Raw genomic sequence first — 271,817 nt, 5'->3', positions numbered from 1 at the left:
ATGAAACAATGTATGGGAAGCTCTTACCATGGTTCCTGTCACATAATAAGTACTCAATAAATGATAAATATTTTTTAAATAAATAGTAGCTCTCCTTAAAACCAGCTCCCAGGATGATTCCTGTTTAGCCATCCTGTGAGAGGTAAATGGTGGTCAAGTCAACCCCAAGAGATGTTGACCCATCTTTGCAGCAGCCTACTTTCTTTCGGGGGCAATCAAAAAAAACATTTATTTTCAACACCCTCCTAATGGCCACATTTTTTAAGCCATCACATTTCAAAAGAGTGAGCCAGTAGGCTGCCCTGTCACACTGTGTGGGTTGGTAGCTGTGTCAGTTTGGATCCTCCAGAAGCAGATGCCAACATGAAGTTAGAAGGATTTATTGGTGCTAGCACCAGTGGGAAACAACAGGGAAAGGAATCCAGAGTAGTCAGGGATGCAGCTCTGATATCTATAAAAGAAAGTGGAGGGTGGGGAGTGTGGAGAAGGAAGAAGTATTAGGAAGAGCATCAGGCTGCCTTGTAGCCCTGAAAAAGTCCTGAGCAGTCTAATGGGGTCCATGAAGGTTGCTCGTTGAGGAATGTTGGGTTGGGCAGAAATGATAAGGTAGTTCTGTCCCTGTGGTGGCCAGTCATTTCGTGGGAGTTACCTGGGGAGGCAGAACTCAGGAACACTGCTGCCAAGGTGCTGCACCTGGAAGCTGACAGCGAATTCCCCCAACAGGTTAGCCCTGTAAGGGAGCTAGAGCTGTCCTGCCACAGCTTGCACAGCATCTCATTGCTATCTCCTAAAAACGCAAAACCCAGGGGCGCCTGGGTGGCTCAGTCGCTTAAACGTCTGACTCTCGGTTTCAGCTCAGGTCATGATCTCACGGTCCATGAGATCGCACCCCACGTGAGGCTCTGCGCTGGCAGCATGGAGCCTGCTTGGGATTCTTTCTCTCTCTCTCTGCCCCTACCCACTCACACTCACTTGCTCACTCTCAAAAAACAAACTGGCAAAATGCAGAGGCTTGCAGAGCAGTCACTGGAACCATAGGCGATCTCAACAGGATAATCAGTATTTGAAAAATTGCCACTCTTAACTCCTGGAAGTCTGTGGTGTTATTGAGATCGATGAATCCCATTCCTCCTCCATTTTTGTGGTCTGTGATGCAGACCAGTAGTCTGGATCCAAACTTTCTAAGGTTGCTTGTGTCTAGTATCCTGGTGTTCACAGGACATTGAGATAGTCCCTGCCTGCTGGATCAGTGGGTAGTCCAGAGTCACCTGGGTTTGAAGGGCCACAATGTCCTCATCTTTTTGGAGTGGTCCCCTATGAGTTCCCCTGCCCCAGGAGCTCTTACCCCTGCCCATGGGGCATGTTCATGGGACTAGAAATAACCTTCCTGTCTTCTTTTTCTTTCCTTCTTGAATCATGTATTCCAGAAGGCAACCTGAAAGGGTTTTTCTGTTCCCTTTGGCCCAGACCTCCAGTCTTTTCCCAAAACTGATAAGGGATGCTGCTGCAATGCTACCAAGTTTTCCTTTCCCACTCTTGAGGGTCGATGCTCCACTAGACAGGGTCCTGGCTAAAGTATTCGGCCTCTCTGATCCATTTTAACCTTGGGCACTGTAAACACAATGCCCCAGGCCTCCAAGCCCTGAAAACATGTACAACCTGAAAAAATATTACAGAGCTAAAAGATTTAAAAAATTGCAAAAATGAAAATAGTTTTAAAAATAATTATTAAAATTATCTCAAAGTTGCATAGCAAAATAAAATTACTCTTTAATGTGGAATTTGAGCTCTTTTTAATATATTTCATTTTTTTGTTTTGGTTTTTGTGAAGATTTTACTTTTAAGTAATCTCTATACCCAACGCGGGGTTTGAACCCACAACCCCAAGATCAAGAGTCTCATCCTCCACCAACTGAGCCAGCCAGGTGCCAGGTGTACATATATATATCAATGTATTTATTATAATGGAGACTAGGTCTTCCAAAGGTCGTAAAACCATTCTGGGTTTCTTCAATTCCACGATCTTTTTACTTACCACTTTTTTCTTCTCTGTTTCTTGATTGTTTCCTTGTTTCCTTGGGAAGAAACAGAACACTGTCTTACCCTCTGGAGCAAGGTCCCTCTCTGTATGTCTGGAGATCTAACCTAGTGCCTAAGGCCATGAGGACCCCCAGGGACAGCACAGGTTTTTTAGAAGCTCTAAACAGACCCCTTTTCCCCTGACCTCAGGCAGGGTCCCTTGCAGCCCTATGAGGTATTTTGCTTTCTCCATTTCTCTGGACTTTAGCAGCCTTTTTTTTTTTTTTTTTTTTTTTTTTTTCTGCAAGGCAGTCTTTTCTAGACAGTTGGTCCTTCATGGGCCAATGTGGCAACTCCATGCTGGGAGCAGGCTGTGGCAGGGCCTCTGTTCAGCAAGCTGGAGGGACCACCTTGACCTGAAATATGACCCAGCTATTCGCCACGATGGTTTTTTTCCATCCTCTGAGTGCTCCCAGTGACCACCCTTGCAGCTCAGAGAAATTGGATAAAGTTTCAAACCAGCACAGTAATGAAGCTAGAACCCCTGTCTTGTAGGGCCTCGAGCATTCATTCGAAAGCCCTGCCTCGTGGGGGCCACCTCACACTCAAAAGGTGCAGGCTAGAAGATCCTCTTCGCTGACACCTCCATTCTGTCAGGCTGGGCCACCACACCTACTCATTCCAGGCCTCCCCTGGGCAATTCCACCTCATCCTCATTAAACCCTGTGCTGAAAGGGGCAGGGCTGTTTTTCAGACTCTCGGCAATGAGTTATTGATCAACGCTGATAGTGCAAGGAGCTTGATCTCACCCTGGGCTGGCAGAGATTAATTAGCTTGATTCCCAAACATAATTCCTAATTAGGCACAGGAAGAAAAGAAAGAAAACACAAAGGAACTACTCTTTCCCCAGAACCGCTGACCTTCTCTCTGTCCAAGGGTGGAGGGGGAGAAGCAGGAAACAGAGCAAGAAGCAGGTAAACATGTCCTAGCACCTGAGAGCTTCCTGCCTCCCCCAGGTCCAAACCTGGGGCCGCCAGCCCATGAACGCAAACAGTGCCGAGGAAGGATTGCCTTCCTGCAAAGGTCTCCTATGAAAATGTGTTTAATTGCTTTGCTTTGCTCCCTGCCTAATGATGCATAGGAAGGCACAATTAAGCAGGAGGCTTTGAACTACCTGCTCTAGGCTTGCTTATCCAGGGGGACCGAGGATGCCAGCAGAGGAAAATTCGGCTGCATTGCGCTGGAGGAGAAAGGTTGGGTGTGGACTGCATAATCGCCCTGAGACCTGAGTAGAAATAGGGGAAGAACCATTTCCTGCAAGAACCATTTCCTGCAGCTGGGAAATAGGAGACCTCTTGCTCTATTACTGGCATTTTCTAGAACTTTCCAGCCAGGACTGACAGCCCAAAAGGCTCTTCCCTGGTAGTGGGGAAAGTGATGTGAGGTACGAGGGATCTACGACTTAGCAGCCATGAGATCTGACTAAACAATCATTCAGAGCTTTAGTTTCCTCTTCTGTAAAATAGGGATAAATAATAATCATACTAACTCACATGATTGTGGGAATTAACTGAGGAATTTCAGAGGTGCATGGCACATAATAGACACTTCCAAATACCCCTAAATGAAAGCAACCCAAGGGAGCAGCAAATAAAAAATGAGAACTTGCACATGTATTATTTCTTCACTGGCACACATTTAATAGGCTTGACAATGTGTCAGATTGCTGAAATCTAAGCCATACGAGCGATGTGCCATTGCTGAGATCACAGTGGGAAGACAAATGGGTGGTGGGCGGGGGGCCAGGGTCGGGGGTGGGGGGGCGGTGGTTGAAGACAGTGTGACCAGGGAAAGGGAAAGATAGTAGAGTCAGTACAGAAAGACAAGGACTCTGGCCAGTGTTGACTGCCAGGGAGGGGATACAAAGAAGCTGTGCCACACTTGAGTTTGACCAGGAAAGAACAAGAGAGTTCAATGGCAAGCTAGTGATGAGCTCAAGAGGGTAACAAATGGGAGTCCCTGCCGTCAGTGGTAGGCATTGCAGGAATGGAGAGGATCCCCTGCCCCTCCCCACCAACCACCCACATCCATACCAAAATGTGGGCTCTATCAACCCCTTCACATCTCTCTACTCAACCTTTGTTTGGATCCTGATCCAAACCAACTAACTACAGAAAGCTATCAGACACTTGGGGAAATTTGAACACAGGCTGGACACTTGATGCTATTAAAATAATGGTTTATGTTTTTAGATGTGATACTGTGGTGCTTTTTCTAACAGTCCTTGTCTTTTAGAGATACATAGTGAAGTGTTTATCGAGGGAATGATACAATGTCTGGAATTAGCTAGTGTAATCCCGTGGTGGGGAGCAGGGGTAGCATGGAGTAAGGAAGTTTAGATGAAACAAGGTTGGCTTGAGTTGACAGCTGTTATGTGGGGTTGCATTATGTGCTTTTGTGATGTTTGAAATTTTTCTTAATAAAAAGTGGAAAGAAAGGAGAAAGACTGGAAGGCAGGAAGGAAGGGAGGGAGGGAGTGAAGGAAAAAAGGAAAAAGATTTTGCTCAAGTGTCCCTTCTGAGAGATCTTCCCTGATCCCCACATTGGCAGGGGGAAAGCAGGCTGTTTTCTGCTCAGCTGGAGCAGTGAGGCTCATGAGACAGGAGAGACACCCTAGGAACATCCCTAGCTCAGGGACCAGCCACAGCATGGAGAGAGACAGCAGGACGGGCTGACGATGGAGGAACATGGCTCTGGAGGTACACATGACATTGGGTGGTGAAGGATCATAGAACCAGGAGGGAGGTATTAGAAGGGAGAATATTAAAAGCTGTCAAGGAGGAAGCAATGTGAGCCAACTTCCCTACCTAAGGAAGGGGGGCAGGGTGGAGGGGAGAGTGCTCCAGGATTAGAGTGATTTTTTTTCTGAAGGAGAAGGGGTCCTATTTTACCTCCAGGTACAAGCCAGGAGGCATCTGGAAAGACTCAGGCCACTCAAGGAAGCATCTGTTCCTCCACCAGCCAGCATATGGCCCTGGCCTAGGTGCTGGCCCGGTCACCACCAAGGGCAAAGCCTCTCCCACAAGCCTTCTTCAGGAATGATAGGCCAGCCCTGAGTCCTTGGGTGATGAGAGCGTTCCCATTTCCCTGGGGCTTCTCCAGAGGTTTCCAGCAGGCTGAGAACCCTCCTGCGCTGACCCTCTCCCAGAGGGAGGCTCTATCCTAGCACATCCTCATGGGGGAAAGAATGTGTGTGGGGCGGGAGTAGGGGGGTGACATGTCCAGATTTGCCTAGAGAGGCTGGTAATGGAGAGTAAAGCATCTGCCAACCAGTTTGGGGAAAAGTGGATTTTGCAACAACCTGGATGATGTTAAGTGCTTGAGGGGCCTGAGAAGACCAAATGTTTAATATTTGGGAAAGAGACTGTCTAAACAAAGTAATTAGGAAGCTCCTTTGTAGTGATATGAAAGAGATGAATTGTGTTTATCCGACATCAAAGGACAGGAGCTACAATAGGGAATGAGGCTCATGGCAGCGTGGGCAGGGCAGGAGTAGAGACCTAGTGGTCCCTGGCGTGGGGGGAGGAGAGTTCCCAGTAGTGTGTGTTTTGAGGATCTCTTTGAAGAGATAAAGATAAAACTGTCTCCCACTCATTTAATGCTCTTCCTAAAACCTACCTCCCAGATTTAATGCTTTTCCTAAAACCTCGCTCCCAAAGCCACCTTTTCAACAGCACCGTTTACCAGAAACCGGGAGAAACACAAGAGCCTGCCCTCCACTGTGTGCCATTGCGAAGGGAGTGCTCACAACTGCTCCCCTCTTAAGGATTAACTGAGAGGACAGCAGCCCAGCCCGTGGTGCAGTCAGGCAAGCTGGGCTTTGCAGTTCAAAAGAAGTGGCTGAGAATCTTGTGTCTGCGTCCACTGCCTGGATGACCCTGGGCAAATCCCTCAGCCTCTCTAAGCATAAACTGCCTTGCTCGTAAATGGAAATGACAGTCCCTAAATCACAAGGATGTGGTGTAGGAGGAGAGGGCAGGTGGAGAAAAGGAAGCAGAGTGCTGATAGCAGGATCTGCTATGTAGGCCCCATCCTCTAGGGTTAGGGCTGGCCCAGGGCTGGCCTGCGGGAACACAGGATGACACCTGAGGTTCATTTAACCCGCAAATTCAGTGACTCTACCTTCAATCTCACATTTTTGAAGTGTTTACAGGTGAAATGAAAGGATATCTGGGATTTATTTTTAAAATATTCCAGCAGGGGCGCCTGTATGGCTCAGTCAGTTAAGCCTCTGGCTCTTGATCTCAGTCGGTTCGAGCCCCGCACTGACAGTGTGGAATCTGGCCGGGGTTCTCTCTCTCCCTCTCTCTCTCTGCCCCTACCCTGTGTGTGTGTGTGTATGTGTGTGTGCGCGCACACGCTCTCTCAAAATAAATAAATGTTTTAAAACTTTAAAAATAAAATAAAATATTCTAGCAAAAAGTACAGAGTAGGTAAGACAAGAATGCCAGAATATTGATCATTGTTGAAACCAGATGAATAGACATGAAGATTTATTATTTTATTTTCCACTACTTTTATGTGTGGTTGACATTGTTCATAATAAACAGTTAAAGTCACAAAAACAAATTTCTGTCCCCTGTAGCTCTAGTTCCCTCCTGGGGGAGCTGATGGGGTTCCCTGCCCTTCCCTCCCTCCTTCAAACATTCAGCATCTCTGAAGTTGGTGCTTTGAGAAATGAAGACAGTCACAGCACAGACCAGCAGGAGAGGCAAAGAGATGAATGAGAAATTACAAGGCGGCAAGGCGTGCACCCCTGCATATTGGGGATGCAAGGTTCTGGGACCTGAAGAGGGAGCAGCTAACTCAGGAGAGAAGGTGTCAGGCAAGACCAGTCACAGTCACAGTCACACTGAGCGTCAGGCCAGAAACAGTGGCCTGGGGGACTGCGGGCCTCATGCGGTTGGGGGAGTTTAGATCAGAAGCCCATCCACTGCACCACACAGATTCTTTTATTCTTTTACTTGCTGAATGGAGCTGAATTCTCTGGGTTTTTTTAAGTTAATTTATTTTGAGAGAGAGAGAGAGAGAAAGTGCAAGTAGGGGAGGAGCAGAGCAGGAAAGAGCAAGAATATCAAGCAAGCTCCACACTGTCAGCACAGAGCCTGACACAGGGCTCGAACCCACAAACCGTGAGATTATGACCTAAGCCCAAGTTAGAGGCTTAACCAACCGAGTCACCCAGGCATCAATGGAGCTGAATTCTAATCAAACCCATCTGGATTCTCCTGAGACAGGAGTTAGACATCTGTTGAACGAGCAGGACATAGTAAGTTTGTTCCAGCCACTGACTTCAGTCTTTGTAGTAGAAATAAATCAAGTTTCCTAGACAAGCCTCAGTCCCGTGTCCATTCCCTCATTCATTCAATTAGTTACAGATCATTTTTCATCTCTCCCAATTCAATGGGTCAGGAATTGAGGCAGGGCTCTGTGGGCAGTTCTTCTGCTGCACGTGGCATTAGCTGGGGTCATCCTACCTTCCAGGGGCTCACTGCCTCTTTGGGGAGGCAGGTAGGTCAACACAAAGTTACTACACTCCATGAGTACTACACTTCAGATCTTCAGTTCTCATGGTAGGAGTCTTTCTAGAAGACGAAAGTTTCTTTGCTAAATAATATTACTGTTGTAGCCAGCCAAGCACACACAGTCTAAGAAACATACAATTTATTCTTACCTCCCGATTCAAGTCATATCTTCTAACACAGGTTGCACAGGGCAGGGCGAGGTCTGTGTCGAGGCAAACTCTGTGCCCGATTCCACTCACCCTCCACCACCCCCCCCCCCCGCCCCCAGCTCTCTAATGCCTGGGGTGCTGTGAACTCAGCCTGCAGGCCTGATCAGTGCCTCCTCTACTAGGGTGTCCCCTTCTCCTCCATGGTTATCTTTTCTCTAACTTCTCTTCCTCCCCTGGGTCCTACTTCTTCTTGCCAGACCAGGGCTTTGCCCGTCATGCAGCATCATTCCAGATGGACAGAGGCGAAGGGGCCACCAGATCCTGCAGATGGACCATGTGTAAGAGAACCAGACCCCGGCCACAACCCAGTCAAGCCACCTGTGAGCACATCTCCTGCATGTTGTTCTGCTCAAAGACTTGACATTGTGTAACTAGGTACCCCTTTTTCCTAGCTCTGGGGTGTACACAGACCTGGAAAAAGGGTGCATATTTGTATACAGGGGGAGGAGACATCTGGAAGTTGGGGCTAGGGTGTGAGCCCTCCCCTCTGCTGGTTGTAAAAAGTGGGAGGCAGCAGGATAGTTCCCGCTGAATGAGCGAGAGCTCCTGGGCCAACCTCCCCTCCTAACTGCTCAGTGAGGCCCAGGGGATGGCCAAGTCTTTTTAGGAAATAGGTGGCTCAGACAGCAAGAGACCCCAAACAATTTAAAAGTGAAATTGCATTCCTTTTTTTTTTTTTTTAATGTTTATGTTTGAGAGAGACAGAGCACGAGCAGGGCAGGGGCAGAGAAAGAGAAGGAGACACAGAATCCAAAGCAGGCTCCAGGCTCTGAGCTGTCAGCACAGAGCCCGATGTGGGGCTCGAACTCACAAATGGTGAGATCATGACCTGAGCTGAAGTCAGACGCTTTACTGACTGAGCCCCAGGCACCCCTGAAATTGCCTTTCTTAGGATTCTCTGCATCAGGAATTCTTATCCTGCCCTATTTCTCCACACCTGGGAGGGGAGGGACCCAGAGCCCAGCAGAGACTCACAGGACTTAAGTGCCCCAGAGCATGGCCAAGTCATGCTGGTCTGCAAGCCAGCTGCAGCTATCAACACGGTAGGAGTCGGAGAGTGACATGCAACCAGATGACCTTTCATGGGGGCACCGCCCACACCCTGCTTTCAGTCCCGTCTCTGTTGCCTAGCACCCCCATCCCATGTATCCTGAAAGGAGAAATCCACCTTCCCAGGCTCCATGTTCCTTTCTGGAGCAATGAGGACGAACTGCTCAGTCCCCCCGGAGTTTGGCCCTGCTGTTTCAGTCCTGACTGCCCCCTGCCCCTGCTGACTCCCATGTCTGGCCCCCCTGTCTCATGGCCTTCTGACCTGCGACTCAATCCTTCCCGTGCCCAGCCTAGATGAACCTAAACCTGAGTGCATGCTGCTCTACTTCTTCCTGCTAAACATGGAAATCACTCTTTTTTTTGAGAGAGAGAGAGAGAGAGAGAGAGAGATAGACAGTGCTAGCTGGAGAGGGGCAGAGAGACAGGGAGAGAGGAAGAATCCCAAGCAGCCTCCACACCGTCAGTGCAGAGCCCAGTGTGGCTTGAACCCACGAACCTTGAGATCATGACCTGAGCTGAAATCAAGAGTCAGACGCTTAACCGACTGAGCCACCCAGGCACCCCAGAAATCACTCTTCTTAGCTGGCTTAGAAAAGATCAATTAAGATGTGGATATGGATCGAGTCCATTCAATTGTCTCAATCATTGAATAAAGAATTTAGTTATTTAGACTAACTAAATATATTAGACTACTTACACTAACTAAATAAATCAGATTCATTTTTAAAAATTTTAAATAAGTCTCAACTTCATCCAGAGACCAAAAAGCCTGTGGAAGGCGAGATGGAGGAATCTCTGAACTTCAAGCTCTTCCCACACCCCTACCCATGTGCATCATAGCCCCTCACGCAGAGGACACACTGGAGGCACTCAGCCAACACCGCTGGCTGGTCCATTCCCTGGGGAAGGCGATGTGATCACGGACAACCTGCCTTTTCTGCCCACACAGGGCTCTAGGGAAGGCAAGTGCTCCTCCTTGGAAGGCAAACAAAGTAAGATGAGAGGAGGGAACTCAAAGCAATGGAGAGGGGATGGCACAGGGAGGGGGTGTTTCATTTTCCTTTACTGGGGAAGTTACCCACAAACCTTCTCTCCCCATGCGGGTCTCCATTCCAAGTCTCCTCCTCAGAGACCAAATCCTGGCCTTAGGCTTGATGTGCCCTCCAGCCAGCAGGCGATCATTCCTCCTGATGCATCTGATAACAACAAACGCAAAACTTCCAACAACCCAGTGGATTTAAACAGGAAGTGGGTCACTGCTCCCAAAGAGGGGGTCCCAGCTGGGGACGGGAGGCAACATGAAGGGCTCCTGGGGAATCCTTCTCTTACAGGCTTCCTGGGCCCTGCCTTCGACAGGAAGAGCGCCCTGGGGATGCTGTTGGCTGGAGCCAGCTGGATCCAAAATGGGATCATGCTTCCAAGGAACCGAAATTTCTGGGGGTAAATACGTCCCTTTTTGCATCTTTGACTGGGACGGTTCCCCAGTGTATCTTTTGACTGGGAAGCAGAATGATCCCCTCGCCACTAGAGAACAGGAAAGGGAAGATCTAACCATCCTAAGCATACATCTGGGTAAATGTTTGGCTGTGAAAGAGAGAGACACAGAGTGTACATGTGAGAGAGTGTGTGTGACAGAGTGTTGTGTGTGTGCATGTGTGTGTATGCGAGAGGGGGAGAGAGAGCGAGAGAGCACCTGTGAACAAGCTAGCATTTGGATTGATGTGAAGACTTTTACTCCTACTTTTGAAAAGTCCCCATCCCTTGAAGAATGCACCAGCCACAAGAGGAAAAACACAGAGAAAGTGTCTGTAAAACAAGGAATGACTTGTTTGGAGGATAATTTATGTAAAAGTGCCAGGAACACAACACACAATAAACACCAGGTAACATTATTTCAAGAAACCAAAGGCAGTCGTTAAGGTCAAAGGCCTTAGGGACCCAGGGGTCTGGATTTGAATCCTGACTTGGCTTGTGACCTTAGGCTTCATCTTTTTCTGTTTAACTTTTTCTTTTCAGTAATTTTAGGTTTACAGAAGAGTTGCTACTATGGTACAGAAAGTTCCCTTGTATCCTTTACCTTGCTTTGTCTAGTGTTAATCACTTACATAACAACATAGCCATGGTACATTTATTAAAACTAAGAAATTAACAATAGAACATTACTAGTAACTAAACGACAGATCTTATTCAGATTCCACCATTTTTTCCACTTAGATCGTTTTTCTGTTCCGTGACCTCCAAACCATGATATGGCCTTGCATTTTACTATGTGTCCAGTCTGTGACCATTTCCCGATCTTTCCTTCTTTTCTCACGATTCTGACACTTTGAAGAGTACTGGGCAGGTATTTTGTAGACTATACCTCAGTTTGGATTTTTCTGGCATTTTCTTATGATTAGACTGGGGTTATGGGGGTGCCTGGGCGACTCAGTCGGTTAAGCATCTGACTCTTGGTTTCGGCTTGGGTCATGATCTCACACTTCCATGAGTTCAAGCCCCGCATAGGGCCCCATGCTGATGGTTCGGAGCCAGCTAGGGATTCTCTGTCTCCCTCTCTCTCTGCCCCTCCCCCACTCGCACTCTGTCTCAAAATAAATAAATAAACTTAAAAAAAAAAAAAGACTGGGGTTATGGATTTGGGGGAGAATACCACAAAGGCCAAGTGCCCTCATCGTATCATGTGAGGGGGTACCTGCTGTCAATATGGCATCACTAGTGATGTTACCTTGATCACCTGGTGAAAGTGGTGTTTGCCTGGTTTCTCCACTGCAGAGTTACCATTTTCCCTTTCCATGGTCTATTACTTAGAAGCCAGTCACTAAATCCAGCCCACCTTCAAGGGCAGAGGAGTTAAGCCACACCTCTCAGAGGGAAGAGCATTCACCTTTATATTTGGAATTCTTCTGTGAGGAGGATGTGTCCCTTGTGCCTCATTCTACTTAATCTTTTTAAACCCCAGCTTCTCATCTGTGAAATGGGAACAATAGCTGGACTCAACCAAGAGCGTTGTTGGAAGGTTTACATGGTGTGTGTGGAAAGCACTTAACACCAGCAAAGGCTAAATACAATGATCGGGAATGACCGAAAAACACATCAAAACACTTGCAGGCATCACTTACCTCGAAGTCCACTGTGCCTCTGTTGGTATTGGTCTCCCCAGACTAAGGAGTAAAGGTCCTGAGAGGGGGCCGTTTGGGGCCTGGCTGGTGTCAGCCTGGTCTCTGTCCTACTGTGACCCCTGCAGGCAGAATGCCAAAAGTCCACCGGGGGCATAGCCTGGCAGGCAGAAGGGAGGCAGTCAGGGAGAGAGAACCACAGAGGAGCTCGGCTAAGTTGTGGTATGTGGATTGGATTTGCGGGGGAGCAGAGACGATAGAAAGGTGGTGGGAAGCAAACACTCAGAAGCCACTCTGGACGCCGAGATCAGGGGAGAGCCCAACACACGGCGAACTCTGAATGATTATTCATTTGGTTGAATGGCTCGATAATTTAAACAAAAAACATTAGAGTGGGAGTCCATTATTTGGGTCTTACATTCTAGATTTTTCTGCCAACCTGCTGTGTGACCCTGAGCATCAAATTACTTAACTTGTCTGGGCTTCATATTCCATATATGTGAACTGTGAGAAAGTTGAGGAAAGATGAGCACTAGGCCCAGGCCTTAGAGAAAAGGCATCGACCCCCCCTTCTCCCCCTGGCACCCCAGTTTTCTCATGACCCAGCCCAATTCCCTACCATGCTTTCAAAGCAAGTGCCGCAATCTTAGAGCTTATGAAAGAGCCGGGCCAATGCCCGATGTTTTTCTGAGTTATAATACTGGCTCGGCCTGTCTTTGCCCTGTACTTCCCACACACGCCCCTCTTTGCTTCTTTTCACCTGCCCCTGATTGTTCACTCCTGGTTCCTCGAGGGGGGGGTGGGGACGGCCTTATGCAGTCCTCAGAGGTGGCCCGCCAGCCTCTCTCTGAAAGGTGGATCCCATCTTTCTTTTCCCTCTGTGTTTACTTTTTAACAAAGACAAGTGATCGGAAAGGTTCTCCAGATTCATCGTCTTCAGAAGGGGGGTTGGCTTCGGCTTTTCCCCCAATCATTCATGACCCTGACGCATGTGTTCCTGGACTGGTGTAGAGCTGTTCTTGGTGCTTCAGGGAGGAAGCAAGGAGTCATCACAGAGTGGAAAAGGGCTTTACAGAGATGGAGGTGCTTTGAAGGGGATGAGTTATTCTTAACATTAAGCTACTGAGCCACCCAGGTGCCCCACCCCTGATTTATTTTTTAAACTGGACCTCTCCTGCCCAGGAGGGCTTTCTAGACCAAAGCTGCCATTGTCGGCACCTGCCTTAGCATTATGGAATGCCCCAGCTTCTGAACCCTCTGACTTTCTTCTCTGCCCCTAGTTTTCCTGGAGCCTCTGCCCTCCTCTGGCCACCCAAGCCCAGGGCTCACACACCTGACCCAGTCACCTTTAACTTCCAGCACCCGGGCGCCCCCTGCTGCCTGGAACTGTTGTAACCATTGGACAGAGGGCTCTATTTGCGGGTGGTCGAGTTTACAGTCACACGGACACAAACTTGGTGGCAATCAATAAAAATAACTTCCCAGCCGTCCACAGGCCAGAACTGTGCTGGGTATCGTGGAGGAAACACAGTAAGTTTCTGCTGGGTTACAGCCAGGGGGATGTCACTAGGCCACATTCCCTGTGTCCCTGCCCACCTCCTGCCCCAAGCTCCATTCCCCCACCCCCCGCCCCCCACCCACCTTTCAAAGCCAGCCCAAGGCTCTGGGCCAGGCTTGCCCCTCTGATGGGAAGATTCAAAGCCCCCTAGGCCAGGAGGGCCAGTGAGGGAGCATGATGGTGCCTCCCTGAACTAAGGTCCACTCCCACTTCTCTCTTGCCTTGGGGACCACACAGCAGCCGATGGCAGCATCCTGGTCTCATCCTCCTGTGCCTTACTCTCTGCCCCAGGCTCTGCCAAGAACCAAGTCTGGTTTTCCATTCTCCCCAACCCTCCTGCCCAGCTCGTCACCTCTGAGCTCCAGGGGCCCTCACACGAGGACCAGAGCCCGTTCACCCATGAGGCTGAGTAGCCCACCCTACTGTATGAGCCCCTGAGAATGTTTTAATTTATCTTCAAGTCAGAAGGAAGAGATAAACGTTTAGGTTTAAGAAAATATTTTGATATACAATGCTAGCATATTCATCTTTCTACCAACACAGTTGTAAAATATAACTCTAAATATTATTTTGATATAGAAAAGTGTCCATGAAGGCCAAAGTGTCCAGGGCCCATCTGAGCCCTAATGCACCCCTAAAGCGCCCCTGGACACGGCCATCTATCTACCTGGGCAGCCATCCTAGGACCCGCAGGGTGAAGAGTGCTGGGGAAGGCCAGACTCCTTGAATGTGGCCATGATAGGATTCTCTCTTGAGAGTCTCATGTGGGTTCGTTGCTTTTTCTTTTCTTTTTTTTTTTTTTTTTTTTTTTTTAATTTTTTTTTTTTTTTATTTATTTTTGGGACAGAGAGAGACAGAGCATGAACGGGGGAGGGGCAGAGAGAGAGGGAGACACAGAATCGGAAACAGGCTCCAGGCTCCGAGCCATCAGCCCAGAGCCTGACGCGGGGCTCGAACTCACGGACCGCGAGATCGTGACCTGGCTGAAGTCGGACGCTTAACCGACTGCGCCACCCAGGCGCCCCTTCTTTTCTCTCTTAATACAAATGTGTAATGTTTTCATTGCCAGAGAACAAACAGAACCCTGGCTTGTGTTTCACGTCTTAGGAAATGGTTCTTATGTACTCTTGGCTGTTCCTTCATGTTCTGGGTAGTTACAGGCTCGACCCGCTTTGGAGTGGAGGGACAGTATATCAGGTCGTTCATTGGTGGGTGGGGCAAGCAAGGAAGCCCCTCCAGTGCCCCCTTCCTCAGTTGATCTCTCTGGAATCCTGGCTTCGGCATCCAGCTGGTCTTTCTCCAGAATCCAGACCTGCCCCCAGATGGTGTCCCAGTCCAACCTGCAGTCCAACCTGTTTATCTTCTTTCTACAGGCCACCCTCCTAAGTATCCTTGTCAGGGGTGGCCTTGTCAGGGGTTCCAGAAGCTTCTTCCATATCTACTTTGTTACCTTCCCCACTCTTTTAGTCTATTTGGGCTGCCATAACAAAGTACCCCAGACTGGGTGGCTAAACAACAGAAATTTATTCCCCCACAACTCTGGAGGACAAAAGTCCAAAATCAAGGTGCTGACAGGATCATTTCTTCTGAGGCATCTTTCACTGGCTTGTTGCCGGCCCTCCTTCCTCTCTAACATCACATGGCCACCCCACTGTATATGTGTGTCCTGATCTCCTCTTCTTGGAAGGACGCTAATCATTGAATTCAGGCCCACCCCAGTGACCTCATTTTAACATAATTACCTCTTTAAGGGCCCTGTCTTCATATACAGTCACATTCTGTGATACTGGGGGGTTAGGCCTTCAACATCTGAATTGGGGGGGATGACATAATTCAGCTCATAACACCCACCACCACCTTCACCTCCATGCTCAGAAATGGTTGCTGGAACTACGGAATCCGAGCTTGTGAAGGGTGACAATGTGACAAGTGACAGGCAGGACACATACCTTTGGGGGCCATAGGCCAGGATGATGAGAACCGTGGTTCTTAACAGGCAAAGCGCTGCTGTGGCCTGCCTAACATGGAGACCAGGAGAGTAGATGCTTGCCTGGGGGAAAAGGAGGTTCTCCTCAGATGGGTCCCCTTGGCCAGCCCTTGAGAAGACTCCCTCGTGATGCTCATGAAATGATTATTATCAATGGGAGGGATTTAGTGCCCCTTGATCTAAACTGATGGATACTCTTTTTACTCCAGAGTAAAAACTACATTAGAAAGCAGCAGCCTCCCCCCACCCCGCAGGCCTACTCAGCCCATGCTGTCTCAAACCAGACATCACCCACCTTTTCAACCAAAAAGTCAGATCCTTGTTCCAATAATTATTCAACCACTGAAGCTCCAAATTCATGAACTGAATTTATGAAGAATCTCCTAGAGGATTATTTTCATGGAGGAATCTTGTACAAACCCAGTCTGTGTTTATCCAGTCCTTGGGTAGACCATTCTTGGAAAGATGCTAATGTTCAAGGGGCCTCCCCCCCATGCCACTGCTATGTCCATACCCCAGTTTTATTTGTGCCACTCAGCTGGCTGGTTCATGCTCAGGGCCAAGTTCATTCAAAAAGCTAAAGAGGAATAAAGTAGGGAAGCGTAATCTTTTCCAAAAAGAATTATTCCCAGTACTCCAAAGTCACATGCACATTTTTAAAAATGTCTATTTTAAGATCAAATACTATTTAGCATTTCCCAACTTGGTGCTCCCTCCATTACTACAGTTCCAGATCTCTGTTCTGAGTGTATCAATTCTGCTGGTAGAACAAGAAAGAACTGGAGGATCACTTTTTAATCCTAACCATTCTGGCAGGAATCTTTTCTGGCCTTCCCTTAACCCTGCCCACATCCCCCCACCTCCTCCACCCCCAGGGTGGATGCTGAGGGAACTGAGGGAAGGGGACACTATTGCAGCTGTGTCTTCTCCTTCAAAGCAAACCTCTCTGCTCAGGTCTTCAGATGCTGACCGGGGTTCGGAGGAACACTAACTCCCATGCTGATTGCCACTCAGCCCGGAGTCACTTGTACAGGATAACAATAGCCCCCGAGCTACCCTGGATGCAGTGTAAGCCCAGAGTGAACCAGGCTCTTGACTGCCTTGCCTTTGCCGACAAAATGGACCACAGCCTCCTCTGCAGCCCTGTTCTTTTCCAGGAAGCTCCCGGAACAGGCCCGAAGCTTTTCTGCGAACTTTTGCAAGAGGGTCTCAAGAGATCCTACATTTGTGTGTCACCTCTCTAAGCACCCACTGTGCTCCTATACTCCTCACCAAACCCAGAACAATTCAGGCAAATTCATACCTGTAAAGTTGCATTAACATAAATGCTCACAGTTCGCAGGCTCATCCCACTTTGTTCTGCATACCTCAGGTCCTCAGAAGCTCCCTGTAAATGTCTCCCAGGTCCCTCTGGGAGCCTCCAGACGTTGTCCTGCCCAGGCTCACCAACAGGCCAGGTGCCGCGTGTTGATGAAGAGACACTGAAAGTGTTGCCCCCCCGCCCCACAACCGTAGCCTCTGTGAGGTGCTGCCTCCAGGGGGCCTGTACCTCCTCAGAGCCGAAACCCTAGAGTAGCCAAGACAGTGCTGCACCCCCTGCAGGGCCCCAGGCCAGGGACCCCACTGTGCTTCCATGTGGCTAGGAAGGCCCCCCTCCGAGTCCCTGTCTTGTCCTCTAGCCCTGACCCAGGAGCCTATCCTTGTGCTCTGTGCCCCATAAAAACCCTTGTGAAAATCTTCACAGGAAACAGACTTAGTTATTGGGGGAGACGGGGAACAGGCCCCCACACTGTTCTTCCACTCCCCATTATTCCTGTCTCTGTTCTCTGGCACCTCCACCCAAAACACACTTCTTATTGCTTCCTTCCTTCCTCACACAGAACACCCAATGGTATTAAGTCGCGAAGGCTGCCGGCCCGCAGACGCATCAGATGTAGCTATGCCTGGAACCCAGGGTTAGGCTCAGCCGGGGCTCCCCTTACATGCAGTTCTGTCTGGAGACCCTTCCCATCTCTGGTGGTCCTGATGCCCAGTGCTACCACCGTGGCACCTAGCGGTAAGTTGATATCAGCCTGGGATCTTCATGGTTTTTGTAGGAGAAGTAGGGCAGGAATCACTGCCCCGGAAATGTCCTCCATTAAACCAGAATGCAAACCCTTGCAATTTCAGTGAGCCACGGAATCTTGAAGTAGGAGGACCTTTGACGTTGCCAGCTCAGTTGTGACCCAGCACCCTCCACCAAGGCCCACCCTGCCTCTGCTGGCCTGTGGCCGACCAGGGAGGCTCTGCTTGCAATATGGCCCAGCCTTCCTTCTGATCACCAGAGAGTGAGTGATACTGACAGTAATGAGCCATTATGGAGGCCTATCATGGGCCTGGCACAGAGATAGGCACTCAGGGATATGACAGGGGTGTTGCTCATGCCTCATGTAACAGAACCAGAGTCCACCTGGCTCATGGTGTGGATGTTTGGCACCAGGAAGCAAAGTTCCTGAAAAGGCCAGCCCACTGTCAATTTAACCTTTCTGTGCCTCAGTTTCTCCATTCATAAACTGGGATAATAAAAGCACTTATTGCATTTAAGAGTTAACTGAGGGGTGCCTGGGTGGCTCAGTTGGTTAAGCATCCAACTTTGGCTCAGGTCATGATCTCATAGTTCATGGGTTTGAGTCCCACATCAGGCTCTGTGCTGACAGCTCAGAGCCTAGAGCCTGCTTCAGATTCTGTGTCTTCCTTTCTCTTTCTCTGCCCCTCTCCCACTTGTGTGCATGCTTTCTCTCTCTCTCCTTTCTCTCTCTCTCTCTCTCTCTCTCTCTCTCAAAAATAAACATTTATTTATTTTTAATCTAATTTTTATTTTTGAGAGAGAGACAGAGTGTGAGCGGGGGAGGAACAGAGAGAGAGGGAGACACAGAATCCAAAGCAGGCTCCAGGCTCCGAGCTGTCAGCACAGAGCCCAACGTGGGACTTGAACTCACCAACCATGAGATCATGACCTGAACCAAAGTCTGGTGCTTAACCGACTGAGCCACCCAGGCTCCCCCCAAAAATAAACATTTAAAGAGTTAAATGAATATATATCTTAAACATTTTATATATTGCTTAAAACTGTATGTGGTGCATAGTCGATGCTATACAAATGTTACTATGTTAGTCTGTGAGTCTGAGTCCAGTCTAGAGAGAAAAGCCCCACAGTGATTTGAATAGGAAAGGTTAACATAGGGGCGCCTGGGTGGCTCGGTCGGCTAAGCGCCTGACTTCAGCTCAGGTCATGATCTCACAGTCCGTGAGTTCGAGCCCCGCGTCGGGCTCTGTGCTCACAGCTCAGAGCCTGGAGCCTGTTTCAGATTCTGTGTCTCCCTCTCTCTCTGCCCCTCCCCTGTTCATGCTCTGTCTCTCTCTGTCTCAAAAATAAATAAACGTTAAAAAAAAAAAATTAAAAAAAAAAAAAAGGAAAGGTTAACATAAAGACTTACCACCCATAACAGGGTTGGAGTAACACCAAGGAATAGAGGGATAGCAGACGAAAGAGCAGTTGCCGAGCTACAGGCTAAGAGAACACACCCGAGGAAGAGCCCCCACACCAGACTAGGTGGTAGAGGGCACACCACTGCGGTGTCACAGCTGTGGAACTTGCTGGAAACGTGCCCTCTAGGATGCTGAAGAAGGCTGTCCAGGAAGGTTTCGGTCAAGAGGGGATGGGGTAGCTGATGTTTCTGGGTGCTGTTGGCCTCCCTGCACCGCAGGAAGCCTGCAGTGGCCGGACCGCCAAGGCTATGGAGGCAGAAGCCGGACCTGATGGGGCCACTGACACCGGCTGCAGGGAGCCTGCGCGGTAATGCTTTCCTCCTCAGTGTCTCTCCAGTGCCCTCTACTCACAGAGCTTCGGTGCCAGCTGCCAGCGGGAAAAATATTTGAAGGGCCCATATTTAATTTCATGGAGCAGGCAAAAGGGGTAAGTTTGAATCTGAGAGGCAATAAGTCAATGACTGGCACAGTTAGCGATTATTATGTTTACTATTTGCAGTGTTTTGTTTACATAAGCTCTTTAGGAAGTCTGGGGTCAGAAAGACAGAGAAAACCAGGGGCGCCTGGATGGCTCAGTTTGTGATTTCAGCTCAGGTTGTGATCTCGCGGTTTGTGGGTTCGAACCCCACGTCGGTCTCTGTGCTGACAGCTCAGAGCCTGGAGCCTGCTTCGGATTCTGTGTCTCCCTCTCTCTCTGCCCCTCCCCTGTTCATGTTCTCTCTCTCTCTCAAAAATAAACATTAAGGGGCGCCTGGGTGGCTCAGTGGGTTGAGCGTCTGACTTCAGCTCAGGTCATGATCTCACACTCCATGAGTTCGAGCCCCGTGTCTGGCTCCGTGCTGTCAGCTGGAGAGCTGGAGCCTGGAGCCTGCTTCAGATTCTGTGTCTCCCTCTCTCTCTGTCCCTCCCCTGCTCATGCTCTTTCTCTGTCTCAAAAATAAATTAATAAAAACATAAAAAAAAAATTAAAAAAAAAATAAAAAATAAAATAAACATTAAAAAAAAGAAAGAGAATACCTGGAAGAACTCTGAGCTTCCAGGGGGTTATGGGGCACACACAGTAAACTGTGCCAATCAGGTTCTCTAGGGAAACCCAGCACCCCGGGGTGGGGAGTCAATGCCCCAAAGACGGAAGGCAGTGTTTGAGTAGGACAACAGGCAAGTCCCAGCCAAGCCCTCAACAATGGATGTTTCCGAAGGCCTAATTAACGAGTTTGGGGGCTGCAAAAGATTAAAGAAAGGAACCGCAGGAGTTTGCTGAGGCAGAGCTGGCATGGGACATCTTTGGGGGCAGGTCCTTGTTTTGCCAGAGGCAGCAAAGAACTGGGTTTAAGAAGTGTGGTGGGGACAGCATTAACCAAGCTAGCAAAGGGGCCCCCGGAGACTGGAAGACCTGGTGAGTTCCCTGCTCAGTGAAGGGGGTGGGGTAGGGGGAAGAGCCAGGGGTTTGGCTCACATTTCAGCATATCCTGTGGCCACCAAAAGGACCTTGGAAGTCATGCCCTCCTCAAAACCAGCTAAGTTCCTTAGGATCTGTGCCCGGAACCTTCCTGGGCTCTGAACCAGATCACATTGCTCCACTCTCCTGCAAAGTGTGGCCCACAAACCATGACGTCAGCAACACTTGGGAGCTTATTAGAAACGCAGACTCTCCGGCCCCACCCCAGACAGTGACTCAAAACTCATTTCTTCTAACCCCTGAGTGAATGGTGTCCATTAAGGTTCCAGAAGCCCCATTCAGTTCCGGCTCCATAACTTCCCAGGGCAAAAAAAAAAAAAAATGACGGAAGCTTTGTTAAAAAATTGACATTTTCAAAACAGCAGTGGCAGAATTTTTTGTTTTTGTTTTTGTTTTTGTTGTGGTACAATATATACAACATAAAATTTGCTCTTTTAACCCTTTTTGGTGTATAATTCAGTGGCATTAACTATGTTCATTCTGTGCAATCACCGTCTTCCATCTCCAGAACTTTTCCATCTTTCCAAACTGAAACTCTGTACTCGTTACATGATTACTCCCCATTGCCCAGCCCCACAGCCCCTACAGCCACTATTCTATTTTCTGTCTCTATGAACTTGACCACTCATACTAGTGGTCACCTAGGTACCATTTGTCCTTTTGCATCTGACTTAGTCCACTGAGCGTAATGTCTTCGAGGCTCATCCAGAGTGACAGCAGAGTGTTGAACCAAGTGTGGGGCCCTTCCGGGCACAGGGCTCTATGGCTGCACAGGTCATATGCCCTGATTCTACTCTACAGCAGTGAAAAGAGGCTATTTTTTTTTTTTTTTTTGAAAAGGCATCAAGAAAACTACTCAATGTTTCCTCAAATCAGAGGCTTTCTGATTTTATTTTTAAGCATTTTTCAAAGCCAAGGATGAGAAACTAGAGAACATTTCCCTAATTAGAGCTATAGAGCAACAGGGAAGGCATTTTCAAGGTGTGAAAATGTCAGCTCAGCCTGGAGTTTTCAGGAGGGACCCTGAAGAGAAGAAGAGAGTCCAGAAAACATGCCTGCGGCAGCCGGCAAAAAAACTCCAAAATACAAATAGTTCCCAGTCCCAGCCCATACCCCCATGAGAGTCAGGACCGAGCCCCCAGAGGGACAGTGTCAGGAAGGCAAAGAGTTTCTTTGGTCTCCACAAACCTCCTGGAAGACACTGTGATTCATCCTTGACAAGGAGCTGGACACAATATCCGTGTATGCACGGACCGACAAGAGCAATATCACAAAGCATGAGCCTCCGAATATAAGGCCAAGGGCACGGAGTCCAGTGTTGGGATTGCATTTCGCTGACAATATTGACCTAACCCATCTGAAAGAATCTCATTTATATCATTCAGTATGATTTTCCGTCACCAAAATATTACTATTTTCAATAGCTGCTGTGGCTACTCTCACTTAAGAGGAGGAAGCCTCACCAAATTAGTAAAATGAAATCTGAATACATCTTTTGAACTAAACAGCTTTCTTGCTCTGAGTGCATGTAGTGTTTAGGAGAGAGAAATTTCAGGCAGGAAAACTCCTTTGGGATTTTTAATGAAGACAGAAAAATGGCTTATCATTAGCTTATCAGTTACCATTTTGAAATGGGAGATTTTTATAGTTCTGGAAAAGCCTGTTTATTCTCTACCACAGTGACATCTTGTTTACGCCATCATTTGCTCAGCTGACTCTGCCCTCATAATTTCCAGCAAAGTAAATGTCAACCCTGATTCTGCAAACTATCAAATTTGCTGCATTTAAGTAAATTCTTGATATGTTATCCGGCTTTATCCTAGGCTCTTAAAATGCTTTTTAAAGAACCTGCTGGACCCATGACCATAGGTGAGTCTGATGTTTTCTTTTTGAAGATAAGTTGCAGAAATGTTGAGGTTGTGGTTTTATGACTTGCCTGAGTTCCCCGGACCCCCACCTCCCATCTCCACCTCGTTTACTGGGCAATAACCCCCTCTGATTACAGCCCCTGGCTTGAAAGCAAGGCCAAGGGTTGTGGGGGCGGCGGGGGGGATGCTGATCCGGAAACCTCCACAGCCCCGTGTAATTATAGCACAAACACGGCCTGTCCGGTGACTGCTGCCCAGCACGTGACTGCGCCTGGCACAAGATGATGTTCACCGAGTGTGTCTGCCCTGCCTGAGTCACAGGCAAGCGGGAAAAACAGGGACTTGTTTTCCTCATACATCTCCAAGGCTGCGTTCCAACCTGACCATGGCCGCAGAAGCACAGAACCCCACGGCTTCTTGGCAATTACATGGTTTTCACACTTCTATTTTTAAAAGCTTTGGACACAAGTAACCTGGGGATCAGGGATGTTGGGTGAATGCCTTTCTAAAGTTCTCCCGGCCAGAGGCCCTGTCCTGGCAGGGGTCCCAGAGCAACTGTGAAATCAAAATGCCACCACAGGTCCCTCTCTGCAAACCTGCACCTCAGGTGATAAAAACAGACACACCGGAGGCACCCTGGACCCTCACAGTCTGTTCTACATGATGACGAAGAGAACCTTCTGGCCTCAGGTCCCCAAGGGGTCCAGATTATCATCCCCCTACTTTGTGCGGACACATAAAATTTTCCTATCCAAGACTCCACTGTGGTGGGTCCCCAGCAAGCCCACTCAGCTGGGAGATGGAGGTCACTAGGCAGGGAGTGTGGGGGGGGGGACTCTCGGGTTCAGCACCCAGGAGGGGAAGGGAAGGGCAGAGGTGGGAAGGGGGCAGGCGTGGGCAGAGGAAGGAGTTGCGCCGGGGTGCAGTCTCAGCAGATCTGGGGTCTGAGGCTGGGTGACCCCAGAGCTGCCAAGGGGCATATGGGTTCAGGCCTTCTGTAACCCCTCTTCCCACCCATCCATCAGGCATTGGGCCTGGCCACCTGGGGGTTGCTGTGACTGCCCTGCGAGGGACTGACAAGTCAGGCCAGACTATGGGCAGCACCCCAGCTTCGGGAGGAATAAGTTCTTCCTTCCGATGAGGGACCCGACTGCATCATGGCATCCGTGACAACACTTCATCCTTCCTTGTCCATCTGCAAATTAAAAAAAAATTTTTTTTTGAGGTGAAATTCACATACCATAAAATCATAAAATTAACCATTTTAAAATGCCAATTCAGTGGCGTTTACTACATTCACAATGTTGTACAACTACCACCTACATCAAGTTTCAAAATGTTTTCATTGCCCCAGATGCAAACCCCCATCCATTAAGCAGTCATTCCCATGTCCCTCCTCCCCACCCCCAGGCAAACACGCATCTGTTTTGGGGGCTCCTTGCATTTACCTATTCTGGGCATTTCATGGGAATGGAAACATATAATATGTAACCTTTTGTGTTTGGTGTATTTCACGCAGCATAAGATTGTCAAGGTCCATCCCTGTTGTAGGCTGTGTCAGTCCATTCCGTTCGGCGGCTGAGTGATACTCCATCGCATAGACAAAACGCATCTCGTTTGTGCATTCATCCGCTGATGCATGTTTCAACCGTATCCTGTCATCTTTGTAAAAAGGAGCTTAGGGTCAATGTGGAAGTTCCTGGTCATCGACGATGTGACTTCACATCATTTGGAAGCAGGAAAAGCCCTCCAGGTTCACGTGTGGATGGGACATATCATGAATTTACATGCCAGAAGACGCTCTTGCTCAACTGAAAATCCGATGTCCATCAACCTTCCTGGGCCTGATGGTGGCACTTCAAGCTTGTCCCTTACCCTCCTGCCACCACGTGCATGCCAGGATGGCCTTGGCCCAGCCATGCCCTGCAAAGGCCACACTAAGCCCCTTCTGGGGGTGCTGTCTGCTGTCTGCTCCCAGGGACCAGCCTGGGACATCTGATACCTTGCCAGCCCCAGCCCTTGGCTCAGGTGCCCTTCACGCCTCCCTGTGTTGCTGACGGGGAGTCTTTCCCCTCTAAGCCTCAGAGCCACCCTCCTTGGCTTGAAGTCAAAGCCACCATTCTGGCAAACAAGATGCACTAGCTGAACCCACATCCACCCAGGCTGAGCCCATTGGCGAATCTCTGCACGGCCCTTCCGCCTGACTCAGTCCCCACCTGAGGGCAGAGGAGATGGTGCCCTCTGTGTCTGTCCCTGGATCCGGGAAAATGCTGACTGAGCGCCCACAGCCCTGGCTCCTTGTCTGGCCCCTCAGTGTTGTCTGCCCTGCTCATGACCACTCACTTCTGCTCACCTTCCCTGCCCTTCAGTCTTGGTTCCCTTGTTCTCAGGTACCCCCAGGTGCCAGGGCACCTAGCACAGAGGTGGTCAAAAAATGTTTGTTGGCAGAAGAACCTCTTTCCTGGAAATTTCAACTCCATCCCAAAATGATTCTCTAGAAAACTCTTTACGAGAGGGCCCCTTGCCACTTGTTGTTTTGGTTTTACATTCAGTCTGTGATCCTCCCAGTGATCCCACGAGAAGGACATTATGATCTCTGATCTACGGATAAGGAAGTTCGGGAGAGAAGTGGCAGGGCCCCTGGGGGCCTGTGGGACCAGTGCTGCCTCTCCTCTCTGAGGTGCCTCTGCCTATCAGGTCGGCTATACTGTGAACCCACTCTGTGCCAGGCACGGGGCTCACCGCTGTGGTTCCTTGGGCACTGTGGGGCCTGAGGCGGGGAGAGAGCCTTCAAATGGTTTTTTCAGTCTAGTGGGGAGGCAGGCAGTCTACCACCAGGGCAAGAGAGAACTGTTCTCAGCCTTAGGGAAGAGCCCCGGTTCTGCGGAATTTTGAATAACATGTATATAAACACTATTTATATCCCAACCTGGAGCAGACTTCGCCCAAAGCGCATTCACCAGGTGAAAAACCTTACTGTTAAAGCTCGGTCTGGAAGCGCATTCACCAGGTGAAAAACCTTACTGTTAAAGCTCAGTCTGGAAAATAAAGGCCACAGGCAGCAGGAGGGGGAAGGAGGTGGCAGACACGACTGCCCCATCTGGACACTGATGACAGCTCCCGCCATAGTTGCTCGGACCTGTGGACAGGATCCTGTCTTCCCTCCTTCCTCCCAGCCTCAAACACAGGCCATGGCACAGAGGGGGCGCCCAGGAATTGTGCCATGAAAAAGTGCTCAGGGGGTGATGCTGAGGAAGGTGTGGGGGGAGACAGGCAGTGATCTTAGGGCTTGAAACCGAGGCATAGGTGAATCCTTCGCACAGTTGCTTTTTTTTTTTTTTTCCTTAAAATATGGATGGAAAGTGAAAGTGTTTAGTTCTCCTTTTTCTTTAGGTTGATGAGCAGTGAACTGTGTATGCCCCAAGGAACAGACTCCCAACAACCAAGCACTTAGAACAGAGCCCACCTGCCCTCTACTGACAGGTGCCCAGCCCCACCTGCCTGTGTGGCCACCAGCTGAGACTGGCCAGGATCTGCAGTCCCCAAGCTCTGGGGTCCCAGCAGGAATAGCTGTTGCGTTTTATCCCTCCCCTGGGGATGCTGGTGCTTCCCTCCCTCCTGCTCCCTTTCCCACCCTTCCCGGTGGACGTGTGGCTTGTGTTCTGGGGAGAGAGGAAGCAGCTGGCACTCGCCAGCCTGGCAGGTGGTGGCCCCTTGTGCCGTGGGAGGGAAGCCTGGACAAGGGTGGGAGTCGGGGCTGGAAGGCCCATGTCCCAGACGGCCTGCATTCCTAATGTGAAGGCTTAGAGCAAAGGGGTTTGACTGCTCCAGGGGGAGGAGAGAAAAGGTTGTGCAGTCCTAGACAGTGGTGAGCAGGGCAGGCCCGAACAGGACACTGAAGTGCATGGTGTGAACATGACAGGTGTTCAACGAGAGAGAGAGACAGAGACAGAGACAGAGAGAACACCATCCTGGGGCCTGGGAGGCAGGAAAGAGACTCCGACCACAGACGAGCACTGCGATGTCCGGGTAGGGGAAGCTCCGCCCTTCCACACCCCATTTCTTTTGCCTCTCTGTGCCTTGGGGGCCCAGAGTAGGGCTGAGGTGTGGGGAGGTGCCAACAGTCCGCAAGTCACGAGGTAAACTCCAGCTTGGCCACTTGCCTGGCAGGGGCCCCACAGAAGTCCCTGCATATGTAAATAGGTGCTTGTCCAAATTCATTCCAGCAGAAGCGCCTATGGACGGGAGGACAAGAGGAGCAGCCATGGGGTGTGTGAGGAAGACAGAGCCCCGTCTCCAGAGAGCTGGAAACTTCTCACAGGCACCACCATGTGGGACCAGTTCACTGCTGGGATCACCAGACCCCTATGTTCCTGCTCTGCTGGAAGGAGGGCGCCCTGCCCAGTTTCCTCCCTGTGAGGTGAGTGGTAGAGGCCCAGACTGACCTGAGTGGTTTTTCTAATTCTTTTCCCATTCTGTCAAGGACGGAAGGGGATGCTTCCCGACTCAAGGGGAAAAAAGGAAGAGAAAAAGGAGGAATGAGAAGGGAAAGAGTTCTCACCAGAGCAGCTTGGGAAAAGGCCCTGGCTGCAAGCCAAGGCCCAACCACTGCCTGATGAGACCAGATGGCCTGGGCTCTCCTGCCTTCGAACCTCCCGAACTGTGCAGCCCTCCTCCTCTGTGCTTCCCACGCGGTTCTTCAGAAGGTGCGTGAATTTGGCTCCAACACTGATATCCCTGGTTATTGTTTCCTTTTAGATGTTCCCTTTAGCTTCTGCCTTCTATCTTCAGCTGAAATCTGAAGATTAGGCCAATTGCTTTGTCTCTCAGACTTATGTAAACGAGAGGCCTCAGATCTCAGGAAGATGCAGAGAGCTCTCACTGTACTTCCTTCTTAAGGCTCCAAAGACATAAAATGGTTGCTATGGGGATTCCTTCATTTGCAGAGTAATAGTTTTCAGAAAAAAGGATGATTCACAAGTTCTTTCAGGATGAAGAGTCCGTCCTTGGGGATGATGTGATGTAATGTAATAGTGTTTAAAAGAGGAAGGATAACTGGCTTTAGTTTCTGCATGTTTCCTCTTCTTCCTCAACCCCTGTGTGTGCTTGGGGCCCACCAGCAGCTTCCCCAGAGCCTTATTCTGCACACAGGCTTCTGGCTGTTGCCTGATACCTCCCTTTGCCTCTTTGCAATATCTGAGGACAGGTTAAAAATGTTAGAATCCCCCTGGTGAGCCATTTCTGGACCCAGCTGGCTGGATGAAGTTGTTAGCTCAAGGGTGCCACAGGGTTTTTGCACATCCATTTGCATTATGACTGACTGGGTGGAGAGCTTTTCCTACATTGATTCTCTCCAGAAAGCCTGGGGTTCATAGTGCAGACTGGAAACTGAGGTCCACAGAGGAGGTTGGACTGACCCAAGTCCCCAGTAGTATGTAAGGCCCAAGTTAGGCCCAGAAGCCAGCCTTCTAAGCGTCTGTGGCCAGCAGAGCAGAAGCCAGGAGGAATACTTTTATGAACAAACCTCTTCTCTAATAACAGGCAAAGAAAAGGAGGTTGGCTGCTGGGAGCAGGAAAAAGAAGTAATGAGGGGTTAAAATGAGATTGAAATCCGATCGAAATGATCCTTCTTTTCTTTTGGAAAGAGCACTGCACTGGGAGTCAGCTATGTGACCCTGGGGAAATCACCCTTCCTCTCTGGGCTGCAACTTTCTCACCGGCCAATTGAAGGGGCAGGGCTAGAATGAGCATGTATCCTTCCAGTGATGACAGGTTTATATACTGCACCTGTGCTGGAAATGTTAGTGAAGCCTTTCATGCTAAAATTAGTGTTCAAGGATTCCCTGTGGCCCACAGCATGGAGCCCAAGCTCTTTTGCCTGGAGCTCAAGGCTCTATGTGATCTGGTCACAGCCCATCTTTTCAGTCTTCTCTCCTCCCATTTGCTACTTCCTGTGGAGTACTTACTGTTCCATCCACCCAGCCTTCACACCTGTGTTAATACTCTCTACCTGCAGAGCATATCTCCTCCTACCCCAGTGCCCTGGCTTGAAAAAATCCAGTTAGTCTTTCCGCTCTCAGTTAAAATGCCACCTCCCTCAGGAAGTCTTCCTGGAATGCTGAGTTTGGGGTTGTATTCTTTTCCCTCCTGTATCCACCATCATTGCCTTCACCTGAACACATGTTGTAAATTATCTAGTCGTTCAATTCAACAAATATTCCTGACCGATTAGGACGTGCTATGACAGTGACAAATTCTGACATACTTCTGTGCTCATGGAGGGGGCGAGGAGGGAGGCATTCATCAAGTAATTGTGTTCATGAATGTGTAATTCCAAACAGAGATGTGTGGAGGAGGAAAATGGTTCTCTGAGAGCTCATCTGATATCTGGGAAGGAGAGGGTGGGCAGAAAAGGAGGTGTTCCCAGGAGGGGAAGAGCATGTGCAGGAGGCCAGAGAAGGCCAGGGTGAGGGGAGGCCTCCCAGAAAAGGGGGCCAGGGGCAAGTGAGCTGCTGGGCAGGTGGGTGGGAGCCTCTGCAGGGGTTTTGAGAGAGAGTAGTGGCAGATCAGATCTGTGTTTAGAACAATGATATTGGCTGCTGTACAGAGAAAAGCCTAGAGCAGTGGTTTGCAGTTCCCGAAGTGAGGGATGCCCGAAGTGTGAGAAGGACCCAGACCTCTCCATTCAGTTGGTCTAGCGGGAGGCCAAAGTAAAGAGTCCTGGTAGGAGACCCCACAGTGGTGCATCCCAGAGGTGACAGTATCTTGGACAGGAATGGAGGGACTTGGAGGAGCTTGAGGGATGTTTTGGAGATAAAAGTGACCAGGTTATTGGTTAATTCCTATGGGAGTGAAGGAGAAGGAAGTGTCGGGGTTGAGCCCCGAGTTTCTGGCTTGTGCAAGTAGGTGGAGGGGTGGACATGCATTGAAACAGGGAGCATGGGAATGATGCCGTGTTAGGGGCAGGAAGCAGTTCCCAGCAGACAGGACCTGGGAGAGTCTTCGGAATCTCTGCGCCTACCTGGAGCTCGAGAGACCTTGCTTTCCTGGAATCCACTCCAAAGCTCCTTACCACTCTCACCTGCAGAGGCCAAGGTGGTGGCAAGCAGGGCCTGGCAGGTGGCCAGTGGTCCTCGCTGCGGGCCTGGAATAGAGATGTGAGGAGGCCAAGAGGCAGGGAGAACACAGGCCAGCTGAGACCAGCTGCTCGCCCAGAGCAGCCCAGCCCATGGCAAAGGCAAAAATTAGCAAAGGCTAATTTGCGAAGAGCCCTTGTGTGGAGCACAGAGTAAGGAGAATTGCCTGATCCCCAGACCACAGCCCCGGTGTCAGCAGGGCTCTCCCCTCCCTCCGGATCAGGGGGGACCTCAGAGCAGGAAATGAACACTCCATTCAGGCAGTGAGCTTCGCTGTGAGGCCCCCTTCCTCCCCCCCACCCCCCCCCCCCCGCATTCTCGGAGGCACCTTCGCTTGTAGGAGACTCATGAAGGGGCAATCAGCTCGCTCGGATTCCCCTCCGCAGGGATTTCAGAGCGGTCAGAAAACCTGTCCACACTGATTTCTTCCAGCCACTTGATGCACGAGAGAAAAGACTCCTCTTGGAGGTGGGGGAACTGGGTCCCAGGCTGACAGATTTTGTGACCTTGGATATGTGGCTTATCTCACCAGGTCCTGGAGGGAGAGGGGGTAGAAGAGCCAGACCTGCTCCCTCCAGAGGCTCAGGGCCCTCCGGTCCACAGGCTCTGCAAGAAGAGCAGGCTGAGTCCTGGAGGAAGAGGAGGGAGAGGAGGAGGGGAGGAGCAGAGGGAAGAGGATAAAGAGGAGGGGGGGAGGGGAAGAAGGTGCAGAGGGAGAGGAGAGGGGAAAGGAGGAGGCAGGGAGGAGTCTGGTGTGGAAGGGCCAGACAAGGGAGAGGGGAAGGGACTGTCTTTAACTGCCCCTCCTACCCAGGCCCCTGACCCTGCTCCTTCAACCAGAGTGCCTACCCCATATCCACCCACCCGTGCCTTCGTCTGCGGGCAAGAGGGATGGACCACAACGTTTGTTTGTACCACAATTACTTGAACTAAAACCCTAAGGTTCAACTTGGAAGTCTTCTTATTTTTCATTTTACCCCTATGTGAGAACCTGTAATGGCTACAAATACTTGGGTTTTTGTGCTTGTTGTAAATCATTTCTTTAAAACACGTTCTCTTACATCCCTCCAGGCCCTTTACCTATTCTTATAACCCAAGGTAAAGGCTCCTGAAGTCTTGTGCTTTTCTCCTTGTGCATTCAAACATACTAACATGTAAAGGGTGTCACTCCTTTTAAGTCACTGTTTGTTTTACGAAAATGGGATTATACCCAATACAATTCCTTGCCACTGCTCGCTGAACAGCAAATGCATCATGAAAAGCCCTCTGCATGAGCAGATATGGATCTTATTCTTTCCAATGGTGTGGAATACTCCACAGTATGGACTTATAGAGCACTCCTACACACCTAAGAGATTGTTCTCCAATGGCAAAATAGAAATCCATTTTTTTTTAATTTTTTATTTATTTTTGAGAGAAAGAGAGCACAAGTGGGGGAGGGGCACAGAACGAGGGCAACACGGAATCCTAAGCAGGCTCCCCACTGTCAGCACAGAGCCTGAGGACGGGCTTGAACTCGGGAGCCGTGAGATCATGACCTGAGCCAAGCAGGTCGCATAAACCATGCTTCACTGATTGAGCCACCCAGGCACCCCTAGAAATAGATTTTTTTTTTTTTTTTTTTAATGCTTGAGACTGTAGCAAATTCTTTTTATCTGGCAAGGAAGTGAACTACCTGTATGGTTCAAGAGCCAAGATCAGCAACCTTGTGTGAGGTTGTGGGTGAAGACAAAGAGCTCTGTCCCAAGGAGTTTGCTCTCCTGCCACTAGACAGTGGTGCCACAGCTGTATGAGGAGGGCTGAATTGTGCGCCAGCAGGATGGAGGCCTGAGTGACACCAGAGACGGCAGGCCTGCTGGGGAGCATGGACTTCAGAAATTATCTGATGTGCTGTGTGGCCAAGACAGGAAGCTAAGTAGGAAAAAGTGGGGTTGTTCTAGGGATCGGTGAACAGCCACTTCCTGCCCACTGACTTTGCTCCCGGAATTTCAACAGCCCCAGATTATTTCTGGCTTTTAGTTCCCCTCACTGAAGGTTGTGCAACTCGTCTCTCGATTTTCTAACTGCAGAAGGGATGAAAGTCTGAGATTTCAATCAAAGCTTAAGAAAATAATAATCCTTGGTTGCCCTAATTCTTTCCTGAAAATACCTCACACTGACAGAAATTGTCTTTAAGCCCCTTTTCTCTTCGTTCATGCTTTAAATTTCTGCCTTAATTAAAAAGAATTGTTTACTTGATGTGGGCTCCAAAGTGCTTATTTATTTTAACAGATCTTCTTGTTTCTTCTTTCCTTATCTTAACCAGTGCCTTGATAACTCTATAACTCTCCATTGTGCTGTCTTAAAATGCCATTGTCTCTGTCACCAAGGTAACATAATAATGAACTTTATAATCAGCCCATTTCTATTCCCACAGAATGGAAGCTGTGTCAATAACAGGCAGAAAGCACAGCGCCCCTAAATTCAACTGCCCTGAACTAGCTGCCTGTCCCTAGCAGAGATTTCTGAATGGTCTTCTCAGAATAATATTTCAATTTCACTCAACCCTATGACATTCGATGACAACATTAACAGAAAATTAATGATGAATTCATGTCTGCATTCCAAAGTACCTGGCTGAATTTACTGTGTGAAAAAGAAAGAAGAGAAAAAGAAAAGAAAAGAAAAAAAAAAAAGGAAAAAAAGCAGCTGAACGGATACATCATTGAAAACCAGCAACTGTTGATTGACAGAATTTTTTCCCATTCCTTAAGGCGATCAAGTGCAGCGCCCAGTCTAAAAATGCCTCAGAGACGTGCCATCCAATGACTTGGACCTTTGAGCTCAGGGGATTGTGATAGAATTAAGTCTGACTCAACAAATGAGGTCACTGGGAAGAAGCGCTGGCGTTAAATTTACCGTTAATGCCAAGGTCAATTTACTAAACAGTCATCTGCTTGTGGTTCCAGAAGTCCTCTGGGTAAATTCCAGAGACTGCCGGGGCTGGAGATAGCTTGCTCATGAAGTCACCGATTCTTGGTCAATGCGACGTTTGGTGACCATCTTTTAGTCCCCCAGAAAGTATTTCCAGAGACAGGATGCCATTTTGGTATGTAAAGCCTTTGAAATCTGTGGAAGGCGACGGTTGATGTTAAGTCTAGAAATGGGATGGCAGGAGGGGAAGAAATGGTGTCTCTGGTGCCAGGAGACTCGAATTCTCGCTCTGCCACAGGCTGAGCAATTCAAGTCACTGGATGGCTCTTCTTAGAGGTGTTGCTAGATTAGATATTGCACTATATCAAAAGTGTAGAAAAGTAAGGAATTCTGTCAATCACCAGTAGCCAACCATAAAGGATGCCTTTTCTCTTACTCCCTGAGCCACAGCGTCCTTATCTGTCAGGTGGAAACACTACTTACTTACTTCCCCAGCCCACCCTCCCAGAACAGGTGACATGAGTCAGATGATAATATACGTATGAAATTGCCATCCAGAGTTCAAAGTTCTAACAAACAGAAAGCACTAGCAGAAGTCATTTCTAGATTCTTTCTAATGAAGTTTTTCAGTCATTTCTAACTGAAGTTTTAGGAATTCATTAAACATGTCCCTGCTGTGGATCCTGGGCTGGTTCTAAGGTCACATCCCACGTGGTCAGTGGTCTTTTCTCTGGCCAGACCCCTGGGGCTCAGCCCGAGCTGCGTGCTCACACTCTCCACCCGTGACACCCGGAAAGCAGGAACCACAGAAACGTCCTCTGAAACTACTCTCCTCACAGTTTCTCAGCTCTGAATTCTGAAGTCTCCACAGAGTTATTGGCTGGGCAACCACCCTCCTTAACCCAAGTCAGGTCTCCTCAATTCTTAGAAGCAGCATAGCATAGGGGCAGCCTGTGGGGCTCTGGGCCAGACGGATCACTTATTATCTGTGGACCTTGCTGAGCCCTGATTTTCTCATCTGCCAATAAATATACTTTACTGGGTATCTAAGAGGTTGAAATAAGAGAGCTTATGGGAGGAGCTGAATATAGGGTTTTTTTTTTTTTTCCTTTTACCTTCTTTCCCTGCTCCCCATTCTGGTGCCCGTAAGGCACCGTCTCCTCTCTCCTGATTGGGTGCTCCACTTTCTGTCTTTTCTGTCTGCAAAGGGGATCTGGAACACAAACTTGGCCACATGTCTGTGCAACCTCCTGGAAATGCCCTCACAAGGCTATATCTTCCCCTTCCATACTGGCCTGTTCTGCATTGTTCCAGATTCTTCCCGTTTGGAGTTGTATGGGGGGAACGTCTGGATGTGTCACTTAATTTGTCATGTTGCATCTGGTGTGTCACATCTGTAATGGCACACTGAAAATCATGTCATTTGTGCTGCTGGCAAGCCGAGAGAAGGCTTTGTGTGGGTCTGCGTGTAGGTGCTGGCGTGGCCCCAGAGGAAGAAAGAGGGACTCCGGGGGCCTGACGTGAGGAGTCAGGTAAGATCCCACTAAGTGGGTTTCACTGAAGGCTGCTGACTCTCCATGAGTCCCCACTTCCTGCTGTCTTCACGGGAGACACTGAGGGCTGGAAATTGAATTAAGCTGGGTTTTCCAAGTCACCGGAGCTCTTCCTTTTGACCCAGGCCACTGGGGGAACAGGGCCTGCCAGCCACACCCATGTCACACCCGCCCCCATCTCCATTCTGCAGGGGGGCAGGGAAGTGTCATGCGGAAAGGCTGGCATGATTGGCATTCGGCCCCCCACCCCACCTCCACCCTGCAGCTGGCCTCCCCACCTCTGCCCCTCCACTATCTCTTCATCTTTCTCTTCATTTTTGTCTGTTCCTGTGGCTGCCAGTGTGCCCTGGGGTCACTTCTTTCATCGTAAACTCGTGCTCTGTGGAACACTTTGTCACTTGAGAATGTGTCTTAAAAAACAGACTGTGTGCCCTACTGCAGACAATGCTGCACACTCCGTTTCCCTCCAGGGGGGTTCTCGATTCATATTATCTGTTAAGAGCCCTGAAAAAAAAAATCCCATAATAAATGGTTTCATTTTGGTTTTTCCAAACTCTTTTTCCACAACTCTTTTGGTCATGAACCCTTCCCTGGGAGCTCCCAAGGAACATCTATGAACAGGGTCTGGTGAGTCCCACTTTGGGAAAAGCTGCCGTGAACAACGTATTGTTTGTAGGAACACTGTGAGGCCAAATTCACTAATGAGAAATCTGGCATCAAAGGCCTATGGAAAAATGTGTGTGCTTTGCTCTAAAGAAAACATGACATTTGTGCAGATCAGAGGTTCCCACCCTTTTCACCACGAAAGATCCTTTTTAGTTCTTTCCTCAAGGGATTCCATGTTTTGAAAGCTTTTATCTACCCAACAAACTACATTTATTGAATAATAATTTGTTTCTTTGCGTTTTATCCATCAAAGACGTATAACTGCCAATTAGTGCTTCTGATCAGTCAAGATAACCACTGTTACGACACTGAGTTGATATGACTCTAGCCAAAAGCAAATAAACTTAATGTTTTATTTAGTCTGGGAACCTCACTGAGGTAAATGTGGGATTTCCTTTGGGCTTTTTGAAATCTGGAAACTAGCTTGCAGACCCCCCTGGCTGCCTTCACAGAGTGCAGGGTGGGTGGGAAGCAGGGCCGTGTGTGGAAACCCAAAGAAGACACACATGGCTGGAGGAAGTCAGGAAGGTGCTGGTCATTGAGGATCCTGCAGACAGCACGGACAGTGAGGGGCTAGGGGCCACAGCCCCTGGGAAGCCTGACAAGCCATGGATTAAGGGGACCAGATCCTGGTGAACAGATGAGGCCAGGATAGAGCTCCTCAAACGTGGGTAAGAACCTGGACAATGACATGTCCCCTCTGGGTGTCTCCTGCACTCAGTTGCCCAGAAGAGAGCAGGGGAAATGGACAGGGGAAGGGAAGCTATGGGCTCTCCTCCCCAGACCCTCCATGATAGACTTGTCATTATGAGCTACGAGGAGGTGAGTGAACCCCGTTCTATGGCTATCTTGGATATTTTGAGGGCTTGAGGGCCCTGGAGATACGGGCCTTCCACGTTGTGGCTGGCTCACCACAACCCTGAAAGACAAATATCTGCCCAAGGTGCTCCCTGGCCCTGCAGCCCCCATCCCTGTTCCTATGGGAAAGTGGTGGGGTGTTGTGGAGCTGGGCCTCCGACAGCAGGTGAGGCTCCTCAGTAGAGACTTTCCCGGGACACTTGAGACGGGATTTTGTGTCCTGTCTTTGTGTAAGAGCTGTTGGGGGCACTGGAGGTGCAGCTGGTTGCCTGTTACCTGAAGGGAGAGAGGAGGCCCCTCCGTGGGAGAACAGTGCTCAGGCCGTGCCCTTTAAGCCCTAATCAGCCCTCCTGGACTGGGTCCCCAGCCCTTTCTGGGCCTCACGAGCCCTACTCATGCTTAGCAATGGCCGTGGACTTCAACATCCAGGCCACCTTCATGTTTCTTTTCCCGCATTAGCCAGGACCCAGCATTTTCCCAGAAGATACAATCTGTGTCTGGCAGAAGCCTACTTGCAAAAATAAATCTTTCCCTGAACATTTTCCAGGCCCATTTTAGAAACAAATCTGGGTGATGCCTTTTACTCATTTCCAAAGACAAACAACCAACGCCTGAGGTCTCTCTCTGTGGCATCAATGGTCTGAAAATGGAGGAAAGGGATCTGCCCCTCAGAAGAACCCCATTTTGAGTGAGGAGGGGGAGCAGCTCTCGAGACTCTCCCCTGCCACAAGCCACTGCTGCTCAGCCACAGGTGGGAAGCCCAGTCCCCCAGTGTAGAGCAGCCCTGCGGGGCAGGCCCTTCCCTCTCACTTGCCCAGGTTCTCCCACAGGTGGGAGCCTTCCTGTGGCTTCCGGAAGCACCGATAGTGCAGAAGGTACAATCTTCCTGATCCCCATTCAGTCATTCATTCGTTCAACTCAATAAATATTTATGTTGAGCACCTGTTATATGTCAGTAGCGGCACCAAGCGAAGAGCTGGGGGAAACAGTGGTGAACACACACCCACAGGGCCTGGCACATAACAGGCGCAGTGTCCACAAGACAGTGACTAAGTGCATGAGCAATGCGGCGGTCAGGCAGGCATGGCTGCAGTTTTCAGTGTTCTGTCATGGCCTGATCTCATTTGCTTTTCACAATAGCCCTGTGAGCCAGGCAGAAAAGGAGGGAGAGAGGGAGAAGGAAGGAAAGGAGGGAGGGAGGGAAAAAGAAAGAAAGAGAAGGAAGAAGGGAAGGAAGGAAGGAGGAAGGGAGGGAGGGAGAAGGAAGGGAGGGAGGAAGGAAGGAAGAAAAGGGAGGGAGAGAGGGAGGGAGAAGGAAGAGAGAGAAGGGGAAGGAAGGAAGGAAGGAAGAAGGAGGGGAAGGAGAAGGAAGGGAGGGGGAAGGAAGGGAGGGAAGAAGGGGGTAAGGATGGGAGGAAGGAATGATGGGAGGGAGGGAGGAGGGGAGTGGAAGGAAAGGAGGAAGGGGAGAAGGATGGGAGGAAGGAAGGATGGGAGGGAGAAAGGGAGGGAGAGAGAGAGGGAGGGAGGAGAGGAGAGGAAGGAAAGGAAGCTTCTATTCATTGGGCTAGTGCCCTGTGCTTTCACATCCACTATCTATTTAGTCTTCCCAGCTATATATACTATGTGGTAAGAAGGTACCTCCATCCTCACTGTCACAGAAAAGAAAGCCAAGGCCCAAAGGAAGTGGCAGAGGAGGGATCCACACCAGGTTTTGGTCTGAGTCCAGAGCCCCAAACTCTCTCCCATACAGGCACTCTCACACTCACACACGCCTGCACACACGCACTTCTGCACGTGCACACACACATCTGAACTGTGGGCCCCTGCTCCAGGGCCACCAGGGAAGGACCCACATGCCGACATTTTACCTTCCTTCATCAGTAGATATGTTCTGAGGATGTGCTCTGCGTTCTGCAGCTCTTCTCTGGGCCTGGGAGCCCCGCACAAGGAGAGACCAAGCCCTCCAGGTGTGTGCTGGCCAGGAGGGTGGCTACTGAGCCCCGAAAATGTCGTTAAATCCCAACTGGGATGTGCTGGGAGTGTAAGATATACCTTGAATTCCCAAGACTTAGGAAGGAAAAAAGAATGCAAAATATCCTGTACTTTATGTTGATCACATGCTGAGATTATATATCTTTTGGGTATATTGAGTTAAAGAAAAAATGTTATTAAAATTGTATTTCTTGTCTCTTCTTATTTTTTTAGACATGGCCGCTAAAACGTGTAAAATCACATATGTGGCTCAGGTTTGTGGCTCGCATTATATTTCTAAGGGTCCGCATAGCTCTAGATGGAAAGAGACTCTAGGGGTGCCTGGGTGGCTCAGTCAGTTAAGCGTCTGGCTTGGGGTCAGGTCGTGATCTTGCGGTTCGTGAGCTCGAGCCCCGCATCCGGCTCTGTGCTGACAGTTTGGAGCCTGCTTGGGATCCTCTGTCACCCTCTCTCTCTGCACCTCCCCCACTCACTCTTTCTCAAAAATAAATAAATGTGGAAAAAAAAATGTTTAATGGAAAGACAGACTGTAAACAAGTAAACAAAGAGGGGTAATCGCAAATAGAGAAAAGTGGTAAGGAGGGAGTAATACAGGGCAGTGCACTGAGTGGGGCCGGCAGGTGATCTCAGGGGGCAGTGATGCATGGGAGGGACAGACCTGCCTGACCACAGGAACAGCGGAGAGGTGCCAGGGCCTGTGTCATGAAGGAAGGAAGGAGTCATCATACACAGATCTGGGGAGCAGTACAGGCTTCCCCTGACAGAGCAGGAGTCCAGGAGCTGCAAGGACCCTCAAGGTCACCCCCTCTGCTTCTGGTGTTTGCCACGGCCCTGATATAAAACTGGATGGCTGTGCTGTGCCCGGCACCTAGAAGGAGGTTACTCCACAAAAGCTTGTCAGAGTGCCTGTGACTGTCAAGCTAGCTCTAAGCTCTAGGAGAAGCAGTAGGGATGAAATAAACCCAAAGCTCATAAATAGGAGTGGGGCGGCCAGCAACAGACAACAGGCAAAGAAACAAATGTATATATCAGGTGTGACCGGCTAAAAGAAGAATCAAGAAGGGATACAAGTACGTAGGAGCTGTGTTAGACAGAAGGTGACATGTCGGGAGGGAGTCCTGACATCACCAAGAGGAAGAACATTCCAGAGAGCTGGAACAACATGTGCCAAGGTCCTGAGGTAAGATATACGTCTGGAATTCAAGGACAGCATCAATCCGGCACGCTGGGCAGAGTGACCAAAGGAGAGGTCAAGGAACCTCAGTTTTGGGGTGAGTCACATAGACGTTCTTCATAAATGGCAGTCATGGTTATCATCATTACTAGCATTCTAGGAGAACACAGGCTTCCTAGAAATATGGCAATTGCCACCACTCACGGGATCTTCCAAGATGAAGAGACCCCTCTGACCTCAAGGCTCGGTGCAAAAGAAATGGGATGGCTTGAGGCTGGGTGGGTGCACACTGTCCGTTCTCAGCAGTTTATCTGTAAGAGAAACTATGCTGAGGAGCGTTTGGAATGGGGTTGTCTCTGGGGGTGGAAGTTTGCAGGTATTCGAGAGGCAGGTGGCCCAGGTGGCCACAGGCCTCAGGAGTTTCCTATAATTAGGGAGCCAGGGCCCCAGAGGCTAGCTCATTTTCTGCTTTATTGTCCTCTCCTATCCACCCCCCAGGCCTGGGCTTCTCATGCCCCTTCCTTACTCAAGAACCCACAGTGGCTCCCTACTGCCTGTTGTCTTGTTCTTCAGCTGACCCTTTGCCACATGATTGCTCAAGCCCCTCAGGTCTCCTTGTCCAGTGGTTATCTGCCAAAAAACCTTGGCCAAGACTGCTGGAGGAAATTACTTGGTTTTTGCCAAGAGGGAAAGGCCTGTTTAATGAAATTTTTTTCCCCCAGGAAAATGATCCTTCTGCCCTTCTCTGAACCACAAAGCCAGCACTACATTGGCTTTCTGTCATTTTGAGAGTCCCTCAGGCTGAGGCCGGCTCAGAAAGCATCTGAAGTTCCTTGGGACAAACACGCCCACTAGACTCAACCATGGGAGGCTGGCTGTCAGGTGTGCACGGGCTTTCCAACACAGCCGGGTGCCTTCAGAGACAACTGGCTCCCATCCGGACTCTTCTCAGCCCACATTTATCGGGGGCCTACTGTGTGCTCGACACTGTGGCTGAACCACTTGAAAGTGGACCCTGTACGGGGGCTTTATTCCAAATACGATTCTGTTACAGAAAGGCCATCACTATTTTTTAAATAATTACTTATAGAAACAAAACCAGTCTTTTGAACCTGATAACCACAGAACGCCACGCTTATAAAAGTCTTTCCATAATCGACCATATCTCAGAATGCCTACTCTCTGATCTCTGGAAGGGGTCCAGGGTGCAGATCCTTCTGTTTGCTCTTTATCAGGAAGATGGGCATCATTACATAGCAATTTGCAAATGACGCTCAGAAAGGTTAAGTGACTTTACTATAACCACACAGCCCCATGATCTGGAGGCAGAGTGGAACCTCTATGCCTGAATCTAGAGACATTCTCCAATCCGGCTGTTTAGGGTATCACTGGGGGAACTTTTGCAACTACCAACCCTCCAGTTGCGACCCCCAGAGGATCTGATTTAATTGATAGGGCCTGGAGGGGAAGTTAAATCTCCCTAAGTGATGTTAATAGGCTTCAGGAGCTGAGAACCATTGCTCCAAAGCCTGTAGCAGAAGCACACCGCCTGGGGACAGAGGAACTGTCTACTGTGTGATTTGGGGCAAATTCCATAACCTCTCTGTTCTTCAGTTTCTTCATTTGCCAAAAGGGAGATCTCCTTTAGGGTCTCTTTCACACACAGGGTCTGTGAGTCATAAGGTCATGGGAAGATGCTTGGGAAGCCAACAAGGCAGGACGCTGTGAGAAAGGGGTTTGCCCATCCTTCCCCCCCACCATTGGATCAGAGGGAGGAAGAACAAGGTCCCATATAGGAAACCAGGTCACCCGGCCCTGCCCTCTCCACCTTGCAGTCCCAGCAGTGCTCTTCCTGGGGTGGAGGTCAAGTGTTCCTTGGCAAAGGGAAGGCCTCTCAGAGGAGGGACAGGTGCACAGGTCCACGCCTTCCTTGTGTGGAAGGCCCACACAAGGCCTTCCACACAGGCCCAAGGCCACATAGGGCCTTGTGTGGCTGGCCCTATGGGCCAGCATGGTCCTAAGTGACTGAGGCCACTGGGTCTGCAGGGTTGGCTTTGGGCTTACGGTGACTCCAGAGAAAGAAGAGAGGACACGAGGTCCTGTGGGTTCAGCAGCACCCTCAGGAGGGGCGACTTACCTGGGGTGGGAGCCCACAGACAGAGGCCCAGTCAGACCAAGATGACTGGGGGGAGGGGGGTCCTCTCCATAATGTGATTCTCAGAGAGTTTCTTTGTTCTCAGTTCCTGAGTGTGAACATGGCTGTTTATGTTTCCCAAATTATGAAGGTGATTTTGTGTCCTTTGGTGGCTTTTCAGTGTTTCTGAGATGGAATCTATTTTTCTTCTGAAACATTTTGGGGCTCACTGGGACATTTGGGTGAGACAATAGGGGGCCATGGGAGACTATCGCCCCTCTCTGTGCTGGGTTTATTATTATAGTGGAGGGGCTCAGAGAACTCCAGACTGGGGACGGAGGGGGTTGGGGACTCAGAATGAAAGAGCAGGCGGGCAGACCTGAGCCACCAAGAACTAACCAAAGTCCCCTCCTGCGTGGAGAGAAACTGTGGCCGGACAGGCCATCCCCGCAATTCCCTGAGCCTGGTAGGGGCAGGTGTCGCTGCACTTGTCTAACTGGAGGTGGATGGAAGCAGCTTCCCGGGGGAGTGACAGGCATGAGCTCAGCCACCAAAGGCAGCCCCGCTTTCCCTGTGACCTGGTCCACAGCGAGCCCAGAGGATGCACATGACTAACCACGTTCCCACTAAAAATGTGGGCTCCAGAGCCAGAATTTCTTGGTGTGACAAAGCACAATCTGCAGGCAGTGCCTCAGGAAGTGGGTCGTAAAATTCCTTTTCTGAGCCCTTTTCTGCTTGTGTGAGGCCTCTATACCCAGAGCCTATAAATATGAGCCAGCGATGGTCAGGAAAGAGGCCAGCGGTCACTGAGCAGTGTGGCAGGGCCATGGAGTCCTCCCAAAATCTCCCTGAGGCTAGTGTGTCAGATGCTGGCTGTGGATTTGTTCTGTGACACTCAGGCCAGAAGTCTTGAGCTTCCGTTAGTTTCCAGGCTCCCTCTACCAGGCTTGGAAGGAAATCCCATCTGTTGTGTTTGGGGACCTTTTCTGCTCCCTGGGGTCCTAGGGACCTGAGAAGTGGTGTCTGGGCCTCAAGACACCACGGGCACTGCTGAGAGATTGGCTCTTCTTCATCTTGGTCCTTGGAGGCAGTGGCACCACTGAGTCCAGGCTGAGACCCCAGGCATCCATGCCCTGCGTCCATGAGCTATCTTCGCACGATCCCAGCCCTGACTCCTCCCCATTTTCTGAGACCACCACCCCTGCCCCCCATCTCTCCTGGCACTATTAACCCCTCTCTTCAATTCAGGATGCCAGTATCCTCCCACCTTCCCCTCAAAGACCACTCAGCTACCCCCTCTCCTCCCTCCCCGTGGGTAAAACCTAACAGCTCTTTACTTGTGGAGCTGAGATAGGTGGGTGTGGGTGGGAGAGCTCAGCCCTTCAGAAACTCTGAGTAGGAATGAATGGGGAGGCAGGAAGTTGCTTTGTTCTTCTTTTGGGAATCCAGAGCAAAAGCATTATTAGCCAAATGACACCTTCTATCCCCCACTCCCTCACCCCTCCCCCGCCCCGACAAAACAAAACAAACAAAACCCCAAAGACCAATTTTTAAAATTTCACTAAATAGCTCAACTCGCCACATTAGCTTCATTTTACAGATGAAGAAGCCAAGACTTAGAGGGGTGCTTGGGGTACCACTTGGCCCTTCTAGGTTCACAACCCTCTAGGGAGCTTTTCTGGTGTAATCTGAAACCACCTCCTTCCCCAACCCTCTGGGCTTCCCTCCCCCCACTCTGTGAAGGTCAAGGAGGAACCTAAGAAAGAAGCAGGCCAGCCACCCTGGGTGGCTCAGTTGGTGAAGTGTCCAACTTCGGCCCAGGTCATGATCTCATGGTTTGTGAGTTCAAGTCCCACATCAGGTTCTGCACTGACAGTACGGAGCCTGCCTGGGATTCTCTCTCTCCCTCTCTCTGCCCCTCCACCACTTGCACGTGCATGTGTGTGCACACCCTCTCTCTCTCTCTTTCTCAAAATAAATAAATAAACTTAAAAAAAAGAAGCAGGCCATTCCAGATTGGTAGGTTGGCAACTTTAAGAATACCAAAGGGAACAGGGGTGCCTGAGTATCTCAGTCAGTTAAGCATCCGACTTTGGCTCAGGTCATGATCTCACAGCTCATGGGTTCAAGCCCCGTGTCAGGTTCTGTACTGATAGCTCAGAGCCTGGAGTCTGATTCAGATTCTGTGTGTATGTGTGTGTCTCTCTCTGTTCCTCCCCTACTCATGCTCTGTCTCTCTCTGTCTCTCAAAAATAAATAAACATTAAAAATTAAAAAAAAAAAAGAATAGCAAAGGGAACTTATATTTGAGACTCGTCTGGATGGCAACAAGATGAACGGATCCCCACACCCGCCCTCCAACTCTTAAGGAGACTATAAAAAGGCCCTAATTGGGCTCAGTCACAAATACTGTGCAGGTGTTTTCAACACCATATCACCATCTCAAGGCAATGTCCTTGGAGTAGCCTCTGGGAGCAGGGAAAGCAAGCAGAGCCCACGTTTCAAAGACAGGGGAGATGGTGAAGAGCCTCTGAATGCCCAGGTCCAGGTCACGGGTCAATTGGTGGTCACGACTTTTTGATGACTTTTCCCAACAACCCTGGCTTGAAATTTACCAAGACGTTGGCCCCAGTGTTTACCCACTCAGGCTGACCAGCGTCAGGCATGGTGGTGGGCACTTTCTTGGCCCTGTGGCCACAGAGCTGTTACCCACCTATTGAGATATGGCCTTTATCATAACCTTGGCCACTGCTGGTGAACAGGTGGAACGTGACCAAATGACTATTACATTCCACCAATGAAGGTAGAACTGGCTAAGCCCTCCTTCAGAGAATGCATCACCACGGCTTTCTATAATGTGCATGCTTGAATTAAACAACTGTCCTGGACCAGGCACTGTGCTCACAATTGTGCGTGTATTATCTCATGTCATCCTCACAAGAATCCTACACTTATTTCCATTCTCCAGACAAGGAAATGGGTGCTAAGGGTGCTGAGTAACTTTCCCACATCCTATACCTAGTAGGTTTCCAAACTAGGATTTGAACCTGAATCTCCAATTTTTAATGCTTGTGTTCTTTCCATCATATATCAGTGAATATAACTGAGAAATTCCATTTTTTGAGACAGACAAAAGCAAGAGAGGCGAATGCCCATATTCTCTTCTTTCACTTGTGGTGACACATGGGCAGACAGAAGACAACAGGAAAACAGAAATTTCAGTCTCAGGAATTTTAGGGATGGGATAGGAGCTACTACAGTGGTTATTCTATAAATGACCAGCAGGTGGCACCATTGCACAACACCTGAACACCCAATTGACTCAACGGCCGAACAGGATGGAAAATACTTCGCAGGGGAGTGGCCTGCTTTCCAAAAGTCGCCAAAGATCTGGTAAGTCCAGCAAGGCTGTCGCCTAGTCTGTTCATAGCTCATGTTCCCCCGATGACAAGAGCTGCTGTCTGAATAAGAAAGTCAGCTCATGTCCATTTACTAATTCATCTATTTAGCAAAGATATCCTTTGTACCCAGCAGCTATTTAAAAATATTTTGAGCTTCTTAGATCTTTTAATAGAATCTGGTCTGTCTCTGAAAACATTGTGCTTCCTTCTCTGGAGGTTCAGGGAGCAGGATGAACTCTGTAATGAGGGTTAGAAGGGACAGGTGTTCCCTGTGAATTGAAAGTGAAGAGGTCAGAGGTCATGTAAGAGCAGTGGTGGAGTTTGACCAGGCATTTGGGGGCCAAGCAGGCAGCTTTGCACAATCCACCCTTTGCCTCTGTGTGGGGTTGGGAACTTGGGGAGCCTTGGAGTCGGAGAGAGGGAAGGGGAGAGAAGTGGGGAATAAACACTTCTCATACTGTTCATAGACAGAGTCCTTTCCACTGCTAACTTAGTTCTTGGATTTGGAAGCTCCTAGGAATGGCATGGTGGGGCAGGAACCAAGAGCCCAGGGAAGTCACTGGACTAGCTCCACCATAGTCTCAAGGGTGTCGGTCACATGCTCTGCAAATGTGGGGAATGTTCACCCAGGAGAAGTAGGGAGTCAAAACGGAAACCCCAGCATTAAAATGTGAAGAGATGCATCTTTCCTGATGGAGGGAAATAATGGGCAGCCAGATTCCTGAGTTGTTGATGCCCACACTGGGAACACACAACTCCAGGTGTGACATGCCCAGGACTACCTTCAAAGAGCAGGTGAAGTAGCAAGTAGAATTACCAGTCTTAACAGCCTCCAAAACACCTGCTTCCCATAACCCAGAGACAATCAGAAAGAGGGCAAGGGGTCAGGAAAGGAGCTGGGGAAGGGTGCTTTTGGGGACACAGACATGAACTGTATGGCAGTGTGGACAGCTTGTTTCCCCAGAGAAGGAGATCCGGAGGCAAGATGGAGAGTGACTTCCTCCTGAGGGGCAAGGCAGGACCTTGGGCCATACCTCAGAGTGCTGGCTGCTGAGCTCTGACCTGTCTGGAGGGAGCCACCTCAGTGAAGGAGGGTCCGAAGCTCTTCATCAGTGCTTTTACCTTTCAGTTTCTCTGAAGCCTTATCCCAGCCTTCACACAACAAATAGCCAGTAGTGGAGAATTTGCTGGAAGGAATGTGGAGTGCTAGAGACAGATTCTAAGCTGCGTTGGGAAAAATTATGTAAAGTACTGTGACAAACTTTGTGAATTACAACTTAAGAGATACCTTTTTAAATACTAACCTATTATCTTGAGATGACAGGTATCCACTTATTTTTATAACTACTGCACAAAATCTGTAAAAAAATGAACAATGAGTTTTTTAAATGTCATATAAAAATGTCTATGATTTATTTAAACACAGTTATACAGGATGTTCATAAAAGATTTAGTAGTCAAGTATCATTGCTGTGTAACTCGGACAGATTTTCCTTCTGTACAGCTTCTCACGTAGAAGTATAAAATTCCATAAGTTGTTCTGTAAACAGATAAAAAAGCAGGTTATCAACAAATAAGATTCATAAATGTGGCATAACCTCTATACTCTATAATTTTATTTTATAAAAGGTTATAATTTTATAACCTCTATAATTTTAATAATAAGGGACTTTGAATATTTTTAGGTGTTTTGCATATCACCAACAACTTGAACATCCTTCAACCTATTACATCTAAACTCTAGTCTGTGTAGAGATAATGCCAGTTCCCAAGTGTTATGGGCTGAATTATGCCCCCCCAAAATCGATATGTTGAAGTCCTAACCCCCAGTACTTCAGAATGTGTATATTCCGAAAATAGGTTCTTGGAGCGCCTGGGTGGCTCAGTCGGTTAAGCGTCCAACTTCAGCTCAGGTCATAATCTTGCGGTTTGTGAGTTCGAGGCCCACATCCAGCTCTGTGCTGACAGCTTGGAGCCTGGAGCCTGCTTTGGATTCTCTGTCTTCCTCACTCTGTCCTTCTCCCCAACTTGTTCTCTCTCTCTCTCAAAAATAAATAAAACATTAAAAAAAATAGATTCCTTAAAGAGGTAATTAAATTGAAGTCACTAGGGTAGATCCTAATCTAATATGACTGGTGTCTTTATAAGAGGAGGGAAGCTGGACACAGATAGATGCGTAAAGGGAAGGCCAGGTGAAGACGTGTAGAGAAGATAGCCATCTCCAGAGAGGGGCCTCAGAAGAAAGCAACCCACCAACACCTTGATCACAAACCTATAGCCTCCAGAACTGTGAGAAAATAAATTTCTGTGCTTAAGCCTGTGGTCCTTTGTTATGTACAGCTCTAGTGAACGAATACACTGAGCTATACAGACTAATGGGGAAGAGGCCATAAGGATAGAAGAAGCCAAGATAGCTTCTTGCAATAATAAATCCCTTTTTCCAGAATAATTTGTACCTGTCTTCTTAAAGGAGCTATTTGCAGTGAAAGAGAGTAATAAATTTTCAGATTTCAAACATGTTCATTTGTTTCTTTGCAACTGTATATGGCCTGAAAGTGACAGGAATCTTTCAAAGAGTCCCCTGTCTTCTAAAGACCGATGGCCTTTGCTAACCAAAGCTGTGCCCAGGCATGGACTCTAGTTTGGGAAGATAAATGAGCAGATACACTTAGTCCCTGTGTCACAGCTGAGCTCCGAGTCAGGCATCAGGAGCTGGAGCAGGTAGCCCTGGGGACTTGGGTAGGGTCAGCCAGATGGCAAAGTGACTTCTAGGGCCCCAAGGCCAGTGTGGCAACTTTAGCAAGGCCACTGAGCAGGGGCTGGGTGGGGGACCCCCGTGGGCAGGCACAAATGCCAAAGCTGGTCAGAGAGGACGGACCATGCAGGGGTGCTTGGTCCCCGTTGGGGTCTCCCACCCAGGACTGGACCAGGGGCCCGATGAGGTGGCATACTGGGCCATGCTCTGTTTTGGAGACCGTAGCTAACTACTGTTTTAAAACTAAATAGTCGGTGGACTGAAAAGTGCTTTTTCAAAAGTTGGTTTTGTATGGATGGGCTAGATTCTCCTAACACACCACGGCAATTTTCTGGGGGGAAAGCTCTAGAAACTATAGCTCTAGGTTGCCAGGCCAAGGAGAAAAATTATTTTAGAGCTATATTACTTGGCTGTCAGGATTCTGCTGGCATCGCTCTATACACGTATCTGAACTTTTTCTACAATAAAACCTTATTAATTTGAAATCCAAAGAACAAAAAGAAAAACTCTCCAACCCCCCAATGGATTTTGTATTTACCAGCTTTGGCTTATCTCAGCATTTTTTTTTTAAATTTTTTATTAAATAGCAATAAAAAGTGACGCGTTGGTTGAGGACTAGCCGTGGCTTTGAAATGGTCACTATTTTTAATAAAATAAATGGAAATGATGGTATTTTACTGCAATTTAGTGTGATTTAATTAACTCTCACTTGTGTTGGGCCTTAAACCTCCCTGCCCCAATCCAGGAAGTTCTCAGCAAACTGCTCGGATTAGGCATTTCTCAGGACAGTGGGGCCTCTGCTCGATGCACTCCCTTTTCAAACGACCCTGCCATTCTTCTCAAAAGCCTTCTGAAGCTCCCAGGCCCCCATCAGAGGTTGCCCTTGAGCCTCAGAGTTCAGGGAATCAGAGAGGGGCCTTGGAGAGGTGGAGGGGGCACCAGTCCTGGGCAAGCCACTTCATTGGCACCTCTGCTTTGGTCAGAGCGGCCCTGCTTCCCTCTGAGTCATGCTTGAAGCCTCTTGGTATTATTTGATATGGAAACAAAAGGTTTCTGTGGCTAAAAATAACTTAGAAAACCACTGATCTGTACGATAGGATCCATGTTCTTCAGCTTAACAGTCATGACCCAGAACAATGCAGCAAGGTCCACCTCTCTGTTTTTCTCCACTTTTCTCTCGGTCCAAAGCCACTCACCCAGCGGGCCCTGAGAATATCTCTATGCCTGGACTAGAAGGCTTCTTTTCTCTGTCTTTCTGATTCCCTGGGGTTGAAGGCCCGGTGCAGTTCCCACCCCTCGGAGGTGGCTGTGTGCTCCCTGACTGTCAGCGCTGGAAGGCTCTCTCTCCTTCCACGGGCCCCTGCTCCTCTCCCTGGCCACAGCTGGCCTGACCAGGGGACCCTTCACAGGCCTTCTGTGGCCTGCTGCAGAAGCACGTGGCTGCCAGAAGGGGTGGCAGGAAGAAAGGAGACAGGGCCACGGGGGGGACTGTGGCTGGTGCTGGGGCAGAAAGGCCGTGTGTCGTCAACAGCCACTTGTCAGTCAACATTGTGAGGTGGTCAGGATAGAGAGGCCGTGTGTGACCTGATGAAAGTAGTTAACAGATGCAGGAGAGTCAGGGGGGTGGACAGTGGCAGAGAGAGAGGGAGAGAGATTGGCCCTGCTCCTGAGAGCATCCTGGTTCTTGTTTGGGTCCTCATTTGTGAGACCTGCTGGGAGGTCTTGCAGCAAATCTTCCCTCCACTGAAGCCCATTGCAGGAGGGGGGGTGGGGGTGGAATCTGTTCCTGCCAACAAAAGAGCTAGTTCACATCTCCTTGGCTGGACTTTGAGCGTCTGGATGTCTCATTCAGCTTTTATTCCAGGCAGCACACGCTGCAGGATCATGGCAGGAGTGTTGTGGGGAAGGATCCAGAACTACCAGCCTGCCTGCCTTGAAAACAGAGCACGTTTGAGCTTGACTGTTGAGTGAGCACAGCCCAAGCCTGGGCAGGGACTGGTGGGCATTTCACACCCACTACTAAGAGGGCTATGATTACAGAGATGACAATAATAAGGGTCAGGCAAGGATGTGGAGAATTGGAGCCCTCATACTTTGGTGGGAATTTAAGATGGTGCAGCCTCCGTGGAAAACACTCTGGCAGTTCCTCAAAAGATGAAACCTAGAGTTGTTACATGAACCAGCAATTCCCGTTTTTTTTTTCCTTCAGAATTTGTTTATTCACACAACCAATGTCAATGTTTGTCCAATACAGTTTCCCTCAATCTGAATTACATCGCGTGGTGTCATTTAACATATTTCTCTGCCTGTGTGTTTCCTGTAAGTTTGTGCTGGAGCTACAGGCTTGAACAGATTCCTGTTCACTTTTTTGGCAAAGATCCCTCGTAGGTGGCTGAGTGTCCTCCCAACAGGAAGCTCATTGTGTCTGGTTGTCTTTCATTTTGCCTTATTAGCCATTGTTGCTGTTGTGCCTAGATCCTTAATTCATCAGGACTGCCTGTATTTCTTTTAATTGAGATATAATTCCCATACTATAAAATCCACTATTTTTTAAAGTTTGTTTGTTTATGTTTATTTATTTTGGAGAAAGAGAGAGAGAGACAGAGCACGAGCAGGGGAGGGGCAGAGAGAGAGAGAGAGGGAGACACAGAACCCAAAGCAGGCTCCAGGCTCCGAGCTGTCAGCACAGAGCCAGAAGCGGGCCTTGAATTCACTAACTTCGAGATCATGACCTGAGCTGAAGTCAGATGCTTAATTGACTGGGGTACCCAGACACCCCAGTTTATTTATTTATTTTGAGAGATAGAGAGGGGGAGCACAACAGCATGAGCAGGGGTGGGGCAGAGAGAGAAAGAGAGTCCCAAGCAGGCTCTGCACTGTCAGCGCAGAGCTTGATGTAGGGCTTGATCTCAGGAACTACGAGCTCATGATCTGAGCCCAAATCAAGAGTCGGATGTTTAACTGATTGAGTCACCCAAGTGCCCCTATAATTCACTATTTTAAAGTCTACAATTCAGTGGGGCTTCTATTTAGTATGTTCATAAGTGTATGCAACCATCATCCTTATCTAATTCCAGAACATTTTCATCACCCCGAAAAGAAACCCTGTTCCCCTTAGCAGTCACTCCCCATTCTCTCCCATTGCCTCCAGGCCCAGGCAACCACTAACTTCTGTCTCTATGGATTTTCCTCTTCTGCACCTTTCATATAAACAGTCCCATTGGAGGTCTGTTAGGTTGGGTTTTCAAGGTTCATTCATGGTGTAACTTGTATCAGTCCTTCATTTCTTTTTCTTCTCAAGTAACAAACCACCGTATAAACAGACCACATTTTGTTTGTCTAGTCATCAGTTGTTGGACGTTTGGGTTGTTTCCATCCTTTGGCTTCTATGAATAACAGTGCTGTGCATACTCATGCACAAGTTTTTTTGTGTTAAATGTGTTTCCATTTTTCTTGGGTGTATGCTTAGCAGAAACTTTTTAGTTTGATGTAGTTCCACTTACTGGGTTTTGCCTTTATTGCTTGTGATATCCAAAAAGTCATGCCAAGACCAATGTCAAGGTGCTTTTTCCCTAAGTTTTCTTCTAGGAGTGTTATGGTTTCAGATCTTATGTTTAAGGCTTTAATCCATTTTGAGTTAATTTTTGTGAGTGGTGTAAGATAGGCATTCAATTTCATTTTTTCGCATGTGGTTATCCAGTTTCTAACACTATTTATTGAGGAGACTATCCTTTCCCCATTGGGTATTCTTGGCTCCCTTGTCAAATATTAGTTAGCCATCTATATATGAGTTTATTTCTGGGCTTGTAATTCTGTTCCATTGATCTATTTGTCTGTTTTTGTGCCGGTACCATACTGTTCTGTTTCTTTACTATAGCTTTATAATATACTTTGAAATCAGGAAGTGCAATGCCTCCAGCTTTGTTCTTTCTCAGGATTGCTTTGGTTGTTTGGGATCTTTTGTGGTCCCATACAAAATTCCATCCACTGGAATTTTTTTTTTTTTAACGTTTATTTATTTTTGAGACAGAGAGAGAGACAGAGCATGAACGGGGGAGGGGCAGAGAGAGAGTGAGACACAGAATCGGAAGCAGGCTCCAGGCTCCGAGCCATCAGCCCAGAGCCCGACACGGGGCTCGAACCCACAGACTGCGAGATTGTGACCTGAGCTGAAAGTCGGACGCTTAACCGACTGAGCCACCCAGGCGCCCCCATCCACTGGAATTTTGATGGGGATTTTATTGGATCTTTTCAGGTTTAATAATAGCAATTTTTTTGGTTGTGTTTGTGTGTGTGTGTGTTTTTTAAAGAGTCCTTATCTTTTAGAATTACCGAAATATTTACCAAAAAAATAAAACAAAAAAGATGTGATGCTTGGGATTTATTTCCAAATAATCAGGAGAGAGGGAAATGAGTGGCAGTGTGGATAAAATGAGATTGGCCAGAAATAGACAATTGTGGAAACTGCGTGACAGGCATGGGGGTGGGGGTGGGGTCATTATGTATTCCTACTTCTGTGGGTTTGAAAATTTCCATATTTCCCTGTTTGTTATTTCAAAGGAAATAAGAAAGGGGGAAATGAAAGAGAAAAATCACAGGCAAACCAATTGCTGAGGTGGGCTGTCAGGCACATCTCTCAGCTGTGGACTGGACCTGACAGTCTTGCTTTGGCTGATCTGCTGTCTGCACTGAGGCTGACGCATTTCCACTCTCCCATACTGCCTCCCTCCCCCTTGTCCTATGACTCGTCCCAGGAGGTAGTGCTCTCAGTGGCTGTGGCCATCTAGGCCTGGCCTCACCGCTATTTCCACAGGAAGAAAGCTGGCTTCTGTGGACTAAGGTAAGAGCAGGCGATCACGTGTGGCCTCCGCTGTTGTGGAGCAAGGATTCTAACCCATGGCCCTATGGTCACCAGAGCACTTCAGAAAACAAAGAGCCGAGGTGTATGAGGAGGATGAGGAAAAGGTAGCTGAGAGCTCACTGCAGTGTAGGAAAGGGAGAGGTGATTTCTGAATCAACAGTTGGGGAAAATTGTGATGAAAGGAGTGACCTGAACCAGAGAACAGATCAATCGTGCAGACCATCTTGAATGTGGAGCTTAACCAGAATCAAAGGGCCCCACAGCGAGGTGTGCTTCTCCTCTGCTCGGAGATGATCCACCTGGGAAATGGCTTGTGCCCCAAGAAAAGATCATTTGTAGGCTGGCTGTTTAAGAATGGGGAACACTTCTCCCACGGAAAATGGACAATGTTAGACGAAGTATGGGGTTCCCAAGTTCCCCCTCCAAAGTTTATTTATTCAGTTTAAATGTTGAGCATTTGCACCTGAAGTAGCTAAGCCAATGTTAAAGGTTTGGCAAGTTGGATCACACTCAAGTTATACTTGAGGCCAGATGTGTGCCTGCAGCCCTCTGGTGTGTTAGAGGGATTAAGGGGTGGGGGAGCCCTTCTGGATAGGAGACAGAAGTGGTGAGATTCCAGGTGGGTTTGGAGTGGTAGATACATTTCAGGGGCAGGAGCAACCCCTGGGTCATTCTTCCTCATTTTTGTTATGGAAATTTCTGAAGTGTGCATTGAGGCAATTCCCAAATTAGCCTCAAATGAGTCCCAATAAGGAGGGAGTGTGAGGAGCAAGGTGAACCTGCCCATCCGAGACAGAAATGAATGTGCTCAGAATGTGATGTGCTGAACTGGCAATCACACCTCCAGGTCTCCATGATGCCTCCAGTCAACCATCCCTGCCCCATGTCCCTTCAGTCTCCAGGCCCCTGGCTCCCTGACTGAATTCTCACTTCCACTTTCATCAAAACTGCAGAGGCAGTTTTGCTTAACTTTGCTTTTATTTTTGATGTTCCAAACACAGCTTTCCTCAAGTGATCTTTTCCACCAGGCCTGTCACTTCTTCCTGAAACCAGCATGCAGAATGCTCATACCAGATCCATTAGGCAGGTTAAAAAAATAGGCCTCTGATGGCTTCCTTATTTCAGGAAACATTGAACTAATTATTTCCACTCAGGAAAATACTGTGTTGGAGCCCATTCCTGGTTCTAGTCCCCAAGTGAACACAAGGAAGAAGCAAATGAAAAGCCATCTTAGTGCGGATAGATCAAAGGAGGAAAGGAACTCATTTTCCTTAGAATGAAACTTTAATAATTAAAACAATAAAGAAGATGGGTTTCCTTGACCCTCTTCTATCCATTCCACCACAGCCACACACTCATTTCTCATTTGCTTCTCAGTCATGAGCTGTCCTGTACCAGTTATCTATTGCCACAGTAATGCTGTGTAACAAAACGTCCCCAATTTTAACAGCTTAAACAACGAACATTTATTATTGCTCATATGTCTACAGGTTGGATGGGTGGTTCTGGTGATTTGGGCCAGGTTTGGTTGAACTCAGCTGGGCGTACTCTGTGGCCAGCTGTTTCCGGAGCTGAGGCTAGTGGATTTGGGTAGGATGAGTTGCCTCTACTCCACAGACTAGCCCGTTGTTCTCTTTTCCTCTAGCAGATTGGTCCAGACTTGTTTTCATAATTGAGGTAGGGGTCCTAAGAAAACATTCAGGGCCTCCTGAGGCCTGGACTCTAAATGGCACACAACATTCAAGGGCACCTGGGTGGCTCAGTCAGTTGAGCGTCCAATCTCTGCTCAAGTCATGACCTCATGGTTCATGGGTTCAAGCCCTGCATCGTGCTCTGTGCTGACAGCTCAGAGCCTGGAGCCTGCTTGGGATTCTGTGTCTCCCTCTCTCTGTCCCTCCCCCACTCAAATACGTGCTCTCTCTTTCTCTCTCTCTCTCAAATAAACATTAAAAACCATATTTAAAACAATTTTTTTAAATGGCACATAACCACTTCTGTTACATTCTGTTGGCCCAAGAAAGTCATAAGGCTAGATCCGATTCAAGAGGAGAAAAAACATACCCCACCTCTTAATGGGAGGAGTTACAAAATTGTGAAGTCAAGGGGTGGATGCAGGGGGGCCGTTAATTGTGCTCATGAATTCCATCAATCTATCAGAAATGCCAACGTGATTTTTCTTTTAACTGCAGACTTAGTCCAATTTCACACATTAGTGAAACTCATTCAGGCTCTACTTCCAGATTTGTAATTCCTGGGGAACTGGGAAAGCAGAGCATGCCAACCTTCTATAATCCTTCTTCGTGTTACAAACATTTCGGGAGCACCAGCTGGGCCAAGTCCCTTGCTCAGTAGGCCCTGGGGAAATATAGGAAAATGACAACCTCTTGACCTTCAAGTGTTCAGCCCAGCAGGAAAATGGCACCGTGAACAGTGAGAGCAAGTGAGAGGCAGCCACTCAGCTCCTGCAGGAATCCCTGAGGAAGTGATATTTGGTCTTGAAAGGTGAATTAGAGTTTTCCAGAAAGAGAAGGAAGGCAGTTTGTTCCAGAGGCCTTGAAGTTGAAAAGATGGTTGTGTTTTTAGGAAGACGAGCTGCTTGCAGGGAAGTACAGGTCCCATGCGGTGAGGGGACTTGACCGCCCTCCGATTCAATACAGCGTAGGCCTCTATTGTGAAGGATACGGAAAGCTTTTGGAGGGCGGAGGGTGTAAGCTGGACTCATGTGCTCAAGTGTGCCCTTTGGAAGGATCTCTGGGGCAGCAGGGAGGTCGGGGGTTGGGGGCAGCTGAAGACAGGGAGACCAGCTGGAAGATTATTTTCATTTTAAATATATCCTTTCAGGTGAAGTTTCTATGACTGTCCACCTGCAATGGGGACATTCTCTCCAGTGGCTAAACCTTCTCATCGCTTGCTCAGAATTATGCAAGGCAGTTTGCAGTGGGGGCAGGGTCAGGAGCTTTGTCCTTCTCTGCTCTTGGCCAACTTTGTAACAGGTTAGCTTTTAAATTTCTGGTTCATTCCAGACACAACGCCTCTGGCCCTGAGAGAGAATTTGGCCTCCCCGACCCCACATAACATTTTCACTTTCTGGGAAACACCCTGTACTTGATTAGGTGAGGGAGGCATACACAGATCCTTTATGCTCAGGCCTCCCTTCCAAGGCCCCTTGTTTATGCATGAAAGTTCCAGCCTGTGACAAGCACCAAGTGCAGTTTTCTTCCGACACCTCATTCAACCCTCCTGAACTTTCTGAGTCCTAGCCCTTCTCTTGCCAACCAGGTTGTCCCACAGTCTCATGGGAAGTGGGTCAGGCAGAATAAATGGTCTCCCAAAGATGTCCATGCCCTGATCCCTGGAACCTGTGAATGTGTTGTTACATGGCAAAGGGGATTTAAGGTTCTGAATCAACCGACCTTAAGATAGGGAAATTATCTTGGATTATCAGGTTGGGCTTGGTGTAATTACTAGGGTCCTAAAAGTGGAAGAGGGGGACAGAAGAGGAGGGCAGAGGAGGGCAGTGTGAGAAGATCTCTGCCTGACGTCACTGGCTTTGCGAGATGGGGAAAGAGGGCCATGAGCCAGGAATGTGGGTCGCCTCTAGACGCTGAAAAAAGCAAGGAAATGGGTTATTCCCTGGATCTTCCAGAAAGGACCACAGCCCTGCCAAATCTTTGATCTTAGGCCAGTGAGACCCACATGGAATTTGTGAACCACAGAACTATAAAATGACGAGTTTGTGTTGTTTTAAGCCACCAAGTTTGTGGTAATTTGTTACAGTACAATAGGAAACCAACACAGATGTGTGAGTTGACCGTGGTCTCCTTGGTGACAGGGTTTCTGCTGTACCCCCATCATCTATGTGATATCATATGCCCAGGACTCAAGAAGTACTTTGAGAATCGACAGGACTGACTGAGATGAAGGAGTGGGCATCTGGTCCTTCCAGGCCCCAGCTGGCTGTGTGAGCATGGATGAGTCCCCTCACGTTCCAGTGGCTCAATTTCCATGCCTCTTAAGTAAGGATGTCAGGCTTGATGCCTCTAATGTTTGGGTAACTTTTAAGTTGATTCATGAACATGTCCCTTGACTTCCTTTTCTCTCCTAACAGCCACCACTGGGTGAGTCTCCCCCTTACAACTGGTCACACTTGTAAAGACTAATACCATTAATCTCAAATGCCAAGGTCATTAGCTAGTCAGCACCTGAGGCCTTCATCAACTCTGTTTCACCACCCTTTCTGGGGCTCCCTTGTTTTTCATGAGTCCCCTGCCCACAGGCTCAATTGGGAAGTCATGGTAGACATTGTTGCCTAGAGCCACCGCATCCTCCTCACCTTGGGAGGGCACCATGCCCGTTCTCAGCCATCAGGTATGTGGCAGGGACTCTTGCTTCACAATTTTGCTCAGGATCAGAGCAGGATATTCCCCCTGGCCCATGGTGATGTTTCTAGTAGAACTTTTAATCTGTATCTCGCATTTCCTCCGAGCAGGGTGTGTCCTCTGGGTCCAGCTTCTCCATTCGGTGTTAGGGGCAACTACTGAATCAGTGGGAAGAAAATAAAACACTGTGTTATTACCTACTGTAAGAACAGTGTCACAAGTATTGGAAGATATTCATGGCACCATCTATTTTCCTGATCCTCTCACCTTTGTTTTCAGAGAGTCATCCTATATCTAAGTACAGATTCAACTTAGAGGAAATTTTCCTCTAGTAGTGAAGGACTGAACCAAATTGTGGCATGCAACCTCCATGTGATGGTAATACTTGTCATACTCACATGGTTTACGTTTGTTTCTTTATTTCTTTATTTTTAGATTACAGATGTTTTATCTTAGAGCAGGAGTTCTCTACTCTAGCCACCTGTTAGAAAAACTCAGAGAGGGGCGCCTGGGTGGCTCAGTTGGTTGAGCATCTGACTTCGGCTCAGGTTATGATGTCACCATTTGTGGGTTCAAGCCCTATGTTGGGCTCTGTGCGGACAGCTCAGAGCCTGAAGCCTGCTTCACATTCTGTGTCCCCATCTTTCTCTGCCCCTTTGATGCTCATGCTCATGCTCTGTCTCTCTCAAAAATAAACTTAAAAAAAAAGAAAAAAAAAAAAGAAACACTCAGAGAATGTTTAAAACCCAAGGCTAGACCCCAGAGCCATTGAAACATTGGGTTAAAATCATTTGGTTTAAAAAGTGACTCTACTTTTCCATGTTCTTCCGACGTGCAGTCAGAGTTGAGAACCACTGCCTTAGATGACAGTCATCACTCTTGTTCTTTGCTTTGTTATTTATAAAATCTAGTTTACTTAATAGTGACTCTAAAGAGCCACAACATCCGTGGGTGCTTGATTGTTATACTAGAAGATGCTTTGTCCTAACTGATGCTGAATTCCATCTTAGTGCCAAACGACACTTTCAGAAAGTCCTGGGATCTCAGCCGTGGGCATTCGGGCCAGCTCTGCATCCCAAATCTTCCAGAAGCGCACAGGTAAGACACTCATGAATTCCCTCCTCTGTCTCTCTTCTAGGAGCCCAAACGAACAAACCCAGGCCCTGGTCCAGGAAAGCTGCTCTCCTCACACATTTGCTGCTCTGACCCATCTCCCCACTTTCTCACTGACTCCTCGTGTTCTCACAACTTGTCGGCCCTGGTGCCTGTGTGAGGTATAATCCTCACCTGCCTCCTCCCTGGGTCCCCTCTTGCCCTGTGGCCCAGACCTCTGGAGCACATCCCTGGCCCAGCCACTGATGCAGCCTTTAATCTCACTGGGTGCTCTTCGCACACTCAGCCAGGGAGCCTGCTACCTGCACAAGTGGCCGTGACACCCATTGTTCAGGAGACAGCACCCCAGGGCTGGGTTTTACGGAGGCCTGATGATCCCAGGAACCCAAGTCCCGGCTGAACTGGCGTTGACCACATGGGCTTAGGCTCTTGGGGACAAGGGCTTCTGAGTCACACCTAGAACACAGGAACGTGCCATGCCAGCATCAGGTCGGCCAACAAATGCAACTCATCTGAAGGGACTGTTAATGACCTCAAGAGCACCTGGAGACAGGTATCTGGACTGCAGCCCAAGATTTAAGGCAGAAGAGTCAGCAATCTGGTCTTTGGTACCAGACCCTGGGCAGGGAGGGGATGCCAGCAGGCACCGTGGTGCCCAGTGTGGCTCTTGCTGCCTACACCTCCCCCTGCCCTTGCAACATTCGTACACCCTGCAGGCTACACGTGGCTTCCCTGCATCAAAGCAGAGACATTAGCCTCAGCTGGTGCGTCCCCTCCATGAGCAAGTCTGACCCCCCCTTACCCCCTCTAGACTGCCACAGCTGGGAGCAAGTCCAGTCACACAGTATCTCTTTCCTGAGTGAAACCCCCTTGGCTAATTGCTCACAACCCAAAGGAAAAAAAAAAAATGTTCCACTTTCAAAGAGTGAAACATGCCTCCTTCCAAAGAGTTGCTAACAGCCAGCTGCTAACTAGGTGGCACTTGAAATTCACAGACACCAGTTCCCATAGCAACCTCAGGGAACTATCACAGCCAGCTCCTGATGCAAACTGATTTAGCAAGGGGTTTTGAGAGAATCCCATATTTTTAAAGTAAGTCTTAAACATAGTTTTTATGTAGACATCAAGAGGTTCCTCAACTGACGTGCTTTGATGGGAAAGTCCTGTAATATTCTTTTTTTTTTTAATGTTTATTTTTGAGAGAGAGAGACAGACAGACAGACAGAACATGAGCAGGGGAGGGGCAGAGAGAGGGAGACACAGAGCTGAAGCAGGCTCCAGGCTCTGAGCTGTCAGCACAGAGCCTGACGCCGGGCTCAAACTCACAGACTGGAAGATCATGACCTGAGCTGAATGAAGTCGAAGGCTTAACCACTGAGCCACCCAGGAGCCTCTCCTGTAACTATTCTAATGTGACTACCAATGGCTGGGAGCACAAGGACAGTGCCATAAAGGCAGCCAGACTGCATGCCATGATGAAGGGGGACTTCCTAGACTTAGCATTGCGTTTGAAAACCTTTGACAGACTTCCATGCATAATGCTGTTTTGGAAATCTTGCCAAGAATCACAGGAACCATAGATGCACAATGTCAACACGGGTATGAGCCCTCCAACGGCCTGATTTGCATAGACAGCCCACATCTTGACTCAGCTCCTCTATCCTGCCACCTCAGGGCCTTCTGATGAGAAGAATCCTCCGCTTCCCTTTCTCAGGCACTGCAGCGGATGAGTCAGTTTTCCCCAGGTCCTCTTCTGGGAGGACAGGATGTCTGGCCCTCTAGAGTGGATTCTCCAGGTACAAGGGCTTCTTGAAAAAGTGGGCTGGGATTTCCCTTGAAAAAGGGAAAATACAAAATAAACGAGGATCAGCTCGTGGTGCCAGGAAGGAAGGAAGTCCTCAAAGCATGATGGGGACATGTCAAAAGATCACAGGAGCCAACTTGAAAGGGCTCTCAATAGCCAAGTCTGGGGAATTTGAGCAACAAAATAAATAACTATAACAGTGGATCGTGACCCATTGAGTAAAATGAATGTATTTTGCTAAGTGAAAGAAGCCAGATCCCCAAAGCTAGCTATCCCCAAGCTATTACATGAGTTCACTCGTATGACATTCTTGAAAAGGCAAAACTATAGAGACAGAAAACAGATCAGTGGTTGCCAGAAATAGGGGGTGTGGGGAGGGGTTAATTACAAAGGGGCAGCATGAGGGAATTTTAGGGTGGGGTATGCAACTGTTCATTTCATGACTGTAGTGATAGCTATGACCCTGTGCCTTTGTCAGATCTCATAGGACTGCAAAGCACATAGAGTAAATTTTACTATATGTAAATTTAAAAAAAATTAAGCAGAATGTGTGTTCCCCAAATAGAACACAGATTGTTACAAATGAACCCCATATAAGTGAATTATATAACCCCACTGAAAGGGGTGGGGAAGAAAAGAACTAACCTAAAAACCTTTGGAAAATAGAATTTTGACTAGATACTAAAAGGCTAAAGACAAAGAAACCGTACATCAATTCTGTACTCCTACTAAATTTCTCTAGGTTAACAATTCTGAAACTACTTTATGTGGAGACTAAGGCTGAACAAATAAGTAAATATATTGTAGATGCTGATAGCCAGATTTGTCACTGTCAGAGAAAGAAGTTACAAATAAGAGAAGAGGGGAGGCTGGAATGAACCCTGTGGTGTTGGATTGGAATCTGAGAGATCAGTATGAATGTATAAACATAAGGAAAGACTGAGGATCCATCATAGAGCAGAGGAGGCCAAGGAAACACAACTAAATGCAATGGGGAATCCTAAAGGATCCTGCAGAAGAAAAAGGACATTAGATAATTAGATAATTGATGTACATTTAATAAGGTCTGTAGATTATATAGGAGTGTTGTATCCATGTTAATTTCCTGATTTAGAAAAAATGTTTATGTATTTAGAGAGAGGGAGAGAGAGAGAGAGAGAGAGAGAGAGCGAGAGAGCGAGTGCATGCAGGGGAGGGGCAGGGAGAGAGGGAGAAAGAGAATTCCAAGCAGGCTCCACACTCAGTGCAGAGCCTGACTTGGGACTCAGTCTTATAAACTGTGAGATGATGGCCTGAGCAGAAATCAAGAGTCAGATGCTTAACTGACTGAGTCACCCAGGCGCCCCTCTATGTCTTTTGTTTCCTTTTCTTCTCTGATTGCTCTGACTAGAACTTCCAGTACAATGTTGACTAAGGGTTGTGAGAAGAGACATCCTAGCCTTGTTCTTGATCTTAGGGAGAAAGCATCCAGTTTCTCACCATTAAATATGATGATGTGAGCTGTAGGTTTTTTGTATATGTTCTTTACCAAGTTCAGGAAATTTCTATTTCTAGTTTGCTGAGAGTTTTTAATTATGAATGGATATTGGATTTCGTCAAATGCTTTTTCCTAAACAATTGACTTGATTATATAATTTTCTTCTTTAACTTGTTGATGTGATAGACTCGATTGATTTTTAAATGTTGAATTAGGCTTGCATACCTGAAATAATTCCCACTTAGTTGTGATGTATAATTTTTTTTTAATGTTTATTTTTTAGAGGGAGAGACAGAGCGTGAGTAGGGGAGGGGCAGAGAGAGAGGGAGACACAGAATTCGGAACAGGCTTCGGGCTCTGAGCTGTCAGCACAGAGCCTGATGTGGGGCTAGAACTTGGAAACAGTGAGATCATGACCTGAGCCGAAGTCAGACACTTCGTTGACTGAGCCACCCAGGCGTCCCTGTGATGTATAATTCTTTTAATCCAATGCTATATTGATTTGCTAATACTTCGTTGAGGACTTTTCTTTTTTAAAATATTTTTTTAAATGTTTATTTATTTTAGAGAGAGACAGAGTGTGAACAGGAGAGGGGCACAGAGAGAGAGAGAAAGACACAGAATCTGAAGCAGGCTCCAGGCTCTGAGCTGTCAACACAAAACCCAGTGTGGAGCTCAAACCCACAGTTGGTGAGATCACGACCTGAGCTGAAGTTGGCTCAGAACCTGGAGCCTGCTTCTGATTCCGTGTCTCCTTCTCTCTCTGCCCCTCCCCCAATAGCGCCTCTGCCTCTGTCTCTCTCAAAGGAAAATAAACATTTTTTTAAAAATTAAAAAAAAAAAATAAAGTAAAACCCAGACTCAGATTTCCCCTCTTTCTTAGTGACTTTTACTAGTCTACAACATCCTAAACATGCACTGATGCTCATATTTGACATTTTCATCAGCCAGAAAACTCTTTTTAAATAAATGTAAATCATCTTTTCTTTTCCTTTTGTCATATATAAGTACACACACACACACACACACACACACACACAATCAAAACCACAAACAAAATGGTTTTGTGTTTTTCCCCCTACAGTCTGCACTTAGGGGCCTATTATTATTGTTACTATTATTATTATTATTATTATTATTAAAATTGTGGTGAAATCTATAAACATAAAAATCCCCATATACACCATTTTCAATGGCATCGAGTACATCACGCTGCTGTGCAGCCATAACCATCCATTCTCCAGAAAATTTTCACCAAAACACAATGTTCTGAAAACTATCGAGTTTATTAAGTACCTCTCATTCAAGCAGAACAGCTAAAGAAAGAAATATAGACTGAGCAATATGGACACTCACAGCTGCTACATTTCAGAAGCAGTAAAGTATCCCCCTTTGAAAAATCTTTTCCCATTTTGTCATTCCTTGCAAGTCCTTGCAAATTCCTTGCTTTATGAAAACAAAATTTAAAATAGAAAACAAATACTTTGTCCCTGCTGGCACATAACAACCAAAGTTTATAACAAGGTAACCGTTTTATAGCCCTCCAAGCTCGTTAAAACTTCATTCTTCCTCTTGTGTTCTATCTTTTGGACAGGTATATAATTAAGATAGATGGTGTGTGTGATCCTAAGAGCTCCCTTATCAGAGAATGTTCTGGCCCAATTCAGTTTGTTATATTATACTGTTTTTTTTTTAAGTCCCTTAGTATTATACTTCTTAGCTGTCTACATAGTATCAAATGTAAGTCATTTTCCTTCCTATAATGTTTTCAACCTTTGTTGTATCCATTAAGGAAGTTATAATTCTGAGAGGTCTGAATTTTATTGCTGACTGGATAGATCTTTATCTGGTATATATATATATATATATATATATATATATATATATATATATATGTGAGTTTTAAGGCAGTGAAGCAGGACTTGAACTATGTTTGTGATAGTTATATTTCACTTCTATATATTGTTTTGAAGATTTTATATTATTTGTTTAAAAATTTAATGTTTATTTATTTTTGAGAGAAAGAGAGAGAGACAGCAGAGGAGGGGCAGAGGGAGAGGGGACAGAGGATCCAAAGCAGGCTCCGGGATGACAGTAGAGAGTCCAATGTGGGGCTCAAACTCACAAACTGTGAGATCACAGCCTGAGTCAAAGGCAAACGCTTATCACACTGAGCCACCCAGGTTCCCCATCACTTCTATATTTTCTAAAAACTTTGTAATCCTTTGAAAATATACCAGGCCATCTTATTAGAGAATGGTATCTAGAGCTCTACCTCCTTGGGGCTTAAGAGTGTTCTAGAATATTCTAAGTTTGGAAAGAAGCATCCAGGATCGGGAGAAGGGGAGTATGTGAAATATCTGGCATGAGTAGACATCCCCCTCTTGAGTGGTCACCAGGCAAAGGGCTGACTGTGGAGGAAGGGAAGCCTTGCCCAGGAAGGGAGAGCTGGCATAGTCTGTGGGCCAGCATGGCAGCTCCCACAGTGCTCTTCAAGTCCCTTGAAGTGGCCCTTACGTCTATTTTTTTTTCATTCTTGTTTGAATGGTTTCTTCACATCTGCTCCCCCACCCCCCAGTTCGTCTCCTCTCCTCTAGTATTTGCTATTCCTCCAGAGCAAATCCCACAGTTAAGCCCCGTATTTTCCAAACTTTTAGTCTGAGCCTAAAGACCCCCAAGTCCAAAGGCATTTGAAAACTACCACTCTGAATTCCTTTCTTGTCTGCCTCCCACCCTGTCACATCTCACCCTCAAGGCAATAGCCAAACAACAGGGGCTTGAAAAGGGGAGGTACAGCTACAGAGAACAGAAAGGAAAGGGCTTATTTTCATTAATATTTCAAACACATTGTCCCACTGTGATGAAATTTTGTTGGGGTACCTGGCTGGCTCAGCTGGTAGAGCAGGTGACTCTTGATCTCTGGGTCATGAGTTCAAGCCCCATGTTGGGCCTAGAGCTTACTTTAAAAAAAAAAGAAAAAGGAAAAGAAGTAGATTTTGTCTGATAGAAATAAAATATAGTCAGTTTCTCTACTGGGAAAATTGATCTACAGAATAGTGGTCCCTCTCCAGCCTCAAAGGACAGTCTCTTAAAAAAATTTTTTAGAAAAAAAAAACAAGAAAAGAATTTGCTAGTGAGAAACTTAAGGTCCTTACAAGGAAAATGTTATTAGAACCTAAAAAAATGTTTTTAATGTTTATTTTTGAGAGAGAGAGACACACACACACACAGAACATGAGCAGGGGAGGGGCAGAGAGAGAGGGAGACACTGAATCTGAAGCAGGACCCAGGCTCTGAGCTGTCAGCACAGAGCTGGATGCGGGGCTCGAACCAGGAGATCATGACCCAAGCCGAAGTCAGATGTTTAACCGACTAAGCCACCCAGGTGACCCTATTAGAACTTTTAAAAATGCCAAAAACAGGGTGCCTCGGCCCACCTCTAGAGACTGATTTAATTGGGCTGGCATGAAGTTCCAAAAAAAGCTAATTTTTAAAGTTCTCCATGTGGTCAGTGTAGGGCAGGGACCCTCTACGTATAAACAGGCAGACTCATTCATTAGACAAAGAATGAACCCTGCCCAGGCCCACAATGCTTTCAGAAATCCACAAAAATGTTTAATTTCTTTTAAAATTAGAAGGAAAAAAAAATGTTTAGATGAAAGAACATGTTTCACTATGTGATATTAACATACTTTCCTTTATATCAATGCATTTGTAAAACATAATTTTTAATATTTTTTTGGAAGAAGAAACCCACAATACCAGTCTCCAGGGAACACAGAAGACCACGTAGTACTATAGTAAAGGAACCAGTGTGTCAGGATACATCTTTGAATATCCCTAAATATAATTATTCTGTTCACATTAAAATACATCAGTAATGTTTAGACCTTGCACTGGCAGTAGTGATATCTAAATTTCCTTTCTCATGACCTGTCCTCTACGGATGGTTCATGGTGGTCTCTACCCCATTTCAGTGAACCGGATGTCAATGTTGCTGCATTGCCAATGATACCCTAAGAGGCATTTTTGAGTGTCTAGTCTTTTATTCAACATCCAATGCCATGTTCAATTTGGAGCCACTGACCAGGTCCCTATAGATTTAGAGACGGAGTGGATTGGAGGCCTTGGAGAAAAAGAAGCTTTGGCCCTGAGTGACAGGCCCGAGGTGACTCTTGTCCCCACCAGTGTGGGGGCTCTCTACCCTGGCTGTGCTGGCCCCTGATGCCCAGCTCAGCTCTTGCCTGGCCTCTCCTGTGGGCAGAGCTTCCTAAGGCTGAGTTATAGCAACCTCTGCTGCCCCTTTCCCTTCTTTCCAAGCCCACATGCAAAACTTAAAAGTCATTTTCATTGTGTTGGCACAAATTCTGGAAATCTCATGGTGAGGGAAGGGCCTATGGATATCAATATCCATGTCCTTATATTTCATGGAAGGGATTCGGGGCTGGGAAGGACCGAGGTAGCAGGCATGTAGGGATAACTTCATGCTGGGTTCCATTGGCACGGGCCGCGCTCAGAGGACGTGGTCTCCTGTGAGGCCTGGGTATGAGACTAAAGCACACAGTGGGGAAACTGCCCCAAATCACCCATCTGGAAACTCCCTGTGGTTGCCCAGGCGCTGAGGTCCCTTAGGCTTCCTGCAGGGAGCTGGAGATGCAAAAGCCAACCCTGCTCTGAAATGAGGGAAGGAAGGGGTGGGATGCTTCCTAGATGCCTTCCAGTTTGACTATCCTGTGCTTCTCCAGCAAAGCTCTGGTTCTGACAGACCCGGAGTCGTGGACACGCTCTTCCACCTGTTTATTAAGGACTTGGTCTTGGGCAAGTTGTGTAGCTTTTCTGAGCCCCAACTGCCTCATCTGGAAAATGAGGATAAGAGCATCTACCTCACCAGGTTGTTCAGACATTTAAATGTTACACTTACAGTTCCTCAGGCTGCTGCAGAATGCCAAGTTCCTGCTGCGGCCACCGTCTCCTTGACCACAGGACTGTATGCAGAGGGCATCGCCGGTCTGTGGACCACTCACAAGCCCTATGGTAATTCCTTACACCTACGTTCTAGGAAAAGAAATTGTATCTACTTTTGCAAGATAACCTAAATTCTAGTTTTCATTATTTCAGGACTAGCCACCAGATAGTCCTTTGTTATTTTTTCTTTAGACATATCCGGACACATGCATTCTGGAAGGAGAACTCCCTTGATTGAGAGCTTTGGCAATCCTAAATGAACAAAAACACAACATTTAAAAACATCTGATCTGCTGTCTCAGGTCTCATCTTTGCCCAGTTGGTCTGAGAATGTGACCCTCAAGGTGGCTTAGATGATCTATGATCAAGTAATTCAACACCCTGCAAATGATTAATTAGTTTGCTACAGAGAAAATATGGCCCACAGAGTCAAAATTAAAAAAAAAAAAAAAAAAAACTGGGAGGGGCTGAGCCTGGGTAGCTCAGTCAGTTAAGTCAGTTAAGGTGACTCTTGATATTGGCTCAGGTCATGATCTCTCTCGGTCGTGAGATCAAACCCTGTGTTGGGCTCTGTGCTGACAACATGGAGCCTGCTTGGGATTATCTCTCTCCCTCTCTCTCTTTGCCCTCTCCCACTCATTCTCTCTCTCTCTCTCTTTCTCTCTCTTTCTCCCTCAAAATAAGTAAACATTAAAAAAGACTTTGGCTGGGGCGCCTGGGTGGCTCAGTCGGTTAAGTGTCCAACTTCGGCTCAGGTCACGATCTCACTGTCCATGGGTTCGAGCCCCACGTCGGGTTCTGTGCTGACTGCTCAGAGCCTGGAGCCTGTTTCAGATTCTGTGTCTCCCTCTCTCTCTGACCCTCCCCCGTTCATGCTCTGTCTCTCTCTGTCTCAAAAATAAATAAATGTTAAAAAAAAAAAAATTGAAAAAAAAAAAAAAGACTTTGGCTAAAGTGTGGTGGAAAGGCAAACTTTTATATCCTAGAGTTGTTTCGACATAGCCAGGGACACTTTGGGGATAATATTTAACAATGCATCTTCACCGAATTAGTATCAGTGGAGTTGGAATAACCGAGGAGACAGGGATTGTGAACCTTTCCTGCTCCTTAATAATCCCTCCCTCATCTGATCTGCTGAGCTCTGTCACTCCCACTCTTGTTCTTCAGCTTCTAAGCAGGAATGACAAGCTTCTAGAAATTCCAGCCTACTTGGGGCCAACAGATCTACAAAATGTACATAAAATACTTTGGACTATGCTGGATCCCTCTAATCTTGCTATTTATTCCTTCTGGATTTTTTAAAAAAAAAAATTTATTGTGCACATTGAAGCACCTGTGGGAAAAATTTGTGGTCCTCTTAGAGCAAGTCCTGAAGGGCAGCATGGAATCAACTTAACCATGTTTCATTTTTTTTTCTCCTCCTCTTTTGACATTTTCACCTAATAGGGATGTCCTACCTTTAAAGCGAATAAAAAACCAAGTGACTTTAGGGGCGCTTGGGTGGCTCAATTGGTTAAGCGTCTGACTTCAGCTCAGGTTATGATCTCATGGTTCACCAGTTCGAGCCCCACATTGGGCTCTGTGCTGACAGCTCAGGCGTGGAGCCTGCATTGGATTTTGGGTTGTGTCTCCCTCTCTGTCTGCCCCTCCCCTGCCCAATCTCTGTCTGTCTGTCTCTCTCTCAAATAAATAAAACATTAAAAAATTAAAAAAAAAATAAAGTAACTTTCTTAATCCTCCTGTCTCCCACAGAATAAGAACGTGTTAATGGCACACTAGCTTCATTACCTTCCTCCACACTATACACAGACACATTTGTTTTTCTGAAGGCTAATTAGGATCTTTAAATAGTAATTAGACTCCACCTCTTCCCCGTGGGGTGCATGAATATCAACTCCCTTTAGAGACCTTGGGATCCAGGCCACAGAGATATTAAGTTACTAGTCCAAGGCCACAGGGCAAGTTTTGTTAGAATTCAGATGGGCTTGGCTATTCCCTGGTCTGGCCACAAATTGATGTACTCAGAACGTGTTTTCAGTGGCATTTCCTGATGGTTATGGCTGGGTGTAGTGACAAGCATGTGTTTATTAATTCATTCATCAATCAGTTACTGAACACCTGTTGTGTGCTAGTGGCTGGAGACTCAATGAGGGATCTGGCCCTCTCCGTAAAGTTAAGGAGCTCTCCATGTATGGGGGGGGGGGGGGGATGGAGTGAATTATAATTACATAGGTGCTGTGATAAAACTCTGCAAGGCAAGGGGAGAACAGAAGAGGAAGGGCTTGAGCTAAACCTTTAAAGATAAAGAGCCAGAGGGAAGGTCACTTGAGGTCAAGGAACCTTGAGAGCAGGCCCACGGTGTCGGGGTGGGGTGGGCAGGGGCACGATCCTCTTGTTGAGTTCTCTGGCAATGTGGGCCAGTGCATGTGGGGCTTTCCACACCTTGCCAAGTGGTTACGTTTTTTTTTTTTTTTCCTGTGGGCTGAAGGAGGACCTAGCAAGTTTGCCTGCCCAAGGGACTCTAGAACTTCAAACAGAAACTTGTTTGGTGTATTAAGTACCTTCCTCTTGCACCTATAAGAATGAATACTTTGAAAAGTGAATAGTTTGAGGCAGACATTCTTAACCTCATGTGGGAAGGGTGGATGGTCTAGCAATGAGATAGGGCACCCAAGGAACAGCCTCTCCTCTGCTCTGGCTCAGAGCCAGGCCTTGCTGGAGAGGGCACAGTAGGTCTCACTGGATGGCAGAGAAGTCACTGTGGTGTCAGGCCAGTGGAATTCGCTAGAAGTCTGACCTTTAGGGTTCAAGGGGGAGTCTCTCCACTATGAGACAGCTCGGGGGTGATGAAGTGGGGGATAGTACCAAGAGAAGCTGCCATAGTTGTAGGAGGCAGGTCCTGAGGAGCCATGCACACTGTGAGAACTGTAACTGCTGGGATAGTTCTACGCAGACTCAGTGTCACTAAGTGCTGATAGCTGCCCACCTTGACGGAACGCTTTTGCCCCAGGGAGCTGGGGTGGGGAGTGTAGCCCCCTAGGGACAGCCCTTGCCAGACTTCTGGGAAAATACTCCAGCTCCTCCCATCCCCTCTGAACTTCAGGTTGTCAGTTCTGGGGGAGAGACATCGAGCTGCTTCCTAAGAGGTGCCATTGCACATGGTGCCAGGCTCAACAACACACCCCAATGGGGGCTTCCTCCTTCCCTGTCTCACTCTTCTTTCTCCCTCACTCTGCTTCTAGGGATCCCCTCTGGAATAACCACTTGACCTATGTCCAGTCTCAGGCTCCATTTCCAGGGCCACCCAAACTATGGCAACCTCTTCCAGAGGCTCCAGTGGGAAGTCTCTCTCCTCCTCTCCTTTCCAACCTCGCTTTCTTCCCAAGCAGGGTTTCTCCACCTCAACCCAATAAACCGCTTCACTCTTTTCTGCTTTATTCATTTCCTCCTGTTCCCTGTCTTGTGTCTCATGTCACCTTCTACCAATGCCCTTTTGTGCTCCCTTTATTACTCACACTCACTATATCCTCCAAGTGAGAGCCACAGGAAGCGTTCCACAGAGAGCTTCCCTCCCGTGGCCCCTCCTGTGTTGCACATCACTACTATTATGTTGTTCATACCACAGCATTTCTCTGAATATTTCTGCATCATGTTTTCCTTGTACAAAAAATTTGGTGGAGAAAAGAGGTGATGTTTCTTTACTCTTCCTCCTGAAAATTTCTCTTCTGGCAAGTTGCTGCAATTGACAAAAACCACAACAACAACAAAAACAAAAAACCTAAACAAAACCCTAAAAAAACCCACCACTGCCACCAACCAAAAACATCCTTTCTATAGGCTCAATAGCAACAGTCAAGGGAGAGAGAGACTTACATTGAATAAAAATAAAGGAAGGATGCTTTTCAAAATTTCTGAAGCTTTGCCTGGAGAGAAATGTTTGCTTTTGGTTGAGGCTGAAGAAGCTTGAGCACGCACCCTGATAACAGCGCATCAAAAGCAAATTCTCTGATAAACTAATCTCTACCCTGCCTCTCTCCTTGCCCCCAAAGGCTCCCCTTATTTTCCTTATCAGGAAAATATTTGTCTTGAAGTGGGGGGGGGTGCAATTGCTGATTAATGCTTTTTAGACTCTTAACAAATATTTACTAAACACATGCTTTCTATAGTTCCTTGTGTAAGGATCTAGGGAAGAAGTAAGATTAGTGAGGTTGCGCACCACCACCCTTTCATTCGTGAACCACTTACCCATTGGTAGCCATCCAAGACTTCCCTGGGTCTTCCTGACAGCTCTCACTGCCTTAGCTGGTACCCTCCACTGCCCTAAGTGAGGGCACTTCACTCTTCTCTCCCTGCACCTGGTCTGGCCCTTACTCGGCTTCACCCTCCACCTGGACGCTGCTCACCTCTGGCCCTCCCATCCCCACCCCCTGCTGCCTGCAGGGCTATTTCTGTTGAAAAGCGCCATCATTACCCCACAGCCAAGGAACCTTTAACAGCTCTCATAGAAAACCATTCTTATTTCTAGTGCTCCAAGCCACAGGCATGGAAATCTCCATTTGTTGGAGCTTTGTCTTTGCCTTTTCCAGTCCCTCACTGCACATACCTGGTTCCCAAGTCCTTTGGGTTCTTCTTGGGGAGTGTCTTTCTTCCCAGTCCTGTCCTGCTGCAAACCCTCCTCATTGTTTTGCTGGTTCCTCCCAGGCTGCAGGTTTCTGCCATTCGGGGTCTCCAGGACCATTTAAATGCCTTCCCTCCATAGGGTGCAAGTTCTCTTCTAACCATTTTGCAGTGTCCAAACACTGTTTGCTTAACTTGAGCCCCCTTACTTTGGTATTTGATGCCTTTTCAAAGGCATCTGTCTGGCCCCGTTCCCCTTTCTAATATGCATACAACATGATTCGATATTTGTATTGTGAGATGATCACCACAATATGTCTAGTTAACATCCAGTTTCAAAGACTTTTTGTGTGTGTGTGGTGAGAACTTTTAAGATTTAGTCTTTTGGCAACTCTCAAATATGCAGTTCAGTATTAACTATAGTCACCATGCTGTACCTTACATCCCCATGACTTATATAATAACTAGATGCTTGCACCTTTTGACTCCTTTCAATCATTTTACTACCCCCCACCCCCCATCTCTGGCAACCATCAATCTGTTCTCTGTGTCCATGAGCTCCTTTTGTTTTTTTTTAGATTCCACACATAAGTGAGATCATATGGTAGTGTCTTTCTCGGACTTATTTCACTTAGCATAATGCCCTCAAGCACTGTGCATGTCATTGCAAATGGCAAGGTTTCCTCCTTTTTTTTTTATGGCTGAAATAAAATTCATATATATATATATATATATATATATATATATATATAATTTATTCATATATACATTTGTATATGTTATATATATGTCACATTGTCTTGATCTATTCATCCATTGATGGACACTTAGGTTGCTTCCATATCTTGGCTATTAAAAATAATGCTACAATAAACATAGGGATGCATGTATCTTTTGAGTTAGTGTTTTTCATTTTCTTCAGATAAATACCCAAAAGTGGAATTGCTGGATCACATGGTAATTCTTTTCATAAATTTTTGTAGAACTGCCATATTGTTTTTTTGTAATGGTTGCACCACTTTACATTCCCAACTGCACAAGGGTTCTCTTTTCACTACATCTGCACCAACACTTTGTTTCTTGTCTTTTTGAGAGTAGCCGTTCCCGACAGGTGTGAGGTGATATCTCATCATGGTTTTGATTTGCATTTCTCTGATGTTCTTTGCATAGTGATGTTGAGCATCTTTTCATGTATCTGTTGGCCATCTGTAAGTCTTCTTTGAAAAAATCAGAGCAGATCCTCTGCTCATTTTTAAATCAGCTTTTTTGGGTTTTTTTTGTTATTGCATTGTAGGAGTTCTTTATATAGTTTGGATATGAATCCCTTATCAGGTACATAGTTGGCAAATACATTTTTTTTCCATTCAGTATTACTATTTAATGCCTTTTTATATTGTTACTTGAAATTATTGAGTTTTCGAGTGTCTATTTCATTCAGTATGTCAGCAACTGTTCACTTATTAAGTACCAGTTGTGCGACATTTCCATGTTTTCTCAGGCAACCTTCCCAACCTGGCAGGCTAGGTATATCCCGCTCTTCATTTCACACTTGGTCTCAAGCCCTCACAGCTGGTCAGGGGCATCCTGACGTTTCCCCTGGAATGGGCCAAAACTCGATGCTAGAAATCTAGTTTCCAATCCCAGTCTTACTACCATCAGCTGTGTGACCTGGGTACCTCGCCCCCCTGCCTCGCTGGCAGGGACAGACTTTTATTATTGTTAGTTTGTAAGCGGCACCTATCTGATCCCCCTCCACCAGTGTCTAGACATACTAGGTGCTCAATTAATATTTGTTGAGTTGATTGTGATGGAAAAAAGGTTACACTGTAAAGTTTCTGCTCAGTTGGGGTCGAAAGGCTGCAGGGAAGGGTAAAGCGAAAACTGGGCTCCAGGCCCCGAGTTAGAGACAGGCCGGGGTGGGGGCTGCGAAACCCGGAATTTGGGAAGCTGGAGGCTCGGAAAGAAAGACACCCGGCAGTGGTGGAGGGGAGGTGGGAGGACATTCCGATCCTGGGCAGGGTGAGGACAAAGCGTCGCAGGAGAGGGGTGTGAGGCGTGAGGTGCGGCGGGACGAGGTGCCGGCGCGGGACGGCTCGTGCGGCCAGCTGGATGAGGGTGCAGAAGGGCGGTGGGCGGCGCGAGGGGCCGAGGCGGGGCGGGCAGCAAGGGGCGAGCCCGCCCGCGGCCGCCCGGGCGGGTCTCGCCCCCGCGCGGCCCCCTGCCCCTCCTCCCCGGAGGGCGGGGCGGGCTCGCCCGGCCTCCTGGCGGCGCCGCGGCTCCTGCACTTGGGCCGGGCTCTGCTGGCTGCGGCGGGAGCAGGACCCGGGCGGCGGTGAGTGAGGCGGGAGCGGGCGCGGGCCCGGGGCAGAGGCGTCTCCGAGGCGGTGGGGCCGGAGGGGCTGGGGCTCCGCCAGGTGCTCGGGGGCGCGTCCGCCCTGCGGGCAGGGGGCCGTGCAGCGCCCGCCGCCAGGCGCGCGGGGGCCGGGGCTGGAAGGTGCGCTCGCGGCTCCAGCCCGCCGCGCGGCCGGCCGCCGTGCGGAACATATGGTGGGGACTCCTGGGGGGAGCGGCGTCGGGGCTGGGGCAGGGCCTCGGGGCCTCCCCGCAGAGGAAGAGGGGTCGTCAGCCTTCGCACCCTGCCTCGACCCCCGGGTTCCTGTGACAGCTGCGAGTGAGCCAGGGTGCCACACGGAGCCCTTCAGCCCCAGTCCCACCCTGTTTGACTTAATTTCTCGGCGTGCTCGTTCAGACCGGCCCTTGCGAAGAAAGGGCTGCGGCCGTGGCTGGCCCTCCCCGTCCCGACAGATCTTCCCTCAAAGCCCCCGCCTCTCTTAGAGCACAGAGCCTCGCTTTCCAAGGGACTTTTCCAAGTTGCATCACTGTTTGGCCCCTAGACAGGTGCTTGGCTGTCAGGTTGGAGTTACACAGGATTTTTAAAAACTTTGTATACATATTATACCCACGGAAGCACTGCCCTTCCAGCGCTGTTCACAATACGCTGTTCGAAGCACGTTGGGAATTCTTTTGGGGCATGGGTTCCCAAACTTGGCTGCACGTCTAGAGAGGTTTTTTTTTTTTTTTTTTTTTTAATACTGATGCCTGTGTCCCACCTCTAGAGATCCTGATTCAGTGGGTCGGGTCGGAGGGTAGCCTGGATGATGGAATTAAAAAGCCAGGTGATTGCAATGTACGGCCACACTTGAGACTTGCCTCTTGTTGAACTAACTACTAAAGAATGATCGGTACTAACAGAACTCCTCTCAGGAACGCTTGATTCTGCCTTCTGTAGGCCACCTCTCTACCTGGAGAGCCTGTTTTTTGGTGCTTTCCAACCTTGGACTTCAGAGGGTGACTTTTTCTGGAGTATGCTTTGTTTCTGCCTGTTTACAGTAAATATTGCCTGGGCACTTTCTGCCAAGGAGGTGGGAGTGTAGGAATTAAAGCCACAAAGTCCTTGCAGGATCAAGGTTATAATACAGTGTTGTCCTATTCAGCAAAAACAAAGTGATAGTGTGACTTGTCCTATTTGGAAAGGATTTCAGATTAAAAACAGGAAAAATACTTCAGGAATCCATTAACTTTCGGAGCCCCTCTGCTACAGGTGTGATGATTTTGCTTTAGTGTGAGGATTTGTCTTTCAGGAAAGCAAGCTAACAAGATCCTTAAGGTTTTGTGGTTGATTTTGTCAAGTTAATGTGTGTGCATTTGTGAGTTAAGCTTTTTCCTATTGTGTGATTAAGCCCAGCAGATATAACACAGTGTATATTTCTTGCTGATAGAATATCTGAGTTACGGGGTTGGTGCCTTAACCATAGCAATGCACATCTGGGGTGAGTCCTTAGCCACTTTTGGATGGTCTTAAAAATGATAGGGGAATATGACTAAGGAAAAATTGAACATGGGTGTATATATATATATATATATATATATATATATATATATAGAATGTGATTATATATATTTTATTTAAAAAGTGTGTTTACAGTGTCCATGTTATTTTGACAGTCTCCTGTCATCATCCAAGTATGATGTCTGTATTAGATTCCTACCTGGATGTTGCTATCTGGCCACAAACCAGGGGATTTTATTTTTTCTGAGGTCCTGACTGGCCCCCTTGAGTTTTTCTTATCAGTGATGTGACTTTTAAGAGAATGCTCTCTAGAGATGGAGACGCATTTGCATTCATTTCTAGCCCCTAACAAAAGTCGAAAAGAACATTGAATTTAAAAAATAGAAAGTTGTATAGTTTTGCAAGTTGGGTTTTCTTTTTCCCACCTTCCACTACCATACCCTGTTCCTATGCCGGTGTTCAATTGCTGGAAATGGGGCCGCTGTGGGAGCGGTCTTAATTGTCTTGGCTTGAGAATGGAGGTTATGTGGAGTGCATGGTCTCACAGGGTGGCCCCTGACCTGAATCCTCAACCTTTGGGGAACAAGACCATATGGAAAATGTTTTCCTACTGTTGATTTTTTTTTTTCTTGTTCTTGGACCAGGCCAACAAAATGAAGGCTAGCTTATTTTGGTATTGTATGGATTGTAACCTTTCTAATCTTGTCACCATTTGGGGGGAAAATGTTTATTTGAGGATGCTAGTTGAACTCTTGGTGTCTGAAAAGTTGCACTTGAATAGCAATACTTACACTGTGAATATAATAGTACATTCTGGCCAAATTAAAAAAAAAAAAGAAAGGAAAAGTGCTTGTAACTGTGGATCTAAACAGATTTATTGAAACATTTCTTACTTTGGGATAACAGCTAAGGTCCGATTTTTTTTTTTTTTTTTTTTTTTAATTTTTGAGAGAGAGAGAGAGAGAGACAGAGTATGAGCAGGGGACAAAGAGAGAGCTGGAAACACAGAATCTGAAGCAGGCTCCAGGCTCTGAGCTGTCAGCGTGGAGCCCAACGCTGGGCTGGAACTCATGAACCATGAGACTTGAGCCGAGTCGGTCGCTTGACCAACTGAACTACTGAGGCGCCCCTCTAAGCTCCGATATTCTAAAGTGATAGGGAGTGAAAAAAAACAAGAAAGCTAATAATGAGGGGCTTCTTCGTTTAGGGAAAGGGTATAAGGCCCTCAGCAGTGTGATCCTTGATTTGTGTTAAGAGTAGACTGCCCTATTGGTTTCCCCTTTTTTTCTGTCTTTAGGGACAGATAACCTGCTTGTAGTGTTGGGGAGTGGGGTGGTTAAAGAAATGTAATGCTTTCTTCACTCCCTTTCTCCCTGAAACCTGTTTATGTAAGAGGTGCCGTCGACCTTTAAAAAAACCAGCTGATTTTGTGGGGCATCTGGGTGGCTCAGTCGGTTAAGTGTCCGACTTCAACTCAGGTCATGATCTCGCGGTTCGTGGGTTCACGCCCCACGTCAGGCTCTGTGCTGACCGCTAGGAGCCTGGAGCCTGCTTCAGATTCGGTGTCTCCCTCTCTCTGACCCTCCCCCGTTCATGCTCTGTCTCTGTCTCAAAAATAAATAAAACGTTAAAAAAAAATTAAAAAAAAAAAAACCAGCTGATTTTGAGCTTCTCCTTTCTTTTCCCCTCTGATCCTGGCACTAAAGGGCAGTGCAGTGGCTAAGAGGTTGGCATCAGCAGAGAAAAACCAAAGTTCAAGGGAATTGAAAATTGGGTAATTTTCCCTGAATGACCAAGTGCTTATTGTATTCTGTCACATGACATTCCTGTTATCACGAAACAAGTTATGGCATGACGACTTTGGAAATGGGGGGGAAAAAAAGGATGTGATGGGAATGTCACCACGGTTGATGGCCTTTGGCATAGGGGAAGCTTATTGAAGTTTGTAATCAAACACTCCGGTTCCAACCTGCCTTTACCTTCCTCTGTCAGGCAGGGTTGCCTGTCAGCCCCCCAACCAGTATCCCTGGGGGAGACGATGCTTCATCTTAAATTCACACCAAGTTTTGAAATGACACAATGTCATTTCATTTCTTTGTTCACTCATTTAACAAATACTTATACAGCCCCTCTTACTGGCAAAGCTCTGCATTCCTCATGAGTTCTTAGTGAACAGGGTACGGCCCCTGACTTGATGGAGCTTACATCTGGTGGAGGTGAAAACTGGGGGCTGCGGTAAGTTGGGAGGTCTTAGGATCACAGGGAGCGCAAGGAACTGGGGCGGGGGGGTGGCGAGGTAGCCCCTGGCTAGCCTCACCTGGATAACTGCCTTCTGGGTTCTTTGTCACAGCTTTGCTTGGGTTTAAATTAGAATTTATTAGGTTCTATATCAAGTTTTAAATGACTGGCTTCAGATACTTTTGCGACAGGGAGGGAAGGTCATGCTGAGAAAGTAGTGGGGAGTGAGGAAAGAGGAGGCCGGATTCTGCCAGATGCATTTGCTTAAAGGGGGTGCTTAACCAAGCAGTGTGAGGGTAGTACCTGCGGCTGGGAAGCGGGTAGAGAATGTGGCTGGGTGGTAACTGTGAATATAACAGGAGTGGCTGCCTCTCCCGTGGCACTGGGACGGGAGCCCCATGGTGCCAAGTTTAAGAGGCAGCTGTTGGACTTGTAGACCCAGAGGTTTGGTTCCTGTCTGCAGCTCTAGCCAGCAGGCAACATTCATTCTTCATCATTCTGTCACTTCAGCTCATGTTTCCTTGGACAGACTGAAAACTGGACTTCACACTGTGGTCCCTCGGGAAGGTGGTTTCCAAAGAGCTGACCCATTGGGCTAATAACGCCAGGGCTGTGAGAGGAGTGACTGTTTGTGGACCGCCTTCCAAGTGCCAGGTAGTGTGCTCAACACTTGTCTGCCGCAGCTCTGAGTCTGTTCCTGCCTGAGAGGCAGGTGGCAGTGGCCTCACTTTACAGAGAGAAAACAGAGGCTGCTCTGGGCACCTCTTAAGCAGAGCTGATTGAGAAATTGTGTTTTCAGTGCCCTATTTTTCTAACATCCAGTCTTCTCAGGTCTGGATTGATTTGTCATTTTCCTTTACTAGATGACGTGAAATGTTAGACTGAAGAGCCCTGTGGGCTTTTCATCCCAAGGGAAATTTTATGGCATTGTATGGGGTTTTTGTTTGTTTCGCTTTTTATTTTTTAATTTTTATTAATTTTTTTTAATGTTTATTTTTGCAGGAGAGAGCGAGACAGAGTGTGAGTACGGGAGGGGCAGAGGGAAAGGGAGACACAGAATCTGAAGTGGGCTCCAGGCTCTTAGCTGTTAGCACAGAGCCCGATGCAGAGCTTGAACTCACAAACTGGGAGATCATGATCTGTGCTGAAGTCAGATGCTTAACCTACTGAGCTACTCAGGAGTCCTTTGTTTTGTTTTTTAATAGAGAGCATAGATTAGGCTGTTCACAAATGCTCTGAAAGGATCCCAAATCCTAGGTGAGAGAGACAGCTCTCCTTTCTTAAAGCTCTGCAAACTTCTGAGTTTCTGTAGGTAATTGGTTGTTGGGTAAGAAACTAAAAACAAAATTTAGTGTTGAACATTCTGGAGCAAAATCTGTGCACGTTCAATTCTTATTTATGTGGTACTTTCGGCAAAAACTAAAACTTTGCTGGGTAGTAATTATCTCCAGCTCCTAAAATTACAGGTAGTAAGGGCTTCAAGGCCCTATGCGGCTATAATTAGTAAAGATGCATTTAAAACAGGGTTAGTGAGTGTGGGTTCGTTACTGCATTGGATTCTAGCTCAGCATTTCAACTGAGAAGGATCAGCTCCAGAGAACATTTGCAGGGGACTCAGTGGAGGGTCGTCATGGAGTTAGCGTGTTTGGGATTAGAGTGCACAGGGTGTTCGTCATGAGCGTGGATAATTTCTGCCAGCCTGGCTGGCAGCCTGTTTATAGGGAGGAGCTTGTTCCCTGCCACCCAATCACAGGCATTTCTGCTTGCCTTAGGTAGAGTACACAGTGGTTCAGGTTGTTAATATGTAGTGGTTTTTTTTTTTTTTTCCCTAAAGAACTACAAAGCCCCGGTATTAATAATCTTTCACTGTTGCTTATCTTGCCTTAATCTCAGGATTGAGACAAGGTGGCCAAGATTTTCTAGTTTTGGCTTTAATAATTCTCTTGGTTTTTACCTCTGACTTTCCCTGGCTGTCTGTCCTTGTATTTTATGGTGTTTGAAACAGGCCTTCTGTTTTTCCTTGCAAATCTGTGTAGTCCATACAAAGGAGAGGACCTGCCTTGACCAGGATGCCTCTCTGGGACCCTGTGACATCAGTGTTTTTAGTCCTGTTTTTCCAGGTGAGGGACCTGGTGAGGTCTGCAGTCGAGCACCCCGTGGGAGTTTGGGGATTCCAGCTCAGAGGTTCAGACTCTAAACAGCTGACCTCTTTGGACTTCATTTGAAAGGAAAAATAAATGGCCCAGCTCTCAAAGCCGTGAAGAGTTCTAGTATATTCTATGAGTCAATATATATCCTTGATCACTTTTTTTAAAAAAAGATTTTTGCCTCTGAGATTTTTACCCTCCTTATTAAAAACAGTGACTTACTCAGAATTACACAGCAACAGCTGAAAAGTCGATTAGCCTCTCTCCTTGCCCTAATCTAATATCAAAAACCTGGAAAGTTTACTAAGCATGTGATTACAGTGGAAGCTTTAGGAGCTGGAGAGGAACTGATAGAGAAAGAATGGAGCGAGAGATAAGAGAGTAATTTGCAAGGAGACTGCAGGGTGGATTTTACCAAATTGGAGATTTCTTTTACTTGTAATTTTCTGGTTTGGGGGTCTATCTCCTTTGTTCCCGATGTAGGCAGATCAATTTAGCCTTGTCTATATTGCCCTGGGCCACCTGTGAATTTTTTTTTGGGGGGGGCGTTAGGTGGGGGTGGTGAGGGTATAGGGTGAGGAGGAGGAAGAGGGCAAATGGGGAGTGGGGAGGGATTAAAGCCACTGGTTCCCTGGTGTCTGGCCTGCTCAGGACATGACTGCCTCTCATTACAGGACTGGGTCCCTGCAGTGAGTCCAGCTTCTTGGGTGAGAGGCAGCTGGGTGGTAGACAGAAGAGAGAGGGCAGGGCGGGCTTCAGATTTCTCCAGAGACCTGCCCTAGATGAGTTCATTCTCATGATTGCAGCAAATCATCCTAGAGTACTTACTGCCAGCCTTGTCTGAGAGGCTCTTAATATAACAACTCTAGGAAACAAGTGCTACCATAAACCCATTTTACAGGTGAGGAAAACAAGGCCATGAGAAACTGGGTAAGTTGTCAAAGTTGTGCACCTACCAGATAGTAGGATCCAGGGTTCAAACTAGTGTGGCCCTTTGCTGTGCCATTAATGACTGAGATGGCCTCTTCAGACCCAGACATCTGGTTTCCGCACTGGCTCTTCATTTCTTTGACCAAAAAAGGCTTGCTTGCAGAGGCCTTTATCTCACAGAACACCATTGGAGCTCTTTGCGTACCTGCTCAACTCCCACAAACCTGTGAACAACCCTATAAAGAGGAGGGGGGCTCTCCACTGGCTTTGTATCCTTGGATCTAGTAGCAGGTGGGTGCTCAGTGAAGTTTCACGGAAGGAAGGATGGAAGTTGGTTGGCCTTTCATAACTTGATGTCCCTGTGTTTCTTCTATCTGTAGCAGCTGCAGCGGTTTCTAAACAGAAAAGAAACATGAGTGAGCGTGGGGCAGTGTTTCATAAAAGTAATCAGAATTTCTGAAAACACATTTAAAAAACGTATTTCAAGTTCCCATGGCCAGGATCTTATGTTTATGCTTCAAGCATTTATTATTTGCAGGGCTTGCCTCCTCCTAACCCTAACCCTTGCGGGTTATTTTGTGAGTAAAGAGGTCCTTGAGACTCTCAGACATTGTTGGGACTGCTCTTCTCAGCAGAGGCAGCAGAGACTATTTTCTTTGGGGTCGAGCACCAAATATCAGTAGGGTTCAGGCCTACCATCCGTTTTCCAAGGGCAAGACGCAGGCTCACATTTAGATACACATAGCAAGTAGCTCTGTGCCTTGTATCCTCGTTCTGTCTCCACACCACGGGGTGAGAGTATTGGGGTTTCTCCTACTTGGGTTGGGAGCCACGGCTGCCCTTCGCTAGGAGTGTGGAGTTCTGGCAGCTTCCTTTTGGATTTTGGATTTGTTTCCTTGCCTATAAAATGGGGTCGTTACAAGTGCCTGCCTCGTAGAGTTGTTAGGGTCACATCTCTTTGACACTAGAATTTTTTTTAACGTTTATTTATTTTTGAGAGAGAGCACAGGCAAGCATGAGCGGGGGAGGGGCAGGGAGAGAGAGGGAGACACAGAATCTGATGCAGGCTCCAGGCTCTGAGCTGTCAGCACAGAGCCTGATGTGGGGCTGGAACCCACGAACTGTGAGATCATGACCTGACAGGGTGAAGTTAGACACTTAACCACTTAACCTACTGAGCCACCCTATAGAGTGTTCTCAAATAGGGCCCTGCAGGGGATGTTTGGCAATCTCTGGGGACTTTCTGGGTTGTCATGACTGGGGGGTGGCGGTGGCTACTGGCGTCTAGTGGACAGAGTCCAGGGATGCTACTAAACACCCCAAAGCACATGGGACAGCCCCCACGACAAAGAATTACCCGGCCCGAAATGTCAGTCATGCCAAGCTAAGAACCTGGCAAGTTGGGACCTCTAACAGCGGTCGCTGTTTTTAAAAACATTCTTATCAAAGGGCTAAAGGGACACAGGACCAGTGACAAAGAGCCCTCCTTAAGTGGGGAGGAAGGAATGGAAATTAACCTTTTACTGATGTTTCTCTGTGACCCCACAGGTGCCCCTGAAGTAGGAGAAATAGCTACTTTCCTGTCTGCTAAGGGATTCCCAACTTCATTTGTAATTGCTTGCATCTATTTACATATAAATAATACATAACATTTACATACAAATAACTAATATGCTAAAACCCTTAACCTCTCTGGGTAGTTAAACCCCGGGCCCTGAAGGCAGACAGCAGAGTGGGGCCCTGGCGTAGAAGCCGGGCTCCTGCTACCTGTGTGTGGCCTAAGGTCAGCTACAGACCTGGGGAGGCTTGCTTTTCTTTTCCGTAAAAGAGGGCAGGTGACCCTCTTATCTTATGTTGCTCCAGGACTAACGAAAATAACTGTGCACATGTAGAAACAGCCCCACGTGCGTGAAGGTGTGGTATAGCTCCTCAGGCAGACCTTTCGGTCGCGTTTTTCAGAGAACTCTGCTCCTAAGTGGCCACTCAGTATGTGGCACCACAAAGGATTAGGGCTCAGTAGCCAAAGAATCCTGTGCTGCTGGCCAGGTGGTAAACTAGGCCCAGAAAACATTCCTGCGGCATAGCGTGTGATTCATGGTTGTGAGTGTGTGTGTGGGTTTGAACTACTTGGTCGCCCCACCTGTGGCTTCACCCTTTGGCTTTCCCTTCTTTGTTCTGTGGCCCTAGGTAAGCTCCTTGACCTGCTCGCGCCTGGTTTCCTCGCCTGTGAAATGAGGCTGCCGGTACCACCACCATCCACCTGAGGGTAGGCGTAGGGGAAGTGACTTGGCCTTGAGTGTGCCGTGTGCATGGGAAGCTTAGCCCAGTAGATGCGTTCTTAATAAAATAATACTATGTATCATTTTGGCCTGCCGCATCTGTCATTTTTCTCAGGTGAGGAAGGGATTGCCCCTGGGTTAGGAGCTGAAGAAGGTTTTCTCTGGAGTTCCTGGTATCTTGTAACTTTTCATTGTAGTGAAATACACACAACATTAGCTCGGCCATTTTTACCAGCGTAACTTGAAGCAATTTAAATTTTAAGTGGCATCAAGTACCTTTCTAGCGTTGAGCAACCATGTCCACTAACTCCAGAACTTTTTCATCCGCCCAGAGGGAGCTGTGTCCCATAGAGCAGTCACTTCACATGGTCCCTGCGACCATGGCATGGTCCCTCCCTCCTTCCCTCCCAGGCCCTGCGACCCTGGTTTCCTCTCTGTCTCTGTGGAGTTGCCTGTCCTGGACATTTTGTTTAAATGGAATGCTACCGTTTGTGGCCTTCGTGACTGACTTCTTGGACTCAACATTGTGCTTTCCAGGCGTATCCATGTGTCGCAGCAGTGGCCACCGCTTCATGCCTCTTGACCTGGTCTTTTTGGAGAGCAGCCCCAGCCTCAGTTTCACTGGCCTGTTCTCTTTACAAGTCATGTCCTGTTGGCAAGCTTTGAGATGTTTGTCTTCATTTATTTTGGCCCATTTTGGCCAGCCTTATTTTGTCCACTTTTCCAGTGATTCTAATGGCCCTTGAAATGAATATTGGAATGAAGGGCCCAGCCGGGTCCTCGGTGCTGCTGGGGAGTAAGGTCTTAACGGGTATTTTGTTTGTGTTGAACAATTAGCAGCAGGAGTGTGCACCGGGGCCTTGAGTTGAGCTTCATTTTCCCGGGACAGGGTGGCAGGTTTTAAAAACAAGTGTCTGGAAAACACCTACCAGGCCCTTTTTATTCCTCTGTTTAAAAGCTTTCCACAATGAGAAGTGGCCCTCAATTAAGTTGGTTAATAAAAACCTCCCTCTGTTTTAAAGCATTCTTGGGAAGTGTTTACATTGAACAGCACTGTGGGTTTCTAAATGAGAAGCTGTGGAGTGAGTGATCCTTAACCTGTGACTTTAATAATATCCTTTGCTTTAGATTTCCAGGTGGAGGCCTGGGCCAGATTTGTAGCTTGTCATTGATCCAGACAATCTTGACTCTATCCTGTCCCTCCCTCCCCCTTCAGCCAGACCGGTAGAAGATTGGACAGACCTGAAGCAGCTCGGAGATGTAAACCAGCTCACCAGAGAGGACTGGGCTGAAAGGAGGTGGTGTATTCCCTTGTTCTGACCTTAGTAATAGGGTGGGGGGCTTCAGCAAGAAGAGATTAAAGCGTTGAGGAGAGCAGCTCAGAGCTTCTGAGGTCCTGGGTCCTTCGGGAGAGGCCTGAGCTTTCCACCGGGATTTGGAGCTTGCTTGGGCTAAGGAGGCCACAGGTGCTCCGTATAAATAGATGTTGAATGAATAAGTGAAAATTGATAGAACTGAGGAGTTCATTAAAAAATAAGTCGAGTTTTTTCTCTCTTTTAAAAAATAACTTCTCATTTCTGTCTTTTAATTAAATAGTACATTTGTAGAAGAAAGTAGATTGCACCATCAGTAAATGTACAAATAGGATCACTTAGATGCATAAATGTTGGATTTCATCCCTCCTGTGATTTAATCCAGGACAATAAATGAATGAAATGAATAGAAGCTTTGTTAACAGAGACCCCTCGACCCCAATAGGATTAGGAACCTTGGGGTTTTGCTAGACTAAAAAGGTACTTGTAGGAATGAGTTGCCTTTGTACTTTCTGATCTCAGCTCCCTGTGGAGTAGGATGATGCCACGTGTATAGAGCTGCTTTGTGTGTGTTTGGTTAATGAGGTAAGATCTCTTTAAGCACAAATCATTGTTTTTGGTGTTAACAGTGGTTATGTGAGTTTTGGCTGCATAATAGTGCTGGGTGACAACCCTGGATCTCAAGGTGTCACAACCACAAACATGTGTTTCCCACTTGCTCCTCTTGATTAGGTGTGGTTAGGTCGACCTAGGCTGGCCTTGACTGGGTCAGGCTTTCATTTGGCTTCAGGTCTGTCCCACATGTGCTTACTCTGGGGCCAGGGCTGAAGGGGGAGCAGTTACCTAGTACAGGTTCATCGCATGGCAGCTCACTCCAGCAGAAGATGTCGAATGGAAACATGTGATGGCTCTTAAGACTTTGGCTCCTAACTGCCAAATGTTCTACCAACATTCCATTAGCCGACACATGGCCAAACCCAACATCAGTCTGGTGGGGAGGCATGCTTGGTCTGTTCTAGGGGGAGGTACTGCAAAGTCACATGGCAAGGATGGTGGACATATCACCCCATTACAGGGGAGTGAGGCACTGGAGGATCTGGAAGAACAGCCTTTTGGGAACTTGTGGAACCTAGGCCAGCTGGGTGAAGAATCATAGACCCTTTGTCCAGGTACCAGCCGATGCCTTGGTAATTATCATAAATTAGCCTGACATGCACTGACTCTTGGCTAGCCAAACATCACTTCATGTTCATTCACAGTGATGGTGGTCCTGGGCGTTCTGCTTATCTGTGGGAGGGGCAGAAGTGATGAGCTGGGTTTCTGTTTGGTCAGTAGTTGTGACCTGACAGGTGCCCACTGTGATGGCAGGAGAGTGACAGGTAGAGCAAAGAGGACAAAGGACCAAAGTATCCAGGGAGACTGGGGGTTTGACTTACCCTTTGCAAGGTCCCTCCTCAGCATTGGTCTTTGGGAGTGAGCCTAAATCCCACCTTTAATAGTCACTGACACTCTTTGTCATCAGGGCCTTCATGCATGCTGCCCCATTTTTTTTTTTTTTTTAATGTTTATTTGGAGAGAGCAAGAGAGCACATGTGTGCAAATGTGGGTGGGGCAGAGAGGTTTAGGGGAGAGAATCTTTTTTTTTTTTTTTTTTTTTTTTTTTTTTTACAGGCTCCAGGCTCTGAGCTGTCAGCAGAGAGCCCGATGCGGGGCTCGAACTCATGAACCGTGAGATCATGACCTGAGCCGAAGTCGGACACTTAACTGACTGAGCCACCTAGGTGCCCCGGGGCGAGAGAATCTTAACCAGGCTGCACACTCAGGGCGGAGCCCGATGTGAGGCTCGATCTCACAGCTACGAGGTCACAACCTGAGCTGATATCAAGAATCAGAAGCTAAACTGACTAAGCTACCCAGGTGCCCCATGGTCCCTATTCTTATAAGGACCCTGGGCCTTAGTTTCCAGAGTCCTCCTTTTGTAGGTGAAGAAACAGGCCTCAGGAAGGTTGGGTGACTTCTCTTCAAGTGGATCCAAACTAGGTCATCCAGTTCCAAGTCTAGGGTTTGTCCTTCCACACACCTATGACTGTCTTGGCCCAGAAAGAGAATGGTGACTGGCTTTAAGGCATTACAGCATATCCTGTATATTGTATGTGACAGTGGCTACTTTCCTGAAGGAGTCCGGTGAGCCTTGTGCCAAAGCGCAGTGCCTTGGGAGGCACAGAATGAAATGTTGGTTAAGAGTAGTCAGCCCTAGCGTTACTTGTTTGCAGTGTGTCTTTTTTCGTGAAGAGCTGTCAGGCTCTCCGAGGGAAAAAAGACTCTGGCCATTAAGTGAAAATGCACTGAGAACAGGTGGGGACTAAAACCCTGTGAAGCCAAGGGTGTGAGGAGACAAAGCACTCATATGTGCCATGGGTGGGATTATAAATCCAGTGGACTTCTTTTTGGAGAGCACTTTGGCAGTGGGGATTCTTTCACCAGCTGGTAAATAAAACCCAATTAAAAGTGGTTGAAATAATAAAGATATGTATTATCTCATGTAAACCAGAAGTTCAAAGCTAGGACATTTTGGGCATGAATTAATAGAAGACCCAGATGCATTTTCTCTCTTCTCTGTGCCAGCTTCAGTATTTGGCATTTGTCCTCAAGCTTGTCTCCCCATGGCCCTCATGTGGCTGCTGCTGCTGCTCCAGCCTGTATCCTCATATACAGTGATGTCCAGAGGCAGGAAAAGAGCAAAGCGGAGAATGCCTCTGCCAGAAGCCCTCTGCAGAACTTCCATAGCCCCTTTGGCCAGACTGGGTCAGATGCCCACACCTGAACCAATGACTTGCATGGGAGAGGTGGCTCCCATGTTTTGCTTAGACCAGTCTCTGGGTTAGAGGCCCAGCCTTCCCTGAAGCACATCGGTACTGGGAGGAGAGGGGACAAAACTGGAGCTTTGCTGGCCAGGAGGAAAGGGGCAGTTGTAGGTGACCTCTAGTGTTGGCCACAGCATTCTCTTTCAAAATTAAGAATGTGTATATTCTAACTCAGTCCTTCCACGGTTAAGAATGTATCTTATACCTGCATAAGTGTTCTGGCAAGCATACAAAGATATTCATTGTAGCATTATAATAACAAAACACTGGAAATAACCTAAATATCTTCCAGTCATTGGGCAGATCTGTAAATACTGATAAGGAAAAATTCACAAAATATACCATGAAGTTTTTTTTTTTTTTTCCCCAAGCAAGGTACAAATTAGTATGTATCCTCAGATCCCATGTTTGTTTTTAAAAAGTCTTAATTCTTGGTTGGCAAAGATAAATTTCTGTAAACAGTCCCAAGAAACATGGTTATTTATTGGTTATGGGATTGGTATGGCTGGGAAGGAATGTTTCTTTGCCATTTCAACAGTCTTTCTTGACTGTTTGAATTTTATAAAAAATCGCTGTATGTATTACCTTTAAAATAGAAAAGAAAATGATAGGTATTTTCTTAGTGTGTACAGGAGCTTAAAGAGAGGAAACCAGGGTTCTAACGTGGGTGTTATGAGGAATGGGAGGGCCACTTGACTGTGTGTAATTGGCCTGAAGGGAAGTTGAGAAGGAAAAAAGTCCAGGAGTGAAACAGTCATTTTTTAAAAATCTTCCTTGGTATACTGCACATTGTCTTACACATAGTAGATTCAAATACACATTTGAAGAATGAATGAATATTTAGATCAAGACCCAGAGCAACTTTATGAGGTGCCAGAACCCAACTTAGCTCAAGTCAGCAAGAAAGTCGATTCTGCTGGAAATTTATTTTGCAAATAAAATATGGCTGCTGTTTCCTCTATTTCCTTGAGCTTCCAGAATCTAATTCATTGCTAAAAATCAGAGTATGCAACTTTCTGTTCATCATCCATCTTAAACTGAAACCTGCTGTGCCAAGTTCTGAATAATAAAGCTGAATAAGATTTTTACAACTAAGGTAAGGGCAAAGAGGGGAACCACCAGCATGTGTTAGCTGTGTTGATAGTTGTGGCTTCAGTGGAGAGATACCTAGATGGCCTAGATTGAGCAATTATTTTTTTAAAGCAAATTAAGGCCCTTTGGTACCCCACACTAACAAATCAAAAAATTAATTATGTCATTCTGATAATAGGAAGAAACTAGATAACAGTAGTGAAATAGAGTTTTTTATTTGGCCAGTATTGGTAGAAAAGTGTGAATATGCTTATCAGTGAAATGAAACAATGATATGTAATATTTTCGAGTAGGATTCTCTTCCATGTGGAAAAGCAAAGGCATATGATCATTAAAAAGTCTTTGTATTAGGGTGGGGGGAGGGGCAGTAAGGTGACACCATTACTTTGTGCTGATATTCTTCATAATTCCTTTGCTAGAGGGCGCTTTCTGAATTTGATTCTTGTAAATCAAAGAAAGAATGTTGTAACTGACATTTCCATTAAGTTGCTTTTAACTTTTATACCCTTGGGTTTTAGCATTTAGCTCTCTGTAATGGCCACCGGATGCCCACTTTATTCAGACAATAAAGATACCCATTGAGCTGTGGTAAGATCATTTCCTTTGGAACAAAATGAAAAGCTTTCTGCACTCACAATTGGAGGAAAATGTAAAATTTTAGTAGGCCTCTTCTGCTGAGATTGAAAAGAGTCCATGTTTGAACACCATAAACTTTGTGGTTCAAATGTGCTGTGGAAATTTCCAGGCTGCCTTTGAAATAAAAGAAGCAAATACACTTTTTCAGAGTGTTTTTGTAATGGGTCCTTAGAAATACTTGGAAGAAGAGTAGTATTTCACATCTTTGTTGGGATCGTTTTGGGATCAAAAGATCCTAAGATCGCTGGTACATTATGTTCTAGAGTGGACCTGATTTAAATTACTTATGAGAGAGAGAGGAAGGAAGGGAGGAAGGAGAATGAGGAGGTAGAGGGGAGGGAAGGAGGGTATAGGAGGAAAGAAGGGAGGAACGAGGGAAGGAGGAAAAGTTTGTGTGCATGTATATATACCTGTAAACCTAAATGTTTATGCTCACCTCACATAATTTTTGTATACATCTTCCTCCGGTTTTCACACAGTCTAATATCTGTGAATTCTGTGATTAAATTTGATTATTTTATTATTTTTGAGTAATCTCTACACCCAATGTGGCGCTTGAACTTGTGACCCTGAGATCGAGAATCACATGCGGTAACCTACTGAGCCAGGCAGGCCACCCCTAAATTTGATAATTTTATTTTTGAAATTTATTTTTATTTTTTTATTTACTTACTTTGTAATTTTTTTTAAGTTTTATTTATTTATTTTGTGAGAGAGAGAATGAGCACAAGGATGAGCATTGGGAGGGACAGAGAGAGAATCCCAAGCAGACTCTGCCCTCTGAGCACAGGGCCTGATGCAGGGCTTGAAGTCGGGAACTGTGAGATCATGACCTGGCCTGAGCTGAAATGAAGACTTGGATGCTCAGCCAACTGAGCCACCCAGGTGCCCCTAAATTTGATAATTTCAGGTGAAATCTGCATCTACATCAAGAAATATAAAAAATAATGATAGTGATAGCGCTTGGCACTGTTTTAAGCACATAATGCCTATGAATTCATTTAGTCCTTAGAGTAACCCTATTATTATCCCATTTTTACAGTTGAGGAAACAGGCAGAGAGAGATGGAGTAACTCATGCAAGGTGATGCAGTTAGTAAATAGTGGGGCTATGTTCAAAACTGGATCATCTGTCTTCGTTGAAAGCAAATTAAAAATTGAAGCAAAAATCATGAGATTTGAGTCATTCCTAAATCTACCAGTTCATCTTGTAAATCAGAGGCTTTTCTATTAGTGTTTACAGTGTTTCATTTAACTGGAATAATTTAATCTGAGCCCCTTGTTTCACAATCCACGTTTTAAGTTACTTTCCACAGTAAGCATATACTTTATAAATTATTTCAGTTGTAAATCTGACATACATTGAAGGACAGTAAATTTAGCTAATCAACATGAGAAACTTTAGAGAGCTACTTGTCTCCTCTTTTCTTAGGGAAGAAAGATGAGCTCTTTCAGTTCCCAAAGGAGTCCTCAATTTAAAATGAATGATTCCCCTGGAATAAAATATTCTTTCTCCTCCTGCAGAAAGCAGCTACTGCTTTCAGAAGCTGAAGTCATTTTTCTCTTCAGTGGTCTGTATTTAGTCCTGATGTGTGTCTCCTGCCAGCTTTCTTTCTTTCTTTGAAACTTCAGCAGCAGCATGACTAGTGATTCACCCTTCTTGAAATAAATGCTGAGGTTGGTGTTCTACACACATGACTTCTGAATGCCCAGGTCACAGCCTGCGCTCTGGCCCTGAGTTAGCGATAGGTAAGGAGCCCCTCCTGGGGGAGATGTGATCGCAAAGTGATGAAGAACTTAAAGCCAAGAGCAGTGCCTGGCACCTGAGAAGACCTCAGGAGACGTCTGCCCCTGCTATGGTTGTTGTGTGTTGGGCCCTTGCCTTGTGCATTGCCTAGTTGAATTCTCTTTGCATTCCCATCAAGGAGGTGATGGTCTGTCCCCATTTACAGTAGACACTGCAGCTTAGAGAGGTGAAGAGTTTGTCCCAGGCCATATGGGTAGTAAGTGGTTACAACTATGGTGCAAACTGGGTTTTTTGTTGTTGTTGTTTTTTTTTTTTTTTTTTTTTTTTTAAGTAGAAAACTGTAGCAATCATTAAGTGTATGGTTTTTTTTTTGTTGTTTGTTACTTGATAGAGACAGCAAGAGAACACAAGTGGGGGCGGGGCAGAGAGAGAGAGAGAGAAAATGAGAGACAGAGAGACTCTTAAGCAGGCTCCACACCCAGTGCAGAGCTTCACTTGGGGCTTAATCTCAGGACCCTGGGATCAAGGCCTGAGCTGAAATCAAAAGTTGGACGCTCAACTGACTGAGCCACCCAGGAGCCCCATAAGTGTATAGTTTTTCTAGGTGTGCAAGATGGTTTAGTGTTGATCTGACTGCATTCCTGGGATGAGAGATGCAAAAAAACCTTCCATGCTATTCCGCCATCTTGGTCCCTCTCCCATAAGTGTATAGTTTTTAATAGAAGTTTGCTCTTCCCTCCCACTTAGCATTCCTCAACAGAGATAACCACCGTCCTCTTTCTATCACTGTAGGTAAAATTTGACTGTTCTTGAACTTCATAGAAATGGAATCATATTCATGTAGTGTGTACTCAGTTGTGTCTGGCTTTTTTCATTCAACATTATGTTGACATTCATCCATGGATTTGCAGGTGGCAGTAATTTCTTCCTATGGTTTAATATATGGCTATATTTCTCCCTGTATGACTGTACCTCAGTAATTGATTTATCTACCCTACTGTTGATGGACTTCTGAGTTGTTTGCATTTCTTGGCTATAATTAAAAGTCTTAATCAGTATATGTATGCATGTTCGTTCACTCTTTCTTTGTTTCTTTCTTTCTTTCTTTCTTTCTTTCTTTCTTTCTCTTTTTTAAGTTATCTCTACACCCAGTGTGGTGCTTGAACTCACAACTCGGTGAACAAGAGTCACACGCTCTACTGACTTAGGCAGGTGCCCCTCTGCTTGTAGATTCTTTGGGTATAAAGGAGCAGAATTGCTGGATCTTCCTATGTCTGGAACTGCGGTTGATACTGTGAAACAGTTTTCCAGAGTGGTTTTACCAGTTGATGTTTGTACCTAGCACAGTGGCTGCAGTATCCATGCTTGGTATTGTGTGTCATCTTCCCTTTAGTTGTTCTTGTGAGTGTGTAGTGGAACCGTGTTGTATCAAATTTGGTTTTTAATCAATAGATGCATATTGTAAAACATTTGGAAAATCACAGCAAAGTATGAGATGAAAAATAAAAACTTGAGTTCTGCCATCAAGATATATAGGTGTTAATATTTGGGTGTATTTTTTTTCTCACTGGGTATATGTATGTATATGCACGCTAAATACAAAATTGGAGTTGTTTTGTGCAAGCAAGATACTGTTAACGGGGATACTTTGGGTGCCTATATAATGAAATAAGAAAGCACAAATGGAATGCCCAAGAATAGAGGGCTAATGATAGTATAAATGTACCTCATATTTCCATTTTCCTATTTTATTTGGAGGAAGAAGGAAAAAGGAAAGGAAGCCAGCATTTGTTATGTATTTGCCGCGCCCTGGACTCTGTGCTGATGGAAGTGATGATGTGTCCAGAGTGGACTTGAGTGCTGTGAGAAAGTGTAACCCACACAGCAGCCGTCTGACATACAGCATGTTTGAAAAATAAGTGTTACTTCACACCTTGTAACTGAGCGTGCTGGAAAGCTAGGCTCATGTCCCAGTGTAAATGGACTCTAATTACACTGGCAGGTTGTTTGTCCAGTCGCGAAAGTGCACATACTCCTATTGTTTTAACCCACGTGAATATTAACACATAGGGAGCACCACTTTGCATGGAGATTACTTCATTATTTGGTGCATAGGCTTCATATTTTAACAACTGTCCTGTTTCCTTCAAATGCATTAAAGCCAATGCCGTTGTTTTTCAACATTAAATCTAATCTCAAAATCCTAATTAAAATCTATATTTGAATAATTTGCATTATTGGCTGAAGTTTTCATTGGTTAGTTTTTTTTTGCCAAATGGAACCTTGTTATTTGAAGCCATGCGTAATCTCCTGAATACCCAGGACTAATTTTTGTTACCAATAAAAATGCTTTGGTGGGGGTGGGGGGAGGATAGAAAAAAAGACCGGAAATCTACAGTCTTATAATCCTGAATGTACTTTATGTTTTCATGACAATCAGTAGAGACCTCTTGGTTTTCTTTCAAGAGCAGAGGGTATGGGATCTTTCCATTGAGGATGGCTGGCCTAGGGTAAAGTTCTCTCATGTGGGCCTAAATTAATTTTGGGTGTGTTGGGGAATAACTTTGAAGAATGATAAATATTTTGTATATACTTGTCAGATCACTAAGTTGTACATCTGAAACTAATGTAACATTGTGTCAACTGTACTCAAGTTAAAAAAAAAATTTTTTTTTAAGAATAGTGAATATCTACTCTCATGGTCTTTACAAACAAAAGCCAGAATTCATTAAACTTTATTCAGACAGTACAACCTAAATAAAAATAATAGCTTAATTTTGGACATGTTGGACAATTAGGTATTTCACATTAGTTCATTTTCCTGATTTCTGAAGCTTATTTATTTAAAGGGTAAGACTAAATATTTAGCTTTGTAATTGAAATTTCAACAGGGACACATTTCCCAGAATTACTAAAACCTAGATACTAATTAAAATTACCATTTGCATTCTTTTTTTTTTTTTTTTAATGTTTTTTTATTTTCTGGGGGGTGGAGGGGAGAGACAGACAGAACACACGCAGGGGAGGGGCAGAGAGAGAGGGAGACACAGAATCTAAAGCAGGCTCCAGGCTCCAAGCTGTCAGCATAGAGCCTGAAGCAGGGCTCGAACTCATGAACTGCGAATCATGACCTGAGCCAAAGTTGGACGTTTAACCGACTGTGCCATCCACGTGTCCCTACTGTTCTTATTAGTCTCATTTATCATGTGGAGATATGTTTTTTAGACTTTAATTTTTTACTGAATTATAATTACCATACAATGTTATTATTAATTTCAAGTGTATAATACAACGTAGCGATTCAACAGTTTTGTGCACTACTTGGTGTTCACCATGATAGATGTGGTCCCTATCTGTCACCATATGTTATTTCTGTATTATTGACTATATTCCCTATGCTGTACTTTTCATCTCCATGATGTATTTTATAACTGGAAGTTTGTACTTCTTTATCACCTTTATCTATTTCATCTACCCCCTTCCACCTCTTCTCTGACAACCACCAGTTTGTTGTATTTAAGAATCCAGTTTTTTGTTTGTTTTTTAGATTCCACATAGGAGTGAAATCATGTGGTGTTTGTCTTTCTCTGACTGACTTATTTCACTTAGCATAATACTCACTAGATCTATCCATGTTGTTGCTAATAGCAAGATCTCATTCTTGTGTGTTTTTTTTTAATGTTTGTTTATTTAGAGTGCGTGAGCAGGACAGGGGCAGAGAAAGAGGGAGAGTGAGAGAATGCCAAGCAGGGTCCGCACTGTCAGCGCAGAGCCTGATGCAGGGCTCAGTCTCACTTACTGTGAGATCAAGAGTCAGGCGCTTAATCGACTGAGCCACCCAGGTGCCCCAAGATCTCATTCTTTTTTATGGCTGAGTAATATTCCATTGTATGTATACCACTTCTTTATCCTTCCATCTGTCTGGACACGGACTACTTTCATGTGGAGCTCTCTTTAGAGGCTCTAGATGCATAAGTCTCCTTGTTCCTATGTTAGATGCTTGTGGAAATTACTGTGCTTCTAGTTCATATGACTGCTTTTTGTGGTTCTTCTGTTGTCTTCTCTAGCTGACACCTTGTTTGCTTCCAGAGTGGCTCACAGTTCTGTCATTGCTTCTATTTGGCTTTGTACTAGGGATTGTGATTTCCAACTGTGTAGGATTGTGTGTAAGAAGAAAAGAAGGAAGCTGACAATGAACTGTGTTATATATTGGGTGCTGGGTCCACATGAGACCACATGTTGCCTAAAAAGGAAACAGTCATTTCCCAGCACCACTGTTTTGCATGCTCAAAGGCTGTTTCTGTTTTTATTTATTTATCTTCATTTCTTGACAGTAATAATGACTTGTTTGTAATCAAAATGGAAGCACTACAGAAATGTGTGATTTAAATTCAAAGGGCCCCAGGGTGCCTGGGTGGCTCAATTGGTTGAGTGTCCAACTTCGGCTCAGGTCATAATCTTGAGGTCCCTGAGTTCCCTGCATTGGGCTTTGTGCTGACAGCTCAGGGCCTGGAGCCTGCTTCACATTCTGTGTCTCCCTCATTCTGTGCCCCTCCCACTCACACACTCTCTCTCAAACATAAATAAACATCAAAAATAAATTCAAAGGGACTCATTTTATCACCTCTAGGCGTAACAGCTCTTTAAGAATTTGGTAAGCTCTTTTTAGATTTTCGTGTAACTTTATAAATATGTTATTTTACAGAAATGAGGCTACTCTCTCTATATAACATATATACAGTTATATATATAACTATATACATTATCCTGATACTTTTTAAAAACAATGTATCATGATACTTTCCATGGCTGTATATAAAAAAATTTTTTAATAGCTTTCTGGTATTCTGCAATGTGGATATATAAAAATTTAGCCAGCTTCCTATTAATGGAAATTTGAGTTATTTGTATACAAGTATTTACACACTTAGGATTGTGTTTGTGTAATTCTTGTGTTTAGGGTTAATTACTAGAAGTAGAATTGCTGGATCAGATGGTGTATACATTTAAAATTTGGTGCTGTCTGCCATAAGTGTATACCAATTTACTCTTGTTTAGGTAACAATGGTAGAAAACAATGTGCCAATTTACTCTTTTATCAAAGACTGTTTCTGTGTATTTCCTGGTGTTTTCAGAGTGCCAATTGTGAATCAGAAGTGTCAGATGAGGTATTTTTGCATTTCAGTTTTTAGTCCAAAGAGAGGCCTTTATTTATTGGATGAAAGAGGCAAGAAGTAGGAGAAATGCCTCTGTCAAGAAGAGAGGCAGGTAGAGCCTGGAAAAGGAGGAGGGAAGAATGGAAGAAAGAGAAGATGCCAGGGGAGATGCTCGTCTTCCATCAGAAGCAGATCCCTCCTGTGCCCTCTGGTTTCTGTGTGTGGCACTTTCTAGCCTGGCCTGAGGGTCTTCCTAGATCACCACCGTCCTTCTCACCATTTCAGGTTATCCATTTACCCTGAAGTAGATAACCTTTGGGGAATGGAGGCCTCCCTGTTTCCATGAGGACATCAAGCACAGATCTTAATTGTGAATCGAAGCTAGCCCTTTTAGAGCTCAGATATTGTGAGGCTCACGAAATTGCTGGGAAAGTGGGAACCAGACTATGGAAATGGTCCAGGGAAGATGGGTACATAGGGCCACAGGCATGCTCTGAGTAGGACATGCCACCAGGGCCATGCTGCACTGGGGACACAGGCCCACCTTGTGGCAGTAGAGATGAGAATTTGGCCTTTTCACCTCTACCAGTTAGTTGTGGTCTCTGCCTCACTTCAGTTCTCCTGTGTACATGGGGAATTCCCCAACAGAGGAAAAGATTGTGTTCAGATGCTGACTGAAATATGGATCATTTCCAGCCTCTATCCTTGGGTAATCCCTCTTGCCTCCTTCTGCAGGGTCTTTGAGATCTCAGAGAAGGGGGATACAGGTGTAGATGTGTAGACACATCCATACACACATACTTAGATACATATAGCCTTTTTAAAATCACTCTGTATGCTCCCCCCGTTAGGTAGCATGGCAGCACATGTTGTTGTTATGTTTAATTTTTTTTTAACAATTATTTATTATTGAGAGACAGAGCATGAGCAGGGGAGGGGCTGAGAGACGGGGAGACACAGAATCCAAAACAGGCTCCAGGCTCTGAGCGGTCAGCACAGAGTCCGACGTGGGGCTCGAACTCATAAACCATGAGATCATGACCTGAGCTGAAGTTGGATGCTTAGCCGTCTGAGCCACCCAGGTGCCCCTTGCACATGTTCGGTCCAGCTGCGGCGGTAGGGATTCAGCAGATGGTTGGTTGTGCCACGTTTGCGGGTGGGTACGTAAGGATAATTTAGATGGAGATTGGATTTAGCTTGGAAACTAAGACCCTTCAGCCAGAAGATATAGATAGTCTGACTACATGGTCAGATTATTTGTGTTGAGGAGTCAGGCCCAAGTTCAAGTTCCTCAGAGCAATGACTTCCGGTAAGAAGATGATTATGAGTGAAGACACCTGGATTCTAGTGTTGGTTCTGACAACTAAGAGGGATGTGGGACAAACCCCATGACTTTTAAATTGTGTCCTTATGTTTTAAGTGAGGGTTTGGATGAAGTCATTGTTTTAGAATCAGACGACCCATCAGGAGAATTACCTGGGTTGCATGTGTGTGCGCATGCGCATGTGCAGAATGTTAGGCCTCAACTCTAATCCATCCATCAGAATTTCCAAAAGGGGTCTGGGGGACTTGTATTGTTAAAAAAAACTCGCAAGTGATTCTGATGGTGCCACAGTTATAGAATGCCTAAGAAGTTTCCTTATCAGTTTTCATGTTCCACGAAACGTGTTCATTTCAAAGGTGGGTGGTCTGGAAAATTGATTTTATTAGGCATCTTCATCAACTCTTCTCTGAACTTAATGGAGCTCCACATTGTCTCATCTTCAAATTCTTTTTTTCTGCATTCTGTGGCAAAGGCTGCTAATTTTATATCCAGTGTCTATTCTCTTCTTCTGTGGTAACCAAAATACCTGATAATTTTCTAGGGTGTAGTAATGTGCCAAGCTAAAAGATTCTTTTTCCCAGCCTCCCTTTCACATGGCTATGGGCCAGGGACTTCAGCTTTAGTAACTGAAAGGTGAAGTGTTATGTGTGAGGCTTATGGGAAGGTTCCAGAGACTGACTTGTGTAGACAGTGCATCCTTTTGCTTTTTCTGTGTCTTCCTACCTACTGCTTGGGACATGGACACAACGGCTGAAATCCAGTAGCCATCTTGGATCATGATGTAACGGTGGAGTTGGAAGCCATACTCTAAGTAGAGCACAAAGAAAGGAGGAGTCTGGATCCCCAAGTACCCTGGAGCTGTGATACCACCCCTGGAGTGCTTACCTCCACACTTCGTTCTTGCTGGTTAAGCCAAAGTTATTTTGTGTTTTTGATCATAAACAGCTAAACCTAACCTCACTGATACTCCTGCTGGGTGGAGGCTTGACAGTATGTCTTCCACACCTCTAGGTGGCTTGCGCATAGTAGGTGCTCCATAAGTATTTAACAAGGTAAATGCCCAGTGGTACTGAAGGCTGCTCTCACCTCTGCCTTTCTTATGTTAGATTGAATTACTCATAGGGACCTTTTGTTTGTTCTGTCCCAACCACCAGGAAGGTCGTTCACAGTCCTCTGTACAGGGCTTTAGGGCCACATGCTTAAATATTTTGACAAGGCAGCAGATAGTGGGCCTTTGAAATTGCAACTGCATGCATACATTATTTCGAATGAAAATCTAAGGGCTGGGCACTTTTCTGAATCTACAGAAGAAATTGAAGGTGGTTTTCAAGTGATGTCAGAAAAGGCCACCATGGAATCTTTTGCTATCATTTGGAGGCTGTTCTTTCCACAGTGCCAGCCAAGAACTTGATGTCAGGGGACTCTTTTGAAAGCGACTATTAAGGGGCCCTCATTGCCAGCTACTGACAAGGGGGTCTGCCTTCTCAGTGGCAACCTCAGAGGTGGTCTTGGCCAGACCAAGTTGCTCCTGACTCATGCTGAGCTTCGTCGGCCAGGCTGACACGCCCCTTCGAGGCCAGGACAACATGCTGGTTTCCTGGAAGCATGGGGGCCAAGACTGTGCTGCTAAGAAAATGGTACTATTTTTGCAAGTATGGCCTAATGGGAGTGTGTTTAAAACTCTTCCTCAACAGTAAAGCTCCTTTCCAAGAAATATCGGGTTAAAAAAACCCAGACTTAAAAGCAAAAGCTGGGAGATGAATCAATTCTTCACCGATACCAAGGAGTTTATTTCAAAACAGGTTTCATTGACTGCGTTGATTTGGATGGCCCACCCATCTCGGTTTGCCCACTGAGAGCAGGGCGCAGAGGAAGACCCACACCCCTTTGTGGGAAAAAGTGAATTCTGTGGCAAACCCTAGTGGCTCAAGAGTGTTTGCTTCTCCTGGAAATAATTATAGAAATATGCAATCCTTGAAAGGCAACATCTGGCTGGCTGGAGGCGAGCTGGCAAATACTCAATCTAAATAGATGGAGGTGACGTTGCACAGAAGGAAAAGAAACAGCCCGAGAAAAGGGCCAGTGAGTTTTAGAGCCCATGTCTAGAGAGATACCCCTCTCTATCCTTGGGTTGACTTTTCCCCTGGAGAAGGGCACCCCTCCCAGCCTTTCTAGAAGACAGATGCACAGCCCAGAGCCCAGTGCCCTACCCCCTGCACTTCTGAGGAGGCTTCCATGGAGGAAAGGGGGCCTCTTATGGCTCTGGTTGGCTCCCACAGCTGAGATGGGTTTGCTGCCCAGGGATTGCCCTGGGCCAGGGCTCTGCAGGCAGCCTTGACTTCTCATCTGCTTCCAGTGCAATCTGAGGTGTTCATTTAGACGGTTAGACATGTCTTTTCCCCCTCAATGCTTTTTCATGGTGCTGTTTGCTTGTCCTTACCAGCCATGCCCAGCACCCAGGAGCTCTGCAGCATTTCTGCCTGCTCGGTTCGGAGGGGCCCAGCTTTGGACCTCTTAACTCCAGGGCACATCCCTTTGGTCCTTGTTAATTTTTACATCCGCCAGCTAGTGACGAAAGCAGAACAGCATCTTCATGGGTTTATGGATGTTGGCGATTTTTCTTTTTTAATAGCATGCGATATGTGTTCAAGGACAGAATGCAGTTCTAATAAATCTGAGGAACTATTCTGGATTTTCAGACACCGGGTTTCTATGAGAGCTATGGTAGGGGTATTTTGAAGGACTTACTGGAAAATCTGGGCCCTCTGCAAGTTTTTGCAGATGGTGCATTTTCACAGAGAAATGCTTCCAGTAGCAGTTTTGTTCAGTTCTTCTATAGTTGTTACTCTTGGCTGTGGTTTTGTGGAGCCTGAGACAATGGTCTTAGAAGTCTGGGTTTGACTTCTCTGGTCTCTTAAGCTTTCAAGCACCTGAAGAAGGCTTAGACAGAGAAGACCAAATTTCTTTCAAGTCAAGAGGTCTTGGAATAAATCCCTGGAGGAATGCAGGAGGGACATCCTGCTTTTGAATAAATAGTTGTTAGTGTAATGTGGCTGAAGTCCTAGTAATCACATTGAGAAGGGGACTCAAGAATGGAGTTTATCTGGGTTAAAGGGTTAAAGAGCTGAGAGTCCTCAGACCCCTAAGATACTGAAGTTCCACCTCTCCTTGCTTGCTGTGTGATCTTAGATGAGAAATCACTGGACTTTTCTGAGCCTCAGTTTCCTTACCTGTAAAACTGTGCAGCCCATCTCACTGTCTTTTTCTGTGACTCGATACAGTCATGTGGTGTTGATGCTTTCTGAACTGTAAAGTGCTGTGTCAATGTTGATGGCTCTCTTGTTTACTTCGCCCTTCCCCTGGCCTCCAGTGTCAGTGGTGACATCAACATCACTGCTTCCACCATCCCTGGGCTGGACCATCTTTCTCATACTCACCTCATTTCTCACACTTACCTGTGTCACTGACTTTGGGTCGCCATTTGGCCCTGCTTCTGATTTGGGAGCTGTGATCTTTGCTTTTCCTGCTCCCAGGTAAGGCTTTGTCTTTCTAAATCTTCCTGTTTGGACTCTGTGATAGGTTCTCTGTTTTCTGCAGCATTCTTAGCTTTGTTCTGTACAATCTTCAACTGTTTTCTATTGTTTAAGAGTGGGTGGGGAGGGGAGAAAGGATGGGGACCTCTGAAAAGGTGCTTTATTAATCTTTTTCTGTGCTTCTTCCATGTTTGCCTTCCCCAGCCCAGACTCTGCCCCCTTCCCCAGGGTTTAGAGAAGACACAAAAGCTCTTAAAAGGTGTTGGCTTTATTTAACTGTGTGGGGCTGCAATTTACATTTAAGACAAATGCCTTTTATTCGTTCAATACAGATGCTTACCAACTGCTATGTTTACAACTAAGTGCCAGACCCTACATTAACCCTAGAGGATAGGTGGTGGTATCTTTATCAAAGGATAGCAAAGCACAGATCCTACTCTTGGTACCTTGTGTTTCAGTGGGGGAGATCTACTGGAGGAGATGCCAGTAAACACACAAAGACATATCAGTGGGTGATAAGAGCTCAGAAGAACAATTTGGTAAGGTAAGGGGGGTGGGGGATGGTGGAAAATCCTACTTTATGGGGATCGTCTTTTCTATGAGATGGCCAACAAGAAGTTGAGGCTGGAAGGAAAGTCTGGAGCATGGCTATCCTAGGGGAAGAGCATTGGGAAAAGGAGATGGGGGCCTTATGGCCCTAAAGTGTGTTCTGGGAACAGCAAGGGGAAATGCGGGATGGGAGACTGTTCTAAGAGGTGGTGGGGTTGGGGACGCAGAGCCTGCTGGATTTCACAGGTCATCTTAAGGCTTTTATTGTGATGGCCATGGGAAGCCAGTGCAGGGTTTTGAGAATGAAGGAAGTGGACAACCTAGAACTTTCTGTGGGCTTACAGAAAGCACAGGACTTGCTATGGACTTGTTCTGTAGCCACTGAGAGTGGCAGTGGCTTAGTGACACAGAAGAGGAGGGGGGAGTAACAAAGGGCACTGAAGGTGGGAACAATAAGCTGGAGTGAGTACCTCAGGAAACCACATGCCTGCTGGTTCAAAATGTGTTTGAAAATGTTGACCAAACACACGAGAGTGTAGTAAGAAGGTCACAGGAGAGTGCTGTGTAAATCCAGAAAGGTATTAGTATGCATACTGAACTAATGGCCAGAGTTACCGATAGTGCCGTGCTCTGAATACATTCTGAAATAAATGCTTTTCCTTGCGTTCATTTGTTTATCAAAATGTTGACTACTTATGAAATAGTAACTTAGTGCTTACTGAATGATACTAGAATTTGTTGTCTGTTTCTGGTCAGTTCACAGGCCACATGGAAGGTTGGGCCATCTGTTTCTTTGATGTGAGTTTTTTGTTATCTCATGGGGGTAGAATTGGTATCAGTTGTGGTTGAACCATCTGACTACTGATGACAAAGCCGTGTCATCTGCCTCTGCTCTTTGGAGGTGGGCGCCTAAAAAAGCTTTCTGGGGGTGCCTGAGTGGCTTGGATGGTTAAGCGTCCAACTTCATCTCAGGTCAGGATCTTGTTGTCTGTGAGTTCGATCCCTGCATCAGGCTCTGTGCCAACAGCTCATAGCCTGGAGCCTGCTTTGGATTCTGTGTCTCCTTCTGTCTCTGCCCCTCCCCTGCTTGCTTGCTCGCTCTTTGCTCGCTCGCTCGCTCATACGCTCTCTCTCTGTCTCTCAAAAATAAATAAACATGAAAACACTTTTAAAAAGCTTTCTGTATACACGAGGAGTTTTAATACATTTGTTATGGCAGCAAGAGCTAAGTTTTAGCATTTATGGGAGGTCTTGACTCGCTGAAACTTCCCTGATGCCTGGATCTGCTTTTTTCTTTGTTTTTAGCAAATATGAAGGGGGGGGGGGGTGGATTTCTCACCGGCTTTATTTTCTGAATTGCTTTTAGTCTTAACATGCAAAAACATCGTCAGGGAAATAATTGTGAAAAGTAGGTCTAATGTGGATTGGATTTCTTATCAGAAAGTTCATTAGAATAACATGTAGCCTTTTTGCTACTGAAAACAGCAGTCCCCTTTTGATGATGTTTAAATTTTGAAGTTCAAAAAAGGAATTCAGACAGTTTGTTCCCATGTCTGAAAATATTATTACTCTGTTTAGTATCTTCAAGAGGCATGGAGCTGAGAGGGTGGGGTGGAAGTTAAGTGACCTGGTTAAATATCCATGTGCTGCCGAAATCTTATAGCAGGTGGGATGCTCAGAAAGAAAATAGTTCCAAGAAGTCGTTTCCCAAAAACAGTGGAGGGTGGATCACACCCTATTATGTGTTTATTCTGCTAAAGGGAAAAGAGAGTTAGCTTTCCTTGGGGCCCCAGATGTCAGGGATGATGAACACATACATTCATAAGCTGGACTCCTTTTCTTTGATGGAGACCTTGGTCCCAAATGCCTCGCTCGGAGGTAAATCTGTTTCTTCATATGAGGAGTGCCCAGTTGTTCCCTTTGGACTCAAAGAATCGATTATTCAGAAATGTGACTTTCAAGCCCCAGAGCAAAGTTTGGGCAGTATTTCAAGGGCTAAACTTCCGAAGACTATGCCCTTTCCCAGGGGTCAGCACAGGACCTTTTGGCTCCTCTTTCATGAGGGGAATACTCTTGAGATTGCCATTTGGCTTCCTCCTCCCTGTGGTGTGTGCGCTCACTGAAGGCCATTCGGGATTGAATGCTGAAGAGATTACGGGGCAGCCCTGCCCTCCAGGAGCCCACAATCTGTGATGGGAGGTAGAGAAGGGAGAGGGCAGTCCCAGTGAGTGGGCGTGGGCAGCACTGGCACATGTGTGGGGAGGGGTTGAGGGGTTCAGAAGACAGGAAACGTGGTCCGGGGGAGTCAGGGTAGGTGAGGCCTGAGGAGAGGAGGGGTTGCCAGGCAAGCTCATGGAAAGCCATGGAGCCAGCACCGGATCGCCGACGAATGGCTGAGGTGTCCTGGGAGGCAGGGTCAACAAGAAGCAGTCATTAAGTGGTGTGGTACCTGAGGGAGAGGAAGAATCTAGGAAGCTTCCCAGCTTCCCGGTGGGGTTGGCATTAATGTTTTGTACTGTGCTTAGCAGTTTGAGGAAAGGATCAAATGGTCCTGGGACCTTTTGTTCTCTTGGACAATTGGAAGCTACTATAACAAGAGTAGGCATGATGGTAAGTTGGGTCTAGCCAGGGAGTTGTTTTTCTTATGAGAAAAACATAGAGAAACAAGTCCCAATAAAATGTTGTTTGGTTTGAAAAAACTACTAGAAGAGAATTACGAATGGAAAGTTTCCCTACAGAGCATCTTAACTGTAGGCTGTCTTGCGTGAGGGCGTTGCCTTCTACTATGTTGGCAGGTGGCAGTAATTCCTTCTATTTGTAAGATGGCATCAACCATCAGCCCAGAAGGTATTTAAGCTAAGAAGGTTTGGGGTTCTGGCCGGCAGGAGCTTGCCACTTAAAGAAACTGGCGTTGTGCCCTAGTTGGGGGGATCTGCTGTTTGCGGGGTAAGGGCTGCATACTTGGGAGTTAACATGGTCTAGTAAAGTGGACGAACAGGGACTTGGGGCTGGGATGGACCAGATGCCCTCAGAATCCTAGCTCTGTCATCTGTTAGCTTATAACCTTGTCCAAGTTACTAAATCTCCTTGTCCTTCAGTTTTCCCATTTTCTTTACGGGGGTGGGGAGTGTCAGGCAGTGTTTATTGAATGTTAAGTAATCCCAGCTCCATGGGGGAGAAAATTCCTAGGAGAAAGGAGAATAGAGATTAAATGCCCACCCGTGCATTCACACTCATGTGCACGCACCAGCAGACATAACACATGCGTATCCAAGCTCCAACAGTGACAAAGCAAACACCTGCCTCCCCATCCTGAGGGACAGCTGTTAGGAGCTGGTGCGGAGGTGCGGCTTCAGGATGGGTTCTAATAGCAGCAGCCTTGTCTCTCCCTGGCCCCCCCCCCCCCCCCCCCCGCCATACCTCAGAGAGCTGGAGTGTCTGGGAGGTTAGGTGGCAACTCTTCCCTGCTCTGTTGTGGATACTTCTTGGCCTGGGTCTCATTCAAGAGGCCTGGGCCTCTTTGATGGGACACATGTCCCTCTTGTTGGCCATGGGCACACAGCTGTAGGTCTTGTTGGGCTGTAGCATGTGGCCTGTGGCATCCTTGGCTGCCGCCTTGCCGATTAAGCGGCTGTACTTGTCCTTGTCGTCACTAGCAGGGCTCCCCACCACAGGTCCCTGCTGGGCTGCCTCCTCTTGCCGCTGGGCCAGCTCCTTCAGTTGGGGTTTCTCCTCAGCCTCCTGGGGGTTCCACTCCTCCCCAAAATGATAGGAGTCCAGCTCTTAATCTGAGCATGCAAACTCCTTTTTGAAGATCATGACATAGAGACACTCATCATCTCTGAAGGAGGATGTCAGGCCAGCCACTTCCACCATATTGTGTAGGGTGCTCCTCTGTATCTCGTTCATTGGCTGAAACTTTTTCTTAATCTGCCCACTGTCTTGGATGAAATCTGACATCTCTTTCTCCATCCTTTATGAAACTCCACTTTCTGTTGTTTCTCCTGCTCCTGTAGTTTCTTCAGGCGAGCGACCTGCTCTTGGGCCTTGTGCCGAGACTCCTGGTCACCGAGACTGGGTGACTTCTCCATGGAGTTCAGGATGGAGCCTAGTAGGTCTGCCATCTTGGGAGTCAAGTTTTCCCATTTGAGCAGAATGTCAGGTTAGATGTGAACCTAAGTAGAGTGCCCTAAGTAGTGCCTGGCTCATGGTAGGCACTCAGTAAATTGTCAGTCTGTTTCCTTTGTTGATGTGGGACATGTCTGTATCACCACTGGGCAAGAACCCTGGCTTTCTGTTTATCACCTGAATGACACTTGATCCCTTGGGCAGATAGCCACCTTCTTTCTCTTGAACTCCCTGCACCTGCTTTGGCTAATAGAGGTGGGGGGGGGGGGGCGTTGTGGAGGCCTTCTTATCACTTCCTCTCTCTTTCTCATGATGTCTGCATAGTGCTTGTGAGAGTGTGTATGCGTGTGTACATGTACATCCATGTGTGTGCTTTGGGGTTGGAGGGTTGGAATGAGGAGGCTCAATAATAATGATTGAAAGAGAGGAAAAAATAAATACACTCTAAATATATCTGTTGCTATATTATTTGTTAAAGACCTGCAAAAAATCTTGTTAACTATTAGAGAAACTGTAAATAGAACTTACCAAAACTGCTTTTTCAAAATATTAAGCCTCTGCTTCCTAATTTTGTCATGGCTTATGAGGGTGCCTTTTAATTCTTGTATTAAACGCAATACTCTTGTGTGACTTTAGTGTCTTCTCTCCTTTGCTAAAAAGATAAAATGCGGTCCTTTTCTTACAAAGAGTGAAATTTATCATGTTTGTGTCTTTTCAGATTCAGTGGAGAAAATCAGATTTACTTGAAAACGTTAAGATATCTGTAGTTCTTGTATTTTGATACAGGAGTCTGAAAATAAGCTGTGACAGTTGAGAGAACAAAAATGAGCACTGTACCACAGGCCAACTTTTGAAGGAGTTTACTAACATGTATCAAATTTCTACCATACTGGATGGGGCTCTTGTCAGTGTTTTTCTCCATGTCAGAATATGACACAAGTATGTCCTGACGTCGAGGATGTGCCTGAAGTAATTCTCATTCACTTCTTGTATAGGCTGGAGTCCCTGAGTGGATGTGTTGGGTGAACCGGAACACCCACCCCCAGCTGCAGGCAGGAGTGGCTTCCCTCCAGTCAAGGGACTTAGTGGGGGATAAGATCTGGAGAAAACGCTGCTCTTTGGTTGTTCTCTTATCTTCTTCCCTTCTCAGCACTGTTTGGGCCATTCTTACCTCTGTACTTGTTATCTCTGGTGCCGATCACCTTGATATTTTCTCAGTATATGTAAGTGGATGATTGTTACAAGTAAATAGATGAAATCATTGGCTCCCAGATTTGGAAGAACCTGCAGGTACTGAAGGGCTGACCCCGGAGTCCCTTCTCAAACCTGCCTGTTGGCCTTCCTCCAGTGACGGGAGACTCACTGTCTATAAAAACAGCCTGGTTTAGCTTTAGGTGTCTCTAACTGTTAGAAAACCTTCCTTCCCTTAGATCGAATTGGAATTTGTGTCCCTGGCACATTTACTCATGATTCCTTTTTCTAACCTTTGGAGCCATGCAGGGCAAGTTTAATCCCTTTTCAAATGGCAGCCCTTCTGGTATTTCTATTTCATGACAGTATATCCTGTTCTCAGCCCTGTTCCCCTCCTCTGTACCCAGTGCCTTCTCTTAGCTTCTGGGTCCTGAAATCATCCTGGCCACTCAAACCAGACTCTTGCTGATAGCCCCAAGCAGAGGGGGCTCCCTAACTCACCAGCGACAGCACTGATCAGCAGGGTCCATTTGGCTATTGTGGCTGCTGGACTGGTGGCTCCTTTGTCCCCAAGACTCCCTGCGTGTTCCCTGGAGGCTGTGTGCTTGGGCTGAAGATACACTTCTGAGATAGTTGGGGGTACTTGTTGTTGATTTCCAGGGAGTCTGCCCTGCCCTGTTGAATCTGGATGTTTAATTTCCAGAGATCATTGTGGTCATTGACCATCATCTGTCTCACAGCAAATTTGTTCTCAGCTACGACCCAAGTCTTTTTTCTTTTTTTTTTAAAAAAAAAATTTTTTTTAAATGTTTTTATTTATTTTTGAGACAGAGAGAGACCGAGCACGAGCAGGGGAGGGGCAGAGAGAGAGGGAGGCACAGAATCCAAAGCGGGCTCCAGGCTCTGAGCTATTAGCACAGAGCCCAATGCAGGGCTCGAACTCACGGAGTGTGAGATCATGACCTGAGCTGAAGTCGGAAGCTCAACCGACTGAGCCACCCAGGTGCCTCCCAAGTCTTTTTTTCTTAAAAAAACAAGATTTGCTCCTCCTGTGCCTTATCATCTTGGAGTCAAACAGTTAGTTTCTTCAGGGCCTTGGATTCTCCTTGTTAAACTTCATTTTCTTGGGCCTCACCCATTGTCCAGTCTGCTGATCTGTTTGGCCCCTTAACTCTGAACTCACTGCCTGTGTTTCCTGGGTTTCTGTGGTTTTCATGGTTGAGGGCATGGGCTTTAGGGTGTAAATCTCCTGTCTACCACCTACTGGGTGTATGGTTTGGGGCAAGGGCATAGTGAAGAATCTTCTAGGGCAGTTGACAGAACAGATGAGTGGTATCTTAAGGAACCCAAGGGCAGGAGGCAGCAGCCTCGGGAAATCAGAAGTGGGGAAGCGGAAACAAGATATCATCCCTGCTTCTTTCTGAATGTTTACTTTTTTTTTTTTCCTTCTCCCCTGGAGACTGACTTATGTGGCAGACAGAATAATGTCCTCCTCCCAAGATATCTACCTCTTAATTCTGAAACCCATGAATATGTCACCTTACATGGCAAAAGGGATGTGATTAAAATAAGGATCTTGAGATGGGGCGGTTCTCTTTGGGCCCATGGTCATCACATGTTCTCATAGGGAAGGCACTCCCCACTCGGAAATCAGAGCAGGCTCCTGATGGAGGAAGCAGAGTCAGAAAATGCTACCCTACTGGCTTTGAAGATGGAGGAAGGGACCAAAGAGCTAAGCAATGCAGTCAGCTTCTAGAAGCTGGAAAAGGTGAAGGAATAGATTTTCCCCTAAAACCTCCAGGAAGAATGCGACACTAATGACACCTAGACCTTAGCCTAGTGAGACTTCTGACCTCCGTTACAGTAAAAATCAATGTGTGTTGTTCTAAGCCACTCACCTGCAAGTGCCTTCTTTAAAGTCTTTTCCATGCTGACTGTCCTCTTGCAGTCATGAGCTCCCCACCTGCTCCTTGTGCCCACGTTGGAGGCAGTGTGGATCATTCCTGCCTTGACACTTTGTTCATTGCTGTTGTCTGACTCAGGGCCCAGCATGGACCCTCCATGGGGTGGGTTCTTGGTAAATGTCTCCATGGACTTACCAAAGACTCCAAGAGAAACCTTAAGGTGCCTTTCAGAAATCTGGCTGCAGGATCAGTTCTTGGCCTCCCAGCATACAGCCCTGCCAGAAAAGGAGTAAGACCAGTCCCTCATGATTCTCTCCCAGCGAGCCCTGTGTGGGCTTCCAGATGGCCACTTCTTCCCTAAGTGTTGGTGTCTGCTCGAGAGCCTCTGTGTGGTGAGTCCACCTACTTTCTGAGACTGAACAGTTGCCATGTTTTCATAGTCTTTAAATACCAGAGGTTAAAAAAAAAAAAAAACGACAGAGAGTGGGTTTTGGTGCCTTCTTTTTCTTTAATGTACTACAGTTGAAAAAGTGCTTCTACACTGGGGATTTCATTTAATCCCTATGGTGGCCCCATGAAGTGGCCAACCCTTTTTCAGTTTGTTAATTATGGGAGTGACAGCATCCAAACTCTTCATATTTTGGGGTGGAAACCCATCATCACTTTCCATGGGCCAGAGTTCATGGCAGGGCCTGCCCAGTCTCTCTCTCTCTCGTGGGTGGGGAGATGTTTCTGTTCCCAGGGCTGCTCTATTGTACCTTAAAGAGGTGGTGAGAATATTCTCATTTTCCCCTTAGAATTCCAGACAGCACTTAGCATTCTGCTTTCCTTTTCCACTAAGTCAGCATCCTCTTGTACCCTAGCCCTCTTCTCTGCTCTTAACATGGCCTCCTTGCCGTCTGGGCCTGTAGCAGTCGGCCAGCCATCTTCTCTCTGGCTTGAATTGGAGATATTTGGGAAGGCCTTCTGGGTGAGTGCTTGCTCTTGGAGACGCCTGCTGTCAGTGTGACCTGGGACTTCGTCTCGTCTCTACTGCTGGGGCGCACACAGAGGTGTTCCTTGCTGTTCTCTAGGCACAGTCCCAGCAACCGCAGCCTCAGCCTCCTTTCTCCTCGTGATCTTCTGCAGATGGTCCTCAACCTATCACCCAGATGAGTTCTAGATATTTATTTTGCAATTCGTTGATTGTCTGGAGTTAGAATGCTTTGTCCTGGGGATTTAGTGTCATAAATGGTGCTTAGAGGTTCTAGGCCCCCAACCAACATCTATTGTACTTGTTAGGTGGTCAAAATCCGGAGTCATGAAGACAGTGAGCTTTGGAGTCGGATAGCTCTAGGTGACTTCTGGCTGTGACACAGCTATCTGGGTAACCTTGGGTAAGTGATTCATCCTCTCTGAGCCTCAGTTGCCTCACCTGTAAATGGTAATAAGTAATAACCTCCCTGGCAGGGTTGCTGAATAATGTATTAAAAGTGCTTAGTGTAGTACTTGATGCTTGGTAAATGTTCAAGGAATGATTGGTATTATTTATTACTGTACTATTAATTATGTATCTAGTTTGATTGATAGCACCAGACATCGAATCACTATTTATACTGCCATTTCTATGGGTAAACGGATTCCAGGATTAAACTCTGTGCTAGCCATTCAGAATTGAAATGTACTTTTTTTTCCTTTTGGAGGTCTCAGATTGCTGTGGGTGAAGGAGTCTCAATTAATTAATTAATTCATTCATTCATTCATTCCGGAAACAATCGCACTGTCACATATGCTGTGGGGAACTGGGGGTAAAATGGTGAGCAAAACCCGGTATAGTTCCTGTTCTCATGGATTTTATAGTCTGATAGGGGAGACAGACATTAATTTAAAATAAAAAATCATGGAAATGTGAAAATACAGTTGCTGTGGAGGAAGCTGGGAGAGGGTCTGGGGAGATGCTGCCTGGGTGTTTGGTGGGTCTTGGGGTTGAATCTGTGTCACTGCCTGGCAGACATCGCCTGCAGCCGAATGGCTTAGGGCTTTGGCAGCAATGGGTCCAGATCGAAGCAGGGTAGTGACAGCCTGGGCTCTAGCAGGTGACAGTCTAAGGTGTCTGAGACCTCAGGGCCTGTCAGAGGGACAAGTGTTTATAAGAACGGAACAGCTGTGAAGAGTATGGTTGGGGAGGAAAGGAGACTCTGGCTTTCAGGTCAGCGCACCAGAGTCCTCAGGTGGTGCTTATTAAGGAATGTTTTAAATGGGGCTTTAACTTGGCCCCTCCTTCTCTTCAGCCCAAATGATACCCTGGTCCAAGCTTCCTGTCACTGTGGCTTCTAATAGCCAAGCGAGTGTAATTAATATCCTGTTCCATATAATAGCTTCCATCTCATCACTCATTTTGCATGACTACATTCTTGCTCTCAATCCCTTTCTATTTCTCTGTTTTCTCCTGTTTGATTTCTCCTGCTCTGTGACTAACTCAGCTCTTCTGTTTTTCATGCAATTAATGTTTCTCTCTTGGAGAATAATGTTCTTTGGGTCTGAGATGGAGGAGGAAGGGGGTAGAATTCTGTTAGTCCATAAGCAACATTGGTGAATAGGTTTTGTTTAATACCCCATTTAAACTCTGCCCCCCATGCTGCCTTCTCTGCGGACGGTATAGATAGCTTCAGTGTTGGCCCAGCTGTCTACTTGCTCATTCTTCCTTCCATGAACGAGATGTAGTTTGCAAGTTTCTTAGTCATTTACCTGTCCTCTTTGTCTTATGGGAAACTGTCTTCAGGTTGTATAATATACATGCCACCGTGTGTAGCCTTTGAACTCAGGAACTTGCTGGATTTCTCTTCAGGTCCCTGTGATGGGATGCTCTGTATTCATTGCGTCCTGGAAGATGATGTACCTTGTTGTTTTTCTGGCAGAGGTATTATCCAGGAGCAGTGTTTTGAGCTCTAACCAGGGTGGTATGCCTAGTGACCTGTTGAAGGACATGAGTATTTCTGTTCTGGCCATCCACCAGGCCAGAGGTGGGAGATGGGTCAGGAATTGCAGGTGTTGGCTCTGGAGTGACCACGATGACCACCACAGTGAGTTTGACTGCCTGGTGGCCTATTTTTTTAATGTTACTTAAAAACAACAACAACAACAACAACAAACAACCTTTTACCCTACGACCCAGCAATTGCACTACCAGGCATTTATCCACAGGGTATAGGTGTGCTGTTTTGAAGGGAAACATGCACCCCCATGTTTATAGCAGCACTATCGACAATAGCCAAAGTATGGAAAGAGCCCAAATGTCCATTCATGGATGAGGGGATAAAGAAGATGTGGTATATATATGTATATATACAATGGAGTATTACTTGGCAATCAAAAAGAGTGAAATCTTGCCATTTGCAACTATGTGGATGGAACTAGAGGGTATTATGCTAAGCGAAATTAGTCAGAGAAAGACAAATATCATATGGCTTCAATCATATGAGGATTTTAAGACACAGAACAGTTGAACATAAGGGTAAGGAAGCAAAAATAATGTAAAAACAGGGAGGGGGGCAAAACACAAGAGACTCATAAATATGGACAACAAACTAAGGGTTACTGGAGGGGGTGTGGGTGGGGGGGATGGGCTGAATGGGTAAGGGGCACTAAGGAATCTACTCCTGAAATCATTGTTGCACTATATGCTAACTAATTTGGATGTAAATTTTAAAAAATAGAAAATAAATAAAATAAAACACCCTTTTTATTTTAGAATAGTTTTAGATTTACAACAAAATTGTGATGATAGTACAGAGAGTTTTCATATACCACCCACCCAGTTTCCTCTATTAACATCATATGTTTGGTTTGTCACAATTAAGAAACAAATATTGATAAATTATTGTTAGTTACAGTCCATACTTTATTTAAATTTGCTTAGTTTTTATTTAATGCCTTTTTCCTATTCCAGGATTCCATCTGGGATACCACAGTATGTGTAGTTGTCCTGTCTTCTTAGGCTCCTGTGGGCTGTGATAATTTCTTGAGACTTTTTTTGTTTCTGGTGATGCTGACAGTTTTGAGGAGTACTGGTCAGGTACTTTATAGGATGCCCCTCTATTGCTGTTTGTCTTAGACTTTTCTCATGATTACACTAGGGCTAGGGGTTTGACAGAGGAAGATGACAGAGTAAAGTGCCATTTTCATCACAGTATATTCTATCATTATGACTTCTCACTGTTGATGTTGACTTTGGTGAAGTATGGACCTGGCTGAAGCCATGTTGCCAGGTTTATTCACTGCAAAGTTATTATTTATTCTTGTTTCCATATGGTTCCCTCTCAGGAAGTCAGTGTGTGCAGCCTCAGGGAGTGAGGAATTATATTCTCCTTCCTTTAAGGCTGAGTGTCTAGGGGCACCGGGGTGGCTCAGTTGCTTAAGCCTCAGACTTCGGCTCAAGTCATGGTCTCATGGCTCTTGAGTTCGAGCCCTGCCTTGGGCTCTGTGCTCACAGCTCAGAGCTGGAGCCTGCTTCTAATTCTGTGTCCTTTTCTCACTCTGCCCCTCCCCCGATTATGCTCGCACGTCTGTGTGCTCACTGTCTCTCAAGATCAAATAAACATCAAAAAAAAATGTTTTTAAAGTGTCTATATCAATTATTTGCACTTCTTATGCATGGGGGATTTGTCCCTTTTTCTTCATTTATGTATGTAATCATTTGTTTATATCAGCATGTATGTACTCATAGGTATTTATTTTTATACTTTGGGTTTTAACACTTCATTATCTGTTGCTCAGTGTGTTCCAGCTTTGGCCTTTGGAAGCTCCACGTCTCTCACACATATCTCCATTATTGTGGGCATTGTGGGTTGTTTGTTTTGTTTATTTTTTAAAGCACTTCCTTACTTTTTGACACTACAAGATGCTCCAGGCTCTTTTGTATACTTCCTGCCCCCCTCCTGGAATCAGCCATTTCCTCAAGCATCCCTGGTTCCTTTTACTAGAGAATTTATTGGCATTATAAAGCAAGATCTGGGTGCCGGGTGTGCCCATGGCTACTGTAATATTGTTGCTTCTAAGCCCTCTTGGCTGACAGAGCAAGGAAAAACATGTATATACTCTATTTATAAATATGTAATTATCTGTATCTGTATTGTGCTGAACATGAGTTCACGCTGATGTCTCCAACTTGAATCCACTATCATTAGATCATTCTAGCCCTTCTGCCCTTGCATATCTGTAGCTTCCCACTCCCTCCAGTGAGAAATAAGGCCCCACCCATCCGCCATCTGTTTACTTGTTTGACCAGTCGCAGTATACGTGTGCTTTCAGCATTGTTAACCCTCCTTCCTCGGGAACAACTTTATCAACTACAGTAAAATATCTGTGTCTGGTTCCTTTTGGTCTTAGGACCTCCACTCATTTCTAGAATTACTTAGATCATTTCCTTTTCCCTCACCCCCTTCTGTGAAGTTTTTTCATACATTTGTAATACAAATAGGTTCTTCTGGTCTGATGACTCTTTAGGAGAGAGAAATGGGGAGGTGAAGACTCAGCTGTCAGGGAACTGAGTTAGAAAAACTTGGGGACATTTAATTATATCTACCAAATATTTGGTAGTTCTTTGCCACTGGATGACAGGATCCTTACAATCTTTTCTCTCCCTGCTTCCTTTTGTCCCTACCCATTTGCTATGGACTAAAGGTTTATGTTCCCCCCAAATGCAAATGTTGAAGTCCTAACCCTTGAGGTGATCATATTTGGAGATGGAGCCTTCAGGAAGTAATTAGGATTAGATTAGGTTGGGTCATAAGGGTGGGGCCCTCATGATGGGAGTAGTGGTTTTGGAAGAAGGGGGAGAGAGAGATTTCTTTGCACACACAGGCACTGAGGGAAGGCCATGTGATGACAGCGAGAAGTCTACCGCCTATAAGCCAGGAAGAGAGATTTCATCAGGAACCGAATTGGTTAGTACTTTGATCTTGGACTTCCCAGCCTCCAGAACTGTGAGAAATAAAGTTCTGTTGTTGAAGCCACTCGGTCAGTGGTACTTGTTGTGAGCAGACTAATGCAGCCCTGTATATGGAAGGATGGGCACCACTGTTGTGGAGCCGTACTGTTGTGGAGCCGTTTCATAAACCATATCCTCCATTCCCTTTCTACCTTTAAACAACAAAGGGACCTCTCTTCCCTCTGGTGATCTGGGGTAGGAGGTAGGTTTAGGTAGTGGTCTTAGTGGTACATTTATAAATGAGAGCTCCTGGGTAGAGCCTCTGTTGGAATTGTCTGATGCTATCTAATGGGATGCTTTTGGCCAAAGTAAGCCTTAGGATCAAGGGAATACTGCTCACTGGAAAGATTATAATCACCTAGTTGGAGAAAAACATAACCCCATTCCCCAAACATACTGAGCCTACCTGGGAGCAGGAGGGCCTGGTTTTAGAAGCAGGAAGAGCACTGAGAAGGGTCTGGGAGCATGCTCTCCGGTGGCTCGGAGCTGGACTCGTCTCCCTGCTCTTCACTGTGGTCAGCCAGACAGCATCATGTGCTCCTGTCCTGCCCGAGATCATGAGCTTGGAAGTGCTTTGTAAGCCAGAACATGGCAAGGTGGATGTGAGTGGTGGTTAAAAATTCCATATTAAAGGCTGAGGCTTCCTTGAGGCAGATTTTTCTCTGGGATGCTGATTTTGAGTTCTTTGTGTTTCTAGTTTCTTTAGACAGATCATCATGTCTTTGCCTTACAGCTGTCTGCTTACTCCGTGTAAGTAGAGAAGTCACAGGAGCTGTCCCTGGCATGGGAAACAGAAACAAGCCTGACACTCCAGAGAAATGTGTGACCCTCTACGCTTACAGATGGGCAATTTTAAAACCTCTTAACTGCCAGGGAGGGACTTCCTTTCATTGTTTTCCTTTTGTGTTTCTTCCTTTTCCTCTTCATGTTTTCTCTTTCCTTTGTAGTGATCTTTTTCATGTCTAGGATTAAAAAAAAAAGTTATTTACTTTTATTGGCTGTTTCATTTCACAACTTGGCACCTGTTTTGATAGGAATGTCTGCTTCCTGCCACCGTCAGGACAGTCAAAGAGTACAGGGTAAATTTGCCAGGGCTTCACAGCATGATTTCTAGTGCTGTAACTCCTAGAAGGCTCCCCCTGGGGAGAGTGAGCCAGGAAAACAAATTACACTTTGGGTTTTAATACAAAACCTTTCTAAATTCAGCCCTTAGGAGAAAAATAAGACCTTTGTACATTCTTCTTTTGCAGTGTTTTTCTATATGGTCATCACTTACTCACCCATGTTGAAGTGTATGTGTTAATGTTCAACATTAGGCTGATGTCCAGAAGTTAGTTTTAGACATTACAGCTCGGAGTAGGTTAATGTTTAGTATATAAGCATTTAGAAGAGTACTTGGTGCATAGTGTGAATGTTTAAGGGTTAATTACATTATTACTATTTATTATTATTACTATTATTAACTAATGAACAGCTCCCATGTGGTATGTTGTGGGACAGTAAGACAGAGATGAGGGACCTAACGTCAATACTGGGTGTAGGCAGAGGAGAGTAAGCTGAAATTGCTGTTCTGGCGAGTGAGAAGTGATAATGGGGATAGGAACAGATCCCAGGGCAGTGGTTTGCATCTAAAAACTTGGAACTAAGGAGCTTGAAAGTGGTTCCTCTAACAGAAGTCAAGGGTATGTTGCGTGGTCTCTGAAAACCCTTCCACCTTTAGATTGTGATTCTATGTAGACTCCCCTCTGCTTGGAGTATGACTGGGTGGGCATGGGCATTAATAGGTCAAGGGGAGACCAACAGAGGAGAGGGGAAAAGAGTGACTTTTTTCCCCTTTGGATTCTTTTGGGTTGGAATTGTTTATGTCTTTTCTGGCATTCCCAGGGTGAAAAGGTATTTCCATGTGCTTTGCCATTGGTCTAAATTAAATGCAGACTGTACTTGAGCTGCTCTTGGCATACCCTTGGAGGTTCAGCTGCAACTGGGGACAATAGGCAACTGCCAGGGGGAAGGAGAAAAGTAATATTCCATTCAAGTAGGTAAGGTCTGGCTCAGAATTCCTTGAGTGTGAATACCAGGTTTTGCGTTTCGTTGGCACCCCCCCCCCCCCCCCCCCCCCAAAATCCGGGCTGCAAACACATCCCTGGGGATTGGAAACAAATTCTGCAGATAGCTCATTTTGGGGTGGAAGGATAGTGGGGTGGGCAAAGGAGGCACCGAAGTTTTCCCTGACTGCCTGTATTTTTGTGTTTTAGTTTCTATGATAATTGACATTCCTTGGAAGAGTTGTCTTTACTCTGTTCTTTTGCTGGTCTGCTCTGATCATGTTTCCCTGCCTTCCTGCTCAGTGACAGAGCTCTTGTCAAGGTTACCTTTGATCTCCATCCTGTTTAATACTGGGATAGTTCTCTAGTCTTCACCGACTTACTAGCAGCATTTGCCTTATTGGACCTTCCTTCCTTTTTGAACCCCAGCTTCTGTGGGCTTGGAGGCCACCCCACTCTCCTGGTTTTCTCCGGCCCCCTGGCAGTCCCTACTCTATGTCTTTGTTCCTTCTCTTCTCACTCCTCAGTGTTGTTGGGGTGGGGCTTAGGCCCTCCTGGTGGATCTTGTTAAATGCAGATAATGATTCACTAGGTGTGGGTGGGACTTAAGAGTGCATTTCTCACAAGCTCCCACGGGATGCTGTTACTCTGTCCAGGAGCACACTGTGCAGCGAGGCACTGGGGCTCTGTCCTCTGCCCCTGCATCTGCATGACTTCCTAGTGGAGCTCATCCAGCCACTGGCTTTCAACATCATTTGACTCCCATTGGTGACTACCTGACTTGGGATGAGACCAGAGCCCTTTGGGATTCCCGCATACCCCCATCATTTGGCTCCTGCCCACTGCTCTGTGCTCCCCTGCTCCTCCCCTGCTCCTCCCCTGCTCCTCCCCTGCTCCTCCCCTGCTCCTCCCCTGCTCCTCCCCTGCTCCTCCCCTGCTCCTCCCCTGCTCACCTCTTAATTAGTTCTGGCCAGGTTGGCTTTCTTGCTGATTTTCTAACTCGAATCGTAAATCCCTTTCTTGGGAACTCTAAACTTGGTGTTGTGTCTACCTGGCCCTCGCACGACTTTGCAAAGATCTCCTGATAGCCTTCAAATCAGGTGTCTCCCTCTCGGAGAGAGCTTCCTTGATCATTGTAGCTCAGAAGGACCTTCACCACCACCTTGCACTCTTCTTGCCCTGCTTCCTTTTCCTCATAGCATTGTCGCTGTATGAGTTCCTTGTTTGTTCTCCCCACTAGAGCGTAAGTTCTATGGGCAACTGCCTTGGAAGGGGGCCTAGCACAGAGGGGCTCTCCATGAGAAGTTGTTAGTGACTAAGGGAAACATTAGCATCAGTCAGCATACCCTGAGTGATGAGGTGACAACTGGATACCAACACTCAGTTCCAATGGCTGTGTTTATAAGGGTTGGGTTTAGGTAATAACATCATATTTCAATGATCATGATGTGTTGGGAAAACACGGAGATACAGTGGGTATGTAAATGAGGCCATCACACCATGTGAATACCCAGTAGTTTTATGACCAGACTGCACAAAGGGAGGTTTCATAGTCGTTTGAATTAAAAACTGGGCACAAAAAACTGCACAGTGAAACCATGAAAATCTGCACTGCATGGGTCAGTGTCTTTTTGTTCACACCCGGTATCATGATTTAGTTTCAGCAAAATTAACATTATCCTAGATACAAATTTATGTTGTGAATTTGAATTGTATTGGCTTCTTTAAAAAAAAAAGAAAAAGTTGTGTTCTTTTTTTTTTTTTTTTTTTTTTTAACATTTATTCATTATTGAGAGAGAGAGACAGAACATGAACATGGGAGGGGCAGAGAGAAGGGGAGATACCGAACCCAAAGTAGGCTCCAGGCTCCGAGATGTCAGCACAGAGCCTGATGCGGGGCTCGAACTCACAAACCACAAGATCATGACCTGAGCCGAAGTCGGACACTCAACCGCCTGAGCCACCCAGGTGCCCTGAATTGTATTGGCTTCTTAAATGTATTTTTAAAAATTGCATTGGCTTCTTAAATGTATTTTTTTTAAACGTGGTTGTATGGTATCATAGGAACTATAATGGTTTTATATTTGTACAGTAAGTTAACACTAAGGGTCTTTGAGAACATTTTCTTTAAGGCATCTGTACATTATACAAGCTTGTGAAAGACGAAAATAGGGACACCTAGGAATACGTTTTAATGTTTCAAACTGCTTGTGAAAAGCTATTTTTAACAAAATAAGATTAGTGGGCTGAGTGGGCTATTTTAGCATGCTTTCAAGAGAGTGAAATTTTGAAACATCCATATTCCTATGAATACCAAAGAATATACTGACAAATCCCAAAAGGATAAAATATGTAATATTTTTGTTTTTTTTACATAGTTGAAACTTCTGTTTCTGGTTACTGCTTCAATTTCTAATCATTGAAAGACATCATGAATTGTACAACTTCTGTACCGGAGACATCTGCATAAAACATTGTTATTTCTGTATAAAACAAAGATAATGGAATTGATGGCCTTTGCCCATCACTGCCGGGGCTGGGGTTACAAAGGTGTGCAGGGAGAAGCTCCCAGTTCTGACTTGACCTTGGTGCTTCTGGCCCCACGAGACCAGAGAGGAGGGGTTCTGCACTTGGGAAATGAGACCCAAGAGCAGACAGATTCTTGCTTTGAAATGACCTGTGAATGGTACTTGCAGACACATTTCATTTGAATACATGGCGTTTGTTTATATCGTGTTCATTTCTGTCTTTGTACCTTAGGGCTGCTCTAACAAAATACCAGAGACTGGGTAGGTTATAAACAACAGAAATGGACTTATCACAGGTTTGGCCGACGTTGAAGATAAAGGCTCCAGCCTGTGATGTTCTGGTGAGGGCCCTCTTTCGGGTTTCATAGCTCATGCCTTCTTGCTGTTATCTTCAAAGGGTGGAAGGGACTAGGGGACTCTCTGGCATCTTTTTTAAAAGAACACTAATCCTGTTCATGAGGGCTCCACCTTCAATGACCTAACGCCTCCCAGAGGCCCTACCTCCTAGTAGCATCATCTTTGGGGGTTAGAAATTCAACATGAATTTGGTGGTGGTGGTGGGGCACAAACAATGGCAACTTCCATTTATAATTCAAGGCTGTCGTACTAATGAGCTCAGCCGTGTGGAGCTGTGCAGCCCGGGAGGCTGGGGCAGAAGATGAAGAGTGGAGTGTGAAGGTAGGGATGGGGTGGGTGGGGGTGTTTCAGGAAAGAAGAAGGCAGGTGAGGGCCTCAGAAACGCTCACGTTATCTAAAAGAACTACCCGTTCTCTAATTACCCGAGTAACCGGTGAGAGCAAGATGCAGCATGTTTGGTGTGACTTTGGCCTCTGGGATAGTCCCCCTTCCCCTGCCACGCGCCCAAGAGTTTATCAGGCTTCTGGCATCACCAAACATTAGGGGTAATAACTGATGAACAGAAAACCTGCATTTGCACATGTGGGAATCTGCTAGGTTTCTATTTCAGGTTTATTTTAATTTGCTATTTTACGATTTTTGGGTGGCTACACACTGTTACCTTTTGTTTTTAACAGTCCTGCTGTATGATACTGAGTAAGCTTCTGGGGACAAACCCAGGTGCCTGTCATTTGTAGCAGTCTTGCTGGGTCCTGTGCAGATAGCTGAGAGGTACATTTAAGGCACCTGGTTGGCTTATGAATCGATGCCTGAAGGGAAGTGGGAAGACTGCATGCCATGGACCCTTCCTGGATGGCTCTGGATTTTGCTCTCATTTGGCCAGGTTTGCTCATGATACTGACTCCTGCCATCTTTTCTTTGATGTGGGCAAAGGTGGACAGATTTCCCTGGTCATCTTATTTTGAGTGACCAGGAAGAGATACTTTGCAGAAGGCATAACGTATATTCCAGGGGAGAATGTTTAGCTTTGGAATTCACTTGGCAGAAATTGCATTTGAGGAGGTTCTAGGAACAGGGCTTATTCTAGCTGGCCTTGTTGGAATTCCACAGTGTCCTCTTTACTTCCCTTAGGAGACGCTTCATAACCCAGGGCCTGCTTTCTGCTTTTGGAGCACACACATCATATGAACGTGGCTGTCCAGGGTGGGAAGAAAAGCCACAATAATCCTGATGTTCAGGTTCTAGTGTTTTATTTTTTTAATTAAAAAAATTTCTTTAATGTTTATTTTTGAGAGAGACAGAGAGAGCATGAATGAGGGAGGGGCAGAGAGAGAGGGAGACACAGAATCGGAAGCAGGCTCCAGGCTCTGAGCTGTCAGCATAGAGCCTGATGCAGGGCTCGAACTCATGAGCTATGATATCATGACCTGAGTTGAAGTCAGACACTCAACTGACTGAGTCACCCAGGAGCCCCAGGTTCTAGTGTTTTAAACAGCGACACATATAACAGCTGAAGGTAGGAGTATGTGTGAAAGGTGGGCATAGGAGATTTGTTTTGGAAAACCTTGACTTTTTAAAAATTGTTCCCATTTTAAAAGGAGCTGTGTGCATCGTGCATACGTTACTAATTAGTTCATTCATTTGTTCATTTGGTGCCTGCCATGTGTAAGACGCTGCCAGGAATATGGCAAGCAGGAAGGCCTCCTTGAAGAGTAACTCTTCTTTTTTTTAATTAAAAAAAATTTTTTTATGTTTATTTATTTTTGAGACAGTGAGAGGTGGAGCACGAGCGGGGGAGGGACAGAGAGAGAGGGAGACACAGAATCCTAAGCAGGCTCCAGACTCCTAGCTGTCAGCACAGAGCCTGACGCGGGGCTCGAACTCACAAACCGTGAGATCATGACCTGAGCCGAAGTCGGACGCCCAACCGACTGAGCCACCCAGGCGCCCCTGGTTCTTCGTTTTTATAGTGGCAGGACAACTTACCTTAAAATATCAAGAACAATTTTATTTAGTTATTAATTTTTTTAATGTTTATTTTTGAGAGAGAGAGAGACAGAGTATGTGAGTAGGGGAGGGGCAGAGAGAAGGGAGACACAGAATCCGAAGCAGGCTCCAGGCTCTGAGCTGTTAGCACAGAGCCTGACACGGAGCTCAGACTCACAAATGGCAGGATCATGACCTGAGCCAAAGTCAAACGCTCAACTGACTGAGCCACCCAGGCACCCCGGCAAGTAGGTTTTATTTTATGTCTACACTAATTGTCAGTGACTACAGGGGTGTAGTGTTGAGGAGGATTTTGAGGCTAGATTTCGGCTTGTAGAAAAAAGGCAGTGATTGATAACCTTGTGTTTATGTATTTTGGGCTTAGGCTCCCTATAGGAAACTGTAGCACAAATGTCCTGGATCTGTCTCTGGATAAGATCTTTTCTGTGTGCTTGGCAACATACAGACATCCGTTTATACTTGCAACAGTTGTTTATTAAATTTCCACTGTAGACATAGCACTGTACTTTAGATTCTCAGCTGTCTGGGTTCTTAATTAGTTAATAACTTATTTCAGGATGTTGGTGGTTAAGAGCTGTTTGGTTAACCAGTGTGGTTTTTAGTCTCTGACTCGTAAGTATTGAAAAACATTTTATGATCAAAGTTACTTTCTTGTAGCCATAAATGCCACATTCCTTATTTTTCACTTATTATTTCCTGTTATTTTGTTTAGCATACAATATATGATTTAATTTTCTCAATTACCAAATACACTCATCATCAATAATCTGGCTTTAGTGATAGGGAAACATTCAGAGATGATAAAGAACTTGTCCAGAGCCAGGATTTGACTTGAGTCAAATGTCAGACACATTCCCCACCCTTGCACCTTGGTGCTGTGTTCCCAGAATTGCACACTTCTTTTTTTTTTTTTTAATATTTTTATTTATTTTTCAGACAGAGAAAGAGAGAGCATGAGCAGGGGAGGGGCAGAGAGAGAGGGAGACACAGAATCTGAAGCAGGCTCCAGGCTCTGAGCTGTCAGCACGGAGCCTGACGCAGGGCTTGAACTCATGGACTGTAAGATCATGACCTGAGCCGAAGTCGGACACTTAACCAACTGAGCCACCCAGGCACCCCCAGAATTGCAAACTTCTATCTCTTGGCCCTGCACTGGGAGGAGAATTGTTTAGAAATGATTTCAGGGTTAAGAGGTAAAAAGGGATGAATAACATATCATCAACATTGTTTGGACACAAATTCTGTATTTTTTTCAGAATGTATTTATATTCCATGTGGAATATAAAATGTCAGGCAATGAATTTTAGAACTGAAGTTGGGAATGTAAGAACACTATAAATTTATTGATAATACACATGCCAAGCAGGTAAGGAAAGAGGAGTGGGATCAAAATGACAAAAGTGGAACAGAGACTGATGTGATGGAGACCATCCATGGGGACAGGAGGAGCAGACTTCCAGAGGCGAGGTGGGGGTCTCTGGAAACCCAGCTTGGTGTCCGTGCTCCAGTTTGAGTGTGGTTAGACTGGTTAGTCCTAGTGACCCCCGATCCTTAGACTCCTGGATGGCCAAAGTGTCCATCCCTAGTATAAAAGGAACCTTTCTACAGACTCCCCCCACCGCCTCCTCTAGCCACTTTCCTTTTTGTATGAGGGGAGGGTATGTAGGAGGAAGCGGCAGCCTTCAATATTAAAAGCTGAATTTATTCCCCCTAAATAGAAAACTTTCGGTTGTCATTCTTACCTTCTTCAAACCACACTGAACTACGTAGGTTAGACAGCAACTCTGCTGTCATTTTCAAACCTCAAAGCTTATTTTTGAAACTGTTTTCCCAGGGAGTTCTGAAGGCTTGACAATGTGAAGACATTTCCTTTGAAATCTTAAAAGTTTGATCAGTTTCCTATGTTTGCACCACAGAACAGATAGGAAGGAAGGAAGGAAGGAAGGAAGAAAAGAAAAGAAAAAAAAGAAAAGAAAGAACATAAAGCTTAGTTGAGGTAAGACTGCCTCTTTCTGTCATGTTTGGGAATGAGCACATTTAAAAACCCGTCTGCATTTTGCTAATATTAGGCTTTCCGCATTCTGATTTTTCACTTTTATCTAGTTGACATTCTACTGTGGATACTTCCCCTAAAATTCATGTCTTCCCACCTGTCCTACAAGTGGTCTTTTAAGAGTGAATGTTTTGTCCACTCTTTACACATGTTAACTTGTGTGTATCATCAGACTGGCGGCAGCTTCCCTCGGAGCGAGACAGTTACAGGATCCCACTCAGGGGACGTTACTTTTTGGTTTGTCGCTCCCTTCCTGTTTCTTGGAATTAAGTTCAAGACTGCTCTGAGGAAGCTCATTAGCTCCCTGCCTCTGCTTTAGATGCTCTTTTAAACGACTTGTATGATAAAATAAGAATTACTCATTCCATGCAGACATACACAGAATTCTTTTCCTGTGCCAGGTGCTGTGCTGGGGGCTTGAGCCAGCCTGGCCTCGCTCGTGGGGACTGTCATCCTCAGGACGGAGGGCAAGCCATGGCGGAGACATTTCCAAATGCCTAGTGGTGTTTCCCCCGTAGCTAGGAGAGCCTCCGGAGTGGCTAGTGACTATGTTTCCAGGTCTTGGGGGTTCCCCTGGGAATTAGAGCAGTGAGGTAGGGATGTGTGGCCCAGCACTGTCACTAATCTCTGTGCTCAGCTGATAACATGTGATGGCCCAGAGAGAGGAAATGTTTCTGTCTGGCATATGTTCCTACTTCCAAGTGCTAAGCTCTTTGTTCTTACTCAGAAACACACTCATTGATCTCGCTAACTAAAGCAATTATCATCATTTAGTGGTCTTTTCCAAAAGCATTATTTCCACTCCAAAACACCACTTTTATTTGCCAAGTGTCACAATGTTACATCCTGGCAATTGGTCCACATTTATTGCCAAATTATGTAAGTCCTTGGTTGGGCTTAGTCCCCAACTGAGCAAATGTGTCTGTGGAGAGCATTAGGATTGTGGCATGGCCTGGTATCTGAAAATGAACAGCTGTCCTTAAACTCATTCATTAATTCAGTGTTTACACTGTGATTGGGAAGGAAATCCACATTTGTTTAAAACACCCGTGCCCAGCTGAGAAATGTCATTCTGTGAAAATATTGGATTGAGGTTTGTTGTCAAGGAAATGTAAATAGTGGACATTTCATGAAATTCAAATATGTGGATTAATTTACTAACAGGGAGCTAAGATTATAATAAACCAAGGTGGCCTTATTCAAAGATTGAAATGTAATTAGTGTTGACTGTAGTAGCAGCAGCTAATGAAAAGGGCTGTAAAACCCTCGAAAAGAATTTTCTTAATAAATATTAGAAGAAATATTTTCATAGAAAACTCAGAGTCAGCATAGAAGAGATTATTGGTGAGGAAGTTGTGACCCATTTAGCAAATATCATAAACAAAGCATTGCAGGGAGTAAAGTTGTTTGTTCAGAAGCTCTTGTGTTAAAAAAGTACTTGTTACGAACTTGAATGAATACGAACACTTGTAGAGATCCAGGATAAAACGTGCCAGTCCTGCTCGGAATCAGGATTGAGACACACCCGGTCATCTTGGTCCTGGCCTTTGTGCGTTGCTTCTTCAGCGTAAGGCACGTTGGCTGTTCTTATTCTAGTGTTGAGGTGTTCTATAAATATTACTAGCCTCGTCAAGCTAGATCAGTTTAAAAGCAGGCGACTTACCTTTTTCAAAATCCCACTCAAAAGATCATAAAGGCGAAAAAATGTTAAAAGCTACGAAGACGAAGAATGGCAGTGTAGACCCTGTGGAGATGAGCTCGATCACACACAGAAGAGTGACCGTTGTATTGGTGGGGTGATTGGGCTTCAACCTGTGGTGGCAGTGGTGGAGAAAGGAGGTGACTTTACTAGAGAGCCGCTGGGAGGCTCAGGGATGGAAGGCATGAAGCCTGGGTTGCCATAGGAGGCAGGGATGAGGGGCCAAATTCTAGGGAACTGTGTAAGTGCCTTGAGAACCGGAGCAGCTAGCTGTCCAGGGCCTCGTCTACACCCTGGATATCTGGATACCCACGTGCTTCTGTTCTGTTGCCCACCCTGAGGAAGGGAAGGGAGTATGGGTGGCTGAAAATAAAGGGATTGAATGAAAGCTGGGACCTCCACACTCTTCCACTGCCCTGTCTCACAGTGCCCGCAGCCAGGCCTGGGCAGCCCCAGCGATGGATTGGGAGATTCCTTCCTTGAGAAATCAAACTGCGCCAGAAAAAAATGCTCTAGATCCTGAAATGTGCGTGTCCCTCACTGGAAATCTTGGCACCTTTCCATGCCCATTACTTGACGCTCGCTAGCTAATAACTCCACTGCACACACACAGAGCCTCCAATCTGCTTTTAGGAATTCACTGCTAAATAGGATTGGGCAGCCAAGGATCCCAGTCTTATTAGGAAAGGTTTCAACATGAAAGAAAGGACCAAAACAAACCAGAAAGGAGAAACCTTATAGCAGATGCAGATACAGCAGAAAGCAGAAAAAACTTATTTTTTTGAAAAAAGTTATAGTTAGTATCTTCCAAGGGAGAGAAGCTATCTTATGTCTAAAATGAGAATAGCGTTTATGACACAGGAACACTTGGAGAACAAAAAGGAGATAAGGGGGATGATAAATACTTGAATTTTTTAAAAAGTTGAGGATGTAGCTCTCAAGTAGAATTAAAAGGACAGAATTGAGAAGTGGATAAGAAAAGAAAATTGAAACAGCCTAACAGATACAACATTACTAATATATTACATGCAAAGACCAAAACAGTTCTCTGAACATTATCAGAGAAATAATAAGAACGTTTCATAGAACTGATGACATAAATTTCCAGATTGAAGAACTACATTAAACGCCCATGTTTTATAAAAGTGCCCAGTCTTACAAAACCCTCATTCATATAAGTCATGGTGAAATTTCAGAATAGCAGAGACAAAGAAAAGGTCCTAAAAACTGTGGGAGAAAAAGAAACAGGGCACACTTGGAAGAAAGGATGTCTTAATAGTAGAATTCTTAACAGCATCCCTGGAAGCTACAGGATAATGGAAGTAATACTTTAAAAAATTGGAGAGAAATTTATTTCTTAGAAAAATTGTTTTTAATAATTTATTTTTTTGAGAGAGAAGCAGAGCACGAGCAGGAGAGGGGCAGAGAGAGAGAGGGAGACACAGAATCCGAGGCAGGCTCCAGGCTCTGGGCTGTCAGCACAGGGCTTGCAGGGCTTGAACTCACGAACCATGAGATCATGACCTGAGCTGAAGTCAGATGCTTAACCAACTGAACCACCCAGGCGCCCTGAGGGAAAATTATTTCTAACCTGGATTCTAAATCCAGCTGGCCTATCAATCAAAAGTAAGCATAGAGTAAAGACATTTTTCAAAATACAAGGACTGGAAAAGTTTACTCTCTTGGGTCTTAAGAAGCTACTCAGTTGTGCTCTGTCAGACCAATTGGGTAAACCAAGAACAAGGAAGGTCCAAAACTTAGGAAACAATATGGTGCAGAAGGAAAAGAGTAACCAGACCTTAATAGAGAGCAGGAGGATTGGCGGCTGCACCAGGGGAAAAGGGCACCAGATCATCTAATATGTTGGTTATTTGAAAATGAATACAGGCAAGCATCTAACATGTCATGTAGCAGATGAAAGAATTTAAGGTTAGGTATATTGAAATGAAGGCAAGTGCAAATAGCAATCACATATTAACTCTAGAAAAGTTAAATATTTTAAGGAGAGATGGCCATAGTTTTCAGGTTGGCTCTTTAATGAATAAACATTTATATAATCATAACTGTATATATTAATATAAAAATATATTACCATAATAATACAAATATAAATAATATTGAGAAGCTAGCAGAGTGAGAAATTGGTATGTATGGTGTGTCCCATGTGTAAAAGGGACACAAAGTTGCTGCGAGGCACAGTAGTGAGCAACATAGAGGTGTATACCAGAGAAACAGCTAAAATTTGCAGTTGGTTTCCTCTGGGGACTGTGATCGGGATGGGGAACGGAGGCTGAAGAGTCCAGGTTTTCATTATGTCTTGTTTTATTTTGATTAAAATGAAATCACTTAATTCTGTTAGTATAACTCTGAAAGTAAAAGTAGGCATAATGACATAATTGGGATTGGTGACTTAATAATGAATTTGCAGATGAATATACCACTCTAAATTGTTCTTCTTTGTAAAATTGGAGGTGATGACATCTAACATATTTAGCATTTAAAAGAACAGTCACCAGCAGAAGTGACAGCACCATGCTAGTAGGAGACAGCTACATCCAGGAAGACTTAAGGCAAATTGAAAAGATGAAATAAGTAAGGATGTATGATAGCTGAATAAATAATTGCTAAAGTTGTATGGATGTATTTTGAATTCCATGCTTTAAAAAAGAGACTATGTCCATTACCCATTAAATGTTGGCAAAAATTGTCCCTACAGAGGAAACCTCAGTACATTTAAAAAGGAAGGAATAATATAAGTTTAATTTTCTGGCTACAGTGCATGTAGAAATTAACAACATAGAGAAATAAAGATCCTCTAAGCCAAAACAACACAACAGCAAACATATTGGATGTGAAAAAACTTTCTGAGAAACTCATGGGTCAGAGAAGAAATCAAAACCACAAATTGAAACTATTTAGGAAATAATGATAGAAACATTACTGTGGTGGAAGTTATTGGCTGCTCTCCGAGTGTCTGTTTGCTTCTGCCTTTTTACTAACACCACATTGATTTTTTTCAGTGTCAGTGACCAGCTAAAAATCTGTTCCCCAGTCCATCCTTGTACATGGGGGTGGACATATGATCAAGTTCTCACCAATGAGGTAGATACAAAGTAATATTGATGGATGGGACTTTCAGGAAATCTCCTTAGAAAGGTTGACTCAGCTGGCCTGATAAACCTTTGGCATATGTGATGCTGGTTAGCCAATCATAAAGTGTCTAATACATGCTACAAGTAGATGACTGGAAAGATAAAAGAGGTGTTGCTCAGAAATATCCTGCCATCCATTCCAGCCTTGGACTTCCTACCTCTGGGGGAAAAAAAAATCCTAACTCTTAAGTTGCTATTTTGGGTCTCTTTGTTAGTAGAAACCAGCCCAGTTCCTAACTGACATAGATATCACAACTCATGGGGTATAATTAAAGAATCAAAGTAAATGAAGCACGCAGGTCATGAAATTGGAAACAGAAAAACAAAAGCGAAGGAGAGCAGAAGGAAATAATAAAGAACTAGAACTCAATAAGAAAATTAAAAAAGGAAGGGCACCTTGGTGGCTCAGTCAGTTAAGCATCCGACTCTTGATTTTGGCTCAGGTCATGATCTCATGGTTCAAGAGTTCAAGCCCTACATCAGGCTCCATGCTGACAGTGTGGAGGCTGCTTGTGATTCTCTCTCTGCCCCTCCCCCACTTGTACTTTCTCTCTCAAAAGTAAAGAAACTTAAAAAAAAATTAGAAAGAAAAATGATTGCTATGTCTTAAGAGCTAGTTGTTTAGGAGAACAATTATTAAAAAATATACATAGATACACATTTTATTTACACAAGAGACCGGTGAAGAAAGCACAAATAAAGACACTGGATAACTTGAGATATAAAAGAGATGAAATGATCTATGCTTTGTAAAAAAAACTCTGTGCAAATAAATTTGAAAATGTGGATCTGATAGATGATTTTCTCAGAAAATGTGCTGCCAGACTGAGTCCAGAATAGAAAGACAACTGAAAAAGCCCCTAGCAGTGAAAGAAATGACACAGCTGTTCTCTGTGACCAGTTGCTACTGTTCTTCCTGGGGCTTCTTTGCTCTCAGAGTTCTTCAGGGGGTGGAAGTGATTTCTGGTGGGAGGTCTCTGAGGGTGGGGTGGGCTGGGTGTCCTTCCCGGTCATCTGTGTGCGGTCTTTCTGATATGGTGGCCACACCCCACCAAAGGTGATGGCACCCGATTCTTAGCATTAGGATACATCACAAAGTAAAGGGCCCTGAGTCCTCAGTGTTTTATAACATTTTTCAGATCAATGTGTTACTGGATCCCTTTTGGTAAGAAAAGATGATGAAGAGTTATTTTTATTCATTTTCTCTGATTGTCAGCCTCGCAAAGTCAAAAATGTTTTAAATGTTATATCCAAATAAATAGTGATAGAGATTTCAAAGCAAGGCTGTACATAAAAAAGGTTGAAAGTGTTATTCCAACAAGAAGATCAATAATAGTATGGGAGAAAGGAAAAATGGTGAGCATCAGAATTCCTTAGCTCTTAATTGTTCCGTGGAAAAGTACCTTGTTCTCAAATGCTGGTAACTGGAACATCCTATTGGTTAAAAATAAATAGCATAAAGTGGGAAGAAACCAACTAAGGAAAAAAACCCAAAGCAACCAGAACGGGCTGTCAACTAGAAACGGAGTAAGGAAGTTATGCCAAAGGTGTCAGGTTAGTATGCCAGCCTTCTGCCCAGAGGCCAGGGTTCAAGCCCAGTGTTGACAACACTGTGGTCACAGAGGGCATCCGGAAAGGCCTGTTTGGGTGACTGTTTGGTTCTGAAGTGTCCTTGCTCCTTGTGTCTTCTTGAACTTTCCCCTCATAATCTTCATTTAAACAGATACGATTCGTACCTAATGCCCTCTTTTTACCTGTTTTTCCCTGGTAGCGAGAACCAGTGAACCATGGAGCTGTATTTCGGTGAATATCAACATGTGCAGCAAGAATATGGTGTCCATCTGAGACTCGCAAGTGATGATGGCAAAAAATCAAGGAATGCCCAGAACTCTAAGGCAGGCTCCTATGGTGTCAGTATTCGGGTACAGGGAATTGATGGCCACCCCTATATAGTCCTGAATAACACAGAGCGGTGTCTAGCAGGCTCGTCTTTTTCTGAAAACGGGCCACCATTTCCATCTCCAGTGATAAATAACCTGCCTCTGCATTCCAGCAACGGGTCTGTGCTAGAGGAGGACAGCGCAGAATTGCAGCTCCCAGAAAATCCTTATGCCCAACCTGGTCCTGTAAGAAACCTGAAACAATCCTCTCTCTTTGAGGGCAAGAATGGGGTTCTAGAAGGCAAAGAGGGGCCAGTGAAGCCATCTCACATGCTCAACTTTCAGCGGCATCCAGAGCTTTTGCAGCCCTACGACCCTGAAAAGAATGAATTGAACTTGCAAAATCACCAGCCTCCTGAGAGTAATTGGTTAAACACTTTAACAGAAGGTACCAACAATAAGAAGGCTTGGACATGCTTCCCCAAACCTAGTAGTTCGCAGCCTAGCAGCTCTCCTTTGGAAGATGTGGGCAAATCCAGCGTGACGGCCATTCGTTTGTGCAGCTCTGTGGTCATAGATGACCCCAAGAAGCAGACCTCAGTGTGCGTAAATGTTCAGAGCTGCACCAAGGAGGGGCTGGTAGAGGAGGCCCTTTCCCCCAGTGGGAGGTCCCTAACTGCCCACAGCCCACACACCCATCCCGAAACCAAGAAAGCCAGGCCGGACGTGCTTCCCTTCCGGCGACAGGATTCAGCGGGACCCGTCCTGGATGGAGCTCGGTCCCGGAGGTCCTCTTCCTCATCGGCAACTCCCACTTCGGCCAACTCTCTGTACAGATTTTTACTTGATGATCAGGAATGTGCCATCCATGCTGACAATGTGAATCGTCATGAAAACAGACGGTACATCCCCTTCTTGCCAGGAACTGGGCGGGATATTGATACAGGATCCATTCCTGGTGTGGATCAATTGATCGAAAAGTTTGACCAAAAATCTGGGCTCCAGAGGAGAGGAAGGTCTGGGAAGCGAAACAGAATCAACCCTGAAGACAGGAAGAGATCCAGAAGCGTGGATAGTGCCTTTCCCTTTGGTCTCCAGGGGAACTCCGAGTACCTGAGTGAATTTAGCCGGAACCTGGGCAAGTCCAGCGAACACCTCCTCCGCCCGTCACAGGTCTGCCCACAGAGGTCACCTGCTCAGGATCACCGTGGGAAACAGAGCTTGGGCCGTGCCTTCGCGAAGCTACAGGGGGCCCCCCTCAGGCCTCCCCAGCAGAGCAAAGATGGGAAAGTTCCAGAAACCAGAAGTGGTCGGGAGAGTACAAGCACGCATGCATCTTCCCTCCCAGCACAAAGTAAAAAGGAGGAGGAAATCAAAACGGCCACCGCTACGCTGATGTTACAGAATCGGGCGCTAGCAACTTCGCCTGACTCTGGTGCCAAGAAGATTTCTGTGAAGACGTTTACTTCCACCTCAGATACTCAGGTGATGCTAGTGGGTCCTTCTTTCTTTCCTTCTTTTTGCATTCCTTCTGCAGCCTCATGCTGCAGGAGGCTCTGGGAACACAGACCCTCTATCTTGAATCAGTAATTGCATATCCGACATTGTTTTAGTTTCCCCCTGCAGAGTTTTCAACCCACTGCCAATTGTATGGTTTTCCAAGTCAGTTCAGTACACCGAGAATCCCACTGTGGTCTTGCCTGTAAACGGACTTGTCAGAGTACAGAGAGGCTTGATTTTTTTTTGTCAGCCTATGTGTGAGATCTCAAAGTGTGCAGAATTTGTTTCCATCCAGAGGTTCAGTGTTGAGGTGTGTGTAGATATACTGATTTTTCTCATGAAATTGAGCGACCAGGTTAATACCTGGCCTGAGGAATTAGGTTAATCCTAAAGTGATGGAATTTATTTAAGTGATATATTTAGTGTTTTGGTAGTACCCATAAAAAATAATGATAGTGATAAAAGTGCTAATAAGGGTGTTAAGTGCCAGCCACTGTTTGCTACATATTACAGGACTGCACCAACTCTGTGAAGGTAGGTACATTAATCTCCATTTACAGGTGAGAAAATTGAGGTGAGGTAAAGTTAAGTAACTTGCTCAAGGTTACAGGGCTCCTAACTGGTGGAGCCAGTTATAATGAGGATCCTTACCTGAGGAATTGTTTTTGGAAAGTAGGAAGGTGTTTGGAAGCTTCTGCTTCAGGGTTTCTGCCTGCTTCCTGGAAACTCCATCCTGTGATCTAATAACAGCCTTTGTATTCCAGGCCACACCAGATCTGTTGAAAGGCCCGCAAGAGCTCACTCAACAAAGCAATGAGGAGACGGCCAAGCAGATACTTTACAATTACCTCAAAGAAGGGTTAGTGATATTCCTTAAAGGAGCAAAGTATTGTCCTTTCTGGTGGGGTCTTGATTTTTTTCTCCTGAGACCTTGTGTTTTGCCTTCCCTTTCTGATCTGTGTGAACTATTGAGGCTTAGGACTCAATGGCTGGAGTTTTCGTAACAGTATTTGAGTCTTGGGTACTGAGTGTGAAGAGCAAGGGGATAATGAATATATGTGATATATATTTTAATTATTTAAAAATTTTTTTTTTTTTAACGTTTATTTATTTTTGAGACAGAGAGACAGAGCATGAACGGGGGAGGGGCAGAGAGAGAGGGAGACACAGAACTGGAAGCAGGCTCCAGGCTCTGAGCCATCAGCCCAGAGCCTGACGCGGGGCTCGAACTCACGGTCCGTGAGATCGTGACCTGAGCTGAAGTCGGACACTCAACCGACTGAGCCACCCAGGCGCCCCTATTTTAATTATTTTAAACCTGTACATCCAACGTGAGACTCGAACTCACAACACCAAGAGCAACAGCCACATGCTTTTCTGACAGGGCCAGCCAGGCACCCCTGTTTTTCAAATGACTTTTTCTTCTTTAAAAAGAAGTTCAAAGATGGGAAGAATATCTACTCTTCGGTTTTCAACTAAGTCAGCCACCTTGAGTTCTTCATGCACAGAGTAGTAATCAATTATTCGCAGTTACAAAGAAAACCACCTCCCCCACCCCCTGAGTTGACATTGGCCAGGAGCCCCTACTTCTATGATTTTTAAAGCATGTATGACTCATTTAAAAGAAGTGCTTTTCACAGACTTATCTTGGAGGTTGAGTTTGAGTAATCTGGTTTTCAGTCCTTGCTTAGATACTAAGTCAGGAATTTGCAGTTTCTGTTTCCATTGTCTCATCCGATAGGATTAAAAAGGAAAAAAAAAGCTTTACAGCCTGATGTGACTGTGAGTCACTTACTTGAACAAGTACCCATTGGTATCAAAACCCTTCGTATTTTTGCATCGTACCTTACAAATATAGATCGGTAATACAAAGCTGACAAAATAGGTTCAGAGTATAAGAGATGGGCTCTTTTTTTTGAGGTGGGGGAGAGGTAGTAACTGAAGAGATCCTTTTACCGAAGAACTAGTTATTGGTGTCTCTCTGTGAAGGTTTTTACCATGTTAAGATTTAGAGAGAAGAACTTTTGATTTTTAGAATTCTTTCTCTAATTTTTTTTTTTTTTTTTTTTTTGTTCATGATTTATTGAGAGACTGGGGAGACAGACTTTAATAGGAGGTGGCTATTTAAGGAAACTTATTTAAAATTTTCCTGATTGCCAGGTATGTGTGATAGAAGGTGTGGTAGAAGTTAATAAAACTGATCATTACCTGTGAAAATGTAGACAGCTGCGGTGTTGACAGTCTTGGCCTGGGGGATATATTTTTTTAAAACACAGCATAAAAACCAGTTAAAATCACTGTAGATCATTCTTAGCATTAAGATTTAAAAGTAAAGTGTGTGACTGTGGGTTGTGTGTGAGAGAGAGACACACACAGAAGAAATTCCTTGCTGGAATGAAATCAGTCATTTGAGTCAAACAACATATTGGTAAATTTTCACTGTGTGTTTTCTCCAGGCTTAGAATGTGATTATATCTCTTTCACATGTTTGGAAATAGGAACTCTTCTCCCAAATTGAGTGGTAACGTGTAACAAGGTGTTGGAAGAGAAATACGCCATCCATCCTGTTCTTCCCTCAGTGGTTTTGTCTGCAGCTTTAATTAATTCATACCTCTTGCAATTTATCTTCTTAAACGGCTTGTTTGTGTGTCCTGGCATCTGAAGTATCCTGAGAACCGTGGTTGTGCCCCTTACTGGTTTTTTTTTTTTTTTTTCTTCCTGCTGCCTGTTTTCCAGAAGCACCGATAATGATGATGCAACTAAACGGAAGGTCAACCTGGTTTTTGAGAAAATCCAGACTTTAAAGTCTCGAGCAGCAGGGAGCACACAAGGAAATAATCAAGTAAATTGGAGTTTTGTATTCTGTAGAGGGCATTTAACTTGGAATGTGGCAAACAAATTGTTGTTTCTTCAGCCTGTACATTTGGTTATGGCAGTAAGTGGGAAGTTACCCGAGTTGTGAGCAGGACCTAAGATGGAAGACCATGCTTTAAATATTATTATTATGCACGAACTTTTTTTTCAGAAAGGTTTTAAGATATTTTATTCTTAAAAATAATAGCATATTGGGACTCCTGGGTGACTCATTTGGTTAAGTGGCCAACTTTGGCTCAAGTCATGATCTCATGGCTTGAAGGCTCCTGAGTTCAACCCCCGGGTCGGCCTCTGTGCTGACAGAGCCTGTGTCTGTGTCTCCCTCTGTCTCTGCCTCTCCCCTGCTTGCGCTCAGTCTCTCTCTCTCTCAGAAAAAATAAAAATTAAATTAAAAAAACACAAACCTATAACAAGACAAACAGGTGGTGATACAAATAGGTAGTGAAATTTAGAAAGAGAAAATAAAAATAGGAAGAATGGGGCATCTGGGTGGCTCAGTCAGTTAAGTGTCCAACTTTAGCTCAGGTCATGATCTGATGGTCCATGAGTTCGAGCCCTGCATCAGGCTCTGTGCTGACAGCTCAGAGCCTGTGACCTGCTTTGGATTCAGTGTCTCCCTCTCTCTCTCTGCCCCTCCCCCGCTCATGCTATGTCTCTGTCTCAAAAATAAACATTTAAAAAAAAAAAAAAGAAGAGGAAGAATGACTTGAAATCATGGATGGAGAACCCTAACATATTCCAAGGTATTGAAGGAAGGTAAGTGTGAACTGGACCCAAGCTCTAGAACTTCAGAGAGTAAGGAATAAGGATAAGAACAAGAGAATAAGAATAGAGACTGGTGAAGTCAACCAGCATGGGTGGGAGAGAAAGGAAGGAATGGATTGGGGTCAAATTAAAAAAAAAAAAAAAAAAAAAAAATCCTATTTATTATACTGAATTCCAGTTGGGACTTGGAGATTTTTTGTTGTTGTTAGAAGAGTCCTCTCATATTTGATGAACATCTGCTACATGTCAGACACACCTTGTGCCCTGAGAGGAAGCAACATTTAAGAGGGATGACTAAAAGCTTGTTCCTCAACCCTGCACCACCTGAATTGACATCCACTTCTTGCTTGTGTGTCTTCTCTTTGCCTTCTGGGGAATTCTGCATGGAAAGGAAAGAAAATGCCAGAGACAAGTCACAGGAAGTTTGTCTATAGCTTCTTTGTAACTTTGGAAACATACGTATACACGATGTTTTTAGGCATCAGCTACCCTCTTCTCTCTACTGTTCAGCACTCAGCTAACCCATGACTGCTGTTATGATATCCAGTAGAACAGTTACATACATACATTATTCCCACAGAGGAATCTTTGAATTATATACCATGCTTATAGGCAAGCTTCAGGGGTTCTCCATAGTTCTTACAATTGAAGTGTTTTGCTGAAACTCTTAAATCCAAATTATCGCTGTGAGTCTTGCTTTTCACTCACTGGCATATTTTTTGGGTGAAAACATACATCTTTGGTCTTGATGTTGAGACTGTGTTTGTGGGCACAGACTAAGGGGATCTGGATCAAACTAGGGAAGTTAGGTTAAGCCCTCTAGAATCCAGGACACTAATGGTGTCTCAAAAGAGTAAAGAACGCTCTGGGAGAAGAAGGGAAGGCAGGGTGTTCTAGGTAGAGGGACCAGCATGAACAAATATAAAGAAGTGTGTGTTTGCTATGTTTAGGGGACTGGAGGTAGTTTAATGTAGCTGGAGCAGAGAGCCAGGATATGGGGAGGAAGTGCCAGGTAGAAAGGACCTTGGATATCACATAAGTTTCCATTTTAGGCTGAAGGTGATGGGCCATCATTGATGGACTTTGAACAGGAATGAATAGTGTCATATTTGTAGAAATTTATTCCTTTTGCAGCTTTTGGAGAGAGGTAGGGTAAGAGGAAGGGAGATCAGTTAGGCTGCTGGCGCATGAAGCCAGAGATGATGAGATGAACCATAGCTCTTCGACTTCTGGCTGAGATCACAGCACCATGACTGCTGAATTGCCCATACTTTTCTACTCTCCATCTCTCCCTGTTATTTCTGAATCTGATTATCTGCAGGCAAAGGCTTGGGAGTTTTATCTTTTAGGTGTCAGCTAAGTGATTTCCTATGAGAGAAGGAAAGACCATGTTGGAAACAGCAGAGCAGGTAGAGTTTTCATTTGGGCAAGAACAGTGTACAATTTCTCATGAGTTGGATTTAGATTTCCATATTGGATTGTTCTCATTTTGCTTAAGGAAATAGGAAGTCCTGTGTTTTTGTTGACTCTTGGGTTCAGTTAACTTCACAGGAGTAAGTCAGGAAGTATCTCGTTCCAAGTTCATTATACACAATTCACACCTGGATTCAGGTGCAGGAGAGCCAGGACATGGCATTTTCTAGCTTCATTTTGCGCCTCCCCTTTGTAGTTTTCTAGCCACTTTGCTATAGGATTTTAGCCAAATCCTTTTGAGAGCATCTCCTGTTATTGTATCCATGGAAGAAACAAAAAGAGATCATTAATATTCATACTCAGATCAGAGATGATATTTTCTAATAGGCTCTCTTTAATCAGATCCCTCTTTGTTATATCTGTCTTCATTATGGAAATGTAGCATCCAAAAGAAGAAAGCCATTGTAGCTAGCATCCGTTTATTTATTACTCGTATACAGGCATATGCAGAGAGTGAGAAAATTTCTGGTTATGGAGCAGTAAGTCCCAATGTCACGGAAGTTCTGTAATAGATGGATTGTGTGAAGGGCCTCGGAGACACGGAGACATGGGCTTTGGGTATAACTTTATGCAGTGGATGAATCTACAACAAATATTTATTTTTATCTTTTTATATTCTATTGGCATCTGACTTATATACAGTAAATTGCACAAATCTTAACTGTGTAGTTCATCAAGTTTTTTTTAATTTTTATTTATTTTTTTTAACATTCATTTATCTTTGAGACAGAGAGAGACAGAGCATGAACGGGGGAGGGTTAGAGAGAGGGAGACACAGAATCCGAAACAGGCTCCAGGCTCTGAGCTGTCAGCACAGAGCCCAACGTGGGGCTCGAACTCACGGACCGCGAGATCATGACCTGAGCCGAAGTCGGCCGCTCAACCGACCGAGCCACCCAGGCGCCCCTATTGAGTTTTTAACAGAGGTGTGTGTCCATGCACACACCACCCAGATGAAGATACAGAACGTTCTTATCATCCCCAGAAAGTCTCCTTGCGTCCCTTTCTCTATAGGGATTTACATTTGAATTGGATCTTAAGATTTTGGTGTTACTGCTCAGATTGTATTTTGGGAGACGGAGAGAATAAAGCATCTTGAACATTTACATTAGAGAATCTTTGCAATAATTATAGGCTTCTAATTCTTCGTCTGAAGTCAGAGATCTGTTGGAACAGAAAAACAAGTTGACCACAGAAGTGGCCGAACTTCAGAGACAGCTTCAACTAGAAGTCAAGGTACCTGTTTTTTCCTTTGTTATTATTAACATTTCTGTCTTGCTTGATAATATTTTAAGCACATTGGGATGCCCAAGTGAAGTGAAAGTCAGTTTTTTTTTGTCCCCAAAAGAAACATTCCTCTCACCGCTGAGTAAAAATTCTTGTATATTTGGCTCCTGCTGTCCAGAGAAATTTTTATGTTTCTATTTTTTAAGTAACCAAAGCATATAGACACCATTTGCTCTGACAGAGTGAAACACTGTTGGATTCAGACAGGCCAGTAGGAAACTTAAATGCGTATAAAATACCCAAACTGAGTGATAGAAATAGCAGACCGAGGTTTAGCTGTCTTCATAGTTCTTTTAGACATATTACAGCTCATTCAATATTTAATATTCTTTCCAGTTGCAAAGTCCCATGCCAAATGATGTAGTTTGATTAAGTTGTCTAATAAGTAAATGCAAAGCCATGGAGTCCATCAGAGTTTCGAGGTAATCTGTGGGATTGCGTTAGTGTTGAGTGGAGGTACTTTCAGATCACATGTATTTATATTAGAATCAGCAGAACATCAAGGAAGAGAGAGAGAGGATGAAAGCAAACTTGGAAGAGCTCCAGGGCCAGCACGACAGTAAGGTGGAAGAGAACTCCATGCTGCAACAGCGACTAGAAGAAAGTGAAGGGGAGCTCCGGAAGAACCTGGAGGAGTGAGTCCTGGGCCAAGAGCCTCTGCCCTTCCTGGGTTCTTGCATCTGATGTAGCCAGAATCTTTTTGTCCATTTAATACCAACCAGCCTTCCAGATGTTAATAGGGGCTGCTGACCCCTCCTTTTCTCCCTCTTAACCTTTTAAAATGGGGAAACTGGTGACACATGCAGAAAGGTTAATAATTTAAAAAATCTTTATATACCTTAAAAAATGCCTTGTCAAGTTTCAGCCCCTTAGAGTGACTCTTCATAGCAGATAAGTGAGAAGCAGGGAATACAGAGTGTTGATATCTAAAGACAGAGTTCTCGAGGAGTCTGGACCCAGCCTCTAAAAAGCACATCATATCACTTCTGTAATCTCCTAGTTGGTGAGTTTTCTCCTGAGTGTTGCTGACCAGTGCTTATGCATCTGTTGAGTCTGCCGAGAGGGAAAGTCAAAGCCAAGATGGCCCTGTCATTATGTCATATTAAAATCTGCAACAAAAGGATCTGAAACCAATGTCCGAAAATGTACAATGCTATGAAGCTCTGTGGACATGGTGGAAGCCTTAAGTGAAGGTTTAAGTGGGGGTGAAATCTAGAAGGGAATTCAAGAAAAATAAGACATTATATAATAAAATCATTTAATTGCCCTTGCTATTTTGATGATGTAGTTTCTGCTTTTAAAGCATTCTTAGAGGTTAATTCCGGAAGAATTGGTGAGAAAAAAGCAAAATTTAGGGTGTAGTAAAGACTTTACAAAATAAAAAGGTAAAACAGTTGTCAGTTTGATTTAGAGCAGAGGTTGGCAAACTTTTTCTGTCAGATAGTAAATACTTTAGGGTTTATAGGCCATATGGTCTTTGTTGAACCCACTCAGTTTTGCCATTGTATTGTGCAAATGACCATATGCAATATATAAATGAATGAGCATGGTTATATTCTGATAAAACTTTATTTACAAAAATTGGCTGTGGGCCAGATTGGCCAATAGGCCATGATTTGCCAGTTCTCCTGGGGCTGGGGGTGGGGTAGGGTTGGGTGGGAGGTAGGGAATAGGGTGGCTTTGGTGAAGGCATTATCAAAGAGGTTGTGCTTTTGGGGGGTCATTTTCTCATCTTATCGTCTAAATTCCAGGTCCCTGTGGTCTCCTTGTGGGGAGAAATGGTCACTATATAACCTTTCCCATTACATTGGTTTGAGTTCTCATTTGTCTTCTTGTTAGGCAAGTTAGACTGAAGTCATGAGTTCTTACCAGTGCCTTTTCTGGTTTGTGATGCCTTGTTCAGTATAGAATGGACAACAGGAGGCTCTTTGGGGCTTTAGATGACTCTGCTTGACCATCCTAAGGTCTGCAATCGGACTGGATGAAAAAAAGCTGGGCCCAGGAGAGTCTCTCTAATGGGCTTCCTTCCCTGCCAGACTGTTCCAGGTGAAGATGGAACGGGAACAGCACCAGACTGAGATCAGAGATCTTCAGGACCAGCTTTCAGAAATGCATGATGAGTTGGACAGTGCTAAACGATCCGAGGACAGGGAGAAGGGAGCTCTGATTGAGGTAAGGGGGACTGTGGGATCAGCTGATATGAAAGCATCTGCCTGGAGAGGATGGGATGGGTGGAGGTGGGGCGGACTGGATACTATGAGCCATAGTCTGTTACGTGTATTTGCTGCACTGTGCCTATGACTAGATTCCATAAAAGCATCACAGTATTATTTCCTTCTGGATTAATAGGTTTTAAACCTTGTCTTAGGAAAAATTTCAACCATACAGTAAAGTAGAAAGATCAATATATGAACTCCCATGGAGCTCCAACCCAGATCCAACAGTCATCAACATTTTGCCATACTTTTACCATTTCTTCATCTGTCCCTTCATTTATCCCATTATTTTTTTATCTGTCCATCTGTTTGTCTTTGCTGAATCATTTCACAGTTAATTACAGATAATACCACACTTCACTCCTAAATTCTTTGGCATGCATCTTAAAAAAATTAGGGAATTTTGTTATAACCACAATACTATTATCATACCTAAAACAATTAATAATTCCTACAATATAACAATAATGCTAATACCTGGTCCTTACTGAGAATTTGTCCCTCAAGTATATTTTATAGTTGTTCCTCCATACCCCAAGCCAGGATCCAACCTAGAATCCCATATTGCTTTAATTGTTTTCTCTCTTTGAGTTTGTCTTTGTATAGATTTTGGTGCATATTTCCAGCTTTCTTCCATTCCATTGGTTTTTGGAAGAGACCAGACCAATGGCCCATATTTTGGATTTGTCCGATTGTTCCTTATGGGGTCCATTAACTTGTTCCACTATCTTGAGCGTTGCCAGTAAATTTGAGGTTAGATCTAAACACTAACAGATTCAGGTTAAACTTTGGGTAAAAACACTTTGTAGGTAATACTAATTATGAGAAAGCATTTTAAAGATGTTAGTGCCCATACAGCACTTATCACAGTTAAGTTTTTGTTTAAGGCTCCTACAAGACTGTAAGCTGTAGGAGGCAGGGTTGGTGATGACTGGCTTAGTGTTTTATCTGCAGTAGCTGTACCTGTGACTGGGACATATGGCACTCAGCACATATTTGGTGGATGGTTGGATGGATGCATTATGAATGAATAAGTGAATGAATGAATATATTTGCTGTGTACATAGGTTGCCTATCTGGCTTTTGCCCGTATGAGTATATTCCCGACTGAATATTTAGCTCTTCTCAATCCATGAGTCAGTGGATGAGGTTGACTCTTTCCACTGCTTAGCATTTGTTGATGATTGTGTGGTTTTCCAAAGACCATCATTATCTCTCCCCTGAATTAGATTGCCATTCTGTTGAGTTGGTAGACACACATAGGTTATGATCATTGACATTGTTTTGGTGGGAACTGGGTATAATCGAGGCTCAGAAACAGAACTTGTATCTCTGCGCTCATTTAGATGTTTTGATGTTGGCTATAATACTATCATAACCTGTATTTTTGGCATAGTTTTGACATTTATTTCCTTATAAGCGTTGGTTTATAGGAACAGCCACAAATAAATGATACATAATTTAGAATGATGCAAAAAAAAACCCATAAAAAAATAAAGGTATCCTGTCAACCTTTAATTTTCATTTTCTACCACTTTCCCCCTAAGGGCCTGTGTCTTTTCTTCATCCCCTGTCTTGGAGTTAAAGTTTCTGGCTGCCTGTAAGTGTCAGCTGTCAGGTGTTTACTCACCCCCTTCCTTGTTTGGTTTTGGAGTAATTGCCCAGGAGGGATTTTAGTTCTTGCTCTTTAGAACTTAGAGTCTCTTCCCCATGACTTGGCAGCGATGGAGAGCAGAGAGCTTGTGGCCACCCAGGATAGGCATACTCATGGATTCATTTTTCACATGGGCAGAGGGAAATCTCTTCTCTTCTCCCCACACAACCATCTCTCTGTCTCTGTTTGGACCTTTTCTCCCAAACAGGCCTCGGGTCTGTTCCTTAGCACCTATTTCCCTTTTTATCCAATGACCTCTATCTTTTTTTTTTTTTTTTTTTTTTTTAATTTTTTTTAACGTTTATTTATTTTTGAGACAGAGAGAGACAGAGCATGAATGGGGGAGGGGCAGAGAGAGAGGGAGACACAGAATCAGAAGCAGGATCCAGGCTCTGAGCCATCAGCCCAGAGCCCGACGCAGGCCTTGAACTCGCGGACCGTGAGATCATGACCTGAGCTGAAGTCGGACGCTTAACCAACTGAGCCACCCAGGCGCCCCTCCAATGACCTCTATCTTAAAAAACCACCACATTTGTGGGATTAGACTGCTTCTCGTGGTGCTGCCTTCTTCAGAGGGCTGAGTTACAAAGACAAGGTGCATTAGAATGAGGCTTTGAAAATGGGTGTATTTGTCACTGAAGCATTAAAACATCATAAAATGAAATCTTGAAATGGACAGGTGGTGGAAACATTTTCCGCACACCTTAATGACTATTTTTCTGCATTTTCTGTTTGCCTTCCTATCCATTGAGAATTTTCATCTGCCCTTCTGTAATTTAGGGACAGTTATAGTGCCCCTGCAGCTTTGATACCTGCTTTTATTTTATTTTTTTAATTTTCTTATTGTTTTTTTATTTTTGAGAGAGAGACAGAGAGCAAGCAGGGAAGGGCAGAGAGAGAGAGGGAGTCATAGAATATGAAGCAGGCTCTGAGCTGTCAGGACAGAGCCTGATGTGGGGCTTGAACTCTCAGACCACGAGATCATGACTGAGCTGTAGTTGGCTGCCCAACCAACTGAGCCACCCAGGTGCCCCAATACCTGCTTTTAGAAGTTCATTTTTCAGAACCACTTTTCCTTATTATACTCTATAGTCTTCATAGTTCATCTTTTAAGGAGATAAACCGTAATATGTTTCATCATCCTTCTATATTTATTGTTTCTCTTTTTATTTTCAATTACGTAAAAATGTATTGAACATTTTTCACATGTATCCTTTTACTACTTTAAAAAAATTTCCTAAGGGTAAGCTTCCAGAAATGATGTCGTTGAACAGTTTATGGCTTTCAATAAAAATGTAGCTTTACAAACAAATTTAAATAGAAGACTGCCATGAATCCTATGATTCTTGTATGGACACTTTATTGATTCTAAAAAAGGAAGGTGTTAGCTGTTGGGAAGTCTTTTAAGTTGCTCAATTTGTTCACTAACTGAAACCTATAATTGTTGTTCTTTTTATCTGGTATGCTGTATCCTTTTAGGTTCATGTTAGCACATTTGACTTTGCTTTATTCTGTATCTGTCCCTTTCTTCTACTAAAATTTTTTTTAATGTTTTTTATTTTTGAGAGAGAGGAGTGATGTGCGTGCATTAGTGGGGGGGGGGGGGGTGCAGAGAGAGAGGGAGACACAGCATCCTAAGCAGGCTCCAGGCTTCAAGCTCAAGCTGTCAGCACAGAGCCTGATGTGGATTTCGAACTCGCTAGCTGTGAGATCATGACCTGAGCGAAACTTGGATGTTCAACCAACTGAACCACCCAGATGCCTCTGTCCCTTTCTTCTAGCCGGCTAATTCAAAGACATGTTGGCTTTGCTTCCTCCCCCATTTCTTGCCTAGCACAGCACTAAGCAACAGAGCAAAGGAATAAATTTCAGTTTTTAAATCTTTTTAGAATTGTCACCTTTTTAAGAAAAGGGGATAATTCTGAATTGAGCCACGTGCTTCTTTGCCTCTTTAAGCACAGTGTACTTAGAGTGTATATTAATGAATATGATTTAATTAATCAAATAGTTTAGTGACTTATTTACAGTGGTAACTAGGATAAGCATATGAACCTCAGTTTTGGTGATGTGTTTTCAGGTTGGTAATGAGAGACACAGAAAGGAAACAGAGCACATCTGCTCTTACAGATGTTCCCAGTGTTGCTGGCTTTCTCATTATTTGCCTCTTCCTGTAACGGGAGGACTGTTATCTGCTGTCTTTCTGCAGGATTAGTTGGGGTACAGTTAGCTTCTCTGTGCCAAAGTGGGTTTCTCCTCTGGAAATTCATCCTCACTGTTTTAATCAAGTTCCTATTACTTGTCACCAACATTTAAAACCTGATCTATGGTTTCTATACCACTAATAAAATAGACCCTGTCTCTTTGTCATGTTCAATTTATTCTTCATATCTTAATAAAAAGTGGCTTGGGCGAATCCAATAACAGATTATAGTTATGGCCAAGTTTTCCATGGCATTTAGCTTAGAAGAGGCTCTTAAACACAATGCACCTTAAACACTTCTGCTTTTAAATGTTTTAAAAAGTTTGAAGGCTTTTTATTTTGTGAGGCTTGCCACAATCCATAAGATTTTTAATGAAATCTCTTCTAATACTTCACATTTTGTTAAATAATACTGGGCACCAATACAAAATCAGTAAAGCAACATTAGGAGAGAATAAAATGGCTAAAAAGAAGATAGAAAGAAATAGTAAAAAATACAATTTGCTTAGGATAAGCCATATAACTGACCAAAAATAAGATGACTTTGTTATTCTTAAACAATTGATTGTTCTGAACTTTGTAAAAAAAATTCAGGTTACAAAAATGATTATGGGACAAGTTTTCAGCCACTTCTTTGTCTGTGAATGCATTTCCCTCTATTCTGGGGGAAAGGGGTGAACGTGAGACCTCTCTCTAAGTGCATGACAGTGGAGTTTTCTAATTACCAACCATCATCTTTGATGGGAGCCTACAGTGCTGACAGATGGGCCTCACTCCAATAGAATCTGGTAATGTTTTATCCTTGGCATTTGCCAAGAGCAAGTACTTGAAATACTCTGGTATTGAAATTATATTGATCCGAGGATAGACTGTGCTCAGAAATGAGGTCTCTAAATAGTTCTAAACTTGCAGGATATTACTGAATTATTACACACATTTTAATCAAAAAGTACTAAAAAATAATCATGGTTTTCATCAGCTGTGATGTGCTTTCTAGGCTGTTCTTCTGAGAACAAAATTTACATAATTCCTATCAGCTACAGTTTTGATACAAAACCCTTACGTATCCTTTCAGTGAGTGTGGGCCAGCGATGGGGACCCCTGCTGAACTTCTGGGAAACATTTATACAGAAGAGATCAGCATTTTTCTCAGGTTGACCTGGAATACCTGTCAATAGGTGGTGTGTGGAGTGAGGCTTTCTATGGAAAGTAAGTGGCTGCTGTGGATATTCTGGAATGTCTGCTTTCCAGATAGCCACTTGCTGCTGCCAACAGCTAGGTCCCAGAGTGGGCTTCTCTTTTTCTTTCAGCTTTTTTTCTTTTCTGGTTCTGGGCATGTCTGTTTTCTTTTTTAATTTTTGTTAATGTTTGTTTATTTTTGAGAGAAATAGAGACAGAGCGTGAGTTGGTGTTGGGGGCAGAGAGAAAGGGAGACACAGAATCCAAAGCAGGCTCCAGGCTCTGAGCTTGTCAGCACACAGCCCGACACTGGGCTTCGACTCATGAACCGTGAGATCATGACCAGAGCTAAAGTCGGATACCTAACCGACTGAGCCACCCGGGTGCCCCAGGGAATGTGTCTTTTCTTTAAAGAGGTGGACTTCCTTACAGGCACTTCCAGCCATACCCAGTGTTCTATTCTATTTGCAGCTGAGAGACTGAGCACAGGGTAATTGCTCCTCAGCCCCTCTTGAGTGTGTAGATTTGTGGTCAGGCTTGCAGAGGCTGTGTGATTAAGAGAAGGGGTATTGGTATCCAGTCTGTGTTCTAATCTTCCACCTCTAAGCTGTGTGAATGTAAGCATGTTAGTGTCTCAAAGCTTCAGGGTTTGGTTTTTTTTTTTTTTTTTTCCATCTATGAATAAGAATAATATTAATCGCCTTGAATATTCTCTCTTAGGATTTTTGGAAATCTTACCACAGTTCCTGTTATATACTATGTACCAAGCACAATCACATCTGTCGCCTCTCCCTGCTCACATACATTCATACTCACTAGGCTTTTATCTCCTGGATACTTTGTTATCTGCACCTAGCCTGAATGCATATGAAGTTTGAAAGTGCTGATTCTGATTGGGCAAAGCTTTCCTTTGTTTTCTGATTGGTATCTCTAGAGAGGCATGGTCACCTCTGCTGGGTATTTACTTACGTTTTGAAATTTATGTACTTTTTCTGCTCTCTTTGGCTTGATATAACTGGAAATGAGGATACCGAGGCGATGGGGTAAAGTTTCTGAAATCTCTCGTGGTTTTTTGGCCTCTACCCTGGAAAACCTCAAGTGCTGCTAAGTGATAGGGTGAGGTGTAATCTGATTGGATTTGTACAACACAGGCCACTTAAGCAAAGCCACGACCGCAGATAATGGCGCGTCGGTGTAAAATGGACCATAAAAACCTAGGTTCTTGACATGCATTGGTGGCAGGGCACACCAGGCAACGCAAAGACCAGATACATCCTGGGAAAGATAAGTGTGGGAAGAGGAACTGCCTTATCATCAAAACAATTGAGAAATGTGTGAGAGTAAGAGGAGGAAGCGGAGTTAGAACCACAATGTCTGTTAGAGGCTGGCAGAAAGCCCAGGAAGACCTGATGGGGTGGCCAGTCACAGCCGTGATGGTGGGGGGGTCTCTGATACCCCTTAAGAAGGGGCTGGCAGCATTGGCACCAGGATGTCCCCTTTGGTGCGTGTCAGGATGGGGTATATTTTCATAAGATTTGCATATGTGTTCTGTGCTTGGTGCTTTGGAAGAACCAGAATTGCCTTATTTACCTGGATGAATTTCTTGACCTTTCTTCTGAGCTTGTCAGTGCCTGCTAGCGAAATTTTTGAAGGGCTAAGTCTTGGTCTGTGCCATGTGGCTCTACCCTGGGACTGGTTCAGTGCATGTGCATGTCCCAGAGAAAAGGCTAAGAGATTCCATCGTCAGTCATATTTTCATCCCCTCATCAACGACATACTTCTTGAATGGAAAGTCGTTTATCATCGCCAAGGCCTCAGCTCCACAGGTGGCAGCCATTCCTCTGATTCCCCAGGAATTCCAAGAGAACAGGATGTGTATTTACTCAGAAGCCACCAGTGAAAAAATAGACCAGTTTAGAATTCTTACATCTCCAGACTTCTGCCGTGCTGCATGTGTGAATTTATTTCTACTCAGAACAGACACATTCCCAATATCATTGATGTGTGCACCAAAAATACAGTCAGATCTATATCCTTCTTTCAAGGGGCTGACAGTCTAACAGGGGAGGAAAAAAAATAATCTCTGTGGACTGCAAGGTAAAAGCATTAAGTGCTCTGAGACACACCGCTAGAGTGAGATGGGTATCAGGAAGGGGATTCAAGGAAGACTTCTTGCAGGAGATCCTGCTCTGAGTCTTCAGGGATTTTCTGAAAGGCAGAGGCAGGTGGGATTGAGAGGGAAGAAGGGCGCTTGAGACAGAGGATCACGTCATAGGGGCCACAGGTGAGCAACTGGATGCAGTGACTAGCTGGGTGGCAGGAGAGCCTAAACCAGGGAGGCGACGGAAAGGATCTCTAGGATGTTACAGAGCTAACATTTTGGTTGTGAAGGACAAGGACAAGAGAGGTCAAGGATGCTTCTAAGCTCCCAAGCAGGTGGTGCCATTTAGAAGAATAATGAACAAAGGAGGAGGAAAGGAAGGAACATGATGAATTCGCTGAAAAATATAAACCTACTGAATCTTAGGTGCCCGTGGGACATCCAGATGGATGTGTCTGGCAGGTCACTGGAAGTGCAGGTCTGAACTCAGATAAGAGTTGGGAGGTAAAGGTTTGAGAGTTACTTACTTAGAATGAATAGTTGGGGAAAAAAAAACCCAACCGATGAGCTTGCCAAAAAAGAATAAAGAATGCGAAGTTGCATTCTTGGGGATCATCTTAGCTTTTGGGAAGAGGGAGAGAAAAGCCAGGGAAGATTGTCATAGAAAAAGCAGCCTGAGGGAAGAAAACAGGCAAGTACTGTCTTTGAACTGCAGGGCAAAAGAGAATTTTAAAGAGAGGTTGGGAGGATCAAAGAAGGGTTGGTGGAGAAAAGTGAGGACCGGGGAGAAGCCTGGACTTGTTGACTGAGAGGTCACTATGACCTTGGAGGGGACAGTCTTAGTACAGTAGGATCCAAGGCCATGTAGCAAGAGATTAAAGAGTGACTAAGTGGTCAAGAAGCACAGTGGACAGAAATTACACTTTATAAAAATTTAGTGGCAAAGCTTGTTGTTGTTGTTGTTGTTGTTGTTGCTTTTTGACCCAGTGGATTCTTGTGCCCTGAGGGAAAGAATACAGACTCAAGGAAAGAGAAAAGAACAATGTGACAGAGAAACAGATCACCGATGGAGGAAAGGCCTGGAGCAGGCTGGCGAGGGGCAGCTCGTGGTGTGGGAAGTGGCTGCGGATGGGAGGGGGCTGGGTGTGCGGAGAAGAGCCGGGGTGGGGGTGCTGCCGAGGCACCCGCGTCCGGGTCCCGCCAGTGTGACGTGGGGGCGTCTGCAGGAGAGGAGTGTCCTGAACTTGAGGATCGCCGAGTAGGTCTGAGACAAAGATGGTGAAGTAGAAGGAATGCGAACTTTTGGCAGGACACGCTTGGGTTTAGGTAATGCGATTTGTAGTGGAACGTGTTGCCCCAGTTTTGTGACTTTTCTCAGGAACTCTTGGCAGTGAATGAGGAGAAAATGGGAGTGTGTGCCTTGCCCAAGTGCGACAGGAGACTGGGCAGAGCCCTCCCAGTACCAGGGCTGTGAACGAAGGGTTTGACCACACGCAGGGCCCCAGGGGGGGCGTGAAGTTAAGTGAGCCCACACAGTGGACACGTCCCCCAGTGAAACAACAGCACACGTGAGCCCTTTGTGAGGGCAACAGACCATTCATTGCACAGAAAGGAGGTGAGATGGAAAAGACACACCTGCCCCCTCAAAGCAATGAAAATGAAATCAGTTTCCCTTTTTCTCCTTCAAATCGAATCTCAAAACGAAGGCAAACAAATCTAGGGGAATGATGGCGTCAGAGGAGTGAAAGGGATGAGGAGGAGATGGTCTAAACTGGTGTGTACTATGGTGAGGAGAGAGTCAGAGGACAGGTTGAGAGGATGGCCATTCGTCTGGGCCACCCAACTGGAGGGGACACATAGGGCCGTTCAGCAGAGATGTTTAATCCTCACCTCCCTGTTCACGCTTCCGTCTCTAGGAACTCTTACAGGCAAAACAGGATCTTCAGGATCTGCTCATCGCCAAAGAGGAGCAGGAAGACCTCTTGAGAAAGCGGGAGCGTGAACTCACCGCCCTGAAGGGCGCCCTGAAGGAAGAGGTTTCCAGCCACGACCTGGAGATGGACAAACTGAAGGAGCAGTACGATGCCGAGCTGCAGGCCCTGAGGGAGAGTGTAGAAGAGGCCACCAAGGTGAGTCTGCTGAGCCAGGTCTGGTCAGACTCCAGGGCATGTTGGCCCGGGGCAAGAGAGTGAGGGTGTGGCGCGGGGGACAGATGAAGGGGTGAGACCGCCTTGCTCACGCCTGTGCTAGTTGTTTTTCTTTTCACTACAGAGTGAAACTCAGTTTCATCAGATTGTGGAAATAGAGCTTGATCACGAATAATGAGCTCAGCCCTGTTGCTGTTGACCATTTTGAGTCTATAAATTTAAAAATTGTTAAGGACATGGATATTGCTTTTATTTGAGGTGAGATTTGGAGGCCCGTGAGGGAACCGAGCCCCTTGCAGAGCACACAGCGGGGCCCCTCCAGGTATGCCTAAGAGTTGGAGGCCGAGGGCATTGGGTGGCTTTGCGACAGGATTGCAGACCAGACCCAGATTTCTGGAATCCTGACCCCTGCCCCTGCCTTAGCCTGTTCCTTTTGACTTGTGAAGCCTTTTGTTAAATGGTTTGGGTTCTTTTCTTAGCAGAGTTCCACCAGGGCTAATTGGCTGAATTGCCCAGACCCTTGTGAGATAATTTTTCTCTTAATTGAATTCTTGGCTCCTACAACATAGGTTGTAAATTATGTTGAGGTCTTCTGGTGCAGGCTTCATCTTGGCTGTTGAAGAAGAGAAAAAGCAACGTTTTGAAGGGGAAAATGCTTTGAAATATCATGCCATCTTTAGGGAATGAGGGGAATTACAGAGTATAAAGTTTTTTAGAGTCTCTGCAATGCACAGGTTAAAGAGGATGAGGAAAGAACTCTTGATACTGTTGGTTTATTCTGTGATGATTATGGCGACAGCTTTGAGCTTGTAGGCCCCCCCCTCCCCTAAGCTCCATAGTGATTCACTGATTTTCAATTATGGCATGGTAATTGCAAATGACAAGAAGTGAAAGATGGTTTTGTTTGTTATAACAATAAAAGGTCTGGGAAATAGTGTGTTTGGGGTTGTTATAACTGAGATAGTTTTTAAAGAGCTTCTCATTGATTTGCCTTAGGTTTTTTTTTTTTTTTTTGGAGATTAGGTTTAGTTTGAAGGAGAAAATGGAAACTGATTTAATTTTCGTTGCTTTGAGGGGATGTGTCTGTTCCATCTGATTTTCTTTCTGCGCAGCAGCCTGGTGTCCTTTTTCTTAGCTTTTCTGTGCTGTTGTTTCGTGGGGGATGTGCTAGTAGGCTACTGAGTAAGAGGATTCTCCTTTGAACCCACATGTCTTTATCACGTTCAGACCTTTCATCAAAGCTCGAGTTAATATGTTTATTCATTGAAGGGTAGTCGAGGATGGTGTTTCGGGCATATGTATAGTGATCTGAATATAAGGAAAGTTAAATTTGTGCCATGCATCAGATGCAGGATATGGTATTAGAAGCTTGTAGGTCCTCTCACAGATAGTGCAAGTGGGGAAGGGAAACATGGTAGGTGAAAGAGGACATTTTTGTTGTAGGACATCAAGATCATCTGTAGAGACATAGTCTGTTGCATTTTGACTCTTTCAGAGGTCAGTATTGTATGTTAATGTACAGCATTTTAAAAAATGTTTTATTTTTCAGTGAGGACAAGTGGGGGAGGGGCACAGAGACAGGGGAACAGATGATCTGAAGCAGGCTGTATGATGATAGCAGAGAGCCCGATGTGGGGCTTGAATTTATGAACTGCGAGATCATGACCTGAGCTGAAGTTGGATGCTCAACTGACTGAGCCACCCAGGTGCCCCAAGTACAGCATTTTAATTATGCCAATTTAAGAAAGATAACTTGGTTGACCCATATGGGTTTGTGAAAGAAATAACAAGTGAGTTAACCAAGACATGTATCATTGGCAGAGAATGTAGGGTTTCTAAGCAGCAGGAAACTAACCAAAAAGGGATGCACCTCAGCATCCAAAGGGGTGTGTGCCAGCAAGGTTCTTTGTCCCAAGGTCATATTCTACAGTGCTCTCAGAATCTTCCCCTGAAAGGACAAATCTGATCATGTCAGCCTGTGCTTAAAGGCTCTCTTGGCTCCCCATTGCTACATTTAAGTTCCAAGTTGTTATCGTGGTAGGTGATAGAAGCCCTTTTTCTACCTAACCCCGTTTCCAGAAAACTCCATGTTCTCTTAGTCCTTTCACCTTTCTGTACATGTGAGCTGACCTCCGTCCACTTTTCTGCCAGACTACCCCCTTGAGAATCCTTCAAGACCCTCCCCAAATTTCCTCTCACCTGTGATGGTGACTGGATACTTCCACTCCCCTTTGTGGGGTTAATTACACCTTTCTTAGGGTTTCTTTTGCTCCCTAGTTATTCATCTTCTGTAGTTTCTATGATACCATGTTGTAACTCATCGTGTCTGCGACTTCGTTAGACTCTAAGCTTCTTAAAGAAGCACAGGGGACATTTTTATCCCTCCTTTTTCTTCCTGGAGTAGGAGTGGAAAACTTAAGTACCTTAGGGCCCAGGCAAGGACAAGAATGAGTGGACTTCTGGGTGTGTTGTTGGGGGGACAGTAGGACACGGTGGAGACTGTGGCAAACTAGTAAGTGTGCCCTTTGCCGTAGAGTTCGTTCCTTCTTTACTGCTGTTGAAAATTGTTAGTAAAGGAATCCTGCCCCATGTTGTCATCTCTCAATTTTTTTTTTTTTTTAAAGAATTCGGATATCTGGATGTTGATGTGAGATCTTCCGACTTTTAAATTAGCAAGAGAAGAATGATATCGATCAAACTCAGCTCATCTGCAGGCTGCCATCGTGTGACCTTTGTCTCTAGAGTTTAGCACAGTGTCTGGCACACAGTTATATCTGCGTAATCTGATGAGTGAAAGGAAGTAGACGACAAATTCCCCTCATAACTGGGTTTTCAGTCCCTGTTGTGTAGTTACTCTTGGCTTTTCTGCGATGGTGATGGAGGACGTCTTTTAGGAAACTCTGTTACTCTGAATTTCTGTACGTTGCCTTTACGTTTCCCTGCAGTTTCCTAAAGGGCATCATGATTGCATTTTTGTCTCTTGTTTAGCTTGTGCTTCTGAAGGTGGTTGCTGAACAAATGTGACTGAATCATATCTAATGGAAAAAATAAAGTCAGTTTAGCAGACAGATGCTGCCTTTTTGTTACATTATTTACATGTGAGTATTCTATAATAGAATTTTAAGGTTATTCTATTAACTACTTGGAGGAGAGTGAATTAAATATAATTTTCTAAAGTTTATTTTATTTATTTTGTAAGAGAGGGAGGGAGGGGCAGATAGAGAGAGAATCTCAAGTGGGCCGTGTGCTGTCAGATCAGAGCCTGACACAGGCCTCGATCGCAAGAACTGTGAGATCATGACCTGAACTGAAATAGAGTCAGACACTTAAGTGACTTAAATACAACATTTTAATTTGGTATCTTGTTTCTTAAATGTGTGCATTAGCATTTAGCCTTTTGCTGTCCCAGAGGAAGGACTTATCCACCACTGTGACTAAAAACTGACATTTCTTTGAGGAACTGCATTGCATTAAAAAGTTTATTTCCTTGGTAAGTCTTAGGAGGCAGCCCAACTTCCTGCCATCAGTTTTTCTAATTTTTGTCACTGCCCCAGGGCCCAAAACCCCTAAAGTGCTATTTTATTGTTGTCAAATAACAAATATTTCATCCTGGCCTGAGCTTGAGTGCAAAAAGTTTTAAATTACTAGAACATTTGGTGAAAACCACCAAGTTGTATTAAGAACATTTTACAGGCATTCCAGATAGACACTCTGCAAGAGTGGTCTTGATAGACCCAAGCAGCTACACCTTTAAGAACAGAATGATTGCTTACCAGATGAGAATTCATGAGTGCTCGTTTTTTGTTTTTTTGTTTTTAATTCTTTAAAATTAATTAATTTTGAGAGCAAGAGAGAGAGCATCAGCAGGGGAGAGGCAGAGAGAGAGAATCCCAAGCAGGCCCTGCACATTAGCCTGGAGCCTGATGCGGGGCTTGAACCCGCAAACCGTGAGATGATGACCTGAGCCCTGAGTGCTGTGGTTTTGTGGTGTTTCCTTGTGCAGCAAAATGAAGTGTACCTTCCCCTCCAAGCAGTGGTGGTTTGGGTCATTAGGGGAGCTACTTGAGTTCCCTTCCCATTGAGAAATGGAACTTGACGTCTGTTAGAAAAGGGGGTTATTTCTATCAAACATTCTTCCAAAGGACCCTTAAGGACTTTGACACTGTATTTCATAGCTACTTCTTTGTGCTATGTCCTTTTATACTCTTTCTGGTTTTGAAAGCGAAATGTTCTGTCTCTTCTTGGGTTTGTGGCAGTTGCTAGAATCTAAGTGAGGAAATGGACAGTCAGTGAGGATGTGAATGACCGCTGTCTGGTGGAAAAATGAAGCCGATAGCTCCTCTTTTTCATCCGTACCCCTTTCCATCTTCAACTCCTCGTGCAAAAGACAGGTGCAAACAGTTTAGTGTTTTCAGATTTCTAGCTCCTCCAAGGAGTTCCCTGGTTGCTTCTTGGACCTTACAGTTTCTAGGGACTGGTGAATGCTGGAAATCTTGTTCTAGTTTTTTTCTTCTCTTTCATACTCAAGACTGTCATCATTTTCCACTAGGCATCCCCAGTGTGTGGCATTTAATAGGTGTTCAATACATGGTTTTGGAGGACAGGAATAGACAAAAGAGAGATGGCCTTTGAGTCCTGACAGTCCTAAGGCATATTAGATTATTTTAGGGTCTAATTTATGAATTTAAATTGTTTCTTGTGAAAATGACCAGATCTTGTCTGTTGAGAGCAGTTTCATAATGTTGATCTTCGAAGGACTGATTTGTGTCTAAAAGATATAGGTATTTTGAGGGTGTTCAAAGAGCCACTTTTACTTTTGTATTGTGTAACATGACTTCTGGGCCATTAGGCCACCTCAAGGCCTCAACACACAGCAGTTAAGCAACAAATATGTCTTAGATGAGTGGATGAGGGGAAGTGGAAGGAGAATGGAGATATGTGAGAGACTCTTGCCATCTTTCACGTCTCCATTTGTATTATATGTAAATACAACATTTATAAGTTTACTTACTGAACCATTGTCAAGTGCAAGGTATGGTGAAAGTTACGAAGATAAATCAGAGAAGTGTACCTTCCAGAAGATTGGAGGGGAGAGAAGTAATACTGAAGCTGACTACAGAGTGGGAAAGAGTAAATGTCCCAAGGGAAGTGTGGCTAAGTGCTGTGGGAGGTGGCTCGCGCTGGGGGCAGGGGTGATGTGAAGGGGAAGCGAGCGGTGTTTGAGGCCGAGGACATGGGTGGTGCTGGGTCCAGCATATTCAGCATCTTGTAGGTAGGGAAGTGAGATGTGGGTCTGGGCTGGAGCCTTGTAGAGCAATAGAAGATAGGATGGTTACAGATTAACAGAGACTTTTGAGAGGCAGAGACCCAGGTCCAACACATGGACCGTGTTTGGATCCCAGTTCAAACAAATGAACTGCAAAAAACAAAATATATTTGAAATGATTGGGGACACTTAAACATCATCTGTATATTTAGTGATATTAAGAAATAGAGTATGCAAAAGTGTTAGGAGTGATGATAGTGTTATTTTTAAAAGTTTATCATCTATTTGTTTATTTTGAGAGAGAGAGAGAGAGAGGGAGAGAGGACACCAGTAGGGGAAGGGCAGAGAGAGAGAGAGAGAGAGAGAGAGAGAGAGAGAGAGAGAACCCCAAGCAGGCTTTCCACTCAGTGTAGAGCCTGATGTGGGGCTCAGTCCCACAGACCATGAGATAAAACTTGAGCCAAAATCAAGAGTCAGACACCCATCCGACTGAACCACCCAGCTGCCCCAATAGCTGACCCATTTTTAAGAGTCTTTTATTAAAAAAAAAAAAAAAAATTAAGTTTATTTATTTTGAGAGAGAGAGCATGAGCAGGGTAGGGGCAGGTAGAGAGTGGAGAGAGAGAATCCCAAGCAGGCTCTGCACTGTCAGTGCAGAGAGCCTAATGCCGGGCTTGAACTCATGAACCATAATATCACGACCTGAGCTGAAACCAAGAGTTGGACACTTAACCAACTGAGCCACCCAGGCACCTCAAGAGTCTTTTACATTTTAAAGAAACTTACTGAAGTATTTATAGGTGAAATGGTAGGCTATCTAGAATTTGCTTTAAAATAATCCAGTTGGGGGAGAAAGTGATTGGGGGTGTGGATAAAACCAGATTAACCATGTGTTGGTAAGTATTAAAGCTGCATGATGGATAAGTGAGCGTTCATTATGCTACACACTCTACATTTGCTAATGTTTAAAATTTTTCATGATAATTTTTTTTAAGAACAGAAAAAGACAAGGTAGATAAGGTGAGGTGAAGAGGGATATGAGGACTCATTAAATATCGTAATGCTGTGATACATGAGTGGTTTTTCATTGGTGAGGGAGCACTTGATGTTTGTCACAGAGACCTAATAGGGACATGCTTGCATAGCAGGGACATGCTTTCATAGCGGTGACCTGCAGGTAGGGGAGTTAGCAGTTGGAAGAAAGGTTAGAAATAGGAGGATGGAGCTGCGGGGTCAAGGAGGCAGTGGCCAGGAGAGGCAAGACTGGCAGGAGAGTCCCCACATGAGTGCCATGATTGGGGTGAGGGACAAAGAAGAGATAGGGCTAAGCCCAAGGTATTGCCTCAGGTGCTGAGGCCTTGCCGGGGATGGGGAAGTTCCAGGTGGGGCTTCTGGGGGAAGGCGGTTGGTAAGAGGCAGGGCGGCCCTGTTGGGTGGGGTGGTGAGCCAGTCCACGAGGGTGGAGGCCACTCCTGGAGGGTCGTGATGGCTCCAAGACAAGAAAACAGGAGCATAGGGTAGAAGAGCGGGAGGACGCAGGCTCAGAGACAGGATGAGAAGCGGCCAAGTCTAGTAACAGGAAAGCAAGTTGGAAGAGTGTTGCATTTGGCTTAATGGATGATGTATTTGAGAAACTTCTAGAAGCAGCTTGTTTTTGCATTACACACACACATATATATATACACACACACACACACACATATACATATATATGTATATATACATACAAGTCTCTGTGCTTTCGTCTTGTTTTGCTCTGTATGGTGTAAATTCTTTCTAACACATTTTATATCCTATAACGCTTCTATAAATTGTATTCAAATTCAGAATGGTGAAGCTTTCTTTCCCCCTCAAAAGTGTCCTCAAATTATCGCTCTATGTTTATGTTTCACCGAACAATTTGGAAATGTCACTCATCTTATAAAAATGGAGATGTGCTTCAGTGCCCCTTTCTTGTGTCACTTCTAGATTTTCCCTCTCTCTTTCCTACTGATCTGTGACTGGTTCCTTTAAAAGCAAAAGGTCACCAGAGGGTCAGATGGTAAAATCAGTGCTAATCTCAAGATCAATGGAATTGCCTCCCCTAAAGATAGGGCTAATTCAGTGAAAAATCTCATTTCTGTTTTCTCCACGGGAGCGAGGGTAGTGAGGGAACCTGGAAAAAATCCTTATTTCCCCAGCTTTCTAATTTCACATAATCGGCTTACCCTGGATGACGGCTGTTGAGAACGGGGGACATGGCAGGGTGGTAGGCAGGTGCTCAGGTAAAGGGAAGTATCTCTTTTCCACCGACTCAAGTGCGCCCAGAGTGGCACAGAAGTTTCCATCGGCAAAAGTAAAATGCAAAGATTCAAGGTTAAACAAGGTCCCCTACATTTTTTTCTCGCTAGTTTTTTTTTTCCCCCTCCAGAAATGACTCTTTTAATAATCTCATTGCTCTTTTGCATTCTGTATTGATTAAAAAGTAGCTAAATAGGAGGCATGGTGTGGTGTCCTAGGATGTTTGTTTTGGACCCACTATTTAAGCCCTAGACATGCCCCCTCCCTGCTGGGACTCTGATCCCAGTTGCATGGGTCCTGATAACGCCTCTTAGGGAGCCGTGGTGAACATAAACAGGACATCTCTGTACTTGCCTCCTGGTGCTTTCACTCAGCTGCCAAATTGACTTGCTGTGGTTTGTAGAAGAAAGAGTAAGAGTCTCACACACAGCCATTCCTTTTTCATCAAATGTTTGAGTGTGTTTGACCAGTGCTGGACACTGAGGATACAAAGGTGGGCACGCCATGGAGTTTCTAGCTTTAAAGATCTTTTATTAGTCCTGGAAAGACATGCAAATAAGAGGATGATAAAGTTATGGTGCTGTGGTTGAGGCACACGCAGGGTGGGAGATCAGGAAAGGCTGACCGCTTTTCCTTAGATGGCAAAATACAGGAGAGAAAGAGCATGTCCCTTCTGTACCTTGACACCCTGAGTGTCTTTTACATACCAAATACTTAAGATTTAGAAACGAAAAAGATACTTGTTTTCCTAGGACCGCTCTAGGAGTTTCTGGACTTTAGCACCCCTTGAACCTACTGTCATTGTACTAGACTCCTTTTAGTAAACTCAGAGTTAACAGTTGGAAATCCTGGACAGTTTAAATACCCTAAGTGCAAGGCAAAGAAAGAATGTTGACCTGGGAGATGAGTTAAAATAGATTTCATTTATTTGAAGAGCCAATTAGGTTCCACTTACAGTTAAGATTTCCAGAGGGTAGGACCCCATAAAATAAAATATTTACAGGGAGGACCTCTGCTTTTCCCAGTTCGGACCGCAGCATTAACAGAGCTCTCATTTGGGTCTGCTGTCCTGAGTGGCTTTGGCTGCTGCTGTTCTGCGGAGAGCATCATGGTGTAGGAGGGTGAACTGATGCCGAATCACATTAAGAAGATTATTCACATGGGATAGGTAGGACATTGGCCAGGTTTTAATGATTGGACCGTGTAGCTTCATGAGTGTGGTTGAACAGGAGGGCCTTTTCCTGCAGCTCCAAAGGGAGGGGTGGGGAAAGGAAAGCTTTCAGGACACCCAGAGCATTCCGATGACCCAGAAAATCATAGCGAATTCACATTCAGTGTGAAGAGAAATGGGGAGGGAAGGAAAAACTCTTGTCCTGGCCTCAGGAAGAGCAACAGAACAGCCTGGTCTACAAACCATGCTGTCCCTGCCTTGCCTGACACAGGCTTTGAGTCGGTTGGGAGGAGAGAGGAGAGCTTCCATCTGTTTCCCATCTGTACTGAGGAATGACCAGAGGGTGAGGCTTAAATGATTCAGGAGATTTGACGTTAGCATCAATTCCTAACCACTGGGAATGGGTTGCTGATACAGTTTGTGGAATCTCCATCAATAACTACTTCGCTCATAGTCATTAGTTAATTAAGCAACTATCTACGGAGCATTCCATTTATGCCAGGCACTGTCTATGCTGGGTTGTGGAAAGAAAATGGACAAAATGGGGGAGACAGACCTTATTCAGTTAATCACATGTATAGATGTGTAATTCAGTTGTGATAAGCGCTTTGAAATAGAGAAGGGGGGATGCTTCCTTGAGGAAAATGATGGACATCTGAAGGATGAATAAGAATTAGTTATATTAAAGAAAAAACTCAAAGAATATTCCAGGAGGAGGATAGAGCATGTGCAAAGGGCTTGGTGGCAGGAGGGAGCGTGGTCTATGCAAGATGTGGAGTGAAGGCCAGTGATGTTGGGCTGTGCAGGGTAAGGGGAAGTCTGGTGTGAGAGGAAGTAAAGAGGAAAGCGGGGACTGGCTCTTGCAGGCTTGTGCGCCTGGGGGGTTTTGTTCTTTTTCCTAAGAGCCATGGAAATCATGAAAGACTTTTAAAAAATGTATTTATTTATTTTTGAGGGCGGGGGGGTGGCGGGCAGAGAGAGAATCCCAAGCAGGCTCCACACTGTCCGCACAGAACCAGCATGGGACTTGAACTCATGAACTGTGAGATCACATCCTGAGCTGAAACCAAGAGTCAGATGTTTAACCGACTGGGCCACTGAGGCTCCCCATGAGAGACTTTAAGTGTGCGTATGTGTATGGGGGGGGGGGGGGCGGGGTGGTGGTGCGGAGGGAGCCAGAGGCAGAGAAAGACACGCGCACAGAGACACAAGCAAATTATCTCTATAGAAAAGTCTGCTCTGGTCTTTACAAGTGAGATGGAATGCCCTGGATAGTTTGTTCATGCTGCCACTTAAGATGGAAGCACAGACTGTCTGAGGTCTTGTTAGCAATCCAATTCCATTTTTAATGGTATTATTACCTGCCCCTCTCTCTGCTGAAGGGCAGAAAGGGAAGGGAGTAGGGTCACGGAGGGCCCCATTTTGTTGGCGAGGTTTTTGCTCTTTGCCAAGTGCTGGTTGCCTAAATTTGTAAACTGTGCTGAGGAACAAGTGGATGAGGGTAAATAGGGACCAAGGATGAAGGGGAAAGTTTACTATGTTGGTGGTGAGGTTTGTAGGAGGAATGTTTCATTTGTTTCTTGTCTAATATGGTTGTTCTAATGTCTCAATGCTGGAAATGTATGCATTTACAGAAGTAGTGAGAATAACCAAGTGGAGTGCTTGTCTGTCTCCCTGAATGGAATGAGTGTTCTGAGATCTCTGAACCATCCATGGGCACCACCCAGAGGTCAGGTGTGTGAGCAGGGCAGGGGTAGTAGTCACTCACTGAGGGCCAGTAACCAGACACATGTCCAGGTGTGGCTACAGTCAGCCCACAGAACTGGGCCGTGTAATGAGAGAGGCCTATTTTAAATAGCCAGGCACCATCACAGCCAGTGGAACATTGCAAATAGTTAAATCGTTGACATCTGAAAGGGAAAACCACTTTAATTTTATTACCAGAAATCCTGCTTAATCTGTGTTATACTCTCTCAGGTCCTCTATACTCTCTCTGACCCTCTAAACTCTGCCTGATGAATATTTGTCTAAAGACTTGCCAAGATCATTAAGTAGATTTCTACTTGGTGGAAAAATTTGGCACTATTATTTGATCACGTGAAGCAGAAAATGGAACATGTCATGAGCTCTAAGTCCATTAGATAAGAAGCAGTGTGGAAACAGAAACATGTACAACGTTGGGGTGCCTGGATGGCTTAGTTGGTTAAGCGTCTGACTTTGGCTCAGGTCATGATCTCGTGGTTCGTGAGTTCGAGCCCCGCCTCGGGCTCTGTGCTTACAGCTTGGAGCCTGGAGCCTGCTTCGGATTCTATGTCTCCCCCCCCCCTCTGTCCCTCCCCTGCTCACACTCCATATCTCTCTGTCAAAAATAAATAAATGTAAAAAAAAAATTAAAAAAGAAAAAGGAATATGTACAATGTCAAGGCAAATGAGGATAGGTAAGGCAATTGTAGTAGTCAGCCTCTGAAATGGCCCCCAGTGATCTATGCTTCCTGATATTCTTGATGCTTTATGGTCCTTTCTCATGTTGAATAGGGCTAATGTGGGTGACCCGGAGGAAATGGTAGAGTATGACTTCCAAGGCTGGGTCACTGTAGCTTCTTCCTTGCTTCCTCTTGAATCACTTGCTCTGGGGGAAGCCAGCTGTTGTGAGGGCCTACGGGCAGCCTGTGGAAAGTCTCTTGTGGTGAGGGACCTAGGCCTCCTGTCAACAGTTATGTGACCACCCCATCTTGTAACTGGATCCTCTGGCCCCACTCAAGTCTTCAGATGACCGCAGTCATGGCTGGCATGTTAACTACAGTTTCATCAGAGACCCTGAGCCAGAACTACCCAACTAAGTCACTCTTACCTTCAGAAACTCTGAGATAATTAATGGTTAGTGTTATTTGAGGCTGCTAACTTTGGGGACAAGTTGGAATGCAGTAATAAATAACTAATATTGCAGTTTGACTAAGCCATGTCTTCTATGTCTCATTTCTTGATAACTGCTGACTCCAGCAGAACTACAGCATCCTCCCACACGCTGGTCTAATTTTTGTTTTGCTGGGCTGTTCGTGTTAGGTGATACGTCATTCTCTTCATCTTGAAGGATGGACCGTCTTATTCTTTGTATCTCTGATAGCTTGCAGAGTGCTCAATAAGTAGGCTCCGTGTAAACGAATCAGAATGTACAAAGGCGAAACAGAGTAACAGCTTAAGGAGAAGTCAGGGTTCTAAATCTGGCTCTGCTATGGACTTTATAGAAGTTTCCTGGTCCTTGTTTTTTATTGCCTTTATTGTAAATGGATACCATTTGTATTAATAAAAACAAACGATAAATGAATACATATGCATATATGCTTGTGTACATGTAGACAATCTCAGGAAGGATGCAAAGCCATAAATGGTGATTGCCTTTGGGGACAAGTAGGGAGATGGGGTGAGAGAAAAGCTCTTTAAAAATAGCATATAAAACCTTTCAGACCATTTGAGTTTATCCCACGTACAATGAAGTGGGATACCGATCTGTGCCTCTCCTATGTGGGCCAAGAGGAACCCTTGGGTTCAGTGATGAATGTTCACTTTTTGTCACTGGGGTCTCTGTCTCTGCCTTGTTCCTTCCCTTCCATCTGCTGCCTGGTCTGTGGCTTCTGTGCCCTTGCTATCAGTTCTGTTGGCTCATCTCCTTTCCCGTGGACACTGCCCTACTTCAGGCCTTGTTATCTTTAGCCTGGGTGATTTCAGCAGTACTCTTCCTGTTTCCGGGATTTGGCCCTTCCACACCACACCCCCCTGCTGCAGGTGGGCCAATTGACAACTGCCCCTCTCCCATCCCCCATGGCTTTCCTCCATTACAGAGTCCTGCACATGCTGCCTCTCTCCTGCCTTTCAACCCCGGTCCTCACTGTTGTCCATGATGAACCCAGCACCAGAGACACTAAACAGAAATTTTTTTTCCATCCCCACTCCATGCTTTCTGCCTCTGGGTCTTTGCTATGCAGTCTCCTTTAATCTGGAAGCCGGTGTGGCACAGTAGACATAGGAGATGGTGCTTCCTGGCAGGGAGATCCTTTTTTGGAGTCTTGTATGTTATTTTGTAGAGTGATATTGCACATGATTTTTTCAGAAAAAATTCAATTTCTATGCACCAACCACCAAAATACCCTCAATTTTTCTCCTTTTCCAAATCCTTGTAACTCCTTCCCCCTTTGGGAGGTAATCTGTGTTGGTGGTTCTTAACTAGGAGTGATTCTGCCCACTTGCCCTGGGGGACATTTGACAATGTCTGGAAATGTTTTTAGTTGTCACAACTGGGGCAGGGCTACTGGCATCCAGTGGGTAGAGGCCAAGGATGCTGTTAAATATGCTGTAATGCACAGGACAGCCCTCTTACCCCTAACATGTGTTGCTGTTGAGAAAGTGGAATCTATGTATATATGTGTGTGTGTATACATACGTGTGTGTGTGCATGCGTGCATGTGTGTATATCTTCTTTTCCTTTTACACAGATGACTGCTGTGTGACTTAAGCGTAGTTGGTGAGCAGTGACTGAATACTTTGGCAAACCACATCTGTAATCCCCAGAATCCTCTTCTCTCAGTTGGGAAAATAATACTAACAGAGCCTGTCTCCCAGAATTGTACATATTCTGGCCTCAGTTTGTCTTTTCTGACTTGCTTTCCTGTGTCCTCCTCCTGGACTTTTCCTGTGTCCCCCTGCCATCTTTCCTCTGTCTCTGTTCATGTTAGCTGTCTGTCTCCAATGTCCTTCCCACCACTGCACCCCTGTCTCTGCCAGTAAGAACCCTGCCTCAGGACTGAGCTCACATGCCCTCTTCATATGGTCCAGCGGCTGCTGGCCCTTGTCTTTGAGATCCCCAGAGCCTTTGCCCCTCCTAGAGCATTTACTGTTTTGCTTTGACAATAGCTGTTTATTCACTCAGCTCGTGGAGCATCGTGTGAAGTGATGGCATCCAGCATTTAAAGCAGAAACACAGAAAGGATCACTTTGCTTCGAGTAGGCGGGCCAGGAAATGGAATTCCTTAAGAGGGAATGAGGTGTGGTTGAGTCTTGGGAGCAGTGAGAGTTAGTGAGGTGACTTAAGAGTGGGAAAGGGCATTCCAGATGGAGGGAACTTCATAAGCTGCAGCATGGGACATTTTTGGGTTCTCTCCTGAGACTTCAGTGTAGCCATTTTCCTTGTATCCTCCAAAGTCTTACCCTAGGCAGTTAATAGATTGGTGTGTGTGTTCATGTATTTATCCAACAAATATTTTTGAGTGCTTTCTGTATTTGAGGTGCTAAACAGACATAAATGGATTTAGGCATATTGTTGGTGGCAGATGGATGGCAATAGACAACCGTTAGAATAGTAGATGGCCTTTACAGTGATTAGATGTGGTTTAGCGAGTTTTGAACTACAGATTAAGTCATGTGACGTGTGGTGGCCACATGTTAAGATTCTGGAAATGTGTGTGAGCACAAGTCAGAGGCAGATATAATGGAAAACTCTGCCTGCCCCAGTGGTCACCAGGGAACAGAACTTGTTTGAGCCAGCATTGTTAGGTTGGTTTCATGAGAGACAAAATCAAGGGCAAGGTGTTCGTTCCACAGGGTGATTGCAGTAGATTTTGCAGTAATGAATAAGGTAATGTTGTTTTGTCAGTGGTGAGTAGGAGTTGGGTGGGAGAAGGAACAGGGGAGAGATCAGTTCCTTTCCTAGGAAATTCCAAAGTCGCGATGGGCCTTATCCTTGGGGACTTAAAGACGAAGGGGAAAATATGGCCAAGTGCACATATTTCTCCTTTTAACACTTCTCTTCATTTTCTTTCTTTTTGTTTTATTTGTTAAATTTCTGCACATGTTTCTCAAGTGTGTGGTCCAGAGAGAAGAAATACTGGCTGTCTCTGGATTTAGGAAAACTCTGAGTCCACTTATAGTTAGAAAAAAGGGCTGGATGTGCTTCAGAGACTTTTTGGAACAAGACTGGGGATAAAGTCAAGCAAATAAATGACAGAGCCCAGAAGAGGTGGCATTGAGATGGATCTGAAAGTATTCGGGCAGACGTGGCATGGAAGGATGTGAAAACTTTCTGTCTTTTCCATCCTTGAATTGCCCAAGAGCCTAAAGATGTCTGTTCTGCACCAGGGAAAGTGTTGGCTAGACAACTGTGCAGGGAAGGCTCCGATGCCTGCACAGTTACTTGGAAGGCACTGAATTCTTCATGGTTTTGGAGCAAGAGCCTGGGCATTAAGAAGCTCTGGAAAATAGGCACTGGGGTCATCCTACAGAGTCTGTATGGGGAAGTCTTTTAAGCCAGTTTGGTTTATAAATATGATTGTGAACTTGAGTCCAGCACATGCCAAGCCCAAAGGAACAGCATGCTGTTTGAACCCCACACACTTTCTGATCTGTAGGGAGGGTCCCTTCTGCCTGGTCGGGCATTTTTCTTCCATGTCTATCAGCCTGTCACCTTGTGTGAGAAGAAGATTCCCACTGCCTCTTTGGTACTTGGTTTCTGAGACTCCAGGATGCCAGGCACCTCCCCTACCCGCTTGGCTTCCTTCTACCCATCCTGTTATGACCAGTTTCCCTTACAGCCCCAACCCGCTGCCCTTTCCCGTATCTGTCTTAGTGACCCTTCAAGGCAATAGCAGACACGTGTGCTATGTACCGTGAACTTCCCGCTGCTGAACTGGGGAGAAAACGTGGCTGGCAGGTGGTGAGCTCTGTGGCTGGTTCGGGCCCTGTGGAGAACCAGGGTTAATAATTTACTCTACCTCTGTGCAGCCACTGTTGTTGACCTTGACAAAACTCTGGTGGAAATTAGTCAGAGCCTGGCCTGGCATTTAAGTAACAGGATAATAAGACACAGGAAAACTTTTTGTTGAGAGGGGAATCCTGTCTCCGCGTTTACAGTTGACATTCATATGCCTCAGTCCTGTTTGCATTCAGTAGTGGACGACTGTTTGCTCACCATATTCATAGTGTACATGAGATAAAGATGTCATTCCAGGTCAGGGGCATGGCTTTATGTGAGCCACTCATCCTGGTAGAGAACAAAAGCCATATTGAGGGAGAAGCCCTGTTAGGAGAGACAGTCCAACATGTGGGCTTGGTGGGTAAGACAGGTGAAGACGCTCCACCCCACCCCACCCCACCCCACCCCACCCCACCCCACCCTACCCTACACGCACGCTTTATTTGAAATTCATAGCCCCTTTTCTCGAGCAGGTCTGAATCTTCTACCGCCGGTGCTTGGAGAAGGTTAAACTGAGTAAACTTGCTAGTGTAAAGTCAACAGCACTGCCAGCTTCTAGAGGCCCTTTATTCAGGGATGGGGGAGCTCTCATTGTAGAATTTGCTCTCTCTCTTCCCTGCCATAAAACCAACGTCGGGGCAAAAAAGAGAGCTGGATTAAAAGTTCTAGTTAACTCTTGGGTAAGCCTAGGTTGCCAGCAAATAAGCAGTGATCCGAAGGTAGACTCGCTTGTCAGGGAGTTGTCTGAATGATTGTGTGTTAGGTGCACGGTAGGGCCGTGCTGTTCTTGTTCTGCTCTCTAGAAGTATGAATGCACTTATTTACCTTTCAAGAGCTGCAAAGCACTGTAGAAGGCCAGCTGCCCTTCCCCCTCTCCCAGACCTCTAGGAAGGTGCCATGACTTGTTTAGAGATGGCTCCAGCATATAGTTTTTGGTTCCCTGGACAATGCTTTTTCTAGCACGCTGGCCAGCACTTTCATGCAGCCAACAAATACATACTCTGTAAATACACATGTACTTGTGGGGAAGGCAGCTGGGCCAAGATGAGACTGTGTGGAGGATGGGGACCGAATAACACAGCAAGCCAGGAAAAAGGAGAGGCGGAGGAGGAAGGATGGGAGGGAGCTAAAAGGGAGAGGGCTGGGGACTGGGCCCAGCTCCCGGCTACAGAGAAAATTCGCATTAGAAACAGGCAAGAGGGACAATCCTAGTTGGAAGTGTGATGGGCATGGTGAGGTGTAGCAGAGGCAGAAGAGAGAAGGGATGGCAGGGGCAGGATGATCAGGTGGGAGGTGGTGTGGATAGGCAGTGGAGAAGCTGGGAGCAACAGGAGATGAAAGACAGGAGTCAGGACTTTGAGCCCAAGATCAGATGGTAAAGGGAGGAAGGATGACTCTGAGAGAACCAAGAGGAGGGTGGAGAATGGAGCATAAAGCCATGAGCTCTGTTTCAGTGGGTGGGATTTCTGCCCTGGAAGTATCACCACACATTTATCCTAGATAAAGTGTCACCCAAGATGGGTAATCTCTGCCTTCTAATTCTAAGGACTCTCTGTCCATAGCCTTGAGCATAGGTATGAAAATATGCACTGGATTTGATGTTTAAAAGAGGGTTTTTATTTGAGGAAAATAGGACTGAAGTCCAATAAGTTGTAGCTTTAGTCTCTTTTGGTGTCTGGGCAGGAGTTTGAAGAGACACCCTTGGAAAGACGTCTAAAGAACTTAAGTGACTCAGGTCCCATCCTTGAGAATGATATGAGAAATATTTCCTTTTTAAAAATTTATACTTCAGCTGAGAATTTATACAGCCTTTCAAAGAGGAGGTGGACACATTCTTGGTTCCCAGTGATCTGCCTGTGAGCTTGCAACATTTACTTGGTGGGTCTTGTGTTCCTACCAGTTGGCTTGGGGCCATCTCCCTTCTTGGTAAAACCAACTTTGATATGTCATTGGAGATTTTCTCTTTACTCCAAATCATTCCTTGATGACCAGTACTAGAATAGCCTCCCCTTTGTATCTAGACATTATCAGATCAGCCAATAGTATCTTACTAGTTTTAAATTTTTTTGGAGGGGTGGATTCCTTGGGATTTTCTACATCAACAACCACGTAATCTGCCAATAAGGATAGTTTTATTTCTTCCTTTTCAATTTGTGTGCTTTTTAATTCTTTTTCCTGCCTTACTGTGCTGGCTAGAAGTTCCAGTCCTCTGCTGAGTAAAAGTGGTGAGGGTGGATATCTTGCCTTATTCTTGATCTTAGGGGGAAAGCATTCAGTCTTTCACCATTAAATATAATGTTAGTTATAGGTCTTTTGTAGATGATCTTCATCAACGTTAGGATGTTCCCTTCTAGTTGGAGTTTTCTGGGAGTTTTTCTTTTTGTTTGTGTTTTTATGAATGGGTGTTGAATTTTGTCAAATGTTTTTTCTGCATCACTGATAGGATCATGTGCTTTTTGTGCCAATTTTCAAACATAAAACCAGTCTTGCATCCCTAAAATAAATTCCACGTGGTCTTCGTGCTTAATTCTTTTTATATAATGCTGAATTCTGCTTGCTAATATTTTGTTTAGGATTTTTGTGTCTATATTTATGAAGGATATTGGTCTATAGTTTTGGGGGTTTTTTTTTGGTGTGTCTTGTTTTGGTACTATCTTTGGTTTTGGTTTTGGGGTAATATTGACCTCACCAAGTAAATTGAGAGTATTTCTTCCTCTTCTATTTTCTGGAAGAGATTGTATAGAGTTCATGTTTATTCTTCTTTAAACATTTGGTAGAATTCTCCAGTGAAACCATCTAGCCCTGGAGATTTCATTTTGACAGTTTTTAAATTATGAATTCAGTTTCCTTAGTAGGTATGGGACTGTTAAATGAACTGTTTCATATTGGGTAATCTGTGGTAGTTTATGCTTTTTGAAGAAATGGTTCATTTCATCTAAGTTGTCAAGTTCATTTGTGTAGAGTTGTTTGTGGTATTCCTGTATTATCATTTGATGCTTGCAGGGTCTGTAGCAGTACTCTCTTTTGTTCTTGATATTGGTAACGTGTGCGTGTGCGTGTGTGTGTGTCTGTCTGTGATTTTTACCAGAGGTTTGTCAATCCTATTGCTCCTTTAAAAGGATCAGCTTTTTGTTTCATTTATTTTTTTTCTGTTCTTATGTTTTATGTTTCATTGATTTCTGCTTTATCTTTGTTATTTCCTTCCTTCTGTTTACTTTGAGTTTGTTAATGCTCTTCCTTTTCTAGGTTCTTGAGGTGGCTGCTTACATTATTGAATTCAGACCTTTCCTCTTTTTAAATGTGAATATTTAGTGTTATTCCCCTTCACCGATTTAGTGAATATTTAGTGAAATATTTAGTGAATATTTAGTGAAATATTTAGTGAATTTCCCCTTCACCGATTTAGCTGTGTGCCATAAATTTTAACATGTTGTATTTTAATTTTCATTCAGGTCAGTGTATTGTTTTTTATTTTCCTCCAGGCTTCTTCTTCAACTCATGCATTATTGAGGAGTGGGTTGTTCAACTTCTAAGTGTTTGGGTATTTTCCCATTATCTTTCTTGGATTGATTCTACTTGGATTCCATTGTGGTCACAGAACACACTCATACGATTTCAGTTCTTCTCAATTTGTTAAGATTTGTTTTAGGGCCCAGGTTATGGTTTATCTAAGCTATTTATTCCATGAGTTCTTGAAAAGAATGTATATTTTACTAGAAAAAGACTTTAAAATAGTAAATACAGATCGGTCTCAGGGATAAAAATAAATTTCTTGTGCAGGAGAAAGATTGTTTCTAGTTGGATGAGCTACTTAGCTCATAGCCTTAGTTATAGCATCAACAGAATGAGAATGCATCCTTTTTAGTGGTTCACAAACACTATATTTGCATGGTAAAAATTAAGTGGTAGAGGATATGTGAAGTATTCTATTTTCCACTTTTTCCATTCAGATCATAATTTTAAGGAATTTTTTCTGTTTTATAGTTTTTTAGTAGAAGAAATGATAGAAAAAAACTTACTTTAAAATAATTTGAGGGGCGCCTGGGTGGCGCAGTCGGTTAAGCGTCCGACTTCAGCCGGGTCACGATCTTGCGGTCCGTGAGTTCGAGCCCCGCGTCAGGCTCTGGGCTGATGGCTCGGAGCCTGGAGCCTGTTTCCGATTCTGTGTCTCCCTCTCTCTCTGCCCCTCCCCCGTTCATGCTGTGTCTCTCTCTGTCCCAAAAATAAATAAAAAACATTGAAAAAAAAAAAATTTAAAAAAAAATAAAAAAATAATTTGAATCATGCATAGAGTGTAATATAGGAAAAACTAAATCTTTTTCAGATCATACTTTTGACAACACATATTTTCCTCTCTCCCAGGATATTTGGAGTGTCATTGGATGAGCAAGCATAGGGCATCCATATTTTCTTTATTGACAGCAGTACAGCCTGCTGGACAATGATTCAATAGGGGGTTGGCCACCTGCTACCTCTTCTGGTGCCCCAGCCGTACCGAACTCTCCTAATATCCTCTCACTTTCCTTCTAGAGAAATCAAAGGGCCTGCCAAGGTAAGTCAGCAAACCAGGCCAGAGTCAGGAGAGCCAGAATTCAAGTTTATGAGCAGCTGAGTCAGGGGACTGGAATCAGAAGTGAGGGTGAGTCAGGAGCAGGGCCCAGGCTACTTAGACAAGCTGAGGTGGTGACCTTGTTGGATAAGCTGCCTTCCTGTTACTCCAGGACAGGGTTGAGCTCAATTGTGCTGAAGTCTGAACTTTATCTCCCACAGTGCTTGGTTACCAGAAGTGGCCAAAAAGAAAATTTGGCCCAGGTCAAGCTTCCCTGCCTCTCTTGTATTAAGTTACCTGTCTGAAAAATGTAAACCGAATTTTAGGGTCCTATGCTTCGGTTTTCCTCTGTGGAAATGTGAATGATATCATTGCAAAGGGTCAGGAAGAAGGTGGTGGGAGCAAAGAAAGAAGGAGGTGAATAACTAAGAGTGAGAAAGAGAGAAACGGGGTTGGAAAGTAAGACAGACACTGGGTGCTTATGGAAGAAGTGAACTGTTGTTATCGTGAAGTCTGCTTCCTTCTACCTCTCTGGTAAGTCTGCCCACTCCTCCTCTGCCTCACTTGTACCATCTGCGTCCTTAAACTGGAGTCCCTGCTCACAGCCATGGTTTGATTGAAGGGATGAGAACAGGTTGTCGAGAGTGACTTTCAGACATTTATATCAAGTGATTAGATGAGTATTGGAGGCACTGAGAATCCAGAGGAGGTCCAGGTCTTGGCACAGTAGTGAGTGAGGTGAGGACTTCCATTTTATTCATATTGAGTCTGTGTTGAGTTTGAAGGGCCTTTGGGACATCCAAGGAGAGGCCTTTGGCACAAGAGAGAGACTGGGCTGGAGCTACCAATTTTGGTTGGCCCCAGTGGGCACTTGAAATCGTTAAATGATCCTAATGAAGAGGCTGTTTGAATTCTGCCCTAGTTTTATATTCCCATTGAGAGGACGTGTTCTAGAACTTCTTACTGATGTCACAGCAATTGTAGGCTTGGCCTTGCCTGCCATTGAAATACTGTGGAGATATTTCACTCCTTTGGCACTATGTTTCCTAGCCCAGTTCAACTGTTTCCTGATGCAAGCCAAGATTTTAGCAGAAGAAAGCTTCTTAGTGGACAGACTTAAAAGCCTTTGTACCTGCACAATCACACTAAACTCTAATTGCACAGCATGTAGAAAAGAATAAGATCAAATTCTCTATATTGTGTGTGTGTATTTGGGGAAGAGGGGTTGAGTTTTCCAATTCATATTTATTACGAAGTTCAGATCCACCTCTCCTTGGGGGATGAGTTTTTCCAAGATGGTAAGTGAGTTCCAAAGAATAACTTTTCCTTTCTCTTCTTAAGTTTATTTAATCTTCTTAGTTTACTTTGCCTGAGTCAACATTATTTATTTTCAGGTATTGCAGAGCCAAAAAAAAAAGTTATTAAAGAGGAGGGTGGTTTAGTTTTATTTTTATGGGCTAGAATGATGCTTAGTGGGAATATTTGGCATACTGGCTTAGAATACATTTTTTTTTTTTTATATACTGGTGTTTTTAGGAATTGTAAGGGGTTGGTGTTCTCTGATAATTGGTAACAATATAAGTGTCATTGTGTGTTACCAAATCTATATACTTGGATATTCTTTCTCTTCACATTATTTTATATTTTTAGGAAGGCCCAAGGTTAAGGCAGATACCTGTGGGGCTGGGTGATTAGAACTGTGTTTAGTTGCTAGCTTTGTAGGTAGGGTGCTTTTGAGAATCTTGCCCATACTGGCTTCTTTACTTCTCATAATGTGTAGGTCCAGAATTAGAGGTCATGTCTTCTGTCCAGATGAACTAGAGTTGGGAACAAGTTCAGGAGGTGCCAGGTATGCTAGGTAGGACAATAAAAACCTTAAGATAGCCTTTCTTGAAAAGAGTCTCCAGTATTCTTCAGTCTCTGCATATACTTATGGAGTATATGAAGTGTACAGGTTTTTGTAGGGATGGATGTTTCATTTGTTTAGGATATATACCTAAGAGTAGAATCTTTGGGTCATATGGTAACTCTCTGTTTAATGGTTTGAAGAATTGCCAAACTGATTTTCAAAGTGGTTGCGCCATCTTACATTCCCACCGGCAATGTCTGAGTGTTCCCATGTCCTCACGTTCTCCTAAGCACTTATTATTATTTGTCTTTCAGATTATAGCCATCACAGTGGTGTGAAATGGTGTTGCATTGTGGTTTGATTTGCATTTCCCTGATGACTGATGGTATTACTGATGATGTAAGCATCTTTTCATGTGCTTAATGGCCATTTGTATATCTTCTTTGGAGAACTGTCTGTTCAGATCATTTGCCCATTTTTTAAAAATTGGATTGTTTATTATTGAGTTGTAATCTTCATATATTCCAGATACCAGTCTCTTATCACATCATAATTTGCAAAATTTCTTTCCCATTCTTTGGACTGTCTTTTCACTTTCTTGACATTGTCCATTGAAGCACAAACATTTTTAATTTTCATGATGTCCAATTCATGTATTTGTTGGTGTTGTTACTTATGTTCTAAGAGACCATTACCTAAATCAAGATTATGATGATTTACTCTGCTAAGAGATTTACTGTTTTAGTTTTATAGTTTTTGTAGTTTTAGCTCTTACATTTAAGTCTGTGATCCATTTGGAGTTAAATTTTGACTATGGTGGGAGGTATGATTCCAACATCATTCTTTGGCATGTAGATGTCAGTTGTGCCAGCACCCTTTGTTGAAGAGTCTATTCTTGTCCTGATGAGTGATCTTAGCACTGTTCTGTCCCCATGAAGGTGTGCTTCCCAGGCCCCTTATCACCCCAGTTGTTTCTCAGATTCAGGTTGGTGGTGGGGACTGGACATGAGGGAATTTGAGCATTTCCCCAAAAGAGACTGTTCAAACCAGAAGGGGCTGACATAGCCCTAACTGCTAAGTTCAAGTTGTGGTTACTGCTATCCGAAATGAGTGAGAGATTGCCAGGAAAATTCGACTGGTTGTAGAAAATAAAGAGTGCCATGTTCCCTGAACACAGGTAGCTTAAACACATTTTTGACCCTGCTCTGCTTGCAACCTTACTGAGGTCCCTTGGTTACCTGGAGAGATTCAGTGATGGACACAGTTTCTCTTTTATTGACTGGGCTTTCACACATGGGCAATAATAAGTACTTGGAATAATGGCGGGACGTGGGGGGGCGGGAAGGAAATGAGGTTAAGTAATAGAAAGCAGGGATTTCTCAGAATGGCTCTGTGACCTAAGGCACTGAGGTAACCTCAGGAGGGCACTGGATTAATAACCTCTGAGGTCTTCTTCTCTTATATTAAAGTTCTGTGCTGCTGGTGTACTTGAAGATGTTGACAACATGGTGAGACTCTGTTTCTCAATGTGTTGAGAAACCACGTTATAAAAACCTATGTGGTACTGCCACAAGGTAAAGAAACACAAGTACACACACACACACACACATTGATGCAGGTATGACAAAAGGACTAAGGAGCCAACTGAAAGACTCCAGTGGCCAAAGCTGGAACAATTTTAATAAGGTAAAGTAGTAATGGATATATGAAATAAATACCGTGGGACCATACAAATATCTATTCGTGCGTAAACACGTGACTGAATAAATGCCTAAATGGGGAAGAGGAGGCAAATCTCCCTTACGGAATTCCAGATAATTTGTACAGGCACTTTGCCTTCAACCGGGTAGTTTAGCTTTCCACCCCTTAAGTGTGGGCTGCACATAGTGACTTGCTTCCACAAAGGACAGTGTGGAAAGAGGGAAAAAAAGAGTAACTTTTCTTTTTGGTCAGTGGAGAAATGTGACAAACACTGACTCAGCCAGGTGATCAAGGTCAACATCAGCAGTGATTGGTCACATTGATACCCTTGGTACAATGTGATGAGAATGGCACTTACCTCTGTGGTCTTCTTCCCCCAAACACTTAACCCTGGTCTAATTATGCAAAAAGCATCAGACAAATCCCAGATGAGGGACATGCTGCAAAATATCTGACCAGTACTCTTCAAATCTGGACAGTCTTTAAAAACCACGGAAAGTCTTAGAAACGGTCACTACCAAGAGAACCCCAAGGAGATGGGATGACCAAATGTTATATGGTGTCCTAAGCAGGATTCTGGAACAGAAAAAGGGCATTAGGTAAAAACTAAGGAAAACTAAATGAAGTATGGGCTTTTGTTAATAATAATGTATCCATATTAGTTCATTAATTATGACAAATGCACCATACTAATGTAAGATGCAATCATAAAGGAAATTGAGTGTGGGTATGTGGGAACTGTATATTAGCTCAGCAATCTTTCTATGGTCTAAAACTGTTCTGAAAAGTAGTTATTATTTGAAAAAGTGAACCTACCTGGTGAAATTTTCTAAGACACAGTTCAGTACCTGTTCTTTGAGGTCATCTTGAACAACTTCCTTTCAAGGGAACCATTTCTCCATTGTATGCGCCATGCACCTCTGTTAGATCACGGCACATTGCACCGTAGTTCATGCACTCTTTTCTATCCTACTAGGCTATGCGCTCCTCGTTCATCTTTATGGCCAGCCTCTGGCACACAGGAGGCACTCACGTATTTCTTAGCCGATGTAATGAAGGATCGAGCGTAAAGAACAAATATTTCAGGAATCTACTGTGTGCATGACCTTTTGCTACAATTATGGTCCTTGTACTCAAAGGTGCTCAAGTTGTGGCTAAGAGGTAGAATAGTAATGGATACTGATGCCTTGATGCGGCAAGAGAATGAAATGCCTGCTCTGTCTACTGTAAAGACCAGCATAAGGTTCATAATGAGATTCTGGTAGTAAAAGTGCTCTCAAAAAAAGGTATTTATCCCAAGTGGGATTCACATGGTGCTGGTGGGACCCACTCCCCAGTTCATCAGCTTCCTGCCCAGGGATTTCTCATTAAGAAGCTTTATTTCTTCATTTGAGGCTTTTACTCTTGGAAATCCACAAGTAGGATGACCCATCTCGAGGAGCCCACTTTATTTATCAACTGAAGACTTAGATTTCTCAGGCTGATGAGTGCAGAATCTAGGAGACCTGGTGGGTAGTAAGTTAGGCACCTCTTAATGAAGATGTTAGAAGGTCTGACCCTCTTAGTGGCCCCAGAATATGAGGCAGGTCTGATCTGATTGACTTCTTCAGAGGCATCACACACATTTCAGAATAACACTCATAATTTTACCAACTAGCACAGTGCAAAGATTAAGGGCCGCCAGGCTCTCATTTGGAGGGGAAATTTCCATGAGCAATAGGTTTGCAACTTTGTTTCCATTCTGATACTTTTTTTTATAGGATGAGTCTGACACTACTCACAAAAGCATGTACAATAAAATAAAAATATGTGTATTTATAAAAAATCAAGGGAAATATGAATTCAAATAGAGTTGGTACTAGGGGTAGAGGGGACAGAATAGAGCCCAACCACATAGTCCGAAGATCCTGAAGGTGAATTCGAAATGTGGCCCTGAGACTCCTGGTGGTCAGAGTGAAAAAGGAAACATGATTGACCTCATGATTTTTGCTGTCTTCCTCCTCAAGGGGAAGTAAAGCTGCTCTTGACACACAATTTTGAACATTATACCCATTTCTTTCCTAGCCTGAGAGTATGGAGACTCCATGAGCAGAGAGAGACGGTAGATGCTAAGATCCAGACATGCCTGCTGTCATTTATACTTGCCTTCAGCTCACATATCACTGAGAGAGAAACAAGGCATTGCCCTGGAGTCTTGAGTAGCTGTTTGGGTGTGGGCATTTTATTTCCAAATTTTACTTCCATATTTAGAATTATGGTAGCACATCTTTCCTTCTGCATTGGTGGAAAAAGGGACTGACTAGTCAAACAGGCATATGTGGGTATGAATATTTATGATTCCGAGGTCTGGTTCAACACCAGGAATAAACAATGCAGGAAAAGTAAGTATATTAGACCAAAGCTAAATGCTTTGAATAATGAATACATGATTTCAAATTTGAAATTTGAAGTTAATGGCAATACAGTTCAATCACATTGATCCTCTTGTCCTTCTTTAGAAAATATTAAACATTTGAGTGACAGCTGAAGAAAGAGGTAATCCCTGGAAGTTGTCAAAAACTCACTGAAGTCATGTGCTTTTTCTTTTAACAGGGTTAATTGGCAAGAGATTGGGGTTACAGAGAGATTTGGAAGGAGTTTTCTAGGTGACAGGATTCTTGGCCCTGTGCTATTACCTTGTTTTCCGTGACCTGAAGACACAGAAAGCATTCTTATCAAGTCTATAGGTTACCCACATTAGGCAATTTACTAGATGACAGACTCAAGAATCAAAATGATCTCAATAGGTGGAAACAAAGAATTAAAAATCAGCTTCATTAAACTGAAAAGAGAGATAAATGACATCTCTTATTTCTTTTTCCTTCATTTTTAGGGATTAAGTATAGAATGGAGGATTGAAAGCTTAGTAGGCCTTTTGGATGGCCATAAGCTCCATTGTGTCAACCCTGACAGGAACATAGATACCCTTATGTGCATAAGTCAGCATTCTGTCAAACGTCAGAATCCTCCAAAGTACCACTTACTGGACTCCATGAGATTGCAAATTCTTAAGTTCTGTTCTTTCCATCTGCTGTGGTTATTATAGGCACTTAGTAATTTTCTCTGCTCAGGGGTATTCAGCAAATAACAAATATCTATTGAGCGCCAGTTGCTTATAGGACACTGGTCCAGGAACTGTGGCCGAGGAGATAAGGGAGACATGGTCTCGATCCCCAAGAAATCCTCTCCTAAATATGTGCGGGCGAGGCATGAAGTCATCTGCCGCTGTTGTACCCCACACTGATCAGAAGGGTAAGATAAACAGTAATCACTTGGAGATGTAAGAGACACTGATTGGGAACATCAACCTGAAAATCACCTAAATCTTGCAAGTCCAGGAAGGCTCCATAGACCATCATTTTTATATGCCTGTGTTCTTGCCGTTTAAAAAGTTTACGTTTATAGGCTCATCTGGTGACTTATTGTTTTAAAATTGTAGCCATCATATGGGTATTTGTAACTGGATAGTGTGTGAGAGGGATCTATGTTCCAAACTGGAGGCCAAAAGCTGTATTTACGATGGAAATACAAAGAATTCTCTTTCTTCTCTCCTCATCTCTAGTTCCTGCTGTGGTTCTGTTGAAATCCAGGGTGTGAAAGAGCTCACCTCGGCCACTGTCCTATTTCTTGGTTCCTTTTCCCCTCTGCACCCAGATTCAGCATTTAACACCCTTCACTTGTGAGCAGCTTACAATAAACTACTCCTATACGTAAAAATAGAAATACAAAATTAAAAAGCATTAGGAAGGATGGATTTTATTTTGGGAAAGGCCCTAATTCCATGAACTTTCTGTTCTTTCTGTTTGGGGCTAAATGGTCCTGATTCTTTCTTTTAGACTAATTGCAAACTGGTGTGTATTACATTTTCCATCCCAGAACAACAAGATTGTGTGTTTTTCTGTTCATTCCTGAACCCCAGCCACTTGTGATGGTGCACAGCATTCAGCTGGTTTCCCATCCAACAGATTGTGGCCAAGGGTGTTCCTGGGAAACTTGAGTGTCTAGGCATGAGCTCAGATATTGGCACATTTGCCACCCCTGTAAATATCTCTGTGTGCTTCTTGTATAACACTGATTGGAAAGCCAGAAGGTAACTCCTCTCCTCTGTATGCAATAGCTTTCTCTTTGCTCTTTTCTTAGGGATTTCTCATCCATTTGTTGTGTGACAGGAGCTGTGAAGATGGCTTTCATCACCTCCAAGCTCCGAGGACAGGGTCTTGTTTTTCTTTACATCCTTCCAAGGGCTTCATAGGTTACAGAATCAGTTCATGTAGCTTGGTGATACCCTGTGGTCATGAAACCATGGACCTTTCCTTAGTTTCTTTTCTTTTTTCTTTTTTAATTTTTTAATGTTTATTTTTGAGAGAGAGAGAGACAGAGCGATGGAGGGGCAGAGAGAGAGAGAGAGGGAGACACAGAATCCAAAGCCAGCTCTGAGCTGTCAGCACAGAGCCCGATGTGAGGCTCAAACTCACAAACCGCGAGATCATGACCTGAGCCAGAGTCAGACACTTAACTGAGCCACCCAGGCACCCCTCCTGTAGTTTCTGTAGGAAGTTTTTCCTGGGAAGTCCCTGAACTGGCTTGCATGTGTAACCTAGAAACCAGTTGTCAGCAGATCATTTGCATTATATTATTAATATTCTTTTTGCTCTGTCAGTCAGCTCATTAACCACTAGGCTTGCCTTGGGTTGGCCTTATTGCCAGCTTCCTCATGGGTTATAAAATGAAGTAACTCTGAAACCTCTTCCAGTTCTCATACCTTCAGGATGTTTTGATCTGTCTTGATAGAAGGCCTCCTTTGTCAAGAATTCTTCCTGCTTTCTTTAAAATCAGACTTACCGTGAAGCCTGAGCTTCTGGTTTCATACCTTGATGACTGTCATAAACAGCTTAACTTTGCCCTTTTGACCTAGGAACACCACCAAGGAGAGAAAGAAAGGATTACGGTGCACATCAGCCTTAGGAACTGTCAGTCCGTCTGGGAAGATACGAAAGGGTGGCCACCCTACCATTCTCAGGTTCTGTACGTGACTGCGTTGATGAACAATTTGAGGGGAGGTGCTTATAAACACCAAGAAAGAGGGTTAAGCCAGTGCATGGTGTCTTGGGAAGCATTTACTGTGACTTGGTTGACGACCAGCATTATTTTTCCTGGTGTAGACTGACTTTCATATAAAGTCTTAATGTCTCCGTTCCATTGTAGCTTTGGCTAATGCCACATGACGGGTGAGGGAGTTAGGAAGGCATCTATTTTCATATGAAAGCATAACGTTGGAAGCATACATAGTAACTAATTGAGAAGAAAAATGAAAGCGTATTTCTAGAAGGCCAAGAATGTCTTAGCAATCCAGAGAAATGTTCTTGTAAAAGCAAAACTGATAACCGGGAGTGACCGTGGAACGGAGCCTCATGGGCTCTGGGGAGTGGAGATAAGATAAATGAGTGAAAGACAAGAGGAGGAAATGTGTGTTTTTAAGGAAAATATTCACAGGGTTGATCTAAAGTGCAATTGGATGTGCTCACAAAGGCCGCAGATACATTAAAAAAGAGAGACAAAACCCAAACCACTTACCTTCTTTGTAGGGTCTTAAAATCAAAATGTGGCTATTTCCAAGAAAATTGTTCTAATTATCAACAGAATCATTTACTGAACTGACTGAGAGTCATGCTCAACCCAATGTTTGGGTCCCTTTTGTAAAGGAACTAACTACCAAGGCATTCAAGAAAGAGGTTGGTGGCCTGTGCCCTGTAGTCAGGTCGACCTGGTTTGAACCCTGGCTGTCTGATTTGGGGCATGTCAGTTAATTGGTCTGTGCTAATTTTTCCCATCAGTAGGATGGGGGGGACACTAACAGAGCCACAGAACCGCAGTGAGGGTGACATGAGGTCCCTGACATGCTGCAGATGTGACAGATGGACGTTTGCTCTTAGGCCAGGGAGGGGAGGAGAGCGGAGGCCCGGGCCAGAGGACTGGCCTGCAGGGGAGCCGGCTGCACTTTCCTGGTGACCAGCACTCAGCAAGCAGAACAGAGCAGCAGATACCTGGCCCCACATCCTCCCGGGTTGGGTGGGGTGAGGGTGGCCGTGGAAGGTCAGAGGGTGATATTCCCAGCTGCTGCAGGTCCCTGTGGGTGCCTGGCACATCTGGTGACTTGAAACAAAGGGCACCAGTGGCCACATCAGTTCAACAGGAAGGAAAGTCTTGGGCATGAGGGCCTCTTTGTTTGCTTCTGTATGTGTGCACCTCGTCTGCCCTGGCAGGCGGAACTAGCTGTTTGTTTTTGTAGAGCAAAGAACAGGCCTGGTTAAATTGGGGGGCTGGGGAGTCGAGGGGTGGGAGCAGTTCCTTTCAGGATTCCTGTTGGTTAAAACAAACTCTGGGAGAAGTATCTGGCATGTGTCTCCCTGTTGCAGATAGAATAAAGACACATAGCGCACGTGCCTAAACTTGGATCCAGCAAAGTCAAAGCCCACAGAAAAGGGTCATGGGTGACCTGACCTCTCTTAGTCTGGGCTTCTTATTCTGCATCAGTAGGAATATTACTGAGGACAATGGCTAGCCATGGAGTGGGATTAAAGAGAGGCCTGCAGTTTCCAGAAGTGGGGCAGAGGGGTTAGGATGGGCTAGGCATAGGGGCAGGCCCTGCGGAATCCGCAGATCGTGGCTTTAACCTCAGGGCCACAGGGAGCTGAGTGTGTGTGCTGCATGGCAGACATGTGAGCCAGCACACGTGTGCACATGGGGAGGGCGGCCTTAAGGCTCCCCGTACGGAATTTAGCACCACTGATCTTTGGGGAGATGATCCTCTCATGTTAGCAGGCACATCTGCGCCCCCAGCGCACTAGGCTCCGTGCTCAAGAGGGAGCTGAGAAGACAGTCTCCTTACCCGTGAGGATTGCAGATAGAAGGTAGAATCCAGCAGAAAGCAACCAGCCTTTGCAAACTTCCACACCTTCCTTGTTTTTCCCATCTGTGCGGCCTTTCCCTTTCCTTCTCCGCTTGGCACCGAAAACTTTGCAGCTTCACCCACCTCACCCAGGTAGAATTAGGGCTCCCTTCCTTGCTCTCCCATAGTGTTTGGTTTATGTCTCCATTATGGAATATACTGCATTGTACTTTCTTTTTCACATCTGTTGTTCATACTTCAGATCGATTGGTTTAACAGTTTAGTGTGTGTGTGATTTTGGGTATTTACTTTGAGCCACACACCGTATTAAACCTAGTGAGCAAATGTGGACATGTGCTCCCTGCCCTCAGAAAGCTTACAATCTAGTGGAAGAGAATATAGAAGGGGAAAAAATATCAAGTAAACGAAAATTGCAACTATGACAAGTGAAAAGGCTCATGGATGGAGGGGCTAGGATTTGACCTAGTCTGGGGGGGTCAGGGACAGTTTCTTTGAGGAGGTGATGATTGGGCTGAGCAGGAGCTAATGATGTAGGGAGGCAGAGTCATCCAGGCAGAGGTGCAAAGGCCCCTGGGTAGGAGAAAAAACACAGTAGAAGAAAAGGCCAATGGAAGGGATGGGGTGAGTGAGAAGCAGTGTGAGAAGTGAGGGGGCTGGGAAGGTAGGTGAACCATGGAAGCCCAGTGGACCAAGTTAAGAAGGTTTGCTGTTTGTTTTTGCCCTTCTCCTTAAGAGCACAGGACAACCATTGAAACATTTAAGCAGGGGGCAACAGATCTGGTTTGGGATTGAATATACTCTCTCCTGCCCCGGTGTGTGGGGAGTAGATTGGAGAGGGCAAAAGAGGGGATGCGGGTAGTAGACCAGCTCGGGGGGCTTCTGCTTTTGTCCAGGAAGGAAATGGTGGCATTCTGGAATAGCATCATGACATAGAGAACAGACGGTAGATCTGAGACAAATTTGGGAACTCCTGGGATAAAGTTTTAAATGGCTTTTCTTATTACGGGACTTTCAGAGCCTTTGATATGTGGGCTAAATATGGGTTATGATTATCCAAGAAAGGACTCGGCCGTAAGACTTTCTCAGATTATATGACCACACAACTCTTTTTTTTTTCCCAAAGAATTCTCCACAGTAGTTTGGTTTATAGAATATGTTGGGGCAAATGCTGCATTACATACATCTCTTTTTGGAGGGTACTTTGTGGCAGAGGGCCCTGCATACTGTTCAAAGAGCTGTCATCGGGAACGAACCTGACGCATGGTATAGAGAATGGAGTCTGGCACAGGGTTTGAAGACTCGGGCAAAGTCAAATTGAATGAATAGGTAGGCTGAGGTCCGCTGAGAAAGTCTTGGGGGCCAGACTGGGAGGAGTTTGAATTCAGTTTGTTCTATGTTGGGAGTCACTCTGGATGCAGAGCTGAGCTGTGTCGTGGAGGAAGTGTCCTCCTGGCAAGCCCACCTGGAAGACATGTTTTAAAGGAGTGGAGTGGGGAGGCGTGTATTAGGTGTGTTAGTTTTCCAGACGTGAGGAGGTAAGAGCCTAGGCTTGGGTGGGTGAGGGGAGGGATGGGAAAACGCATCTTTCAGGTTGAGAAGGAGCGGGAAGAGGTGTTTCTTCACACCCTTTCTCCTCGGTGGTGGCCACTGTGGCAGCATGAGGCCGGAAGAGCGTCTCTTCTGTTTTCTTGAGGCCAGATAGGCACAAGGACTCTCCTGGAGCCCTTGGGTTCCCAGGCAGTGCTGGAAGAGTAGGTGTGTGTTCACCTTGTCCTTGTGAAAGAGCAGGAAACGTACTACTGAGGTGAAGAGATAATGCTGAGTCCACCAAGTTCCTGCCACGGTGGAAATTCCACTGTGTAACTTTGAATATGTAACTTCGGCAAGTCCTGGTTTGCTCATTTGGAAAATGGCTAGAAGATACCTGGCACTTTCTACGCTAAAACTCTCAGCCATCTCAAGGAACTGAAAATTCATTGTTTTTCCTTAAAAATTTTCTTAAAAATTCCAGGATAATTAACATACAGTGTTATATTAGTTTCAGGTGTGCAATTTCGTGGTTTAGCAGTTCTGTACATCGTGAGCAGTTCCGTGCTCATGATACGTGTATCTCTATTTTTTTTTTAATTCTTTTTAACGTTTATTTATTTTTGAGACAGAGAGAGACAGAGCATGAACAGGAGAGGGGCAGAGAGAGGGGGAGACACAGAATCTGAAACAGGCTCCAGGCTCTGAGCTGTCAGCACAGAGCCCGACGCAGGGCTCGAACTCACGGACCGTGAGATCATGACCTGGGCTGAAGTCGGACGCATAACCGACCAAGCCACCCAGGCGCCCCGATAGTGTATCTTTAATCCCCTCTGCCTATTCCACCCATCCCCCACCCACCTCCATTCAGGTAACCATCAGATTGTTCTCTATAGTTAAGAGTCTGTTGGGTTTTTTTGTCTCTTTTTTTTCTTTGTTTCTTAAATTCCACATATGAGTAAAATCATGTGGTATTTGTCTTTCTCTGACTGACTTATTTCACTTAGCATTATACCTGCTAAATCCATTGAAAATTCATTTATCAGGTTAAGCAAGACCCTGTGCCTCTCCGAATTGATAATTTTGTGAGAAAATTTGGACTGAAAATGGGGCCTTTGAGGAGTATCCAGTTCACACATGTCTTTGAAACTCAGGCATCTTTTCTGAGGTAGAGGTGCAGTGAAGTGAAGCTGACTTCAGTCAGGACAGATCTCTTAGTAATACGAAGGTAAACGGCACGCTAATGAAGGAATCTGCTAATTGGGGACTCAATTTAGGAAAGGAGGGTGCTATAAAATTATTTTTATACAGGGTGTTTGAAAGTTGAAAGAATTTTCTCATGGCGACATTGTTATAAATTGGGGTTTGGTTCTCCGGTCAGATAATGAGAGTTGGTCTGGCTCATGACAGCGGAGATAGTGTATGTTAACAATAAAAATATAGTATAAAATAAATGTGCAGTGGGACATTGTGTGTGTTTGGTGATATCACTGGATGCAAATATACCTAGGTGCTGAAAAACATGTAGAACCAAGTAATTCACTGAACTTGAATTTGAGTGCAGTGTGCCAGGCACAGGACTGGGCCCAGAGTGAGATCAGGCCCTGCCTGCGAAGGGCTCCGTGTCAAGTTTTCAGTCTGTTGGGCTCTCAGGTCCTGTTGCCTGGGACTGCTTACTAGCCTTGAGACCGAAAGCAGGTTACTTGGTCCCTTAGTGTCTCCATTTTCTTACTCATAAGCAAAGGCTTTGACAGTCTCTCTCAGGAGGGATGGGGTAACGTGAGAATTAAGTGAGATGCCCCTGGAATGGCACAGTGCCTGTCTGCATAGAGCAAGCACTCAGGAGATGCTGTTATCCCTGTCTGGTCTGGAGCCTTGGCCTGTGGGATGCAACCAGCAGCTCACTTGGGGCCAGTCGGGAATTGGGCCCCGGGTCCGGTCCCCCAGGCATAGCCCTGGTAACGGATAGGATGCGGTGGAGTGTTGGCCATTACGGGAGAGAAGAGCGGGAGGGAAAGGAGGCTAAGGGAAAGAGTCTTTTCCGCCCAGAAGAGTTAAGGTACAGTTGATGAGCACAGAAAATGCTTTGGGGCGACAGGGTGAGCTCTGGGGCTATGTGAGAAATAGAGGGGATCAGAGAGGGGGTAGAGGTACCTTGGTGGCAGGGGAAGTGGAGAGGGCCAACAGCCAAAGAAGGGATGGAAGCAGGAGGGGGACCGCAGCAGTGACACCCCGACTGTCACCCTTGGTCCCTGCAGTGTCGCTCACAGGGGGATCCTGGGAAGGGTCTAATGGGCATCTGTATGTCTCTGGGTGGCTGAAGTTTTCTTTGGCTTGTGAACTCGAGCTAGCACCGGTTTCATCTTTGACCTCTATGCAGACACACATCTGTGAGGGGTCTCAGTGTTTTATTTACTGGGAGATTCCAGAGCCAGGGTGGTTGGTAATCAGGGGTGATGGCAGGCCAGACTCTTCAGGAAACACTGTTTTGGTTTGGGGCCTCACACTTGGAAAGAGTACTTGATGTCACTCCCCAGGGGGTAAGGAGGGACCTTTGAAAGTTTAGCTTGAAGAAAGGGCAGGACAGGTGGTGTGAGGGAGGTATGGGGGTTTCAAGTGTTTGAATGGCTGTCATTTGGAGGAGGGACTGTAACCTTCTTGCTCTCTGGGCAAGAAGGAATCTGCTTCCTCCTTGGTTGATCCCAGTGGTGTTGTAGGAATGCAGATATCAGCTCAGCATGAAAATGTTTCCATGGCTGAGAGCTGTCACAAAACGGAAGGGCACATTTTGATAGGCAGTGTGTTTCCAACCTCTGGAAGCAGAGACTGGATGGCTGCTTATCAGCCAGAGATATGGCAGGGTGGAGAGAGATGGGGGGGGGATATCAGAAATTCACATTGGGGTTTGAACCAGAGAAATTTGGTGTCTCACATAGTGCTGACATTCTACCACTTTATGAGTAAGATATGGAAGAACGAGTGAATATCCAGGTCTGTTTTAACTTATCTGGAGAAATGGAAACTTTGGGAGGCCAGAGAGAGGAAGTCACCTTTATCTGCCATGTAGGCGCCATATTCTTAATCACAGAGATAGACACATTCTTAGAGGCCATTAGACCTCTGTGCTCACAACCCTCTGTTTAGGCTGTGATGACTTATTATTTCATTTGTGAACATGTTTAACTCAATCGTGGGGCTTTAGACTCTACGAATGGCACTGTGCTTCCTACAACTTGTGTAGTGTAGACAATCAAGTGTGAGCTTAGATCCTTAATTAGATTCCCTTTTCTCCTGACATTTGATGGCTGTGGAAACGATGCTCGGAGAGGTTGTGCCTTGCCTCAGGTCAAACAGCAGGTGAAGGGCTGAGCTGGGACCAGGCTGCCTGCTCCATTCTGTTTCTAACATTTCTTCCACACAGGCCGCTCTCAGAGGTTTGTGAGTATTTGGGATGTTTCAGGACAAGTGACTGCATTTCATGAAGTTACCATCTATGGACACACACTTCAGGACACTCTTTGCGTTTGGCCAGGGGTTTGGTGGCAAATGGCAGATTTTCCTAGATGTGAGGTTAGATGTCTTCAGAGCCTCGCTGGAGTGCTGAGTGTTAAAGTTGGGCTAGGAGGGGCCACCAGGCTTGCTCTCTGAATCTGCAATAGTAGATCAGCAGGAGCCCTGGTGAGGGACCCCACCCTCCACCTCCTGCAGAGGTGGCCCCAGGAATGGGCCAGATCTCTGTGGATAGTATTCAAGGGGGCTTCTCAGATTCATGGGTCGGCTGGGCTGGTGTGGGGATCTCACGGGTCAGGTTGGTGCGTGGGGCCCCCAAAGTCAGAGTTCCTGAACAGAAGCAGTGCTTGTGGTCTAGTAAATGGCAGCCGGTGACTTGGCTGGGGGTAGGGGAGTAGGCTTCTGATTGGGTGGGGCCCAGAGAGTAATGCAGAGTCCAGGGCAGAAGGCCAGTCAAGGACTGGGCTCTCTGTGTGTATGAAGGTGCAGCTTCACTGGCCCTTGGTGTGCTGGGGCTCACTCAGGACAGGCTGGATAAAGTGTGGCATGTGGAGGAAAGTGGGGTACTTTCACTTTCTGAGCTGTGTGCTGCCACAGAAACACCCTGAGCTCTTACAGCCGCCCTGAGAGTGGACACAGCACTATGTCCCCATTTTGCAGAGCAGAAAGCTGAGGCTCCAGTTGCACAGCTGGTAAGTGATCAAAGTAGGGTTAAGATAATGGTGTGAGGGTCACTACAGTCACGCTGTTTCTTTAGTGCACGCTGTGTGCCTGGCCACGTGCTGTGTACTTTCCATTCATTACCTGTAATTTGCACCACAACCCTATGTGGTGGGTAATAGAATTGCCATTTCAAGATTGAGATAATTGCAACTCAGTTAAGAGTCATCGAGTGTCTCAGAGTCCCATGGCTAGTACGTGGCAGAGTCAAGTTTTGAACCTAAGTCTCCCTGACTATGGAAGCCCATGCCCTTTCCTTGTTATAGCCTCACTGGTTCCCTGAAATGAAGTTTGAGATATGCTCAAAGTTTTGTTCTCAGTGGACTGGAGGTAGGTGGGCTCAACCTGTGTTGGTAGGTCTTTCCATGATAGGCTAGGTTATGTTGCAGTAACAACATCTCAGTAGCTTAACTAAGAAAAGACTATTTCTTGCTCACAGTACGTTCCTCGTGTGGGTCATGGCAGTGTGTGGGTGGAGGTTGCTTTACTCATCACAGTTACTGGGGGCCCAAGTGTCTGTGATTGTTGCAACAGTGGGAGGGGCATATTTGAATCACTAAGTGGCTCTTAGAGCTGGGACCTGGATATGACCTGTGCTGCTTGCACTCATATTTCATTGGCCAGAACTAGTCATATGATCACAACGGTCCTCAAGGGGAAGGCAAGCATGATTCTCCGTGTGCCTGGAGGTGAGAAGGACTGATATATTTGGTGAATAGCATTAATGACCACCATCGTGATTTATAGGGACCTCTGTGGTAGGTGCCCAAATGGCCTTTCTTTTAAAAAAATGATGGGGTTGGGTTGTCTGGTTAGCTCAGTCATTTAGGTGTCCAACTTTACGTTTCAGCTCAGGTCATGATCTCGTGGTTCGTGGGTTTGATCCCCACACTGGGCGCTGTGCTGATGGTGCGGAGCCTGCTTGGGATTCTCTTTCTCTCCCTCTCTCTCTACCCCTCCCCCTCTCATGCTTTCTCTCTCAAAATTAATTAATTAATTTAAAAAAAATGATGGGGTCCTGGCCCTCGAGCAGTCCTGGGGTAGGTCTTTGTTTTGATTTGGTTACTCCATCCCTCCCCCGCTGTTTCTCTCAGCTCTTCTAACCGGAAAGGTGACATTTTGTTCTGTCTTTAGTCAGAAATGGAGGGACTGAGTGAGAGTCGTGTACATCCAAGGCTTAGAAATAAGTGGTCCAAGGGGAAGGAGGCCAGAAGCTCACCACACCTCCTTCAAGCCTCTGTCTGGAAGGAAATCTGTAATTTATATTCTATAACTTCTGGGTGGTATACACCAGTTCGTTCCAATACACTGCTCTTCATGTAGTGATGAGTGTTTTGACATTTGGCACCATTATTTGTCATTTTCCTTGATCCATGCAGTGAATGGATCCATAACACCACCCTTGCTTTTAAGAAAACCAAACTGTGATTCAGAGAAATTGTTACTTGAGCAACACCTCAGGAAGGGCAGGTGACCCTGCCTGGATTAGGACATTTCCTCTTTTTGGCCCTGCTCCCTTTGCTTGTCAGAGCTGGCTGCTGACCCCATCTGGCTGGCCTGCAAGGAGGGGTCCGGAGACCCTGGGTGGGCTTTGCAGGAGCTCAGTCTGCTCAACTCTGTTGCAGGGAACAGCCAACGTCTTTGAAGGAGGAAATAAATAAAGGTCATCCTTGGGAGGAAATAAATAAAGGTCATCCTTGTTGTATGTCTTAATCCCAGTGATTGTGGGAACCAGTCTCAAATTTGGTGAGAGGTTTGGTCTAGCTTCTTGCCTCCTGACCTTGACGTCAGTCCTCAGTCCTCCTTTTCTTTCTCCATTCCCTGCTACCTTCACTCCTGCAGCCATGGAAGTGGGGGACAAAGGCAAAAGGTAGCAATTTTCTGCATGGAAATTTGGTCTAGTTTGGGGGTTTAAGGAGGCACTAATGGAATGGTCATTGGATTGAGAGTTACTGCTCTAAGAATTGTTATTTAAAAATTTTAAATGGCATGATTTCTATAACTTAGTGTTAATCCTTTCAGTATTTATGGAAATATGGTAGCAGCAATGTGAAAGTTGAAAGATGAGCTTTCATAGTAACATGATTTCTGAGAAGGGAACAGTCTAGATCTGTGAACTCGATTAGGACCTGTTGGCTTCCATATTGAGCCTTTGGTTTATCTTGGAGGGGTCCCCATAACTCCCCAGTAGGCAATGCTCTGGAGAACCTGCTTGTTTATGTCTCTCTTCAAAAATCCTGTTCAACCTGTTGGGCCTGTGTGTGCTGACAGCGAGCTGATTTTAACCATTTGTAAAGCTGTCTGACCTATTGGTGACAAAGTGAATCTAACCTGGTCTAACCCCTGCTTTTTTCATGCCCCACCCCACCCCCCACCACACCATATTTTCCTGGTGACGCAGAGTTCTAGGTGCATGGCATTGTCTGCCGGCCGGAGCTCCTTGGAGGGCCATCTACACCATGGGAAGGTGTAGGGGTCCATAAACAGGAACTTCTGCATGCTGGTTACAAGATTATATCTTAGACTGTAGCACTCAGGGTGAGGGAAGTGGCATCTTATAAATATGATGGGAGCCTCTTTTTATCTCCTGGGCATTGAGAGGACCCAGGGACACTGGGGAAAATATTCTAAGAATTTTTTAAGGAGTGGTGTAAAACAAGAATAAAGGCAAAAGCGTGTTTAAAAGTCTGTAACCCGGCACTGTTTCAGAGAAGCCCCTGAAACAGTTTTGGTGATATAATTGCATATTCCTTTTTCCCCCCTTTAAATCAGGGTGAGTGAATGGACATAGCGAAAGCCCCCAGCTGATAGGTGTGGCTCTTTTCCATTCTCTGGCTGACTGTGGGGAATTTTTCCTGAAGCTGCTGCCCTACTCTGAAGAAACTAGAAGAAAGTAGCAGAGATCATGGGCAGGGATTGAAAGCTGGATACTATTTCTGGTCGTGTGACTTTTGGCTACCGAACCTTAATATGTAGCTGTCATGGGTTGATTTCTTACCCTGTGCCCGGAGCAGTGCTCCATGGTTAGTACAATGTCTCTCTTAATGACTAGAACAACAGGAAGACCAAGGCTTAGAGATGAACAAGCAGGGCTGAGTCAGATCGGCTTACTCCAAGGCTTTTTTTGTTTGTTTTTATTAAGTTAACATTCACCTAACATAAAATTCACTATTTTTAGTATTTTAAAGTATACAATTCTTAGTGTTTATGTATTCATAAGGTTGGGTAGCCGTTACCACTTTTCAAGTCCAAAACATGTCCATCGCCCCCAAATGAAGCCCCTTACATCCAAATTCCTTCCTTCCCTGGTCCCTGGGCAACCCCTAGCCTACTCTTTGTCTCTGGATTTGCCTGTTGTGAACATTTCATATAGAAATGTTCTATATTCATTCTAGTTTCACTAGGATCATACCATATATCAAAGCCTGAGCAGGTAGCTTCTTGGGAAAATCACCTGACCTATTTAGGTGCAGAGTATTTTTATCATAGGTGTTTTTATCCCTATCTTGGGTATCTCTTTTAACGTTATTTTGTGGCTTAAATGAGAACCTGTATAAAATGCATTCTCTAAGCAAGTGTGAGGTGTTTTATTAGTATAACTTTTGTTTTGGACCTGTGTCTAAATTACAGGCCATTCGGAGAGCAAATCTTGCTGGTTTCTTAACTACTTAAAGGGAATTATATTGATTTATTTCACAAGGACATGGTGAAGAAAACCAATGATGTTTTTAACCTATGTAACCATGGAGTTACTTAGGGAAAACTGGCTAATTGAATATGTTGAAAAGGGGGTATGTTTCAGGCGGTTTGAGCAGAAAAACTACCACCAGAGCAGCGAACAAACCAGGATGTAAATAGAATCTTCGGTAAGCATATACATTTAAACTGACTTTTAAGGCAAGTTAGTGACACTTTGTTTTGCTCACTGGCCAGAAGTTTCCCGTTTTTGGATACGGTCCTCACTTCTAGATGCCAGGTAAGGGACACTGATAAAAAGGATCTGAGATTAGGTGACAGCATTTGAAAATGAAAATTTAAGCATGATGTTAAAGAGTAAAACTTCTGGAATTCTTTAATCCCATGATTGCTGAATATTGCCCAGTTTCTTCAAGTTCATTATAGAATCCCAGACTGTGAGAGCTGGCAGGGACGCTGAAATTGGCTAGACCATTTCATGAACAGAGGAGCAAACTGAAGGCAGACAAAGTTAAATGACTTGCCCGAAGTCCTCATGCGGTGTATTATTAGCAGAGTCTGGTCCAGAATCCACATCTCCTACCCACTGTTCTCGGCATTGGAATCAACTCTTCCTTGGAAATATTTGGGGTTTTGGTAACGAGTACCCTCCAGTTCTTTGCTTTTTCCTTTGCCACATTGATTCCGTCTCACTCGTGCCCTGCTCCCTTGCCAAAACACAGACCGACACAGCTTACTGAGCAGTCCAGCTGCGTAACCGATTCAGTTCTGAACTGCAAATATGCTGGGGAAGAACGGTGTTGGCATTTGGAAAATAGAGTGAGAGAAGTTTTGGAAGTTCTGATGTCGCTTTTAGAGAAGGGGTTTAAAAAATGATGTTTTTCCATGGCTCAACCCCACCGTGACCAAAAATGGTAAGTAGGCAGAGTCAGAGGAGGAAGGGAAACCCCATCACTTTACATTAGTGCAAGGGTGTCAGCTTTTTCAAGCTCTACTATCTCTTAGCTTTTCTTTTTTTTTTTTTTTTTTTTTTTTAATTTTCTGACCTACTTAGAGCTATTACACTTTCTTTAATGATGTGAATGGAGCTCAGAGAGGTCAGATGTTTGCATAGGTCACAGTGTGGGCTGGCTGCAAAGCATGTGCTAGTGTCCAAGTCCCATGACACCCAATCCCAGGCACTGGGAGTCATATCAAGAAGCACCGAGGACTTGAAGAGTTGGGGCTTGAGCTGTGAGCCTCTGCAGGAAGGCCCTGAGATCGGGCAGCCTCTCCTCAAAGTGAGACCCACAGCCCAGCATCACTGGCATCAACTGGAAGTTTGTTAGAAATGGAGAGTCGGGGCCCTGCTCCAGGCTTCCTGAGCCACGGTGAGCATTGAACAAGATCCCCAGGTGGGTCCTGTGCTCAACATAGTGTGAGAAGTCCTGGCTTGGAGGCTTTAGGCCAGTGAAATTCCCAGCCAGCTAGGGAAAGAGACGAAGTGAGTGGCTTACAACTACATTGTATGGTGTTTCTTTTCCTAAACTGTTTCCTGTTGTTCAGGTGAGGGGGACGCTGAGGACCCCATACAGGGGACCTGGTTCTCTACACATTCAAAGTGAGAAAGGGACTCTTTATTTGTGACCCAGGTCCTCACTGTGGAAATGAAAGTGGACGTCTACAGCTGTGATGGTTGAAAAGGTGGTAACCTCCCAGCCGATGACCTGACCTAGGGGACACTTTGGGTACCGGTCAGCTGAGCTCGTGCAGCCTCAACACAAGGGTGGGGGGTGGCCAGTGACGTGGAACCGACAAAGCAACATTCCATTCCCTGGACTCCTGGCCTCCACGCCTCAGCTGTTTTCACTCATTCAGCAAAAAAGGGAGACAGAAAAGAAACAAAAGCTGGCTCTGGCAGACGCCTTGTTAATTAGTAAAGCCTGATATGTCCATGTGTTGGGTCCATACTAGGGCAAGCCAGGAGGGCCTTGTCCTAGGCTACTTGTTACCCAACAGGAGCAAACCTGTCCGTCCGAGGTGTCTGTGCTCCTGCAAGGAAAGTGCATCAGCAGCTTTGGGTCAAAAAAAATACGCGTAGCTTTTTCTGCTACCGTTTGGGAATTTTGTGCTTGTTGTGGATAAAAGTTTCCTGTGGCCCCAGGAGACAGTGTGAGCATTTCTAAATGTGAACATTAAATCATGAAAATGTGCCAGCTGATAAGCAAGTCAGTATTTGCAGTGAATGGTGGTACCTGGCAAAGACTGGGATTTTGCTCTTTTTTTTCTCTTGTGATACAGTTGTGTATTCTCTCTTCTTCTTTTAAATAGTAATTGGAGCATATGGTTAAAAGTCAACTATTTTAGAAGTGGTGGAAATATAGCAATTTAACACACTGAAACATGCTGTTTGTCTGTTTTGGAAATTTTTTTTTTAGTTGCCATCAATTTAGCAGACCATCCTCAGTTGGGAAATGAGGCTAAATTTTTAATGAATTAGCCAACCAAGAAACCTGATTTGCCCTTGGACTAATAAGAAGGAGGTCATCTAATTTGTGCAGTGCAGTTGTCCTGGAAAGACCGTTAGAGGATCTTGACTCTCTCTTTGGAGCAATGTAGGGTTGATATTTAGCTGGCAAAAATGTGCAGGCTGCAGTTTGAAACCACGTGTGGGGATTTAGAACCACAGCAGATGAACTGTGCCGAGCCCTACCCTTTGGAAAACACGTGTGGGTTTTGTTGGCTTGGTAGTCATGTCAGTAGTGAGGACTCTTGTCCAGATATTTACAACAGTGTAGTAAGTAGGTAACTTCATCCACCTTTTACAAGTGAGGAAAAGAAGGCCCTACGAGGCCAGGCCCAGCGAAAGATGCTGCAAACAGCCATAGCCTGGGTTTGAGTCTGATGTGGTTGACTGACCATAGAGCCCTCTGCTCCCTCCTCTACACTGTTAGATACACATTTTTAGAGTTAAAACTGAGGATTCCATTCTTGAGATGATTTATGTCTGTGTTGCTCGGGTTGAGATCTGTGTGCATGTGCCAGGTGGGTGAGGGGGAGAGCGCTTGGAATGGCTGCAGGGGAGAAGTGGTACCTCGTCCAGAACACCAAGGGCGCAGTGTCTTATAAAATGAGAACATGGAGTAGGATGAAAAATATTGTGGAGTCGAATGCAGAATGTACTTGTAATTTTGTATTGGTAATTTTGATGGAAAAACCCAAACCTTGAAAGGGAGTTCTTTGCAGCCCCTTGGCTACCTCCCATCAGCCCACATTGGACTTCTCTTCCTACAGGTTGCTGGGTGGAAATTTTGGAGACATGCTCATATAAGTGCAAGTCCTGGGCCATCTGGGCCTTTTCCACTCTCCCACCTATATGTGGTGAAAAGGAATTTCTTAACTATGTGAACCCGCGTGGGAGATTTCATTGGCGCTGTGCTCTGTTTGTACAGCTGCTCCCCAGGCTCCAGGCTCTGCTGTCTTCCATGGCCCAGAAGTATCTGTGAATGTGCTGTGGAAGGGTTTCTAGAGGCTGGAGGAGGTGAGAACTGGTCTGGGGAGGTGGTTGTCCTCCCAAGTGCCTGTGGCCGTTGATCGTCTTGTCAAAGAAAAGGTGTATTTATTTAAAAACATGTAATCTCTCCTAAATTTCCACTGTTCAGAAATCAAGACTTACAAGAAGGTTTGCAAGGGAATATGTTCCTCTCCTCCTTTCCATAACTCTGCCTCCCTTCCTCACAGCCAGCCAGTGTTACCAGTTTCTTGTGTAGCCAGGTAATTACATACTTAACTCCCATTACCTTCCTTTTACACAAACTTTGCTCTTGTGTGTACTCTTCTGTCCCTTCCATTTTCCTTGCTTTCTTGTTACTTTATTTTTCCAGCTGCTCAGATTATCACTGAACTGATAGAACTTATTTAAACAAGTGCCCCATCAGTTGGTACTTAGTTCATTTCAATCTTTTGCTCATATAATGCTGCAATTAATAATCCTGTTTGTATTGTCATTTTGCACACATGTAGGATAAAGTGCTAGAAGAGAAGTTGCAGGGTCACAGGGGAATGTACTTTATAATTTTGATTGATACTACCAAATTGCCCCCCTAGGAGCTCATACCAGTTTCTAGCTGCCCCCCAGCAGTGTGTGTGTTGGGTTCCCCTTATACCACCCACCCACCTTCTGACCTTGGCTGCCTGAAAGGTGAAGAAATGATCTCAGTGCAATTTTAAGGGGTGGATCTGTCTTGAAAAACATCAGAATATAGCACATCTGCTACTTTTGCCCTTGTGGCGATGGCCTAGTATGGTGTTTCCGGCCTTTTGCAGTGGCAGTGGAATTTTTGTTTCTGTTGACTATTTATGCCTGCTTGCATGAATAAAATAGTAGTTAAAATATTAAAAAGCAAGTTTATGCAATTCTTTTAAAATAGATATCACATAGGTGATAATGATATGGCTAAAGGAATCGTTAGAAACTGTGTGGTCTTTACTTTTATATATGATGCAGTAGTCTCTCTAATCTTGTTATGACATACAGGACTTAAGATCAAAGAATCACCTAAACATCAAAACACAACACAAGGTCCTTTATCTAGTATGGTTCCAGTAACTTCAGTGAGGTCAGCAGTACTTTGTCTCCATTGATCTCTGCATAGGTCCTTACCAGCTCTGGGCTCAGTAGAGTTCTGCCTTTGCCAACATTCCTGAGATACAAACTTAAGCATTTGGAAAAGACACATAGATCAAAGTTCAGAGTTGGAAGGGGGGCTTTTGGAGGTCCTCTAGACCAATTTCATTTTCTTCACTGGGAAGTCGTGTAGAAGAACTTGCATGTAAGACCTGCCTTGAACAAAGGGATATGCAGGGAATTAGGTATGGTTTCAGGAAAAGGAAGTTTGAGTCCTATGGGCTTGATATAACATAGGGGACTGTGTGTGTGGGCAGGGACAGGGATGGGTTCCGGAAAGGTTTACCAACAGAGGCTTAAGGTAAATTTATTTGTAAACATACTATGGTCTACCACACTATGAAGACAGGAGAAAAACATACTTTACAGATAGTCAAAACAAGACTAAGTGTCTCCACCCATTCAGGCTCCCTGGAGTCCCACTCAGCTTGTGTTACTGAAAGCTAGGACTGGAGCAGACCCCTGCCAGCCAGCCATAAACCGAGTGATTAACTTGCCTGGCCTCCCTGCAAGTAAGTTCTCAGAACTCAGGATGTGCCTCCACCGTTTGCAGACAGAATACCAAGTCCTAAACATCACACCACAACAAAGGGTCCTTTATCTAGCAGGTCAGGACGCCAGTTAGTTCTGAATTCAGGTTCAGCGAGATCTGGTTATCAGTGGTCTTGTTCTTGATGAGATTTCTGGGTGAACAAAGGAGCATTGACTGCATGAGTGCGTTCTTTGCTTTACCAGATTTAGGCAGGTATCTCCAGCCTGCTCTTTCCTCTCACTTGTGCCTCGGCGGACCTCAGACCACTGAGGTAAACCCCTCGTCTCTCCCCTCCATCCCAACTCCGCATCCAAGTTTCCTTTGTCTTTTGTTCCTCTTTGAATTGGCTGTGTTGAGATATAATTTGTGTGACATATGATTCACCTATTTAAAGTGCACGATCCAGTAGTTTTTAGTGTGTGCCTAGAGTTGTACATCCAACACGACTGTCATTTTCAGGGAACATTTTCATCACCCTCAGCCCCAATCAACCACTGATCTACTTTCTGTCTCTATAGATTTGCCTAGTGTGGGCATGTTGTATAAATGTCAGCATGTGGGCTTTTGTGACTGGCTGCTTTCACTTAGCATAATGTTGTTCAATATTCATCCATGTTGTAGCATGGCTCAGTACGTCATTCGTTTTGGAGCCAGTGCATGGTATGGATACACCCCATTTTGTTTGCCCATTCATCAGTTGATGGACAGCTAGGTTGTTTGCACTCTGAGGCTATCAAGAATAATGTTGCTCTGAGGTTTTGTGCAAGTTTTTGTGTGGCCGTAGGTTTTCATTTCCCTTAGGTGTAAACTTAAGGGTGGAATCTCTGGGTCGTATAACTCTGTTCAACATTTTAAGGAACTCCGAAACTGTTTTCCAAAGTGGCTGCACCATTTCACATTCCCACTAGCAATGTATAAGGGTTCCAGTTTCTCTCCAGCCTCCCCAACAGTGGCTATCATCTGTCTTTCTGATGACAGCCATCCTAGTGAGTGTGAAGTGGCACCTCGTTGTGGTTTTGATTTGCGTTTCCCTGATAACTAATGATGTCGAGCATCTTTTTATGTGCTTGTAGGACTTTTGTAGACCTTCTTTGGAAGGAGGTCCAGATCCTTTGCCTATTTTTAAATTGGGTTATCTATCTTTTTATTACTGAGCTGAAGAATTTTTTATATATTTTAGATATGGGTCCATTATCAGATACATGCTTTATAACTATGTTCTTTCATTCTGTGGGTTGTCTTTTCACCTTCTTGATGGTATCATTGGCAACACCAAAGTGTTTAGTTTTGATGAAGTCCAGTTTACCTATTTTTGTTGTTGTTGTTACTCGTGCTTTTCATGTTGCATCTAAAACTCTGCCTAACCAAGGTGACAAATATTTGTTACTCCTGTTTTCTTTTAAGAATTTTGTTTTTGAAATGTTACATTTAGGTCTGTGATCCGTTTTGAGTTCATTGTGTGTACTATGTAAGGAATGGGTGTCAATTATGTAAGGAACAGGTGTGAAATCATCTCTTTGCATATGAGTACCCATTTGTCCCAGCACCCTTTGTTGAAGACTGTTCTTTGTCCATTGAATTTTCTTGGTGCCCTCATTGAAAATCAGTTGACTGTAAATGTTGGGTTTATTTTGGGGCTCTCAATTCTATTGCATTGTATATGTATCCTTATGCCAGTGTCACACTGTCCTGATAACTGTCTCTTTGTAGTCTCATGTTTATTGGGAAAGTTAGGGCAGGAATGAGCAGTCTAGACTTTTCTTTCTCCTTCCCCATCTGGCCAGTTATTGGATTCTTTGGTTCCTTCCTCAGGCTTTCAACCACACTTTATTTCTCCTTGTTCATCTTGCTGGTTTCAGTAGGAGAGGATACCCACGTAATCCTGAGAAGTCCCAGCTGTTGGGCACTTTACTTTTCTCCTTAGCAATGCAAGCTAACCATGTTCTGACTCAGTAGCTTGGCTGTGATGGTCTTTCCAAGATGTATGGAATTAAACTTTTGGGTTGTGAAAAGATGCTTTGGTTTCTGAAATGCTCTAATTGGTTCAGTGCAGGCTAATACAGCTTATTGTACTGTTACAAGATTTAAAGATATTTCTGTAAGGCTATGCAAGTAAGCAAGCAATTCCGGCACATAGTTCTCCCAAGTGGGCCATGACATAGCCTTCGAAGCCACAGCTTGCCCTCCCTGGGCCTTCCATTCCTTGCAGGCATCTGCAGCGCTGTGTTGTGAGCACTAGATTTGCTGACATTGGCGTCTTTGTAGTAGTGGAGAGATGGAAGGCAAGAGATCTTCTGGGAGAAGTGGAATTCTGGACAAGGCCACTTATCATCACTTTGTGTTGCTGAGCCAAAAAAGAAAAAGCCCATGCAACATCTGGAACTAACAATAACCACACTGTAATTGTCACCATGCCTTTCTGTTATGAATTTTGTGCAGCACGAGCTCATTTTCAGAAGATCGTGCCTAGAGCTTGCACCAGGAGCTGTATCATAATTTAAATGAATTTTAATTTCCATTTTGTATTGGACATTAAAAAAAAAAAATCTATAAACAGAAAGCATCCTTTATCCAGAACTCTTGTTAAGGGGTCCTGCACGTGGTGAGAGGTCAGGGACATGAACTCAGCAGAAGGCAGTGGTTACAAGAACAGGTTCTGGATTCAGTCTGCCCGAATGCACTTCCTCCTAAGTGAACTTGGACAAGTTCCTTATCTACCCAAGTCTCAGTTTCTTTGTCTGTAAAATAGTGATAAGAATAGTACCCACCTCCTAGAGCTGTTAAAAGCTTGAAATCCCATGTCAAAGACTTAATACAGGCAAGGGTTGACAACATTTTTCTGTGAAGAGCTAGGTGGTAAATATTGTAGGTTTGCAGCATCAGAGGCCTTTCCTTCAGGCATTTGCCGCTCACTCTGCTGTTGTAACGTGAAAGCTGCCATAGACTGTGTGCTCACCAGTGGGCGTGGCGATGCTCCAATAACACTTTATGTTTAATAACAGGTGGCATGCTGGATTTGGCCTCCAGGCTATAGCGTGTTGTTCCCCGGCTTAGCACGGTGCCTGGCGCATAGAGGGTTTTTAATAAATGTCCTCCCTGCTCCAAGCTGAGGACTGCCCCTTGACAGTGGGTCCCATGTTCACTTGCTACATGTTTTTAACAGAATGTTGAGGTCCTAGCCAGTCGGAGCAACACTTCAGAGCAGAGCCAGCTGGGGGCTGAAATGCACGTGAAGGCACTGCAGGAGGAGAATGAGAAGCTGCGGAGAAGCATCGAAGAGCTGGAGCAGACTGTCGCTCGGCTTCAGAGGCAGATTGCTGACATGAAATGCGACGAGGCCAAAGCGAAGGAAATGCTCAAGAAGTGCGAGGTAAGGCTCGCTGGGCCCCAAGCCCGGGCTTGGCAGCTGCGGAAACTTCTTTTCTCCTGTGTCAGTGGTTTCGGAAGTGCAAGGGGATTTATTAGCATAATTCAGTAGGAAAGGTGGAGGCAGTCGTGAATAAGTCCTCTCTGCAAGCTACTTTTCTTGTTCCCTGTGGGTGGTAAACATGGGAGACGGACTTCGCCGAAGGTCAGGGCTGATGAAGTCAGGGTCCACACTCACCCAGACATCAGGCACACTCAACCTTTTGACACTGAACAGAGGATTTTAAATGTCTGAAAGGCCATCCTAATACCACCATTGGACCCGGTCACTCATGACTATGTTTTCTTTTTGAACACTTAGTTGATGGATTTTGAAGTTGCACAGGTTTTAACAAACCAATGGTCTGGTTTGCCAGATATCTAGAAGCAGGCGGCTCTTGGCAAGAGACATGTTACCAATGGCAGTGAGAGCTGGCACTGAAAAGAGAGGACAGGGGCACCTGGGTGGCTCAGTCAGTTAAGCATCTGACTCTTGGTTTCGGCTCAGGTCATGATCTCGCGGTTGGTGAGTTTGAGCTCTAAATAAATGAACTTAAAAAAAAGTAAAAGAGAGGACAAAAGAAATGTAAAGGGAGATGTATTCCAACAGGGGCTTCCAAAATGGTCATTTGTCAGAATCAGCTGGAAGCCTTTTCCAAAACTCTGTGTGCCTGCGTCCATTCAATACCTGCTGTTTCTGAAGCTCCAAGGGTGAGGCCCGATATTTGTATTTTCAGTCAAATGATTCGGATATTCACATCTGGCTAAGTAGGTAACCGCAGATGGTCACACACATCTAAGAACATAACTGTTGTGGGGCAGCTGGGTGGCTCAGTCGGTTAAGCAACCAACTTCAGCTCGGGTCACGATCTCACTGTTTGTGGGTTCAAGCCCCGCGTCGGGCCCTGTGCTGACAGTTCAGAGCTTGGATCCTCCTTCAGATTCTGTGTCTCCTCTCTCTGCTTCCCCCCTGTTCAGGATGTGCCTCTTTCTCTCTCTCAAAAATAAATAAATATTAAAAAAAAAACAAAACAAACATAACTGTTATGAGCTACCGTGGGCCTGTGGCTGGCACATTGTGACCACAGCCACTGCTGGCTGTGTCCTCAGATGTCTCTTGTGTTCCTTCCATGCCACTGAGTCAACTTTATAGGCATAGCACACATGTAAATGCACACTGACCCTGTTTCATCGTAGAGAGAAGCTCAACAATTAGAGGAGGCCCTTGTGCATGCAAGAAAGGAAGAAAGAGAATCCACATCAGCCAGAAGGACCCTGGAGAATGAGCTGGAAGATGCTCAGGTAAACACAGAGCTGTTGTCTTTATTCCTCATACAGGAAGCCTGAGAAGCAAAATTGGAGAGTCATGTACAGACTGCCATTGGTCCCCTTCACTCTCCGACAGCCTCGAGTGGTTAGAGGCCAGGGATGCTACCTAACATCCTTGCAAAGCAGAGGACGACCCCCACAACAATGAATTATCTGGCTGAGGTTGAGAAACCTCGGTATAGACATTAAAGAACTTGACAGTTTTCCAAAGATAAAATATGAATTGTGTGAGAAGGCCGGCAGGATTGGTCCCCAAGGCAGTGTGGAGTCAGCTCTCTGGCAGAAGTCAATTTCCTTTCTCCTTTGGGCAAATAGACTCCATAGAGTACAGTCCTTCAGGACGACTATTAAAAGGAGCAGGAGGAAGTCCGTTTTTTTGAAACGAGATAGCTATCTGTATTCAAAATCAGTAGATTCTTAGAAAATTAGGTTTTCCCATTTGAAGGTTAGAAAGATAGTTGGAAGTACATTCTAAAAAAAAAACAAAGAACCAAAGCCTGCACTAAAGTTCTAAAATGACTTTGCACAGCGACCTCAGTGTGAACCAGATACGTCCTTTACCTGCTCTCGGGTTTTAACGAACTGGCACCAAGGGTTCCTCAGGCAGTTTCTGAGGATTCAAAAGCCAGTGATTTTGAGCAGTTTGTCAAAAAGGAGGTTGTTAACGTTTTCCATTAGGACCCACTTGTCAACGAGGGTAGGTGGGGAAGGGGCATATGAAAAGTGACAAAGCAGTCAGGGTTCAGATTTATAAATCTGCCTGATGCCTCATTGCAGCTTTCCTTTCCATATACAGCTCCCCCTCTCAGGGGGCAGAGAGGAACCTGCTGTAACTAGGATTCACTGAGGTCAGCCGTCATCCCCAGATCAGTGGTCTGTGCCTTCTCTCCAGCCTTGCACAGAGACTGTGTTTTTGCAAACAGTAAAGCCCTCTTTTCTTCTGAGTCTGGTGTCTGACTGTCCTCACCGTGGCCTTCTTTCTTTCAGTTGAGATCTTTGTAACAAACCCATGTTAGGTTAATTTTGCATGGAATACGGATTCACCGTGCTGCTGTTAAAGGCCTGTGCTGACTACACACCTGACCCCGAAGCACAGGGTGCGAATCTGTGAGCTGGTTGGGGACGGGAAGAGAGAAAAAGCATACTTTCTCTACAGGGTCAAAAATCTGCACCTTCGTGTCCTGTCATATCCACCCTGAATGCTGGGTGCAGCTGTTACAGGCTCCTGTCTTTATCATCTTTTGGTCAAACCATTAAGTTTCACAGCTGTGAATCTGCCGCTCAGGGTTAATTCGCAGAGAGAGCAGATGATAGCCTCGGGGCCTAAAGATCTCCTTGTAATCCCCACCCACCCCAACCTCCAGATCTCTGGCCTTGCCTTGGAAATTCTCCCTGACGTGTTGCTTTTGTTCAGGCCTGTTTCCCCAGCGGCGTTGGGATGGTGGGAACTGGAAATGGCAGGCGCCACCTGGCAAAAATGCTCAGAAAGGCCCAACAGTCTCACCTTCCTTATCTCAGCTGGTCTCAGAAGCAAAGTGCGCCATCACTTTGTTTTCTCTAAAACCAGGAACCAGACACCCAGCTCCTGTGGTTCTGTAACTTTCTGCACGCCTCTCTTTCCTAAGCTGGCAACGGAAAGGGAACTTACCCTTCAAGGAAGAGGAAAGAGTAACTGGGTTCCCCCCCCCCACACACACATAGTATTTTGTATTTCGAAGGCTTTGTGCTTTTAGCAATCCGTAGCATCTTCATGATTGAGAAATGTATCTCTTCACATATAGCTGAAGACTGTGTGAACTTAGGTCTGATTTTATTAAGAGTCAGAAGGTGGCAGTGGGTCGTAAGATGCCGCAGTTTGTCGGCTCGGGCCCTCCCGCTTGGGGTAGGATGTGCTGTTGTGCAAATCTACGTGAGCTGCATTCGGCAGCGATGTCTAGGTTTCCCCTGAGAAATGGCTTCTGCAGGTGGAGAAGTAAAGAGACCTTTTCTGGAGAAGCCACAGTTCTCTCCTTCGGGGGGTGGATCATGGTATGGATTCCGTATGCCTTCACCTCCCACTCTGTTGGACTTGTGTGCATCAAGATGACAGAGGGGAAAAGCCCCAGTGCTTCTGCCATTCCAGTCCCCAGTTACTGTGTGGCAAGATACCGCTTAGGGCCTACTCAGTCTTGTGTCCCCACGGAGGCTGTGTGAGGACAATAGTTTATATATGTACAGTGCTTACAGTTTATAAGCTGCTCTCACATGCAGTAACTTGGGCATCCTGAAGACACTCCCGAGAAGTGTTTTCAAGAGTTCAGATTTGCAAACGCTTAACTGCAGCTTTTCTTTCCGAATACAGCTTCCCCCTCCTCAGGGGCAGAGAGGAACGTGCTTGTACTAGGATTCACTCAGGTCAGCCGTAACTCAGGGGCTGTCACCCCAGCTTCCGTCTGATTAAGCCTGTCATTCCTGTAAGCCCATAAGCTCACTTGCACTTGCTTATTGTTAATATGGACGAATAGGGGTCTTAGTCATATTAGGAAAAGGCTCTGTGTCCATTGACAGAGAGTGGTTTTCAAGCTCAAGGGTGTTACTATACATTCACTAACTTGGTGCTTTGGATTCCCCTCACTGATCATTTTGTTCCCAATTTTGGTCCCTGTATTAGTTAATGGGCTCTCATTGCTGGTCTTGGAAATTCAGTCACTGTAGCAACAGCATTTCACTCCTCTGACTGCATATTGGGAAGTTAGCTTCTTTTCATGTGGATTCTGAACAGGTTTTCTCAGCAATGATGTATTGGAATACATTTCTTGAAGAAATGAGGAGGCAGAACATTGTTTTAAACTTTAAAGTATGTTAGAATTATCTGGGTAACTTCTAAATCTAAATTTGGGGGTCCCAGTCTAAGAAAAACTGTGATTCCATCCCAAGAGGCTAGAATCCGCATTTAAGGCAAAGAATACTCTGTCCTTACTTGTGATTCTGATATAAGATGTCTTTAGACAACTTTTGGGGATAGGTATTAATTTTCAACCACTGTGCTTTTATCTTATGCCTAATTGTGAATCTGGACTATGAGACCTACCCAGACAGAAGACCTATTGCTTGCCTTGACAGATCTCACTACCTTGCAATGGAGCAATCTATAAGAAATATTTTTTAAATAATTGGGCAAAACTGTTCTTCCAAGCAGATGTGTGTGTGTTGGGGTGGGGAGTGCAGGATTTTGGCCAGGCCCCAGGCCCAGAGTGGGTGAGTCTGGTGTCTCCAGTGGCACAGGAGATCAGGGCCAGGCAGGGAGCCCTGCCCGAGCCAAGGGTGAAGCAGAAATGCATACACCATATGGAGGTTGGATGGAGCCAGGGCTGGCTTGTCTGCTGGCCTGGAGCCTCCAGGATTGGGATCCAGGAGTTGGAAAAGAGAGGCTGGGGGGTCTGTAGAGGCGTGCATTGAGTTGGATCCCACAGAAAGCCATTGATGTCACTCTGTATTGCTTGTTTTTCAGGAATTTACATTATTGACAGTTTTCTCCCACACATGGAACCCTACCTCGCTTGCCTTACCCTGTGTGCTCCCCTTTGCTCCTAATACCACTAAATCAACCACAGACACAAATCCCAGGAGGTGACCCTCTTTCTGGTATGTGCCCAGCTGGACTGTGGTGGGACATACTCCTGCTAATTGCCCCCACACTGAACTTCTGATTACCTTCCTTTTACCACCTTCTTTTCTCCCAACAGCTTTTGTTGACCTTGGTTTACCGCGGCAATTAACTTTAGCGGCCCAGCTGTGTTGGCTGGTTCTCGGAGTGCAGTTAACCTGACTGAGTGGAGGGGCCAGAAGGCCTCCATGGGTGGCTTTTTGGCCCCAGGTCACAGGGTTGGCCAGCTGCATGGTTGGCTATACTTTGCAAACCAGGAGTGCCCAAAACGATTTGGGAGTATTTTCAAGATGCCTGAATTGGTGCATGTGACAGAAGCTTGTAAACTGTTAAGCATTGTATGAATATAAACCATTGTCCTTACACAGCGTCTACATGGACACAAGATACAGCTCCTAAGCAGTACCTATATTAACCCACATTCAGCCCTCAGGACCCGATAACATTTTCCAGATGATCCAGCCCACATCTGGGCCATGCTGTTCCCTTCTGAGCTGTGCGCCTTCTTGCTATCGTTGCACTAATGGCCTTAACATTCAGCCATCTTTCTAAGATATTTTAGGATTTTGTTTTAGAATTGCATGTTCTTACAAAAAGAATGTCAGGCTATGCGACTGGGTGAGGTGAGAGCTTCAGGGGGGATCCCAGGGCAAACAGCGCCCTCAGGATAGTTTCATTTTATGGTACGTACCAGGATTTGGTGCTGAATCACTGAATAACACTGCACTTTTCTAAGTACTGCCTTTTCCATTGAACACCTTCTGCTCATCAAGTTTATCCACCTGTGGATTGCCACATTCCCTTTTCTTCTGTGTATGAGTCCAGTCCAACCCACGATTCTGTTGACTACAACTTCCTCTACCCACATGAACTCTTGACCTATGGGGCAATGTTCTCTTTCCTCATAGATTGATTTTTAGCTATTTTAACTGTAAGAGTCATTAGCAGAGCAGATTCTAGAACATGAAGTATAATGCTGTATAGCACAGGATGTAAATTGCCACATTGTTTTAGGTTTGTTTGATGTATATCTTTACCTCAGTTTTCAAGCATGAACTTGAAAATGCCGTGTTTTCAGACACTGTCCTTAATTGCTACCCCCAGCAGCCTTGACCATTTTCTATATTTCTATAATAAATCCTTTGTCTGCCCCTTCATTCTCAAGTGTGTTTTTGGCTAAGTCAACTTCACATTTGGGTTCCCAAATTTCAGAACCAACAATGTCCTTGTGTCTTCTGATGGCTTTATTCCTTTTCCTTATCACTGATGTAGCAGGTCTGATTACTTTGTAGTGTGGCTGCAGAATTCCCTCTGCCACCTGTCCCTTTGGCTGACATGATAGGTAGGTGACAGCCCTATACTTTGCTTGCTGTCTGCAGAGAAATCTGAATCGGGCCACCCAGGAGCAGAAGCAGTTGTCTGAGAAGCTTAAAGATGAGACAGAGCAGAAGGAGCAGTTAAGGAGACTAAAGAATGAGATGGAGAATGAGCGATGGCACCTGGATAAGACCATTGAGAAACTGCAGAAGGAGGTGAGGGGCAGGGGAGGGAGAGGTGTGGGCAGAACACCATTGGGACCCAGCGCCCTTGGAGGGCCTGGTGGGAGCTAAGGAAACCTGTACTTAATCTAAGCACAAATGTGTCAGATTCCCAGATTCACTGAAACAGCTCTTCGGCCTTGTTGAGAATCCCAGTTAAAGGGAAACTGGTCTAGAAAATACCCTCTGGAATCTGGGCCCAGCTCCTCTCAACAATTACCCAAAGGAGCCTGGCATGTAAGTGCAGACTTCACAGGTGTTACCTGAATCACAATCTCTGTGTCTGCGTCCATCTTTTTTGTCCAGGAGCGTGAAAGACAGTTCCAAACGCCAGTAGTTGCTACTTGTCTTCTCAGCTCATCTCTGCCCCAGAGTACCCAGAAGGAGAAGGGCACAAAGCTGACTGGCTTCCCCACATTCTAGGAGCCAACAGGAGTGCCTGTCGTTTTCTGATAACCTGCTATGTACCAGTCACTTTACTAGCTATTTTGTAACTAGAATTCTATACGTATTGTTTTAATTCTGACAGCAACCCTGTAGGATAGATAACTGTGATTCTGGTATTTCCAACGAGGACGAGGACACCACCGAGGCCCAGAGAGGTTTAAGTACATGTCCCAGTTATGTAGCTGGTACGTGGCAAAGCAAGGACATGACCAAGGTCTATATATCGAGCTGCAAAGGGTGTGCTTGTTCACCCCTCCATGCTGCCTCCAAGTTAGAGGTGACTGAGCCTGGACAGCCCATGACAAGGTTCTCTGCACAGTCTTTGGGGGAGGTTGTCAAAGAAAGAAGAGGAGATGTGTGTTCTGTGTTTAGATGGGACCCAGACTTTGCTCCCTGGCCCCACGTGGGGCATCACAGGGTAGGCTCACATCCATGTCACCCCTTCCAGATGGCTGACATTGTCGAGGTGTCCCGCATATCAACCCTGGAGCTCCAGAACCAGCTGGATGAGTATAAGGAGAAAAATCGCAGGGAGCTTGCAGAAATGCAAAGGCAGTTGAAGGAGAAAACCCTAGAGGCTGAAAAGTCACGTCTGACTGCCATGAAACTGCAGGATGAGGTAATGACTGGCTGGATCAGTTCCTGGTTTACCCCTTAGTCAAACTATCCTCAGAGACGGCTTTTAAACCTTTCTAGGAGAGACTTGGGGTAGATCTTAAGACGGCATTTGTGCTTGATTCTTCAGTGTTAACCCTTAGGATACATGGGGCAAATGGCATTCTAAGACACAAAGTCCTAGGGCCTCTGACATAACTTGAATGTGGCCATCTTCTTGATTAATTCAAGATTTTCTGCCTCAACTGTTTAGCTGCTATTTGTGGAGCACGAGTGGTGTACCCAGCTGTGCCCAAATGATTCCTGTGTATTAATATTTTAATTTAATCATCGAGCAAGTATTATAGTAAACAATCACTTTTTGCCATTCATTTAGAAAATATAGACTTTTATTAGGGTGGTTGGGGTAGACAAGAGCTTCAGAACAACAATGGGTGGAGACAAAAAGAAATCCTCAGGAATTTATGAGTACTGAAATTATTAAAACATTTTTAGCTTTATATTTAGGAATAATAGAGCAAAGTAACTCAAATGTTAGCTCCCTTCAGTCTTGACTCGTAAAGAACTAAGAAAAAGGGAATGTTTTTGATTATTTTAATGGAAAGCTGAAGGCTCTAAAATACAAGTACAGCGTCTGCTGATTTCTCGCTGTGCCTCTTGCCAGCTGGATGACCTTGAGCAAGTTACCCCAATTTTCTGAGCATCTCCTCTTTCCTCTTTAAAAGTATACAAAATAATGATCATTTCGTAATGAAATGAGATAACACATGAAGCTATAGAGTAGAGGCTTTGCATGTCCTGGACACTAATGTTAAGGTTTTTTTTAATTCCAAGACTTGCTTTTTTTTCACAAGCAGTGCCAAGATTCCACAGGAAAACAAGATTTTCTTTAAAAAACAAACTTTTAATGTCTTTGATGATCAAAGAAATGTTACCCATGAGTCAGTGCTATAACCGCGTGAGAGAACAATGGATATTTATTACAGACCTCTAGAACACTTCTGGAAGGACCCTGATAACAGGTCCCCTCAGCTTCAGCATCATATGATACAGGACTCCACAGATCATTGAAATTAGCATAGTGACATCACAGTTCTCTTCGGCGTTAAAAAAAAAAAAAGTCATTTGCATTTCTATGGCAAATGGGAGGGGAGATTCAGATTATTTGGTGTCTTAACACCAACAACCACATGGTGTGCTGTTTTGATTTTGGAAAAATCAGTGTCACATTGACCCCTGCAAAGTACTTCCTGTTAACTCTCTGTGTAACGGTTATTGTTCTGCTAGAATCTTTGGATTGGAAGGAACTTTAGAGATCCTCTAGTTAGATGAGGCAACTGAGATCCAGAAAGATTCGTTAAGGCCAGCAGGAGACCTATATTGTTTATAAAAGAGCAGTAATTCAAAAGAGGATTTCTTTTTTTTTTTTTTTTTTTAAAGAGCTCTTGCCCTTGTCCTGGGCTCCAACTTCTTATTTTTTTTTAACATTTTATTTATTTTTGAGGGAGACAGAATGTGAGCAGGGGAGGGGCAGAGGGAGAGGGAGACACAGAATCCGAAGCAGGTTCCAGGCTCTGAGCTGTCAGCACAGAGCCCGATGCGGGGCTCAAACTCATGAGTCATGAGATCAGGACCTGAGCTGAAGTCGGACACTTAACCGACTGAGCCACCCAGGTGCCCCCAAAAGAGGATTTCTTAGGGTGAAAGCAAAGATGGCCCTTCTTAGATTTTTCTCTGTGGTGTAACCCTATGAGACACTGTTTCCATGTAAATGGCAGAAACACACACCTCATCATTCGGGAAGGAAACTGCAGTCAGATACCGCCCTGCATTAAGCTATGGAAATCAGTGGAGTTGTTTAAAACAAAAGTGAATAAACAGGCTAGGGTCACTCTGGATCCTTGAAAAGCTTAAGCTGTACTCTTCACTGTCCCTGAATCTGTGTTTCGGTTGAGCTGAGTTAAAACTCCATTAACAAAAAAGTGGTTTATCCTCAGGGCCACAGCACTGCCTTCTTCGCTTTAAGAGAAATAGATGTTTTACATATTTTGCCTTTGGTGTGGATCTAGGAAGTTCTGATGAAGGTAATCGTTAGAGAATTAAGACTCAGAATTCACTATTCAGTTTATTTTCTAAATCCCACTTAGTGAAGGGCAGTTCTGACTACTTAAAGGTAACACTAGTGGGTTCAAAAGTTACTTGCTTACTTGGGATTCTTACTTGTGATGTATTTTCTGGTGCATATTTGTATTGAGTACTCTTAGTTTGACATAGCCCTTGCGAGACGTCAGGAGGGACATACTGGGCATTAGAAGACAGGAATGTGCTGGGCAGTGGGAAGGGTATCAAGAAGGGAGTGTGGGCTGTGCATTGGTTTGTCAGTCTTTCTGACCCTCAAACTTCTTTTCGGGTATTAATCTCATTTGATTCTCATCTTAGCTCTTTAAGGTAGGTTTTATGATAATCCCATATTACAAATAAGGAAACTGAGTCACAGAGGTTTTTTTGCAATTTAAAACTTTATTTTGGAGAGATTTAAAACCAATTTTTTTTCACTGTTTATTTTTGAGAGAGAGAGAATGCAAGCAGGGGAGAGGCAGAGAGAGAGAGGGAGACACAGAATCTGAAGTAGGCTCCAGATTCTGAGCTGTCAGCACAGAACCTGACACGGAGCTCAAACCCACAGACCGTGAGATCATGATCTGAACCAAAGTTGGACATTTAACTGACTGAGCTACCCAGGTGCCCCTGGAGAGGTTTTTTTTTTTTTTTTTAATGCTCTATAGTATAGTATCTAAAGAATATTCCATCATTGTTTTTCCTTGGGATGATTCTCCCCTTGTGCTCTGGTTCAGTTACCACCAAGCCAGATGAAAGTCTGTAACTGGAGAGATCTTCCTCAAGGCTATGCTGTTGTCATAGAAAGGTCCGGTGTTCCGATTAGCCTCCACGACAGGAACCCATTCCCTTAGGTCTTTCCACTGGACTTCTGAAACTAGGCCAGCCTGCTGGGCCGCCCCAAAGACCATCTTTGAGGCTTCCCCAACTCTCTATGAAAATACCCTCAAAGGATGCTGGTTTTTTTTTTTTTTTTAATTAAACTTTTTTCTTAACGTTTATTTTTGAGAGGGGGAGAGAGAGTGCACGCGTGCCCGCGTGCAATTGGGAGAGGGGCAGAGAGAGAGGGAGACACAGAATCTAAAGCAGGCTCCAGGCTCTGAGCTGTCAGCACAGAGTCCAATGTGGGGCTCGAACTCACAAGCTATGAGATCATGACCTGAGGCTGAAGTCAGAAGCTTAACTGACTGAGCCACCCAGGCACCCCCAAAGGATGCTCTTCTTTTTTTTTTTTTTTTTTTTTTTTTAATTTTTTTAACGTTTATTTATTTTTGAGACAGAGAGAGACAGAGCATGAATGGGGGAGGGTCAGAGAGAGGGAGACACAGAATCTGAAACAGGCTCCAGGCTCTGAGCTGTCAGCACAGAGCCCGACACGGGGCTCGAACTCACAGACCGCGAGATCATGACCTGAGCTGAAGTCGGCTGCTTAACCGATTGAGCCACCCAGGCGCCCCTGGATGCTCTTCTTTAATGGAGTTTGCCACTCACTGTCATATACTCTCTGAAGGAAATAAACCCCTGGTGTAGTTATTCCTAAAACTGCTTTCACCCCAGCTCCAAGAGGGAAGGAAGTTGGAAACAAAACAGATAGCCTTTGTCTTCACTGAATCAATCCACACAGATGTGTAAGGAACACCTACTGTGTGCTGAGGTGGCTGGTTCCCTCAGGGAGCTTCCAGAGAAGTAGAAAACATGGACAGCCCCTTGTGTATGAATCTCTTTGTGGCACGTTTTTCAAAGCCTTTAGTTCAGTGCCACCTTGTGGATGAAAAAAACACTGTAAATTATGACAGCTGATACAGGATTTTCTTCTAGAGGCAGAGGTTTTCACCTAATACTGCACATTTATATTATTGGATTTTGTGTCTGTAGGTTGTTTTGGGGTCATTAGTTCAGTTGTTATTTTCCCCTGATTTTGACCCTCCACTGAGATGATGCCGGTACAGGTGGGTAATAAATTGCACTCTAGGAAGCACTTACCTAGTTCAGTGACTTTCAAGTGTTTTTGGCTATGACCTATGTGGTAAGAAATACATCTCGCATCGCAACCCAGTAACAGGTACGTCCATACAAATATATGAATATCTGGCACAAAGGTTTCACAAAGCAATATCTGCTTGTACTGCTCTACTCTGATATTTTCTGTTACACTTAATTTCAAGATGCTAACCAACATCTACTACATTGAATTTAGAACCCAAGGGATTACTACTTGTAGCTAGAGGAAGAGGAAACTGAGACCCAGAGGGAGTTGGAGCTTGCTCAGGGTCTTCTGATCTCCAGTACGTGGGCATCCCCTGATCACCGCTGGGGTCAGCCTCTGCAGTGTCCAAATGCTGTCCAGGTGCTCCTGATGCAGCCCAGATAACCGCCCACTCCTTCTAGATGCGTCTGATGGAGGAAGAGTTACGGGACCACCAGAGAGCTCAGGATGAAGCACTTACAAAAAGGCAACTTCTGGAGCAGACCCTGAAGGACCTGGAGTATGAGCTGGAGGCCAAGAGTCACCTCAAAGATGACCGAAGCAGACTCGTCAAGCAGATGGAGGTCTGTAGGCCGCGTGAGTGTGAGCTGGGGCCTATGGAGGGCGAGCATGGGACACAAGAGAAGCCGTGCACACCTAAGCCTTTGGTTTTTACTTTCTGGAACAGCCAGACCTTTGTAGTCATTTCTCGATTTGAGGAAGAAGCTGGTAGTTGGTAGACGCATAGGACATCAGAGCTGAAAGGAATGATGGAAACAGTGCCCTTGTTGTCTTCAAGAGGAAACAAAACAGAGCCCCAAAGAGGCCAGGTGACTTTACATAAGGGCACACAGACAGAGCATTTCCTGTTGATTGCTTTGGAGATGCTTCCCACTGTAGAAGAGGTAGGACGGCTGCACATCTAAAGAGGGGCTGAGCTGTGCCTTGCACCCACACTGCCTGACTGCTGGCTCTCACTTGCCTCACCACATGGCTCCATTCCTGTTCCTGACTCTGGCCCGTTTTTTCTGACAGATGATCCACCTTGCCCAAGCTAGTGGCAAACTTTGTGGCTCAATTCTTGTTTGGATACACCGTATGTACATAACCCAAGACAGTAGGTCAGGATGTGCTCACTGGAATCGCCAGCTGGAGGTGATCAGTTCACAGGGTGAAAACACAACATGGCAGATAAGTGTGAGTCAAGGACTAGAATATGAACATGAGCAGGCTACCGAACATGACAGGAGGGACCTTAACGTCAGTCTCCCTGAGCCTGTAAAACAGAGTAATGCTCAAGAACAAAACCAGCCCCAAACCACAACAACCCCCCAACACACACACACCCACATCTCAATGGAGTTTAGAGAGAGAAAGAGAATCAGCCCCACGCCAAGGAGAGAAGTTAAAATTGTCAAGGTTTTGATAAAAGTGCTTAAGGACAGAGAGAGATAGTTTGAACTTAAAACCCATGGAATTTTTTATTTGATTTTGCAAATAAAGAGAAATAACTTTTAAAACCTCTAAGAGACTTAGTAGCAATTTTTATCTAGGGAGTGATGTTTCAACAATTAAAGATTTTATTAGATGGGCCCTTGTTAGAGGCTGGAATAACCTGGTTACGGTTCTGTTGTTCTTTTGTAGGATTGCTGTGTATTTTGCTGTTGTCCTCATTCTGATCTCATTAGAGGGGCTCATTTTAAGGAAAGCTAAGGTCAACCTGGTTAACTAGGAAGTGATTTTTCAAGGACCTAAACAATCTGGTTAAAAGCAGGCTAAAGCCTCATCAGGCAGTGGTGTAAGAACCTTTGGTGTAGTGGCCCCCTGAATGCTCCTGGTGGGTTTTGAATTGTACAGATTTTAGGCAGGAAGAGAACCGTGTGAGGAGGTGCTTTTACCTAAACATTGGGGTGCCATCTTCTAGAATGTTCTGACTAAAACCTTTTGCCAACTCCAGGTCTAGAGGCAGTGACATAGCTGGGCCTCACTCTCCCCTGTGCAGTGGTTTAGTTATTTCTCCATTAGTTACAGGACTAGTAGCTCTCAAGGGCCTACCTCTGTGACGCACATGGGAGGCATGTCTCCTCCCCTGATAGGCGGCTGGCAGGACTGTCTTGCTGGGACTAATATCTTTCCTGTTCCTTTGCTGCATTTAGCAAGTTAATTCTTGGGATTCCAGGGCTTTCTCAACAATTGGGCGTTTTCTTTAGACTCAGAAACTCAGAGGCTGTTTTATGTAAACACAGCACTTGTGGACCCTTGGTGATTTCTGACAAAGGCATAACTGTCCCTGGAGGAGTCAGGAACCACTGAACAAACACGGGGCTTGGTGCGGAACCCAGCTCTCCCTTCCAGATTGGACTTTGGGACTCTCAGCCTCCGGGGAGGGAGCTTTCTAGGTTCCCGAAAGACTTTGTTCACCAAGAGGGAAGGCATTCACAGACATTTACTCATTCGCATGAGTTCTGTGAGTCTTATTTTTGGCATTTACAGAGGCGTCCATAGCTTGTCAGCCAACTTTGACAATTGCAGAGACAGTGTTTACGTACAGATGCTACAGACTCATGTTTAAAAACTCACCATGCTAATTGCTTTTTAGCGTGCGTGGCTCTGAGTTAACCCAGACATATGACAAATTGGCTAGTGACAGGAGAAACATGTGCGCAAACCCCACAAGCAGAGTGGTTTGTGTTAGAAGCCTCTTTTTTTGTACACACAGCTACTTCGAAATGCTTTTCTCTTAGCACTCCGTGGTGTTAAATGAAGGCCCAGCAAGGAAGAAAGAGATGACAGTTCTTCTGTAATGACTGGTTTAACAGAATGGACCACCACTGTCTCTGTGTTACTCTGGTGCAGATTTGGGACTCCACAGTGCAAAGTGCATGAGGTTCCCTAGAAGAAACAGGCAGGTGCAAAAGTATGTCATAGACTTTACTCCTGCAAGGTTTAGGAAACCCTGAGCAGCAGAGAGAGAAAAGCATTGTCCAGAGCTTGGAATATTTAGAGAAGTATGTCTTGGATGATAGCTGAGCACACACATTCCCTTTTAACAGGTAACTTGGAGACCTTAGCCTTAGGTAGATCTTAGGTAGATCTTTGATTCATGAGGGGGGGAAAAAGACATGAAGGAAACATGTTAAAATATCCCTAGTGCTTATGTTAGGGTTTGGGATAATATGTATTTTAGAAATGCACAATTACATTTTACCTTATGAAAGCAATAAAACACAGTTTTTTGGGCATTGTGGGAAATAGACACGTCCTTTCCCCAAACGCTGAGGATCCCCTGCTTTGATCTTCCCTTGAGGTTTTCTTTCCACAGGGCAGTACTTGCCCTTAACCCGGGTCATCGCAAGTTCCATTGGGCGTGTTTGTGTCTTCCTTCTTTCTTAGGACAAGGTGTCTCAGCTGGAGATGGAACTGGAAGAAGAAAGAAATAATTCGGATTTGCTGTCTGAGAGGATCACTCGGAGCAGGGAACAGGTACTGTGTGTAGTTGAATGATGAATGGATTGTCCTTCGTGAAAAAGGAAATGTGAGAAGTTAAACCCACGGATTTGGCCAGAGGAGGGAAGAAAATTCTTGCCCTTTGGAAACGATGGAGGACTGAGTAGTCTTCCCCATAGTAAGCCACCAAGACAGAGATATAACGTATAACTGAAAGCACGCAAGGTGGAAGTTTCCAGAGTGGTTATGGGGAACAATCTACTGGCCATGATGGGCAAAGTGCTTTTAGAGCAGAGGCTCTAAGAATTATTAGTTCAACAAACAATTGCGTGAAATTTTGTGGCTGACACTGTTAGTGCCATGGAAAGTGAGTGATGTGGTGCAGACTTTTCCTTTGAGAAGCAATAGAGACACCTAGGAAGCAGTCACCATACAATAACAGTCCCTTCCAAGTGAATGCTTTTTGCAGTTTTCAAAGGGAAGGAATTCCCCTTATCTTTGATCTATCCCTACAGCAGCACCTGGAGATAGCAGGGGCAGTTCTCTCTGTCCTCACACCGTAGATAATAGAACTCATTTCCCACACTACACTCCATGTAATCCCAAGGGTTCTGAATTTTTTTTCCCATTTTTTAATTAAAAAAAAGTTTAGAGTGATCACACATGGAACCATTATGGGACAGGATTCAAAATATGCAGTGGCAGTTTTGAAGAGAACCTGTATTCTCTAATCTCAGCCTTTCATTTACAAATGATACATGTGGCTGCCTGTAGAAACCTGAAGGGATGTACTCTCAGTGACAACTCAGTTGTATGCTGGGCTGAACATGGTCCTGGAGAAGCTGTACGTAGACATTTGGAAAGCTCTTTGCCACTCGACTTGCTTTGGGCACCTTCTTAATTAAACAATGCAAACAAAACCTAAAAGCCTTGGATGATGCTGCGTATAATTGAGAAAAATATCTGTATAAAGGATTAAAATGAAAAATCTGAGAAAGGCAAGTTAATTTGGGCAAAATCTTTATCCAAAGCAGCACTTTCCTCAGGTCACTCACTCTTCTACTTATCCACATGTGCCACCTTTGCACCGCCTCAGGATGCCCAAAAACTGGAGGTGCCAGTGACTGGGGACAGTGCCATTCCAAGCTGGTAGCTCCTCTTCAGAGTCAGAGGGGAATCACTGGCTTCTTCTCCATTTGCCACTGTTTCCCTACTGACAGGCTCTTTGCAAACAAGCACGACAGTCCTGCTGTTTTGCTTCTGAGAGTGAAGAACTTGCAATCCGAGGCTCCGTCCTCCCTTCCCACTGAGCTCAGATTCAGTTCTGCCTGCGTGTTCTGTGCTGTGCTGGTAGCATCCTGCTTAGGGGGCTGGTAGCCCAACCAGCCGGAGCTGCAGAAGCTCAGAGAAGACTCTCGTGAAAATCTGAAGTCCAGATGGGGAGCCCAGCCTTGACACTTGAGCCCTCACGGGTTCTTGCTAAAGTCTGCATTTTGTTAAGTTCCTACACTGGTATAAAAGCTGCTTGGTGACATGTTCCTGCCAGCTTGGCTGAGCGGCCACATTGCCACAGGGCATTTCAGGATCTGCTGAGCATTCGTGATAACAGAAGTGGCCATGAATTTGTTTTGCTAATGCTTCTCATGATGTATTCAGGGAATGGGGGGAACGTCTGTCATCCAGTCCCTAACCAGGCAGGGAAAACAGACTCCCAGACCCCATGTTTTACACCAAAACCAAAACACAGACCCAGTGACACAGAAAGTGGTTGCCTCCCTCTGCTCAGCTGATGGCCTAAAACTAAGAACACCGATCGCTTAAATCAGTTTCTTTTGGCCCCTTCTTCCTTCTCTCACCTGAGCACGGGAGGCATAGAACTGCTGGAAAGAGCACCAGACTTTGAGTCCAGGGCCTGACTCCTGCAACAGCCCCAGGGAGCTCCAGGAAAGTCCTAGCCTCTCTGAGCGCAGTCTCTAAAGTCTATGAAAGTGAGGCTGTTTGTTCAGGAGATTCCTGGAGGCTTCTCCAAATTCTAACATTGAGGTGCCATGACTGGCTGCATATAACCAAGTCTCTGAGACACTCTTTAATTCCCCATCCTTCCCTGTGTCTGAGCTGCAAGTCTGAAGAGAGGGTTCTGCTGTCTCCAGCGTCTTTGTCCTGTTCGTTCTGTTTTCCTCTTCTGTTTCCTTTCTGCGCCCTGCCCTCTCTGAGGTAGGGAGGGAAGGTGAAGCCTGGTATCTGTTTTAAGCGGAAGAGTGGAGCATCATGTTCAAATTGATGTAGGAATTGCTAAAAAACAACAGCAAAACAAAACAAAACTCCTGACTTGAAGTGTTGTCTCCTGATCCAGTGCCCAGGGCCCCTCTTCTGGCCTTTGCTGCCTCTGGATTCATGAGGAAGCATAGTGCAGAGAAATGGGTTGACCAAATACCTGCCTCACTGGAAAACATTTAATTCTCAGTCAATGTCAAGGTTAATCTGAGCCTTTTTTTTTTTTTTTTCCCCCCCTCTCCTAAAGGCTCCAAGGAAGGGTATAGATGGTTGGATCCTGATTTCAATCTACTTACTTTAACGTCTAGGGCCATGTGCCTGTTGCCTTCCTGCCAGAATCAGAGAAAGGGGAAACTTCCAAAACTAAGATGCCTTCTTCTCTGCCCCCTCAAACCTATGACACCTCCTTAACAGGGACATCTCCTAAAGAACAGGAAATGGTGCCTGTCTCATATCTCCAAGCTGATTTATAACGTCAGCCCTGGATGCTCAGCAAACTGCTATCAGGCTCTGAAAAGAGAAGACATGGGGAATTTATACTTTTTGGGTCTTGCTCTCTCTAAATTGAAAAGGAAAAGGTTACAGCTCTTACTTAAATCCTGCATTCTTACAAGCTCCCTTTCTGAATTTCGCTTCCCCCCAAACATCTCTCATTTTTCCCCTAGTCTTAGTGGGAAGGCTTTTGTGGAAAAGCTCGGGGGAAAAAAGTTGTCCGGAAGTATCAGTAAATGGCCAGCCCATTTCAGAGAATCTTAGATCTGGCAAGGACTTCCAAGTTCCTCTCCCCAGACTTCTCGTGCAGTGCACAAGAGATCTGAGGCCTAGGGCCACCCACGATCTTGCCAATTCACACAGCCAGTTAGTTGTTAGTTGCCTTAGATCTCCTGACTCCCCAGTGTTCTATCTACCAGTGCCTGTAACGTATGACGGATACCTACTGTGTGCATAAGTAGCATGTGGTGGTAAGGCTGCAAAATGATCAAAAGTGGTCCCTGTCCTTGAGTGCTGTGTTTAAAGAGATGGACCAGGGGCGCCTGGGTGGCTCGGTCGGTTAAGTGTCCGACTTCGGCTCAGGTCATGATCTCACGGTCTGTGAGTTCGAGCCCCGCGTCGGGCTCTGTGCTGACAGCTCAGAGCCTGGAGCCTGTTTCCAATTCTGTGTCTCCCTCTCTCTCTGCCCCTCCCCTGTTCATGCTCTGTCTCTCTCTGTCTCAAAAATAAATAAAAAAACGTTAAAAAAAATTTTTAAAAAAAGAGATGGACCATGCCCCCAGAAATGGTAACTAACAAGAAAAAGTGCAGATACTCAATGCCAAGTGTGAGATGTAGGCAGGTAATGAGGGAAAGACCATCATAGCAGGGGTGACCATGGGAGTTCTTAGAGGAAGGCCATCATAGCAGGGAAGACCATGGGGCTAGTTTTGAAGAAAAGGTAAGATTTAGACAAACCAAGGAGTGGGAAGGGAATCCTAGATAGAATGGATGGTGTGAACAAAGATTGGGAAGTAGGATATTTGCAGTGTTTCAAGGAGCAATGAATGGACTGCTATGGCTTGATTAGGTTTCTGGTTTCCATAAGGAAATAATAGGAGATAAATTTGGAGAGGCAGGTTGAGGGTATTGAATGGACCCTATCCTGAAGGCAGTGGGGAGCCATCGAAGGTTGTGGAGCAGACAGAGAAGCTTACATAGTATTCTAGAAGGTTAATGTGATTGGGTTGGGACAGGTGAACGGGAGACCAGGAGGAAGCTCAACTGGGCTTTTTCCAGGGACAGGAAATAGGAAAGGCAGTTTTGAGATCAAACATTCTATCCTTTCCGTGTTTTTTTCCCCCTCCTCTTATGCATACATTTGACACTCAACAAGTGCTGGACACGTTATTTATGAACTCTAATAAGGCCTTTTCCATACATGCTCAGGATGTTATTTTTCAGACTGATGGATTCAGGGAATCCTAATAGAAAAGTTTTTTCAAACTTTTGGATGCTTGTGTTTTGTTTTCCTATGTGGCTAACAGGAAGGAGAGGGATGAATTTAGAGCTGATAAAGTGACAGCTTATTCTATAAAACAGAGGTTTCTGTTTTTGAAACCAAATATGGGTTCACCATATGCAGGAAGGTTTCTAACTTGTAAATTGAAGGAAAATTCATTTAAATAGTGGATATTTTACTGGGTTTGGTCTGTTTAAATCCAGAGAAATCCTTTTTCCTCTCTTTCCTCCAAAACCATTTACAATAGCTGTCTTTATTGAGGATTCCCTAAGTGCTGGGCGCTGTGCCCTGTGCTGTGCATGCTTTCTGTCGCTGTTTCCAGGCCTTGTGAGTAAGTGGCCACCCAGGGTCATGAAGCTTGTAAGAGGGGAACCTAGGATTTGGCTCCAAAGCCATTGCTTCCCACCTGTTCCCATCATCCCAGCATTAGACTAAGACTGGTAAAGACCTGCCCCCTCCCCCAAATACATTTAGGGGCTCTATTCCCAAGTGAAAGATGAAGCCATGGTGTCTCTTAATACGGATGAGGGTTTATGTTCACCTGATCTTCTCTTGATTGTCCTGTGAGTCCAGAATTTACATAGTGAAAGAGGCCCAGCATTGGTTTTAAATGTGTCAGGCTGATGTTCTAGCTCACTGGGCATTGCTGTGTCATTGCTGGTGGTTGAGTACCAACAGTTAACAGTAGGGCTGGGCCTAAATGGAGAGGCATTTTCTTGTCCACAGAGGCCAAGGTAACCCAGCCTAGTGGAAAGGTGATTGATCTGACATGGGCAGCTGCCAGACAAGAGGAAAAATAACAACTGGAGAGCTTTGGGTGGCTTCATGGTCTTTCTAGGGGCTGAGTGAGGCTTTGCTGTTGCCTTGGCAACTATAGGATAAGTCCCAGTGGATAAGGTTGCAGGCCTGTGCAGTCATTCCCAGGTGGTGGGCGCCAGTCTGCTCCTCAGTCTGCACCAGGATGATGCATCCTCTAGGATATGGTACTCCTTTGTAGTCAGTGACAGAAGGATCAAAATGGGTTTTTTTTTTTTTTTCCTTGTAATTAAAACAATCCTACTCTCAGAACTGCTTGCTGCTGTATGGGCTGCTCCAAACCCAATGTGTATAGTTGGTTAATAATGATTTTCCTCTCTTATGATTGAGGATCTTCCTGGTATTTTTAACTCCAGCCAGGAGTGTAGGTCACAAGGCCCTTTACAGCCCAGTGGTAAACATAGGTGATGGGATGAAATATTGTTATTAGCAGTCATAAATATGTTTGGCTTCTTGTTAACCCGGAGCAGCTGCTTTTAATCCTGAGCGCTGGCTCAGGTCATGGGTGCCTCTGACATAAACCCCACTGGAGTCTGATACTGTTATTTCCGATTGGAATGTTCTAGGTTTAGCATTCCTTCAGTCCAGCTGTGATAAACTGTTGCTTTCAGCTCCTGTTCTGTTTCTAATTTGATTGGAAGTTTTTATTTGGTCTATTTAGTATAGTTGAAGGGTAAACAGCATATGAAGCACTAAACTTCTATAAAGAAGTATTTTCCCAGACTCAGATTTACTTCTCTAGTCCAAAGGAGGAAGCCGGCCAAGCCAGAGGCTTTTCTCCTTTCTTTTCTTTTCTTTTCTTTTCTTTTCTTTTCTTTTCTTTTCTTCTCTTTTCTTTTTTCTTTTTTCTTTTCTTTTCTCCCCTTCCCCTTTTCTTTCCTTTCCTTTCCTTTCCTGCCAGTGTGGGTGAGAGGAAGAAGGATCTGATCTAGAATCTTCTCAAGTCATTGGGCCCATCCTAGAGATCACTGTATTGAGCAGAGCTAAAACCCAGCCTTGGGAGTGGCATCCGTCACTTCACATGGTATTCCTTGTATAATGCTCCACGCAGTGGATTTATTTTGGAATTTTCTGTCAGGTTGTTCTTTCTGAAGAACCGAAGAAAACTTGTCCTGCCTGCTAAAAGCCTTGGATTGCAAAAGACTCGAGAAAAATTGATGGCCCGGTCACATTAACTGTTAGGTTTTATGGTTGCACATTTGTTCCTTCCTGTTCTTTGCTCTGATTTATTTTGCATTTAATAGTGCATTTTATTAAGTGCAAATATTTTGCATTTTAATAGTCATCGTTTGAGGGGATGTGGTGAAGTATAAATAATTACTGTTTTGTTTTTGTTTTTCGGTTTTTTTTGTGTGTTTGTTTGTTTTGGAGTATCACCCTTTGCCCTGGGCTCTCCAGGGAGGTCTTGAACCTGTGGAGGCCTCTGGGATGCTGACCCTCTGAGTGTTCGTTTGCACTGGGAGGCCCGTGTCCTGGTAGGACCCAGATTTTCCAGTAAGGGGCACTGAGGGAACAAGGCTTTGGGCACCGGCTGCGTCTTTAAGTTGCAGGTTTGTCTTGAACTCCCGGTCTGGGTTCAGCACTGCATGGCCCCTTGGTGGTCCTCGAGTCCCTCCCTGGCACTGTCTGCCTCACTCCTCTGTGGAAGTTCCCGCCAGAATGCTCTCTCCTTGTGGGATTTGCCCTTCATTGAGAGACGGGGGTTTTCCCACATGTGCTAAGAGGGAGAAAAGGAGTGAATGATTTTTAGCCAGAAAGCCTGGGTTAGAATCCCAAAACTGCTTCCGAAGTTCCTGAACCTCCCACCTGGAAAATGGGGTGATAACATCTGCCTCACAGAGTGCTAGGAGGATTGAAGGGCCCACACGTGCCCAGGACACTTGGAGTTGCCCCACCGCACCTGTCACCGGGGGCTTTTTGCTTCTTGGTATGTCCCTGCTCGGTCCTCAGGCCTGGAGCATAGCTGTAGCAGTCACCACCCACCCCCTAAAAGCAGATGCTGTAAACAGCTGCAGTGAGACCTCTGCCTCTGCTCTGCTGGCCTATTACTGTCTTTTGGTACTTTTTGGCCTTACATCTCACAGCAACTGTTAACCTGCAGTTCTTCCTTAATCCACACTTGGGGAAAATAATTTTCCGTTCCTCCCCTCCCTCACTCTCTTCCTCCCTTCCATGCCTCTGAGCTACAGGCACCTGCCTCCCCTAAGTCCTGCACTATGCTCTCTCAGAGACTCAGAGAACGGTCTCTCCTACTCCATGCTTCCCCCGGCACCGGGCCTGCATCCTGTCCCTCCCCGTACACGGTCAGTCTCCCTGTCCGGCTCCCTTCTCGTTACTGTCCAGCATCTAGAATTTTCCTCTCCTCCGTGATTCTCACCCTTGCCTGCTGATAGGTTTGGGGCCCCTCTGTGGCAGTCTTCTTTGGGGAACCTCACGTCCCCAGCCCTCCAGTTGTAGGTGACTCTTGTCACCGCTGGAGTTCAAGGAGAGGTATTGACCCACCTCGTCATGCCCCGCACCTTCCCAGTTTTTGTGGTTGGGCTCCCCCCTCTGCTGAGCCTTCCAGAGTGGACTTCTTGTCCTGCTCAGGTGCTCTTTCCTGGGCTTCCTTATGCCTGACCTTCCTCAATCCTCACCCTTCTTGGCTTTGGGGACAGGGCCGTGCCCTGGCTTCCTCCCGGCCTCCCCTAATGGAGTTGGGGGAGCATGCTCCCCAGGGCACATTTCTGGGTCCTCGTCATACAGTTCACCTTGGGGGTCTCATCAGTCCCACGGCTTCAGCTGGTGTCACCCAGTCTCCGTACTTGTGTCCACAGCCTCTCCTGGGCTCCAGGGACTGATGGGGCTATTAACAGGACCTACCTCCTCCAGGGCGGTGAGGACAAAATGAGACAGCACTGTAAAGATGCTCAAGATTTCCTTTAGTGAGTGCAGTCTCCATGCTTGCTCCTGTCACCTGTTCTGACAGGCCCTATGTGACTGCTCCCTGTCCCCCATCTCTTAACCTGCTTGTCCCCTGTCCCTGTGTGTGCAATTCCTCCAGCAGCCCGTCCTGTTTCCCACCTGCCACTCGACTCACCAGTGGCCCTGATTTGGCAAGCTCTATTCCCTCTCCTGCTCCCCTCAGACCTCTCAGGTAGGTTGCAACTGAGGGTCTCTTTCCCCGGTCCTGTGAGCTTGGGCTGTGACTTCTGTCATGTGCTGCATATACAGGACTGGTTCCTTTGTCCCCCACACGGCTATACTGAGGGCAGGTCCTGCGTTGGTCTTAAGCGTCCTGGGGCTGATTGTGTAGTGTATCCTGACCTATCCTATCATCCTAAGACCCGCTGTTCCCCAGCAGGCAAGTTGGTGTGTTCACAGACACACGCTCACTGGCACCTGACAGGGCAAGCCTTTTCCGGGGACACTCCTCAGAGTCCAGAGAGATGGGGTGACTCCTCTGTGGCAGGGATGGGGGCAGGGGCCTCTGGCTTCCTCAGGAGAGCCACAGAGGGTGGCAGAGCCACCAAAATGTGCTTTCACTGTACATTGCTTTTGGCCACCTCGAAGAGCCTTCACAGGCTGTTTTGTTCGAGTGCCTTGTTGTAGAGACGAGTCTGCCTCCCAAAGGTGAGGCGACTCAGGTCACACACAAGTGAACTTGGAGCCAGAAGAAGAGCCAGGCGGCCACTGCTCGTCTGTGTAATTACTTCCCATCACAGTGACAGTTTAACCGCATTCTCAGTGGAGTCCTGGCCTCTGCCCAGGGGCGTGAACGCGACGCTTCCGCCCGGGAGGCACGTTGCAGTCCCGTGGCCCGGCCGTGCTGACACCCTCCGTGCATGGTGTGGTGTGTGCAAAGGCCCCGCTCCGAGTGGGCTGTGAGCCCGCATTCATTAGCTGTGCACTTTGTGCTCTTGTGGCAGTTACAGGAATATTCCAGCACCTTTATAGCATGTGATTCTCAAGGGCTCTGGGGCCATGCAGGGAGGGAGCCAGGTCACGAGGCAGAATTCTCCACGCTCTGCCTGCTGACCCTTTGCATTGCTGGCATTTTCCCCTACTGCATGCAAGGATGCCCTAAGGAGACTGCCTTCTCCCCTTGGGTTTTACAAGACAGCTGCATGCGAACCCTGGATCCATTTGAAGCCTTTTCTGCAGGTTGGTCCAGAGAGCCAGGGCAGGTGGAGTCGTGGGCTGTGAGTAGGTTTGATCTGGGTTCTAGTCCTGCTGTCTCCAGTCACATGTATAACTGCCCTGGGCATCAGTGTCCCCTGTTGTAAAATTCTGAACCCTGTCAGTCAGAAATGCAAAAATGTGAATGTTTTTTGTTTTGACTGCACAGATACCCCCTCATCTGTGGGCAGAGTCCCAGCCTCCTCCATGTCCAGGCCCTGCCTATCGCCTGCCTTATTCCTCGGCACTCCCTGTCACCCACTCCAAGCCAGACATACCATATGCACAGTGCAGGGACCGTGGGAGAAGGGAGGAGATGCAAGTGTGGCCCAGCAGGGTCGTGTCTCCTGTTATTCCTGGGACCCCCGGGTCTTGCTTTCCAGGCAGATGGGGGGGGAGGGGTGAGCTTTTCTTTTCCTCAGGTGCTTGTGCAGGTGATGAAAATCCCAGTGGAGGCCAGGCTGGTGAGATTGTTAGAGATGCTCCCCAGGTATCCAGGCACTCCCGTGCGTACACCTCTTACCCAGGCTGAACCCCCACCTTATAGGGGAGGGGGTGGGTTTTATTTCCCCTGTCAGTTCTCCTGGCCTCTTCAGGCTGCCCTCTGCTGGACAGTCCTGGGAACAGGGTCTGGGGCCTCTGCCTCTGGTGCTTGTTTCACTGCTGCCTAAAGCCCGCTGGGAATGGGAAACAGAGGCAGGCGATAGGACTTCTTTCTGGGTGCTGCTCAGCTAGCCTCATTTTCTCTTAATACAGAAGAAATCCTCGGTAGCATTTAGGCTTTGCCAGGTGACCGGGAGCTGCCCAGTATTCTTGCTGACTTTTGTTGGTGGCACATGAAGGGAGAAATCTAGCAGCATCTGAGGTATGCTAACTGTAGTAGAAGCCTTTTCTGAACTTTGAACTTGTAATGCAGCAGTCAGGAACTCAGATGAATACTACAGCCCTCCGTTACTAGTTCTGTAGATCTTGGTCAGGTTGGATCACTGACTCATCCCGGTTTGCTTGGACTCAGTTTTAGCATCGTAAGTCCTGTGTCCTGAGAACATCCTCGGTCCTGGGCGAGCTAGCTGGAGTGGTTGGTCTCCAGACAAATTCATGAGCTTCTCTAAGCCCCGGTGCCCCGAGCAGAGATAGTACTGCCTACTTCCTGGGGGTGTTGTGGGGACGTAACAGGCTAGTGCTTGTGGAGTGCTAAGCAGGTGTACCAGTTTTCTAGCGCTGCTGTAACAAAATGCCCCCAATGGGGTGGCCTAGAACAACACAGATGTGTTATTTCACAGTCCTGGAGCCCAAAAGTCTGAAATCAAAGTGTCAGCAGAACCATACTCCCCTTGGGCCTGTGGAGACGCTCCATTGCTTCTTCCTAGCTTCTGGCAGTTTTCTGGCCCTTAGGCATTCCTTGACGATAGATGTCTCCCTCCAATCCTCTCTCTCCATGTGTCTCTCTTCACATGGCCATCTTTTCCGGCTTCATATCTGTCCCTTTGTCCAGAGTTCCCCTTTTTATAAGGCCACTAGTCATGTGGACTAGGGCCCACCCTAATGACCTCATTTGAGCTTGGTTACCTCTGTAGAAACCCTATTTCCAAATAAGGTCATATCTTAGATACAAGGAGTCTGTATCTTTTGGGGGGGGGCAGGGGGGACATAATTCAGTCCATAGCAGCAGGGTTTGCTATGACCATTACTGCCTTTTGTGTCATTATCTTTGCAATCATCACGAAACCAAGAGTATCTGCGAAACAGCTCCTGCCCCCAAGAGGAGACGGCCTGATGAAGAGGAGCTGGCTTGGCAGTTAGGATTTGGTACCCGGGAACCATTTGAGCCTGAAGGATCTAGAGACAGCCTGTCTCACTGCTGGCTTTGTTCTGTTTGGTGCAGATGGAGCAGATGAGGGGCGAGCTACTCCAGGAGAGAGCTGTCAAGCAGGATTTAGAGTGTGACAAGATTTCCCTGGAGAGACAGGTGAGGCTGGCTTTGGACTAGACCACCACCACCCCCACCCCCAACAGGGTCGTCTTTGCATGGCATCCAAAGAACTCTGGGACATAACCCGCCCGAGAGGTGGAGGTGTTCCCAAGGTCTTTTCCAGAGAGGTTTTCCCAATGATATTAAATCTGCTTGGAGGTTGAGCAGCTTGGGGAGGAGAAATTGCAGGTGGTGTCTTCTGGATCCTAAGAGGGCTAAATTTTAACGCAAAAGAAATGAAAAAGCCGTGAGTTGCTCAAAGCTTATTTGAATCATTTCTCTTACATGCCGTTGACGTAAATTCTTCACTGAATACTATGTATGTTATTGGCGGAGGAGCCTATTTTTCCTGCCTCCTCCACCCCCGATAGGTTTGACAGAAGAACAAGGCCATGCCTCTTGCCTGACATCTAGGAGTCCTAGGACAGCCAAAGATTTCACTTGGGCTCCTAAGGGCATGTGGTAGAACCTCTTCTCTTGGCCTGCCAGGAGCTGAGTGCTCTTGTTTCCTTGGAGACGTTGCTGGCTTCCCTAGGTCCCCTGGGGCCATGCACCCTGTCACGGAAGGCAGCCTTATCACAGATGCCCACCAAATGCTGGCTCCACCCTATAAACCTGCACAGAGAGTGCGGCAGACACACACCCCTCACAGCACCCCCGTCTGATTCTAGAACAAGGACTTAAAGAGCCGGATTATCCACCTGGAAGGTTCCTACAGGTCCAGCAAAGAGGGGCTGGTGGTGCAGATGGAGGCCAGGATCGCTGAGCTGGAGGACCGTCTGGAGAGCGAGGAGAGGTGAGCCCCACCAGGACCAGCTGCGGTGCAGAGGCCTGGCACGTAGTGGTGGTCACACTGCAGAGTGCTTTCCCATTTGTGTCTCTTGTCCTCATGAGCCTTCACGTGAGGAGGGTAGAGCAGGTACAATGGATGAGAAAACAGAGACCCGTCCCAGTGAGTGCTTGAGGAAGGTAACCAGGCTGAATATACATCAGCAGGACGACAGCACAGGCAGCCTACTCCTGAGTCCCCGGCTTCCCCACCATGCGGCTGCCCCTCTCCCCACCCCTTACCAGACCACGCTGCCTCATAAGCTACTGAGGTTGAGCTGGTTTAGAGGCAGGAGGTTGACTCTGCCCCCGGGGGCCAGAGGTATTGGAGCAGAGGGCAAGTGCCATCTCAGAGATTGGTGGGACCCCCACAGTGGGTGGGAGGCATTGGGATCAGAGGGCCACACTCATTTCCAGCAGATTCTCTGCAGCTAGCTCTAAGGTCACAGCCTGGGGGTCAGCACCAGGGTTGAGCTTTACTGGCCTCCGTTCTCACTCTTGGCCCCTCACCTTCCTGGAAGGGGTGAGGTGCGTGTGCATATGGCACTGTGCACTATCGGTTTTTCAGTAGGACTTTGGGGCCGGGCTGGGGCAGCCTGAGACCCGTGATGCTCACACCCTGGCAGTCAGGGACCCTCTGCTGTAAAAGTAGAGTCTGGGACTGGAAGAACTCAGGGCAGCTCCAGTCCCAGCTCTGCCTGTTGCTGACTCTGTGGTTTTAGGCGGGTCACTCCCCTTCATAGGGCACCCTTTCCCTCACCTGTCCAGGAACAGCCCCTTCGTCCCATACTGTCGTGTTCTCCCACCCTAACCATCACGTTGACCAGGCTGCCTGGCTGGAGCTTCCCCTCCTCCGCAGACTGCCCTGGGCCTCCTGAGGGGCTGAGATGAGAGGGTTTCATTCTCCGCACCCCCCCCCCCCCCCACCTTTCCAGGGAGCGGGCCAGCCTCCAGCTCAGCAACCGACGGCTGGAGCGGAAGGTGAAGGAGCTGGTGATGCAGGTGGACGATGAGCACCTGTCCCTGACTGATCAGAAGGACCAGGTGAGGGACCCTCATTCCCAGATGGGATTTTACACCCCAGGTAGGAGGGTGATGGAGTTGTGGAGGCTGAGTCCCTTCTTCCCCTCTCCCCAGGTGCATCGTAGAACATTGTGGCCTTTGTAGCCTACTTCAGTAGGGGGTTCAGTAAGCCCTAGCCCCTGAGCTGAGACTGGTTGCTCCCTTTGCCATCTCTCGGTCTCTTGGGGAGATGGTGGCTGGATTGCTGGCCTGTCTGTGCTGGACTCTTCTCTTTCCCGGCTGGACTGGGCGACCAGCTAGCACCCAACCTGCCCTCTCTCCCAATGCAGCTGAGTTTGCGCTTGAAAGCAATGAAGCGACAGGTGGAGGAGGCTGAGGAGGAAATTGACAGACTAGAAAGTTCCAAAAAGAAGCTGCAGAGGGAGCTGGAGGAACAGATGGATGTCAACGAGCAGCTGCAGGGACAGCTCAATTCCATGAAGAAGGACCTAAGGTGGGTGAGCGTGGTGGCCCCGTGGGGACCGTGATTCCTCTGACATTTGAGGAGAACTTGGCGCTTTCAGGGCGTTCTCACTCCTGGTGTCTGAAGCCAGTTCCTTGTTGTCGCCTTGAGGGGTCATCCCATCCTAGAGAGTGGCTGCATCCACTTGGGTCACCCCATCTGTTCATTCGGGTCTCATATGTGTCATCCCCAAACCAGTCTCCTGATGTCAGCTGGGCACTTCATCCCTCTTAGCCATAAGGGGTAACCAAGGCTCAAAGCAGGAGGCCCAACTCATACCACCATGGAGAAGGCAGCTCTTAGGCCAGCACTTAGGACTCCTGCTTGTAGGGAGAAATAAGATAAGGTTTGGGCTCATATCCTCATGAAGACTAGACTATCTCAGGAGAGAGCTATTTCTAAAGCTCCCCTGCTGTGATAAGGGGACTGGGGGTGGGGGTCACTTTACCTGCCCCAAGGTCACTGGGGTGCAGGGTGAGATTAGATTCATGTTCATCCATATAGCTAAGCCTTTCTCAGAGGCTGACTATGCTGGCGGCATAGGTGGTTTTCTTGTAAATGGACAGAAGACCCCAGCCCGTTAAGAATCCTGTAAACAGGGCCTTTCTATCAAGAACCTGGCCCCAGGGCTGACATTAGGGTGCACCATTTAAGGGGGCACCAAAAATCTCAGTAATCAAGATAGATAATTAATGCAATATTATAAAAAATAAATGCCAACAGCCCATGGTAAACAAGATACCAAAATTTAAGATGGGATCAACAACGGGGGCATCTGAGCTGCTCAGTCGGTTAAGCTTCCAACTTCGACTCATGTCATGATCTCATGGTCCGTGGGTTCGAGCCCCGTGTCGGGTTCTGTGCTGACAGCTCAGAGCCTGGAGCCTGGTTCGGATTCTGTGTCTCCCTCTCTCTCTATCCCTCCCCCACTTGTGCTCTGTCTCTCTCTCTCTAAATAAATAAATAAATAAACAAACAAACAAATGTTAAAAAAAAATGTTAAAAAAAGGGGGAGCGTGGATCAACAACAGCACCCTGACGAGACATATCGTAGTTTGAGGCAAAAGGAAAAATCAGTACTACCCAACTTGTCCCAGCCCTGCCCAGCCCTTCCTATCAACACCAGCCTGCCACGGGCAGTTTGCTCCCTGCTGCTGAAGGAACTGTCAGGTGCACACCAGCCCGTGGGCTTCTCTGCCAGCCAGTGGGGTGGATAGACAGGAACCCAAGACCCTTCCTTCATCCCCTGAACAGAGATGAATCGCAGCCCAGGGCCTGGAAACATGCCCCCTCTTCTTTCAGCAGACTTAAGAAGCTGCCGAGCAAGGTGCTGGACGACACGGACGATGATGACCTCAGCACGGACGGGGGGAGCCTCCACGAGGCGCCGCTGAGCTACACTTTCCCCAAGGACAGCACTGCCATCAGCCAGATCTGAGTCCCCTTCCAGGGCTGTGGAGGTGGCCCGTCATGCCTCGCGGAGACCCTCAGCCAGCCTCCTGCAGCGGGGACCTGCAGCTAGCTGCACACATGCAGCTGGGAGCGGGAGCGGCAGCGCCCACGCGGAACAGAGACCCGGCGTCCCCTGGTCACAGGACAGGCTGATTCCTCCACGTCGCGGTCCTCCCAGAGTCTCTAAGGGGTAGCACGCCTCTCCCAGCTCAGGCAGGTGGCTACTGCAGGTTAAATGTTGACTCCCGAGGCAGAGGAGCCACCACTCATTGCAGGGTTTGGAGAATATGATTTGGCAGGCGGAAGCCCGGGTTCTGCACCGCCATCTGCTGGCACCGTTTGCAGTGCTGCTCCTGCCCCTCCTTCCTCCCCCACCAAAGAAAAGGGTCCAAAGTGCTAGTTATTATCTAACAGCAATTGTGCAGGGGAGAGAGAGGATGTATAAACTGTACATATTTTAGTCCAGATTCTCATGGACTGCTTCTGTTGCCCTGTGGAATATTACAGAGGCTATGTAGGGTGGCTTATTTGTAAACTCCACACTTCTAGCTTACTATTTTTTAAAACATGGAGCTATTAGATTTTTATTAAGACCTAGATGAGAGAGAGGGTAGAATACAGACTACTTTGGACATGAGAGTTGGAAAAAAGGAATTGTCGTGGTGTTAAGGGACAATTAATTCTGAGAAGAGAAATTCAAGTGGTCCTAGTAAATAACTAATGGAGGGAGAGAAAGTCTGAGCATCACTTGTATCTGTGGCCCTGCTCACTTATTTTATCTAGAATTTTGTTGTCATTTCTGAACCCTGCTGAGACCAATTCCTGGTCACCAACTGCAATGTCTTTACCACAGTTGGGGTAGGGAGACTTTTAAGTAAGGCTTTTGGCAAGTGATGTAGTTTCTAGAGGGATGGGGTCTTACTGTCATTTCTTATTGGTTCTTTCCTCCCTCTGCCCATGTCAGGCCTCCAAGTAGCCTCCTCTGCCTAGGGTTGCTTAATGGGGAGTAGGATGGTGTGGGGACAAGGCTCCTGGACAACCATGTGAGGAAGAAAAGGTGGTGTCCAGTAAGGTCACAGGGAAGGGGAGGAGAGGAGATAAGCAGGCATGTGTGGGTATGCAGAGAAAGGAAGAGAAGGAAGTTCTTGAAAGCTGGGGGGATGTGTAGACAAGGGGCAGATTGAGTAGGATTTCGAGTTTATGTCAGAAAAGCAAGGGAAAACATGAAAGCCAGACAGGAGGTGTTTCTGTACAAACTGGAAGGCTCCTCCCAGCTTCCTGGGACAGAGGGACATTGGCCAGCACCAGGCATACTGTAATTGGGATTCACTGAGGTCTGTGGCGAGACCATGTTGCTGGGACAGCATTATAGGGAACGTGGAATCAGGAACATGCAGTATCCCAGTACTTCTTCCTGGCTTTTCTAGTGTCACCTCCCACTTTGATTGTTCCCAGGTATGGCCAGAGGCCAAATCCAGTCACAGTTGGGCCCCTATAGGTGAGGGCCAGAGTGTAGAACCAACAGCTCAGGAGGGCCACGCCAGGGAGAGAACACTGTAAGATGTGTGTGTATGCGCACACGCACACACACACACATACACACACACACACACACACACACACACACACACACACACACACACAATGGGGCAGAGAGAACAGTGTTCAGTTGCTTTGACAGTGTCCCCAGGCATTCTAATAGATGGGAAGCCTGTGGACCAGAGAACTCTATGACAGTTACCAAGAGGAGCAGGGTGTTTCAATGTGCTACCTACCTGAGGTCACAGAGCCCACTGAGCGGGATTCAGAGTAATCAGTTGGGTTTAAGGGCAGGTGTCACCATCCCCTACCCCAGGATCCCCCCCAACCCCCAGTTGAGTCAAACCCTTTTCCACCTCTGCTGGCTTGGAGTGGTTCTTGCCTCTAATTACTTATTTGAGGTGTGGAGAGATTCTTCCCTTTAGCTATTCATTCATTTAGCAAATATTTATTGGGCATCCATCATGTGTCAGGCACAGTCCTTGGCCCTGGGAATACAGCAGCGAATAAAGCAGACCAAAATCCCCTCCTGGAGTGCAGTTAGGGGAAAGAGGGTGATGACAGCAGTCATACAAATGAACACAGAGGCTGAGCCCCTCCCTACCTAGCCCTGGAGCTCCTCTGTGCTCTTGGGGACACAACAAGCCTGGTTCACTGGAATTCCCTTCGACCCTCAGTATATTCTTGGTTTCCCTGCTTCTTCCACCATCCTTAGAATTTGCCAAGAAGTCTGCCTAAAAATGCCTCAGCTCACTCATAACTGCAGGTGGAAGATGAGAAAGGCCGGAGATGCAAGAACTTTGGGGGTGAGTGTCCATCTTGCTTTGTGAGAAAGTCACTGTCTCTCTTTCTTGCCAGTTCCTTGTGGTAGCCATGAGTCTGGCTGCAAGAAGCAAAGGTGCCCATGAAAAGAGAACAGATCACCATTCAAAAGGGTTGAATCCTTACTGGAAAAGATGGGCCGCTGTAGATGTTAACAAACACATCACCCTACATAAGAATGGCTCTAGCAGTGAAGCATGTGGTGTAGCGGGCTGGGAACAACATTGGACTGGGACTTGAGAAGCGTTTTCAAGTCCTCGCTCTTCTTGCCCTGGTGACCTTGACAGGGGTGACCTTGATGGAGCCTGTGCTCCGTTGCCTGGAATAAATGAGGACCATGGTGCAAGGTCCTTTCCAGCTCTGACATGCTATCATTTGATTTTATTATATACTCATTTTTTTCTGTTTGTTGCTTTAAGAACTAACCCTATTCAAGAATATTTTCTTTAGCTAGCTTAAAAAGAAAAAAATATTTTATTTAATAAACAAATACGTGGCCAAATGCAATGCCGAGGAGACAATCATCGTATATCTTTATAATTTTTTTCCTGCTTCAGAGTGTCATTTGACAAAGGCAAGAGGCTTATTCTGTTGGGCTACAGCTTTTGGGTATGTCTGATTGCTTTGGTTTGTCATGGGGAAGAGACGTTCAGGCACATCTACCTCCATGTGCGTGAACTGGATAAAGCAAGGTTGCCTTTCAATAAATGGTGTCACCCAGCAGGAATCTTGACTCTCCCATTATTTTGACTCCCTTGTTTGCTCCAGAGCTTGGCTCTTTGTCCACCAAGAAACAGCAAGGTGAATGGCTGGAAACTGCTCGAGGAGGTAGAACTTGTCATGCCTGGGACCCGTTTCTGAAATAGAAGGGTGGGTGTGGGTCAGTGATAAACACTGAGAGAATTAATATGCCTGCTGCTGGTGATGTGCTGAGAAATCCAAACTGCCCACTTGCAGAACAAGGCAAAATGGGAAGTGTGTTAGTAACTGAGAATAAACAGATACTCCCTGTTTATTCCTTGTACCTAAACTAAAATGGGTTCTCCAACAATCAGCATTTACACATGATCTCTCTTGATCGACAACAGGCTGACTGCAGGTACCAGGGTCCCCATTTTACAGGAAAGAATTACTTCTCCATGGAAGGGACCTATGTTGCTCATTCTTTGTCCTCACATACATCCTCTGCCCTGTTGCCTGAAGACTGCCTCCTCCATGACCTATGGCCACCCTGTTCTGGGTCAGCCCATAGGAGCAGGTGGGGGTTGGGTATTTCCCTGTTGTCACTCCATGCTTCATGTAACATTTTGGGCTGTGGCTCCTATGGAGACTCGTGACTCCAGCACCCACAGGACTTGGGTGACCATACCTCCCCTTTGTGCCTCTGGTCCTAAAGCTCGTCCTGGTTTCCTATTGCTATTCCTCTGGGTCCCTTGGCAGCCCTGGTGGGTTCCTGCAACATTGCCTACCCCCCTCCCCCACCTCAGTGCAGCTCTCCAGTGCAGCTCTTTACTGAATTCTTTGGTTCACTGCAGGTGGGTGCTGTCGCCTGTACAGAGCTGTGCCCACTGCCCTGTCGATTCCCCCAACAGTGTAAATAATCCTGCCCATCCAGCTATTCTGCAGCCCCTGACTCCTCTTATTCTGACTGAATGGAGCATCTCAGATATTAAATGAGATTCTCTAATTTTAATTAGTCCTCAAAGGCTTTGCATAAATTCTGTTTGCCTTTTTTTTTTTTTTTTAAAGTAGGCTTCATGCTGAGCACAGAGCCCAACGCACGGCTTGAACTCATGCCCCCGTGAGAACAAGACCTGAGCTGAGATCAAGAGTCAGATGCTTAACCCACTGAGCCACCCAGGTGCCCCTGTGTTTTTCTTTAAGGTCAGGTTTGTTGAGGTATCTGTTTATCATTTGTAGTAAAAGGTGCTCTTGTTAGTGTTACCTGCTTTTGAAACTGGATTTAGGCTCTTTCCTTGGACCCCCTGCCAGGGTGTCTTGGTGGGGACAGGAGACCCAAGGTGAGCCCAGAGCCAAAGGGAAAAGTCCTTCCAGGCCTGAGGCACCCTCCTCCACATTCTTGTCATTTCTTCTTTGAACTTGATAGCAGCAGTGATCCCATCTTTATTAGTAGACAGTCATTAGCCAGAAAGGTTTTTTTAAAATTTTTTAAATTTTTGTTTATTTTTAAGAGAGCACGAGTGGGGGAAGGGCAGAGAGAGAGAGGGAGACACAGGATCTGAAGCAGGCTGTCAGCACAGAACCCAGTGTGGGGCTTGAACTCACAAACTGTGAGATCATGACCTGAGCCGAAGTCGGATGCTTAACGGACTGAGCCACCCAGGCACCCCAAGCCAAGAAGTTTTCTATTCGAAATTTTCACATGATGGGGGAAGTGACTTGACAGCAAGTTCCTGTTAGGGGCTAGATAGCCCCGAGGCAGAAGTCCCAGGCTTTGCAGAGGGATCAGCAATGCCTTGACCCTATTCTCACACCTGTCGAATACCCGGCCCTGAAAATCATCGTGGGCATTCATGCGTGTCTTCCTCCACAGGGCGAGTTTGAGTGTGTACCCCATGCCAGGCTTATCAGGGCTGGAAAAAATGTGCCAGTGCACTTCCCAAAGGCATTCAACAACAATATCTACCCTGCGGGGGGAAGTTTGCAAGTTTCCTACTGTGCAGAATCGGCTTGCCTTTACAACAGATTGTCAACAACTCCTTGGGGATGGGGAGCATGATTCCAGAGGTTTCCTGGGTAAGCAAGATTAAACAATTTTAAGAGCAAGGCAGAAACCTCGCAAGGTAAGGAATCTGAGGCTCAGAGAAGCCTCAGATGTTTGGCTATAGCTCACATGTGGAGCCAGTAGCCAGCCTGTAAGCAGAAGCTGCCACCCTGGGCCAGGTGCTGCAGCAAATACAAGGTTTAAGCCACAGTCAGGCACCTTCAGGAGCTTACAGAATAATAATAAAATGGTGATGATTAAGCTAAATGAAAATTATAATTATTCAGTCCTTCATACGTTTATGACATACCAAATTTGTGTATTTTTCCCATGTCTAGTTGCTGGCCTTCCCAAGGGCATGTGGGTGGAGGTGGAGTGCCACGAGTGGAGTCTGGGTCTCGTTCTGGGGCTCCCACTCTACCCCCAGGAATCTCTGCTGCCCCTCACCCACACTCCCCACCCCAGGGGACAGAGGTCTTTCATGTGATCCTGTGTTAGGGACCCCTCAGGCCCCTGGATCTTTCCTTTTTCGGATACTCCCTCAGTTGTTGGTTTCTAGGCAGCTCAACCATTGGTGGCCTGCCCCCACTCTCAGCACGGCAGTCCTTTGGAGCCACAGACCTCATGGATGAGGTGAGTCACAGATTTTTAGCTGCTCATCTGACTTCCTGTCTCTGGTGCCACTTGCTGTTGGGCTGCCGATCTCTTATTTTACCCTCAGTGGCCTCTTGGTGCTTTGCTAACCTGACCTCTCCGGGCCCAGTCTGGGGTGGGATGGCTGCTCTAGGTGGTCACTGGGCCTCCCCACATTCTCACTGCATGAAAGGTGGTCTTTCAGGAATGTCAGCAAGTCCTGGAATTTGGTTGGTTCTCAGCGAACACTTATCTTCCCAGCCCCCAGATTGCTCTCTGGGGAGATCCTTCTAGAGCACTATTTAACAATAACCTCCATTGTGTAGTATCCTTTCCTATTAGTCTTACATTCAAAACTGCACTTGCAGCCTGAAATCAGCAGATTGTTCTCAACAGAACACTATCCACTGAGGTCACTAATAAAACCCCTCACCTCAGAGTAGCTCATTGAAGAACATCAGGTGGGTGGGCTGGAATCTGAAAACCCTGGGCTGCATAGCAGTGGGCTGCCTTCCTGGAGGTGATGGCATAGTCTCTGCTAGGCTGGGAGGGGTGGTCCCAGGGGGAAAGCGCTCTGGATCCTGGATCCCTGCAAGTGAGCAGAGGCCAAAGCATGTCTAGGGAAGGGGGAAGTCTGAGCAGAGCCAACTTCAGGACTTGGAGCCGTGTGCAGAAGCTAATCACTAAGGAAAGAGGTCCCTCCGCCCCAGCTGTCTCCAGGACTGGGAGGGCTCTGGCTGTGGAAGCCAGACGCCTGGTCACCTTAATCGGGTGTATGAGCTGGGCATGGGGGTTGTGTGTGCTGGTCAAGGAAGCCGATAGACCTGCCTCCCCAGCCACACAACAGACAGAGGGCGCCCCTTCAGGATGCCACACAGGGAGTCTACAAATCTAGTCAGTTTTGCCCTGTGGGTGATTCTTTCTTGGTTTTTTATTTTGTTTAAACTCCATTATAGTTAAGAGAGCCTGGCTGGCTCAGTCGGAAGAGCAGGTGACTCTTGATCTCAGGGTCATGAATTTGAGCCCCACTTTAGGTATAGAGATTACTTAAATAAATCCATGAACTTAAAAAGATAATAATTCTCATGGAGAAAAATAATAGCATAGATTCCAGTATAGTTAACATACAGTGTTATGTTAGTATCAGTGTATAGATTCAGCGATTCTATACGTGGCTCACTGCTCATCGTAAGTGTACTCTTACTTCCCATCACTTATTTCACCCATTATTCCATCCCCCTCCCCTCTGGTAACCATCACTTTGTTCTCTACAGTTAAGAGCCTGGTTTTTTTGTCTCTTTTTCTCTTTGTTCATTTCTTTTGTTTCTTAAATTCTACATGTTAGTTAAATCATAGTATTTGTCTTACTTTGACTTATTTTGTTTAGTATTACGATCTCTAGATTCATTCTTGTTCTTGCAAATGGCAAGAATTCATTCCTTTTTATGGCTAATATTCTATATATGTATATCTCACATCTTTATCCATTCATCTACTGATAGACACTTGAGCTGCTTCCATAATCTGGCTATTGTAAACAATGCTGCAATAAATGTAGGGGTGCATGTATCTTTTTAAATTGGCATTATCGTATCTTTCGAGTAAATCTCCAGTAGTGGAATTCCTGGATCATAGGGTAGTTCTGTTTTTAATTTTTCGACGAACCTCCATACTGTCTTCTGCAATGCCTGCGCCAATTTGCGTTCCCACCAATAGTTCATGAGGGTTCCTTTTTCTTCACATCCTTGTCAACACTTGTTGTTTCTTGTGTTTCTTGTTTTAGCCATTCTCACAGGTGTGAGATGAGCTCTCATTGTGGTTTTGATTTGCATTTCCCTGATGATGAGTGATGTTGAGCATCTTTTCATGGATCTGTTGGCCATCTGTATGTCTTCTCTGGAGAAATGTCTGTTCATGTCTTGTGCCCATTTTTAAGTTAGATTATCTGGGGGTATTTTGGTATTGAATTGTGTAAGTTCTTTATATATTTTGAATACTAACCCTTTATTGGATATGTCATTTACACATATCTTCTCCCATTGAGTAGATTGTCTTCTAATTTTGTTGATTGTTTCCTTAGCTGTGCAGGAGCTTTTTATTTTGATCTAGTCTCAATAGTTTATTTTTTCTTTTGTTTCTCTTGTCTTAGGAAACATATCTAGAAAAATGTTGCTATGGCCAATGTCAGAGAAGTTATTGCCTGTTCTCTCTTCTAGGATTTGTATGGCTTCAGACCTCATATTTAGGCCTTAATCCATTTTAAGTTTATTTCGTGTATGGTGAAAGAAAGGGGTCCAGTTTCATTCTTTTGCATGTTGCTGTCCAGTTTTCCCAACACCATGTGTTGAAGAGACTTTCCCATTGCATATTGTTGCCTCCTTTGTCAAAGTTTAATTGACCATATATAACCATGGATTTATTTCTGGGCTCTTTATTCTTTTCTATTGATTTATGTGTCTTTTTTTTTTTTTTTTTTTTTTTTTTTTTTTTTTTTTTTTTGGTGCCAGAACCATGCTGTTTTGATTACTAAAGCTTTGGACTATAACTTGAAATCTGTAATTGTTATACTGCAAGTTTTGTTTTTCAAGATTGCTTTGGCTATTCTGGCTCTTTTGTGTTTCCATGCAAATTTTAGGACTGTTTGTTCTAGTTCTGTGAAAAATGCTCTTGATATTTTGATAGGAATTGAGTTAAATCAGTAGATTGCTTTGGGGAGTATGGACATTTTAATATTTGTTTCTTTCAATCCTTGAGTATAGAATATCTTTACATTCATTTCTCTTCAATTTTTTTCATCTGTGTTTTATAGTTTCTAGAGTACAAGTCTTTCACCTTGGTTAAGTTTATTTCTAGATATTGTTTTTGTTTCAATTTTAATGGGACTGTTTTCTTAATTTCTTTTTCTGCTACTTCATTATTAGCGCATAGAAATGCAACAGATTTCTGTATGTTGATTTTGTATTCTGCAACCTTACTGAATTAATTTATCAGTTCTAGTAGGTTTTTGCTGGAGTCTTCTGGGTTTTCTGTATACAGTATCATGTCATCTGCAAGTAGTGAAAGTTTTATTTCTTTCTTACCAACTTTGGTGCCTGTCATTTCTTTTTCTTGTCTGATTGTTGTGGCTAGGACTTCCAGTACTATGTTGAGTAAAAGTGATGAGTGTACATCCTTGTCTTATTCCTGACCACAGAGGAAAAGCACTTAGTTTTTCCCCATTTAGGTTGATATTGGCTGTGGGTTTTTCATAGATGGCCTTTATTATGTCGAAGTATGTTCCCTCTAAACATACTTTATTAAGGGTTTTTTTTTTTTTTTTATCATGAATGGATGTTATACTTTGTCACATGCTTTTCTGCATCTATGGAAATGATCATATGTTTTTTATCATTTCTTTTGTTGATATGATGTATCATATTGATTTGAGAGTATTGGACCAGTCTTGCATCCCCAGAATAAACCCCACTTGACTGTGGTGAATGATACTTTTTAATGTATAGGAAAGATTCTTTGTTAACATCTAAAATCCCTTGACAGAGTGGAATCTGCAGTTGGGCAAACACCCATGGGCCAGGAATCTTTGCACCTTATCTTATTTAATGTGTCCCCTGTGAAGTGGGTAGTGTTACCCCTTTCACATGTTAGGGAACATGTACAGAAAGAGATAACTTGTCCAAAGTCACCAGCTAGTAAATGGAGCTGGGCTGAAGTCTCTGGTCTGCTGCTCTTACCAACCTAGAGCTTCCCTGTAACTTGACCATTCTCCCTTGCTACCTCTCCAAAATAGTCACCCTTGACCCCTAGCTGAGGCCATTAGCCACAAAGTCTGGATGGTTTGTCTGAGGTCACAGTGCCCCAACCTCTGGACTGTAAGTCTGCACTTGGAGCATGAGGCCTGCCTCCTCCTTTATGTATGCCCCCATCCTGCCAGCTGCAGGCTGCCAGCCTGGCTAACCTCTGGGTCCTCTGTTCCTTCCAGGACAGACTTTGTTTTCCAGGAAAGGACTTGGAAGTTAAGATAAACCAGGTGTCTCCGGTTAAATGCCCTCCAGCCTTTGAAAGGGCAGGACTGATAAGCCTGCTGTGCAGCTCCTAGGTTTGCTCAGTTCCATGGCTGGGGCTGGGGCTGGGGCTGGGGCTGGAGCTGCGTTGCCTTTCATCAGGTGCCAGTGGTTCCCAGCAGTTCCCAGCCTATCAGTGGGCACGAGTTCGGGGCTCTTTGGAGATAGGCACCTGCAAAGCTAGACAAGGGAAACTGGATCTGTCACAGGTAACAAGAACCCTTGTGCTCCTGGCTCCTCTAGGAGTCAGTCCATGTCACTGTCCAGGATGTCCAGCTTCTCTTGGCATTTAGATAATAAAGGATCAGAAAACAGAACTGGCTTCCACTCAACCTGCCTGCAGCCTCCTCCTTTGAGCAGCTACAGTCCAGAGCTCTGACTCTCCCAAGCAACGTTCCTGCCTGATCCATACATGGTGTCCTCAACCAGCTTCATTTTCTGAAATGAATGACTGACCCCACAGCCTCCTCCCCTTCATGACAATTTTTCTTTTGTTTGTGTGTTTCATTGCTGCTGGATTCTAAAATAAAGGTACAGAGTGCTTGTGGGCTCACTAAAATTGGGTGGCCTTCCCAGGCCCCATGGAAAGGTTAGGTGTGACCAAGAAAACCAGGGCTCGTTAACTCCCTGGAAAGTCAGAGGCATGCAGGCAGGTGTGGGCTTTCTGAGGGGTGCCAGCCTGCACTCAGAGCTTGCTTCCCGGAAGTTAGGAGGCCGACTGTAAAGTTCGCCCCTGTGACTTGGCTACCAACATCAGCAACAAAAACATTTAGGAAGCACCAAATAGGAGGAAGACAGAAATGTGCAGGGTTAACATGACATCAAATGGCTGAGAATTTTCACTTGAGGAGTTTCCACTATGTTTTTTGAAGGAATTTGTGTTCTCATCATCAAGAATGAATGGTAGTAAACATTTGGTCGTATCTGCTTCATGTTTATTTTATTTTTATTTTTTTAATGTTTATTTATTTATTGGAGACAGAGAACGAACAAGCAGAGGAGGGGCAGAGAGAGAGAGAGAGAGAGAGAGAGAGAATGAATGAATGAATATCCCAAGCAGGCTCCATGCTGTCAGTGCAGAGCCCAACATGGAGCTGAATCTCACTACAGTGAGATCATGACCTGAGCCAAAGTCAAGAGTCAGACACTTAACCGACTGAGCCACCCAGGTGCCCTTGCTTCACATTTGTAAATAAAATGTTATGGATAAAGTTGAAGATATCTCCTTTGTCCCCCACTCCCTGCTCTTTCCTTTTCTCCCTCCAAAAAAAAAAAAAAAAAAAAAAAAAAAAAGACCCAAAAACAAAACAAAAACAAACACACACACACTATGGAGAGAATCAGCCAGGTGTATCAGCATCTAGATTAAATGGAGTTAGGGATGATTGGAGGTGAGACCCATAGAGGGAGAGACAACACCCGCACTGGGGAGTCATGAGACTGCCAAGGGGCATACTTGACTAATGGCATGGTGACTAAGCTGCCTTTTAACGGTGAGCCCAGACAGGCAGGGCCCTGGTTTGGCTGAATTGGAATGTCCCAAGTGTGAAATGTTGCCCCAGAGATATTACTTCTCCTTCCCTAACCCTTATCCCTCAAATGTGGTGAACAAATACTAAAGAATATTGAAGGAACACCCAGTGATTTGCCTGTTTGGGAAGTGGCATTTTTGGCTTGTCTGTGGTGCCCCTGTGTCCAGTTCCAGGCTCACAAAGATCCGGGTCTCACTGTGTATCTCCCCAGGAGAACCATGGGTGGTGGCATCCTCTGTCATTCCTGGAAACACCCAGCCTAGGCCTGGAATTTATTGTTCTTTGGCTGTTGTCTTGATGGTGAGGAGGGCACTGTGCACATCATTCAGGGCCAGCTGGGAGCTGGCCGCCATGTTTCTTTTGCTGTGTTCTGTCTGGAACCTTGATGGTCCCAGTGTGAGCTTCATTTGGTAAATTTCCCTTTTAACTGTGACATCGTTGCTGGAATCCTTCCATCCCAGGAATAGCTCTTCAAACAGTATGGCAGTAGAAGAATGCATTGTAGTATGTGTTCTTCCTTCAGCAGGCATTTTCTGGCCTGAAGTTTCTGCAAATAGGATCACCCCTCAGCTTACCAGGAGGCCTCCTGTGTGCTCCTGGTTGTCAGGGAGAGGGACTGAAAGACCTCATTTCTTTCTTTATGTATTTGTTTTTCCATATAAAATAGGACAACTGTATTACCAAAAATTGGAAAATAACTCCACCAGTCTGATGCAGCCATCATGAGCATTTTTAGCACATTTCTTTCCGGTCTTTTTTTCCTTATGCAGTTTCTTTAAACATAACTCCAACCATGGTGTTTATGAGATTTTATATATGCTTTGTTGTCACCTAACATTAGAAAAAGCATGTTTCCCAATATTAGATAATCTTTATCATTTTTTTTAACATTCATTTTTGAGAGTGAGAGACACAGAGCATGAGCAGGGGAGGGGCAGAAAGAGAGGGAGACACAGAATATGAAGCAGGCTCCAGGCTCTGAGCTGTCAGCACAGAGCCCGACACGGGGCTTGAACTCACAGGCTGCGAGATCATGACCCAAGCTGAAGTCGTACGCTTAACCAACTGAGCCGCCCAGGCACCCCTCTTTATCACTTTTAAAAATGCTGCATAACAAGCCATTGAGTGAATACCACCTGTTAATTACCATCCCCATATTATTGGGTATCTAAGATCTGCAGTTTTGCCTTCCTACAGTAAACAGTTTTGTATCTGTAGGGTTTTTTTTCCCGTATTTCAAATTATTTGCTTTGGTAGATTGTCAGAAGTGGAATTCCTGGGGTGTCAAGTGAAAAACAAATCTTTGAGTCTCTCTAAGTGTTGCCAAATTGCTTTTCGGAAGGGTTTACCAACTTGCATAGATACCAGTGATGTACAAATGTGCTGGTTACTCCACATCCTCTATCCCTCAGCTTTGCTAACTTAGCTCTCTTCTGAGTAATAGGACAACCTCTTTGATCAGGTTCATCTCCTTTCATATTGTCAGTGGGGCTTATTTCACAAGGTGTTCTTTAAATTTATATCTATTAAGGTTGGTGTGTTTTTTAAGTAACATAGAACATAAAATGCAAATAATGTAACAAACAGTAAAAAAAAAAAAAAAAAAAAAAAAAATTCCTCCATCCCTGACTCTAGTGTCTGCAATCTTCACCCAGAAGCAACCACTCTTTCTGGTTTCTTCGATTTTCTTCCAAGCCAACTTCCTGATTTTCATCCAGGCCCCAGAATTTATAAGTGTCCCGCTGGACACATTCATAGAAAAGTAAATAAAAGCAATTTTAAGGGATTTGAAAGATGGTGAGGAGAGTGTGGACCTTGGAACTGCCCCCTCCCCCAGGGTGCCTCCTCCCCACCTTCCCCACGACAAAGGACACCTGACTTTGAACTGCTTTCTAGCAGGGTTACCTTCAGAACTGGAGCTCATGACCCAGTGAGGTGATACTGAAGGAAAGCTGGTCATAACAGTTTTTTTTCTTTTTTCCAGTAACTTTTGTGCCAAACACATGAGAGGCTTCACCACAAGAGGCCAAGGTCTGTCTGAAGAGGGCTAGGCCTTACGAAGGGATCCAGGCCCAGATAACTTTGTGGACTGTCCTTTCCCACCTACCCATTCAGATGTCACATCTCTTGGTCCCTCTTTTGGTGACTATTTTCTGCTTCTCACACATTTTCTTGGGGAGGTCCTAGATTCCTTACTCTCTGACTTCCCACTGGCTTTCTTTCAGGTTCTTTTTCAAGGACACCCTTTGCCCAGTTCTAGTGTCAGACCCAGTGGGTCTCTCTCCTCTAGCAGATCCACATGGTCAAAATCTTAAACATAGGGACACCTACTAGGAAAGGCAGTGAGAATGGGGATCATTGAGGCAAGTAGCCTGGAAGGAGAGAAAATACAGGGTCAACCCCATTTTCCTGAGATGGCAACAGGAGATTGGGACCAAAGGCTCAGGGTCTGTGGGAAGTGGCATTCCCAACCAGATATTAATGGTGGCTGCAGGTGTGAAGTTTTCTAAAGGCCTCTCTGTTCTAGTTTGGGCTCTTTAAGGGGCTAAGAGACTGATGGCATGGAAGGCTTCACAGGGCGAGTCCTGGCCCAACAGCTGCAGTAGCCAGCAGGGGGAGCTGTGCTCCCTTCTGGCCGTGATAGCAGATTAGTGAGCCCTGGCTATCTGGAGCCCAACCCATCAGTGGTGGAGTCCCAAACAGGACTTTGGATAATACCAAGGTTTGTCTTGCCAGCCTACCCCAGATCATCTGGGGCTCCTAAGTTACTGCTATGTTGCAATATTTGCATTGCACTGATTTTAATTCTAACATTTGTTGTGAGCTGCTATTTCATGAGACCAAAGTTACTCATTTGTACCTTTCAAAGGGCATTTGCCGTGCATCTCCTCTGCCCTGGCCTACATCGAAATAAGTAGGACTCAGTCCCTGGAATCAAAGGAATAAGAAATGATCAGTAAGAAATTAAAAAAAAAAAACAAAACAACAACAACAAAACAAGGGGCAGAGTTCAAAGCACTAATACATAGGTGAAATGTGTTGTGGTTTATGGGGGAAAGACCACTGTTGGCTGGGGCAATTAGGGAAGGCTTTGTGGAGGAAATTTTAGTCTTTCACATGAGTGCCGCTTTGGTAGAAAGTACAGGGTGAACGCATGACTGCCTTGGATTCAGAGAATCAGCCAGTTGTGTTAGAGTCTAGGATAAATGAAGTGGAGGAATGATTGGAGGTGAGGCTGGAAAACAGGTTTGGGAACATATTTTTGGAAGATTTTTAACACCACTCCCAGAAACAGGGAAGCAGCGGATGTTTATACACAAGAGACTCTGGATAAACAAACAAACAAACAACAACAAAAACCATACTGTTGAGTTTTATGCCTTCTTGTCCTTTTTGAGAAGGAGATGAATTTTTTTTTTAAGTGGCTGGTAACACTTAGCTCTTATAAAAGGTATGATCCTTGATTATCAATAAGGAGAATCAGCTTCTTCCGACTGAGAATTCTCTGATTATCCATTTTAAACATCCTAGGGTGCAAATCACTACTTATTTCAAATCAGTGCTTTTTGAACTTGAGTGTGCATCACAGTAGCCTGGAGGGCTTGTTAAAACTCAGACTACTGGCCTCACTCCCAGAGTTTCCAGAACAGCCAAGAATTTGATGCACGTGGAGAACCTCTGGATTACATTTCCTACCTGCCTTTCTCAGCATATCCACTGGGTGGCAGCAGAGAGCATGAGTCACCACAGTGGCCAAACCCAGGAGTCCTCAGATTGAGGCTGTGGGGGCTGTTTCTGTAAGCCTTCATTGCAGGTATTTGCTACCGAATGACATGCAAACCAACCTCAACATCAAGCTGTCCAATATGCAAGGGCACGTTGTAGAAGGGAGTGCTTAGTGTCTTAGATCTCGTTCTTTCCCTGGATGTCCCCACTCCCAACTCAACCCCACACACCATCTGCTTGGCTCTCAGAATTCTCCTCAAATAGTCCCTCCTTGAGGAGGAGTATATTTCATAAGTTTCAAAGTTGCTTGCAACAAGGTTTTTGTCTGAGTGTAAGGTAAACTAGAACTTGGAATGGGAAATGTGGGGTCAAGAATGGGCAGGTTAGGCTGTGGCCATGGGGTCCTCCTTCAAGCAGAACTCATGGCACACTGCCCACCATATCTCAGCAGAGACCAGTCCTGATCCAGAAACAGGCTGCAATTAGGTGCCCTCCTGAGTGAGATGGCATCCTGCCACATCCCCCCCTGGATCTCTGCAATGTGTGCTCCTTCATGCAAGTGTTGTCCCCGTCAGCATCTCCAAGTCATTTGGTTGACATTGACCCGTTCATGAACCAACACAGAACTCTAGGAGTGATCAGTTACACAGTGCCTGTTAGTTGTTCAATGAGGGACATCATCCCTGCTTGCGATCTGACTATTCAACCAGTTGCCAAAACTGTACCCACGCTTAGTGCAAAAGTCTCCTCCTATATGAAGCCTTCCCTGACCCTTTAGATCCAAATCATTCCCTTCTCTGGGCTCCCTTGACCCTCTGTTCTAATGGAGTCCTTCTCAGACTGTGCTTAGTTGGTTATAGTTGTTTCTTCCCTTCACCATTATGTGGTGAACTCCTCCAGGGCAAAGACTGTGTCTCAGTATTCATCTTTCTTTGTAGGAGGGTCTCATAAATGTTGGAATTGAAATGACTTTTGTCACATATTTTGATAAGTGGTCAGTGGTTTGTTAAACTAAACTTTATGATTTTATAAACTGAAAGCATATTTCCTCTGGGCCTTTCTCCTCCTAGAACAAGTAGATGTGATGATTTGGGTTCTACATCATAGAATACTGTCCACCTATGGAAGGATAGACATTCTAATAAGTCTAGAAGTTTCTAAGTTAATTTGTGAATCATTGAGAAAGAATCCACTCTGTTGTGGTCAAAGGTGAAAAATGGAGTTAACTTTAATCAACAAAGGACAGAAAGTCAAATATGCCTTCTGCTAATGACCATTTTCCCTGATAATATTGTTTTCTAATTCTTTTTAGTTTATTTTGCTGGTGAGATTTGTTCTCTTTTGTTATATGCTTGAGATCAATGTTTTTATCCTAGTTTACTTAATATCAAGAATATTTTCTATTCTAGGGGTGCCTGTGTGGCTCAGTTGGTTGAGTGTCTAACTCTTGATTTTGGCTCAGGTCATGATCCCAGGGATGTGGGATAGAGCCCCCTTGCTGAGCATGGAGCCTGCTTAAAACTCTTTCTTTGTTTCACTCTCTCTGTCTCCCTCTGCCCCTCCCCTGCTTATACTCTGTCTCTCTAAAAAAAAAAAAAAAAAAGCATTATTCTAATGTTTTTGGACATTTTTGAACATTTTGAATGTTTTGATCATCTTGAACATCTTTAAAAACCACTATATTATTCTATAATGTATAAAAAATATACTTTACCTAATTTTTATAGGCAATATTTTCTTTGGTATTTGGAATTATTTCTTAAAATAGTATCTCAAAATTGGAATTATTGTGTCAAATGTTTTTTTGTATTCAAGTGGAATATTTATTTTTTCACTTATTCAAATAATTTATATTCATTGTTAATAAATACAGATTAATAATTATATGAGTATGGATGTGAATGAGGAGAAGGAGAGGAGAGAGGAGCTTCACTCTCTAGAAATAGCTATTAATATTTTCATGTATATTTGTCTAGAATTTTTTCTCTCTATACATATTTATTTTATAAAATTTGGAATCATACTATTTGCATTATCACATAACCTACTTTTCAAATTACCATGAATTTTCCCATGTTTAAAATGTATTTCTTCAACACAGTTTTAAGAGCTGCACAGTATTCCATGGAACAATACTAGTTAACACTTATTTTGTTCTTACTGTATGCTAGGAAGTTACATACATGAGCTCATTTAAATCCAAATGATTAGCATATGAGATAGGCACCATTCTCTCCATTTTAGTGAAAAGAAAAATTCAGGGGCACCTGGGTGCCTCAGTTGGTTAAGCATCCAAATCTTGATTTCGGCTCAGGCCATGATCTCATGGTTCCTGAGTTCGGGCTCCACATCGAGCTCTTTGCTGACAGTACAGAGCCTGCTTGGATTCTCTCTCTCCCTGTCTCTGCCCTTCTCACAGTCTCTCTCTGTTTCTCTCTCTCTCTCTCAAAATAAATAAATAAATTTTTTTAAAAAAGAAAAATTGAGGCATAGAAAGATTAAATAACTTGCCTCATTAAAATGTATATGAAGCAGTAGTCTTTTGTAGGACATTGAAGTTGTTTCTTTCTTTTTTGTTTGCTATCATAAGTGATGTTGCTGTTAATTCATGAAACACATATTCATTGGGTTCCCACATGTGCTGGGTGTTTTGCTAGAAGCTGTGTATGTGGAAGTCAAATTGTCAGCCGAAGGTAAGATCAGTTGAGGAAGAGACCCATCTTTTTTTTTTTTTTTTTTTAATATAATTTATTGTCAGATTGGCTAACATACAGTTTGTATAAAGTGTGCTCTTGGTTTTTGGGGTAGATTCCCATGGTTCATTGCTTACACACAACACCCAGTACTTATCCCAACAAGTGCCCTCCTCAGTGCCCATCACCCATTTTCCCCTTTGAGAGTCTCTTATATTTTGCCTCCCTCCCTTTCTGTAACTACTTTTTCCCCTTCCCTTCCCCGCCCCCCCCCCATGGTCTTCTGTTAAGTTTCTCAAGATACACATATGAATGAATTCATATGTTATCTGTCTTTCTCTTTCTGACTTATTTCACTCAGCATAATACTTCCAGTTCCATCCACGTTGCTGCAAATGGCATGATTTCATTCTTTCTCATTGCTAAGTAGTATTTCGTTGTATATATAAACCACATCTTCTTTATCCATTCATCAGTTGATGGACATTTAGGCTGAGGAAAAGACCCATCTGAAAGGCTCCTGGCATCAGACTGAATTTTCTACCTTCTGTTTCCACCTGTGACTGAGGGGCATTCTGTGCTGTGAGAGCAGTGTCTGGGCAGGTATACTTGCGCCTGTCTCTTCCATCAGCATCAATATTTCCTAGCTCATCTTCTTGCTCCACACACCTGCCAGGGTAGGAGCTGGCCTTCTTCCTTCCTGAAACAGGCAACCAAAGCCGGAGGTGTAACCTGGGGGGCCAGTCCCACCCCTCTGATTATGTTGTTTTGTCAATGCAGTGTTTTCACTGATAATGAAAATGCCTAGACACAGCCCCTGTCAGTGAGGAAAGAAAAATGCACTGGCTGCTCCACAGTGGAATAGCTTCGCACCCGGGTTACTCCCCTCTGCTCTATCCCCCCCTCTTTCTTGTAGGCTGTTTGTTGATGTATATTTGGTGTATTTGGATGGGGGCTAAGATTTTTCTGGACATCAGAAAGGAAAAAGTAAGCAGTTTGGGGATTTTCATGCATTTTATTTTAATAACAATTTTATTGAGATATAACTTATATACCATACAATTCACACATTTAAAGTGTACAATTCCTTGGAGCCCCTGGGTGGCTCAGTTGACTTTGGCTCAGGTCATGATCTCACAGTTCATGGGTTCCAGCCCCGTGTCAGGTTCTGTGCTGACCACTCAGAGCCTGGAGCCTGCTTCAGATTCTGTGTCTCCCTCTCTCTCTGCCCCTCCACCACTCACGCTCTGTCTCTCTGTCTCTCTCTAAAAAAAATTTTTTTTTAATTTAAAGTGTACAATTCCTTGATTTTTTAGTACATTCACAGAGTTGTACAGCTATCAATACTATCTAATTTCAGAACATTTTTCTCACCCCCAGAAGAAACCCCATATCCATTACCAGTCACTCCTCTTTCCCCCCCCTCATCCTGCCCCCCATCCTCCTGGCCCTGGCAACCACTAATGAGCTTTTTGTCTTTATGGATTTGCCTGTTCTGGACATTTTTACATAAATGGGATCATACAGTATGTAAGCTTTTGTGTCTGACTTCAGCTTAGCATGGTGTTTTCAAGGGTTCATCCATATAGCAAGTATTGGTATTTCATTCTTTTTTTTATGGCTGATAGTGTTCCATTGTGTGAATATACCACATTTTGTTTGTATAATCATCAGTTGATGGACATTAGAGCTGTTTCCACTGTTTGGCTATTGTCAATAATGCTGCTATGAACATAAGTGTACAAGGTTTTTTTTTGAACAAATGCTGTCAATTTTCTTGGGTATACAGTATACCTAGGAAAGGAATTGCTGGGTCATAAGGGAACTCTGTGCTTAACCTTTTGAGGAACAGCCAAGCTGTTTTCCAAAGTGCCTGCATAATTTTATGATCACACCAGCGTTGAAGGAGGGTTTCATGCATTTTTCACTGCAGTTATCATGACAGTCTCTAAAAGCTAGGCACTCACAAGCCAAATGGCCCAATGGCTCCCCAGCTCACAATTCCATAGTGCCAAGGACAATCTCAATCAGCTGTGATCCTCTTATCTTTCTGCAAGACACGGTGACAGGTATACAGGGTCTCCATGTCTCATGTTTGCATAGGTTGTTTAGATAGTCGTCCCTAGAGACTCATAGTTTTCCCACTGATACCTGACTTTTGTTGGCATTGGTGGCCTATGAGTCTAATGACCTCGGTGCAGCAGCTCGATCACACTTTTACCTAGAATCGCATGCTTAGGACCCGTAATAACACTCTTGCATAGTTCTTTGCTGTTCACAAAGTGCTGTATTACTTCCCTTTCCTTCAGACCTTCTGCTCTGCTTTTAAAGCTGTTGGCCTTATTAAAGCAAAGTAATTTCTGCTGAGATATGTTAATGGTCAATGAGATGTTGGCCTTTCATCAGGGAACTTTGAATATTTGCCTGGTGAGAAGGCATCTGTATTGGTGAGAGTATAGACCCATAACAGAGTAGACTAGGTTTTGAGGCCCTCTCTAATCCGGCCCTAGGGGACTGCTCTCTGTGCACAGGCCATAAGCTTGGCATTGTTGTAGGAACATAATACCATGTTCAAACCAGAAGAATTTTCTAAACCTTTCCTCTTATACAAAGATCACTTATGAAAAAGCTAAGATTGGTAGGATTTCAAGGAATTTTTCTTTTTACTTATTTTATTTTCCTTTTCCTAAACGTTGAGTATGTAATAACTAAAAGTGTTTAAAGAAGCAAAAAGTCTAAAGCCAAAGATCTAGAAGCCTTGGGGGTTTCCAGTTCTCCTGCAAGGGCAATTCTTGTTCATGAGTGTTCCTTCCTTCTTGCCCATAAGTCAGTTCTCTATGCCTAAGAGAACATTCCTCACAACCATGGTTTCTTTAAAAAGACAGCCTTTGCAGAAGACTCTTGTCAAATGTTTTTTCATCGTCTATAAATTACATACAACTCTTTTCCCCCAACATTAGCATCAATGTGTATGTTGATTTTATCTGAAAATGTTCAGGCATGATCACTCCTCAGAGGAGCTATGTTCCCCTCCCTCTCTCTGTCTCTCTCTGACCAAAATTTATATATTCCCAAGTATTCTTTGTGTGAACTTTTTATTATGTCGACTCACCCTGGGTAAAAAGCTACCAGATGCTGTAGAAAAACCCCCTTTAAAACCCACCTCCTAAGGGAGATGGGCGTTTCTCAAGCCTGAGCAGTCCAGAATCCTAGTTAGAAGGCCTCATGGTCAATCTAAGGGCTGGATGTCCCTTGTTTAAATTCAAATTTATTTTCTAGTTCTAATGCAAATACAATTTGCAGTCCTACCCTGTACCGCTTACTGGAATAACCCACCTGCATGTTTCTGGTCCTGGCATTATATCACTCAGAGATAGTTCTAATATTCCAGTAAGTTACCACCTGGAAATGAAACATTTAAAATTCCCAGGACCAATGGGCTGTTGTATTACCAAAGTCTTGTTTCCCTATGTTATTTACTCGTCAGAAATGCATTGATTCCTTGTTATTTCAGAGGCCATCTCACCCCGTTCCTGCTTCCATAAAGGACTGTATCTAAAATAACCATCATGTCCTGTCTGTCCATCATATTCTAAAGATTTTATGGGTGTGGAAAGATGACATCTTTGGCAAATGATTACTTCTAGTGTCTAATTTTTATGAATTTAGGAAGTTCAACTTGATCATAAGCTGAGCATTTTTTGCTACATTGCATGCCATTTTCTCAGAATGGATCTGATAACTGAGAATAGTAACCATTATGTACTGAGTATATATCATATGCCTTAGAGTCACTATTATAGTGCTTTATAAACGTTACCTCATTAAAATTTTTTTTAAGTTTATTTATTTATTTTGAGAAAGATAATGAGCAGAGCAGGGACAGAGAGAGTGCATCTCAAGCAGGGTCCACACTGTCAGCATGGAGGCCGATGTGGGGCTTGAACTCACGAACCGTGAGACCATGACTTGAGCCGAAACCAAGAGTGGGATGCTTAACCAACTGAGCCACCTAGGCACCCCTAAATGTTACCTTATTTTATTCCTAAAATAGCCCTGTGAGGTATGTATTATTGGCAGCCTTTTTGGGAGAAGGAAGAAGAGGCTCAGAGACACAAAGTAACTCCCCAAGATGACATAGTTAGAATTTTGGTCAAGCGGCAGGTGGAACTTACTTGCTTATCACTGTTCTTTCCTTACATTGGGGATGGTCCATGCACTGACCAGTGAGACCACTGGCCACTCCCCTACCCAGCTCCAGGATCACTGGCAGCCAGGTTAGTATCCTCCACATGGGAGCCTGGAAGATTCCTTCCTGGGGAAGATAACTGGCACAGGGCATAGAACTGAATGCCGAGGATTGGGGGTTCCTCAGTGAAAGTGACCCAAAATTTACTCTGGTGAATCCCACAGTGGAGGGATCCTGACCCCACACAAAGGGTTACCATCTGCTAGTCAGTACCCCATTCTCAAAAATGAGTGGATGGCCGGGGTGCCTGGGTGGCTCAATCAGTTGAGCATCTGACTTTGGCTGAGGTCATGATCTCACAGTTTATGAGTTCAAGCCCCACATCGGTCTCTGTGCTGACAGCTTGGAGCCTGGAGTCTGCTTTGGATTCTCTGTCTCCCTCTCTCTCTGCCCCTCCGCTGCTCATACTCTCTCTCTCAAAAATGAATAAACATTTTTAAAAAATTTTAAAATGAGTGGATGGCCAAGGGTTATCAGGCATTTGAGAGAGATCACTAATATCAAAGAGACAAAAGCAAAGAAAGATTTAAGATGAACATGGGAATTAACAGGCGATCTAGGTGGCAGAAGGGAACCACCACCAGAGCAACAGCAAGGTCTTGTGATTGGCCCTCAGAGAATATATACTCAAGCACAGGAAGTTGTCATGGGGAACAGAGAGCAGAAATAATCTTTGGAACTTCAAAGTTTGAGAGCGGGCGGAAAAATTAAAGAGTTAGAAAATGAAGTTAAGGAAATGAGAAAGTAGAACAATAACATAAATGAAATGGAAAATAGGAGAGAAAACATAATAAGATTATAGGATCTATCCAGGTGGTCTAACATCCAAATAATAGGAGTTCCATAGAGGGAGGATAAGAGAACATGGAAGAAAATTATCAAAGACACAATTCAAGAAATTTCCCCATATCCAAAGGACATGAATGTATAGATGGAGAAGGTCCACAAAGTGCCAAGCACCACACGTGAAAATAGACCACAACAAAGAAGGTAATCATGACTTTTCAGACCACTGGGGGTGAAGAGGAGACCCTAAAAGCTTCTTCTGTGGAGAGCAAGGGGTTATCAGGAGTCAGAATGGCATCAAACTTAAAAAAAAGAAGAAAAAAAAAAAGCAACACTAGATGGTCAAAAACCATGGAGCAAAACTTCAAAATTCTGAGAGAGAATGATTTCTCTATACCAGAATTTTGTACGCACCCAAATCATCAATCGAGATTGATTGCAAAGTCTTTAAAACTTAGACTCCTGTTTATCCTTAGTTGTGTTCCTCCGAAATTACCCAAGACAGAGGAAGACATAGGATAAAGAAAGTAGGTGATCCATCCCAGGAGATGCATTCTGAGAATCCCCAAGATGATGGAAAGGGAAGCCACAGGGTGGCTCTGAGGAGCTTGCATGGAGAGCAGCCAGTCCAGGCTGGAGCAGGAGTTTGGAGAGCTCTGCCAGGATGTGGGGTGGGGACTGTCCAGAAAGAAGATGCCACTGATACAGGATAGAATGAGTTTTGTTGTACTGAGAGATTGCTACTTTTGCAGGGAAGTTAGTGATGAGTTAGTAATAAGTAAATAAAAAGTGATAACTGTTAACTCCAAGAAAAATGAACAGTTATATAAGAAAGAAAATATACAGTGCACTTCATGGCCTAATAATCACATGGCAATAGGGTGTAAGCCCTGAATATCGATTCAACCAAAATGAGGACATAGTTCTATCTGCCGAAGGGAGGAGGGGAGGTGGGCAAGGAGATTTAAGAGAGCAAAACCTCAGCTTCCATGTGGAAGGTTGATACGATCTAAAATCTAAATAAAATCTAGGTCTAGCAACATAAATGTGTTGTTTGAATATATAGAGCTAAATACCAAGAAATCACTAAAAGAGTTCAAAGTGGTTGTGTCTAGAGAGTGGGATTCAGGGAGTAGAGGATGGAGCAGGAGAGTGCTCATTTGTAGGCAAAGCTCTTAGAACCTTTCGGACCGTTAAAATCAGAAATTTGTGAAACTCTGATTTCTTTTAAATAAAGTCAACAGCTAGTAGGTACAGAATCAGTATTTGAATCCAATTCTGTCTGAAGCCAAACCTCTTATTGTCTCAGTTTTGCCTCTTAAATGCTTAATACATATTTGCCTTAAGACTCTGATTTTCTTTTGAGTCTGGTTTGTGCAATTCACACAACAATCTTTAGACTCCACGAGCTAATGGTCTCTGTTTATTTTGTTGACCACTGTTGCCCCAGGGCCCAGCGGACCACCTGGAATAACTAGGCCCTCACAAAACATTAGTGTGGTGTTAGATCCATTTTCTAAATCTCTAACGGTGTTGATTTCGATTGTCCCCATGCCTCTTTAAGACTGTTTCCGTCCTTGGGGCGCCTGGGTGGCTCAGTCGGTTGAGCGTCCGACTTCGGCTCAGGTCATGATCTCGCGGTCCGTGGGTTCGAGCCCCGCGTCGGGCTCTGTGCTGACAGCTCAGAGCCTGGAGCCTGCTTCCGATTCTGTGTCTCCCTCTCTCTCTGACCCTCCCCCATTCATGCTCTCTCTCTGTCTCAAAAATAAATAAAATGTTAAAAAAAAAAAAAAAAAAAAAGACTGTTTCCATCCTGCTCACAGACATGAGATTTGCAGCAGACGTGTGAGCAGGAACAAACTGAAATTGCACGATCCCCTAGGAAATCCAGGGTCTGAAGGATGGGCCTCACTGCTCAAATAAATACCAGTGGCTTCCTAGGAAAAGACGCCGTTCCTGGGCTGCCTCTGCCTGCACCATGGCAGCCATAGTTCCGATGACAGGAGCAACAGCTGCCTGGGTCCCCTTGGCTGGGCAGGTCCTGCTAGAGCCAAGGCTGGTCCAGAATTCAATGTGATGAGATGTTATCTGGTACTTGAAATGACTGTCTTACAGATGCTTCTTCTCTACTGTCCTTCCCTTTCTCAGTCCTGACCTTCCTTCCCTTGGTGAACATGTATTGAGCACCTACTAACTGGGCACAGGGAGGGAGGTGGGTGGGGAGAAAGCTGAGAAAATAAAAGGCAACTAATGCTGTCCTTATCATCAAGGAGCTCACAACCAAGTAAGGATGCTGGGCGTGCAGTCAGCTTCCCAACTTGAACAAGGTGGAAGGAAGCCAAGAGCTAAGCTCTGCCCCGTGTGCAGAGCAAGGGACATAGGACACCAGCCAGGGACCAGGGGAGACTTGGAGGGCAGCGTGGGGCTTAGAGGAGACACAAGGCTCCAGGTGTGAGGTGGACAGGGCACAGGCCCATCGAGGCCTCAAGTCCTCATTGGCAGCGCAGAAGAGATAGATAGCAGGGCACAGAGTCCGGCGCTTCCCACAGATCAGCCAGAGGGGGCTCAGCCTCCTTCTTTGCCCTTCTCCTGCAGTGGGCTTGGAATTTGAGCTGAAAAAATGCCCAGAGATGCTGAGGGGCTGTGGGGAGAACCTGCAGTGACCTCACTGCCATCTAGAAGAGGAGCCAGAACGTGGGCTGAGTCCCTGGAGGCTGTGGCTCTCGCCATAAAGGAACATGTTCTGGGGCCTCTGCGTGAAGGTAGCTGTTAGGCTCCTTGGCTGCAAGCACCTGAAGGCCACGGGATTACCCTAAGTGACCAGGAAAATGTGTTCTAAGGGGCCTCTGGGGGCTGGTATGTCCCTGCAGATGCCTGGCTGCATCAGTAGGCCGTCACGCCCTGGGCAAGTAGATGTCCTGGGCAGTTGTTAAGGGTATCTTCAGAGAAGGCATTTCCTTGGGTCAGAATAAACATGGCTTGAGCAGCAGCAGGGGTGGCACTGCTAGGGCCTGAGGAAGGCGTCCCAATTCCACACCCCCTCTTATTAGCTGGGTAGCCGCAGGCCCCATGGGACTACCGAGCACTCGAAGTGTAGCTAAGCTAAGTTGAAATGTACTGTGATTGTACAACATATACTGGATTTGGAACACTTCGTGTCTGTAAAATATCAAATCTCTTATTACTATTTTACTATTTTAAACAGTAACATTAATAGTAATGTTGAAATGACATTTTAGATATATTGACTTAAAACAAAATACAGTAGTAACATTAATTTTATGTTTCCTTTCCCTTTTTTGAAATATGGCTCTTAGAAAAATTAAAACTCACAAAATTGGGTCACCTGGGTGGTTCAGTCTGTTAAGTGTCTGACTTCAGCTCAGGTCATGGTCTCATGGTTTGTGGGTTCGATTCCTGCATTGGGCTCTGTGCTGACAGCTCGGAGCCTGGAACCTGGTTCAGATTCTGTATCTCCCTCTCTCTCTGCCCCTCCCCCACTCATGCTCTGTCTCTCAAAAATGAATAAACGTTTTTAAAAAATCACAGAATTGGCTTGTTTTATATTTTGACTGGACATTGCCATTCTAGACTCTAGACCTAAGGTATTTCCATCATTGAAAAGCACAAAATCACACAGACTTGTCAATCTCAATTTATGTAATCTCAATGCTTTAGCCTTCATTTGGTATTAATTAAGCAGCACCTTGTTCTCCAGCGTCCCAAACCCTGGCCCGGTGCACAGCTGCCCCAGCCCTCCACGTGGCCTGTAATGAGCCAGCCCTAACCATAGGGACGAGGTGAGGACAGCGTTCCTGACATAGGCCTGTGCACCCTTAGGAGCCTGAAGATGTTCTCAGGGTAACTGTGGGCCATTCCACTCTCCTGGATAGCATGACAGAAAAAAAATTCTACAGTTTCACATGTATTGCCACTTTGGCTGATGACATCTGTGGTTCCTGGCCTGCAGCTTCCAGCAACCCAGCCAGCAGGGATGGTGGTCTCAGCTGGTCAGAAGCTCTAACTGGCAGCTGTAAATCTCTCTGGTTAATGAAAATGTTGAAAACAAATTACTCATTAAGATGTGATCGGATAGTCAACATCTTGCCAAATGTGCCATTCTGAGAGGATATCACTGAAAGATGCCGTTGGTGATGGCAAGTCTGGGAACCACTGGCAGAAGTAACAGTATCCTTCAGGGTCCTGGTTCTTGCGTGTTTAGTCTCCACATCTGGTTGGTAAGTGACAGAGTTCCCTTCAATTTTCCCCTAGGGGTTATGTCCTTGGTATGTACCTCCCTCGAAAAACCATAGAGTTTCAAGATTTGGAAAACTTCAATCATTTCGCTATCTGGGATGATGAGCAACCTGTCATCACTGTCCAAGCCCCACGACCGACCCCCATGCAGTCTGTTCAGCCTCACTGACTCCACACATTGGAATGTAGCAAGCTTTAAACTATCCCCCCTCCAAGAACTAAGAGTTGTAGCCACAAGCTCCTTAGTTTACGCTGCAGCCCCACATGACACTGCGACACTCACAGAACCATTTCTTCACCCTCGTTGAGACCACTGGCACCTCAACCTTCCTAGGGTGCTGCCAACCCACTCTCCTTGACCTTCATCTGTGCCTCCAGCCCCCACCCTTCGGGAAAGCAGCATCCGTCAGAATTAAGGGCAGATGCTCGGGGGCAGGCTGCCTGGGCAGTGTCCCCACACCTTCCCTGTGAGACTGCAGGCAGGTTACTTCATCTTTCTGGAACTCAATTTCCTTATCTGTAAACTGAGGTTTATGAGAACACCTACCTCGTAGGGAAGGACATGATGAATAATTATATATATATATGTATATGTGTGTGTGTGTGTGTGTATGTACATATAATAAGATACTGTGGGTAAAGCTTTCTATAGTGCCTGGATCATAGGTGCTCTCAGCAAATATTAGTTATCCGTAGTTGTTATTGACTGTCTTTCCACCTGCTTTCTTCCCTCAGCCATTGTGGCTGCTCAGAGAAAGCTAGAGAATCAAACTACTTGCTTTGGCTATGGCGTCACCATACTCCCACATTGGACCTCCCCATGGCCTGACCATCAGTGGGTATGTGTGTATGTAAACATTCTATCCACAAATATGTGTGTCATTGTGTTGGGTTTTGTTTTGTTTTTTTGTCACAGTTATATCGAAATGTATTTCACATACCATACAATTCACTCAGTTAAAATATACGACTCAGGGAGCCTAAGGGGCTCAGTTGGTTAAGCATCCAACTCTTGATTTCAGCTCAGGTCATGATCTCACAGTTCATGAGTCTGAGCCCCGCGTTGGGCTCTACACTGACAGTGGGGAGCCTGCTTGGGATTTTCTCTCTCCCTCTGCCTTGCTCGCTCTCAAAAAAAAAAAAAAAAATGGATAAGCTTTAAAACAAAAAGTGTACAACTCAGTGGGTTTAGTATATTCTGAGTCGTACAACCAATAAACACAATCAATTTTGGAACATTTTCATGACTCTCAGAACAAAGCCCATACCTTTTGCAGTCAATCTCCATTTCCCCCCAAGCACCTGCAGCCCAAGACCACCACTAATCTGTTTTCCTCTTTAGATCCACCTGCTCTGGACATTTCACGTAAATGGGACCATGAAATATGTGGTCTTTTGTGACTGTTTTATTCATTTAGGAAAATATTTTCATGGTTCACCCATGTCGTAGCATGTATTAACACTTCATTCCTTTTTATGGCCAAATAATACTTCATTGTATGTTTCTTGGGTTCTGGACTCAGTTCTGACAAAGGGCGAGAGTTTCCTCCACACCAACAAGCAATGCTCCGACACTAGCTGGGTGTCCTACAACTGAAATCCCTTCTGATTTCTCCACTATTTATCTGGAGATAACATCAGATTCCACAGGTTCAGTCTGAAAGAGGACTTCAACTACTGCATTTTAACCTCAGTCTTTCCAGCTTATCTCTTAACTCAGGCAAAAGACCCAGCGGGCAAAGCATCCTGGAGGGAAAACAAAAGTACCCCCTCCAGCAATAATGACTGCCTTGAGGTAGCCTGTGATTTCGAGACAGTGATCCGCCTGACCTGTACTGCCTACCTTCCTGTACCCACTGACCTCTGTCCCACATTCTCCTCACATAAACCTGGAAGTGTTTTCAGCACTTTGGAAACTGTCTTTGAGAAGATAGTCTGCTATCTTCCGGTGTTGGCCTCTCTGAAATAAATTCTTGTTCCCACCCCACGCTTGTCTCTCTGCCTTTGGATCTTGTCAGCAGCCAGTAGTACAATCTGGTCTGTTTGGGGGACCCCGGAGGAGATGCTCTTGCACCCCTGCGCCCTAGTTGTTAGTCCTATAAGACTGTCTGCACCTCCTCTAGACGTCATTTGCAAGTGACCCGTGTTTCTGACCGACTGGCAACAGATTGGAGGTTCCAACAACCCCCTCCTAGGGTTTGATTAATTTGCTAAAGTGACTCACATAACTCAGAGAAACATTTTCCTTAATAACCAGTTTATTTTATGTGTATATACACATTTATTTAAATTTTTTTAAATCTTTATTTATTTTTGAGAAAGTGTGAGCAGGGGAGGAGCAGAGAGATAGGGAGACACAGAATCCGAAGCAGGCTCCAGGCCCTGAGCTGTCAGCACAGAGCCCGACGCAGGGCTAGAACTCACCAACTGTGAGATCATGACCTGAGCCGAAGTTGGACGCTCGACCGACTGAGCCAGCCAGGCGCCCCTAAAATATATATATTTAATGTTTATTTATTTTTGAGAGAGAGAGAAGAGCAAGCATAAGCGGGGGAGGGGCAGGTAGAGAGAAGGGGACAGAGGATCCTAAGCAGGTTCCAAGCTGCCGGCAGAGAGCCTGATATGAGGCTCGAATTCACGAAGCAGGTGATCATGACCAGAGCTGAAGTCCGACTCTCAGCCAACTGAGCCACCAAAGCACCTCTCGATTACTAGTTTACTATAAAAGGACAGGACGAGGAATAGGGAAAAGGGACAGAGCTTCCAAATCCTTTCCAGGCATGGTGCCCTCCCCAAATCTCCATGTGTTCACCAGCCCAGAAGCTCTCCAAACCCTTTTGGGTTTTTATGGGAGGCTTCATTACACAGCCATGATTGATTAAATCATTGGTCTCTGGCAATTGTTTCAACCTCCAGCTCCTCTCCCCTTACTGGAGGTCAGGGGGTGGGACCGAAAGTTCCAGCCCTTGAATCCTCAGGTTGGTTCCCCTGGCAATCAGGCCTCAGCCTTAGGTAAGGTCCCCAAGTCACCTTATTAGCATCACAAAAGATACCATTTTGACTTTCATCACTTAGGAAATTCCAAGGGTTTTAGGGGCTTCTTGCCAGAAATAAGGTTGATGACCAAATATATACTTCTTATTGTAAGTCACAATGTCACAGTATGAATATAACACATTTTGCTTATTCGTTTATCAGTTCATGGGCATTTGGGTGGTTTCTACTTCTTAGCTATTATGAATGGTGCTGCTGTGAGCATTCGTATGTAGATCTGTGAGTGGCCAGAGGTTTTCATTTCTATTGGGTATATATCATAAGTGGAAATGCTGGCTCCTATGTTAAAGTCTATGTTTAACCTTTTTGAGAAACTGCCGAGCTGTTTTCCAAAGCCGTTGAGCCATTTTACATTCCCACCAGCACACCAGGAGGTTCCCAGTTTCTCTGTATCTTTGCCAACACTTGTTATTATTCATCTTTTTGATTATAGCCATTCCAGTGTATTTGAAGTGGTACCCCGTTATGGTTTGGATGTGCATTTCCCTGATGACTAATGCTGTTGAGCCGCCTGGCAATCATTTTATCCATCATTTGCTTATTAACTCCTGGATTCCCATTATGGGTATTCCAAACATTTCCTAAACTTCCTCAGGCCCCACTTCCTGTCATCTCCAGAGGTCCCATCTCTTCTGCTATTCTGAAACACCTCCATGCACTCATTCATTCTTCAACAAACATGTATTGAGCCTCTATTGTGTGGATGTGCTGAGAGCTAGGGATACATGACTCTATAAGCCACACTCTTTTGCCTTCAATCTCATTTGTTTGTAGTCTCAGCGTGCCACTTAGAGTCTGGTGGCAGTATGGCACCATGGGACTCCTCTGCTTAAAATGTTTCAATGGTTCCACAGTGCCTTTGGGACAAAGCGTAGTGGCAAAATTCAGGGCAACACAGGTGCCATGTACAGCCACTCTTCCCGCCATTCTCCCTGCCTTATGGATCTTGCCACCATCCTAGGCTCAAATGAATAATTCTTTCATGCATCCCAGCCCCTGTTCTAAACAGCCCACTTCTCTACCGTAAGCTTCTCCAGGACAAGGGATGATTCCTACACACCCTTGCATTTCCTACAGCCCTAAGACAATTAAAGGACTTAATACATACAATATCATACAATGTATGTGATACATTTACCATCCAATTAGTAAATGACTAGATGGCTAAATAAGCAAATGAAAATATGTCATTCTGCCAAGCAATGCAATTTATTTTGGTTTTTATTTATTTGTTTGGTTTTATTTATTTATTTTGGTTTTTAGTTGACTGAAGGTGGTCTCTACCCTGATCCTCATTTCAAACTGTCCATCTAGAATGAAATGGCAGGCCAGCTGAACTTTGGAGGATTTCTTTTATTCAAGTATTTATAACAGACAGTGATGCTTTAAGGAGTTTTAGCTCATGGCAAGGTCAGATTTGTTTGTACCCTGTAGGGTTTTCGGCAGAATGAAATAAAGTGACGGTAACATAAAATACCCAGAATCTGAATATAAACACGTTGAACAGAGCCATGTTCGGGCAGGCTGTGTTGAAATATACAATACAAGGAAAAATGGAGAGTTGAAAGTGTCCACTCATGGTGTACTTTCCCCTTTCACCCTCATATAGAGGACAAAGTTCTCTCTCCACCCAAGACAGGAAAACGTTTTCCTCCTGGATGGTTTTGTTGAGGGAGGGGATAGAGAAGGCGGAAGTGGGCTTCTACTGGAGTATCCGGCTGGGTCTGGCTCCGTGGGAGACAGGATGCAGGCGAGCCAGGTCCCCCAGCCCCCTCTAATCAGGCTGTTTCCTATATGTGGTGGCCACATGATGCAACAGTAATAAACGCATTGTCCTGAAATCTAAACTGGGGCGGGAGGAAACGGCTGGCATTTATGATATGTCTGTCTTCTTATTCGCTGAGAATGTGGTTTGGCGGAGATAATAAACACTGTCGGGGTAGTGTTTTCAGAGATCTTTGTGGAAATAACGTCCGCAAAGATGATGAAGGGCTAAGACACTAATGACATCTGAAGCAGGACACTGCTCTCCCAGCCAGGCTCCGCTTGCCCCCAGGCCTTCCCCTCTGCTTCCCTCCTTCCCTTTCAGGGTCCTCCCAGGCGTCCACAGCTCACCGAAATTGCCCTTGTCTCCTCCCTAGGGGACTGGTCTATAGATGGGTACAAAGGCCCAGCCCCCTTGCCTCAGTTGAGCACAGCTCTGAAGGGCCGTCCTAGCTCCAGAGCGCCCCATGGGATCTGCCAAGGCCTGTGGTATGACTATATCACAAGGCAGGCTCTCCCTCTACCAGTCCTGCTTCCCCTACTCCAGGACAGACATGTCTCCTCGGGACACCTCTGAACCTGTACTACACACGTGCCTACCTCAGAGTGTGTGTCCCAGGGGACCCCAGACTTGTGGAGGCATGGAGGTAAAGGTATATAGTGTGTTCCAGAGAATCGAAATAGTCCAAGCGTGCCAGACTGCAGGATGTGGGGCGGTGTAGAAAATACTGTTCAGGCAGCTCCTCCTGCATTTTAAACTGAAAATGCAGTGAAGGACCTGTATCTAGTTTTCTCCAGAACCTAGCTTGCAATACTGCCCAGTGCCACAGAGGCCTGACCCATTGTTATTTTTTTAAGTTTATTTATTTATGTTGAGAGAGAGAGAGAATGAATCCCAAGCAGGCTCTGCACTGTCAGCGCAGAGCACAAATCAAGAGATTGTGAAGTGGGCTGAAATCCAGAGTCGAATGCTTAACCGACTGAGCCACCCAGGTTCCCCTGGAGCTGACCTATTATAAGAGTAGATTGTTTGTGGTTTAGAGAAAATGGCAGTTTCTAACTTGAGTAGATAACAACAAGGAAGTGTTTGGGGATGATTTGGTTTATCAAGGCTTTTGGATGTCATAGCTACAAAGCAGCCCAGAGCACATCCAGCCTGAGGGCCCTCAGTTACTGCGTGTAGATGTGAAGCCCCACAGAGGGGACATGGCTTCAGGTCAAGACAGGTAGTGTCAGAGCAATTACCGGAAGCCATCGTCGTTAGTCTTTCCACCAGTCCTTAGGAAAGTCTATATGTCATACCTAATAAGAACCAGGGGGGTTGCCTGGGTGGCTCAGTGGGTTAAGTGTCTGACTTGGGCTCAGGTCATGATCTCACGGTTAGTGAGTCCGAGCCCCGTGGCAGGCTCTGTGCTGACAGCTCAGAACCTGGAGCCTGCTTCTGATTCTGTGTCTCCTCTCTCTGCCTCTCCCCCACTCCCATTCTCTCTCTCTCTCTCTCAAAAATAAATAAACATTAAAAAAAATTTTTTAAAAAGGAACCTGGACATAAGCCCTTGTACTCATCTTTGTACTGTGACAGTGACTTGTTGATAGGAGAGCAAAATGCCTTTGAAGAACACTGACACCCAGCTTCCCTCAAGGGCTCTAGCAGTTGCCCATAAAGTGAGCCTGATTTTTTGGTGCCAGGCACTCAAGCGTTGTTCCAGAACCCTCTGCACTTCTCCTCCCTATCAGATCAAACCCAGCTTTTTGTCCTCCAGTCATGGTAAAGATAAATGTGGAAGCCATAGAAATCACAACTGGGGGGCCTCTACCTCGTTGCACACCTGTTCAGTGTTTAATGTCAGATCTGGCTATGGGATGAATGGCTTCTCTTCACCGCACTCCTGGGTTAGTGGGAACACTCTCTTCTCTGGGGAAAGGGTCATCCGGAAGCCGGCCTCCAGCTGGGGCACTTGTTATGACCAATAATTGTACTCAGCTGCAGCACATTAACCTCTGATAAATGGATGAGTCTAGACTCACCACCGTGGGAAACAGCAGAGCTCAATTTTGGCTATGCCATCTAGAACTGAGGCTTGGTCTTTCGATCTCTCTGAGCTTGACAATTATTAACCTACATAATCAGATTCCGTGTGAACTTCTCTTCCCAGATTAGGCATATTTCTGGAAAGCTGCCTTAGAACAGTGTCTCCCCAGCTGCTTGTGTCTTGCTAGCTTCCTATGAGCTCAACCTATGAGTTATTAAGGGTGAGGAGGGGAAACACTGCATAGTTACATATCTTTGGAAGATGTTCCATCTACTTTAAGGCAATAAGTTGTATTTAAAAAAATTTTTTTTAACGTTTATTTATTTTTGAGACAGAGAGAGACAGAGCATGAACGGGGGAGGGGCAGAGAGAGGGAGACACAGAATCTGAAACAGGCTCCGGGCTCCGAGCTGTCAGCACAGAGCCCTACGCGGGGCTCGAACTCACGGACCGCGAGATCATGACTCGAGCCGAAGTCGGTCGTCCAACCGACAGAGCCACCCAGGTGCCCCAATAAGTTGTATTTTAAATATGCCTACTTTTAACTTCGATTCTTTAAATTTTTTGGACTATGGAAAATTTTTTTCTTTTTAATGGAATACCTTTTAACCTCCTTGATGGCACTTTACCTCACATCTTTCTGAGCCAAATTTCTGTCATCTGTCCTGGTTCCTACACCTGGGCTTTCTGCCTGGGTCACTCTGTTGGAGTCACTGTTCTGTGTCTTCCCTGTGTCCCTCCCACACACCAGGGTTTGGCCTTGCTCTTGGGGTTTGCTCCCTGCTTCTGGTCCTGGTTTGCCTGGGACTGATGGGGTTTCCTGGAACCAGAGACTTCTAGTGCCTGAGACGAGAAGATCCCAGGCAAACCAGGACATATTGGTCATCTATCCTGAGCCTGGTTCCATGCCTGCAGCCCTGAAGCTCCCTAGTGGCCTCCCTCCCTGACCTCTCCGGGGATTCCTCATTGCTGGTCTCAGCCTACCTGGTGGAACGTACAGCTGTTTAACCTTCAACTTCCTGCTCCTGATGGATGGTCTGGGGCTATGATTGCAAGTTGTTCCTTGTCTTTCAGCTAAACTCAATCTCATCTGCCCCCTGCAGATGGACGCAGACTTGAAGTTCCCTTGCTGCCCCTGTGAGCAGACCCTGTCCTATCCCCAACCCATCCACCTCAAGTGGGCTCAAGTGACCCTGACCCCCCTGCCCCCCACCTCCCGCAGCCCTAGCTCTGAAAGGCGCATGGGGAGCTGAGTGGCTGTCAAGGAGGGTCATGGGACACGACCCTGGCTGAGAGGGAGCTGACATGTTTGTGTGGGAGGCAGAGAGAGAGGCAATGTGTCCAGGAAACAGAAGAAGCAGCAGCCCCCCCAGGCCCTCCCCCTCCCTCTTCCCTGTCACCACAGTTAAACGGGGCTTGGAGGATGGGCACCTGGACTGATCACTGTTTGCATCTGGGAGACACACAGGTGTCTGCTGATGAATGAGTCTCTGACATCAAAGGCTCACTTGCAACTGAGGGGATGATGGAGGGACGGGGATGAGCACCGTCATGTGTTAAAGCGGGTCCCAGCACAACTGATGGAGTGACTAATTTGTCCCTTGCTTTTCCTGCTGTAGATACCTTTCCTTATTCCCCTGTCTTTCCCCAGCCTTTCTATTCCCCTGCTGTAGGGAATTTTGTGTAGGTTAAAATCAGGAGTTCCTACTGTTCGTTAAAGCTCTGCGTTATTGAGAGATGGGTGACATTTGTTCCTGAAGGGGAGGGCATGAGCTGACCTGTTGTAGGGCAGGAGGCTGAAATAGCCATATCAGAGGGAGGTGTGGACCAGAGGTAGATGTTTCTGCAGATCCTGTGAGCAATGGAGACCAACACCACTCCCATCCAGAGGTGCAGGGACCTTGCACGGATTGCGTATGTGTCGCCCTGGGGACCATGGTGAAGACCACTCACTTATTCTTTTAATTTTTTTTTTAACGTTTATTTATTTTTGAGACAGAGAGAGACAGAGCATGAATGGGGGAGGGTCAGAGAGAGGGAGACACAGAATCTGCAACAGGCCCCAGGCTCTGAGCTGTCAGCACAGAGCCCGACGCGGGGCTCGAACTCACGGACAGCGAGATCATGACCTGAGCCGAAGTCGGACGCTTAACCGACCGAGCCACCCAGGCGCCCCGACCACTCACTTATTCAAGAATGCTCTACTGGATGCCTGCTCAGTGCTAGGCACACTGGTGCCGACTCTGGGTTAGCGGAACAAACAAAACAGACTAAAGCCCGTGCCTTCGTAGACCTTGGATCTTAGGAGAGACAGACACAAACCAAGTGCACGAGACTTGGGCTTTTGTAGGAGGAGCTGTGAAGCCACTGGAAGGGCCTGCCCACAGGATTGTGGGTCTACAAGGATCACAGTGGCCTTTGTGTTGTGCACGGACTATGGGAGGGCAGGGGCAGAAGCAGAAAGGCCGGCTAGGAGGCTATATTTCAAGAATCCATGGGAGAGGTGATGGTGATGTGAAAGAGTTTAGATATTGGACATATTTTGAAGGTAAAGGTAAACAGATAAAAGGTAAGGTATGAGATTAAAGGGAGAAATCAAGGAGGACTCCATGGATTCTGGCTTGAGCTACTGGAAGAATGCATCTCCATCAGCTGAACTGCAGAAGACTGTGGCAGGAATGGTTTCTTGGTAGGGAGGGGATCTTTCACAAAAATAACTGACGCCCCATTTCTCCCATTCCAGGCAGGACCACCTAGCCCATATGGCTGTGTGTGGATTAGAAATGGCATCCTTTTAGGTACCTGGGTGGCTCAGCAGGTGGAGTGTTCAACTCTTGATTTCAGCTTAGGTCATGATCGGCCGTCTTTTGGATCAAGCCCCGCATCTGGCTCGTGCCGAGCATGGACCCTGCTCAAGATTCTCTGTCTCTGTCTCTCCCTCTGCCACTCCCCCACCCCACCGCCCACTTCTCTAAAATAAAATTAAAAAAAAATTAAGAAATGGCATCCTTTCCTCCAGTGGACACAACCCTATGCCGGGGGGAACAGCTTACCAAGGGGAACATTAGCTCACACAGCCTGAAGCCCTGCTGCTGTGAACAACCCTCACAACCACATCCAAAGGCCCTGCCTCAGGCCCTGACTACTGGCATATCAGAAAGAGCCCTGCAGACGGGATGGCAGCAGGTGAGTGCTTGGAGCAGAGTAAACTGTATTTAGAGACTTGTTCATATCCCCATGTCAAGTCTTTTTCTTTTTATTTTTTTTAATGTTTTATTTATTCTTGAGACAGCGAAAGACAGAGCATAAGCAGGGGAGGGGCAGAGAGAGAGGGAGACACAGAATCCGAAGCAGGCTCCAGGCTCTGAGCTGTCAGCAGAGAGCCCGACCCGGGGCTCGAACTCGCAAACCGCGAGATCATGACCTGAGCCGAAGTCAGATGCTTAAATGACTGAGCCACCCAGGCGCCCCCCCCCCCCATGTCAAGTCTTATAGTAAATGTTATACTTGCCTCAGCACCTATAGTGGAAGCCTGCTTGCATGAATTCACTGGAAGTATAGAGGCAGAAAACATGTTAACGAGTATTGTTGGTCTTCATTAAAAGCTAATGAATGCTGTTTTGTTTTGAAGTTATATGATCCTCTTTCATACATGCTAAGGGTAGGTAAGTTCTCTATATTAATCTTTCTTTTTTTTCAAATGTTTTTCTTTATTTTGGGGAGAGAGAGAGAAAGAGAGAGAGAGAGAGAGAGAGAGAGAGGGGAAGAGGCAGAGAGAGAGAGGGAGACACAGAATCCAAAGCAGGTTCCAGGCCCTGAGCTGTCAGCACAGAGCCCTACCTACGTGGGGCTCAAACTCACTGACTGCGAGATCATGACCTGAGCTGAAGTCACCATTCAACTGACTGAGCCACCCAGGTGCCCCTCTATATTAATCTTTCTTAATTGAGCAAACCACATATAGGGAAAGAATGCCTTTTATTCTTTTCTGAATGTCTTACATCAGCATTGGTACGGAGCATCCAATATATTTGCTTTGAAGAATTTGTCCCAAAGCTGAGGAGTGTTCCATTCTCTTTCATGACCAGGCGATTCATGCTTTTCTTTAGAAGGGACCTCACGTGCTATAGACTCTTCGTTTATATTCTATACTCTCATTCAAGCCCCACAACAACTCTCTGAGGTGGTAGGGTGACCTCCCATTTCACAGGGGAGAAGAGTGAGGTTTGGAAAGTAGGAATGACTTGCCCAGGACCCCTCAGCTGATACATAGCAGAGCCTGAGTGTAAATTCAGGTTTGTTTGGCTCCAAGTCCCCACTCTCTATTGAACAGTGTTCTTCACACTGACTTCTCTGCTGTGAAACCCAGAATCCCACAGTCCCAGGCCCACAGATGTCCAGGATTTGAAGGGAATACATTCACCTTCTCTATGCCTCCTTCCCCAGCTGATATCTGGGCTCCCTCTAGTCATCCTTGATGAGATGTCTTCACCCGTGGTTCCAGACACTGGTCCGAGCACAAATGCTGGGTGATAGCATGAGGGAAAGTTTAGGAAGCTTATTAGAATATGCATTTCTGGTTGTCATCCCAGAAATGTATTACTAGAAAGTTCCCAAGTGGCTTCAGTGCACAGCAGGCTTGGGGACTGATGATGGAGTGATAGGGAATGCCCTGCCTACTTCTGGAGTGGGACCTGCTCGTCACTTCCCCCCACCCCAAGTTCTGCCCTCTATCCCCTCTCCTCCACTCGCTCTGGCTCTTGAACCCCATCTCCCTGTAACTTTTACCTACTGGGCCTCCTTCTATACTTTGAGTCACACAGAACACGTATAACTGTTCTTGTCACAAGGACAGACTTAGAGTCACCTAACATGTCTCCGTGTCTTTCCTTCTCTAGAGACAATATTCCCAGTTGTGTCACCTGCATCCCCCATTATTTGGTGCCAAGTTCACAGACCATCTGTGTTAGGTTATTCTGGAATCATGTGGGCGGTCCATGTTCTTTTAGTTGTGGCACCAGAATCAAAGGCCACACTGTAGGCGTGGCGGGGCCAGTGCCACAGAGAAGGGTCCCTTGCCTCTCTGGTCCAGACCTTGCCTTCCTTTGAATGCAACGTGAGATTAGATGGGGTGTTCTGGGTCATGGGAGGATTGGCTTCTGTGGAGTTACTGGCCAAGCTGAGTTACACAGGTATCTTTAGCACCTGATGCTGCTGAGCTGGGTTTCCTGTGTCTGCTACTGGGGCCATTGTTGACTTTGAACCATAGATTTATTCCTATCGCATTCCTTCTTGTCAGATTCTCCAGCCTCTTGATCTTTTGGATCCTGCCTCTTCCCTCAGTAGATTGAGCGTTCCTCTGAATCTTTCAGACCATCTGTTTTCACACTGGGATTTTTTTTTCTTTTAAACTGGACTCTCCAGGCCACACAGTGGTTTATGGTTGTTGTTGCACCAGAGATCTTTACTCTGAGCAGTGACATATTATATACCCTTGGTATCTGTATGTATATCCAGGTTTTATATAGATATAATACATGGTGTAGTGGACACAGTTGGTGCCCACCTAAATCTTCTTGGCCCTCTTACCAGCTCTGTGTCTCTTTCCCAGCTTTTTAAAGTATGTGTTCTGATGCTAATAGTTTGTACCTGTGACCTTCAGAGGATTTCCTATAGACATGGAGGTTCCTGCCCTTCCAGACTACCACGGAGCTTGGAGTGATACACCTCTCCTACCCTCTACCCCCGTACCACGGAATGACTGGCTAGTGTAGAAGTACAAACACCTTTTTATCTTAAGGCAGGACTAACTCTGAGGTGCAGTTTATACCCCAGAGCTGTCCATGGGATCAGGCTGGATCTGGAGCTTTCCCTAAAATGGTTCCCTTCCTTCCTTCTTCCTCTTCCTGTGTCTCCACTCCCTTCCTGGTTTCCTCTGGGGGCAGCTCCTCAGTAAGCACATGGATCTTTGGCTCAGAGTTTGTTTCTGGGGGAAGGTAGTTATACCATAAGTAGATGTATCAGATGTTCTACATGAGTATACCTACATAAACATCTCAGGGCGCTTTTATTTTTTAAAATGCACACAAATATTTTCCACTGTAAGTTAGCTATTTCATTTTTGGTGTAGATTCAAATACAGGTTTACACATATTTTAATCGGTCCAAATGGGATTCACTGACAAGTTACCAATTCAGAAGCTTTGGGGCAAATCTTTTCTTTTTCTTTTTTGTTTTTTTCTTTTTCCTTTTCGTTCTCTGACTGGGAATTGAGTGGGTAAATCTAAATTACTCATGGAAGGAAGCACATGGTTACAAAAGGGGATGTTCTTTGTACCTTTCTGCTCAGGAAGGTCCCTAATTCCTTTAACATTTCTCATCTAACTTATTCCTTCTGTTATGATTTTTTTTTTTTGACATTGGGTGGAGCTCACTTCCTCTTAAAGACAGTCAGTAGGCTGTCTTCCTGAAAGAATAAATATGTAAGATTTCCGCCTTTGCACCTGCAACTTTTCTACCACAAGCCCATTTAACTACTTGGAAAAGCCAGAACGACGCCTTCTGTTTAATGTACAGCGAAGCCCCACTGACTCCCTCTCCCTCAGCATCCGTACAGGTATTGATTGGTTGACTACTCACTAGGGTGACCTACAGTTCACAAAAATGCTCCAGCTTCTGGTTTGTCACTAAGTTCTGTTAAATTTCTGTCATTTGAACTTGTTACCTCCTTTCCTTTCCACCACTGCTGACTACCCTAGCACAGTTCCTCTTTATCTCGTGTCAATACCCTATCAGTAGGCACCAAAATACTTGCTCTGGAGTCTCTGCCTTCCATCCAGACTGTTCTCTCTGCTGCCTGAGTACATCACTGCCCTGCTCTCAAACCTTCAATGGCTCCCCATCACCCACAGATTGATTCTCAGCTGCATTCAAGGCCCTTTGCAATCTAACCTCTACTAGCCAATCCCTTCTGCTCTGAAATTCAAGCTAAACTGGCTAACATGTATCTCCCAGACTCTCTGACCCCATGGTTTCATCTGGCCCCTCCGCCCCAATGTCCTGACTTTTCCTTCTCATTCTTCAGGGCCAGTCCCTGTGCTGCCTACCCTGGGAAGCCTTTCTCCTCTTTGCTGCAGCAGCTTGGATCCCCTTCTCCTCTGCCCACAGTGCTTCACGTCTGCTTCTACCTCTGTAGAGGAGGTAAACTGTCAAACGCAAGGACTCTGGAGTCATGTTGCCTGGGCTGAAGCTTAGCTCTACCCCTTACTAGCGTTGGTACCATGGATAAGTCACTTCATGTCCCTGCAGTATGATTTCCTCATCTGCAAAGCAGGAGACATAATGGCACCTTCCTCACTGAGATGCTGGGAAGATTAAATGCGTTGATGTATCTCGACGCTTTTAAATGCCGTGAGTGTTGTAGATATGGTAGATATCATTTTACTCTACTAAGTATCTGTCTCTCTTCCCAAATTGAGAGTAAGCTGCTAGAAAATGGGGGCTGTCTTACTCATCTCTGTGTCCCCATTGCCTGGCACACAGTAAGCCCTTGGTCCATATTTGTTCAATGAGTTGGGTTATTGTTGCTCTGCCAGTGGTTCGTTTGTTCACGGGTTAACTGGCAAGTATAGGATTATTTTCAATAAACTTGTATTCCCCTGAGTGGGCCACCAGCAGGTGCCAGCCCCATGTCTAGACAGGTTGATAAATGCTGTGTATCTGGGTGACTTGGCCAGGGTATTGGGTTCCTCTCAGTCTGCTTTCCTTATCTCTAGGGCCTGCTCTCTGCTTCTCTGACACCCTGTGAATATGAGGTGTTTCTTGTCCTACTTTATCCAAAGGGGCTCTATAATTCAATACCCTTATCCTTGGGTTGGAAATGTGTCCTTCTTTTATTGTGAAAGTTTAGCCTCTGTTTAGCATTCAGAACAGGAGACTATGCCAGGACTCTGGGATGTTGTGACAGCTGAATGGCAGAGGAAAAAAAGGGAAGCTTCAGAGATGTAAGAGTGAGGGGGACACAAAACATCGGGCAGGACACAAAACATCATTTGCTTGCCTCACCTACTCTGTGTCCTTGTCCAGAGATTCACTTTCTGATTGTTTCTGCCCAGAGATAACGACAGACTGCTTCTCAGGACTTTGCTGGAGAAATGGGTCCCACCATAAGCCCCTCAGCTAAAGATGCCAATAGAGAGTTTGGAGAGGGTTCAGCAGAGAGCAGCAGCGACAATTCTGAAAGCAGAGGCTGGGAGGAGATGAGAGAGAATTCTAGAAGTAGGGCAAAAGAAGGAGGGACAATTCAGCGATTGATTTCAAGAAAATAAAGGGTGTCTATACAGACATCTAGAATTTTCTATAGACCTGTGCTTCCACAGGGAAATTCAGGACAGCTCTTAGGAATGTGCAACTGGTACTGTGGATGGGAAGGGTGGCAGCTAAGACCTTTCTGTCATAGCTCCTGTTCCCATGATCCCCAAGCAGTGATCCTTGGTCACCAAAGCTCAGGGTGGGCTCGGAGTAGACTGGAGCCATGTCGATAGGGAAGAGGGTGACCCTACACCCCAGAGCCCTATGCTTATCTTTCTTATGTCCTGGTCCCTTCCAATCCTTCAGTTCTGCAGACCGTGGAGGACTGCTGGCCAGGGCAGAAGTTCTCAGCTTTGATTCCCCTTTGAAAGGAGTCAATCTTTCCTTTCTATCTTCTCCCAGAACTGTTCATAGAAACCTGTGACTATGACTTTGTTTGGATGTTGCCTCCATTTTAGATCCACTTTTCCGCTTTGCATTGATCCCTCGATCCTGAACTGTCTTCCCACTTTCCTTCCTTTTGCTCCTCTTCCATTTTGGGGGTTCCCCACTCTCCTCTCTCTTGCAGTTCCATATGGGTTGGGCTGGCAGGGAGGGGCTGTGGTATCTGCCCATAATGGCCCTTAGTGAAGCCAATGTAGGGAGCTTTCCTAGCTGGGATAATCCTGGGGATCTGACTGCTTCAGCTGGCAAACTGCTTGGAGACCCTAGCCTACCCTAGAAGCTGGGTTGGCAAGGATCTTGGTTTCTGTTTGGCTTGACCTTGAGTGAGTTGAAGTATTGCTCTCTAACTTCTTCATCCATTCAGCATTTAGTGTGCACTTGCAACAGGCCAGTTACTGTTCTAGGTACTGGGGAGGCAGAGAGGTAAACAAGATCCAGTTACAACAAAGAGCTCACAAGCTGGTGTTTAGTCTGCCGCTTTTGTACGAAACTATAATACAGTGTGGAAAGTATTATATTAATAATATGAAAAAGATTTGGGTAGATGGAGGGAAATTGAATCGTCGGACCACACTTCCTTTCAAATGCTGACTCCATCCTGGGTGGTCACTTGGGTGGTTGCCATAATATAAATAAACATTGATGATGCCAGGCTATTTGGGCTCTGTCTGAATGGCAGCCCATTTCCTTTCTCCTCAGGGCAAATTACAAAACAACAATAATCATTAGCTTCTTTCTACCAAGATAACCATGAAGATATTTCTAACCCATGCTGGCTTTCAACAGCCACATTCTGACCGTTATTTATTGAAGGGCAGACCCAGCTTTTAGTTTTACAAGACTCTCTGGAGAATACTGGGCTCTGTGAAAGTAGGATAGGAGAGATCTCTCATGAATGACCTCTTTTCAGAAGGGTAGGTGGATGGGAGGGTAGTAAAAAAGCCGTAGACCTGTAGTTAGAACACTACAGGTCTGGTCCCAGTCTATTCACCAATTAACCTAATGTCCTTGAGCCTCAGTTTCCTCATTTGCAAAATGGGGACAAGAACAGTCTCCATCTTTTGGGTCATGGTGAGGCCTGGATGAGAACATGCATACAAAGCACTTAGAATGCAGGCACAGCTATGGTGGTGATGATGACAGAATATGTGACTTTGGGAAAGTCACTTAGATACTCTTGCCTGTTTCCTCATCTACAGAAGGAGTGAGTCTCACAGGAGCATTTGGAATCTTATTCAGCAATATTTCTTGAGCATCTTTCATGTTGGGGCCTCACTGGGGATTTAGCAAAGGGCAAGGCCTGGCCCTCACCCTCCAGAAGCTCACCACTGGGGAAGGGGAACACACACACACACACACACACACACACACACACACACACACACACACACTGCTAACAGGATACAAGATCTCAAAGAGCTGTGAGGTTCATGAGTGTAAGTGTTCAGGGCAAGAAGGTCCTGGAGAGCTTGATGGAGAGGCAGTGTTTGACCTGGGCTTTGAAGAGTGAGTGGAGGGAGATTGTCTTCCCCTGCTGAAAGACACTTTATCTTCAGGGTAAGGGCCAAACCGCTTGCCTAAGGACACCAGGTTCTCTGTCTCAGCATCCTGCTGCTTCTCTACCTTTGCCTCTACCAGGGCCCCTTGCACTGTGATATTTTCAGCACCTAAAAATATATTGTACCTTCTCTTGCCTTGTGCCCATCGTTGCACATACCAGTTCTTTTGGTCTGTAACTTGCTCCTCACTCTACTAGAGGGCGTAGCAGAGTGGACAAGCAAGGCACTAGGGGCTGACTGTGGGGTCTGTCATAGCTTTGCCCCTACCAGCTGGTGGGGCTTCTGCTGTGTTAGTCTCTTGGTGAGTCAATGTCCTCATCTGCAAAATGGGGGTATAGGATTAAATGAAGGTGGCTGTGAGGATTAAATGAGGTAATACATGCAAAGCACTTGCCAGCTGGGCCCACAGTAATCACTGAATAAATATGAGCAGTTGTGATAAACACTCTACACCTGGCTTGCTCCTGCTTACTCATCACCTCTGTTAGAGGTCTTTTCCTGCACAGGCCAGCAACTAGGGCCAGGTTGTTTTTTCCCATAGGTATCTCCTCTTCTACCAAAGCACCCACACCTGTCATCTATTCTAGGCGTCCCGACCAGATTGCAAACATCATGAGGACAGACAGCGCCAGTCAATTGTGTTGGCTGCTAGGAGGGACACACGGTAGGCACTCAGTAAATAATGAATGACACGGGGTGAAGTTTCCAGGGATGGGGAAGGAAGCCTCTTGGGGCGGGGTGGGGGGGGGGTGGTGGCGGTGGGCCGCTGAGTACTGTGAAGATGAACAGGCAGATGGA

At 45.5% G+C, this 271,817-nt stretch overlaps 1 protein-coding gene and 1 pseudogene across 5 annotated transcripts; one reads left to right on the top strand and one right to left on the bottom strand.

Annotated features, from left to right (window-relative positions):
- The first annotated feature begins 72,477 nt into the window (after positions 1 to 72,477).
- Positions 72,478 to 229,916, top strand: CGNL1 (cingulin like 1). 5 transcript variants are annotated; one of them, XM_042941918.1, is made up of 20 exons: positions 99,206 to 99,288; positions 108,342 to 108,436; positions 128,641 to 130,234; positions 131,014 to 131,108; positions 132,986 to 133,091; positions 136,496 to 136,597; positions 137,135 to 137,283; positions 138,685 to 138,820; positions 147,915 to 148,127; positions 196,467 to 196,673; positions 197,906 to 198,010; positions 203,063 to 203,215; positions 204,117 to 204,287; positions 208,790 to 208,951; positions 211,761 to 211,850; positions 222,941 to 223,024; positions 223,699 to 223,823; positions 224,791 to 224,899; positions 225,208 to 225,371; positions 226,683 to 229,916. In XM_042941918.1, exons 3-20 carry the CDS (start codon positions 128,657 to 128,659, stop codon positions 226,816 to 226,818), a joined length of 3,885 nt encoding a protein of 1,294 aa, XP_042797852.1. In that variant the 5' UTR covers positions 99,206 to 99,288; positions 108,342 to 108,436; positions 128,641 to 128,656; the 3' UTR covers positions 226,819 to 229,916. The 5 variants fall into 5 exon arrangements, with proteins under 5 accessions (XP_042797851.1, XP_042797852.1, XP_042797854.1 ...); XM_042941917.1 differs by lacking the exons at positions 99,206 to 99,288; positions 108,342 to 108,436 and adding an exon at positions 72,478 to 72,512; XM_042941920.1 differs by lacking the exon at positions 108,342 to 108,436 and having other exon boundaries at positions 226,686 to 229,916.
- Positions 102,968 to 103,961, bottom strand: LOC122221991 (annotated as a pseudogene).
- Positions 229,917 to 271,817: the final 41,901 nt, after the last annotated feature.

This window comes from Panthera leo, chromosome B3 (genome assembly GCF_018350215.1).
Source record: "Panthera leo isolate Ple1 chromosome B3, P.leo_Ple1_pat1.1, whole genome shotgun sequence".
Classification (NCBI taxonomy): Eukaryota; Metazoa; Chordata; class Mammalia; order Carnivora; family Felidae; genus Panthera; species Panthera leo.
This window is presented reverse-complemented; position numbering and strand designations above follow the sequence as displayed.

Bases quoted from the DNA above. Each gene is read 5' to 3' on its own strand.
- CGNL1 (XM_042941917.1), top strand. From the start codon at position 128,657: ATGGAGCTGTATTTCGGTGAATATCAACATGTGCAGCAAGAATATGGT. The intron at 130,235-131,013 runs GTGATGCTAGTG...TTTGTATTCCAG, and splicing joins CTTCCACCTCAGATACTCAG to GCCACACCAGATCTGTTGAA. The intron at 225,372-226,682 runs GTGGGTGAGCGT...CTCTTCTTTCAG, and splicing joins TCCATGAAGAAGGACCTAAG to CAGACTTAAGAAGCTGCCGA.